Source organism: Venturia canescens, chromosome 1 (genome assembly GCF_019457755.1).
Source record: "Venturia canescens isolate UGA chromosome 1, ASM1945775v1, whole genome shotgun sequence".
Taxonomy (NCBI): domain Eukaryota; kingdom Metazoa; phylum Arthropoda; class Insecta; order Hymenoptera; family Ichneumonidae; genus Venturia; species Venturia canescens.
Genome location: NC_057421.1, coordinates 13008609 through 13296966, shown reverse-complemented (window position 1 = coordinate 13296966; position 288358 = coordinate 13008609). Strand labels below are relative to the sequence as shown.

General features: G+C 38.9%; 1 protein-coding gene and 1 long non-coding RNA gene across 4 annotated transcripts; one reads left to right on the top strand and one right to left on the bottom strand.

The window, feature by feature from the left end:
* Positions 1-55166: 55166 nt before the first annotated feature.
* LOC122410199 (lachesin-like) lies at positions 55167-248295 on the top strand. Of its 3 annotated transcripts, none has more exons than XM_043418324.1 (11): positions 55167-55533; positions 193612-193698; positions 204720-204823; positions 206069-206276; positions 207205-207360; positions 224660-224788; positions 232251-232388; positions 233098-233247; positions 235423-235491; positions 235773-235841; positions 240941-248295. In XM_043418324.1, the coding sequence occupies exons 1-11, from the start codon at positions 55461-55463 to the stop codon at positions 241120-241122; spliced, it is 1365 nt and encodes a 454-aa protein (XP_043274259.1). In that variant the 5' UTR covers positions 55167-55460; the 3' UTR covers positions 241123-248295. The 3 variants fall into 3 exon arrangements, with proteins under 3 accessions (XP_043274259.1, XP_043274240.1, XP_043274248.1); XM_043418305.1 differs by having other exon boundaries at positions 233077-233247; XM_043418313.1 differs by lacking the exon at positions 55167-55533 and adding an exon at positions 154558-154670 and having other exon boundaries at positions 233077-233247.
* On the bottom strand, positions 65510-68230 carry LOC122410213 (uncharacterized). The gene is made up of 3 exons (XR_006260876.1): positions 67614-68230; positions 66816-67219; positions 65510-66756 (listed from the first exon to the last, which is right to left on the bottom strand). It is a non-coding gene; the product is annotated as an uncharacterized lncRNA (long non-coding RNA).
* Positions 248296-288358: the final 40063 nt, after the last annotated feature.

The following is a 288358-nucleotide window of genomic DNA, read 5'->3' as shown; positions in this document are numbered from 1 at the left end:
TATCATATCGATTACCTCAATTCTATAATAATGTCTCATCAGTAAATTCTTAAATTCTCAAACTGGTAAGACACAATACGTCATCGTCTCACTCGAGTCTCGTGAAAATTCTCTTCTCATGTGAGACTAGTCTTGCTCCGAATCAATAATCGTGATATTTTTCATCCTAATCAAGTTCCTATTGCCTTTCAGAAATCATACATTTTCTCGAATCGAAAGGGGTTCATTTTAACAGATGTTGTTCACAATATTTGACAGGACATTCTTCAAGAAACCTTCAGCATTTCAGAGTCGTCTTGCTGCTGCAAAAGACATCCTCTTGGTACATTTTACACGCTTTTCAACTATTTAATAAACAGTGATTGGGTCAAATGCATATGCATATTCGAACGCTTGCACGCTTTACAGTGAACGTCGACGGTGCGAAGTAATTCCTGATACAGTTACGAGCGGTCTGTACCACGCTTCGTACTACGGTATGTGTTGTAGATAGTGCATCGTTTAGGCAAACGGCAAGAGGACCTACATTCAGCACAATCTGTGAGATCAGATTTCCTGTCGAAATATGCGATGCTCTGCATAACTTTCACGAAATTTCCTTCCCTACGGATCTACCAGCAGTTCACCCTCCGAAGCCTTTTCGATCGAATGAAATCGCGAGTTATGTCAGACCTTCGATTAATGTTATTCGAGCTGATAGAGGTAAGATTTTCGATAAAAATAATGGAAGTCCTGATGCCGTAACGTGTCATGGTTACTTGTCAAATGTTCAGAAAGATTTTACAATTTTCTATATTGTAAAGAATTTTCGGTAACCTTTTCATCGAAAATAAATTTATTGGCACTTATCTGATGAATTTTCTTCTCACGCAATGAAAAATTTTGGAATACATGTTAAGGTAGATGATACTCGAAGGATCGTATTTCATGGGTGTCTAAATTGGGTCGATTTTTACTTCCTAATTAAAGATATTATCACTCTAAATTAATGTCAGAGTTATTAATTCGAAATTGTAAATAACATTTTTCAACTTATATTTTGGCGAATGAAATTACAGGCCATTAATTAATCGGGAATCCATCACTGACTGAACCCGAAATTTCATTCGTCCCTGACAAAAATACTATAGTTTTTATCTAAAAAATCACATCAGGGAAAATACAACGGGAATTGGATCAAGAATAAAGTATTAATAAAAAAAACAGCAGGCTGTGGAAGTAATGACCCAAGCCAAGAAGAAACGAAATGCGGAAATAAGCAAATGTGAGGTTATTCGATTTGCTCATTTTACCAATTTCATTCAATCTTTAAGGCAACACATCTTTATTACTAGTAAAACGATCGTCTCGAATTTTTTTTCGAACCTTCATTGTATACTTCATTTCTATTGTGTACTTTTTCATAAACTTCATAAGAAGCGTTCATTCGTTATATGGAAAGATAAACGATTTTTTACGTATAGTCCCTATAAACCCGTGTATTTTTAAAAAATTTTATACACGTTTATGTGAATAACCAATAAGAAGAACCCTTTAAAATTTGATACGCACGTCAGTCTACTGTCCATTTAAACTCTGTGTAAATTTCAAAACTTTCTTAAGAAAATCGTTTCGTGCATGAACTACCTTAGTCCATCAGTAATGTTATAATTTCGTGATTTTTTAAGATTTTCAGTCAATTATTTTATCCGATCTATCTCTGATTCCAATCGATGAATAAAGTATGTTTTGTAGCTTATCTTTTCACTTACAAGATAATCGTTATGAATTTTTATACCGAACATTTTGATTATGATTTCAATGGTTATGATGAGGTTTGATGGGCCCAAGCGCGATCGTTTTCTCGAGGACTTTGAAAACGCTATCTGCAGTGCCCTATTCTCGTTGGCAGCCAAGTTCTTGGGCTTTCATGTTATTGCCCCGTGGAATAAAAAGATATCGATAAGTTCGTGAACACCCCACTGTGCTCTCGCGAGTTTCCCCACAATACTTTCTATAATCCTAAGAGTTTTGCATTATCCGTATTGGAAGTCGATAAAATCGATGTAATTGTGTTGTTGAGGTAGTCACATCGTATACTCAACTCGAAAATTCATAATTCTCAACTGAGAATTTAAAACGTATTGCATAATACCAATCTTTGCTAAATATTCACTCTTAAACGATCCGATGCCTGCTAGTTGTTAAATGGAACCTTTTTATTCCCCAATAAACCAGCTTCGATTCCGAGAATAATTATGCTCAAAGTGCTCAGTATATTAAACGCTCCTCGTAATTTATGCTTTTTAATGCGCGTCGAAATTTATTTCACGCGATGGCTAAAGTCATATCGACTAGGAAATTCAAGCTTTTTTACTCCCTCTATAACTATTGCTGAGCATTTATTAACATCGTAATCGAAAACGAAATATTAATTTTTATTAATGAGTAATAAAAAAACACAAAATTTTCAATTCAACTTTCTTCGACATGCATATCGTTGGAAGCAAGCGTCGCGACAAAGACTGTTACGGTGATCGGAAATTAAATTCTATACGCGAGGTTATGTGTGAACACGTGAAGTATTTTATAGTCAGCCATACATCGTCAGCGTGTTTAATAGTGTCAAAGGGTGATAGAAAGTCGAACAGTCATCCACCTAAAGGATTATGTACATACATTTAGCTTACAAATTTTACGACGTGGATTTCCCGCGAAGCTTTGTTGACGGCGAGCTTAGCGAGACCATTTCGCGTTTCGTTCGGTCTTTTCGAGCTAGCTCCGGCGCATATATCGGCCACATGCGCAAGCCCCCATCGGCCACAGAGAATACCCAACGAATGGGTTTGTAACACTGGGTCGGTTACTGGTGCCCGAGAGAAAGGGTAAACATTTTGTGTATCGCGAGGCTCTTTTGCGGGGGTTCAGGAGGGCGACCAGGGGAAATCGCGGCTGTTCAAAGTCCGCCGAGGGATGAGATGAAGAGATTTCGCATGTTTTTTAGCTCCACTCGCATACGCAGATGCAGACTGATGCCCTTGTGTATACCCAGATAGAAATAGCATTGGCCAAAAGTACTGCTATGTGCCCTGTTAGTTTTCGCTGCGAACAAAATATTGAATATCCCATATCTCAAATAGAAAGCATCATAAACCAATTTCACACACATCGAGCTTCGAAACAAACGAATCCGGCTTTATTTTGCCGTTTCTTTCTCCTCTGTGTGACATTTTTTTTATATCGAGTAAGTTATTTTGAAAATTGCGGGGTTTCACAATTTTCTGGCTTCACGAAAGCATTTGGCAGACTTCGAGAAGATAAAGGCCTCGCGATGTAGTGATAAAATCCTTGAAGAGGCCACTGCTGGCTGCTTTTCCGGATTTTTCTTTCTCGCAGTTATTTTGTTTTTTCTTCAACAACCAGCAGGTTTCAGATAACCGAAGTTCTACGGCATAACGTTAAGAGTACGGCGTTGAAACTGTTGAGTCCATGATTTTCCAGAATTTTAGAGTCTCACTTTTTCCTGGAATTTTTTTCAGAATTTTTCTCTATGGAATGAAATTTTTATCTCATAAGATTATTTTGAGAATTTTGAGCATCGAAATTTCATCGGCCCTGGCACGCTCGGATGTCAAAGGACGAAAAGGATTGAACGATTACTTTCAAAGGTTGTGGCTTCAACCATCGCTTCAACAAGCGAGGTACAAAAAGAGCTCGTCACCCAATATTCACATTTTTTATCCAAATTCTGCGTGTGTAAGAGAGCAGTGTACCTCGAACTAGCCCCTTTGAGTACTTGATATGACATTAATGAGTGTAATTCAAACTTTCATTCGTAGCGGGTCAAAGAATTTTGAGGCGAAAAAAATTTTCAAACAAGTTTTTCATAACCGAAGCTTTAGCTGGTTTTTTTTCAAATGTCTTTTATCACTGATGTGTGGGATTACTATCTTTCCAAATCTAGAAAGCGTTGTTATGACGTTGAAAAATCGTAAAGAACTGTCAATTTCGAAATGACATATTACAAAAAAACAAACAAAAAAATTTCAGAGATAGAAATGAAAAAGATAAACGAAGCTGGGGTTTTCTGTTTCGAATCCTCGTTCGCTTAATTGGCTCACGGTAGTTTCTCGTCGAGATATTCGATTCATTTATACTTTTAGCCAAGGCTGTACATTGATAGTTAGATAGATAGATATCGGCACATGGGTGAATTGATCGCGCACTGTGAACACGAATCGAACCCAAAGGGATTTTACCATAGCCTATGTCTGTTAGGGATGAATATATGTGTATGTATCATTGCATCGTAGATCAATATGTATTCTTTATTTTGGTGAAACTTGACTAAATTCCCTTTTTTGCCGTTCATTCTCGTTTGTCAATAAAAAGCTTTTCCGTACATCCTGGAAATTGGATTCAGTTGGACATATTTACATATCAAATGGAATTATTCAATTCAATTCGAATGGATATTGGAAATATTATTTTATTGTGAATCTGATATTTTTTCTTGAAAATCTACCGATGATAGACATTCGAAAACATCAAGTGCTTTGAGATTCTTCTTGAGCTTTCGTCGGAGTGCTTTTTTCCAACGGAGACGACGTCATAAATATTTCTTGCCCCGACATCTTTCAACATTCGTAATATTTCTTGACTTTTGAGCGTACGAAACGCTCAAAGTACAAATGCTGCTGGTACGTTTTACCTTTTTCAAGTGAATAGAAAATATTGGATGTAAATTTGGATAAACTTTATATTGTGCCTAAAAAGGATTTCGTAAAAAAATGCAGTAAATAAAATCTCCTTTCATCAGTGCTAAGCAGAATTATTTTCGTTCGAAATAATGAGTTTTTCGTAGGTGAGCGAAAAAAGGGAAACAAATAAAAGGACACCATCGGAGTGAGGCTGAACAAAGAAATTTCATTTACAAGGGCTGCGAGCTGATGCGAAAACGACGAGTCCAAACTATTTTGGGTGTTCACGAACTCACTCATGAGTATACACATTCCTAAAGAAGTTAGCACGTATTTTTACCTTTCACGCGAGAGCCAGATTTAACGTAACTCAGGTTGAGTGCGTCCGAGTTTCTGTTTCACCCTTAATTTCAGATCTCATCACACATTTTTGCTTTCGGAAAGTTAAGAGTTTACGAGTCCTTCCAAATGTCATTAATGATTTAATATTAAACTCAATGCGAAGGGATTCGATGTTTAGAAGAAATTCCGCAAGTTCATTATGGCGATTATGAAAATGTGAAATTTTCATACCAATTATTGTTGAAAAGTTGCAAATTCCAAGCTTCTCCTCATCGTCGAAATTTAATTTTTCCCACCCCAAATCTGTGAAGGAAAGATCGACGATTTTCTGCTCAATTCACTCTATTCATTAGCCACTGTAAACATCGTTGGAAATCTCTTGTTATCACTAACACCTCGAGGTAGTAAGGATTCAAGATAAAGTAAACGTTCTTCAACGCAAGTTAAATAATGGATGTGAAACTATAAAAAAAGCGTTCAGGAAAGTTTGTAAAATTGGTGTCAGAAAGTTCCGACATGACATCGTAAAAAAGATATTGTTAGTGAGAGTTAGTATGTTCGTAAAGTTTAACCACACTGCATTTATAATATTCATCCACTCAGTTAAAGTAAGCTGTTCAGAATGAAAGCGGTTACCTTCGTTACTCAATTTAACTTGTGAAAAATTGCAGTATCGATTTGGACGAAAAAAATAATTAAGGATTAATCCGTGGTGAGTCCCCAGTCTAAATGAAGAAATAAAAACCGTGAAATATCAGCTGAAGTGGATACCTGAAAAGGATGACAAAGCTGATTGAATGCTTTTTCACAAACTACTAACCGGTGCTATTTCAATACCAGAAAGACCCACAAATCATTTGCTCGACATAACAAGAATTGATTAACTCCCTTAAAAATGAGTGAATATCATTTGACGACATTGGAGAAGTGAAGAGAGAAAATGTTGAAGATAAATGACAGAGTCAAAGTGGAGCAAAAAATTCGGCTGGTGAGTTTCATGGAAACATGATAGATGAAGAAACGAAATTGTTTTTTTGATGGAACCGAAAGAAACCAGAGGGTGGTGAATGCGTGCTCCCTGACGTAAAGAAAAAAGCACACGAATAAACACCGATAGGCACAATACAAAACGTGATCACGAACAATCTCCACTAGAATACGTACATCTATATTTATCTCTGTCCGGAAACTTCGAGTTCGACTACAACTATAGTACGTATGGGCCTTTTTATGTTGGTCCCAGAAATTTCAGACCTACAGGTCTTGCATCCAATCATTTTTTAAATTGAATTTATACTTGAAAATTTATTTTTCCTTGAAGTAAACTCACATCATTGTGGATTCAATTATCTGTGCAAACATTGAAAATTGACAAAATATATTTCTCATTGTTAATAGAAATGAATCGTTCTCATAATTAAATCTTGTCTTGAGTTTGGTATTTTTATTGTAAGGACCTCTATTTTGCAAGTCATACAGCAATTTACGAAACATTCTTTTCTCAATGTCTCGATATTTTCTGTCAATATTTATCATTCCATTTTACTTCTGGCTATGAGTGTCTCATTTAGTTTGAAAAGAATTCCCAGCATTTCAGCACCAGAATTAATCTCAAGAGCAAAATGTTTATTCATCCCTTCCAATCCATTTGAATAACAAATACTTTTCTCATTACACGTCGTTTTTTCGAAAGCCAATTTGAAATAGCAGAGTTCTAGTAGTAATAGCAAGGAACAGCGTCATATTAACATGAAATTGTAAAAAACTCACGAACACTACACAAGTTCGCATAAGAAACCCCATGCACCGAAATAAACCGATACAAAGGACACTCACGATTTTCTCATAAAATATAAAAGCGCGAAACGTGCTGCGCGGTGAGATGAAAGAAACGCGCGGAAAAAATAATAGCAATTTGATTGCCGGCACAAGCGAGAATTTAATTTTTACTTTTTCCTTAATCTTTTATTCCTGCCACTTAATTCTCATTTTCATGCTATAGTATCAAAGTTCCAATTTTTCTCGTAGAAAAAGGAAGAGAATTGATTTCAAGGTCATTTCCAGGCGGCAGCTGCTCTGCCAAGTGGAGCAAGACGTTAATAGTCAGACTCCTAACATCCCTCTTATTTCTATAGCAATGTAAAATTCGTGAAATATTTGACTTTTCATTCTCTAGTTATCAATGAAGTAATCCACTTTTATTTACTATTCTCCGTACGTACAACCTTGCAATTTTATACGAGCGCATCTCGTCACCTCAACCTCACGTTTTTCACCACATCACTGTTCCCGTTTTTGTGGGATAACTTAAAGTCTTGCCTGCGTCAGTTATTGCCTTTAGTTGATTCGTACTCCAGCAGTTACCGAGCCAAGTATTGTCCTCGGTCAAGGGTACTCAACTCGGGATACCGCTGGAGCCATAAATCGATCGTGCATCCATCGCTTTCGGTCAAAAGCAAAATATACTTTGATAAATGCCTGAGAAACAATTGACAAGCACTATCAATAATTGATAAACTTCAGGAAGATTTTGAATTGTCGACCCAAATATTGACTTTCTGCGGTGCTATCAAACTCAGCCTGGATGGCAGCATTCATTTTTTCCTTCGTACATCTGAGTTGTGAGTTTTAAGTAGTCGAGTTGGACTGATTGTTCCCAAAAAAATGTCTCTGGACATTTGTGTCGTGGAATCATGATTTCCCCTGACTCAGTGATTCCAATAAGTTGTAATATTTTCCAACGATTTTCTCCCAGCGCCACTTATTTCTTCGCTTTCGAATCTCATACTTTGACCTTACAGACTTTTCAATAGTACTTGAAAAACTTTTTCCAACGTATATATGAGATTTTTATGTGTATTTATATAAGTTCGAACACACGTAGAAGAAAGGGACATGACAAGACACTCTGCAATCTTCCCGATTGTCACTTCGATATGGACCTCTTTTTCTTCCCGTCTTTTTCTCGTGTCTCGCTCGATACCTTCTCGTTGAGCTTATTTCTCAGCTACTTTCTTCCATTCGACACTCGACCAGCTCTTCCGAGGCCAATATCTGTTGTCTCTCTCTTTTCCTATACTTTTCCTCACTACAAAAGAAAAAAGACTTTCAAGCATGTACGACTATCTGGTGAATAAGAGAAAAAACACTGGAAAAGACTACGTTTCTTCTCAACCTGCGCCATCTGGTACTTGTCGATTGAGTTTGCAAACCTTTTTTCTCACGAAATTACGCTTTCTCTCTGTTTTTATATAACTTCAGAATGATCTATGTAACCCAATAATATTTTGCTATTAAGTTACTTATTGACTGCTGCATCGATCGTATTACCACACATTGCGAGCACTCATGAAAACAGGACGAATGAAAGCAGAATTATTGTGGAAAAATAAATTGACATGGTCGTTCAACAGATTGAGTTTGCTGGATATTACATTATTTAGTCTTGAAGTTATTTCAATTATTTTTATTTACCTGATTAAAAACAGTTCCTCGTGGGAAATTCATGAAATTGGGCACGAGCTCAGTCACGTATGCATGCTTTTTTTCATGCCTCATTACCCTGCTTACTCGGGTTACGATTTTTCAGAGATACATTTTCTCTCTGGTTCATTCGTTTCAGAATTTACGGATTTGAGAAGATTTACGGATTTTTGTATCAAATTTAATTACGGTGGAACTAATGATGAGTGTAATGAAAATATTCATTTTTTATTTTGTAATGTCATCTTGCGTTCTCTACTTTCAGGCCCATGTAATATTGTTTTACCAGTGTAATTGCACTTCAGTTAACTTGAGAGCTTCTTCACTCCGATCGCATTTGAAGTCGCCGGAACACTACGACGTACTTCGAAATTTGGAAAAATTTTGATGAAAATTTTCTCCCCTATAAATTTTATTTCATTATTTTATGCTCAATAGCGACAAGGGACATTCAACGACGATATTAAAATTCATGCAATTATAGATTATCAATTATTCATTATAAAGTGCCATTCACGAGGCTGACTATTCATTGCATCGTTGAATTTATTCCCGTGAATCGCTTTGATTAAATTCCTTGTTCACGATTGTTGGTAATTTCCAGATGTTATAAATTATGTTCTTAATAAACAGCCATTTCTTATCAGTTTTTTATTATTTCAATCTATTTTTATATGAACATCGTCAATATTAGCTGATTCATTAAGACATTCGACAAGTGTCTTGGGATATTTCGTTTCTATTCTTTCCTGCTTGCCGTTTTCTCCAAAGACAATGAAATCTTCAGTCTGGAAGTATCCTGACGTCAGGTCTGTCATGACAGTAATTCTGACAGTCCTCGTTCGGTAAAATAAATTTCTTGGTAAGCCAAATAGAAAATCAAACTGTAAAAGAGCGAACATCTTCTTCTGTGGCACAGCCTTCGAAATATTTTCTGCTCCAGATAGATTACTTTCACTCCAACGTGAGGTGTAGCGACCGCACGAAGTGTTCGTAAGATCCTGATCACTTTTGCGTCCATTCACAGACGAAGCAGCCTCAGCGATAGTGAGGAATCGAGTTAAGTGCTCTTTTGAAATTCACAAACAGGGCATACAACTCTGCTGGCCCTTTAAGTCTTAACTAAAGCTGAAGGTTAAAGAGTAAATATTATCCATGCTGCAGAAAATTGTCCGAAAAGTGGTTTAGCATTTCATAAATACTTTGAAAGTTCCACCGAACTTTCGCATTTCAAGCTTCCCAGTGCTGCTTCATTTAAAAAACGTTCTATAAAAAAACATTCGAGTCGATCAGTCATCATTTTACGTTACCTCAAAGAATTTGTGTTAAAAAATTGCAAATGAATTTATATTAACGATGCATTTTGAAAAAAATACACACAGCAGTACCGAAAATAAAGAAAATCAACATCGTCTTCATTAATTCCGGACAGAAGGTCCTCTGGACCACGAAGTGACCATACCAATGACGATACGAGCAAAAGCCCCAGAGACGAAGCGTGTGTTCCATAACCAAAATCGAATGTTTCACACACATATTGGGAAAGAGAAAGGGGAAGGGAGAGCGTAGCTCACGTCTATGCACAGTTATGTATCGGGCCTGTAGCACCGAGCATGCCCGCCTCCACATTTCGAGAATTCACGTTAACCGTATCAAGAAAAAGGGCGCAAATAGTGTGCTTCAACGTACAAAGTGAAGTGATTCGAGGCGTTATGTCAGTCGATCATCGACACCGAACAATGTCCAATAGCCGTTCGTTGAAAACGCCCATTCTCGTCCTCCCTCACTCTCTTGTATTTCAATATATTCATACGTTCACCGCGGTAAACAACGCACATGAGGGATGCAAGGCGAATGGGGATGGTGCGGGATGAGAAGCGAGAGGGCGGGAGAAAAAACAGTGAGTGCAGGCGAATGCGAGGGGGAGAGAATTGGAGAAGGAGAAATATATGTGCAGAGGAAAAGAAGAGGAGGCAACACTGCTGGAAGCTCTCGACGTCCAAGCGCAATTAAAACGAAGGATAAACAACTAGTCGCGGTGATAATTCATAAATAATTAAACTCTCGCAGGCCAATATACCAGAAGAAGGGGGCGGGGAAAGGGAAAAGGGGGAACACCGAATGCGACTCCACGTGCATGATCAACCGCGTGTAGACAAAGCTTTGAAGGATCATCGAGCGATGGAAAAGGAGAAAGAGAGGGGAGCAGAGAGAGACAGACAGGGAAGGAGAACGGAAAGGAGCGGACGGGAAGAAGAACGTACGCAGTATGCATTCACGAATAATGCTTAATAAATACTATATGACTGCGTGCTGTTGGATATCGCAAATCCCAACACCAGCACTATAAATTTCCCCAACAGTTGGACTCGCGCGACGAAAACACGATATTCAATTCATCGAGGTAGAGATGGAAACTTTGTTCGTGCTCGCGGTCACGTACACAATACGTGAACTTTGACTTCGCACCGTGTTGTTGAATTTGCCTGATTCGATATAAACTTTGTACGTAAGATTATCAATGGCTCGGCATTCTTGAGTGATGCACCTTAACAATATTATCGATTGTACCGAATCAATGCTCCACGTTGCACGGTGTCTTTTGGGTCGAAAATTCTTTTCGTTATTTTGATATTTGAACGAATGTTAGGCACGATGATCTCATTTTGTTTAAAGAAAGTGAATGTGGCTAATTTTTAGATTGGCAAAACAAAAGAAAATTAAAATAAGTTTTGTTTTAGCAAGCTTTATCTTCTTGTTGATTTTTTGGGTTTTTTGTTAAACTCGGAAGAAGAGCTTTCCATATTAATGGCGATGAAATGAAATAAAACAACATTCTTGTTCCCGTTTTCTTGGATTAATAATTGATCACAAAGGTTGTCAATCTCAGTAAAATATCGTCAAGGGTATGAAAATTATCTAATTTCGCACGACTAATCAAGGTAACTTTGTGAATATACTAAAATGTCTGTATCTCTGTCGATCGATATGATTGATTATTTCCGACATCGGACCGCATGACGAGTCTTTATTGAGAACTGCTTTCACTCATCATACATTTCTGCACTTTTTGAGTCGAGTGAGTTTCTTTTGGCCAAAGCCTATGTAGAGGTTGTCTCGCTACTGGACTTTTTCTTTCAATACTCAAGTAGTTTGGTTAAGTTACGCTCATAAGTTCATACTGAGACTTTTTTCACTTAAGATGGATGGATCAGTCGGTAATCATACCTCGAATTTTTGAAATTGAAACTCTTTGACATCGTTCGTCCGATTAAAATAATAAAAATGCCATCGTACGCAGCACGATCGCAAAAATCCGATGACATTTTTATTTTTTCGATTAGACGAACGATGTGGAAAAATTTCCTTTTCAAAATTTGCAGCTATCTCTCTCGCACTCACGGTTGTGATTACCGACTGATGAGCCTACTAATTGAAGTATCGGAAAATTGTGTTACAATGGCGATACTAATCAATAGTATCCAATTGCTTTACACAAGCCCGTTAAGAGATTTTATTCGCTTGTGTAAACGATTCTTGAGTCAAAACACATCGAACCAATTTTGTGTTAATTTTTTATGCATTCATGATCTAAATTGTAACACTAATTCTGTTTGTTTTACCAAACCAGATGAAAGAAAACTTTCCAACATGTTTTTATTGGAAAATCGTGAAATTCGATTTTTCCGTTGGAAAATCGGTGCAAACCGAGCTGAGTAGTCTCTCAGCTTTGGATTTTTCCGTCCGAATGATTTGGAATTACCGGGGGATTGGAAACCAATTGAAAAAATGACTTGACCGTTGTTATCGGGAGTGGTAGCAAACCCGAAAATGCTAATACGCGGGTATGCTTATCGCTCGCACGTACAAAAACGTAGAAAAATTCTGAAATCCGGAAATATTCCGAATTTAAAATTCGAGTGGAAATACTTCGTACGTATATATATTCACATACCAGGGAAGCTTAGAAGCACGCAAATAAGAAAAATCCGAGTATTTTACAAGGAAATAGGGTCCCGGGTGCGTGCAGCAAATCGCTGAACTTCAATAGTGCGCTGAAGGAAAAACTGAAACAAAAGGAATCGACGAGATTTATATCGGCCATCCAAGTATCGAGGGGTCTTCCGATGACGAATAATCCAAACCCAAATTTTCGATTGAATTTTTGGTAGAAAATACCGAATTCCCATTTCCATCGGGCTTTCTAACAAATAGTTATCCACTTTGGAAATTGGTAAATACGCAAACTCTTACCATCATATGAGTGTACCGGTCGGATTTATACTTTCACGTCCCCTGAAAAAAGTTTTTTTATTTATTCATCCATTTCACAATGAATATTTTCATATTGGAGTTCCAAGAAATATAAAAACAGAAGCTGTATTTTCATTCCCTTTTTATTTGACCAAATGTTTAGAAAATATGAAATGGAGGGTTCCATTTTTTTAGTGAAAACATCAATTCAATCTTTCATTTTTTCTCTGGTTTTGTGATTTTAGTAAAGCCATTGCCCATCAACCCTCATCTACTGTCGGTCAATGTTATCCCATTGATTGAAAATGCAAAAGCAGCCTCACTGTTTGGCAAGCAAAATTGATGAAAACAATTTTCGAGTGAAAGAATAATAATTGATGGAAATCGGATTGCTTGTTATTAAGTTTAATTAAAAGCAGCTCATACGCTGCCTTTTTCCGGGAGCCTGTTGACAAAATACCTCGGATATACCACTTTTTCCGCGAGGCATAAATAGATTCATCCGCCAAAAACGAATACCCTCCACACGGTTTGCTTCATTTTCCATTCCGGTTGAATCCTTCTTTGGTTCTCGAATCACGACCTCGCTAAAGACTTTCATTAAGAGAATCGCCCCGAATCCATTTGACATGTGTTCTCTCTGGCTAATGGAAAAACGAAAATAACCAGTACCGGCATGAATAAGCTGCGTATACATGACGGATGACACTGGGACGTCGAGTACGGAACGAAATTTTTTCATTTTTTTTTTCAGCGACATAATTTTACGACACTATCAAACTAAACTCTACTCCATTTCAATTCCATGTCGAATAATGCGTCACGTCTTTTCAATCTTCATTCGATTCCTGAATGACCAATGCACAGCACTAATGATTCAATGAAATTTTTAAGGTAGATTGACAGATATAAACCAAGAACAATGTGCCATAATGCTTAGCCTTTTTTTCTATAACTGATAGTTGGAAAATAACAGACGAAATTGTTCATTGTATCACAAGTACAATTGATTGAATTTTATTTTCCCATGATACCACTGTTTTTCCGTACTGGCGCATAGTATCGAAGCTTTTTTCCATTCTAGCAGATCGTTTTCCATCTGCAGGAGTTCTTTTAATTTTTATTTCAACTCTCATTTCTTTACGATTCGCAAGTTCTTTTAACCGTGAAAGCCTTTTGCTGCTGCCATTTGGATCGTGTGTGGGCAGCCGTTGCAATCCCATGGAATTCTTTCTCTATTGAAAAATGAAAGAAAAAATAAAAAAAACTTTGAGAGAAGATGAGAAAAAAACGGTTCGAGATCGATTCGATGGCTTCGTTAGATGCGTCAATCATACTTTGAATTGATCAACGGCTGCGGAAAAAATGTTGGCAGTGAAAAAACTAGTCCTTTCATGAAGTTTCGAGCTGCATCACAGTCCCTTATATTCCACCATTCTCTGCTCATTTTTCACAACAATGCCATGAAAAAACGAGTTATTTTTTTTTTTTTTTTAATTTCTACACGAGTGTCAAACTAGTTTGATGCGTTTTTCAATCGAAAAATGATTGTTTCGTCATCTTCGCTCCTTCACCAAGTTGCTATCATCGCTACGTGGAAAATTATATCACAAAACATAAAAAATAAGACTTGACACGATAAAAATCGAGATTCATGAGTTTTTATGGCAACACAAAATATTCCAGAAGCTTCTAGAATCTGGCATATTTTCAAGGTCACTCGATAATTTGAAACTACTTCGTTTACTGTCCAATGCCTGAAATACCTTCTACGACCCTAAATCTATAGTTGAATTGGTAAAATTTGCTCAAAAATCGTCACATGTATTTATCTTGTTGACTTTTTGCATATACGATAAAAGAGAAGGAGAGAGACAGACAAGAGCTGGGAAATATCGTTTACAATGGCGACATACGGCTTTAAAACTGCATCCGCTTCGACGCGCACCACAAATTCTCCATTCGCCCCTTTCCAACAGCAATCTCGCGGCAATGCACCTCAAATTCATCTCCCTCTCTCCCTCCATCTTTTCTCACGTTCTCCAACATAAACCCAAAAACGTTCAGTGAGCGCAACCCCTTTTCATTTATCCATTTTACGTCTACGCTTACATATATTCCCTCGTAAACGTTGGCTCGTTTTACCCAAGTGTTGGATATTCATTCTATTTCAATACAAATATTGTAGATTCATCATCCAGTCTTGTTGCGGTTTCATCAAGAGTGTAGTAGAAAAATGGCCATTCCGAAAAATCGATTACAGATTCGATTCGATTTTCATCGACAAATCGGATTTCACTGATTTTTTTTTTCGAAATTGACGATGATAACTTTGCAATTGTATTTCCTCCGATGAGCTATTCATTCGAATGGCTTTTTTCAACTATGGTTAACAGCGAATGTGCTTATTTGTTTTTCAATCGTGACTTCAATCGAAGACATTGACTTCGATCAATGCATTTCATTGCATTTTATATCAGCGATTTTTAATCGTTTGGAGATTTCGATAGATTTTCGATAGAAACCACGAACAATTCGGAAAAAACTGCCTCTCACTCGCACTGTTCGAGCCACTGCAAAATTCTCGGTCGCTCGACAAAGCCCAAAGTGACAGATTTTTCACAAATTATTTAAACGAAGTTAAGAACGATTTCGTTTTTCACAGCATTTGATTGTTTTACTCGTTAATTACTTTATTGCATTCCACTTGATTGTTTGGCTCCCTCGTCCGTTCCGCCTTTGCCTATATTCGAGAAATAATTATTGTCTCCCATCTTTGGTATTGATTTTGGAAATATTTGTGTGAGAAAAAAATTTGAATGCGAAATTTCGAGTAACAGACTCTAATATTTTTATGACTGAGAGCGAAAAGGAAAGAAAACCGAAGGAAAAATAAAACTGACAGTTCATGGGGTTAATATCCGGTGACGGATGACCATTCTGAGAGAAGAGAAGGCGTGAAGAAGTATCAAATTTAACGATTTTCAGTGCGGGGTTGTTCCGGGCATAAAGACATCGTTTCGTGCTTATACTGTATTTCGTATATATAGTACTCTATTACGATCTATAAGGGAGGAAAGAGCCGAATAGTGCTTTTTTGTTGTCGCTAGAGAACTGGGATGTTCCGCCTTTTCCGTTCTGTATATATCTCGGTTTTTGCTCCCTCGTCAAAATTTACCGACGTCCTTCGCTCAACTATCGTATGCTCGTGAGAAAAAGCATAAAATTCTTTTTCTTTATCCTATCGTTTTACATCCGTTCTGCCTTATCCTTTCACATTATCTGAGAAAATGTTGCAAATTTTCCAATTTCCTAAAGTACGACGTCGATAAATTCCACAGACATTTCACTGACTAAACATATATTTTGTCCTCGTAGAATTTGTCTCTAAAGGAGAAAGGTATTTTGAAAATCCTGTTGCAGGTTGGAACGGAATTTCTTTCAAAGTGAAAGAATACAGTCGACGATCATGATTGTTTGCACAAAAGCACCGATCGATCGATACGAGTCGAGTGTCGAGAAATACTGCATGAATCAAAAGATTTCCATTTCTAGTTATCTTTTTTTCTCATTTTTGTAACGGAAAAAATTGAACAGCGGAGAGCATGCTTTCAAATCTCATTAGATAATTTTCCATGTAATGGGACTACTGAAATTTGTATCTCAATATTTTGTAGAGTTTCTTGAAATATTATAAAGCTCTGCATACGTTTTGTAGAGCAATAGAGCAGATCTCTATTTGAATAATGTCCCATAAAGTTGAATATAAGCAGAAAGAAAAGAGAGTGATTCACGTGACTTTAGCTGTTGGATGAACAGAGCTGAATTCTTCCTTCTTGTGGATACTTCAATGCACGGGATGGTGGATCCGAAACCGAGAAGGTGCAAAGCACACTTGAACTGAGAATTGAACACAGAGCATGGCACGGAGGTTCTGTTCGATCCGAGTGTGTAATGCCAAGCACGGCAAGCACGCTCTAACGATTACACTAATTTCGAGTATAGAGATGGCATTACTGGGCTGCTCTGTTCTGGTCTCTCGTTTAAAAAAAGCTTGAGAAAAGAGATCTCTCCATTCCTCTATAATACGGGTCGTGTGCTCTAGCACTTGGACCGTGCGCCAGATAGTACGTGATAAAACGCGAGATAACATCGAGACAGGAAGAACGAGCGAGTGAGACTGAATTTCACTTTTAAATTCGTTTCACGTGCATTCCGAATCGAAGTGTTTTTTTTTTTTTTTTTTTCAGTTTTCACAGCATGTGGACATGCGCGTTATTTTTTGGTAGGAGACATTTTTTTTTTGAGATTCATAAAAATTCACATTTACCGGATTTAATGAACGCGAATCAATTAAGAGATTAGTGGACTGATAAAACTACATTAGTGGAGAGGAATATGTTTCAAACGAATGTGCTCTCTCAGAATAATTTCAAAAATATTTTCCATCACAAGAAACAAGAAATAGTGACTAAAAATTCATTAACCAGGCAGCAATGTCTGCCTCAATGCTGTCATCAATTTTGAACATTTTGGAAATAAATTCTCGATAACTTCGAGAGAGCTTCGAAGCTCGATGCGTGTTTCAAAGAACCTCTTTTTGTCTCCCTTTCTTTTCAACCAGTTTCTCAGTATATTTGATTCGGTAAGATTGGTTTTGAAGTTTAATTGTAAAACTTTATTCCCAACGCACAATGTCTGCAGAGCATCAAAATAATTGGTCCGTCCCGACCAAAACGATGACTTTTTCCTCGACATATGCGATTTCCTTGCATTCATAAACGAATCATTCGACTGTAAAACTTTTAGGACGATGAGTGTGTTTCTCCCGCCAAAGGTTACAAGAGTAGTTCTTGTATTATTCCGCAGCATGATTTATTTTTAACTTTTCGTACCTGATTATCGCGCTGTATCAACTTCGTCGCGTAACCACAAAATGGCTACTGGTGTACACGAAGTGGTCGTATTTCTCGTTCACGAGAGTAACTTCGAGATTTTGTGAGCATATGGGGTGCGCTAGTGCTGCCACATTAAAGAGTTTCTCTCGCTCACGTGACAAGCCGCAAGCCACGCGTACGCTATAAGTGGTTACTTACGTTTCAGGCCAAACCACGAGAAGGCGTATCACTTTATTCTGCGTTTACCGTATACAATCAAGCCTCTTTTGGCTATACATTGAAGCATGTGTCCGTTGCTAAATTTCCTACCGAAATTGGGACGTCGAGCACGAATACTATTTGAAGACGTGGAAGCGTCCTGACACCAAGTATTCAAAAGAAAATTTATCGCCAACCAGGCCAAGGAGTACAGCGTATCCGTACTCGAGTTCGTCTCACTTACTGTGAGGTTTTTAGAATCCCAGAAGAATCCCGATCATAAATATGACGAAAAAAACTTTGAGTCTCAGACGTCAACACGTTTCCACTTAAGCAGTGTGATCCCTTGCCCACTTTCAATGCTCCAGTTTTTTTCAGTTATTTTGATATACTCTCGAACCAGTAATACATTGCTTGAGTTCTCAAGTTCGAAATTTCCCCTAATGAATTGCTAAAGTACTTAAAAATTGTGACGTAAAGAGTATTTGAAAATGTTTTAAGCCTCTTAACGTCGAAAATGAGCGGACGGTAAATTGGCATGTTCAAAGATCAAAAAATTGTTTTCAAAATGTGAATCAGACAAAGAATGAATAATTTATGATTTTCAGTTTTTGACGAAAATGGTAGTTTATTTTTGCTAAATAATCTATTCACAAAACTCGTTGAGACCAATATTTTAATGCTAATTTCTTGCTAATTGAAGGTCTGCAATTTTTATTAGTAGTTTCGTAATGAAAATTGTTATCGTTCAGAATCATGAAATAGAAAAAAGTAGGAGTGCAGTTATTTGCATGAAACTTCCGGAAGTCTTAAGGGTTGTAAAATACTCTGAGCCGCATCGGGATGTATACAGATATATTGGTGAATACGCAGGGATCCTCTCAGCAGGGAAAGCAAAATCCGGGAGCCGGAAGTAAGACCATAATTTAGCGGCTTGGCGACGCTTTTCCTCTCTTTCCCTCTTGCATTTTCTGCACAAGAGCGGTAATACGTATTACGTGCGGTGTGCCACTATGGGGACTCGAAGTTTCCGAAGGATCGGTAGCAGGGGAAGGGTCATCGGCATTACGTGGCCAGGGTGAATAGAAGTGGTCTTCTCCAGCAGCGCGGGCTCGAGGCTTTTCTCTTCCTCCGTTCCCTCAACGCTCTTGAAAAAGATATTTTCCTTCCGTCGGAATTTTTGTTCAACTCGTATCTTTCCAGGGAATATGAGTGTGTGTGTGTGTGTGTGTGTGTGTGTGGCTGTGTCTCGGTGACCGGAGTACCGGAACACAGAGGTGGTTATAAGGTACTGGGGCGTCTGCATCTTATAGTAGCAAAAAATAAAACAACTTGCCCATCGCGATGCCATAGAAAGAAAGTCGAAAAAGAAAGAGAAAATATATCTCGTTGATAAGATCGGAGAATCTTCTCATCAACGCGGATACCTTGCCGCTTCTCTGCTGACGATGATATTATTTTTTTCAAGTAAAAACCTCTCGACCGTTTCCTGGCAAAGATGCTATTTTTTAATTTTTTTTTTTTTTATTTCATTCAAAATAGTTTCCGACTTTTTATATTCTTCTTTTCCTCCAAGTAGCCTTCTGCACTACGCTCGGAGCGCATCAGGAATGAAAAACCCTTATTATTTATGACGTTAGCGCATGTTCGGTAGCATAAAAACATTATTGTGTTAAGAAATTGCGGAGGATACTAATGGAGAAAAAAAATCGATTCGAAGGTTTATCGGAGTCCGGAATATCTGCTGTTTTTTCATCTTCCGGATACAATCCTGGCTGCACACACATTGATTGGTTCAAGCAGCTTATTTACACGTTTGTAGAAAAAAATGATATGCTCGCACAAAAATTCTATTTCAACGATAATATTTTCTCTATACTCAGGGAAGACTGGAATTTGAGCGCGAATTGCAGATCGAGTTTTCTGCACACTTTGCTCCGGGCTTCAACGGTGGTTAGGTTTTTTTTGTTGGCCTTAATCGTTTTTCTTCCTCACAAATATATATAGCTCTTTCCATTGATAATATATAACTCGTGATCGTTGAAATATCGATGGGATGTGATATGCATGTGGAAATGAACCTTCACGTTGAGGGTTTTCGCTATTTTTATTTGAGAACTTCGCCCAATCGTTCGTTGGAGAGTAAAAAAGTTGATTTCATGAAACGAATTCTACATGCCGGGATAATTTTGTTACTGCAAATATTGAAATCTTGCATCGAATTCACCGTGAAAGCCATTCCGGAAAATCAGCAAAAGTGATTATTAAAAAAATCAAATTAAAAGATAAATGGAAACGATTTAATTGAATTTTTTTTTTTACATATATTAATGGAGATCAATTTTGTTCAAGCTTCCGTGTTATTGCACTTCAATAAAACGCTCATAATGCCAATGGAATTCCGACGAATTTCTCGAAACTCGAAATATTAGCCTGAAATTGTTACCTTTTTAATGAATGTATCCGTGATAGAATTACGTGAACGCGAGAACGAAAAAGCATTCCAGTTGCCAGAAGTATTTAATTGATAGTTTATTTCCCTTAAAATTTTCCCAAGAAGTGCAGTAATATTTCATCGAATTTTCCAGTGATTTTTTAACACAGCTGCGATGGAAATTGAATTGGAACGCATAATTTAATTATAATCAGGCTTCTACAAAAAGAGAGAAAGAAAGAGAGAGAGAGAGAGAGAGAGGGGTAGTAAGGTAAATGAGAATGGAGAAGAGGACGAAAGAGAGCGAATGAGTGAGAAGTGAAATAGGAAGATATCGAGAAATTTAACACCGTAGTGGAGACGCGTAGAGCTTAAATTCATTAAGTTCATTATTCTTCAATTAGTCTGTGAAAAATGACGTCCCGATGACGACAACAGGAGGAGGATCGAGGAGAGATGAGATCGGAAGAAACGAGAACAAGCTCTTAGATTTTCTCACTGTTATTTGTCCGCTTTCACTCTACAGAGTTTCCCAATCTAATTGAATCGTACTTGGCGGACGAAAAATATACGGCAATTGGTGCAAGAGAGCTTTTGCCGGATTGGCTGGCTTAGCCAAGTATTAATTGCTCAGCTCACCGATCCCCAGGCTGCTACGATTTCTCCGTCGTGGTAAAGTGCTAAATTCTTTATGAGATCCAAGAATTTACCTCTTTTCTCTATTTATGTAAATATGTAGAACTTATTTCATCCCACAGCATAGTAATTGAGCGTATACCAAAAAAATCATCAGATAATTGACTATTTTCGTAAGAAATTACTTGGGATAACACGTTGATAGATTTTCCCAAAGTTCTACGAATAATAAGTCACGACGAAATAACTGAATAGTAAACTTTTCAAAGAATATTCCCACCGTGCACATTCCTGATACGTTTCTCGGCATACGTTCACACGAAGTACATAGCAAAGCCTTAAATTTGCGAATTTTCGAAAAAAAAGCCTGAACTTACACTTTTTCTCCCTCTCCCTTCCTCTCTTGTGTACATACGTAAAAATCCAGCTAGTTGTAGTACAAAAGTTCAGAAAATGGTGAAAATGTCCACGGCAACAACCCCCGCAATTTCAAGCTCAACTCAGGTCGGTTCGTCAGAAAATTATTTGATTTTCTTGCTCCACAAAATACCAATGCTTTCGCGCGATACACGGTCCATCCGAGCTATGGAAGAGTTTTAACATTATTTTCGACTCTGTCGAACCTATGAGTTTCCATATAACGAGTTGGCAAGCCGCACCGGGGAAGTTACTCGCTCGAGAGAAGAAAAACGAGTGAGGTACGGGTAAGGCTGGCTACAGAGCAGAGCAAGAAAAAAGAATGAGCACGCGAAAACTTCTTACACATATGTCTATATTTGTATATATATATGAATATACACGTACACGAAGATAGCATGGACGTGGAGGGTAAACAAGTTTCTGTTTTTCGTGGGGGATAAAGAGTTGGCGGTGTAGTTATGCTTATGTACAATGCAATATACACCCTACAATAAATGCATAGATATATAGCATAAATACATAATGTTCGTTTTCCACGTTTCGTTCGCCTTTTTGTACCCCGCTCTCCTCTCGTGTAAAAGTCTCCATTCTAACTTTACTCTTTATATGTTTCTGTAAATACATGAAATACGTATATACACTTCTGGATCTTTTCCTCTCGTATCCTTTCTCTTCATCTTGTTCGAGGCTTTGAACAAAACGAAAAAAAAAACGTTTTTCAAAGGGAAAGGAAAGAGACGAGAACCTGAGGACAGCAGAGCTGTTTAAATAACTAAACTTTAAACTTTCACTCACGTATGCAAACTAATGCAAACCGGAGGCTTGTGGGAAGGAACTGCAAACAGCTCACTCGGGACTCACTGCTACGGTCTCACCCACCCATACCACTCCGCTCATTCGTTGTGTTTCCTCCATCCATTTTCCGTCCGTACATACATATATTCGTCACTATTTCTGAAGCCCAAAATCTCGGTGAAAAAGCCACAATTTCGGGAAAATTTGTCGCCATTCATCGAGCATTTTATTTCAGAATTTTCTCGTCAATTCTACTTCGAGCTTGACAGACCTTTGGTATCGGATGGAGGACGAAAAATTCGTTGATTTATTCGGAATTTTTTCTTATCACAGTTTTGTAGGGTTTCCAAATTATTTTTAATCTTTTGAACTAATTTCTTTGTTCTTTTCCCCTTTTTCGTACTAAATATGCTGTCCCAACCGAAATGTCACTCTTCATTTTAAAATTGGCTGAGTCGATAATTGGGCGGAGGAATTCTTCTTCACATTCAAGGATCGACTCAACTCGTAACCCTTATCACATCTTAACTGCTGGTAATCAATCAAAAGGGCTTTGCGCTCATGATACTTGATTCCACGCTCTCCCCTTACGTCGCCTCAGTTCTAGATAGAAGTTGTAATATGTATAGAGGAATTAACAGAAGCTCGCGTCCTAATTTCATGCTTCTGATCTCAACGTACACATAGCCCTGTGGTGACCCGGCTTTCACGGCTGCCGACTACTCGACGATCCTCGGTAAGTCTTTATTCTTTTCTCTCTCTCCTTCGTCTTCTCTCCGTTCACCATTCTCGTTGCCGTCTCGCATAAAGTAAGGTCCAACTGAACATACATCGTTAAGACGCGACTGTGGAATTAATTAATTAATTATTTCGCGACGTTCGGCCAAGGGAGAATACCTTAAAGGAGATCTTCTTGAAAAACAAGCTATTAAAGTATTTTCTTCTTCAACTTTTCTGCGTGATCATCATTTTTCACAAGTAAAAAACATTTTTTTCATACTCGCTTTGTTATTATTATGAATTTGAAGATTCCTCGGGAGCTTGTTAAATTCTCTGCTAATAGGATACATTTTCTAAAGGTTATCGAAGATGTTGATCTTTTCAAGGATCCTTGTCTCAAATGAAAACACCGGAGCCTCAGGATGTCCATGGGAGCAGCTGAACTTTCACTTTACCTCTTTATCAACATTCGAATGTCATTTTTACGAATAAAGTGACGCCAATATAAAAAGTTTTACGCAGTACGCAAACCCCTTAATTATAAATGCGCCCTTAGAAATAAAACAAAGTTGAATCCCCAAGAACGAAACTCCCCAACTAGGACTTCCCTGAGCCCTAAATGAATTTGCTTCCCTCCTTCGTGAGACGATTGAAGTTTCCCGTCCTATCAATTCTCAATACTTGTAAGATCGTTTAAGGTAAACTGATGTCGTCCGTGTCATGTTTACCAAAAATACATTATTCATGAAGATGAAATTTTTTTTTGTGCAAAGAAATCCTAAGAAAATCCTAAGAAATCATTCTGAAGAATTTCTCTCGTACCAACTTACGAGAATAAACCTCCCATTTGTTCGATATCTTGAAGAAAATGGGAACAATCTTTTGAAAAATGTTTTCTGCGCATGTCGCCTCTTGAGGTCCCGCCGGTTTGCTGGCAACGTGGCAAATGACCTAATATCGTTTTATCTATACATCCTTGATCGATTTTCTCAATATTACGGTACATTTGGGATATTAATGTTTGTAAGCATGGAGTGTGGAGAAGGGAAGAACGTGTACAAGATGAACGAGGGAGGGAAATTATCGAGATTTTGTCTTTCGACGTTTCTGTGGTTTTGCGGGCTTCGAGTCTCCGCTGGTAATTCAGTGGGGTAGCCGTAAGTAATGATCATCGAAGCGTTACACCAGGCGCTAATAAGGGGCTGTACATTGCATAGTCGACGATGTATGCCATAATAGATCGGGCCAATGTGTTGCTCGTATATCGGGTAATGCAGAAAGAGAAAGACCCCGGAGAGACAGAGAGGCTGAAAGAGAGCGAGAGAGCTGGAGAGATGAGAACGCAATGCAGCTTTGCACGAAGTGCTGGATGTACTAACCGTTGTGGTCTAACGTTTCGTGTATTATGTTTGCACGTGTGCACAATACATGACCACACTTGCTTCCTCGGCGATCATTATAACCTCTGCGGTTTCTGCGAATCGAATAGGAATGCATTATTCCGGGCTTGAGAGGAGCGTGAAGTCGATATATCCATAGGCTCCCTAACGGCTTCGTTACTCGACTCCTGAATCTAATGAAAATAAGCGCATTCTGATCATATCTCCAACTAGATTATCCTAGCGATTGCATCAACCGAAAAACCATTTGGATGCACTATTTTTTCAAGGCCTGACTACCCGTTGCTGATGAGGATTCGCTCCGAAGAGCAGCGTCAGCTTCTCACTAATTGGAGATTAATAGCGAGACACAACTTCAGTAGATTTTCAACAGTGTGTCGTCGAGCGTGGTGTAAATTGAAAGGAAATAGTCGAAATTGGGTGATATGAATTTAATTCTAGAGTCACGACAGCGACTCGAGGAAGGTACATTCACGTTGGTTGTCATTGCTTAACGTTGATTTTCTCCAAATTTTGTTCTTTTTTATACTTCGCCTCGAAACGCTACCGGATTTCTTGATGTCGAAGTCAAGTCGATACTGCAGAGTCTTCAAATATATTAAACTTGACTGCAACCACGTTAAAAAATGATTTTCATTATGTGAAATCGTAGAAACATGTGAGAAATATCAACCTGTTCAGCCAACAAGCTGAGGACTTCAAACACAATTCAACAACCTCGTAAAAAAAGGCACAAGTGTTAGACAAAAAAGTTAGAACAAGAATACTCGAACTCTGAACTGAGATTCTGTGCGATCAAAAACAGAGACGAAGAGTCATTAAATCAATAAAACTCCGAGAGCTTCGATAGTGAAATACACTGAGCCCTGTAAACGGAAAACTTTTCGATTAAATTCAAGTGCGATTGTTCAATTAAATCGGTAACACGATTTTACGCAACAAAAGATTCGGAATGGAAAATACAAGATCCTGATGAAGAAAAACATTAAAACAGGCTCTCAACGAGCTTTTGCTTAAATCTAATAAAATTGCAATTGAGCAATTGAGCGATTGTGCATTGCGATTGAAAAGCTTCCACAATTACAGTCTTCGCTTTGTCAAGAGTATTTTCTGATATGAAATTGGAATAATCGAATGAAAATAAATACCTTGCTCATTGCGTCTTTATTGGGAGTAAAAATTATACTGACAATCATCCCATCAGAGAAAATAAAAATGATCGATACTCGCGATACAGAAAAAAGGAAGATTAAGAAGGAAGACCATTCGCAAAGTCATCCCGAGTACAATTTTATACTTGCAATCCGGGATAGACCAATCTCTGTTACTCATTCAGCCAGGAGAAACACTTTCAGTTCTCTCATTCCGATGATGGATTACCGTTAAGTTATTTTTTTTTCTCGCCCTTACTCCCTTTCCTTCTCGTTTTCACAAGTCTCATCTATTCTCGATTATCTGTTTTTGCATCTTCTTCGTATAATGTTAATTCATACAGCGCTACGGTAGAGCATTTTTCAAGTTTATAAATAAAAACCTTCAGACATTATTTTAAGTGAGATACAATTTCGCTGTTTTTATATACGCAATAACACAATCGTTTTACACATCAATCATTCTTTTTTATACTTTTTCACTTGCTTTAGAGTTTCTACTTCTTACTCATTTTTATTCAGACGTCGACAACGTAGCTGGAGAATTGTGGGCAATAAAGCTCATGGCCCTTCTAGAAACCCTTTACAAACACATTCGTGCTATTTTGATAGAAAATTTTTAAAAGTATTTTACTGTAAAGTTACCGTAAAGTATGAACGATGGAATATAAAATTTTGAGTTAACAGTTTTCATGTTTTAATCAATAATTCCGACTGTATGGAAAAAAATTACAATGTCACCATACCCTACCATGGAATGAAGCTACGTGGAATTAACTGAAAATGAAAAAATCGAGATAGTGGTAAATATGTTTCGTGATAAATTCTTTTCACGTTAAATCATCGTAGTTTTTGTTTTATTATACGATTTTAAAAATAATTATTTCCAATGTTTTATATTCTGAAGCTCAGCTCTCGTACACAAAAATATAGCTGGTACTGGCATTCCGATGTTTTCATTAAAAATCTATCGCAATGAAAAATCTATCGTTATGAATGCTTCACTGCGTTTTATATTTGCCGGTTTTTAATGAAAAATAAATCAGGATTCAAAAGCTTGAGCTCGAACTTTGGATTTTCGAATTTTTGCGTGCATTTTCGGAATTTCCATCTCCGCGTTATTATTGTGCAATCCTATTGATGAGAATTCATTACCCTTTTTTGTGAACTTTCGGTTTATCTGATTTACAAGTATTTTTTTTAATCATCCTTGTGAATAATGGCTACCACGCATGTGGAGTATCGTTAAAAAATTTTGAATTTCACCCTAAGTGCTTTTATCCTTCGCAGGATACACGAAGCATGCGAACAGTTCTATTGATTCAAAAATTTTGATGAAATTTTCTGCAGTTCAATATCAAATAAGCTTGGCATTGAAATTAATTAAAATTTCCAGATTTTTTTTTCGAATTTGCTGTTCACATGGAATTACAGTGCTTTTTTGCATTTTTATAAATAAAGGACAAGAGATTTTCAATTTAAAAAAACGACAGATTTCACTTGCAAAAAATATCAAAAACAACGAGTAAAAAATTTTTCAGATAAGCTTTAAACACGATTTTGAATACTTTTCTGAAATGTTGTATTACTCAGTAATTTTGAGACCAGAAAATTACATTTGAGCAATGAACATTTGGTAATTACATGATTCTTGAGAAAATGCTGTTAAACTCGAAAGTACTGCACATAAATTTATATGGGGAATCCCGAGGCAAATTTACCTACAAAATGACTTTACATCTGCGGTTCCGCTACGATTCGAGGATGTTTTAGCACCGATTTGAAGACCCTGCCGTCATTCCTTTCCGATGTTCTTACCTGATGGTTCGAAGGTATTGATATTTTGAAAATTCGATAAAAAAAATTAGCTGACGAGGATGAGTGAGCAGCTCAAACTCAGTAAAATTATAGCCGCCTGTTTCGATCAGGTTTTCACATAAAATAAGTTAAAGTTTGCGCTAAAATGTATGCGATCCGTAGCAAAATCGCGACTGCGAACTCATTCGAGAGATAATTTTCGCATGGAATTCTCCATCCACAGTGAAATAATAGAAACACGAATACTCGCGAAAAGTGGTGAGCGATTGCATTTACTACTGGCAAACGTAATATAGGTTCGATAAACGAGTGTACCGAGCAGCATGGTCCCTGGAGACGATACTGTACTATATAGTTTCAACCTATATATCATTCAAGCTTGCCGCAGAGAAGCCGATTGACGAGGAAATAACGAGGAAAAGAAGGAACACAAGAAGAGATAAGAAAAGAGAATCATTGTCGAGTAAAATTGAGATGAATTCAAAGATCTTGATGTTTGAGTTCCCTGAAGTCCCTGAACGGATGAACTCAACACTTCAACACTCAAACTTATCCTCAATTAATGATTGAAAACAGCATGTTCCCATTTTGTAAAATAATCGTCATCGATCCAAAAGAATGGTGATAAAAAATATTTTTTAACGATATTGCCACGAAAATTCATTCAATTACTACAACGGGGTAAGTTTTGAAAAATTTTTATGATTCTTTGTCGTACGTGCGATACATTTTAATATTCTTCCAATAAATTGACATTTTCTCAGGCAGTGAAAATTTTCTTTCACACGAATAAACTTTAATTTCAATCACAAGGAACTGCTTTTCCTTCTGCAATGCTCAATTTTATAACCCTCTACGCTCGTAAGTCGATTCATCAATAAATTTGGCACGTTTTCTGCTCGACGAAAGTCCATCATCCAAGTCGATTATTGAAATCGCATCACTCTCGTGCAAAGTACTAAGAGCTCTGGAGCACCGCTACGTGAGACATTCACTTGTCTTGAAGTGTGCAAGTGCAGAGTGCAAATAGTCCCTGCGCTGCTTTAAGCTCATCTTCACAAGCTACAGAAGCTTCATATTATCCTTCGCACTGATGAAAATCTTCCGCAGATTGGATAAAGTTTCTCATACGCGGAAGAACATCTTTGGCAATGAATTAACGAAACATCTCGGCTCGTATTACGAGCTCTTGTGTTTTTAAGAGTGTGAAGAAAAAAAGTGATGGGCTGTTGGAGCGAGCTTGCTCACACGGGGTAAGTTAAAATGCATAAGAATTTCGATGGGTCACACCGCTTCCATCGAGCATCATTTCGAAGTTTAACCAGAAAAGACTCAGATCTCGAAGTTCCTCAAAACTTCATCTTCTTCGACTTTTCAACTCATTAGTTTCGTGCTTAGTGGAAATCGAAGGTAAAAAAACATTGGTGTCAATTTGGAAAATTAAAATGAAAAAGAGCAAAAGTTGTTTGAAAACAACGCTTAAAAGCAAACTGATTGTGCTATACTTTTGGTCATTGACCCACGTGAACAATGGAGAACCTAACGATACAGAAAGCCCCATACGCCAATCTACACACACAACTTCACTCAAGAAAATAAAAACTTGTGTGCTCAGGAATGAGAGAAGCTGTGAGCCAGAGGTTGGCGAAGTAATCGCTAATCTCATTGGCCAACGGGAAGCCCGATGGAGGCGTGCGTCGAGTATGAGTTTAGAAACAGCCTTCATCGTCGCTATTTTCAATGTGTGTAGTAGATCGGGCTTCGAAGCAGAGAGAACACCAGTTTGCCTCTTGCGCGCGAGGAGTAAGTTGAAACCCTGAATTATGCAAATGATTTTGCATTCGCGGTCGACCGTACGAGCGTGTCGACGCGTAACAGCCCTCTAAACTCGAATACGAGATTGGGACGATAGGGCAGAACCCCTCTTACCTCGCTGCCCCTATTCTCCCCCTCGAATCGAGAGCGAACGAAGCTTTACTGACTAAAACCAGAAAGCTTGACGATCTTTCAGAAGAGGTTGGGGGAGAGGCAAAGGTGACCCAGTGAGATACTTCGGCTGCACAACGACGGAGAGTAGTGTGGTCTTGATCTTCCGGTCTCTGAACGTTTAGCCTAACCTCACACGCCAGACCCCTACCGCGTGATATTCCTCCTCGGAGTAGTGAGACGATGAAAGCTGGTTCGAAGTTTCGCAGACGATGAGGTCAGCCCTTCGGGGTCAGCGATGCAGCCATTGCAGCCTCGAACGGCTTCAACGGTAAAGAGAGTCTGTAGCCTGCTTCAGCGGAAGCGAAGGTTGAGAGTTTAGAGAATGGTTCGATCTCAGCAGCTCTCAATAACTCTTATCGAGCGACGCGACGAGCTAAAACTTTTGCAAAATGAATTTTCTTGCATTTGGTTTAACTCGTTCCGCGTTTCATTTTAAATTTCAAGCTCGCTTTTAAAATAGAGTTTCGATATTAAATGAACGCGAGTGATAACTCTTGACTCGATTTGTTTTTAAACGCTGGGGAATCAACGTTTTGTAATTGAACGAAATGATATTCAGAAATGTTGGAAATTCTAACGTAAGCTGCCGCATGTAAAGTTCCATGTGGAGCAGGAAAATTTTCCCTATCCAAGGTTTTCTGATACCATGGCATGTCGGAAGACAAATGACAGCAAAAACACCATTCAACGTTTTTGGTTTCGCTTTTTTTCGCGTTCAAATTACCGCGGTTTCGTTACTCAAAATATGGTAATTGCGGATTAATAGGTTTTGCAGAATAAATTCGTAGCTGTGGCATGGCGGTAAATTCAGGTGCGGTTACATACCATGATAAAAAGTAGCTGATGCTGCTTCTTGAAGTTTCATGAATATTTGAGCTCCAGTTATAGCGTTTTTCACTCGCTTGTGAAAAGCTCAATGAGAATTTTACCTTTACGCGAGCTGTTCCATCGAAACAGCGTATTAAGTTAATGAATATACTGACTATCGAAAAAGTTACGTTCGTATAACCAAAAATATATGGAACGAAAAATGCTGAACTCTTTATTGAGCTCGCTGCTCGATGCACCATTCATTTTCAATGTATGCACTTTTTTCTGCCATTTCGAACCGCTTGCGGGCTTGCACTCGTTACAGAGTCAACTTCAGTCTGGAACCGGATACCCATAAGGCAACACCCTGCTTTATCTTCCGTATAATTCATGGCATTCGATTTTATAAGCTCGAGAAACCTGCGGCGAAACTGTACAACAGTCGGTTCTAAGCCTGCTTCTTTATGGCAGGGGTCACGTCGTCCCATACCAAGAAAATGTAAATACGAACGACGGGTGTTTCCATTTGACTCATGTACGAACATTCGATTTACTCCATACAGATTCAATTTTAGCAAATTATTTTCACTGCGTGATACACACTCATATTTTCAATCACGTGGACCATGTTTTCATTAACGATGATAGTTTATGAAAAAGGATCTTGAATGAAATTGATAAATTAAGACAAACTTGTAAAATCACGAAAACCAATGGTCGTAAAAGGTTTAATTCAAAAGCACAAAAGGTTGTTAAATAAACGGAGAAGTGACCGAGTACGTTGGATTCCAAACGAAAATAATTACGAACTGAAGAGATGATAAACAAAGTAAATAAATTTCCGACCTTTGTACTCTTGAATGTCGATGCTGGAAAAAATTCTGTGCGGAAAAAATGCAATCGAAAGTGAATTCCGGATATAGAACAACTATTTTTAAATGAAAATAGCAATGTCAAATATCACAGGCAAACTTCGCTTTTATTAAAAAATTTTCAAATACCTGGAAATGATAATCTCGTTTAAAAATGCTTTAAAAAAAACATATAAACTTCCGACTGAAAAAACTCCTTTATTGGAAAAATAGTAATAAACTTGAACAAGTCTGAAAGAAAATAGATGTCGGGATTTTCGCCGGAAGATGTTTCTGATCAAATCATTGAATAAGAAGTAAAGACATCTTCTGACGAAAATCTCGACATGTAATTTCAGACTTTTTGCAGTTCATTATTATTTTCTTGACGAAGAACTTTTTTCAGTCGGAAGTTTTTATGTTTTTATGTTTTTATTTAAACATTTTTTTATTTCACACTTCTTTAAAGTTCATCATTTTGTTTTTTTTTTATGAGAAAAACCAGCAGAGTTTTTCGACACTGGGCAACTCACCACTCTGATATGATAACTCTGACATTAACTTAAAATTATTACATCTTTAATTAGGAAGTAACAAACGATCCAATTTAGACACCCATAAGTACGATCCTTCCGGCATGATCTACCTTAAAGTTAAATAAACAAAAAAGTTGACAGCGATGAATCTTGACATCCTACAAATAAGAACACTCCCTCGCATATATAGAAAGTTATTTAAAAAATTACTCAAGACAATTCTTACCGTTTTCGACAAAACTAGCGACAAAAATATATCCCTCCACTCACTGATCGCTTTACTCACTTTAAAAGCACAAGGTAATTCATGTGTACGCTTTTTAGGGATCGCTAAAACTCCAAAGAAAATCCATTCGTTCTGTCCCCTAATATGATACTTGATAGCATAAATACTTCAAAATAAACTGGAAAGTTATTTTGTCTTGTAAATAATTAAAACTTTCACACTAGACAGAACGAGATGCATTTATATGACCGATCGATATTTCCATTAATTTCTTCACTGGGTTTAATTTTAGCAAAATCATGTTTACCATGCCTCCACGCGTATTTCTTCATTCAACACCCTTCCTCTCTCTTCCCAGTTATTCTACTTCTTTCTTGCATGCATCAAAATAGCTGGGCGAAAAGAGTTGTTTGGTCTTCACGTACGAAAGAGAGGATTGTTCTGTCTTGTCGTAAACACAACCCGGAAATTCTCCCGTTAGGGAGAGTATAAAGTTCTCCAAAGCTATGTGTGTATAGTCGCTGGTGCCCAATCCTCCCGAAACTCTTCACCGGTCCAATCGAGAAAAAGGATATCGAAGCTATTTGCTAGGCTAGCAGAGACACGTGACTTGCTTCGAATATTATATCTCAATATACTGGATGCCGTGCAAGCTAAAACTATGTTTGGCCCAACCATCTTGAAAGGAATTAGAAAGAAAGAGAAAAAGAGAAAGCGAGAGAAAGGAAAAAGAGAGAAATAGAGTGAGATTGGATGAACCAAAAACTCTTTGAATGTTAATTTTTATCTTGTCTCTCAAACGAAAAAGTTGTCTCTATTTACCAAGCTTCATTAGACCATTGCCCGACTATAAAGAAGAGGCTGGTCCGGTGTGATCTAGTGCTTTATTATTAAGGATCATATTACTGATTAAAGACTCGTTTTTTTCTTTTTTTTTTAATTTACAAAAATAAACGACCTTTACTTTTAAAAAACTTGCTGTGATTAGCTATGAAGGTTCGTACTGTACGAACGTTACTCTGAAACTGTAATTTTACGATGACAGGAATCATATTTTTAACTCTTGACGCTTCACAGGGGGAAGGACGCTGGTTATCCGTTCAATCACAACCACCTAATTATGAAGCTTTTGCTGAAGCAAATGTTTGCTGGGAAAACAAAGTGGGCACCATATTTTGAAAATTTATCCCTCGGCCAATGAACTACGTTCCAGGTCGTAATTCAATTCCCTGATCGTATATCGATATAAATCATTGACACACTTAGAAAAGAGGTTGTATCATATGGAGTGAACCAATAGATAAATAGATAAAATAGATAGAGCGAAAAAGCTCAGTTACTTTTTTGAATCATGAGTAACGCATGATCTTTCTTAACAAAAGTACACAGCAGTGAGATTCACAATCAAACAATTCTCTCTATGTTCCCATAATTCCCCCAACTATGAATGTACGTCTCCCAACGACCCCTGGAGTTGTTAGGAGATGTTTCCAAGCAAATTGTGCACGAGAGATACAGAAGATGCCTCCTGAAATTAATTCTTTTTCCTTAATTCTACATCAGTTGCAATAATCGTTCAAGTATTCGTTGATCGATTTCTCTGGATCAGAAAAAAGTCCTGACTGAGTTGTTTTAGTGTTGATCACTTCTTTGTTCTTCAAAGAGAACAAGAACTTGCATTTTTCAAATTCTATATTACCATCGGTTGATATTCGAAAGAATTATAACACCAATTGTCATCGATCGTAACCTATCTAACTTACAATGTATGAGTTATATTTATGAATCACAGTTAGAAACAATGTGCAATCGTGACTTACACTCGTCGACTCAACTGATCAGGAGTTAAGGTAGAAGAAACACTGATTTTTTTGAAAATACAAGATACGAAAAACTCTTATTAGTCCCTCATCACGTTGATGTTTGAAAACTACATTTTCGACGTTGTACTGCAGAAGAGAATTCCTTATGCCAGGAAAAAACATTTTTACCGACGATAGATTCAACCGTTTGTCACACTGAAAATATCCTTTCTGCGAAGGGATGTCGCCACCGACTGCAGGCTCCGCTGGTAACTTCAGTAGCTACAATTTTAGGAGGAGAAACGCTGCTCTGACGAGGAATACAGTTCGAGGAAAATGTTTCGTTCAATCAGAAGAGCAGTCAGAGGTTCTATCAACTCTCTGAAAGATAACGCCACCGGATCGAATGAAGGAACGTTTTTGAGAGTTGGAAAAAAAAACATTTTCCGCTATTTTCTTCAACTCTCAAGGTCTTCACTCTCAGCTTATCTAAATAGTAGTGCATGAGTGAGTTTTAGGTAATGAACTAGCTGACGAGGCAGCTGAATTGACTATCTTGGCCAGTCGAGACACCCAATTATGCTTGCCCATTTCGGAATATGTGTGATAATAAAATCTTGAGAAATTTCACCTTTCCATACACTGGAGTTTGAGGCGTAATGTGGATCGAAGCTAATGGTGGTCGTAGAAACTAAAATTTTCTTATTTTTTTAACACACTTTATTCACACAAAGTATATAAATTTGTCTGTACATTTCCTGAATTTTATAGTGTGACATCGATTCACCACTCAGTCAGCGAGCTGTAAAGTCCTGATTGAGATATCCATTAATTCTGAATATCCAACATACGGATGAATAGTGATGATGAGAACTTTCGTATATGAACGACATAATATTCAAAGGGAAAGATGCTTTATTTGCTAGAGGGAAGTAAAACACATTCAAGTGATTCGATTTGACTTTCCAGTTGAATTAAGAGTATGGATCAGTCGATTAACCTCACTTGGAATTTTCGAAATCGAAATTCTTTGACACAGTTTGATTGATCAAAAAAAGGCTCTGTCATCCTACGCAGAACGATGGCAAAAATCGACTGACAGAGCCTTTTTTTAATCGGTCAAACTTTGTCAAAGAATTTCGATTTCGAAATTTGCAGCTATCTCTCTCGCACTCATGGTTGCAATATACCGACTGATCCATCCTCTTAAGGTTGTTCCTAAATCTTTTTAGATGGTGGGGATAAAAGACGAAGCTCCTATGCTAATATACATTGAGTGACATCCGCAATGCCACCTTATAGATAGTGAATGATTATTACTATTCATTCGGATGAACAATGCGAAAATGCTCAAGTGTGCGAATGATAATATTAATTATCATTCAGAAATACGTTTATTTTAATCACTTAAGATTGATAGGAAATTTATTCTCGGTGATTGAAAATTGCGTTGAAACAAAGACAAAGTTTGGCATCGTTACGTTATTTCTTCGTACTCAGCTGTTGGGTTGGATGCAGTGAGCCCTGGGCTTCTGTGTACGTGTCACTTGTTTCGCCCGGCGTTTTTAGAGGTTATTATGTCAACGACTGCCTGTCAAGGAATTGCTCCAGTTCGTAGTTGCAACGTTGCCGCATTTCTTCGCCGCATTCTTAAGTTAATCTGATATGATCGTGATGGAGTCACATATTTTCGGTGATTTCTTGTCATTTAAGTCGGTAAACTATCTATTCTTTTCAATAAAATCATTCTAATATCGTCCTGATCCGAACTGTCGTTTTTCGAATGGATTTCTTCGTTAATAAGAGTGATATAAGCAAAAAGGTGTGAAGGTAACGACTTCGTCCCATTCAACCGATGCAACGAAATGACATTTTTACTCAACTTTGACATCTAATTTCTCCAAAATTAGTTCGGTAACCTCAGTTTTGCTTGAAGCAGTACATTCAGGAGATATTCATTAACAAATAGAGACATTTTTACAGACATCTATTCACCTTAAAAATTTGAAGCATCAATCTTAATAAATTGCAGCGTTTTGAAAGATGTTTCTAGTTTTTATTACTACCGAAGAAGTTGTGAATGAAAAAAATCGTATTGGCAGTTTTCTCAAAAGTTTTTAAAACAAGTGATGAAAATGTGAGATAAAAAGGATTCTTTTAAAATGCATTACCTTTTCGTATGTTATCGAATGAGAATAAATCTTGAAAGATTTCACAAACTTGGCAGCCTGTGCGCATATAAAAACGTGTTGGTAGATGTGAGAAATCATTTAGTTCTTGTCGGGCAAGTTTTCCAGGCTTTTCTACATGAACGTAGGCGGCGACGAAGCTCTCATTTCTAGATATCAGACTCCCCACTGGGAGGTATTTCTCCATCGTTTTCTTTGTCACATACTCAACCCGAAAATGCGACATTCCGAAATGTGTACGTGCCCAGCTTTACAAATCACTATTTCCAAAGTCGTTTCCGATATACCGTCCCCCGATTTTTACGAGCAGACGACCGTCGTCTGTTCGCCTCTTGTAAATTTACGTCCCCAACCCTTTTTGCGGCATTTGTGCGTCTCAAAATAACGTGTCACGTATAAGGACAAAAAAGTATATCGGTGTTCAAAAAAGACAACGTTTTCCCGAGTATTTCGCTGGATAGAAAATATACGAAACGTTGAACGTCCTTCAACATAAATCCGTGATGACGTTTCGATATAAGAATTCTATTATATCAATTTTCAAGCTCGTATTGTGCGGAAAAGAGAAAACCAATATTCTATGAAACGTCGAGAATGCAATAGGAAAACTAAATTACAGAATTTCACTTTTCGATGGAGGAATATCACTAATTTTTGTAAAATGTATAACACGAGGATATCGTTTTTTTTATCCACTCTCCACCAATTTGATAGCCTATCGAGAATATCGGGGAAACTTGAACGAAAAAAGTATGCTTGCCAGCCATCGGGAATTCGCTCGGCTGGTCGAGCAGAACACCCGGCACAGTCCTTCGCTTCTTCTCCCTAAAACCGTGCCTCTCTCTCTCTCTCTCTCTCTCTCTCTCTCTCTCTCTCTCTCTCTCTCTCTTTATCTTTCACACTCCTCCTTTCGTCTCAACGAAAGCGGATCGGCGTAAATCACTTGAGGACGTTTCACGATCGTTTCTCACGTTCTCGTGTTTCACGCCGAAAACTTTTTTCCTTCTTTGTTTTTTGCTCCGCACCATCTCGAGAATATAGTATAGCTCTGCACAAGGGGTGTAGGTGCCATCTAGAAGAGAGATTTTACACGATATAATCGTCAAATATTCACCCAAGAACGATGGAGATGCGGAAAAAGAGCTTCGGCATGGAAATGGCATTAAAAATCGCAGCACGTAGAAGCGTTATTAAGGATAGTTTATGAATGCTACAGCTATTAGTGGTGTTATTCATCGATCGTGCGGTATTCCTGGAAAATTTCATACCAACTATGTTCTACATTTTTGATTTTGGATGTTCTTTGATGGGCGTCATAAGAAGAACGGCTTCCAGGAATTCATCTAAATTAAAAGTGAAAAAAAAAGATTTTTCCTTTAAACTCTATTCACGAGCTTGATATAGATAACATGGGAAAAAATAATTCAACGACGAGCTTCATATCCATCGTGGTAACTTTTCATGATTATAAATAAATGCCTTGGAACTACGTCGGAAAGACAGATACGAATTCGAATTGCTGTCAATTTATTTCAGCTTTTTTGCCATCGGTTTTCTCTCGTTTTATGCAGGGAAATCTTTTTAAATGGACGATGCATCGAGAGCGATAACAGGTATGAGATATCGTTCGTATAAAGTATGGCAAGAGGAGAAAAAAGAATGAAGGAGACGGCATAATGCAGAAAGGGTGCGACCGATAGAGAGGGAGAAAAGAGATGGAGCATGAAATCCAAAGATTTCATTGCTCAAGCGTCGATATTCATATTGGAAATATATAACCCCCGTGTTCGTTCTTTTTTACGTTACGTTAAGTACATTTCAATACCCGAAGGAACGAATTTTCAACGAAAAATGAAGGTCAAGACACATATAAGGGCGGATAAACGTGAATATGATTTCGTCGATTTTCGCAATATACGTCTCTTTCATCGCGAAGCAGATGAACCCGAAGCCCTGCTTGACCTAAGCCGTGCCATGTGTTTTTGCAGTCCGGTCATCTCGTACCCTAGCTTTGGCTGAACAGCGTTTCGTAAAACCGTTTGAAAGATCTTACATAAAGAATGCTTTTGAAGGAATTTTAGAGAACGGAATTTACCAAGATGCTGCGAGACAAAAGGATAAGAAAATGAGTGGGCAAAATCTTTGAATGGATTTAAAAATGGGGAAACGAGGAGAGAAATTCTCAGCATACAGGTATAATTCACATATGTTTATATGTGAAATAGTTATTGGAGAATGAAGCTCCAAGTCAAGAAGCTTCAGTGCAATATTCTCAGTCTCACGATATCTACGTGTCCCATAAGTTGGCAGGCAAGCTTTCCTTTTTCAGCGACAGCTTGACAGAACATACGCTCCTCTTTTTCACTCTGTCTCTCTCTCTCTTCGTAGGAAAGTCTCTCGCAGTTCTAACGGCGCATATTTTCAACCCCTCTGAAAGTGTCCTGTGTTCCTTCCTCTTTTTTCTCCTCCTTCGAGTACGCATACTCTTGCGAGGTTTCTTTTGAAAATAAAAGTTTATAAGGTGGCATCTGTTCAGCTTGTGAAACAGTGAATGAGAAACGAGAGATAAAGGATAGGAAACGGTCGCAGTTCAAGGGCTTATGCCGGAGGAGGGGTATGGGATACGAACTCAATAAAGATATGACTCCATGCATCAAATGACAACTTGTTGGAAGTTCGGCACTTTTAATATAATTTTAACGGAAATGATGGAAAGCATCGGAATGTACAATATTTCCAAGAATTCTCATCCATTTTCAGACGACCAGACCGTCCGTCGCTATTCTTCCAACAAGTTTTTTAAGCACCTGTACTCCAGAAAAGATACCAAGATTCGTGGCAGGGAAGCGAGACAAGGAAATTTCGAAGCTTTGGTCCTGGCATATTCACTTGACTCGACGAGGTTTTTCAGCTTAAAATTTAAAAAATTTTAAAAACACTAAATTTGTTCTAAAGTAGTTTGACCGTTCGATAAAGTCAGTGAGTGTCCACTTTTTTGAGGTAAATGATAGTTTAAAGTCTCTTGATAACAATAAGCACAGTTCCGGGTGATTATTCTTATTATTTCATTTAAAATTTTGAGTTTTTAACTCGGCACCCTATGGGAGAACTCACAATAATATTAATTGTGAAAAAATTGTTGCACGGTGTTCGAGCTCCGGAAAAGTTTATATCGTGAAGAAAATTTATCACAGATTCTATTTCTTTAAAAGTCAAATTGAAAAACTTGATCTGTTCTGATATTTTTAAAACATTCTATTACATTCTTAAGGAGGGTGGCTACGTTCGTCAAATTGATAAGAAATTGATCAAATTTGGTGATAATGTTCTTCAACATCAAGTGCGAAGACACAATTTTTTTCAAAATTTTCTTCTGCTTAGTTATCGAGTAATTACTCGATAACTTTAGTGATCGATAACTCGATAACTGTACAGAAGAAAAATCTTAAAAAATTTGTATTGTCAAATTTGGCCCTAAAGAATATGTTCACCAAATTTTATTAAATTCTTATCATTTTGAAATTTTTAATGTATTTAACATGGTTTAGCATGGCAACATTGTATCGTCGGTAGCCACCCTCCTTAAGATAAAAATATTCTCAATGTAAGTGTTTTATAATTTTATTAATACCTTAGACTTGAAATTAAACAACATGAAATAGTTGCAAAGTCATCGAACAGCCAAACTACTTTAACTCAATTTTTCGAAACGAACAAAAACTTATTGTTATTTTATATAATGTTATTGAATACCAATTGAAACGATGACAAGGGAAAAAAATTGTGGTCTTTGACGAGTTGCTCCACTCGAAACTAATAGTTTGACGATTAAAAATAAAAACGTTGTTATCAGTGATAAGGTGTAGCTAAGGTTTTTTCTTGAAAGTAAAAAATCATGTTGTGTGAAAGGAATTCGAGATATTCGAATGAAAAAAAGTCTTACAACGAGAACATTGATACGGAAATTGTGAAACGGTGTTTCCCTGTTCCGAAGAGAGGGTGACAATATTCTGGAAACGGCAAGGAGTAAAAGAGGGCACCACGTGCGGTGATAAAGCGCCTTCTTTTCTGTTTATGATTCGAGGCACGTAGTAACGCACACTGAATCACATTGAAATCGGAGATTGGAGAAGGCACGCGTTCGTAAATGGGGCGAGAAGTCTGCTAAACTGTGAAAAAGGCCCTACCACGGGGAGCGTCCCCTTATTCTGGCTCAATGCGCGTTGTAACAGAAACAAGACGATGTGGCAGGACTGATAAATTTGACGAGCCGATCGCGGTGACTGCGGAGAGGGCTCTCGTAGGATTCTTAAAAGCGTGTGCGCACCCACCAAGGGGAAAAACTGTATTCGAGAATTCGTGTGACGACCAAGACATTGGGGTTATTTATTTTCTTGTGCGCGAGCGTCATGATTCGTAAAGGGAAGATTTTCGTGTCTCTCCATTGAGATCTCTTTTGCCTATCATTTTACACAGTATGAATAGGGTAATAATTTTGAATCTATTCCAAACAACTCAACCCATCGCTTGAGCTGTTCGAGATTTTTTCAAATTTTCCCTCATGAAATTTTGCGTGGGGAAAAGTTGAACAGTGAACGAAAATTTATGTTGACGTGTATTCAACGTTTTCAGTCATCCCAGAGAAAAAAATTCTTTTTCAATTCAGAAGCTTCTTGCAAGGTTTTGCATTGTTGACATATTACGACATTTTTGATAAAGAAAATCACGCAAAGGAGAGCCCATCATTATCAGAGCGACTGTATTCAATTTCTATTGATATGAAACTGTCATAAGGAGTCAATACTTAATGCTTGTCAATATAGTGACACGTAACACAATATTTCAATGTCTCTATATTTTTACACTTGTGTGTACGCATAATTTGAAGTGAAATTAATTTTCGGATAATACCAGTCGTTTCCAACCACAATATTTTCGAAGCTTACAACCGAGGGATGCTGATAAATCGTCGTACATGAATCAAGAAGTTTTAGTGGCTCGGATGTAATCCTTACGACCTACAACACCAGCACCGACGAGACCACGATTTTCGGTCAGCTTGGAATGGAATTTGTCATGGTCTCTCTCTCTCTCTTCCTCTCTTCCTACCCTGCCTCTCTTTCCATCTTCATACATTGAGCTACACATCCACACTAGGACTGGGCTGAGCAAGCCTGGAGGTTATAAGAGGGTGTGAGAATGTGCTGGACGAGATTACACTCAAATATTAAGACCGCTCTCTATGTCAACTTATGCTCAGCTGGATTCGATAGATTTATAGTAAACAGAAAACATGATTACTTTGGGATGAGTACAATTCTCTATCGTAGAAAATGAATTGAGCGTACGGCATTTATCCAAAGTAGCTAGAGACACAGAAAATCATGCGAACACTTGACACCTAATTGCTCTACAAAGATTTAACCTCAAAAGAAAATTTAATGATTAGTAATTTTTTGACGTAGGGGAGCGCCGGAAAAAACGAAACATCCTTCGAGAAAGTTGGATTTTTGCTCCTAATGAAAAACTGCAGAATTTGATAATTCGACTCGCACAGTGTGCGTTGTAAACCTCCAATATAACACGACTAAGTTTTTCTGGTATTATAAAATTTTTTCAAATTCAAATTAAAAAGAATTCGCTCGTTATACTCATTGTCAGTGGTGGAAACGTTATAATTCCAATAGAATTTTAATCGTTTTGCGAGTAAAATATTTCGTCAGATTCACATCTCGTACAGAGTTTTTGGTTTATTAACCGTACACAGAAACTGTTCATATCCGACTTGGATGAGAACATTACTAACCGTGATAAAAGGGTTTTAAAAGCCATTCGTTATAATTGATAGAATCAGTTGCTACATGAATTATAATTGAGGCATTGCGTACAGTAAAAAGGGCTATAAATAGAGCTACGTTCAATGATCATTTACCAGAAATTTTTTTTATTTTATATTGTAACAGTTGTTATTTCATAAAATTGATTGTCGTTCACGCTCAGTCGAGGGATCAATTTCTGCAGTCTTCCATAAAAACAAATGATGCCAGATAAAATGTGATTCTGTTGATCGAAAGTAATTTCTCTTATGCGTAGCTTAAATTTAGAGAACTTGTCTCGGTAAAGGGACACGAGAGAATGAGTCGAACGTGTCTCCACAGTCCCAGATTCTGAGCAAGGAATCGCTATCTTATTTTGTTCTCTTCATCTATTCACCCTACTGGTCGTACAATTAATGTTTTTTAAAACTTTTTATCAAAATGTTTTCCTGTATTAATACCAGTCTCTATTTGTGTTGAAATTACATTTAAAAAATTGTCTCGCAAGTCCAAAAGACTAAGTATATGAATCTTGTGGCGTTTCATGAAATCAATAATCTACAACGCGTCCATTACGAGACCCAAAGGTCTTATATATACATAGAACGACGGGGCTCACACGATTTTCTGAAGGAATTGAGCTTTCCTCTCACGAATGTAGAGGAGCTTGGAAGAAATCAAGCGATGTGGGATAATCCCGCAGTGCGGATACGGTAAGCGTATAAGAAATAAGATATTTTCTGTATATGATAAAAATTTTATCCTTCCAACAGGAGTGTGATTTTCGCTTCCAATGCACCAAGCGACTATGAAATGTAATGAATATTACATAAATATATAGGCGAACGAGGTTTCGTTATCGAACTTATCGGATATCGAACTTTTCTGCATCTCAAAATGAAGACGTGATTTAAGCTCGGAATATCTTGTGCAATGGCATGGAATTGTTCAACAATATTTTGGATTTTTACCGTATGCTCGTAGGATACTGGATAAATTGGGTCGATTTTTACTTCCTAATTAAATACATTATCACTCTAAATTAATGTCAGAGTTATTGATTCGAAATTGTAAATGAATTTGTTCAACATTTTTTTTAACGAATGAAATTACGAGCCATTAATTGAACGGGGATCCATCACTGACTGAACCCAAAATTTCATTCATCCCTGGCTAAAGTCCTATAGTTTTTTCATAAAAAATCGCTTTAGAGAGCGCAAAGGGAAAATACAAAGGGAAGACTGTGACAGGAATGGGCCAAGCCAAGAAGAAACAAAATGCCGAAATATGCAAATGTGAGGTTACGAGTCCTGATTACCAATTTCGTTCAATCTTTAAGGTAATATATCTTTATTATTATAAGACAATCTTCTCGAATTTTTTCCCAGGCCTTCATTATATACTTCATTGTTTATTGTGTACTTTTTTATAAACTTCGTAAGACGCGTTCATTCGTTGTATGGAAAGGTAAACGATTTTTTACGCAGTTTATTTCAATAATCAATAAGACGAACCCTTTAAAACTTGATACGCGTATTATAGTCGACTACCCATTGAAATTCTGGTAAATTTCAAGACTTTCTTAACAAAATAGTTTCGTGTATGAACTACCTTAAGGTCAACCATTTCGTGGCCTATGGCGTCAAAATCTTATCTGCTGTTCTAAACGACGAAACTACTGAACTAGTCAATGATATGAAGAAAAATTTCGACCGTTTCGTTCAAATGATATTTTTCCTTGCTCACTGAGTACTTTAAGGAGCTTTCCCTAGGATTCGAGCATATCTTAAAATCAAAATTTCATATTTTCACCTACGACATCGCAAACGAATCTCGTATCTTTTCGCCACGGTACACTTTCCACGTCCGACAAATCCTTACGAGTTATCATGAAAGCGGTAGCAGCAGCAGGAGGACGGTGGCAGGGGAAAGAGAAAGAGTGAGAAGGTAGAATGGGTGAGTTACGCCATATTTCAAATGTCATATTAGCCAGGACCATGCGTCTTCCATGAGAGAATAGGAAGTAAAATATCTGCGGTGAAGGCACAGAGTGGCATTACATCATTTGACGCGCGTTTCCGGTTGAGAGTTCCGATCGTTAGCTCTATGGACGAACGGAATCGTCTCCCGGCTCACCAGCAACGAAAGCTGATTCCATTAGCTTTCTGCTCTCTTATTGCAATCGCTTTTTTCCTCAAATAAATGCAAATTCATCCATCGCCTTGTCCGAAGATTCATGGCGAACTGGTCGGGAGTTTCTCGCCCGTTCAATTAAGGTACTTCGGAATTGTTGCTCCGATACTCAGTCGCGTATGAAGACCTCGTAATTGTTAAAATTACTGCATTTTATAAAAAAGCCTAAACCAAAACGAAAGTTATTCTCTGATATTGGGAGCAGAAGATTCATTCTCACAAATCTGATGATTTTTCGAAAAATTATCATGAAGATACGATATCATGGGCATTGTCATCTATGAGTTGACATTTCTGTTAACCTGTCATTATTATTCGCTTAGGATAATCAACCTCTAGTTGCAAACATTAGCTTTTACGGTGTGCAATTAGTGCCTGAATCTGGGTATTGTAAAGTATTCAGTACTCATTTGACTAGCATGCCAAATAACAGTATCAAGCTCAAGGTCCGTTGTTTGTAGGATCATCTTGATGAATGGGACAAATTTAGGATGGTTACTAAATTTTATAAAAAGACATTTCCTGGTGTAAGTCACTTCTGAATAACAATTTATTCACAGTTTCCTGCAGTGATTTATTTTTCCTAACATTTAAATATTTGGAAAACGAAAAAATGGAATTAGATGCAGCTTGGTACGACGATTAATATTGTTAGGGAATCTCCGTTCAATGCAATAAACAACAAAAATGGGAAAAAAATAATTAAATAGTATGTCTCTGTAACCCTTCATCTCGAGGTTCTTAGTTTTCTGCTCTGAGCTCTCAGACACTCAGTTAATATTGTAACATCTGGCTAGAAGCTCATACGAGTTCGAGTCACGCCTCCAGTGAACCCCTCTTCCCGACCAACATTTCACTTAAACTTTTCGGAGATACTTCATGAAAAACATCTGTGAAGTATACTTTTTCTCTCCAAAAGATACTTCTTTTTTCAAAAAAATTTGCCAATTTTGAGCGAAGATCTTGAAGATTTTGCGGTTTCCTTGCTCACTTTGTTCGTGTCGGACTCACAAAACATTCTTACAAACGAAAAAAATTTTGAAATTACACGGATCCTACATTTCTCGTAAATCGATCGCTTGCAGCGAGCGCCAATGGGAAACAAATCACATTTTTAGAATAAAAATGCGCCGCTTTCATCAAGGGTTCTCACTTGTTTAGAGAGTAAATAAACCCAATAGATTCCGAACGTGTACCATCTTCAAAAATTTTTCACCATAAGACCGATCAGATGGGAACTGAACATTTAAGGACGAGATGAAATTAATCGTTCTCTGTACTGAGGGTTTTCGATAGATTCACCATTATTAGTAATAAATAGTTCCCCGCGAAGAATATTTCGCACCAAATGTTTTTCCATCACATAATAGCTCATTCCTGATATGGAATCACGAAATATCAGTAAGACAGCCACGAAGAGCACGTGCGAGAGTTGTATGACTTGGCATGTCTGACTGTCCGTCTTCCAACTGTCTCGTATACACACGACTCGTATACACCAGTTTTCCTCATATTCTCCAGCCCTGAGTACTGTTTCCCTCTCCCTTTCCCATATTAAATATACACATGCATCGCCTCGCTATATTTTGTGGAAGAATAGGTCACATGTATAGTACATATACTGGCAAGTTTCACGTTGAAAAACACAGATTGGCACGTTACTGGATGCACCCTCTTCCGTAACTTGTGGACAGACTAAAAATAAAAGTAATGCAATTACTTTTCAAATACCCACGTAATATTGCCCAGTTTTCAGTTTTTTCAAGACACTCGGTTTCCCTCAATTTCTTTACCGATGGTTTGGATGGTTGGAATGAGACTCCATGAGTACTTTGATAAATTATTTTGTAAATTTTCATATCCGGGATTATCTGAAAATGACTTTCGTAACATGGAGAATATATGAGGAAACCGAGAGCGTTGGCAAATCAATATTTACGTTCGTCATTTTAAATTTGATATTTCAAAATCGAATGTTTTTAGATATTTCAAACTTCATGCAATAATTTATCGATAAAAACTAAACGATTACAGAGAGCACCCCATTGAAAAACTCTTTGGTTCCGCGTGCTCTTTTTCCCCTCATTTTTCGATCTCTTCCATCACTTTGCTTTTCTTTCATCCTTGCTGTAGTGGTTCCATTTTTGTAGCGTTTATTTTGTTCGATCCAACACATGCTCCACTTATTTTACCATTTTTCCGGTTGCTTCCACGCGCTGATAAATCGATCTATGCTCTTGATGAAAAGTTTGAAAGGGAGAAGTTTGAGGGTTACTCGGTCCGAGGAATTTTTGCACACTGTCTGCGTACGGGCATGAAGTTGCACAAAAATCTCGTTGATTGCTTTGGACCCCCTCTAGCCGAGAATAATATAACATTTTTTTCTCACCTCTCAGTTTTCGCTCCAATTTCTCATTTTTTTTATCGCTCGAAAACTCCTCATTCGAAAAACGTTTCCTCACGTCTCGAATATTTCACAATGCAGGACAAAATGTTTCTGCTCTCCTTCACACTGAAGTTACAGGTGTGACAGTGTGTCATCACGAGTTCCAATATGGATTTTTTTCAACATACGATGCGTGCCATGTACAGATCTCTCTCTATCTCTCTCTCTCTCTCTCTCTCACACACACACACTCACTTTTTAATAGATTTCGTAACACAATGGTATGCAAAGATTATTTTTTATCCTTTTAATTTTGTTCGTGTAGAGAATAAAAACCCAGTAAAGCAAAATTTTTCTGACGGAAAAAAGATTTTTTTTTTTTTACGAACAACTACAGATTTTGATGATTCAACTCGTAATGTGGAATACCTCAGGCACATGATATTCAACGAAGCGTTGGATTCCTTTGGTTATTGAACATTTTTTTGAACTAAAAACATTCGCTCGTTCGACTCACGATAAGTGGTATGAACGTTACATTCGAGGCAAACACGAATATACAATATTTTTTAATTATACAACTTTATCGAATTCACTCATTCCCAAATTGCGAACATAATCAGAATACTCGCAAAAAGTATTATTTTTAAGCTGATGGAATGATGAATGGGAGTTTAAACAAAATCCACCGCTCGGAACGCGCCCCTATACGAGGGGTTGGAATTTTTCCATATTTTTCATCTTCCACATTTATACAGTTCCCAATTTTCATTTGCGAAAATACGCTTAAAATATTTCTCCGAAGATAAAAATCCAGATAAAAATCCACACCTGGGAAACGTGAAATTTGTATATTTTTCTATTTCTCACAGCTTACTTAGTTATCAGATTTTTCATTGCGCAAATACTTCCACTTCTTTTGAGGTCGCGTACTTGTGCTCCGCTCTGCTTGGCTTTCCCTTAAACCCGTCGTTGGAATAAAAAGTTCAATCGAACACTCTTATTCAGATGACTTCAGGATGCAACAGCGTTCCAAAGAGTATTAAATTATATTAACAGATTCATATGCGCCCTTGTGTGCAAAACATTTTTTACTAAACTGACCTGTATGTTAGACCTTTTTGTTCAGTCTTTCTGGTGAAAATTTGATCTGGTGAAGACCTTTCAAGAAAAATTTTCTCTTAGTTATCCGAATTTTGAAGTTTTATTTTAAATTTTATTTTTATGATCCATTTTTAATTTTTAATTTTTTAATTTTTCTAATTTTATTTTTATTTTTTAATTTCTTGTCCATGTATTTTCCAAAGACAATTTTCGTCGACATATGTTCAGTTATACTTCCAAGTGTTGCCGGAATAATAGAAAATAAACCACTCAAGCAGCCTACAGAATTATAATCAAAAAACGATATTTCGATGGATAACTCGTGAATTTAATTTCAATGGACTTGATTGCGGCACCAAGAAGTCAAAGACTTACAACACACATTTAAATTCAACATAACTAATGACAGAAATAAAAATAAAAAATACGTATCGACCAAATACACGATAACAAAAAATATTTCATACCGAAAAAATAAAATCCCAAAGAAATTTTTGTCGAGGTACTCGGCAAAATTATAACCCGGCGCAGTGGACTCTACGAGAAGATGAAAAAAATCGCCAAATACCATTCCCAGAATTTCCAGTCCAATCTGATTTTTTCCTGTGTTATTTTTGCGAAATTTCGATTCGAATAGTAGATTGTCACGAAGTTTTTTTTTCATATCCAGTTTGTGTTTCCGGCTGGAAAAAGATTTTTCCCGGAATCCACTGCAGTGAGGATAGACCTCTCAATCACTGAAGATCGATTGTGACCTAATGTCGGACCTCACGTATACAATAATCTCACTAACATCGCAATTAACTGTCGTATAAAAAAATCTGTTTGTTATTTTTTCCGGGAGATAAACAAGAACATTTTTCTATTTTATTTCATCCTTATATTTCCATCCAGAAACAAGATTATTGCTCTCTGTAGGTCTCGGCTTTCCTTCGTTATAGATAAGAACGTACTGCGAAACGAGATATTCTCGAATAACATTTGCTGTAGAATCCGCATTTTCTTTATGTTTGATCTCATGAAATTGTCATTATTTTTTCAATTTTGTTATCGCTTATTAAGCTATAGTATTGCTACAAAGGAAATCGTCGAGGATGCAGAGTGGTCGACTCCTGGGAATATTTGAGCCCAGAAAGTTCAATATCCGTTTGAATCGAGCATGAGAATTTATTTAAGAAGTACTGAGATACATTATTCACAAAACCTTTTACATGTCTCATGCTTCCAACAAGAAAATTTAACGATGCCAATCCGTATATAACGTGAATAACATGCATAAATTGCGAAAATACGAGGGGACGAATGCGTTTTCTATTTTCTTGAATTGCAAGCACAAACATTGGTTTTCAAGAGGATCCAATAATCAGTTGTAAATAAGGTTGACCGTATAATTACGACGAAAATTTTCGGTCGATAATTTGGCTACGTAGATGCAGTGATGCTACATCCTCGATTGGAAGCAGCCGACTCGAATGGCTGACCATTTTAATTAAGGAGTTGAGGTAATCTTGTGAACGAAAAAAATAATCCATGCCTTTCATCTAAAAAAAAAAAAAAAACAATTTCTCTTATAGAAAGTCCGTTGGTAATCCCTGTATATCAAATTGCAAATATCCCAACGAGACTCTTTTGCTTCATTTCATTCGTGCTGCTGTTCTAGTAATATAATCCATCGGTTCATAACAGACAGTTTCATGGTAAACTGTTATCTGATTCGACAACTGACACGAGGGAATCAAATGTGACGTGAATTTTTCACGTGCTGTGTCCAATATTAATTTTTTCAGTCACGAGCTTCGAAACGAGACTCTCTTCGTTTTATTCGTGCTGGTATTGCGAGGATTCTTCATTATCATCGACAACTCGATGATGAACCATCATTCCGTAAAACAATTAACGAGGTCAAATCAGATATGACGTTAACCCAAATTTTTCTCCCATTTAATAATTTTCTTCTTCATTGTGTCTCCCCGTTCCGTTCGTCACATGATTGTTCAATCGATCACGGACGAATTCAGGTGGACGGGGAATCGTGAATTGAGTGACTTCTAAGAAAAGTTTGAAAACCATAAAATCTATTGGCCCAGGATTCTCGTCCGGGAACTGTTTCGTGATGATTTTTGTGAGGAGAGCAAGTAAGAGCTTAACCGAGCTTCATTTATTTGGAATTAATTCGTAAATAATAATCCTTCAAATATTTGACTCTCACGATAGTGTGAGAGACGGAAAAATATCAGCGAATATTACACACGAGTAAGGGAAAGTACGTAGGAAAATCACATTTCGTTGCTGTTGGTGGTGAAAGCTTTCCGTTCGTTGTGAATGCAAACGCGACAAAAGAGGCGACAGGGAGAGTTAGTGAAAATTGTGTGTACGTAGTCAGCCACATAACAAGCGAATACACGTCTTGTAGAGACTCATCGTGGGGCAAGTCATGTTGAAAGCCGCTCCGCGGTCCTTGGCACACTCATCTCTCGTCTCTTGCTTGTGTATTGCGGTTTCCTGCAGCGAGACGACGACGCCCAGGCTCTCTCGCACTCAAAATGTTTCAGACTACGTACCGTAATCATGGCGGAAGAGCTGTGAGGATTTTCTTGAGATAGCGAAGCCGAGAAACGTGTTTGTATGAATCTGTGTTTGCCTCTTTGTGTATATACAGGGGATCAGAATTTTGGTGAAATTTTGCACCGGTGGGTCCCACGTCTTCTTCCTCGAATTCGTTCTTACGTATCCTCTGCGTACTTTTCTGTTACATTTCAAATGTTTGTATCACACTGTACTCACGTGTTTAATACGAGTAAGCGAGTATCTTTCTCTCTCTTCCTTGCCGTTCATTAAGCTCTTTCTTTCTGGGAAATTCGAGAGACGATTCTACCCTTTTCCCTCGTCTCTCAAAATCATGCAAGGCAAGATTTTACGTCCCTGAACGTCGAGTGCAAACGATAAAGATACGTGTACTTCAGAATGAGGCAGTGAGAGGGAGCGATTTGAATGAAAAATTATGTGTTGAATCCGTTGGTTAGAAGGATACAGCAGCATTTGACGCCGTGGTTTTCAATGCGTTGAATACTTCGAATAAAGACGGTCCTGCTTTAAACAGTCAGAAAAATCGATTGTTTTTGGATAAATGGAAATAACTCGCGATAGTGAACTTTTTGGTATAGTTTTAAGGATATTTTAATAGCCCAACAATTTTTTTTTAATGTGAGAAATACTAATTTGTACATGGTTTATGCGCACCAAGTCTCATTGTCGAAGTTTCTTAGCTGCGTACAATGTGAAAATCGTCATTATTGTCTGCAACAAAAATTCCAAATTTTTTTTCCATTTTCATATATTTTCCTTCTATATGAACTTATAAAAACCCGAAAAAATTTTATATTTACAGCACGTTGAAGTGATACTCTTTTTCTTTAGAAGCGTTTTTTTTTCAAACTCGCTAAAAGTATAGAATTTCGCAATTTTTTCTGGTTTTTAGAGGTTCATATGGAAGGAAAGTATATGAAAATGAAAAAATAAATCGGAATTTTCATCTCAGACCATTATTACGATCTCCATTTTGTACACAGCTGGGAAATTTTGCCAATCAGACATTGCGCATAAGCCATGTACAAATTAGAATTTCTCACGTTGAAACAATGTTTTTCTACTCTTTAAATATCCATAAAACTATACCGAAAAGTTCGCTATCGTGAGTTATTTCCTCCTATCCAAAAACATTCCCAAAAACAATCGATTTTTCTGACTTTTCAAAGCAGAACCCCCCCTCAAAGAAAAACTTATTGTAATGAATAAAATATTGCCATGAGCTAATAAATATTGCGATATTGTAAATAATTTGAAAGTACTGAAGCGTCTCGACGTCAACCATTACAACGATCATTTTTAAACGGCAAAAGCAAATTGCGCGTCCTTAAAGTTTTCGTTTGAAACACGTGTACATGTTTTATCCTTCCATATGTGTTAAGACTGCACCCGAACAAATGGCTCTCACTTATACCGTTGGAAATATATCAGAATTAGAAATCTTCTACACCCCAATCGCAATAGAAGGAGCACCTAAAATGTTCAAGTCGTATTTCGCTATTAGGGATCCGCACTGACTATGTAGCAAGGTACATCCAAACGATTCGAACATAGTCCAGGCTCTCGGAGCTTCTACAACCACTAATTACGAAGAACGAGAAAGAGGGAGAGGAAGAAGGAGTGGAGGTGGCAGAGCGAACAGAGAAATGGAGAAAGGGAAAGAGGAAGAGCGCCGGTCGAGGGAGGCTTATGTGCCACTCAAAATACAAGAGCCATCATGCGCCGGGTGTGCTCATCGAGTCACTATTCAAAAATATGTAAAACAAACATTCGCTATTTTACACTCTATTGGAGACACGGAAACGAAATTTTCCTGCGATGACATCGCAAAGGTTACGAAAAACATTTCATCCGAGAATTGACGCAATATTTTTCGAAGCTGCTATTTTTTCATCGCGGTTATCAACACGCGTATTGGCTCGGTGGGTGGCTCAGTGTTTCTGCGTTTTTGACGATCCGAAACAACAGAAATTCCTACAATTGCGATACTGTAGTACTCGTAACGAGGTGGAAGTGAACAACGCTCTAGAGAGCTCTGGCAGAAATAGTGAAGCGGGAAAAGCAGTGACAAAAGCTGGGCAACAGTTTTTTGGCGGACAAGCATTTTACGGTTATTTGCGAGTTGGCTTCTGCATCTTCCAGCGTGATTTTTAATCGTTTTTGTGTTCTCTGTTTGGATAAAGATTTGAGGGCCTCAGCAGTTTGTTTTTTTATCAATATCAAGGCTATGACACTTGGTCTCATCGCAGGTTTAGATTTGGTACTTAAATTATTTTTATAAAGTCCGCTAAATAAGAACACGTCTCGACCCCGATTCACGATGGAGCTGTCCTGAATTGTATTTTCATGAATTTCTGTTTATCTGAAAAAGAACGCATGAAAAGTCTTTGGAGGTCGGCATAACGCATCAAGTTACTTAAACAATTTCAGAAAACATTAAACTCGTTCTATGTTGAAGAGTAGAAGATTTTTAAATTCATTTCTTCAGGAAAATATGCTTTTGGTTGTTATGAAATCAGATCGCAGTTTCAAAATTTGCCAATGCTTCGACCTCGTCGCGATAACTATACATTGCACATCTTTGAAAATTTTTTCTCTAACCAGAGAGCACAAAAAATCACCCTCGAAACATTCCAGTCGGCATCGCCCCGCAAATCGCAAATCCTTGTGAAAATGCCTCTCCACCCTAGAATTTCCACAACGCAGGAACGATGGAGAGAAAAAATAATGGAAAAATGTCCATCTTCGACAACTGATTTTGCAAACCGACGGAATTGCCAATTCATGTTTCGTTGCACCTTCATTTAGGCTTGCAAGCTTGCAGTCGAAACTGACAACTTTTCTGAATGAGTAGCATTTTTGTAATTCGGAAAAAGCAGCACTAGAGAAGTGCAAAGAATAATCAAAACAAGGAAATGATCCTCACCACCGTATATCTCGAAAAGAATTAAATTCTGACTTCACGATAGTAAGATACAGTTCAACTCGAAGGTGTGGATGGAGAAAGTCTATGGCAAGGGAGAGATGTAAAGCTCAGGTGAGGGAGCAACCGGTTGCAGCTTCAAGCTCGAAATGTGTGCTACTTGAGTTTCGCACGCGAGAGGAGAATCAGCAGAAGCACCACTTCCGCCAGATGAGAATGAGATATGAGCCGTTGAATGGATATTAAAATTAATGCCATCATTAAATTCGAGGGAACGCAAACTTTCTGATTAATTTCTCGAGATAACGTCTCAACGTACTTTCGGAAGAGCTATTTTGATTGCTGATGATTTTGATTCACATTAAGTGAGGCTTTTTCGCGAGAACAAAAGTCCCTCTTTTAATTATTTCTCTTCACAATTTTACCGCTTCGAAATCCGTGCGAATTTGATCAATTTCTTTTTTTTTTAATCCGTTACACATTTCTCGAGCCCACTTCAAGGCGAACGATAGAGGATATAATCGATAAAACTGGTGCATTGTGCGAGGGTAGGTGACTGTAACATACGATGAAGTTTGACATCAAAGAGAAATCGGGTCAGGTATAACACTCATTGTCATGTTCCCTCCAGCATTGTTGGATTTAATTAACCATAGAAAATTACAGTATTCAGTTCCAGTTTCGCTGATCTGATAACCCTCGGGGTTCTGTGTGTTTGTCTGTTTTTTTTTTCAAATTACAACTTTGAATCCTGTTTCAATAATTGCGAGCTTTTAATTGGAAACCTGTCTAGTTATTCTAGAGGACTGATCACAAACAATTTTGCACTAAACGATCATGAAATACCAAGTGCTTTTTCTTTTTTGGGATTTATAAGTACCGGGAAATAAATAGAGTGTTTTAGGCTAACGAAATTTCAAGTTAATTCTGTATTTTTGTATTCCGGTAAACCCAGGTATCGAACAGTTATGAATTATCCCGAGCAACGAAAAATATCCACGAGCTAAACATAATTCGCTCGACAAAGGGAGTCTGCTGGGTCACCGTAAATCGAATTAAAATCAAATCCAAATGAGTTAATGACGCAATTGCCGCGTGCTCACAGTGGTCGGGACGACGTTGCCGTGTGAAAGTTTCAGATTAATCTCGGGGTTAGTACCGTACGGACGAATGTACGTGGATAGGTAAATATATATCTACCTCCGTCGTGAGTTTCTCTAAATTGAGGGAGGTTAATATTATAGGCGATATGTACGGGGCAATCCGTGCCAAGTGAACTTCTGCCCCTTTTTTATGTGGCTCTTAATTTTTCAGTTGACTCATTTAGAAATGTGTCTTTTCACTTTGTATTCCAAAAAGTTGACTTTCCATCAGAATTTTGGAAAAAAATTCTGAAAGTGTGAGGAATGATGACTCGATTCAATTTTTGGATGACGACTACGAATTATCAATAATCAAAATAAGAATGGTCAACTATCCAGGCGATTTTATGACGAGTGAACGGTTGCTTAAATATTGTTTTGATTAATTAGGAAAAAAATAATTTCAAGGAGTTTATATTTTTTTTTAAATCAAAAAGCGTGGACTGAAACTAAATTGTGAGTAATTCAAACAACCGTTTATGGCCAAATGAAAAAAATGTTTATACTGCTGTGGGTACAAAACAGCCACAAAATCAGACTTTTTTCAAAATTCACAATGATCCATTCCATGACATTCCTAAACTAGTTTTTATTATACGTGAGTACCAAAAACTTCCACTTTATTTCCAATCTACCTCATCCGGATCTTAGCCTGACTAGAAGTCAAAAGAATTAAACTAAGACGAACGTATACACCGAGAAAAAAAGTGTTAAAAAAAATCCCATTCAGTTGAACGAAAATATATTTGATTCAATTTTTTTCTCAATAGCAATGTTAATAATTTACTCAACAAAAATCAGTCTACCAGTTCTACACATTAACATCTCTCGCTATATTTCATTCTGATGGATGTGAACGACGGACTTAATAACCGAACACATAATGAGAAGACGTGGTCGTGCGACCAAGTTTCACGATTCTCCAGTCATTAATTGCCTGCAATTTCCTGGTAATACATTCGAAGCAAACAAATATCAAGAATTACTGAGAATTACGAAAATATCAATTCCTTTAATCTGGTTATTTTCAACATTCAAGAGTTACGTCTATCGATGTGAAATTCATCACAAACCACGAAAGAAGAAGTTTCAACCATAATAATAATAATTTATATTATGACATTCGCGCACGTGCATTGTAAATCCATACAATTTAAGATATTCGCTATTTCACGCGTAATATCAAATTCGTGCTTACGTGTGAAGTGCAGGCTGTGGGATTAGACATTTATAGTTACATAAGTATACAGAGGAACACGTTAATGCTTTGAAAACACAGTGGAGCGAGCTTAAAACGAGTATCTGGGCACGTGGGAGACCGGAACGCATGCGTATGTTCCGTGTTGCTCCTGCGGAAAACCGTGCTCCACGGAGTCAGTCAGCATCCGAACTTTCCACCGGTAGCTCACGTACGTTTTCTCAAACAGCGACACAAATTTTTTGTTCTTTTTTTTCTCAAGCATAAAACTAGACCGCTTAAAATACTTGTGTTACCTTCCATGAAAGTGCACGTCAAATTCAGTTGTCGAGAGAAATAAAAAGAGTCAAGTGGAGAAAGGGTGAAAACTAAGTTGACAAAAAATATATAAGAATTGTATATTGACTGAATAAATAGTGATAGTTGGTTAACCCTCAAGCGGAGACGGCATAAACGAGGGGAATATTTGATATTCGACATCATGACACTTTTAACGACCTTCTTTACTGTCGGTACTGCTTTTTTTTTCGTCACAGCTACTCTCAACGTTGAAGGTTCGTGACAACGTTTATTAACTATGAATTATACATTGCTCGAAATACATTACATAAAAACTAGCGAAACACATAAGGGATTTCTTTTCTCTTTTATTTTTTCTTCTCAAAGTTCCTTTGCTTCGGGACTTCCATTCTCGTAACGTTTCGTTTCTGTTCGTATTCTTTAAATAAAGAGTGCCTGGAAAGAAATTATATTTCGTTACAGTTTTATTCCCAAGTTATCAATGTTTTTCATTGTTTCATTTCAATGCTTTACGACGAGTGGGTTTTTCCATTTGGGGAAGAATCTACTTGCAAAGCATTTCACAATTTTCACTATAAAATTTTGACCTGTTACAACAAATTAATATTGCCACGATGAATCGCTGGCGATTCGTTGATTACTCATCTGTTGCTGTGATCCCCCCTCCCCTTTGCCCTTCCTCCCTCCACCATTACTGACTACCTTAACAGCAAGAACGGCAATTCTTAAGCTTCGAATATCATTGAATTTTCTGTTAACCATGTTAGAAAATTTCTCTACAAAAACTAATCTTACGATTCTGGTAGAAAAGCAACGACTCGGTGCTTAATGACAAAGCATATTTTATTGCAGCTGCGAGAGATTACAGAATATCTGGTTGACGAATCGTCCATATTATCGGTGGAAAATAGTTTTGGGTGCCTAAATTTTCAAGTTGAATAAAGACTACTTGTTGAATTTGAATCTGCCATTTGTCTATGATCCTTGCAGAACGAGCTCTCCGACGATTGGGAACTGAACTTCAACTACGTTGCAAGATAAATTTCAATTGAAAAAGTCTTGCAGTGTTCAGAGCTGAGGAAAAGTCTTTTTCGAACGTGTACTCAAGCGAAGTGGTTGAGGCGCGAGCACAAATTATACTGAATTAATAACTTGATAACCTCAACAATTCTCATCACTATTTCACCTCGAAACTGTATAGAAGCTCGGAAAGGTGCTTGATTGCATGAATGTTTCCTGGCATCAACAAGTATGGAACGGTTGAGGCGATGAACGAACAGCTCCGCTGGTGCAAAGTATCAATATATGCATCCCCCCTTAACGTCAATGTTCAAACCCCTTTTACTACTCAAATTTCGTCAGCTACTAGTTTTCCCCTGTTCAAAGTTTAGGTCTGTTAGTTGGGCTGTAAGAACCATTGATTTTGTTAATTCAATGTTTTTTTTTTTTTTTTTGAAAAAATGCTAAGCTCGAGAAGTGCGACATGTTCGGATGCTCATCAACCAATTCGTTTTGATGATTTTGTATTGTAATAAATTCATGTTTCTCGAAAGTAAATAAGTAAAAACAGTAAAAATGCATCTGTATTGTTTGTTGCATTGGACCACGTGACTAGCTGCGATCACGAGGTGAATTGGAAAGCATTTTTAGCAGTAAAATCTCTTCAAACCACAAGCAATTAATGCTAATTTTTGTAACTATTTTCTCTTCAAATTTTCGGTCCACCTTCTAAACTTTTTGATAGTTATGCACCTTCGATGTGTCATACTAAAAGTTTTTGATTTTTTAACACGTGGGCATGAGTCGACTGAATCGTCTTTCGTACTCGGCTTATAGTTTCAATGATACTAGTTATAAAAAAAAGTCAAGCAAAATAGAATCCTATATGGTATTAGTAAAATTTTCGATAATCTGTAAGACACATTTTTACTGCTACCACAATAATTAATTTTTCTCTTTCTGGAAACAAACACTATTTCAATCGGATGATTCTAATTATGTGCTAGAAATTAATGAATTAATGGAGTTTCGAGGTAATTATAGAATCTGATGAATTCATGATTTCCATTTGAACACTTGTCTCCATTCTTCAATCTGTCTATTAAACTCGGCTCGAGTTTATTGATTGAAAAGAGATATTTTTAGGTCTGAAAAAATGAATCCAGCTGAATGGATCAAACATCCACCGAAATAGATGAAAATTCGATTTCCTGTCTTTTCGATATTCTATTAAAAATTATTCACTCGTCTGAAAATTCCGAGACATTTTTCTGCATTAACAGAAAATTCATTTTCAAGACAAGTCTTGCAAATGAAATCAACGGTATAAATATAGTCACTTTCAATGTGTACGGTTGTAAATATTTATATAGCGTGGTTCATCGATATTCACAATATAAATTTGACCCAGATTTTAGTTACCAGTAACGAACCACTACTCTTTTTCTTCACATTTCAAATATAGGTTTATAGACTACTGAAAACAGAGGCGAAATCGTGAATGTTGGTCGTTGAACTTCGGGGCGACTAACTTCTAACGTATTTCCATAAATCTAGTATTTGTGAAAAAAGGGAATCTCATATTTACAACATCACGAATAACACCCCAAATAACGTCAATAAAATTTATTGTAAAGCATGTACGTACATCTGTAGACACGTGTGGGTGTGTCTTGTTGATGATACTAAAACGAGGAGGAACAAAGCTGAGTATGGCAAGAACCGAGAATTGGAAAATTGCCTAGAATTCGTTGGCCTCAAGCGGATAAAGAACACGGCGAAACGCTGTAGTCACAGGATTCGATGTAGAGACATGAAAACAGGGTGTACAGATAAAAGGATTGAATGTTTGATGAAACTGGCACAAGGTTCGGAGATTCCAATAGAAACTGGTTTCTATGGAGTTGGAAGAAACATCAATGACTATCGATGATCAAGGCTTTGCCTGATTTGATGGTTCGCACGTGCTAGCGTTAGCAACAGTGTTAATCATTGACGCTGATATTTCATCTTCTGCAAAGAAGTGAAAATCTATTTTGTTATTCCTGTGATATAAAATTCACAATCGTATTAAAATTATATAGCCTGCAGCAAAAAATGATTTTTCTCCTATTGTTTTGCACGCTTCAGATTACACCCGCGCATTTAGTTTTTCAATCTTTCAATCTCAAATAATGAAAATGTGATGAATGAAGCCGTCGAGTGTGTCAAAATTTCAGGACCAACTGATCGCTTAGCCATGCACCAGGTCGCGCATCAAGTACTGAGCAGAAGGCAGTCGTTCTGAGTTTTTGATGGCCTCAAGCAGCTCAACCTCAGAAGAGGTATGGTCGCCTGTATGGGCCAGGTTCTCCACAGGCACCCTTGCTCCTCTTACCAATCGGAGGCTCGAGAGCGATCACAGGATTTCAAACAGAATAATTAGCCCGAAAGCAATTATCCTCATGTGGATATTTGATTATTTGTTTGTTTTGAAAAATCTGAGTTTCTTCAGCTCCTGGAAAATTCCAGCATGAAAAATTCCATCAATTGGTTACAGCTGTTCGGCTACGAGCTCACGAAAATATTCTTCAAGTGATGAAATACGTTTGAATTTATTTATTTTCTGTTTGGGTTTGTTTCGCATTAACTCGAGACACGTGTATTGAATGATCGGAAACACGAGAAGCAATAATTGTACACGAAAAATGTATGGAAAATCGATACCTCGAGGCATTTGTTTATTTGTACAATGTGAATAGTTGATGTCTTTGAAATATGTATTGCAGTATATATAGAAACGGAAGAGATGCGCGTGGGCGACGTACCTGGAGTAACGAAGCAGCGCCCTCTTGTAGCCAATCTCGTTGCCCGTCGTCCTAAATCCTGACGGATGACTCCAGGCGTTTCGCTCTCATTCGCTCTCTCTCTCTTTTCCTCTCGTAGCTTTTGGCGGTTGCCCCACGGAACACTTAACTCGCGTAATTCTCGTTGGTAACGTGTGCGTTGGCACGAAACACACTTTTCCTCGCTCTCTTGGAGCACGGGCTGGGAGAAACATCGAGATAGACTCGGTGAGTGAGAGAAAGGGGAAAACGTTAGAAAAAAGAAGACTCCGAGGAGCGAGCTTTCCTCTCTCGGCCGGTTGCTGGTCACGATATTGCCAATTTCATTTTTTAAACCAGTTGAAAAGAAACGAAGACTTTGATATGTCTGTATCCGTCGAAATTATTCTGTCCTGAAAATGCCAAAAATATTGCTATTTCATGAACATTCTGTGGGGTAGTAAAACAGGAGAATTGAAAGAAAAATTCCTCTTGAAAAAAGAAACGCGCATCCCTACGTTCCTTTATGACTGAAATATTATCTTTCGCGCACGAAAATATCATTGCATATGAGGGCCAAATTACATTAACTAAATATCACATAATTATTCACACCTATTCTTTTCAATTTCTTAATTCTTGTTGCACTTAAACTGGTTTTAATAAATTGGGTTTTTATGCCTTTTAAAGGCTCTTTCCCAAACCTTGAATTCGTTATTTCATTTAATTTAATTTACAAAATCAAACTTTATGAAATAAACAGTAACTAAAATCTTTGTGGTATCCGCTGGGCTAAAAGTTTCAACGTTATTTTCCATTATCAACGGTGACATTTAATTTTAATACAGTGATTATTTGAAACGAAATTCGTATAATTTTGGATGCTGTTTACATCACACAACTCTTCTCACATATTCGAAGAACAAGCAGATTTCGTATGTTTTTAGCATCATTATGAAAAGTGTTGTTCATTTTCATTGTTTATTCGAAGAGAATAATGAAAATTTTAAGCGCATACGTAAAACGATTTCTCAGAAATCTCATGGCGAGGTACGGGAGGCGAAATGCTAAGAAGCAATAAATCGCAACGACAACAGGCGATAAAAAATTCGATTCCCAAAACTTTCACAGTAGAACGCGCGGGAAAGCGGAGAAATGTGCTTTGAGAAAATACACGGAACTGTAGGAGAATCAAATCAACGGAAAGAAGGAAAGAGAGGGTTTGGGGAGGGAGTTAAAGAGCGAGAGAATTTAGTAGAGGGGTTGAGAAGTGCGCATCCCCTGAAGCGTGCTGGTCCGCGGACATCCGGTGAAATTATTATCAATGAATACAATTCCCCCAGCCCACATAGGCATTTATATCTATATGAACGTATAAATCTGTATGTGTACAAGTTTGTATCTGTGTGTGTGCGCACGCAGCTGCATAAGCCACAACACCAGTAGTTATATAGCAAGCTAACCGAATCCCGCGGTGGTAGCAACGTAAAATCGAACGATCGTTAAAGTTAAATTGGCTCGCTAATTAATTTCCACCTGGATAACCGTCGGGAGAGCGAGCAAGAGAATTGTAGAGTTCTACCAAATGCAGAGAGAGAGAGAGAGAGAGAGAAACTACCGGGAATGGTAGAAAAAGAGAAAATTCAAAGCGCTTGCATAGATTCCCTCTTACCAGTTTTACTCTCCACCCAATCTGCAGTTGCCTCTTTTCTCTCACTCTCTCCCTTCCTAATTCTAGTAGACGGGCAACGCACCGAGTGGGACATTTCCCGGGAAGATAAAAAAATTATTTTCTCATTCAAAGCTGCCTTTACATTATCCTTGATAAATACACATTTCAGAATTACTAATTTTCCAGTGAAATTACGAGTCTGTCATTTTCAAATAAATTAGTGCGTGTGCTTAGGAGTGCGAACGTCCACAGGGAATCGGGCTGTGGATTTTTTTCTACTTTATTTTGACTTTAGTGTCAAAATCGAAATAGCGTGACACAAATAATATTTCAGGAAAAATAAAACACTTTTTTCGTCTCCTATCGAGTGCGTAAAATTCTTTAAAAGCACGATTTGCTCGGAACTTCTTCAGCGCCCTCACTTGAATTTGATTTATACTAGAATCCCTCCTGCTCCTGCTTGTTTACTCTGTGAACTAAAAATAAATGAAACTTTGAAGTTTTCTTATTGTTTGAAGCAATATGCAACAATGGTCATGGTCGTAAATGGATTAAGTTGATCCGGAATCGAATGGATCAAAACGAGCTTAACTCTGGCCCGATGAAACGTGTTCGGAATCTTTTCGATTAAATGTACGAATTCCAGTCATATTGGACGGGCACAGGAAGAACTGAGGAAGAAAAAGAGCTAAAAATATGAAAAAAGGCCTGTAAAAATAGCACGCATTATTAATTCACTTACGGAGGATTCAGGACGGGAAGTTTTGCCGTTTCGATATGGTAACGCTTCGAATAAACACCGAGTGAGCTTAATAGGTGGTAAGAGAATTTCGCGAAAGTGAGTGAAATTATGGAGTAATAGAATTATCAAACTACGAAAGGGAGCAATAAAACGATTGGACTATATAATAGAAGAGATGCGTGATTGAAAAAATCGCGGAGAAGATACAGATCGAGAGCTGACGGAAAACTTCACTCAACGGAAAGCTCCCAGTTCCAAAATGTTAAAGGTCTGATGCCCACTGTGACACGGTATTTTGCGCTGTTTGCCTCATGCAATTCGCTTGAACATTACTTATTGAATCATTTTTCCAACGCGATCGCGACTGTTTCCATCTGAACAAGGTCCTTACGCATGCAACCATATAGTTACGCTTAATCTTTCTCTCATTTTCAGTTACCATTAAGGGGTCTACCCTAATTAAACGGGCAAAAAAAAACTATTTTCACGAATTTTTTTGAGTGCTTTATAAATTTAATTTTATAAATTTTTATAATTTATAAATTTATAATTTATAAATTATAATTTATAAATTTTATAAATTTATAAAAATTATAAATATGGATATAAAAAATGTGAGGCCTAAAAAATACACTTTGAAAATGGACAAAATTTTTTTTTTAATATTTATTTTACTCAGTTTTTGTACAGAAAAATGGGGAAGAAGGCAAGTCCCAAAAAAAAGATGGGGGTGCACTGTTGATAAAATCTCTGGAATGGATGATCGGAAAAAAAAATAAAAATGATTTTAGATTCTATAGGTAAATGGCTATAGTGATTATCATACGATTTTTTATTTTCTCCAAATCTACGAAAAATCACGTTTTTTTTCATATCGTTTTTCGCAAAAAAAATAGCTCCGCTCAAAATTTCAAAATTCGTATGATATGCGCTATAGCTATAGTCACAAAGAGCATGTGGTAAAATTTTTGTAAGGATCGATTGAATAGTTTCGGAGATTCTATCAAGGAACCGTCCAAAAACGTAATTTTGAGAAAAACGCGTTTAAACAAAGGCAGATACGCGGTACCGCACTGTATGGGCGGTGCGTATCAGTGCGCTCAAACAGCCAAGTAAGCGTCGCTCAAAAGTACACTTGGACTGCTCAGATCTTTATAAAATTTTAGTATGACTCTTTAAAATATGTATACTTTCAAAAAATGCAATAAAAAAATGGATTTTTTGAAAATTCTAATTGGGGTAGATCTCTGAAGCTAAACAATAACTGCCGTAACGGTTACATATCATTGCGAATGTGATTACATCTTCGTAAGGACTGGCATGAAACAAGGAAACTTCATTCAAATCATCCAAACTTAAATAAATATGAGTTTCGCTCCGTTTTTCTTCTCGGTCACTGTTAAGGGTTTATGGCATTGTTATTCAACATTTCGAGGACACGCTTGTATATTGCCAGAGAAGCCAATGTCAACGGACGAGGAATCTGAGTCAATTTACAGTTAGTCCAATATTGTCGCTGGTTGGTATCCTTTTCGAACATAATCCCATGGTAGAACCCATGAGAATCATGAGATAGAAGTGATAAAATGAACTCGACTCAGAACTAAATTATTCACATTTTTTATTCATTGTTCGTCGATGAACTAGTAGATTAATTGATATTTTTGAAATTTCGTATTACAACAATAGACCGATGTTTTGTGTTCACATATTTCATAGAGTGTGAGAATGATTATTATTTCCCTAATTGTTGAAGTGATCCATGACGAATCACACTATTATATTGAGTCGACTTCGGACGGTGTTATACATGGGAAAGATAGCATCGTGAAACAAGACAAATTGTTTCAGTCACGGAAAATCCATTAGCTCAGAGCTCAAGTATATAATTCACACTTGTCCATTCCCCCTTGAAGCAGAAAATTAGCGATCGCTCTTCTCTGAGGAATTCGACATATTAGTTTTGTTAAGTGCCTCAAACTGTGTAGCCATGAACTCCGAAACGTTCTTCAGTTTTCAACTACTTTTTTTCTTCTTCGACCTCGTTTCGTGGGAAGGCAACCCCCTTAATGTTGTCGACACTTTGGATAATCGAGTGTCGAGTGTGGATAAACGGTCACCCGAAGCCTCGAACCACATTTTCGGGGATGATTCTCCTCACGCGAGACATACAGTTTGGTACATGAAGTACCTTCATTTGTACGCATTAAATAGGATGACGAGTGTTCTAAGTTTGACGGTTGCGACGTGAGTCATACACGTGACTGACGTAAGAAGAACTTTTCCTCCCTTTCGTTTTCTTCCCCACTTCCTCTCTCTTTCTCTCTCTCCCTCCCTCTCTCTACCTGACAAAAGTATGTACACTGAGAAAAAAAAAGTCATTGGAACAACGAAATGTGGCATTACTGGGTTCCAATGCGCCATCACAAGGTTAAACACGATTAAACGAATAAAATAGTTTTCGAGTAAACTGCAGATTCATTCTCTCCGAAAACATTGCAATTAAATGAAGAAAACTCTTCCAACACCATTAATGGCTATTCAATCAGCAATTTTTTTTTCTCAATTCGTCTCGAATTAATTAAACCCATAGAGCCGAAGCCATGTCTCCGTTACTTCGAGGACAGAGGCTCAGGCAGCTGTCAATCAGCACTACTGTTTTCTTGGAACACTTGTTCTCAACCTTCTTAGATTTTTTATGTTAGTAGCCAAAAATACTCATTTTAACAACATTAGTTGATAAGTTTAGCATCACGAGCTACGGTGGTGGTTCAACGACAAAGAACGAGAAGAAAATTCAACCTTCTGAGCACTGGTCCACTTGTACATTTTCGTATATAAGGTTTACTCAAATTGTCTACCTTTGAACGACTACCAGTGGAAAACAAGTTCGGAATCAGACATTTGATGGTAGTCAATATCAATTTTTTTCCTCCTCATTCTCACAACCCTGAAATATCCTAATATAAGCAATAAACTTTTAATTAACGACTGTCGATAATAACTGTAAGCAACGGTGAAAGAATTCCATCAATGAAAATGGAGGGTACGGTCCCAGGAGGATATAAATTTGTACCAATAATGGTCGATGCACAAGGCACATACGTGAGTGTACATCATACATACGTACATAGCATTCCAAGCATCAATCACAGAAAATGTTACCTTTCAGAGTGCATAATTTCCCAATTCCCTAACTATATCCTTCCGCCATGATTTGAAACCGTTTCAGGAATAATTATCACCGCAGTACCTCTAGGTGTGTATCACAAGTACTCGTGGAAGTCCAACCTCGATAGCGCGCAGCATACATGAAAACTTTTGCGAGCATACTCAAAGGTTAAATAGGCTGTGAAAGAGAGGAATCCATATTTCTTGTTGCAGCAAACTTTGTATCTCTAACTCGAGAGTACCTGCTCGCGAAACTCACTTCTCATTTATCTCCAGGACCGTGTGTTTTTCACGGCTATAAACGAGCATACCATATCGCATTAACTCTTTATGAGATTCGTCGCTTGACGGATGAGAACGTCAGTGTCTCGTCGCGTCTATTTCGCAATTCACAATTTGTGGAAAAAACTGCGCAGGAAACACCAGTGAGATTTTTTTGTCTTTTTTTTTGAATATTCAACTTTAGAGTGAATTATTTATTCATATTAGACGTTCCACTGATCATTCCGACGGATGTTTGAATATACGGGTTTCGACGATCGTATATTTTCAAAAAATCGCAGTGACAATTAAAGAACATAAATTTTGATTCTCTTTTTTGGGAATCATATGCTGCGATTGCTCGCGATCCCGTTGTCAACTACGGAAAGCCAGAAACGTTTTCTCTTTTTTTTCTACGTAAAAAAATCTTCAAAATATTTTTGCCGAGGTGCGAAGTCATGAGAATAACTGTTGAACGAATTCGAGTGAAGAATTGAGATCATAGTTGAACACTGTTTCGCCTCATCGTGGATTGAAACAATTGCCCGATGTAAAAACACTCTGATTTTCTCTGCCAAATGAAAAATCTCCAGAGTTTGGCTGCAGTCGTACTGCAAGGAATTCCATTCAGAAATGCTACGACGATCTCTGTCAAGATCGAATTCCAAACATCGTGTTCCTCAACATCAATCGGTGGAAGGACTATGGCAGAGATTAGAAACGGAGAATTCAGTTAAGCAGTGGGATTGGTCGTCGCGACATCCGAAAAATTCTTTGGCCAAGATTCGCATTCTTCTTTGTTTTCAGTATTAAAATATACACATCTATAGATGTATACACAAATAAAGTTTCATCTCTCTTTATCGTAAGGCAAACTGGTTTGAACAAACGTTGACGTACGAAGCGCCCGTATATCACAGTTTTCGTCTCTTTTTCTGCGTGTGTCGCCTCGTCTAGCCTTCCCTTTTCGTTTCTTTTCTCTTCTGTTGCCCCTTCTGCCCTGCCAGAACATATAAATCTATTACAATCTACGACGAAGCTCCGTAGACGAGTGCTTTCGTTGGATGCTCTCGCTTGGCTCGCTTCACATCGGCTTGGCCAAAAGAGTTTGAAAATCTTTGCTTGGAGTGTAGCCCAGCGAGGACACGATGGATGTAACAAACACCGAGTGTACTCTGACATATTCGTGTGAGCGTGTGTCTGTGTCTTTATACACAGAAAGATAGGAAATAAAGAAAATAGAATCGACGGAGACGAGATGAGGTATTGGTGAAAAAGAAAAGAGGAAGAGAGGGAGCGTGTGGAGGAAAGAGCGAGCGAGAGCGCGAGCGAAAGTGGGAGAGGTAAAGAATCTTACTGGGCTCTGATTCGCCATGTTGGCTGTTGTTCAAATGGTCTATCCGACAATAAAAAGCCATGCACGTCTCCCAGAAATCCTCTACTTCCGCGAGATTCAAACGGGCGCGCGCGGCGGCCAGAACTCTCGGCATTTTGTTGAACATCGTCAGAAAAAGGAAAAGAGGAGGATAGAAGAAGAGCCAGGAAAAAGGAGAGAGACGGAAATGAGGTTAGAGCATGTATGGCATTGCGTTAGCTGCTTCGTACGGGAGAAAAACGTCCTAGCGAGAGGGAATCTGCAGTGAATGCTCCAGTCTAACTCAGAATTTCTCGAGTATGTGTTGTACATCGGTGGGGAAAGTTGCAGACGCGGTGGAGACGACGGAATGAACGAGAAAGGAGCAGAGTAGATACGAGGATACAAGCAGCCATAGTTGTGGCTTCAGCATCCTCTTACGTATCCATCTATTCATCCGCTTGGATCAACATCCTGTGGAATAAGTGGACGTAAACTAGTTGCTAATATGATGGGAGTTACGTCTTTCTTACTATTTTTCCGTCGATCTATCCATATGGCACGAGCGTGTAGATCGAGCTCCAGTTTGCTCGGATGCTGGGAAATACAATTGTACATATTCTCGTTATTGTGCTCTTCCAGCGACGCCGTGCCGTTAACTCCTCTCCGCAGTTCCTCCATGTCCCATTTCATTGCAACCCTTCGAAAACCGTTCACCGAATCCGCGTGTTCAGGACATTCGTGCGTGTAGCTCAAACTTTGCGTTCAGATGCGCGTACACCGTGTTCGAGAAATTACTCCCAAATCCTCCGATGTAAGTAGATGACAGAATTCAGTGAAGCGCCACCTTAAGAGGTGCTCCTGTGACGATGCATCGTTAATGAAATCACGAGTACCGTGTGATAGCTCATTCGGAGTGCCGGTGAGAAAATTCACTCTGAAAAAATCGTATGCTTTGTCGTCACAACAGTTGAGTGGGTTCATATCTCACGACTGCGAGCATCCACTTTCAGCACATTTTTATACATGGCAAGTGGCAATTTGTCCATTCCACAAAATCAATCTTCGACATTGTAATTTCGGTATCTAACTTTTGTGTAAATCAAGAATGAGTATTTGGACAATTTGCATTTTATTGTTACACGGAGTAGGAATGTTTACTTTGAAGCGAACGATATGAACGAAGGTACACACCGTACGTATACTTTTCGACTAATACTCGTAGAAGAGCGGAAAGAGCGAGCTCTGGCCGTACGTTAGGTATAGGAAGAAATGTGTTTGTGTTCTGGACCGAGGCCAGATAATCTATGGCAATAAATTGTCGTGTGTACCAGCGTGCCGTGTGATTGGTTTTATCTCCTCGCGTGGTGCGGTGTATGTGTAACCCTTGACTCCACGTTGCCGACATTACAAACGTACACACGAGAACATCCGTGTATGGATTTAGATATGTGTATTAACCGATGGTAGTGCTTTGGCTAAATAAAGGGAGCAACAAGAACGAGAAATCGTGGTAAATGTCGAGAGAGAAAAAAACGTGCAATGAAGTATCGAAAGAGCAACGACGATATACTTTATGCACATGCAGTATCAACGTTTCGAGATGCCGCTCGAGCAGCACTTGTTCTATCTATATAAAGCCATTCATTTGTTGGAAGTAGGAAAAAACAGCTTTGATAAGAGGCACACAGGGTACGAGGGAACCGAGGAAAACCGAACGTGTGGCATACGTGATTTTTATTCCTCCCGACTCCATTGTTTATTTTCAATACATTCTTTTTGTTTTTCTTCAATTTTAACGATATTTCTTTCACCTTTCGCACTGACGAATACGATAAACTTCTAATCCCCAAACTGGCCTCGAACCGACGACGCAACCACCGTCGCCGGTGCACAGTTATGAATGAAATAGAAACTAAAAACAAAATGGGCGATGGAAAAGAGCGCGTTCGGCGTTGATGACGTTCATAGAATTTCCTTTTTCGAGAGCGCTTCCCTCGAATCGTTTAATTTACAGTTCGACGAACAACATTGTTCTCATCACCGTGCACGCTAGACTACAGCATTCCCGCTCTTATCGCTCGAATATATTTTTTATCGCAGTGGCATAGTTGCGAAGGGTTATTTGGCTGTGAAAATTCACACGACGGGCCAGTCGCATCTCTCCGGTACGAAACGCGCTTCTACTGAATTCTCGCAACGATTTCCAGTGTCTAAATTTTTGCTTTGTCCGCATCCTCCCACAGCTTCCTACAGCTTTTCAACCACGAACGTTTGAACGTAAATACACGCGCGTTTATACATACATTTATATTGATTTTTCTTATTCACTTTTTTCATGCATTGGTTAGACCTCGAGTAGAGCCGGTAACCGAGGATTTACTTACAACGGCAGTGAGCTTAAAGCCCTGCCGGACGTACGAAGCTTAAGAGATGGCTCGGTTAAGTCTGACTCACACACACACTGACTTCGCTGTACTCACGTAAATATACGTGAACAGTCTAAAATGCAACTGACCACTGGTGAATTAAGCTTGGCTAGCCACTGGAGCTGTGTGTTTTGCCTCATCTTTAAAATTCCCGACCATTGAATGCGCCCACGTGAAACCCTCTCCCATCGTTATCTTCAAATCCCCACGTATGCTGGATAAATGTACAGGCACATTTCCACACGCGCTTGTACTCCAACAACCCGCCAAGACCTTTTTTCCTGTTTTTTATACGAACTACAGTTTTGATAACCTGCCAAGAGTCATAATTTTCCCGAAAATGTTTGCTTTTACTGCGCCGAATTTGGATTTTTTCATGTTAACACTCCGGGTGAACCAGACAGAGATAAATTGGTGATAATTCGAACGGAGAACTGCGGGCTGCGTTCTTGTAGACATTTGCTATTAAATTTATGTCCTCCAACAGAATTCGAAAATATCATTTGACGTTAAAACAGATTGTTAAGGGGTTTTTACACACGGTGGATTCTCATCACTTTTGGGTTTCTGAACTTTGAACATTTTTTAATTTGTGCTAGTTTTTTATGTTTTTTTCCTCGCACATACTGTGAAATTTTTCTATCTACGGAAGTTTCGTTTTCATACACTTTTCTGTTCAACTTGAAAAATATGCGATCGCTCCAATTTTGATGGGCCGTAGCTCATTTCGTTAAGCCCAGCTCCAGATAACTTCTGGTCGAAAAAAATATATGACAAAGCAAATGGACAACGACGTTGCAAAAAATACTAATTTTTGCCAAGAGACTTGGTTAGAAACCAAAGATTGTTTTTAGATTCCACTGCATCAACGATGGTTTTCGAATTCTCGCAGCCTAAACCCAGAGAAGTGAAGCAAAGAGTAAAAAATTTAATAACCTTCACAGGAACTGGAGGAAAATCCACGGGAAAAAAACGATTGTCTGTTTATTTCTCGTCAAGAAAAACATGCGAAACATTTCCGCCTGCAAGGGTTCAAAATAGTAGACTGTTGAGTGGTCAAGAAATGCTCCATGCCCCTGACAAGTCCGAACATTCAACAACGTCATTGAAATTTTGTAATATAAACGAAAATGAGGATGATTATTGTCGACATCCAAAAGTTCCTTAAATACATTCACTTCGAAACGTTTTCTCACTTTTTATTACAGTCGCTCAAGCTCAGTGCTCTCGACCTTCCGTGATGCTACTGTTAAGGTCACACCATACCAATTCTTTTAGAGAGAGACAGTCGGAGAGAGAGAGAGAGAGAAAACTTCAAGTCCGAACAAGTTGGATTCGACATTGTTGAATCGAGTGCAACGTACATGTATATAAACGGCAGCATAGCTACCGTCTTAAACCAGGATTGGATTATATAGCGGTGGTTGCCCGGGCACGGACACTCCAAATCGTTGGCCACCATCCAGTCCTCGCAAGTCGGTCTCTGTGCTTCTCGCTCGAAAGGGTTTAACGTTTCCATCGTGCTCGTTCGTCCGTACCAAAGCCAACCTCGAGATAGGATGTATTGTATCGGGTGAGAAGCGAAAAAAAGGAGGAAGAACAAAAACGAGAATAAAAGAAATAACGAAACTGGATGGAACGGTGCAACAGATTTCGAATCGTCGACGCCTTCGACTGCCGTGTAATCGGTCCAAATGATCAGACTCAATTCTATCGTGATTCTATGTTCACTGTGCAAATTCAGAAGCTGTTCGACCACTCTCTTGCGATCGAAGACATTTTAAGAAAAATAAAACTCCAGTAATCCACTTGAATGTTTGGACTGACTGCAGTTCACCAGATTGAATTAGAGCAATGCTCCAGTACGTGAAACGTGAAAAAAGCACTTTTCCACTAAACTACTTTTGTGAATATTTCTCCTCAAAACAATTGTATTTAAACCAAACCTTAAACTCGTTTCTCCATAACACTAAATAACTCCTGAAGCTATTATTATTTTCCACTTGTGCCTTTATTCAACTGGCTTGCCGGCTGCAACTATTTTACTTACGATAAGACAAACGAGTCTGCCCCAGTCCAGACAACCGCGATCCTCTTGCCAAGATTCATTTGCCTCCTGTTTACGGCTCCGGGGGTCCACTATAGACGTTGCTGCTCCCTTCGGAAAGGAAGAGGGTGACATCGAGGCATGAGGAGAAGAGGCGCGCTCGCAACTAAACGACTGCTTTAATCGACACCCTAATTTAGAACCTCGAGTCAAGCGAAGGTCCGATACACTCTGGCGCTCTCAGGGCACGATAAAACACCCCCGAGAATGTGTATATACGTATATCTGTGGATATGCATACGTGTGTGTACACACTTTCATCTCTGTACTGTGCATCGTACAAAGTGCACGGAGTCGCACACAAAATGGCTCAGAGGCTAGCTCGATATTTATTTATCCTCGCATTCCTTTTACGCCCATTTTTCTAAACCTCTGCTCTATCTATCCTTCGACGATCGCACTCGGGCAGCAGCGTCTCTGTCGATTCTCTGAGGAGCTTTGAAAACAGTTGGTACAGCTACGAGATCTCTTTCTTGTCCTACCGGCGAGTAGCTATACTCTCTTACCACTATGTACTTTTCCGTATGTGCGACTCAGTAGTTCATGCATTCTACAGAGTCTAGCGAAAAGCTTGCCTGTGTATCGGAGACCGTATATAATCTATATAAACACACACACACACACACATACACTAGACACATACATATTCTTCATGGCTTTACTTTTGCAAGCTTCTCTTTTCGAGTCGTTCGCCATTATTATTTTACTGATCGTGTCTTTCAACATCGGCCACTCCGATACGGGAAACACAACGCAAAGGTCCACCCTCTTCTTTTTCTTCATCGTATTGACGTCTACACGTGCCCGTTGTCGAGTACGTGCCTCGGAAAGCCTTTTACCGACACCGCTTTCTCTCCCTCCCTCCTTCTCTTTTTCTATCTTGGACACACTCATACACGGGCATGCACATTTCTTCGCTATTTCTTCTCCTATTTCTGTCCCTTTCTGATGGGTACCCCTTTTTATTTTCACCCCCTTCGACACACACCTGACCGGGTGCAAGCCGGGTGTGCTTTTACTCAATTTAACTCTCGCCTGGCAGTAATAGCCGAGGACAAATCATTGCTCACTCGTGTCGGGGAGCTTGTGTGCACGCTGGTGTGTGTTTCGTGTGTGAGTGTGTCTGCTCCTTTTGTATTTATTTCTCGTATCGTCAGGCCTTTCGTCATTGTCTTCTTTCTTCGAAACTGTGGCAAATGGATTTACGTTGAACATTTTTACGAGGCCCTCTTTTCTTGGTTCTCAAAAGTATTCTTTGGATACTTAATTCAATGGGTCGTTGGGCTCGCCAACCAAAGGGTTCGATTATCGCGATGGGATCGCTTGAAATTCAGAAATTCGGAAAAATAATTTTGCCAGTTTTTTCTGTATCTTTGACGCACCAGACCAATCAGCATTGGATTTTCAGGAATTTTTCTGCTTCGCGGAAAATACTCCAAGACATGTAGAATATTTTTAATTGTCTCCCAATGAAAATGGAATGTATTAATACGTAGAAAATACCAGTTGCTCGCTTCAAGATCTCGTCGATCATCTGTCATGTGCTTTTAGTCGTGGCTATTTTTATCGCTTATACACGATGATTGAGACATTTATGTGATCTCTCTCCCGATCCACTGTTTATAGGCTCCTATCGACACCCATTCATCGTTTATCTGACAGTTGATGTGCGATATAGCGGAAGATCCGGGCTTTTTCTTATTCGCTTTCACGGATCCTCGAAGCGTCTGCATCAACTAATTCAGACGGATATCACCAATTTTTCTGCCATAAGAACTTTTTCCCTTTTCAATTAACAAGCTGTCTTAGAAGCACTACATAGCCATGGTGATTGATTATCGAAAGTGCTTAATAAATAATGATCCACACGCTTTTTTTCGGAAACTCTATCACGTGAGTCTCGAAATAGAATTTTTTTTTCACTATTAGAACCAACGAGGCTTTCTTATTTTGTCGAATCTCACTGAATATTTTAACAATTTTATTTAACGCTCTGGGTGCATGCGTATTGGAGGAACAATCAAAATGATTGGTGAACTTTGTCCCGCGGTGGTTGGAAAATAAAAATGAAAATTATATCAACCCGTAACATCCTTCCAAATACTGTAGGTCTTCATATATTATGAAGAAATTTTTGAAAGTCATTTTGAAAACAGTTGGAAAGGTGGTCCTCGCTGTGATACTCTTAAGGCAAACTCTTTTTTTGGTTCTGACTTGGTGCTCGTTGTTCATGAGTATTTACGGACTGAGTTCCGAAATACTGGAATTAAAAATTCCAATGACAATTTATTATGTCACAAATACTATCTCAGATTCACCTTCTCGGTGGGAAATATATTTCACAGATTTACTTATACATTTTGAAATGACGAACGATTAAATCGGGAAACGAGATTTAACAGAAAATATATCATAATCGAAGGAGTCGAGGTTTTGGTGTCGGGCGTTCGCAATGTAATACATTACTCAGTGCAGTCACAGAACGAAACCCCTTTGCAATGATGAGTCGAATCAGGAGATTGCGAAGTGTAGGGGTTCTTGCTGAAAATACATCGATGATATGAGCCTTTTCTTTCAATTCCGTTATTTTCCGTTAAAAGAGAGATAAAAAAAATTATGATATCAATGGAATTTTCGATTGCAGGAAAAGACAAAAAAATGTTGAATTAATATTGAAGATAATCATGAAACGTTGGGTCTCGAGTATACGCGGTTCGACTTTGGCTCTACAGTCCGAAAGTCGTATTTTTAGTCCTCACCATCGAGACACCGCTCCGTCTATTTTGATAACGAATATTAGAGTTAACGTGGAAAGTTTTCTCGTCCAAAACTGTGCTGACGGAAGAAAACGAAATGTTTTTTTTCTCCCTATGAATATCGTTTCAGAAAGTTTGGACTGATTACGAAGGATCCGTCGACTGACAGAAACCAGTTTGAATGGTCCAGGAAAAGTGCGCGTAGAACGGAGCGTTATTCAGAATATGAAAAAATCAAGAGAAGAAAAAGATGTTTGAGTTGTTCGAGACACGGGCAGGAGTACTCTCGCTCGATTAATCTCACAATCTGGATAGAGTGGCTATGATAGGCTCCATGAATAACTCATGAGACCTCTATACCATTTCATTTGTCTCGCTTACTCCTCCTATCGTGTCTCAACTCGACCTTCCGGTAGCTGTGTTTCTCCAGGGACATTCACCTATAATTCAGCCACTTCATTTGTCCTCATTACTATGCCTGTGTTCTTAATATACACATATATACGAATAATGATTTACGACGCAGTAGCACCACCCAGTTTCATCCTATACGTGTGTTATGAATTTTGCAATAGATTGTGCAGGCTCGTTGCGCTGCGACGAGTGTTACACGGCGATAAATGGGTCCGAAGTCCAAAAGTAAAACTTCAAGAACCGAAATACTATATTTCAGTGCGATTCGAGCGACTGTTCAGCTCGACAGTCAATATTATTCGATATTATCTTCTAAATTTAAGGTCGAATTGTGTCATATTTGTCTATCGTGCATCAACGTGACTAAATAACTCCAAGTTTAAATGAAGTTTACGTCACGTACGTGGAACGAGAATGGAGTTTTGGCGAGTAAGCAAATCGATAAACGATTACAAATACACAGAGGGATGTATTCTCGCTACAGCCCTCTCAAACATACAGTTTCATGGGTATCGTGCAGTGTTGTGCAAAACTACATATGTATAAGATTCGAGACAAGTTAGTTCCAATAGCTGCACGCACGAAGCTACTTTATAAGATTCTTGACGATCGTCAGATCCTAACTACAGGCGATACTCAAACTACCCTCTTGATTCTTCCTTTCTCCTTGTCTCCGCACCCTCCCCCCCCGCCCTCCCGTCCCTTCCCCTTTTTCTCTCTTTGCCTCCTTCTGTCTCTCGTAAATACGAGAAGACATAAATATTCCACGTATGTTTGCATACGTACCAAGATCCCGTTTGAATTCTCGAGGGCTTATCTCCATGAATCGCACACCTACAAGAACAGAAGCGAATAAGAGAGGAAAGGAAGAGAGGGAACAGAGTGAAACGTGCCGCTTATACGATATCGATTTATCGATGAAGGCTTTGCCTAAGCTGCTTCCTCTGTCCTCTATTTTCGCTTTCTGCTTATAAATTATGTTTGTGGATATATATATAATTCACATATTCGAACCTCCGCATGTGTGCTCGCACCGCGAGATTAGGCTGCTGAACACGAGATTCGTTGCAAATGTTGATCCGATGGACCAATTTGTTTATGAATCATTGAGGACTCTGCCTCGAGCTTGTGGATTGCACAGTGTACGAATATGACCGTACTCTTATAGTAGAAATAATGTATTTCGGGTTGAAGTATACAAGGAGCATATTAACGAGACAATTCCTTTACAGAATGGTCAGAAAATCAGTGAATTAGTAATTGAGTTTTATTCGGGAATCGGAATTTTATGCTCCCAATCGATCGGCTTTGGCTCATCAGTCGCGTCGAGGGATGGATTTTTTGAAATTCAGTGGTATTTTTGTTTGAGCAACCAAAATTATTCTTATCTGCCAGCAACCCTTTTGCAATGTTCTCTTTTATTTGGGATATAACTCTCGATGAATTTACACTTGGAATTAGACCGAATCTTTAGCTTCCGAAATGAGGTCAGTGAAACTAGTAGAGTTCAGACACTAATACTGCAATTTTTAATGGAGCTTTGTGACTATTATCGATGAATTGTTCATTGGGATTTATAAATATTTCTTCTGAAATACTGGCTGCTTGGTTTCAGTTGCATTGAACAGACTATTGAAATGATTCAGTTAAAGACATGATTTTGACAACTTTGAATGGTTTTCCAATATCAGATCGTCCTGAAAAAGCGCAATATTGAACGATATCAGAGATTTTCTGTCGATTCTTCCGAGCATGATCGATTTTTTAGTATTCATAAATACTCACTACTCGTATGTCCAATTACATCCGAAAATAGTGGAATTTTTTTTACGAAGAGTAATTCAATGTGCTGAATACTTTCGAACGATTTGCAATAGGAGGTGGAAAAAATTGCTTTTGTACATGGCCAGTACAGGTTGTTCGCTACACCGAATGTCGAGCGTCCCATCTCATCATGTAAACCAACCCGAGGCGGTCCCGTCAACCACTCGGAAATTGGATCGATCGGAAAACATTCTTGTATTCGGATATTGAAAAAATATATAATCCGGAAAAACTTGTCTTCCATCGGAAATAGGAAGGGTACACTTCCGAGTGATTTTGAAATGCTGTCGCACGGTCTACGTAGCTCAAAAAATAATTACGAAATATGGATTCCACTGGAAAAATTATTCGTACTCAAAGTTTTAAGTTGCGACAGTAAAATATTTCTGTGCGGAGATGATTTTTTCTAGTGCAACAAATATTCTGCGCAATATCGTTTGCTTAAAGAAACCATAGAAACCAGAACTTAACGTCGATCCTTTGGACCTTCTTTTTATATTCGACTTTTTCGAGCTATCCTGCAACCATTTGGCAATTTTTTCCTAATCTCATCACCGTATTTGTGCAAAATCGCTTGATCGAGTTTCGAAATAGGAACAAGATTGTTTACATACAAATTTCCGATTAATGGACGTTTAGGGGGTACAGAAAACGATGATGCAGCTTCGGAAAAAACCTTGGGATCCTTAAAAAAAAAAAAAAATGTGAGAACGCAGACGGAAATAAGAAATCCACTGCGGAACCCCTTAATCGCTTTTCAAAGAGGTCATCATGTTTTTTTTTTTTTTTTATTTTTCACCATTAGCTCTTCCCTTAAGAGAGTTTTCCGGTGCTAACAGTTCTTACATATGGGTCCATCCACACTAAACTGCTTCGATCCAGAGAACAACATTCAATATTGTAAGGATAAGCAACTGCTGTCACAACTCTACTAATATCTTCAGTTCAAATATAAACACATAATGCATAACTGTATGTTTCATAAAAAATATGCAAGAAGAATTTATATTATATTTTTTCAAATGAATCAGTTGGGTCATGTCCAGTCTTCATGAAATGCAGAAATGCAAAATCGTACGATAATTTAACGTCAAATATTTTCAACTCCCGACTGTTCGTAGGGCCAAACGACGGAAGATATGCGATTCACTGCGATCAATGGGTGGGGGGATATTCTTTGTCGTCCGTATTCTCGGAAACTATGATAATTGTCTTGACCAATTTTTGACATAATTTTCTATATATGCCGGACAGTGTTCTTATTCGTGGGACGTTACAATTAATCGCGAACTTTTTTCTTTATTTAACTTTAACGTTTCACATCGTTTGAACATATCGCAATATCACTATATTTCGATCTTCGACTACTTCACGATGTTGTGTGCTGCTAATTCATTTTTCATTTAATTATCGTCCTGGGTTAACTGTCGACGGTAAAATAAAATTAAAAACATTTTGAGATGGAGGAATATTCTGATATAAACGTAAGTCTGTCCGTTCATCGTCAAGCATACGAATTCAACTCTCGACAGATTCAACCACGATTCTACACTCTTGGAGAATAAATTACTGGAGAACCAGACTTTCTACGATAGATGCTGAAAACCATCGGATTTTTTCAAGTTATAATATGTTTCGTACAAGTATAACGTCGAAGAAACAAAAATTGTAAAATTTTCTTTCCGTTTACTAAAAATGTCGCTTAAAAAGTTGATTACCAAAGTAGATGTTAATTTGGCAATGATCTTGTATAAATTTGGTGCTTTTTATTAAGCTGCGGTTTCAACAATTTGACTCGCCATTCATTGGTTCGAATTTGTTCGCTGTTTATTGATTTTTCATAACGTCAAAGTGTCTTTTAAGTCCCTTTGAGATTTTATAACAAGAAAATATTTTTCATCCTTCTTATTCAATTAGATCTTCGAGAGAAGTACAATAAGAATGGCGAGGTTTTGAGTCAAGATCGATTACGTGAGAAATAATTCTGACATGGATACGTGTCTCTATTTCAATCCATATTTCTCGATGTGATTCAAATCTTTTGAGTTCTTTTTTTTTCTTATTTTTCGAGTTCCACGGACGACAATTTCTTCAGGATATATCGGTCGATATGACGACTGCAAATTCATTGATTCGCTCACGAAATGCTTGGTGAGGAGTGTACACCGTTGTCAATATCAAGATGAATCAACGTCACATTTATTATTCCTCGGGAATCTCAAGCTACGAAGGCCCTTGGATTCTCCATTCGTTCGTTCTTAACCACTACGTCGTCGAAGCTCCCGTTTTCCTCTTTCCTCTCTTCCTTTACATTTCCTTTATCTTATTTCTTCCATACGTCGATTGTGAAACGAGTATTTGAAGCGAAAGAAACAGAGCTCAGAAGCTCTGCTTACGAACGTTATCGCGAAAATTCCGTTTGAATGCTGGTGATGGATTGCAGCATAGTGTTCGTTCACCCAACCCCTTTACGGCTAAACGTTCGCGCCCTTTCTCAAACTCTTTTTCATCTCACTTCTTTATCTCACTGAGACGAGTAACAGCGAATCTATTAGCTCTCGTCCTGACAACACAAACCGTTGTCTTCCTATTTTGTATCTCAACTAACTGCAGAAAATGTTCTTATTCAACTTTGGCTCTCTAACGTTAACCTTACTTTTATATCTTATTACTGTTTACTAACTTTTTTGTGTCCATCACCAAGCATTTTACCCCTGAAGGTACGAAAATAAGGATAATTTCGTTTTTTTTTTACTTAAAATGTTTTTGTTTAAACAACTTCCTGTCTATGTGGATAGAAACTGCGTCGTTTTTAGTGAACTTGCTACGTCATAAATAAAAAAAAAAAAAAATTAGTTTTTTTTTTTACAAAAGGCTCTCGGCAAATGGCACCGACTCGAATATCAGAGTTTGTATTTTGCAAATCATCGCACGAACTGGGAACTCTCACTTTCGATTCATTGTTCGTACGAAACCACGAAAAAATCTATTGTCAGTGACACTGTAGCCAACACTTTTAATTTGTTTTCCAAACGTGCGTAGCCGTCTGGTGAAAAAATATCTCCAGCTAACCAAGGGATCGAATATTTGAACAAGCAAAAATGATTTTTCCTATCAGACAAAAAGTTTAAAAAATGCGAAGGAAACCACAAGATCCCGGTTGAAAAGAAGCACGAGAAAGAGAAATGAGATTAATGTGGAAGTGAAAAAGCCCACATCAATTTAGTACACTCCTGCAATGTTCTTTTACCGTACATTGCGTTGTACAAACGTTTATTCACGATGCTGTTAACCTAAGAGCACCAAATGAACACCTCTTGTGCTCTTTTTTCTTCCACTTTTCCGGTCTCGCTTTCTCTCCCTTCGGCTAACCGTTTCTATGTCTTTTGCATTCTTCCGCATTGCTCTGTACCCACACTACATGATTCCAGGGTGCTTTATGCTTACAACGAGAACGGTAGCACACACTTGTAACGTAGTGAAAGTGAGTGCAACGGTAGAAAGAGGAAGAAGGGTCGCACGGATTAGCAAACAAGAAACGCCCGTGCACATCGGGGAGCTTCCACTTATAACGCGGCGTGAGTGCACATAGTCTGTCGCTTCCTCTTTGTCTCTTTATATATACATATATATATGCACATGTATAAACAACCTCCATTCGTATAGCTGTATACAAATCCGAACCCTTCACCGATTCAAATCATTCTCCCTCCCGCCCTTTCGCTCTCCTTTTTTCTCAGTTCCTCATTCTCTGCCTTTCTTACTTTTCCTCTCCATTCTTCTTCTCCACACGAGCGCTACATTTTTTCTATCTCGAACGGACCGTGCACTGTGTAACTTTGTTAGTAAGCGTTTAGCCGCACGAAAAATAAGGTCTGGGAATTTTTGTAGACAAACGAGAGCTGACTGTGAGTAAACGGATAAGGGTGTATTAAGGGGGAATGTTAGTGTGACAGGGTGAAAAACGAAATATTTTTTGGGAATTTTTTTTGGAAAAACGGCTCGATCAAATTATTTGAAATTTTGTGTATTAATTATTGAAGTAATGAAGTATAGAAGGATTTTTTTTTTTAATTTTTAGTTCACTTTATTAAGCAGAGGAGCGGTCGCAAAATGGGGTCTCAAAAAGAGACTCCCCGACGGTTGCCAGCATAAGTACCACAGCAAGCATGTGAAATGAAAAATTCGAAAATATTATTAAATTATAACAGTATAGCTATTGCAGCATGGTAGGAAATTTGAAAATTTCGATTACAAAAAAATGGCGGCCATTTAATAAAAATGGAATTTTACACAAAAATTGGCAGTAAATTGTTTATAAAAAAAGTAAACAACTTAAAACTCTACGATGCGACGATGGCGATAAATTTTCTGAAGAGAATCCTTTTTGAATGAAGTCGATTGGACAGCATTTGACAAAGTTATGTCGTCAATCATGTCAAAAAATATGGTTTCGAGAAAAACGCGTTTAAAGTTTTGAGACGATAAAATTAAATAACGACGTAACTTGAATCCCTTTTTATTATTAATATAAAACAAGTTCTTACCGATTAGTCTGCACCATACAGAAGCTCTTTTGCGCCAAGACTCATTTTTTCACATCGATATTCCCCCTTAAAAAATATTATTGTGGATTCGTCTAGGAAACGGATTCGATTTTTCGATTTTCTCCGTTCCTGAAACTTGATCTGCTTCATTCTCATTTCTATCAATTTGCTCATTCGTACAATGTATCACGCTCTTCAAACTCATGATTTAATGTTTTTTAAGTCTTTTTTTCTATTTTTCCACATCACAATGTATATAATTTCATTCATTAATCTTAGAAAAATTATAACTAGCTAGGAATAAATCTCAGTAAGATTCAACGAGATGCTGGATGCACACAGAGAAAGGAGCAGTGGATTTCATATTGAGTTTCAGTAGGAAGTCGGTGTCTTTGGTAAACTAAGCTTACGAAATTCAAGTCGGGAATTATGGAGGAGTTTGAATATACGAAGAGGGTGCTGATGTAAGAGCGAATTGGCTGATTCGTACGCACAAGAGCGCATCTTGATATCTTGTGAGATTCATTGAGGGAATGGAAATCTTGATACATACCGAGCGAGGAATGTATAAACCGCTAATTAGTTCGATACAACGAGACGAAAAGACGATGCAATTAGGCATATTATGAACACTATACGACACCCGTTCTCATGTAAAAGCTTTTCATTCGCCCAATGTGGCAGATGCAGGAATTCGAATTCAATGCTCTTACAAATCTTTCGTAAATCACGTCAAAGGCCAATACAATCTTTCCGATATCGTATAAACCCTTATAAAAAAAACACATGAAACCAATTTAGATAGAAACGCACGAAATAGCGGATCCTTTGACAGTTCAATGTCGGTTGATTTTGGAGAAATATTGAAATAATGTTTATCAATGAATGCTCAGAACACACTTCTATCAGTAGAAAAGTTATTTCCTCCTCTCGAAGAACATGAAAAAAGTGTTGAATTATTATAATTTCATAAAGTCAGTTCTCCATCGAGGATAATGGAGTCAGGCCGGTGTGAAATTGAACAGTACTCATCCTCTCTTCTTCTTTTTCCATCGTTCGATTTCATGAGAAAAACTATCGAACGAGTTCGAAAAAATGTTATTAAAAACTGGTCGCTAAGGATTGTGGGGAGGAATGAGACATAATGGAAAAAGGAATTCATTTTGTAGCTACTCTGAGCACAATTAGTTCGCTGGTAAAGGTAAGTGCAGCCATGGAGTCCACGTATCGAAAAAATGTTTTTATACAGGCAAAAAACCTCATTCTTTGTGGAAGAAAGGTTTTCTCTTCCATTCCGTTTTTCATTTCCTCTCGAGGATAAAGAAAATGAGTACTAATACGATTCTCACGATTTTATGAGATTAATTTTCGATCAAGGTAAATTGAAGCAGCATCCATACTGTACACCAGTGTCAAATCGAACAGATCAACTCCCCGTAGGCATTTTCGTTTGTTATAATATTTTTTGTAGTCACCCCCCAAAGTATTAACTGAACGAGCTACGTACCCAAAGAGGGGCCTGGAAGGGAGGGTAAAATAAGGTCCGAGGGCAAAGGAAAGAGAGAAAAGTACAATAAAAAATCCAGGTTTCAGACTGAACGTACAGAGGCATGGAGAAGATGCTGGATAGGTAAGAAATAGCAAGGGAAAGCAAAGGTTTGCCCACGGAGGGGACTTAATACGGGATGCAGCAAAGTTTCGTAGCCGCACCGTTCCACCATTGACTCGGAAGCGCCAGGTCGAGTAGGGCAATTGGCCGTGCCACGCGGATGGAATAGAGCTCGAAGGCAATTTCATGACAGGGTCTTGGGATGATTGGATCACCTCGCCAACCAGGCAGCAGACTCGATAACCAGTGTGTATGTGTAATACCCATATATATACGCCAGTGTTACTCTGTATATACAAGTATATATAATATATGAGACGTATATAGCCACACATACACACGCATACTCCCATAAGCCGTGGGCTATTATTTCCTTTTCCCTCTCAATCAGCCCGTATCAATATAACTCTATTGTCACCCAATTTATGAAGACCCAATATCCTCGCATATTCTACGAGAATAATAGTTTTCCATCGAATTAAATATCCAGGTTTGGATCTCAGGATTCAGCAAATATTATCGAGGCGACCAGTGGAATATTTCTTTGAGCTTCGATATATTTCGTTCTTGTTTGGTCTTTGCAATCGTTGCCTGTGCATCCTCACTTTTCGCGCACCTCTGGAAGTCCTTTTTTCGTATGAAAGTGTATGCTTTAGTGTCTTTAAATTGATAGGGTAGGGAGTGATATTTTTTTACGACCGACGAAAGGAATTTAACCTTCAGAACACGCACTGAGCGTGGCATAAATGAACTTAAATTTCATCTCCTTGGCATTTACAAACCACGTCGGCATGGGAAGATCGGTGAGAAAGGGCCCATTCCTAAATAAAAGTTTGTAATTTTTTAAAAGGAATCTATAAGCTAGTCGATTAATAGTTAACTTGAAGTATCCCAAAAAAATGATGGAGGCAGGTGGATGAAAAAAATTTCTTTCGTGTAAGAAGATTTTTTGAATTTTTGGACATGATACGAATTTTTCTAGTACTTGCAAAAATGAACATTCCAGCAGGTGTTTAATGAACAATCTCGTTTCACTGTGGGACACTGATTTGTACTCGAAAACTAAACTCCGAAGGTTTGTCTTTTCCTTTTTCCTACTTCCAAAACTTTCCTTAATTTCGTTTTTATTTGGGTTTGGTGAAAATTTTAATATAATTTCGTTCGAAAATTACAATTTGAGATACACAAACGCGATCAAATATTATTCGACTGCCTGCTTAGAGCCTCTGGAGCGACAAGTCAGTCCTCAAGAGTTTCGAGCAAGTTGTATGAACCCACAGCGACAAAAGTACGACGAAAAACATTTTGGTGCACGACATTTTTTATAGTACAACGCGCCACAATAAGCCAAACAATTTCAAAGAAAAACGAGTGGAGTGATTTCAGAGAAAATTGAAACAACCGAAAGTCGCCCTAGATTGAGACTTACGTCCCGCATCCGGAGTGGACACCAAAATGTCATTTTGAAGGGGTAACAAAAAGTCGAATCGTGTGTGTCACAGTTATTGTTTTCTCAGCTTTACGAGCGAGTTAATCTTGTTCCACCGAAGGCATTTATCGTTCTTGTGTGTCGTCGTTAAAGCCCCCTTCATTCGTCGTACCAGCTAGACGTAGACGTTATAGAATGGCTCTCGTCGCACAGTAACACGACACCCAGACAGCTTGTGCTATATAGTGCTGGAAAGTACTTATTACGTATATACGTATGTACGTATCTTGTATAGGGAAGAACGTACGATTTACGATATAAAAGAGCTTTCTTTCTACTAGACAAAAGGCTTATGACCTTCAGTGACACGTTCGTCGAAGTTTTAAAAGCTGTATCGAGGCGCTTCAACCGTGAGGTGACACTTAATGTATCTCTGTCTAGTCTGAAGTATTTTACTCTGATCTACCATTATTTTGCCTTACTATCGAAATTAATTTGTGGAAGGTTGACATAAATTAGAGAGAAAATTTGTTCGATACTGGATTACTAATCTTCGTCCTATTCGCAAGTCACCTTTAGCATAGGGGAAATTGGGGTAATTCCAACCGCCTAAGGGAAATTGATTAATAACCAACCATATGATGTAATTACAAAATAAATTTTCGATCTATTTTACTCCTTGATATCTTGTTTACGACTTCCGATGTGAATTTTCACAAATGGATGAAAAAATTGCTAGATATTCAGCAAAAAACAAGACTCCGTCAAATTCGGATTTACCCCGAACCTCCAGGGTAATTCCGGACGGCCCTTGGGCTGAATCTAGATTGCATTAGAAATTTCTGCACGTATCGCAAAGATATTTTCGACTCGTACTTTCGCTTGTACAACTTTGTGAGCCCACATTTCACACTCAATTCACATAATCCAATCGTCGGATGGTGAATTTTCATATTTTTCAAAACAAAAATAACTGTTTTGTTTTCACATCATTCACTGCTACATTTATGCACTCAATATCATACACGTTGGTGTTTTTTTTTTCATATGTATTTACAACGTTACTGAAATTTGAAAAAAAATAATCGGTATGGGGTAGAAGCAGAACGTCCGGAATTCCCCCAAACAAGCCGTTTGAAATTGCCCCAAACTGCGAAATCTCACAAATCAATTAATAATCCAAAAGCAGTAGGGTAAGCCCAAGTTTGAACTGCGCTAATGATTCTTATATGGAATAAGGATATTAAATTAATTTTTTAAATAACATTGAAACCGTTTGTCCCGTAGTTTCATCAATTTCAATGTATGGGCAAAAATTAGATCAAAATGTACGAAATTTTATGATCGGTCTTACCTCGAAGAAAATAAATCACTTCACGCCTCGAACAATGTGAGTACACTAAACATCGATAGGGCTATCGCAAGAGTTCAAGTGTGCGAAAGTGGGGGTTTCGGAATAAAAAGATATTGCGGTATCCGTATTTACCCTGCGTTCGAAATTACCTCACTATCCCCTAATTCTTTTTAGTACTTAATAGTACGGGAAAATGAATTTTGCAAAAAATCGATTTTTCTCATTCCATAGTGTTTAAAATAGTTATTAAATAATAAAGAGTAAAAAAAAAATAGATAGAAATGTTCATTGCCTACTGTTGCTAAATACTTCCAAAACGCACACAACCTGAACGGTGAACCAAATACCGAAACCTGAGAGAAGGCCTTGATGCTTCTGTAGTTTCCTAGGTAACGAGGACAACACAATTTTTGTCTCGGGAGAGAAAGAAAAAATCACGGGTTGAGAGAAGATCATCGATAGAAAAAGAACGACATTAATTGTCAAATAAGGAAATCACAATTTTGGTATATTTCTATTGGTTCAGTTTTTTTGTCGTGATCCTCATAATCAAGGTTAGTTTACGACTTATTCATTTAACTCAACTATAGAATGTAAGGTGCAAGACATAGATAAATCTCAGCTCACACGGTTGCATCTATCTCAATGTCGAACCTCTATCTCACCGTGTGAGTCCTGTCTTGCACATCTCGTCATCTCAAATTTCATAATTCTCTCTCAATCTCACAATTGAATACGGCTTATTCTCATCGAATTTCCCCTTCGATTCTCAGTATTCGATCACATGAAATCATGCTTCTTCAACACTCGGTTTGGATCAATAATATATTTTTTTTCAGGGATTACCAAATGAGCGATTCTAAGTTCCACACCTAGATTGAAAACATAGACAATGATTAAACGGACAAAAGTTGATCAATTGAGTTTTTTCGATTGAAAAAATAAGATTGAAACCCGACCGTATTTTCAAATGTTCTATGCGTCATCAGTATATCATTAGCGGTTTTAACGTTTGGAAATGGTCAATAATCTGGACGCTAATGAATGACGATAAAGTACAGTATTCCTGTGTAAATCAATGTGAATGTCTGATTCACCATTTTGAGCGATTCGATAAATTTCATAATTTGCATCGGCGTCATCGAAGGAGGAGGTTTAACGTCGAAAATTATCACGAGTCCGAGGACGAGTGATGGACATGTCCCAGCGCTATAGTCTCGCAACCAGTGTGTGGCCGTAACGGTATGTGAGCCGAGTTGTCCGACAACTACCGGACATATCCACTGCCGGATGCGACCACTTACCTCGTCATAGGTACATACAACTCTAACGTGAGGCTCTCACGTATGGCGAGCCTCCCATTACATGTTGATATAGATATAGAGAGTTCAAAGTTTACGCTCCACCCGCTGCCTATGCTACTCACGATGGATAGTGCGCTGTCTAGTTAGCAAGGTTGCGATCGGTATGGCTCGTTACTTAATGCTTCCTCCTACCTCACCACGGCTGGCCATTTCTGCGCATTACTACTTGTCGATGAACCTAATCCACCACTCTCGATGAAAGCATTTGCAGTATGTAAATAGATCAATATCCTAACTGCTTCGTTATATTTTTATGCTTCAACGATGTTTCAGCTGGATTTCGAATATAGAAACAAAAAGTTGTTGAAGTAATTTGATTTCGTTGAGAAAGAATTGTCTGGTATTCTTATAATTATTCATTGAAGCCTATTTTGTTAGTTATTATTAATTTGGTTTACGGTGAGTTCGAAGGGTCTTTCAAATCAGAAAATGTACTTCAGTCACTATTGAAATTCGTTGAAACAGTGACATTTGATGCTGCTGTTGTTAGCTTCGAACGATGTTTCCATCATCGAGTTATGTCGAATGAAATCGAATCGCAGTCTGTAGATTTTTTCAAAAGTTGAAAGATTTATGGCACTCGAAGACAAGATCTCGTAAATCAAATTTTAGTAGTAAAATTACACCCGAGGAAATTGACTTTTCATTTTTCAATATGCATTCTTTTTTGCAAAACTTTCTGAATACTTTGGCATGTACGAGTATGTATAATGTAATCGAGCTAGCAGGAATTTTATTACTTACCTGATTAAAGGTGAGAGAGTCGGGGTTTGCGCATAGAGACATGGACAGTACGCGAATTTTACGAGCGATAAAAAGGCGGAACAATTTTATAGACAATTTAAAAATAATATGATCCCCATAACGTTCCTCGTTTTGGCATAATCGATAGCGATGTGACCCAGGAGAAGAGCCTTTTCCGTTCCGTTGTAACGGTGTTTCAAAAACAACTGGTGCAGACCACAGCTTAATGCAGCAGTTGCAAACTGGCGTTATACGAACTGATTTCATGGATCAGCTCGTTGCGCGAATACAGGAAAATTCTTGTTTGGTAATGCTAACGACCATCGTAATATCGAGGCATCTTTTTTCAGAAGAATTTCATGAGCTCGATGAAAAATTTCACATAAATTTATTTCAACAACGCGCGACTTTTTCATCCTATATTTACAATGATTTGCCAATGACTTCTCATGAAAACCGACTTTTAACGAATCTTCAATGGTCGGGCTCCTCTCTTCCGAAAATGATAAATAGACCAAACGACATTATTTTCTTACAAATGATTTTCCATGAGTATCCTTATGCAAATACCGAGGATGCTTCAAAAATACGTCATGTCTTTGAGAAAAAACGAATGCTGATAAAAAATAATTCAGTTAACTCCCGCTATTATACGGGAACAATGCTAAATAGTATAATTGACTTAAACATGCCATCCAACTCTGTATATGTTGTACGCATACCAAGGAGTATGTATACATAGCCTACTCTCTTTCGAGTCTTGCAGACTGCTGTGCTTTGGGATGGGAACATTACTTTTTCACTTTACTTTCATAACTGAACCGTTGAATATTAATGACAGAGAGACCTCGCTTCGTTCCTCGTGCTCTTTCTATACACAGCCCCCTTTTTTCTTTCTTCCTCTTGCACTCTGTTTCACTCGCAGTTTCGAGTAGGGGCTCCTTAACGTTAGGGGAATCCTCTGTGGCTACCCTACCCCGCTCGCTAGTTGAACACGCGGGGCTACAGTCTCGTATTCTATAGACCTTTCTTTTCTATCCACACAGCGGCAAAACCGCGATGAAATGGAAATGGGAAAATTATAAGAGAGTAACTGTGTAAACTGTGTGAATAAAGACGGTTATTGATATCCGGCCTCCGGAAACGGGACGACGGGGGCGGTGAAGCGAAGGGGAGGGAGGCCTGGTGGCTCCGAGTCACGTGATTTTCCTGCGAGCATGAAATGGTATCTGTGCGATTCTTGGATCCCTGATGAAATTAGAATTACTTGAGAAATTCTTCTTTACAAAAGGAAACCAAAAAATTCGGAGGTGGAATTCTCCCCTTCTTACACCAATCGCGTGGTCACACAATTCCACGACCTCCATTGATCATGGAAAAAACTTGAGACCGCAAAGTTTCCCGACATCGTGATTTCGAACTACCTCAAGGCAATCATCCTATATACGACCGATTGCTCTTCCATGTATATATATCTCCATTTCTTATAAAAAACATGAATAATTCATTGTATTTACTTTGAAAATTCGTTTACCGATATTACGCATTCGTTTTATGAGCATTAAGATTTAATTGAACACTTACCACAGTTTAATCTCCACAAAAAAACCGACTCGCAGCAGGGCATCCCAAGCTAAATTAGTCGGCTCGTGACCCGCTCGACCATTTTTTATATTATTATCGTCAATTTATTTTTTTTCAGCATTAACTAAGCGGAGCTTTCAAAGAAAATTTGTAAAAGTTCATTTCGAATCGTCGAGGAATTAAAAGTGTTGCATATAGTAAAAAATATGTTTTTTTAATTCATAGCCTATTTGAACGCCGCTACCGAAATGCAATACCAATCATTGCTGCAAACACTTCAATTCAGGATAGAATATACATATCGACCTCCATTTGATTCAGCGGCTGGTGTTTGCACGATTTCACATTAATGACGAGAAGGAAAATGACAAAGAGTTTCAAATCATTGATTAAAAAAATAATTGTCACACGGTAGTTTGATAATAAGCAAAACTCCATTGGTTTCCCATTTGCATACATATTTCGGTGTTTAATGATGGTTCACGTTCGACTCGGTTGGGACGTTTTCCCTCAAATTTTCATGGGTCTATTCAAGCTACGAAGCTGAGAAGAATTTCCTTCAGTGCAATCTCGTTGCCTTCGTCTTTTAATAGTTCGTCGATCATCGGTCAATTTTATCGATGTTATCCTTCCATTTATATTCTCTGGACGAGCATCCATTTTTGTATATCTAATATCCCTACATTTTATACGTACGGAAAATAAATACAGCTTCCACATCATTCTTTCAAAACTTTATGCATGTATAATCGTATGTGAGAATCTGAATTTCTCACCGGTTCATGAATAGCGAAAAAACGATGTTACGGAATTTGCACATCGTTTTTTCCGTCCGCACACTTTCGAAGAACGTTTCATTGAACCTTGTATTTTCTTTACCAAGCAGAATGTATACCTTACAACGGCTATTGATCTTATTGGCGAAAAAAAAAAAAATGAAAAAATTTAAAAAAAATACAGGACAAGGCTCCACGCGGGTTATCGGGATGCAAAGCCACAAGCTCCATTGGGATTTGGGGATTGGGGAAAACAGGGAGTAAGAGATAGCGAGAGAAAGGGAGGAGAAAGGATGTAGATAGTGAGGAAGCGCATTTTCATTTTATGCTCGTCGCGAGACTCCGCAACTTTTCCACGCGATATACATAAATATATATGAGCTGTTGTCGCCTAGAAAGGATGTTTGGTCCGTAACTTGACATGCTAAAATCTGCTGGCTGCGTCCTTCTGTTTGCCTGCAATCTGGATATGTGTGGGTGTTTGCGTGCGTCTATAGTAATAGGAAAGATATAAAGAAACTTGAACGACAAGGACGGTTCTCCGTAAAGGATTTCTGCCGAAGGAGAATGCATAAAAACTACTCCGTCGGTGACACTGTGGCAAAGCGATGGCGACGAGAATGAGAAAAAAGCTGTGGAGTTTGAAAAACGTCCCGTCGCCTTTTCCACCACTAAAATGTCGTTCTATTACAAGCTCCGGTAAAGTCCAAAGCGAAGCGCGCTCGCCTCGCCCCTCAAGCTCTCTCACTCTCTTTATTTCTTTCTCCTCCTGGCTCCGAGCTGCTTAATGTCCGGAGTCGGGATTTATCTAACGGTAATCAATCGTGCGGGCCGCTTGGATCCAAGGAATCCGAGAGATGCCACCGCGGAGTCTCGCTTACCCGGCCAAGGGGGCAATATTTATCACGTCAAACGCTTCATTTGCATGATTTATGTGGAGGAAGACGATGTGGAGAAAGACGAGCGAACGTACATAGATAGAGAGCCCGGAAACAGAAGGAGAAAGGCAAACTTGAATAAAGACAGATAGAAAAATATAGAGTGGGAATGATCGAGAACGGAAGAGAAACAGGAAGGTGCTTTATAGATATAACATCATCCAAACAGAAGTATATTTTAGGGCAAATATTCTCATGTACATTTATCCACAATAACACAAATTCTCCAAAACAATCGCTCTCTCCGCATCGCAATCTCTTCAATCTGAGCTCTTTATACAAGATTGATCGTCCACAACAATGAGAAGACCGGAAGGACCGTTGTGGATAAGAAATCGGATGGAATACGAAATCTTCATTCATCATGGATCACTTTTTATAATTTCGGTTATTCCTCTGAATGCGAAGATGTTCATCCGGTATTGGAAGTCCTTAATCGAATTTTAGTTGAATTCATCACTCCCGAATAAAGCGTAGCCGAATATTTCGTAGGTAATCGCAGCATGGCCCAATTTTCACAATATCTGTCGTTTTCCGATCTCTGAACAGTTGATCTGAGTCAATATATTAGTATTTCAATCGAATCATGAAATATGATCGGACACTTTATTGCAAGTAAATTATAAGAAAATATGTCAATTACTCAAGATAATTGTTTTACTGAATTATGTTTCTATTGAATGATTCACGTGATTGTATGGCTGGATAAATCACTATAAAATTCTGCTTCCGATCATCTCAGTCAGAATGGAGCATAAAATTGGATTCCGATAATGAATACATACGCGACGCACGAATGATTAATTCAACACATTTTTAACGAAGCGATAAGAACAATTATTTAACGAATGAAGCCACTGCTCTGGGCGATTTTGATGGAGTCGAGAAATCTCATTTCCCCGGTGAATTTAACAACCGACTTGCCACTGCTTGTTTTATGTGTGAAATCTTATACATTTATATTTCATGATTATTTCCGAATTACACACTATTTTCATCCTCCATAAGATCCATTGAGAAGTTCAGAGGTTAAAAAATATACTTTTTATAAAAGTTAGAGGCTTTCGGGTGGATTCCGTGTAATGTTTCAATGTGGGACCAACCGAGCTGGAGCTTCAAACTTCTGTCATAGTAATGGCTATGAAAGCCTTAAAACCAGAATAAACGTTTTTTATTAACAGTCGTTTTATCATACATAACCAGTTAGTTGGCTGATTAAAAATGTAGTACACATATTCAGTACACAGCTTCTAACCACAGAATCCGTAATTAATGAAAAACATTGTTTTTCCATTCCCTAAGACTAATGGAAGCGAGGAAGAAATAAAAAAATCATTAACCAACTAATTTTTGTTCGAACCTGGTATCATTACTCGCAATACTGGACTAAGACGATCTCTCTTCTCATCATAGAACTGCGTGTAGTAATAGTTGATTATTCCATATCACTCCTAGTAAAATAATAAATCACACAGTACTGTAATATTTTTTGGATCTCGATCTTTTTCTATAATGTATTGGACACGTTGTACTCCGTGCCATAATGAAGACACACGATAGCTCGTGCTCGGGATCGATGTTTAGCCATAAAAAAGGAGGACAAAAGCTCCAAAGAGGCCAACAGGGTTCCTTTTTTCTCCTCGGTGGTTCAGTGGGGCGAGTAGCAGTGCACATATTATCGATACACACAGCCGAAATGGCCAGTTCGGTGCCTCTCCGCGCAGTAAGAGAGAGAATAACGTTTATAGGCCGGTTGGTCAATTCATCAAGAGGTACGACCGATCGTTATACCATTGTCTATTCGCCTAACCAAGCAAAAATAGCTCTTTTCTCCCCCAGTATTCTTGGAGCTCTCTAATCAGGATATATGCCATATAAACCACCCTCATTCCCTCTTAACGTTCGAGGATGCGATTTGCTCTCTTCTATTGGACTCAAGGAGCACTTTACATTATACAGACAGCAGATCTTTTTCCTCCCTCATTCATCCTCTCTTTTACGTGCAGCTCGACCTCCGATTGACCACGGAAGCACTTTTTTCAAATCTCTTCGGACATTCAAAATATCCGCGTTCTTTTATTTTTCACGTTTTGATGGTAGTTTATGGAAAAGTTGTTTCATATTAATAGCTACGCGACAGATCTTCGTTTTATCTTTCGACATGTAGGGAACATGGGGCAAAATGGACACTTATGGATTTAAGCAAGTTTTATTGATAAGCATATGGTCTTCCAAAACCATGTTCGAGTCTCAACATCAATTTCTAGTCCTGGTTTCCCGAATTTCGTAAAAAAATATTTTCGGGGTTAAATTAATATACAACTGCTCGAAGACATCGAAAATTGAAAAACGACATTTTTCGCGCATTTCGCGAAAGTTTTCCCATAAAATGTGATCCCTGCGTGATATGTGGAAAGCAATGAGTAGTTTGGGATCGAAGTAAGAATTTTATGAAATTGACAAAATTTTAGATTTGACGTGAGACAATTTCCACAATTTAAGGTAATTTAGGGTCAGTACATGGTTTGGATCCGAAAGGAACATTCGGATTAGTCTAATTTCGGGTAAAAAATAAGTAGTTTGGGCTTGAAAAAACTGTATGAATTTTACAATATTTCAGATTTTGAAAAGTCTGTTTTGCTCCATATTTCCCTGCATGTACGGATATCATAAACTATTCAAATAATGCGAAATATATAAACGTGGACATGCCCATATACGCTTTACAGTGTCGAGGATACACGAGTAATTTCTCCCTACCTTTGTAAAGCCAAACGCTTGAAATATTTTAAATGTGGACTGCCGTGAAAAACTGCAATAAAACTCTTCTATCCTTTCTCCTGACTCATGAGCCCGTTCAGTGTAAGGCTGCTGAGAACATAACGCGAGCATCGAAGCAGATTTTTGTTCTCTTTGTTTATTTATTTATAAAAAATTCGTATTTATATTTGAACGTTCTCATTTGCTTGGATCGGAATATACTGGGAAATCCAAGCAGATATTTGATTAGCAAACAAATATGGAATTGTCGAACGCGAATAATTGTTAAAATTTTGTCATAAATATTGCGAATTCTCGAAAGCCAGAATTCTCTTTGTTCGAAAATTTGAATTTTCATTCTGCATTCTTATGAAGTATGTGCAAATGTATAATCGTATCGATTTTCTCGTGTGTTCTGTACCAATAAATATGTTTTCGTTAAGCCCCTTTTTCTAGTATTGTTGTTCCATTATCTCGACGATCCTTGGCGCCGCTGTTTCGAGTCTCTTTTCTCCGGTCGGGCAAGTGAGTGGGTAATTGACCAGTGTGGAAAAATCTCGAAAAAAATGGGCTGTGTGTAGAGACATGAGTATACATTGGGACAGGCTGATGCGGTACAATCGTGATGGGATCTGAGAGCGACGTGAACTCGTGTGTGCGATTCAGAATAGTCGGAGACATCCTCGTCGTCTTGGTGGTGATTCAATGGCGTCGAGGATCGTCCTAAGACCTTCATTAAACCGCCTCTATCGACCAGCTCGATAAAGTTCCTCCACCTACTAGATAACTTATCGAGCTTGTATAGCCCTGACGCCATAGCGTTAAGATCCCATCGTCCACGCTCTCTATATCTTCGCTAAGACTTTTTGACCACGGGTTCCCCTACTATCGAGGAGTTGCTCCTTCTTCGTTCGGAACTCTTCCAATTCTCCGCCTTCATTTCCCTCATTCTTGTCTTCCTATATTGTCCCATTCTTTTCAAACCTTTCTCGTATACGCAACTATGAGATTGGCGGAACGGAGATGAAAGAGCCAGAAGCCTCGGAAAATATCCTCGAACTTTTCTCCTCTCGTGCTTCCTTCCCCCTTTTCGGCAAAGACACCGGTCGTGGTTGAGATAACAAGGGGTCAAAAGGACCGCAAACACTTTTCGAGGGTTTCGTGCTCGTTAAAGCCATAATGGTATATACCGCATTACTACTGCACACACATACACACTTATATTTTTAGTCTTCGTGTAAGAGTTTAAATAAAAATGAACAGCGATTGTTTAAGGGGTTTAGGCTGATTGGAATTTTCAAAAAATCGATTTTGTTTTATTGCATTTTTCGAAAGTATACATATTCAAAAGTATCACGCTACAATTTTATAAAAATCTGAGCAGTCCAAGTGCACTTTTGAGCGACGTTTACCTGGCTGCCTGAGCGCGCTAATACGCACCGCCCAGCGCGGTACCCTGCGTAGCTACGTTTTTCTCAAAATAACGTTTTTGGGCGGTTCGTTGATAAAATCTCCGAAGCTATTCAACCGAACCTTACAAAAATTTTACCACGTGTCCTTGATGACTGTAGCTATAGCGCATTCCATACGAATTTTGAAATTTTGAGCGGAACGATTTTTTTTTTGCAAAAAGCGACAGAAAAAATGTGCTTTTTCGTAATTTTTGGAAAACTGACAGCCATTTTGTCATTTTTGGAAAAACCAAAAATCGTATGATATGCGCTGCAGTCATACCTGTTGAGTCTAAAACCATTTTTACTTGTTTTCTCCGATCATCCATTTCAGAGATTTTATCAACAACGCACACCCATCTTTTTTGGACCTGTCTTCTCCTTCATTTTCCTGTACGAAAACTAAGTAAAATAAATATTTTCAAAAAATTGTGTATTTTTTAGGCCTCACACTTTTTATATCCATATTTATCATTTTTATCGATCAAAACAAATTCGTGAAAATAGTCTTTTTTTCGCCCGTCCAATTAGGTTAGACCCCTTAAATAGTTGTTTGAAAAAACCGTGAGAATTTTTCCTTCGATTCCACTTCACGTATTGATCATAATCTCTATGTTGAAACGAGCGGACCAACTGATGGTATCAGAGTACCGAGAACTGTTAGAAAATTCAAATGTATTCCACGTCCGGATATAAAAAAAAAGGAAAAAAAAATTTAAAAAAAGAAAAAATGGCAAAAATATACGAACTCAATGTGCCAATAGATAAGGATACAGCTGAAATTGTGGCTCTAGAGTCATATTATTCGGGAAATGATCATGGATATTGCTAGCGATTTTTCGGAGCAAACTTTCTCCATCGTTATACGCAGACACCTCTTGGAGCGAAAGGTTGCGTGAATTGCCGCATCTTGAATCATGCATTTATGAGAAAGTCCCTTCCTTCGTATTATTATTACGTCCTAACTTTTCAGTATAGTTTTCAACTTTTCTCGTCTCTGAAAATGCCAGGTTTTCCTACCTTTAATTTTACACTCTTCGAGCAATGTTATTAGTTATTCAATCATTGTTTTGTACTTCGTGTTCAGCAAGACTTGGTATCGTAACACCCCTGCGACAAAAATCGGTCTCAACGGGAGTCTTGGCACGATGTCTCGCCGAAATCTCGCATAGCCATACTTTCGAGATTTTTCTAACACTTTTTTCAAAGTCTCACCAAGTTCACTTCCAAACTTTATAGAAACTGTTGTCACTAGTTTTGCTGCACTGTTTTCGAAGCCTTTTACCAAGGTCTCGCACATATTGTTTTCCAAATTTTCCGAAACTTTTGTCGAGTCTCGCCAACATTGTTTCCACAGTTTCCTAAGGCTCTTTATGAGGATCCTTGTCCCGGTGTTTTGGAGAACTATCTCGAGACCTTTTCTTACGATCTTACAAAGACTCCGAATTTGAAAATTCCAAATTAGTCCCACATGGATAGAGAAAAATTGTGAAAAGATTTCAATTTTTTTTATCTTCATTCAACATCCAGAACTCATCAATCTCCTAACCTCACCTCAATTTTTTGATCACTAAAAATAAAAAATAAGAGCTGCATGCCAGTCCATGCAGGACAATGACAAAAATAAACTGACAGAGTCTTCTTTCAATCATCCTGATGGGATAGAACGATTTCACTTCCGAAATTTGCGACTATCCTTCTCGCACTCATGATCTTGAGATGCCGACTGATTCATAATCTTAAAATGTACAGCTTTCAGCCTCGGTCAACAGGTGATCTTCGTTCGTGTTTGCGGATAGAATACCTGATTTCTACATGAGCCAGTCAACATTTCGATTCCAGTGTATTCATTCGCTATGAGACTTTGAAAAATGATTCGAAAATTCCTAGAAATAGTACTTTGATGGAAACAGTAATTTTTTGAAAACAATGTCACTGGTATCCCAATTTGCTGTTATTACAATAGTTTACGACGATAAAAAATATTTTTAATATTATCAACATTCATAGGAGCTTCACGCAGACTCGTAACTTTTACATCAAAGTTATGAAAATTATCCAAGTTCTGACACTCCATGTATAACATTTATTCTCTACACAGACTGACAGTCGTACACACACTCATGCACACCAATACATAATAATCGTCTTCACGATAGTGGAGATCAGAACGAAGGAAAATGTTATGCAGAGAATTGCTGCGCATTGAAATTGTGCTTGAGATGTGATTTCAAGTTCTTTCAAGAATAAGAGGAAAATGAAGAGATAGGCAAGAGAGGGTGACTGAGAATGTGTGGAATGAGAGAACGAAGCTCTTAGCAGAGTCAGCTCGTCCCCATTTCTGGGACTTTTACGTGGTCTGCAAATTTCATATATAACACATTAATACGTGAGGATTATACGTACGTTAAAGTTATGTCGCTGATATTCCCTAGCGAGTGAACGGAATGTTGGAAAATCCAAAAGCAAAGAGAAAACGCGACTGTGAGCCCTCTTTGTCTAACTGAGTATTCCGTTTGGAAAACGAACGTGACTTTGCCCACCGTTTATATATACACTTCGAACCATGTGTAAACTGTAGTTCATGAGAGCCAGTTCAAATTTTCTCTTCATCTTATTTCTGTCATTACTCTGTTCGTGGTTTGAAGCTTGAAATTTTCACAAAAATATCATTCGTTCTCTCGACGCACTTAGTCTCTCAAGTTTGTTTAAGCACCAACCCCCATAAACGGTCCTAGTCTTTAATGGCTTTTGGGCAATCGTCGGTTAATAGTATGAAATAATGTCAACCTTTTTTCAAGTGAGCAAACATGCGATGCTTTATTCTCGGAACTGTGATATGCTCCAATTACTTAACGTTCCTGCGTCACGGAGTAGAGAGACGAAATACAGGGAATCAAACACAAGAATCACTGCATTTTTATGAATATTTACAAAAAAACAGCAAACGTACGTCTGTGTAGGTATATATTTGTTGAAAAAATGGCAAAAGCTCGAAATTCAAGATAAACATTTACAAAAATCGTTTGTTTAAAAGATTTTGTAAAATAAAGAAACTTATTGTTCGATCAATGTTTCATTCTATGAATTGAGTATTAATAACATCGATTGGTTTTGACAGTGGAGATGTTTACACTCTCTTTGATCGATTCGGATATATAGATTATAGATGAATATAGATATAAAAGAGAAAAAAAAGGAACAATCGGAATGAAGCAGGTTGCTTACTTGGAGACAGTTTTTCTCCGACGAACGGTGAAAAAGAACGCAAAGTCTATGTCATGGAAATATTCAATCAGTTTATCTAATATCGATATTTTGTGTTATAATTGAAAGATTAAACGAACTTACCTTAAGTGAAGTTTAATCTTAATTGTATGTAGCGTCTCTTCCGAAGATCACTGAGTACCCTTTCCTACTACAGATAGCCCACAGGTTTAAAGTAAACGAAAAAGGAGCGTCACTCTCTGGTCTCCCTCCGGTTCGTCTCCGATACTTACGTCATTCCTTTTCATGTGGAAAGCGCACAAACAGGTTAAAAATTGTCTGTGACTAGAAATCGCGAGGAAGATCCAACGGAGGAACGAATACCAGTGATCTGAAGGAAGAGGCGCGAAATACAATTACTTCTTCACTCTTAAAATTATACTTGAATAGCCAAAGAACAAGAAGATTTCTTAACGTGACGAAATTTACCTCTGTGTGATAAAAACAACAAGTGATGCAGATGAATTAACGGATTACATTTTTTTCTTTACTTGAATTACAGCTGATCAAGATTTCGTTAGGTGAAGTTCCTCCTCAACAACTATCATATCGATTGCCTCAATTCTATAGTTATGCCTCATCAATACGAGTCTCCTAAAAATTCTCTTCTCGTGTCTTACTCAGAATCAATAATCATGATATTTTTCATCCTAATCACTGAATCCTAATCAAACTCCTATTGCCTTTTAAAAATCATACATTTCCTTGAATCGAAAGGAGTTAATTTTAACATAATTTTAGCATGAAAAAAACATCGAAGCTCCCATGCATGCTACAAAGTACAAATATCATATTTCCTGGAACCGATCTACCTTTGTGTATATTATTCCATATAGCGTTTGTTGGAAATATAGGAAAACTCGACTTTTCACAATATAGGGAGCAGGCGAGAATACAATTTTTCCATTGTGCTAATTAAAATTTGTGAAATAGCGAAAGAATTCCCAACGGTAAATGCAAGAGTTTGTTACAACGTTCCGGAGTAGATGCGGTGCAACTTTATTGCATCGGGTTATGGAGCTAAAGGTATCGTATTTCCTTGAGATGACGAGCAAGACGAATTTTTCCCTAGGCACATCATCAGAAGCTGAACGGCACTCGAGGAAAGTTGTTCTTAACGAACTTTCGTTGTGATCCGTGCGTGCATATATTTTCTTCGACTTTATTTTATTCCATTTTTTCGCTCTTTCTCCGGGGAAATTTGTAAAAATTGCGCGTAATATACGTACGACCGATTCAAAGATTGCACAGGTACGACGAAAAATCACTTTGCTTGATGAATACATCAGCAAATATTATGTGCGGGCTATATAACTACTGAGGGCTTAGAGAGAAGGGGCGAAAAGCCACCCTCCAAAATGCTAAAGTATACGAGAAACGTCTGACTTACGCTAAATTAATAATGCCACAAGCCCATATCATTAACCTAATTGACGAGTCTATTCGGGGCGAGAGAATGAGGGAGGAAGAAAACTCTAGACTATGGATTTCCTTTCATACCAGTGAAACATGTATGTCAAATTACCATGAGCATTTTGACTATACTTTGCACTATTCGATCCATGCATATTCTACTTAAATACTTATCATTTTTCATGCACTGTTTGTTCCATCATTATGACGTAATTATTTCCGAAATGGATGCGTCATAAGAAATCGTGGAAGCTCAATTTCAAAATATTTTTGCATTTGGAATTTCATTAAAATATAACAAAAATATTGTTAATAAGTGAATATTGAATTTTCAATGGCATATTCGAGAAAGGAGTTTGTGATTTTCAATTTTGTTGGTCATCCCTTCGATTTAACTTTCGTTTTTTTTCAAGCTTTGAAACTATTCGAATTATTTTCGTTTCAAATATTAATATTGCATGCGTACATTTCCATTTGTACAGTATGAATATGGAAAAAACATGAGAATCGTTATTGCAATATTGAATTTGTATTTGATCGCACAAACGCTGACGTGCCAAGATGCATGATATGGAAAAGGCACATTCATTATTCATAAATTCTCAGGTCGTTCGTCCGAGTATTTTGGCGACGAAATAAATATTTTGATTGAAAAATAAAAGTAATATTAGCCAAGTACATGCAAATTATTCTTTCAAAATTTTCAGATTTAGTTACATAAAACATGCAATGCTCCATCGTATTAACACACGTTTAGCAGCTTCCATTCAGTTTGAAGCGATAGTAAATGCGAATGAAATATCTTATTAAAAGTCATTTTTGCTACAATTTGGTCGAAAACAACTGAAGCAGCGAAGATTTTCTCTTTTCTTCTTCGTCCGTGACCTGAATTCCCTATTATATATACACTTATCAAGATCCACAAAAGTTTTCATTTCAAATGCAAATTGGTGATTCAAATGGCTCTCACAGTACTGTTCGCTTCGGGCGCTAGCGAATTACCACTGCAATCTCCTGATCCGAAGCGTGCAGGCATGTTTTTTTATTCGTTTTTTTTTAATTATTTTTATTTCATCATACACAGAATCACTTGGGAGTTTAGTTATTTTGACGCTACGGTGAAAACTATAAGAATGAACATTCGTAATGAATAGTGGCATAAAAGAATTCGAAACCAGTTAACCGTGAACGTTAACCGTCTTGGCTTGGTGGATGAACATCACCCGTATCACTAACACGAGATAAAGAAAAAATGCATGGGTGTGATATTCTTAGAGAGCAACTCCTTAACCTTCCAACCTTTCCACAGGCTTCCCTGTTTATCTTTGAATATTTATGCCACCAAGAAGAGCGTTGCTCTCTTTCTATTAAAGCGTCTTACACCCCCGATCTTCCGCTTCTTTTTCTCTCCCTTTTGATCTTTGGCATCTCCAAGCTTTTCTCAATTTTACCCTCCCTACTTCACCATAACAAGCCTGGATTCCATGCGAGAGTTTCATTTCCAACATTACTATGCTACATATATCACACTTTAAAAAGATGCGAGGGTGAGAGATTGTGAAAAAAACAGTACCCCGGACGAGAAGTTCATCGATTATTTCGTAGCAAAGAAGGTCACGTGAAATTTTCATTAAACACCAATTCGAACATTGAATCTAAATAGATCGAAGATCGCAGTCCCCCTCGTCTAGCAATTTTAGTTTCGATTTATACTTCCAAACATAATTTTTTATTTCAATTAAGATTCCACAGTATTTTCATTCCGATGTTTTTTCCCCATCAAATATTCATTAACCATTTTACCTTAATTTTGCTTTGAGAACGACATGAAACGATTTTTTATCGGATCCTTTCATACTCATTTCGCAACACGTAAATCAGCTTGTATGATAAAATAGTTCATTATTATTATTATTATTATTGTTGTTGTTGTTGTTATAGTGCAATCATGGAAGCTTTGATACGAGGGTGCGGCACGTTCCTTGTGTTGTATGCTATCGAACGTAGTCACGAGCAATTAAGAAGACTGACGTAAGAGAGCCATTGATAGAGTAAGAACGGGGAGCTCATTGTTTGAGAAGTCAGGAGCAATAAGGCTATTACCGGAATGGCAAAGAGTCTACAAGGAGTGCCACCAAAGTTTTATCTATGTCATTGCGGCTATATTAGATGCACTCCATTTCCTGTTAACTCATTTTTTTATTTATTGATGCAACAGCGAACGACTAATTAATTAGACGAATGGAAGTGCACCGTTTGCAGAAAGTGTGTTTTCTCCATTTATCGTTCGTCATTCGAAATTCTACTCGTCATCCAAATATAAATGTTTACCAAAGATTACTGATTTATGAAAATCAACCTTGAGTTTAACGAACTCACAATTCACAACATTAGTGTTTTTAAAATAAAACGCTAAGGTCCATCATTGTACGAAAAAGTGAGCCTTTTTCGTGAATTTTCAACTCTGACTTTAGCGTCAAACGAAAACGCGTTGGCTAATGTGATTACAGTTACATTCATCGGTTAAAATAGATTCATTGGTTGTTTTGTATTCGAATAGTAGACATTGCTTTCATTTTATTTCATGTGGATTGAATGAATTCAGGCACTCCATTTTTCTCATTTATATTCAACTTACCCCTTTTTATAAAAAGAAATAAAAAATAAAAATCTTTCAGTGAAGGCTTAACTGGACGAACTCTCTGTGCAATTAGTGTAGCGTGGAACGAACCGAACGTATCAAAAAAGGGTCTAAGTATATGTGCGTGTACGTGTGTGCTGACACGTTGGTGAAAAAAACGACAGAAAAAAATTTGCAAAAGGATAAACCTGCTCGATTCTTGCATGCTTTTACTCTCGTTCGGTCGCTACACCCTATTACGATCTATCGAATAAAACTCACTGGTTTTTAGAATCTTCCATTTCCATCATTTTAATGAATACCGCACCAACATTTTATTCGCGGTTTTAATATGGCGAAGTAGCGGGGCACAGCTTGTAGTTTCATATCTATTGTACAGCCATGTTGAAATTTCAGTGAATTGATCCTTCTCATTCATGGTTACATTGTTTTTACCAATTATGAGTTATGGAATAATTGAAACTTGGATATGTTTTACGTACAATTAGTAATTATAACTGGGAACATTTACAATGGAATTACTATTTTTTTCAGAGATAGAGCCCTTAAAAAATTATCATTTCGACATGAACTTTCTAGGTGGAAACTTTGTTATCGAATAATTCCCAGTTAGAATTTGAAAAAAAAATTCCAATTGTTTTATTATCCTGAATCTCATGGGCTTATATTCAATAAATCATTTTTGGATGATTTTTATTCTGAAAAGTATTCCAAGATTTCTTCAATGTGGACATTGTAGCTGGTCTAACGAGGGTTCTGAAAAAAATGCTTCGTGATGAGCATCGTTTTCTAGATTTGTCTTATCGATGACGAAGAACGGAAAAGAATGTGTTACGAATTAATAGTTAAAGTCTTTTAACGAAGAATTTTTCAAAATCTCAAATAGAGATAATATACGTTTTTGGTGAATAAAAAATAAACTTTCGCATAAAATAAAAATTCGTTAGTTCTATGACTTCGTCTGGCACACGTATTTCACTTTGGATAAATCGGATTTAGAAAATTGTGATCATCACAAAAATACCCCTCTGAAGATATCCGGCAGAGTGGCTGTGACGATTTTAACCTGCAAAAGCACCGTTTCCAAAAATGAAGAGACAGGAAACTCTACCTGTATTCATAATATATAAACATTAGCAAATTAAATTTTCTGTCATAAATCAGATATCGAAAACGTTTTGACTTCCAGTTGCATTAGAAACTCTCCCAATGCATTTGAAAAGCTCCTTCCTACTTATCTTTGACGACCATTACAACGAAGATCCAATTCTTCACACTCCAATGTGTCACAGAGAAGTAATAACAATCGGTGCCATGAATATTCAACAGAAATCAGAATATCTGTCTTCCAATTTCAGCTTTTTTTTTTAACGCAGACTTGATCGTGCTCATCGAAAATCCATCAATAAAGATTCCCAGTATATCTTGGACATTTTTTCGATAATTATTCACCGCAATCTTTGTTGTTCAACAGGCGATATTTCACAATGCTAGGATATAACATTTGGTTCGTCCCCCATGCATTTGTTTTCAACGATCATCCTGCGCTTGATGCACCATGCTGGTCACCGTACTGTATGGTAATCGGTTCGCGCGTACTGATGCTCTCTGTTCCGTCACGATTGCCATACACCGTGGTACTCCAACGGGGAGAAATCGCTGGAGCGAATACAACAGTACGCGAAAGATATCGAGTGCGTCATGCTGTGCTCAAATTTACCGAGGGCATTCTAGCGGTTGCGATCGTACCTCACATGCCAAATATTTTGCTTTCTGTATACTGTGTGATAGAGTTTTCCGCAATCATGTTCTATGAACCTTCGTGATCTGAAGTTAGCTCAACTAATGGATTTCAAATGCATAAGGATTTGCTTCATTTCTTTTAGTTGACGTGAGATGAAGATATGAAACAAAAATATTATGACGAAACTTGTTTTGCGACAGTAGAAAAAATGGTCTATTTTATCTAGTACGTGATCGTCACGTCGCCATTAAAATCGCAGCGTAATATACCTGGATTCTCGTTTCTTTCACTTCTCATTCTTTTTGTTTCTCCAAGAGAACGAAATTCGTGTTTCCATGTGAGAATCTCTCGGATAATATTACTCTTTTCACGGCCCTAGAATTCTACAACTTTCACAATTCACAACTCGCAGAGCAACAGGGGTAAAACGCTGCAATTTTTATCTTACACAATGCGATGCTTTGCATGTCGACCTCTTGTACATTGTACTGTAAAATCCCGTAGTACTGTTTCGTATGAGGCAGAAGATGAGTTACGCGACTAAGATCATCATTCTCACACTGAATTTTTCACTCCATCCGTTCGTTTCATACGAAGAGGCATTATGTGTCAGTGACGGTGCCAATTGAAACATTAATATTTATTCGCGGTGAGAGAATAAAGTTGTTTAAATGTTGAACATGTGAATTTTCCTCTTAAAGATCATGGTGAAAATGTTTCTATGCTGTTTTTATGATACGAGTAGATAAAATTCTGTCCTTCTACATGGTTATTTAAGTTGAGGAAAAAAAAACAATTTCCGAACTCAGTATAAATAGCTGTAGATGCTGGATCGTCGTTACAGGATTAATTTTTAATTTCGTTGCAAAATTTCTACAAACTTCTCAGTTCTCAGCACATAAAAAGTCAAGGATCAAATTAAAATTGTACAAACCTCGTGTTGTTGTCAGGTTGCTGTAATAATTGAACAATCTTCTATGACACAATTGATATATCTTTGATTTAATTTACAGGCCATTGCCACAAGAATTGATCCATCACCGAGTTGATTGGCAACATAAATGCTACAGCCACTCGATACTTTTTCAATAGGTCAATTTTGAGAAATTCAAAGTGTTTTTTTATTATTTATTTACAGAACGAATAAAAAGTGATGCATTGATTTTCAATAAAGAAGAAAAAAAGAAGCATTGAAAGGTTTAACTAGAGCGCTGAATAAAATCAGCTCACGCAGTGGTTGTGAAGGCATGCATAGTGGAACTACTCCAATGAATAAAACATTTCAAATGTTAAATCTCGGTTGGCTGCACATCACAATGCTTTTTCAACCATTTTACTGCTATGTTCGTGTGTACCAACAGGTTTGCTACATTTTCAGCTAAAGATAAATGAAAAAAAAAGGAAAAAGGTTATGTTAGCATGGCGCTATGAATGGCTACAAGATTGATTGGTCGCTGAGCAAAAGCAAATGAGGTATCATGCCTCGATACCAAGAGTAACTCGTTCGCTCATCGAACAATAATGTTTCTGAACGATGCTCTCATAAATGAACGAAGAAAATAACGATGCTGCACAATTCATTTGACGTTTCAATACGTGCATTCGATGCTTTATCGCCAAAAAATCGAAGCCATATCCACTGAGCGACATAAAAAATATAAAAATCGTAAATCGAATGAGACGAAAATTGATGATAACTTTCACACCGAGTGGAAGTAGGCAAAGCAGTATCGAATAAATGGAAAATATTATGAGTACGGAAATTGAGCGATGCTAGGAGTTTATTCTCGTTGGTCTGAGGAATTCACTGAAAATTAGTCTTGTGAACTCTCAGGTGAACATTACCAACGTCGAGGGTGCGTTGGATAAATTATCTTATACCAGTTGAGAATAATTTATTTCCATTTTCAAATAATGAACACTGAATAAAAAATCCTGGGTTTGCTTCAACGTTGGCTAAGTTTGCTCCATCTGTTTTCTTTGGAAGTCGACGATTCTTCCAATTAAATAACCACGCCATTTCTACTCCTAGATCGGCAGAGAAAATCTTAATTAATTGAGGCCATATTAGATCGCAGAAAAAAGAGTGAACGAGAATAGAATAGGCTCGTGCGGTATCCAGTCGTTATTCGAGTATCAACGAAAATAGAAGGTTTCGATTGGAGTCTCTCTGTGTTGTTGATCAATTCACCGAATATCAAGTGATCGAGACATGTTTGGGATATAGGAGTTGGAATGAAAAGAGGTATGGCGGGATGCAATAAAATCAAACGCAGCTAATTCGTTTAATGGCCATGACCGTCGTTATTTATTTAGAGGGTATCGACGAAACTATAGCCTGGTACTCGTACGTTGCTTACCCTTCAACCACCCTTTTGCGAAACGTATGTGCCGGAGGGGGTTAACTAATGATTCGTAGGCACGTGCGCGCAAATACGATCGGTCTCGCAATCGAATCAGCCACGGAGATCTTCCGCTTTCACAAACACTCGATACACATAACCTTCTACAGTTATATATTAGACGAAAGCTATCTAAAGTATCCCGCTTAAGTAAGCTGACCTATTTTGAAGAAAACAATTCTGTAAATGGAATTTTTCTTCTTACAAACTATTTTAGAAAGTACATGAATATTTGAACACTCAAATGTAACTAAAGATACATTGGAAATGATGCAAATCTGAACCGGAGTGCAATGACGTGTAAGTTGAGGTGGATTCTTTAAATAAAAAATTCAATATCGTGGGTACATCTCGGCTGCAGTCTTCGAAATAGATGCGACAGCGTAGCGAGATGCCAGTCAACGATAATTATTGATTCTCAGGCTTTTGGTCACTAACAATTAATTGCTGGACCTTTTAACGATGTCATAAGTATGCACATAACTTTAAGGGGGGTCCTGCTTTAGAAAGTCAAAAAAATCGATTTCCAAAGTATAATAACATTTTTTTTAACGTGAGAAATATTAATTTGTTCATGGTTTATGCGTCAAGTCAGATTGTCGAAGTTTCTCAGCTGCGTACAATGGGAAGATTGTAATTATTGTCTGCAAAAAAGATTTCAATTTTTTTTTCCATTTTCATGTATTTTTCTTCAATATGAACCTAAAAAACCTGAAAAAATTGGGAAATTCTATATTTACAGCACGTTGAAGTGATATTCTTCTTCTTTAAAACCGTTTTTTCAGACTCGCTCAAAACATAGAATTTCGCAATTATTTCGGGCTTTTATAGATCCGTATGGAGGGAAAATAAATGAAAATGGAAAAAAAATGGAATTTTCGTTGCAGACAATAATTACGATCTCCAAATTGTACGCAGTTGAGAAATTTTGACAATTGTATTTTGTGCATAAACCTGTGTAAATTAGTATTTTTCTCATTAAAAAAATGTTTTCGTACACTTGAAATATCCTTGAAACTATATTGAAAAGTTCGCTATGCTGAGTTATTTCCGTCAATTCAAAAACATTCCCGAAAACAATCAATTTTTTTGACTTTTTAAAGCAGGCCCCCCTCCTAAGTTTCAGTTTCCTTCTGAACGAAATATCATAAATGATCATTGAACGGCGGGATAATTTGAATTAAAAATATGATGACATAAATGAGCAAGTGTTTCCTGTTTTTCGAGTGCCCACGAGGTATTCTTTTTGATAGAAAATCTCATTAACGTTACTTCGACATAGGAAAAACATGCGCGTAACAGTTTCTCATTTGCTTTTCCCAGAGCTGCTATTATGACTGTGCCCTCGGTTCTGCCTATTACTGAAAACTGTCCGCAGTACTTGGAAAAGCCGGAATTATTGCTGTGCATAAAGCTTTCAGCTATTTCTCTGCGAGGATCGAGCCCGTCGTATAAAGCAACAACCGTGGTTTCTGCACTGCTGTCTTGCGGGACGTGTGAAACAGAACAACCGCGAGAAGTCGTGTGCACGTGTGTATTTATGTCCACCGTGAGAGTTTCGGCACACAAGGAGCATTTTAATTGTCACCCCAGCGTGCTACGCGCGTACTACTCATGCACCTGGAAAAACTTTTCGTATAATATTGCAACCTTCTTTTACTTTTACCCCTTTCGACATTTATTATTATCCGTTCTGAGTTTCTCAAATATATATGCTTTAATTTGGAAAAGCACTGTAGCCTTTCATAAACATTACAAAAACATGTCTCTCATTTTCGATAAATTCACTTGTTATTAGAGCTTTTTTTAATGCAATTATTTGGTATCCAAACAATAAAAAAAAAACACGAGTAGCAAACTCGATGAATGTTCTTACTTATCGGACAATGAAAAACCCATTTTTAACAAGCTTCAAGAAAAAAGATTCATTTTTTACCATTTTTTTTCGGGCAGCCAGCGTTAAGATTTAAATCATTATTTTCCAACGAACCTCGTCGTCTTCTACTTTAGCAAATTTTATTTCGTTTACATCGCCGTTGGATAAAGCGGACGTGCCCTCCTGCACTTTTTCCTTGTTTTTCCGTTATAACGAGGAAAGTCAGAAATCAACGTGCTCGTACACACGAGAAAAAAGTTGCATGAACGATAAAGTAGGAGGGAATTGCATCTTGCTGTTTGTACGATTGCACTTTAATCGCCATTAAAACATTGAAGTATACTATTTTCAATAGCTCTCTCCATGCCTCAACTTTGTGCAGGCTGAACGCGCGTATTTAACATTTAAAAATGCCCTATGAGTTTATTCAGCAAGTCGCTGCACGATGATTGTGGTGGAGTTCGGTTTCTCGGACCTCTCGCTGTCGAAAAGTGCAATAAAATGGCTGCGACTATAAATCCAGCGTTGCTCGCAACATAAGCGCATCCTACATGGTGCAAATTTTCCTACTTTAGTATTTATATACCTAAACATGTGGATTTTCCATGTGTGCACGCGCGTGTGTGTGTGTGTCTGCGTAAAATATTGCGGTGTGCCCAAAGGGAGAACTCGGGCGGAAGCGGTATTATAATAATTGTCGAGTGCTCACCGATGTAAACCGGGTCGTGCGATGTTATGCGACTAAGAGCAATATAGTAGTGACTTTCGGAATACAGCATCGTGGAATACTAGGATGGAGCACAGAAAACGTAATATCGCAGCGAGCTCACTCTCGATCCTCGACTAACCTCGCCCTTTCACAATTCTTTGTCTGTCTGTCTCTCTGTCTCTCTCTCCCTTCTCGTGTCTACCTTACTCTTTCACTTACCCTCTTAGTCTCGTGGGTTCTGCGGGAGTTTGAGCAAACACCCTTACAAATAGAGGGACTTAAGCCACGTTGGTGCTTTCCGTTGGTAAAGTCCACACTGTTAGTAGCGTCGAAACGCTGCTGGCCACACGAGAACTCTTCGAATTCTTCTGTACAAAGTTGTCCTCAACTTTATCGCGATCAATATTTTTGTTGCTGTTATTATTTAACTCGTAGTATTTCGTGTACGTGGATGAATTTACAACTGGAGCAGGAGCGAGGGCAAGAGCAGTGTGCAGAAAGCCACAGATCGTTTAAATGACGTAGTTGTACGTGGACTTGCTGCAGCCACACCTTTGCGGCTTCTCTGTCTTGACCACACTTTGTTCATTTCGGGAAATGCAATCCCGTTCAAAATTATCGTGTACCATTTCGATGTTATGTTTGTCTGTATTTTAACGTGATAAACTGGAACTCGCTTATTTTTATGATGAAATTATTATAGAAAAATCTACAAACGTGTAGATCTGGAATTATTCAAAATTTTATATTTCGATGATTTTTTCTTCTGTTACAAAATAGTGGATAGAAACTTCGTTACTTTTCGTACTCGTCGTAGTTACTGGCTTTCATGGAAATTAGCTGCGTGAAGAAACACGATCCTTTGCCTATCGTACGAGCTGAGAATTAAGCAAAGCCCACTCTTTTCTTACTTCTACCATCGTACTTATTGTACAGGTTCAATCAGAAGAGTCTCAGCCAGAGCTTTCAGTTCATACTTAACTTTTCGAGTGGCCCAATGTTTCCTCACAGCGCACCAAAACTTCGATAAAAATCATCCCCACCACCGCGAATTATTTCATTATACCGATGCATGAAAGTTGATGGAAATCGACTCTGACGTAATTCTCAAACACATAAAAAATTCGAAAAGTGAAAAAAGAATTGAAGAAAACAAACCTTATGGGTTCGCCCCGCAATATTATTTGCTCAGCCAGCAAATTTTTTCGCACGTCCAGCAAAGTTATTTGCTTTGGCAGCAAAATTTTTTGTTCGACCAGCAAGTATAATACGCTACGACAACCACGGCATATGCTACCCGTAGCAAATGATACTTCAGCGTGAAACTTTCGTTACAGTAGCAAACAAATTTGTTGTTACTGCGCAAAACCTATAAAATTTGCTGGAGTGGCTCAAACTGTCTCAGTAAAAACATTTTTCTCCGTGTTGAGATCAAATAAACTCGGTTCAATTCGATGGCTGTATTTTTAAATTTAAAAGTAACTGAAAATGTCTTCGAAATCGAGAAACTCCGCAGAGTCTCGATGCAAGTTGACAGCCCCGTCATCTGCGGGTATACCGTGTACGAAAGACTGTTATTTTTCAACGTTATTCGCTCAGTCTGAAATCTCTGTTAATTTAACAATGAGAGCTAACAATAGGAACGAGTATTCTGCGGAAATGGCCCGAAGTGAACTCCGATTTTGTACAGTAGCTATCGCTTTGTCGCACAACAACTTATACCTTCGTCACAGAATTGGAAAAGCTCTTCATTTCATACATAATTCTATACGCTTAATAAACAGACTGGATCCCATTGTCGAACCTTTCACCAGAATTTTCTGCAGTTACTTGACGCAGCTAATAATTTCTGACGCACTTTTGAAACTCATTTCGAAAGATAAGGATGCTGGGCAGTTGCTTTTCATCTCTACACTCCTTCGGCTTGCAAGGTTTTTGAGCATCGGAGTTGGAGCTAACGTTTCCCTGTCAGCAATTATGTGATGATTGGCAAATAACGTTCTATCGCTATGGAATTTTCTCTCCATTTTCATCTCTCCTCTATCACTTCATTTCGTACTCGGCGAACAAGTCGTAAAATGGGATACTCTTTCTTTTACAAGTTTCAACTTTTCCCCATGTTCCTTAACTTTTTTCAATACTTTTATCATAACTAGTACGGCTTGATCGTGCAACTGAACAAGCGCCTGGTAACATGAGAGGTTCCCTAGGTGGGATTTTCTCCTTTTTTTCTACTCTCTCACGTTTTTTTTTCTAACGAGCCGCAGTCTTTTGCCGCATTAGCAAAAGAGTTACGAGAAACTCTTTTAGAGGGCTGGCGATCTCTTCCTTAAGCCGGTTTAGCGTTCTTACTCAGCTTAACGTTCGTTAACGGAGACGATGAAGAAAAAGATAGAAGCAGCGAGAAAACGAACGAGCTTGTGAGACAGAGAGGCGGAGAGAGAAAAAAAACCAAGGTGGGAAGAGAAGAGAGACGTGAAGCTGCGGAAAATAAGATGAAACGAGACAATATGAAAAAGTGAGATGGATGAAATAGAAGAAGCAAGAGAGATATAAAAAAATGGCCGCTTGAGGCAAATGCCCGGCGTCATCTACGCGCCACCTCTTTTTCTCTCTCCATCATTCTTTCTTGCCTTGCTCTTTTGTCCGTTAGATCACTTTTCTCTTCCCGAATCCCTCGTTCAAAGACTCTTGTGGCTTCTCATTTTTCAGTGTTTTGATACAGTGTTATTTCGATCTAATGAAACGAGCTTAAAAATTAAGAACCCTCGCGTGGCTCCTGCGACTGAAATCGTTTCGTTTCTCTCGGCGCATTCCGTACCCGCCTGATTGCTACGAAATTTCGTGGTTTTTTTCAATAATTTCATTCAATTTGCACTGCGGTCATCGAAATAGCTCTCCAGAAATGAGAAGAAGTCGCTTACGAAGAATGGAAATCGATAACAATTGAATTAGCAGCTATGAGGTTATTATTCATTCGATAAACCAACTTCTGCTCTCGGTGGATTCGCTCTCGTTCCTGAGATGTTCAATGAAATATTCAGTGTAATTTGATAAGACATGATGCTCGAGAGCCATTCGCAGTATAATTGTAATACTGTAAAGAAAAATATAAGAAATGCGCCCAAAAATGTAGCCAATGAAGACCAAAAGAGTCCAAATAAATTACTCTCGAAGGGAATGAATGTTGGAAAATTGGAGGATTACTGAGCTCTCGATACTCGGCTAATCAGTCGAACTTATACGGTTACTTTGACAAAATCGTGCCATGGTTTTCTTGGCCGTATCAAGGCTCACGCACCCATTCTTGTCCTCTTACTATTTTTGTTCTCTCCCCTTGGAACGCAAACGAGAATAAAGAAACTTGATTAACGATGAAACCCCTTAATCAAATGAGATTTACGAAGAACGCATCGAGAAAAAAGCCAGACAAGTAAATTTTCGTAGCCTGCGAAACGCCAATTCCGGTGAATGAAGTATACTAATCAAAAATGAGTTTCAAAATAATATCGAATGAATCAGACAATTGACAACTCAACCCCTGCAGAAAATTGAGTTCTATTTTCACAAAAAGATGCTGAATTACTGAACGAATACAGCGGACGAGTTAAAGCATACGTGACCAGGCATACGCTGTATATCAAAATTGAATAAAGGCCCTCAAATACACTACAATATGATTTGATTGGTGACCATTTCATTGACAAAGCTCAACCTCGTATGTTTAACGAATGTGCAGAGTTGTTGTCCTGCTTGCCAACCACGATGTTCATTATTTCCTAAATGGAATGTCACGACTCAGCAGAATCGTTGACTTCAAGGTATACGAAAAATTTCCAAGAGCAGAATGAACAAAAATGACTGAAATTACAAGAATTACTAGCAGAAGGGACTTCATTGATCCTTTTTTCCCATAACTTCACTCATTCACTCGTCGATCGACATTCGATGTATGAAAAAGTGAACAGATCGAAGACAGTATCAGTCTTCGAGACTGGTCAACAGCAGAGAAAAGAGGACGCATGAAGAACTTGGCTCTTGCGCCGATATAAAGAAATCTCCCCTTACACAGAGATGAGGTCGAAAGGAGCAGAAAAAGGAAGAAACCAGGAGGAATCCCATGCATTATAGATGTAGCCACTCAGAATGTGGGTTCGCTGGTAGGCCTGCGAATGATGGAATTGAGGTGTATGTGCTTCAATTCTCGATCTTACGTGAACGAATTCATTGTGTGCATGGTCCAATGGGGCGCGATGGAAAGCTTGCAGCAGTTGAGAAACAAAAGAAAAACAGTGATAGAGAGATGGAGAGGGGGAGGGTGAGAGGGAGAGAAAAGCGAATACCAAATCGAAGAAAATGAGAGAGAACTAGAGAACTAGCGAAAGTTGAACATCGACGACGAGGCGGTATATCTGGAAGTACGAGACGAAGGTTTTTCTAGCCAAGAGAAGCACACTCTATAGCGATGTCCGAAAAGTGGGTGAGAGAAGAAAAATAGTCGATAGAATGATGAGAATATATGTGAAGTCGAGAGAGAAAGGGAAAGAGGAAGAGAGTTAAAGACATACCAAGATAGAGAGCGATGGGAGTGCAGATATAGTTTAAACCGCACGAAGAGCCGGAAATACTTGAAATAAGCATTCGGAAGTAGAAAGTAAGAGGTTGGAATAAGGGAAAATGAGGGAAATACCCAGAATGAAGGAAGAAGCTTCTCCCTCCACCGCATCTCTCTTACTCCACCTTTGCCACGCGAGAATGAGAAGCAGGGAGGCCGATAAATGGCCAAAAGCGACCAGGGATGATCGAGCCACGTGGGATGAGAAATTCGGACTAAGAGCAACGCCACGTTTTAGGTTCTCTCTTAAACCGGTGCTTTTGCGCCTGCCGCGTTTGAAGAAAGAGCCATCCTGCAGCCAGAGGAAATGAATATATAGTCGTGGAGGGGCGGAGTGAAAGAGAGATATATAGAGCCTTAAAAAGGAACGAAGAAATGAGAAGAAGAGAGAAAGAAAAAGATGTGGTAAACGGAGGAAACGTCGGTGGCGGAGGAATTGGCGAAGAGAGGTGGTGCTAGAAAGGGATACGTTTCAACTTCGTTGCGAAGGGGGTTTTCGAATGATTTAGCCCCGCCGTGGGGTTAGATCTGCAATTTCGTTTGGAACATTCATGGGAAATATTCCTCCAGTCTCCCCTTCCACTTGCCCATCCCCGAAGGCCTCCACAGGCTACGTGTGGGTGTATCGTGTGTACAGTCTCATATACATGTGTATGTACGAGGACGCAGAGCTGCCGAGGTGTTTGAAGAAATTTTTCAGTGCACTTGCTCGAGAGGCTCTCTCGCTCTGCGTCCGCTTTTTACATTATGCCAGCCAGTGGCCCTTTTAACGTTTGTCTTTTTTCCCTACTTATCTGGCCCTAGGCTTCAGCTTTTTATTCGACATGCCCTTTGGCTACTTTCACGAAACGGCGCTTATTTAGTGTCTTCATAACTCAATCGGTTCTCCGAAGTTTCCTTGTCGCAGAAATATCCCTGCGAAAGGGCACTCCGGACTTTGTGCTGGTGTGGAAGAACCGATGACGGACAACACGATACTACGATTAGGAAAGTCAAACTGTTGGACCAGAGCAAATTAAACTTTAAGACTTTGGTCCATTTGGATTTGATGTGACACCAAGATTTGGGCATACTTCCAACCGCTCATAGCGAGAGTCGGGGTTCCTTTGTTTTGTGAGCATCTTCAACGGTTGCCTCGGAAGTATCATATCAAATAGTCAAAGCTTCGATGCTTTTGCCCGACATGCTCCAGGCTTGATTATTATCTTGCCGAAGTATTTCCCGATTGAAGCCCTATTAGGTCCTTAACGGGAGGCCATAGGTCAGCCATATTTAAATAAGCAAGGCGGCCTTAACGTTACCCGTTCGGGTCCTACTCCGTTCTGACAGTGTGTGGTTCTGACATTAGGGCTGTCCTTACAATTTGTTGCAAGGGATACGAAAGCTTTGTTCAGCTAGACACTTCTGAGTTGAATGCTGAGTTGATCTGAAATAGGAAAATAAAAAAGTGAATCGTGGCTTGTCAACGAAACCTTTGAGTAGAGTATCAAACGGCTAGCCAACAGGAGAGCAACGAAACTCTTAAGAAACAGCAAACATGCGTTGTGAATGCAAAGAGAAGGACTTGTGCGTGTGCTTCGTTCGTTTGTACGAATGCCTGTTGAGGATGCATAGAGAACTGAACGAACACTCAATTCTATAATATATGTGAACAGGCTCGAGCGTATGCCGACCCAGGCACGATGAAGAGGACCAACGGAGCAGGGATGAGAGCTTTCACGTCGAGTCGTCAACGATTGTAAAGAGGGCAGTGGACATCGGATTTAGCTGAATAACGATAGAGCGAATTCGCTCGCTCGTTTCTGTTCGCGTTGACTCTCCCGCTCGTGTTGAACCTCCATCCGTATTCCCCACGGGACGAGGGACAAAGCGAGATTACGATAAAGGACCTTAACGCCGATCGTAGTTGGTGTGCCGACCTCGTCCACACGTTCCCCCATTCAATTATCGAATGCGAGCGAGCGCCCGTTCACTGTAGGCGGTCTCGTGAAGACTCGCTTTTTCGCCTATTTACTTTCTCTCTCTGTCTTTCTTTCTTGTCGATTATTCGGCTATACGCGGGTCTCATCTCAGGAAAATTCGCGAGCAAATCTGGGAGACCTCGTAAATCTAGTGCAACATCGGAAAGTCTTCGTTCGAGTTTAATTTCCATTGAATCTTTCTCTTTAAGTACGTTGCCACGAGAGCACCATTTTTTAGTGTACAATGAACGTGGGAGTAGGAATACATTCGACTGAAAACATGAACATCATCTGAAGCATTTCCTGCGACGTACGTACCAGTGCAACGAATTTTCGAAAAAAATTGGGAAAGCACTAAGTGTGCGAGTTCCGGAATAATATGAGGATGAAAAAATATGAATTTTTTTTCGTAACTCTATGGAGCTCACAGAGTTACCAGATTTTTATGCATTTTATCACAATTAATATTGTTATTGTGACCATTATAAGTTCTTTTATTTTATTTTAAATACGTTCAGCGTTTCTGCAATGCTACACTTTTCGAAAGTGCGGACGCACGAGCAGTTGTGAAATTATGAAAAAGTCGTGAAAATATATGAGCCTGCATGAGCACCTTGAACTCCGGCTACGCCGATGAAATACCTTTTAACCACGACAATGAAGTTACGAGTGGTACGATGCAATTATTGTGTAAATTAAAACTCGTATTGCTATTGTGTCGCTGCTGTAGACCTCTGCTACATTCGAGAGCAGCGCGCATTTTTTTAGTCGGGAAATAGGCAAAAGAGAAAATAATGAGAAAGCGCGTAATGTCACATACAAAAGTTGTACACCAGAGTTGAACAAATTTTATACAATCTACTTCGTATTAGTGTCTGAACTTGATTGTAAAGACAATATACCACCCGTGGATAGTTTTCTTCAGAGATGGTGCAGTCTCGACGAGCCTCGCGACCCAGCTGACGACAAAGCTGTCAACGTACCTGTCCCGAAACTCTACCGAGACTCTTGATAGACCATTGAGCATAGTGTTTGGTAGTACTTTTTGGTCTAATCAGCCAAAAAAATTTGAGGGGTCTACTCTAATTGAAATTTTCAAAAAATCGATTTTTTTATTATATTTTTTGAAAGCATACATATTTAAAAGTACCATACTAAAATTTTATAAACATCAGAAAAGTCTAAGTGTACTTTTGAGCGACGTTTACTTGGCTGTCTGAGCCCGCTGCAGTGCGATACCGCGCTGACCTTTTTTGGACGGCTTGTTGATAAAATCTCCGAAACTATTCAATCGATACTTAAAAAAATTTTACCACATGTTCTTCATACGAATTTTAAAAAAATCGAAAATTGTAGCACTATAGCCATTTACCTATTGAATCTAAAACCATTTTTATTTTTTTTCTCCAATCATCCATTCCAAAGATACTATCAATAGCGCACACCTATCTTTTCTTTGGGTCTGTCTTCTCCTCCATTTTCCTCTACAAAAACTGAGTAAAATAAATATAAGAATGTTTTTTGTGAATTTCAAGAGTGCATTTTTTAGGCCTAACACTTTTTATATCCATATTTATAATTTATACCGGTCAAAAAAATTCGTAAAAATAGTCTTTTTTTGCCCGTCTAATTAGGGTAGATCCCTTAAAAAGACATTTTTGCAATGCCCTTCTTAACCACGTAAAAATCTTGTTCAATAGTTTCATGAAACTCGCTAAAACAGTGTTGCCACATATTTTCAATGTTCCATTATCAAATATTAATAAAACAAATAACTTTACTTTATTTCTACAAGATAAAGTAGATTAATGAATTAATTTGCCATCGGACCATACTACAGTGTGTACTAATACCGTACGTATTCTATAAATCTACTCCATACTAAGCTGAGTATTCGAAGTCAGTTAGACAAAGACAGAATAATGTAACAGAATGAAGAGAAACGTTCCCGCTAAAACGCGCTCTTGCTCATGCCACTTCGGTAAAACTCTGCGGCCATTAAGTAATTGAATTTCGCTAATTACTCGCAAGTCGTGCATTCAGTTTGCTGAAAGAAGGATTCAAGGGAACTACAGCTCTCTGTCAATTATCCGCCTTCCGATATTTCTTGGGGAAAGATCACGGATATTGTAGCGAGAACAAGACTCTCTTTCAATTCAATGAGTTTAAGGTACTTACTGAGGGCCTTTGAAAATTTCAACTAATATTTTGCACGAGTACTTACTGACAGGCTGTCAGTCGAGGACGAGAAGATTTTCATTGTTGCCCAATATTGAGTGCTGGAATTTCTGTAGCTTGGTTCACGAAATAGCCAAGATTCGATGGCTTCTAGGCAAATAAGACTTTTTCAGATGTTCCAAGCATAAAAGTTGTCTGCAAGACGATTTCCTTCATTACTTTTCTACCATTTTTATGCGCCGAGGAGCCACTGTTTTGTTCATAGTTACTTATAGCATTGCGACCTTCCACATCAAGACTGTGACTTATCACTCAGCATCGTACTCATCTACTCCGGCGAAGAATTCTTGTAGGAATAAGCGACGAAATTTCAAGATCGACGAAACCTTTGATGTCTTCCAGCATAGCGTCGCTTTCTGCAAACGACGAGAGAATTAAAATACACGCGAGGCTTTTTCCCATCGTCTTTTTGCGAGCGTGCACTCCATGTCAAAGTTTCTTTAAGGGAGTCTCTGCTCAACGTTATCTTTGGCTACTTCCCGACCGAGCTCTGCCGTTGGAATTGTTCGTTATTTCTTCGCTGATTTTTTTCGCCACCTTTGTTCGTTCCTCTGCACTCTGCTCTGTTGCCATTTGCTCACTTTTCGCCTAAGAAGTGTTCTGAGTAACGTGATAACCATCCAGTATAATTGACGAGACTGGAATATGGCTAAATCCACGAGGGCTTAGGGATATTCTTTTGAAATAGCAAATCCGAGATATTAGCGAACAAGCACCAGCATGTGAGATACAATGTGCATAATGGAGATGAATTTCCGCTAATATTGCAGAAGATTTTAGCGTTAGTCGATAATCTCTCTGGGAGATTTGCGATACGTCTAATTCAACGTTCCATATACTGGAGGCTCTGACCGCAGTGAATCCTTGCAGAGTCTAATCATCCATTTATCAATAGACCATTGCTTCGATTGCAGTCAAGCATATTCAAAGCGGAAACAGATCTATATCTGTGCGAAAATTACTGCATACTTCTGTCCATCAAAAGATCGATTCAGCAGAATTGTTTTATTAATATAGTCATTAATTATACAACAACAAATGAGAATATCGAATGATCTACGTTTTTTTGAGCCGCGTTTCTGAACGAAGAGTCTTGTGATATGGCAGGGCAACTGTTGAGATTGGTAAGAGGAAAAAAACGAAAATGCTAAGGAGTGAAACGCTGGAATTAATTTTAAGTTGTTTTCAACGAAATAACAAATAAAATTTTTGTATTTTTCTGAAAGTCACCGAATTTTGGTAGCAAGAAAAGTTGACTTCAAATCCCCGGATGCTTACATGGAATATCGCAAAGGTCAATAAAAATGTTCAATCTGGTGGATCAATTTTGAAATGTTTGTTTTACTTATTTCATAGACAGTCGCATCGGACTACTTCAAAGTTGTTTTCATTGAAAAAAACTCGCCCCAGTTTCTTCCGCTCTGTCCTTCAGGCAGTCCAGCTACAAAAAAGTGTCTTTTTATATATAAAACTGGACACTACATAAGAGGTTACAAAGTCATCGTAGCATCAGCTTCTACTCACAGTGACAGGTCAAAGTTGAAAACAAACGAAATCCAGTATCTATATTTCTCATGCTTCTTGTTGCCTCGTGAAAAGTCTCTGCGATCAGGTATGTCCCCTTGAAAGCCTGAGTCCAGTGGGATTTGAAGTTTTCCTAAAACGTTTTCGCAAATAAATCTTGTTTGCTGGTAGGCACGTTAAGGTACTGTCAAAGATCGCAGAGTTTGCGGTATGGTGGTGCATTTCGTTATGGGACCAAAACCGAAAGAAAAAAAATGCAAACAAACACGCTTGAGGTCTCGAGGGCTAAGCGAAATGTTTCACACGTGCTTCTGGAAATACAGCAAAGACAGGATAAAATAGTAGAAATGGTTGGGGAAAACAGGAAAACGACAATGAGGGCTCGGAGAAAAGGCAGAGATCTTGTCAAAAGTGAAAACTGAATAGAAACTTTGAACTCTGCGGGCACAGGTTATCCAATAGGGAAGTTACATGAATCCATAGGGATTGCCCTATCTCTGCGAGCCCCGCACCAGTGGGTTTGATGAAGGAGTGGGTATGCTAAGGGTGAGAGGAGAGGGAAAGGGCTCTCCCTGATAATCACAACAATAACTACAATTTTCCGGGTCTTCAACGCGTTGACGAAAGTTTTGACATTAGAGATAGGAATCGGAAAGAGCAGAAACACTCAACGTAAATCTCTACAAGGATATGAAGATGGCAAAAGTCATTATGATGTTCGCAGTGCAACGGACAGCCGTCCTTCTCTCGTAAGTCATCTTACGAGCCCAAATCTCTTCCCAGATGTTTTCTCTTTCCTCTTTCTACTACGTTTTCTTACAATTGTCTCGACCTTTCCGTTACGTTCCATCAAATTTTCACAACTTCGTTGCACCAGTGACAACTATACGAAATCACACCCCTGTGATGTCTTTGGCTACAGATTGGCTGCCATGAGGCTCCGGAAAGATGGATTAATCGATTTTGTTCCCATTCCTATATTTTATATTTTATTCTCTTTTGCATGCATCCGAATCAGTGTAAACAATTTTGGTAATTCACTATTCTGTAACTATACTCATCTACTGTTGTACACGTATAAGTGCGTAATTTTTGTATGCTGTGTATGTGTGTGTGTATAAAACGAAGGATTAAAGTGGAGGGACGAACGTTAGCTCGTGTAAGTTTAAGCGTATACGTCAACCTCCGATATTCGATTATATTGTGCTCAAACGATGAATGATTGACAAGCAAAATGAATTGGAAGGGATGTTGTGTACTTGAAAACTGAAAATTCAATACTTGAACGAAGAGCGTGGAGTTGCAATGGTTTCATCGATCACTGTTCCCGCGGTGGGAATATTATCGATAAAGACAGGGGAATAAAAGGACAACTAACGAATGTCATCGTTCAAGTGTTAGTCAAGTTTGTGAGGGAACGTACAGTTTAATTAAATCAGGGAGTGAAGCTGTTTCTGTTCGTTGTATTGTTACACGATACTAAAAGTTCGTAAACGATTTCACTTTTTCAGCAATAACTTTTTTTAAATCTTCATCCATATAGCCTGTAGTAAAAAGCAAGAAGTATATCGCTAACGTTTAAACCATTTGGTTATTCACGATTTCAGCATTTTCGCATCTTATTTCATACTGCTGATATAACGACTTCATTAAGGAGGCTCATCAGATGCAAATGACTCGGTAGATTCGAGCAAGGCTCGGACAGGAGAGCGACGCTTTTCCCGTTTCTTGTCATCAGAAGCCTCCGCTGTTTTCTGCTGTTAAAGCATTTTCCAACGGTATTTTCTTATATATTCCCGTGCTAAATTTAAGCGCGAGGTACGGTATACCTAGTGAATATTCTCGAGACATTTGCAGCCTCGTTGCATCTCGGTATTTCGGTGAATAAGAGTGTCTGCTTTCTTGCCCTCGGCTTCTCTCTTTGTATAAACCTTCCATATCACGGGCCTCACATTCACAACTATAAATGGCTATTCTTTTTCTTCTTTTATTTGATTTTTTACGGAAAGCAGAATACACTAAGTGTGGAAAACTGGAAACAGTAGACTATCCGCAGAGGCTACTATTTCGCTTCGCTTCTTATTCTTCTTCAGAAGTATATCGTGGAAACTTGAAATCCAAGAGAGAGAAAGAGAGAGACCGGGAGTGTTTAACGCAACTGTAAGCATCTATAAAGTGCTGAAACTCCTTGAAGGAAAATGTAATTGCCCGGTTTTACGAAGCAAAGTTCGCATTTCCTCTTTATAATATCTTCATTTCAGGTATTGTACAAGCACACAAGTACAATGGAATTATCATTGTTATTGTTTTTAAGGCATCTCTGTGAGGAGCATCATTGCGTCATTTTGCAAGTGACTAATATTGGTTAATATCGTGAAATTCGATTGTAGGACAACTTGCAAATAGCTCATGCGGAAAAGGAAACAACGTAGAATGCATCGCTTCCTAATTTTCTTCAGCCATTCACAAACGATATTATTCACGACGCAAATAACCCTTCGAATTCTCTGGCTTTCTCTGGCGCTGGTATTTCCTGGATATCGTTGGCCATCTCTCGTTTCCGTACCTTCTAACTTGATCCAATCGATTTAGCACGACGCGCGCTTCCACACCATGCCACATCGTGTCGGGGCCACGTTGCTCCTCTACCCGATCCGCAATTTTACGGGTACGAGTCTCAGGCCAATCCTCCCCCTACCATTGACGTTGCCGTTGCACAAGCCGCGCCACCAGCGCCACTACCGATTCATTTTCCGGAGATATTCACTTTCCCTGCTTCCGGTAGCATGACGCGCCCTCTTGTTCCCCCCACCATATTATGACTGCTCTTCTCCGCCGACCAACTCCTCCATCCGTGGCTAACTCTCTCCCCTCTCTCTTACTGCACGAACGTCAACGGTAATAACGCGCCGATAACTCGGCATAGATCGTAATTCTCATGCTCGAGCCTGCATCGAAATTTTCACTCTTCCTCTCCGCCCACCCCACCTCTGCTGGATTATTCTCAACCCCAGGGATTGCTTCGCTCACCATCAACCGAGTTTACGTTAATACCCCACTTATATGTTGTTCCCAAACTTTTCTGACTCATCGCGTCTCCCGAGATATCGATCGCGAAGGACAACATTTCTGATTTAGTTTACATCCACTCAACAACCTTGTATTGATAACATTTTCGGATGAGGGTTTTATAATGTTGAAGAAAAAATTGTGCCAATGAACACTGGTATTCGATCAATAAGATTCTATTCACTTGCTAAGAATTCTGAATTTATAACGCAGCATCGATTCTATGCGAAATTATATTTTTTGGTATTATGATTATCAGGAAAAGGCAGCCTTTCTGACCTTTCTTCTGCACAGGCTGAACTCACCGAACTAAAGCAATTCCCTTCTATAATGAGAAATTATGGTTCTCGTTTTGGACTCGACATGGAAAATGCTCTTAGCGGAAAAGTTCGACTTTGCTTTGAACGTCAGCCGTCAAGTCAATTTACCGGAGCGATTGAAAACGTTTGTATATAAATATAAATATGGAAGAAGAAAAATTATTAACGGTCAAGAAAAAAAGTTGAAAAAATGTTCGCCTGAGAAGAATGAGAAGTTTCGAAGACCTTCATAGTCGAAATTCTCATTTGACTCATCAACTCGACTTTCCCCATTTATCAAATTTCGTCATTCGTGCGGATAAGAAATTTAAAAAACGTTAATTATGATCACCCTCATACACGAGACGAAAGTATTAGAAAGAAAGTGACAATTTTGAAGCCCAGATTTTTTTGCTTTTCTAGTTATTATCACAACAGTATTTGCACATTTCTTCTACCAAAATTTCACTCAAGCAGGCCGTCTAAAAATGTGAGAGAAGCCAAGCTTTTTGTGCACCATGCACTTTCACTGTTGCCTTTCCTTCTTCTACAAGGATTACTACGTACGATGACTTTCAGAATGTACTGTGTGATCGAGGCGGAAGTTGCAGTAGAAATTAAATTTTGATTTGACTCAATGGAGTTACAACAAGTACTTTGATCGAGTAGTGTAAGAAACTGTTTTTTTTTTTCAAGGGACTGTTATAGATGATAGCGGTTTGAGGTGTTCAAACAATTTTTCATCATCGTTTCAGGATGAAAAAACGCTTGTACAGCTGTGCCCTGTGAGAGCCGCGGGGATGGAAGAGATGCCAACAGGCAAGCAGTAACCCCACACCGAAGATATATAAAAGTCTCGTGTTTCTTCGCGCTCTCTGCCTCAAGAGATTCGTTGATTTCCCGTGGCTCGGCAAACAGATCTTGGGAATCCGAACCTTCGATGGATATAGGGACGATGGCTTAATCACAGAACGATATTTTTCCACGTCGTTCTAACGTTTCAACAAATTTTATCGAAGGCCGGTTGATTGATGATCGGTCGCAAAATTTCTTACCTCCCAATTTGCTTCCACTCATATCGTATGAGTGACCAAACTTTTTGTTTCCAATCCCCTCGGATGATCGTACTTTTGATAAATCGTATTGCTTCGAAAGAAAAGTCCGAACGACTCGCTTGTGCAACTATGTCTGAACTTGTATATTCTATTTTGTATGAGAAATGTGTGCACTTGGACGATTAGAATTAGCTCAAAGATTAAGTTTTCGAATCTCATCTGTACTCTCGTGACATCCAGAAGTCCATCATTTTGAGCTATTTTTGTATCAATATTCGCAGATTTTTGCCAGTTCATTCGATCACTTTTTCCTCACGACACTAATTTCCAATTTTCCAACTTCAGCGTTTCTGTACCACTTTTGCACGAGGGTCAATGATAGCTGATGCATTGCTGAGCAATTTCCTAACCAAACATTGACCTCGCCCGAGGCTGTTTGACTTTTAAGGTCATCGGAGCTTGTTCAATATTGTAATAAATTCGGTAATTCATTTATATTGATTGATGAATATTACTTAACGGTTCGTTAATCTGATATTATTGAAAAACAAATTAATTCAACAGTAGATCTGAAAACAGAATTCACGATAATTATTTATTCATTTCGAATAAATAATATGTCTATGACAACGAAATAAATTTCAACGTCTAACCAGCTTCCATAAAATCGACAATCTAATTCCACGTAGAACTTTGTGAAACGACTACATAACAGTAACTAAAATAATAGTCGTTGGTTCCAATTTTTTGCATTGGTAGTACCGCTAACTATTACAAATGGTTAATTAAATCAAAAATCGTTACCTTGCTTGTGTTAATAAATATTTATTGAAGGTGTTCCAGAACCAAAGTCACACGCCAACCGGGCACTCATCGCTGTTGACTAATATTTCAGAGTATATTTTTTTATTAACCTTTAAAGGACAGATCTGGTCAAAATATTGACCACTAGTTTGGTCGGGCCCTCCACTTGAAAAACTCACCGATATTATTAATAAATTTAGTGTAAAGAAAGATCGATTTCAACGTAAAAATCCCCGTCCTTAAAAGGTTCAAGACACATCCACTTTTAGAAGTGGTGAGTATCCACCTAATCTGCCCTCCAATTTTCAAAGTTTAAATTCTTCGACTTGTTTTGACTGATTACAAAAAAAAAGTTTATCATCTTGCCCAGGACGATGGCAAATATGGACTTACAGGGCGTTTTTGTAAAAACTTCGATCCAACCGCGTCAACGCGGTTCAACTTTTAAGGTTCGACACGAAGCCTGGTGGACTGATTCATCCTCAATGTGAAAAAATTATCGAAAAATGTTCTTGCGGTGGATTGAGGAACAAAAATGATCGCTAGGTTTTAACGAATTACCGCTCGGCGAGATTATCCAGAAAAATTTCAACAAGTCTGGCAAGAGTCTCGATGAGAGGCTCCCATCACGGATCAAGGTAGTCTCCCAGGGCTCGTTTCGGCGGGCAGTCGACCTGCGTTTCAGCCAGACATCTCGGCGAACAACTCGACGAAGGTTTCGACCAATATAGTGGCGCGAGACGATGATTTTTTTACGCTGGTTTAACGCAGATCTGTCTGATGGACGTTCCAAGCATTAAATCGAAAATAATTTCAATGTTTTATGTTTTGAATGGGGCTATAAGTCGTGGATTATTGTTCCAAGCGTTTAAGGAGTAGCTCCACGATGCCTAATTTATTAAGCAATTTGGTTGAGGCCCTCGCAAATATGATTTAAAAACGCACTAAAGTTATAATTTCGACAATTTTTTAAGTCAAGTTTAATAAAAATGAGTATTAACAATGCGCAAGAATGAGCGCAGTTTTATTGTAATTCAATTTTTTCGTTACGACTATCGTGAGCCGCAACATTTTGGCCGGCAGGGACGTTGGGTCCCGGAGTTCGGAGTTCTATGGCTGGGCGAAGCGACACCGCAGATCGAGCGTACTAACTGACGCGAGCTATCGTTCGAGTTCCACCGGACGCGCTGGAATCCTGTGACGGTCGACCCCAAAAACCGCGCTCCCGGTCCCCGGTGACGTGTCATCGGCTTTTTATTTTATTTTTTCCCCCTTTTTTTCGCTCTCCATGGTCTTTCTATATGTGGCTGGGCGATTTCGTGCACGAGCGTTACCGCGCTCTGTGGCAATGTTGGCCAGTGATGCACACGCGGCACCGCTTTTCCTCTTTCGCCCCTTCCTGCCCCTAATACCCGTTGTCCGTCATATCGGCCTCGTACAGGCAAAATGAAATGCGCATTGGGCGTGTTCGCTCGTGAATTTGTTGATAAAGAGGACAAGAGAAAGGGAAAGAAAATGACAAAGAGTGACGGAGTGTGAGTTCACGCGGGGGCGTGTGTGTCCATACCCCGGAGAGAGTGAAAGAGAGAATGATATTGGAAATCGATTGCGTCGAGGGAATGACATGTGCAATACTCGAGAATGCTCAACCCTTTTGTGTACACAAGGATACCTGTGTATACTAGAGCGCGCATGGTTGTGCACAAGTGTGTGTTCAAGTGGTGAAATTTCGTGAGAAGGGCTGTGCAAAAAAGGCGTCACGAGGGCTTGAATCGTACATGGAGGATTATAAAGAGAATTGACAAAAAAAAAAAAAAAACAACGAAATCGTAAAAGCAGGTTACATCGTGGTTAACGTAAATGGAGATTGTGGAGGCGGGAGGAACTGTGGAACTGCGAAAAGTTGCGCTCAAACATTGTAAGGAGTGTTTCACGATTGAAAGAATTTATTTAGTCGCTATATGAAATCAAGAAATCTTGAGTACAGCGAAACATGGAAGAACACAAAATGTTGATGAACTTAATTCTTTTTAGTTTTCTCGTCTGATATTTTTTCTCTCGTGAACGAAAACGTGGGCAAGGACAACGGAGACTGGAAATTTTACGGATAGAAATGACGGACCCAAAACGGTTTGTTTCCTCTCTCTCTCTCTCTCTTTCTTTCTCTTTCCACCTTTCTATCGCCGTTTGAGATATACATCTTCGAGATCCGATAAGACAGGATAGATATGTTTCACGAAAGCTTTATCTCTTTACCCGTATTAAATCGAATGCCAAGCTATTCTCATGCATGCCAATTCCCTCTTGGCGGGAACGTGGAAATCGAAGCGAAATCGCGAAACTTAGGGGGCGGTTAGGATCGGGGGCGAGCTCCGAGATCGCGTGGGCGATGAGATTTATGCGTCCGTTTCAAATATTCCCTGCCTCACGCGACTACACTCACCTTCCCTCCGTTGTACATGTCCCTGTTTCTCGGTCATACTTATCGTGTGCCGCTGACTTATATTCGCGAAATCCTCGTCGAAAATCATTCCCGTAAATAATGCGAAACGTGGTCTCCTCTCCTCCTCTTTCACTTCGACGTCCAAGACGTATGAAGAAAAAAAGGAGATTAGACGTTGAAACTTTGACTGTATACTTTTCGCTCGATATGGCAACTTTAGATCCGAAAAGTTTTCGCTTCTTGTCAAAAATGTATGGTACTATGAAACTTCCTACACGAAGGCAGCCTAAAATTAAAAATAATTGTTTCACGAGGTGTAAAATTGCTAGAATATTCCGTTGGAATAATAAAAACTTTTGCTCCCGCGTGCTACATTTTGGCACTTCATGCAAACACGAGTTTTCTTATAATTTATTGACAATTTTTTTTTTTTTTTCTTATTCACATCCTTTTATATGAAACTGCTCGTTTTCATTCATAACCTGCAACTCAAACTCAAGAATGAAAAACTCTCGGAAATCATGGTCTGTGAAATCAGATAAACGTGATAAAAACAAACTCAAAATACTTTTAGATTATGGGATTAAGCGATGCTCCGTTTCCTTCGGAATTTACAAAGCCCTGAAAAAAATTAATCATAAATTTTTATAATACTTTGATTGGATTTAATAAATCCTTTTGTCAGTCCCATTTCCGCAGCTCTACGTTATTCTGGCCTCGTTGATATTTTCAAAAACACTGAAATCCCACATTCATTTGTATTCCGCGGATGGAATTAAAAGAAAAATAGAACGAAATGATTGCACGAAATTGGACATAAAAAGTGTATTATTTGATGCGTGGTACCGTCCGGAAAAAGATTATGTGCAGCAGAATCGCGGCAAGAGTGCGAACAAAGTTTAAATGGGAAACGGTTGAAAGCTCGATGGTTATAAGAGCAAGCGAACAAGCAGACGAAAGAAAGGAAGAAATGATAACTTCAATATTTTTTTTTGTTGTTGGTCTTTCTGTTGAGAAAGGGAACCTCGACTGACCGGCCATGCAAACGCCATCGAGAAAATTTCTATTGTGCCACACACACACACACACACACACACACACACACACACACACACACACACACAGTCATTTTATAGCTATTTCGTACGTACCTAGCAATTTTCCCTTAAATGCGCGTTGCATTTTATAGCGATGCAAAGTGGCATCAATCGGGGGAAAGGTGGGGATCTCGGAATCAGTGGAGCTATGCGAGAAAGCGCAAAAACGTGAGAAATAGAGAAAGAGGAAAAAAGCAACAGCGGGAAGGAGGAAAGGCGAGGGTGAGTGAGCGAGAGGGGGAGATTTAGAAGGGGCAATGGGGCCCCGGGGCTCAAACGATTTCCAACTCTCGCACTCTTCGACCGATAAATTTAAGTCACGTAGAAAAACTATTTCGTCGCACGGCGTGAACCGGGATTACGGACGTGCGGCGACCAACTTTCCCTTCCCTCCTCCTCTTGCAGCTCGCTGGGACGTAGACAATGGAAGAACCGTCTGTCGGATCCTTTTGCGCGAGCACGCGCATATAGAGTGGACGCCCGGTAAATAATATCTGCAGTTTCGTTTTGCTGCACGCAGACACTTTTCAATTGCTGTGGTACACAATAATTTTTTTTCTGTTTTTTTTTTTTTTTTCAACAATTGATTTTTCTTCCTGTCATATATGTACCGGGTTGTATAATTGATTTTTTTTTTCGTTTTTTTTTTCTTTTCTAACCGTCGATGCTTCAAATATGCATGCATACTACGGATACGAGTTTTTCGATTAAACCTCACGCCTAGAGCAACGCCACTAACAAATTGCGAAAATCCTCGAAACGTTATCTGCGTCGAGAACAAAAGGTCTTAGCCCGAAGTCCACTAAACGAGCAGAGCTCTGAACCTTGCAGCAAACTTCATCTTTATACATTGAAGTCTCACTCTTTTTTTTTTTTGCTCACGATACAGCAATCGGAGCAACGTTTATTCTTATGAGGGGACAGTCACTCGGTGGTTATTTGATACCCAATAACGATAAAAGTTGCTTGTTGTCTGAAACCTGGGAAGTGGAGATGAATCGATCAAACCGATTGAGGCTGGTCTCTTGGGAAATGAGGGCAAGGAAAAATGCAATATTGCCATTATGGAATTAAGGAATGAAAAAATTGAAATTCTTCAACAACGTATTCGTAATTATTTTATTCTACGTGAAATATTCACTCGTTCGATTATTTCCTATCTTCATTATTTCTTACCATTGCACTTAGGAGCCGAGAGAATCTGTCCAAGTTTATGAATTTTACTAGCCCATCGAAACTTATTTAACGACGTGCTTCGACTGTATTTTTCGATAAAAAGGCATTGATATTTTCATTAATCATAGACAGAAAACAAAGTAAACTATGAAGTTTGTCGAATATCGTCTAAACACTAAGAAACACTTAACGACGGACTATAAAAATTCACAGTTCGATGCAGCTCTTAGGTTCGTTATAAACTTTTTAATGCCTCCTCGAAAATGATCCAGTGAAAGGATTATTCGTTATTCAGATATATCAACAAAGGACGAAACCCAGCAGCACGTTATACGAAGCACAATTCATTATTGTCTATTGTAATAAAAAAATTTCATGAATTCGTCTATTGAATGGTGAAGTCCAATATAATGCAAGAATTCTATACAAAGCCATAGAAAATTTTACATGCACTTAATTCCGAGTAGTCCAATGTATGAAAATGTTCAGAAAGCCCAGCGCAGAGTCGAAACTTTGAGGCTTGAAAAAGTAATTAAAATCAATGTTTTTTCATTCACACTGGTTTATTTACTTTGACGTATAAATCCAATTCCTCGAATTGAAATTTACTGAAAACTGTCATTCGGAGATGCATGAATTTTCCACCATTAAAAAAACAATTTGCGATGAAATGAGAACATGCGGCGATAGGGAATCTGAATAAGGGATATTGGCTTACATAAATATGTGGTTCAGAGTATCACCGTTTCTGTAAGTAATATTGAAATAAGATACATTATACACACACGTACATACGCTCACCCATTGCATGCGTATTGTAGGTATGGGGAATAACTTTCATCTCGGTTCCTATAATGATAACGAGAAAAGAGAAAACGTGAAGGGTAAAAGAGGAGCGATGGCAGAAGAGTGAGGGCGAGAGAAGCACTTATTCGTAGAATCGGGAACGTGGAAAATAGCATCGATTTCGAAGCAACGAGGCGTAGAAAGCTCATGGGCTGAGCGAGAAGGGTAACACATTTCGTTGCTCCGTTCGGTCCTCTCATACAGTCACAATTTCTCTCGAGACTCAGTGATTATGGACAAGTGGTGGGTAAACCATAAAGGATGGAAAGAACGAGTTCAATATAAGTGCGGCGTTTTTCGATCGGCAATATCACTGGCTTATCATGATCGGTATGTTTTCTCGTAGAGGGGAAAAGGAAAATGAAGGGAAGAGGAAAAATGGAGTGTAGAAAAAGATGGGAGAGTGGCCGACGAGAGGGAAAAAGGGGCCGTTGGACAGCATCGGCTCTGTTCTTTGGGATATAAATTTCCGAGTACTGTCGGCAACCTCATTGTCTCTCGTTTTCTCCGATAACTCTTAAATAAGTCACACGCGTCAAACTCCGTTCCGAAACTTTGTGATCTTCTGCGGCATCTCCCTGCTCCCTTAAAGCGGTAGACCGAAATTTTCAACGACGTGGTCTAGCGAATGACGATTATACATAAAAGCTACATAAAACGGAGAAATAAGGACGAGAGAGAGAGAGAGTGAGAGAGAGAGACATACGGATGACGAGATTCGAAGAGGCTGGAAGAGAATCAAAATTTTATGGACACCATTGTCCCTCAACCCTCTTTGAAATATTCTGCGAGAACATTGGCGCGCTTCGGTTCGTTGACTCTGTAGCAGAAAACTAGCAGCAAAGTATAAGTAATGCAACCGAATCAGACACTTCACATCCTTCGCAGTCGAATTCCCCACTAGCTCTTTTCTTCTCCGTCATGAACTCTCCTGCTGGGTGGAACCTCGTCAAGGTCTCTTATACACAGAAAATCATATCGATTCTCGTGGTTGTAACAGACAAGATCTACAGTAGCCGAGATCTAATGAGCGAATACATTCGAGATGAAACCCAAGCGGAATAACTATGAAGGGAGCGACAGGATTTAATAGAACGAGGGAGAAAGAGCTCCGGTGGTAACGAAAGATAAATTTGAAATCAAAGCAGCAACAACAATAATAACAGCGTGAAATATTGCTAAGTCAGACGAGCCAAAATATGAGGAAATCAACAAATGTAAAGTCGCCTTAAAACCACATTCTATAACACGAATCACGTAGCATCATTGGCACAGCATTAATAACGAATATAAATCAGTAGTTGAACAGGGTTGAACAAGGTTCGATTCTGGTTTGACATCACATTGGTATATAGTGTAAGAGACACATAGTAACGAGGTAACCTATACCGTTGTGTATATGCACACGAGGAACATGCGGGGCAAGCGCAGCGAGGAACGAGAGGAGAACATTGCCGATATGGTATCCGCAAACCGTGGGAGCCAGGACACTGGAAAAGCTTTCCCAAACCAGCGGTTATAGCTCCATGGTGAAACACACTCTCGAGAGTAAAGCAAAATTACCGCTGTAACGGGCATGTGCATAATGAAATATTCCCCGGCAGGTAGTATATCGCGAAGCTTCTCTGTGGTTGTAAGATTTAGGGAGGTGAATGTGTGAGTTTATGGCTGTAACGCGAGCTCAGGTAACAACGCAATGCTTGAAAACCGTGGCTCGATCGTTGTCTACGGTTATTAGCTGATCTCTGTGCCAGACGCCTCACTCGGTCGAAGCATACTGTTGATAATCAGGTTGAAAAATTATACCATCGGGTATCGATGAAAGTGACTTTTCTCGGGTTACAGGAAGGAAGTGGTGTGATGTGGTGGCGGCAGTCTTCTGGACAAAATTCTCGCATCAGTTTATTTCATCGTTAGAACTTTTTTTTGTTCAGGAATAAACGTCTTTTGACGTGCGGGTTTTTCTCTCGGGGGGGATTTCATGCTTCTTATGAGTCGTGTTTTTATGAGCAGTTTTTTAAACATCTCGTAGAGATGTTTAAATCACGTAGGTTGAGATTATCTGATTGGTAATTTTAGGCGGTTTCAGGGCTGCTGATTTGTTGCATCTTTGATTTTTTTTTGCATCTGGATTGGAGCTCGAATATTTTTGGGGGTTTTTAAAAAACTTTAGTTACGCAGTATACGCATCACACAAAAATGCAGAGAACAAATGTGGTCACAACGCTTCGCTTGGATCGACTGTGTACGCGCATGTGTCACCTCGTAAAACGATCTTGAAAAATTTGCAACTGAGATGGAAACGAGGAAAAATTTATTTCTGAGTATTTACGAAAACATCTGGTAAACAGCTCGTAATTTGTTTAGAGTGAATTTTAGAATAATCACATTTCTTGTGTTCGAGTCTACATTAAACGCCATATTAATTATTAGCAATGTTCCAAAAGATGACAGAGAACCGTGTAAGATTAATGGAGTCTCGTCAAAATGAGATATGAAACGGACGTTAATTATGGAAAGAGCAGCTCGAAATCTCAAACAACTCGACAGTTGAATATCTCAATCAGAATATTTCATTTTGTCCATGCAAATTTACCTTGCTCATGAAATTGAGTTTTCCGAAGGCATTTAAATAATATTTTCAGCCTGAATTAACAATATTTTAATGAATTAGGTTACGTTATAAATAAAAACGAATTATATTAAAATATCACAGTAGCATCGAGTGACCTTTCGCAATAAAGCTTTTACCGGGGAGTGCAAAATCTTTTTTTCCTGCTGGCATTGAAAAAAGAAAGGGCCAGCGGATGAAACGATTGTAGCAGGAAGCAACGAAATTTCTACGTATAACAATGTACGTTGTGCAGAAATATGGTACAAGAGGAAAATGGATTGTGGTATTTGACGACGCAGCTTTTCCGAGATTGTGCAGCAACAGCACCAGTAGCAGCAACATAAGCTTAACTCGCGGGAAAACCACGATTCTTCCGGCGTCTCTGCTCGGCCGCCAAATTGAAATCTCCCACGTAAATCATGCCTAAAACAATGACCTCACGAGTACGGCGGTCATAACCTTGCGGTTCTGGGCTGGTGGTTACTTAGCCGCAATGCGGGAGCTTTTCTTTCGTTCTCTATCTCTCTTGATTTCTTATTTTCTCATATACGCTTCAAGATGTGAATTCTACGCGTTGCACCAAATTATATGCAATTTATTTACGGTCAGGAGATAGTTTGCTCCGTCCAGTACAACTGAAAAGCAGTTTTCTCCACATTTCTTCAATGTGTCGTCAATCTCTCGTTCTCTATTCATTCTTCTTTTCACTGATTACACGATTCTACAAAAAAATTTTCTTGTCTATCCTAAAGTTTTGTGGTTGATTGTGTACAAAAATGAAGAAAAAATACTCTTATTTCATGTAAAGTTTGCTTGCGCAATGTTAATAATAATAATAATAATACTCATTATCATGTTTTCATAAGAATTTTAATCAATTTTGATACATTCAAAAATACCCCGGGATAAAAGTGGGGTTATTACATTCTCACAGTGTGTGTGAGTGATAAATAACAATCAGACAAGCAGAGAACATAGATTTGCATGGAACAACAGGGCCCGTGTTGATTTTTTGAATGATTTTCCACTTTTTTGTAAGCTAGTTTGATAGTTAAAATGAATCAAAATCATATAAATTTATATTTTTATGGTCCAACGAAATTAAGGAAAATAACATTTTTAATTCACCAATTTTTTATTTCACGAATCATTGGTGTGAGTAACTACAAATTGCAAATTAGGCAGGTAACAAACCATTACTGGAATTGTTGGAGTGTTTTTTTAGATCATTTAGTTGAACTCCAACGTTGCAAACTTCAGTGTCATGGTTTTATTAAAAAAACGAACATTGAAATCACTCATTTCCGAAAATATCGTTCAAACGTTCTCCTGAATACAAAATCAAACTTTTTCATGCCACGTTTTTTTTTCGTTCAAATATAATCCAATCTACCAAAATTTCATGCTTAAATGTCAATGTCAAATTTTGTGTTGACCCGTATAATTTCGTGTTTGCTACCTCTTCAAGTCAAGGTTTCTGAAAAATTCACAAAAAGTCATATTATACACGAAATGCAATATTTTTAGAAAAAAATTGAAATTTCGTAAGATTTATGCCATACCCGACATCATTACGTCATGCACTATCATACCATACTATTAAAATACTGAATTCCACCTCATATATAATCATTACACCATAAACCATGCACCATAATGTTGAAGCATTCATTGTCGTATCGTACCTTAACACGTATCACCGTAACACGATTCATCACTATCGCACTCGTGGAACCATGGAACAACCTGGATACATCATCCCACAAAAAATATCATCGCGCGATCTCGCATCGACAAAAATCTCATGAGAGCGTGTAACTTTACGACAATTCAAGTCAAGTCACTTGACCTGTAATTAAGGGCTGAGGCGTTCTGGGTTCATTAAGGATTTGAAATATTGTCATGCAAAAAATTCTTCATCATTAGGAAAAAGTTTTTGAACCATGAGAAACTGGAGCTCGGAAATGCATTTTTTGTCCACGTTGTAACAGTTCGAACAATGGAAATCAGTTTTTATAAAAGTTCATGAAAAAGCGAATTTAAAAAGCTTCTGCATATTATTTTGCCGTATAGGACATCGATTGAGAGTACTTTTCACCGATGGGGGGATGTAGTACTGCTCGACACACAATATTGAATATATAAACAGGGGGGATTTAGACATGTTTATATGCTAGTTGCATAGCGGAGCAGACCAAAAGTCGCCGAAACGCGTTTTAAGCGGGGATTTTCACGATACTCTTTACGGCTAGGAAATATACAAACGCTTGGAAAATGTAATTCACTTTAGTACACCGTTTGCTGGTCACATAAATTCTACTGTAACGGGGAATTAGCGTGGCGGAGCTGGGATCTCACTAGCGTAACTATCTCTCTGTATCTGCCTTTGTCACCGTTTCAGTGATACGTTTTTTCCTTCTTTTTTGTCGCCCACGGGGCTTTTTTTTCGACCCAGCGAGGGTTGTTTAATACGCTTGGTCGTTAAGCAACGAGTGTATGTTTCATGTCGATTCATTGGTCCACCGTATCGTTTCACAGGCCTGTAATTTGCGTGGCTTTAAAAAAAATATGACGTAAAAAAGATTGCTACTAAATTGGAGCCCATTTTTGTGTTTATGATCGAACCTAAAGCCGTGCATATACAACAGGTAGGTGCGAATTGCAGCTCCGTTCTTTCAATACCAGCAGATCGTTGATTAATCATGTGGCATTGATTAACGGGATTGTATTAGCGCTTCCACTTTATATAGCAACGATGTCAAAGACACAGGGAGATCATCAAAAGCCATAGAGATGAGCTCGCCCATTATGGGCGAGCTTCGATCAGACGAAGAATTAAATTTCAGCCTGGTTCTCGCGTTTCGAGCGGTGTTCGGTTACCTCTGGAGAGGAAAGGGCGTTGACGCTCACTCTCATATGTACCCATACGCGTTGTACTACAAGAACTAATTGCCCGTCCGAGTTATCTCTACTGGCTGATCAGCCACGCGCAAACCTGTCTATCACAATTCACCATCCCTTTACTATCCACGTATATATACATTGAAGTATCGTATGCTGTAGAATAACTCGCACATCCTCGCTTTCGGAAGGGTGCGTTCGCTCATTCGCTCTTCTATACACCTAGAAACAGGTACCAAGCGTGTCGTAATTTGCAAACCAATGTACCCTCACGGATTCCATCCCTTCTCTTCCCTCCCCTTTCTCTCTCAACGTTACATCTGTCAGGCTAATGGACTGGGTTCCGGGCTATCGCGGACCTACCAACTGCGCAGCACGCCATCTTTCCAACCTAATCGCGCGGGAGTCTGCTTCACCGATCCTCCGCACACTGTTTCTCCTCCCAACAGTTTAATATAATCAGGAATAACGGCGATGAGACATCCGATTCTCATGTACGTTGTCTAGAACATTCTACTCTCGAGCTACCAGCCACGTATGATTTTTCAATTATTTTTCGACTTTCTCATTCGACGATTGCAGTCATGACATTTTGCATCGGCACGATCGCGACACGAGGGATTGCTCCCATGGGCAAATGGCCTTTGCAAGAATCCAGACACAAGAATTTTTTCCAATTTTCTATTGTTTCTTTTTTTTATACCATTCACGATTTCAGAACGTTTCTTTTATCAAATTCGTGACATTTTTTCAGAATAAAAACGTTACAGACTCGCGTTGAGGCTTGCTCGTTGATTTTGAATTTTTACCGCATTTTTATTAGGGAAACGAAACACATTCCGTGATTTTTTAATTGGGCATAATTTAAAAAACACTGTTGTTACATAGCAAATTTTGGTTTCCTCTTAACGATATTTTCAAGCTTTCTCCGCCTTATGATGGCATTCCGTTTGTACAGGAACTACGACTTTTAGGCCAAAATTCCGCTGTTTTTTTTTCTTCTTTTTGTTGCTTGAAATAAACGAGAGGAACGTTCTGCAAGAAAAATCTCATCCGAAACTCTCTTATGGCGAGTCCGCGAGTCGTCGCACGTTTTTCAACAGACATTTGGCAAAAGCTCGAAAAATGTTACCGGAGGGCGAGAGCCTCGTTCACAACATACTTGTATATCTCTGTATGGGACTTTACATAGGAGGTCCTGTCGCACGAGTTTCTTCTCGAAAAACCGACATCTGGTACTTTCGTTCCTGCATATTAAAGTGCACACATAATACCGTTTTATATGTGTACACATTTGATCCTCATCTGTGCACACATTCCATTCTACATGTGCGAATCTTCGGGGAGGTAAATAAACCGAGTAGGAACAAATGTGAACGATCATGAATTTTTATTTTAATAGAATCCATTGGATGACGGTACTTCGTGATACAAGACGTATCTGAATACACTTCTATGCATGTTTTCTGTTAAAAAAAGTGACATCATGTTGGCGTTCTTCGATAGGAGTTGTCAGTTGTATTTTCACCGAACAAAAAATTGATGGACAACGAAACCAATCGTAACACATTTAACAATGATCGTTTTATACATAAATGGTGCAATTATTGACAACAATTTAGTCACAAACTTGACCGACCTCTAAATTTCTCACAGCTTATTGGATGATCACTGTTTTTGTCTCTTCTCAGCTTCGCTGCTAAGTTATTTGAGCTCAGAGTGCTCAGGGTCACCGCAGAAATTCTCTCGTGAAAAAATTGGTGACGCAGCTCGAAATTTGAATGCACGAGAACAACACTTCACTGTTTTATTTTCATATGGAAATCCTCAAAGAATCTTCATCTAGATGCACTTTGCCCAAAATAATGGAAGAGGAAGTGAACAAAGTAGATTCGAGGAAGTGAGAAATGCGTTTGGAAAATTTACAAGGGATGATGGTGAGCACCCAAGTAGTCTGGTCTCATGTATCCATATTTGTAACTATAAACACAGAAACGGGGCTTCGCACATCGGACGGATCACAGTACGAAGATCCAGAAACTATTTAGTTACTGGGCACGACTAATTTTTCCTATCTTCGTCGAAATGAACACGTCACTTTTTCGTGATTGCTTAATGGAATATTTTGTAGGGGAATACTGCCAAACTTTGACATGGTAATTACTCCTCTTACCTTGGCGAACAGGCTTCAACTGTTCTAACAAAAGCTAATTTTCCAATCCTTCATTGTACATCAACGATGCAAAGCTCTGAAAGTGCATTTTCACTGCAACTATGGCAGTCATTTAGAATTTCAACCCTACCTCAAAATTTCCAACGGTGTTCAGCCCACAGTTATTTATTTATCTTCTCCATATTAAACTACAGTCTGCAATTCCTGCATTAGCCTATATAACGATATGTTACATGACAGAATCTCAAGATATTGCTACCAATGAATTAATGGATATTGCATAAATGCCAATCTTACTGAGCTCCACATGACGTCCACTGAACTGTTCTTCCAAAATTTCTAATTTAAGGATTCCGTTATGTGAATTGCCTTAACTTTTGCATTTTTAATTTCTAACAATTATAATCTCAATTCAATTATAATGCTTAGGCATTTTACACCAAAAGTTATACACAAAATTAGTTATGTCTATTTTATCTCATTTTCCACTAAAACATAATAAATCACATCAAATCTCCTCCCTCCTCAGATAACTCTCATTCTCTGCTCTCTCTCTCTCTCTCTCTCCTTTTCCTTCCACTCAAGCTCGTAAAGTGTATTGACCGTGGCTCTAGGAATCTTGCACTTATAGCAAGCGTGGAAATTCCACTAGCACCGAAGCTTCAACGAGGGCCATAAATGTTTGCGATATCCTTTTCTTCGCCTTATTACAACTTTATATTACCGACCCATTTTCACAAGGCGCCAGTCAGATCGGCTATAGGTTTCGTCTGGGCTTCGCTCACATTCTCAAAACGGTCCTTTTTATGCGTTTCTCTCGATTACATCCAATTGTCATGCAGGTTTTCATTCGTGTATTGCAAACACGATCATGCGTTGCCAAAATTATTAGAATAAATATTGCTCATGTAATATGAGGCTTTAAATAAATGAAATAATAATGTACTTCCATCCCATGAGAATAAAAGCTTTGATGAGAGTTATTACAATAATTTGGACGATGATTTCTAATGTCCCTCTTTTAACAGGATTCACTTTTCATGAATAAGCTATTTCCAATATCAATAGCTTATGAATAAGCTGGTATCAGTATCAGTGAATTCTTCGATTTCCAATATCAACGTTAGGGAACTAATTTTATTCAAGTTTTGGAATAAAACGTCTCCCAATGCCTTTCCAAATATCTTGATTATTTGTACATTCCTGATTTTTTAATTATTATTAAAATTAATTAAAAGATTAATTAAAAAATGAGGAATGCACAGATAATGAGGAAATTTTGAGGGCATTGGGAGAAGTTTTATTCCAAAACTTAGATAAAATGAGTTGAATAAAATGACCAAAATAATTATTTTGGTTTGTGAGTCACGATTTCCCCACTTTGTCTAAATTTTATTTCGAATTATGCACAAAAAGTTCGTATTTCATTGAATGCACATAAGGCAACATGACAAGCATTAACGAGCTAAGCGCCAAGTGACTCTTTCGCAAAGGATTTTTTGCTCTGAATGTTTAATGGACCGGATTCCTGGCCTACGTCAAGCAAGAGTAAAAAAAAATAGTAAATCTTTAACGAGAATAGAATTATTTATGGGATTTTTGAGCTTCTGTGCTCGAGTAGCTCTCGGTAGGTTTGTTGTAAAGCCTGTTCGACGTTAAAGATTATCGTTGCTCGTCGTTTTGAATGTTGAAGTTCACTAACCTGCTTTGCTAGAATATACGAACAAACACGTAAACGTATACACAGTAATACTTTGTTGTTACTATATAGTTCCCCTGATCTCTGAGCTTGCAATCTCTCTCGAATAAGCCCTCTCAAAGATTCAACAGCTTTATAAGTGCTTTAGCATCAATCTGCACTCCAGATTCGTCATAAATTCTCTAAGCGTTATAAAATGAAAGGAAACTTTTTTCCAATATTATGCCATTATTATATTCAATAATGGGAGCATGTAGGACGAGTGAATTCAGCAGTGACACATTGAAGTCGTAACTAGTTTACATAAAGGGCCTCGGCTTTTGATGCAAGCTTTTTGGGCAAAGCTTGAATAAGTCTCTGTAATATCCTCAATTTTCCGCTTCTTAAAGGCTCTGTACGGAGCCTTCGTCTCGTCAACTTCTCTTCATGCAGCTGCTTGTTCAGAGTTTACTTATATAGTTACGAATATAAGATCTTATATAGAATCAGTTTTAGTCTCTTTATGCGATGCCTTCGAATGTCGAAATTTCTTAGGACTCTCAACCTCCTTTCCAAGCGTTGCTCCCTCACCGAATCGTCGCGTCTACGTCCCATCCAGCCCAGTCCTTCTTTTACCAACGCTTATAGAACAACTTATTAAACCACTGCTTTTAACAATGAGGCATGAGATGCCGTTCCTGCGCATCGAAAGTCATCAGCTATCCGGTAATTCAAGCGCCGCGCCCAACCTCACAATGGAACCTCCTGCACCCTCGTTCTCTTCCTCCCCGTTTTCCCCCCTGGAAGACGATTATAAACTAGAGCAATTAATTGTGAGCGAACTGTGAGTCCAAACGTTTTAGTAGGCAGGCGTATACAACGAATGGCATATACTATAGGGAAATTCCGTGGCAATACCGGCACTAGACTCCTGCAATAGACTCTTAGGCCACGGGACTGAGGTGCATGCCAGGAATATCTGGGTTTCCCGTGAAACGCTCGAGGCTGGCCGCAACGTCTTTCGGAATGCTCTAGTAAGGGATCGATAAGGACGTGGAGAATCGTGGGATACCAGCACTCGGCTCCATTCGTACAGTCGAATCTCCCTCAACCGTCAATCTCTAGAGCAGAAAAATCTTTTTTCCACATGCATTTACATTACGCGCACGAGGAAGATTCGCTAAAGTACAAGGAAGTACCTCAAATTACGTCGGAGCTCCGGTGACAACTTGACGTACCGAGAATAGCGACGGTCTTCGGGATACGATCCACGACATTTTATGGTGGAGTTCACTGTATCTGAGATTCAACTCCGATTCCGGGGACATGTGATGTTTATTTATGATCTAATGTCTCTTATCGATTTCACTTGATGAAAATCAGTGCGCGCTGCTCGGAATAGGATGTGGAATTAAAGTTCAGGTCTTTCAGGGATATATTGTTTTTCAATTTAATCTAATTGATGGAGCTTGTTGGTTTTATGAACTATAAATTCTCAGCTCTGATTCGATGAAGCGGAGCAGGAAAGCTGGATCAGAATGTGACACTTTTCTTATAGCACGATCCAACCGTTTCTCAATTTTTACAATATTTTGTAGAAAATATGCTCTCTGTGAGGGCGTTTCGAACGTGGTATTTCGTGGTGATTGATGTTGTGCCCGGAAAAACCATCTCGTAGGGAAGAGTGATCGTGGACGAGTAATTTAAGGAGTATTGCCAGAACGTCAGCGTAATACTTTAAAACAAGTTAACGATAAGTTTATTTAGAAAAGAGATTACGAAGTCGAGGTGTGATTGCCTCGAGACCAATGACTAACTGTTAGTTCATTAGGTAGTTAATCGTCGACAGTCCCAGACTGGCGATTCGAGCTTTGTCTTGTCGTTATATACGTTCATTCAAAAGCTCTGGGATTGCCCCTTCTATGATTACTTTCCGAGTGATCGCTTTTTAAATGGTCGAGAATCGTGGTTTAGCGACGTTGACAGTTTAGCAATTTAACAGTTGATAATTAGGAAATTTGATCAATTATTGAAGAAAAGGTCCTCTATATGAAAAAAATGTAGCAACAGCGAGTAATAGATCAGGTAAACAAAGCCTGGAAGGAGATCGATCACGTATGTAGTAATACATAAAAATAAATGTCATTTCTACTCGGAGTCACTGAATTATCCGAAAAAATTATTTCTGTCTATTTGTCTATTTCACCGATGGTTTTCCTCACACTCTCTTTCTCTTCACCTCACCCACTGTGCCTGCAGACAGGAGTCGATTCATTTGAAGTAGAGTCTCTGCAGCGGCAACAAAGTAACGTATGTTCGCTTTTCCTAATCGGATGTTCGAGCGGCTTTCGGCGGATAATAGTCGGTAGAGCGAGCGGATTGTAAAAGCGTGGAGAAGATTCGAACAGAAAAAAGTAGTCAGAACGAGGGAGGCAAAGCTTTAGGGAGGCGGAGTGGGGGTAGAAGAATCGTTTTATCCTATCGAATCGATAACTTCGTTCGATCCTCACGAATGGGAAATACCCACAGAGGTTGAGGCTCCAACGTCCATACCAACCAACAAACTGCCGAGGACTATCGTGCACTTCCCACCTATCGTCCTCAAGTACGCTAGAAAGACTCGTCCTCTCGCATATTAGGCTGACGTTGCGAGGGACGCACGCCAAGGGATTATCGAACAATCGAAAAACGTTTCGTGGAAACTCATTTTATCATTCCATCCTTTTTTCCGTATCTATTGTACTCAGCCAGCGTAGAATTCATGACTGAAATGATGCTTCGATGATACGTCCTGCATATCTTGCCCCACTATTTATGGCTGTAAATGTTATGAATGCACTTTGTCTTCTTTCGCAAAATTTGGATAACTTTAAGGTAGATCATGCCCGAAGGATCGTATTTTATGGGTGTCTAAATTGGAACGATTTTTACTCTCTAATTAAAGATATAATCACTTTAAATTAATGTCAGAGTTAATTGTAAATACATTTTTTCAATTTATCTTTTGGCGAATGAAACAACGTTAATTGAACGGGCTCCATCACTGACTGAACTCAAAATTTCATTCATCCCTGACTTTTTTTACGAACGTAATATATCTTTATCACTAGTAGGACAATCGTCTCGAATTTTTTCCCAAACCTTCATTAAATACTCAATTGTTATTGTGTACTTTTTCATAAACTTTGTAAGAAGCGTTGATTCGTTATACGGAAAGATAAACAATTTTTTACGCATAGTCCCTACACCCCTGTGTGTTTTTCTTTATATTTAAACTCATTTATCTCGATAACCAATAAGACGAACTCTTTAAAATTTGACATGCGTGTCAGTCACGGCTATCCATTTAAATTCTGTATAAATTTCAAGACTTTCCAAAGAAAATCATCTTAAAAACCTTAAAAACAAAATGCAAAAATCTTTTATTGAATGTCCTTCCGTCCTATATGACGATCGATACACGGAGTTTTTGTTCCAAACGTAACAAACTTTTTAATTCTCACTCTCCAAATAGCTATCAATTAAAACTGCAGACATAACATTATGGGAACTATATCCTACTTTTCTCAAGAGCAGTGACCGAGAATAGGGTGATTAGAGATGGAGTGAATGTATGCAAAGGGCTGGGAAAGAAAGGGACACAGCGATGGGAATGGGGATAGAGAGACAGAGGGAAAGGGAGGAGGATGGTCTGGAAGTGAGTAGATAGAGACACCATCCTCTTGCTTTGTGACGTATGTGGCACCTTTGTCTCCTCGTTAAAACTAAATGGAGCCGGAGCTCGGTCAGGTATTAGCTTTGCACCATTGCTGGGCACTAGGAAACGTCCAAGAGCGGTTGCATCAAGCACCCGAGCAACGGGGAATCAGGGAGTACGGTGCTTTTGTTGGCCCGGTCATCGTGCTTCTACCAAGCAACTATGCCATCGCTGGACTTTCCATTCATTACTGCGCTCGAATTCTTCGACCGACTCATCCCAAACGTTTCATGGGAGAAACGAGCAGCTCGGGATGTATAGTCAGAGGTCAGGCAGGGTATCGTTTTGACCTATATGGCGAAATTAGCCTTGACCAGGAGATATGCATAAAGATAGAGAGGACAGGAGAGAGAAGAATGGCTGTAGAAAGTGGAAACAAAGAGAGCCAGAAATTGGATACAGAAATACCATGTCAAGTGGACGCCTGTTGGCATCTGCCTTTTTCCGAGCTCGTTCACTTCCAGCCAATTAAAATACGCTCCCCCCGATTGCTCTCGATCCAGAATTATTCGTGTGCGGAAATTTGTAAATCTATCCATGTTGCATATGGATTTTGTTTCAAGAGAAGTAACACAGCCTGAGAGAAAGAGAGAAGAAGAGAGCGATTCGAATTTAAAAATTGGATGACCGGAATTGCGCGCGGATGAGGAAAAACTTACTGAAATGTTAAAACTTTGTGAGGAAATGAAAATTTGTTGTTTTTGAACGCAAAGCAGACGATGAATATAACAGGTGTGAGCAGGGACGAAGAAAGATTGAGGACGAAACAACATCGTTGTCTCCGATGCGGCCGCGAGCGTGGCATAGTCAACAGAGAGCAGAGCAGCACGTCGAAAGCAGAAATCGCCAAGGCAGTAACCCCTGATGAAGACGGGAATGAGAACGAGGAGGACGGTGACTGCTGTGAAACGGTGCATTGTCTCAGGCGTCGACGACCGCCAGATCCGCCCACATCGGTGGACCCTCGGACTCGAAATGGTCTTTCGAATAAAGAGGAGAACGAACCGAGGATGATATAGCAAGGAAAAGAGGAGAAGAGCAGACTGAATTCTGGCCAACACCCTTGAGGCGATATTCTGGCTTCTTCTTTCTCGCCTTTCAGCTCGTTTCGCAGCAGGTCGAGAAACGGCGCTCCTCGAAGAGAAGCTCTTGCTTCTGTGTAGACCATCTACCAACAATCTTGAGCTCTCCAAATGCTCCCATCCTCGTTCGCTCTGTGAGAGAGTGAAAAAGCCGGAGGTCGATCGTCCCCCACAACACTTTAGCTACCGGCCGAGTCAAGAGATAGACGAAGAATCAGTGAAAAAAGACAAAGCTTAAAGAGCGGGGGGGGGGGGAGGGGGGCGAGTATGTGCGAGTGACAATGAGGTTTCCATAGTCTTTACCCGGCAGAGAAACGCACCGATAACATTAGAGATGCAGAGTGGACTTATCGAGGGTTGAGGCTATATCGCCCGGAACGATCAGAGCTTTTGCCGTTTATTCGGAAAAGCAAAGGAGAGCTTTGGCTCCTTACGACTCCGCCATCGTCGCATGGAAAACGAGTTTTCGAGTCGTTTTCAGGTCTCTGCACACCCGAGAAATACAGCAGTAATTCAAGCGGTTGACTCGTGCGGAAAACCGTTCCAAAGATCGTTCGCTCCAGGAACCAACGAAACTGTGAACGTGTGCACGGATATTCGATCAAATTTACAAACTGAAATTCCTCGAAAATGATTGTTTCATTCGAGTCAATTATAGTTGGCTCGGTACTAAATTTGTAATAAATTTATTAATCATCAATTAATTAAACCAGAATGAAATCGAGTGTTACGAGTGCTTGTGTGCCTTGAAATCGATTTAAATTAACATGAATATTCAAGAAGCTTTGGTACATTCGTTCGTCGAAATAATTTATAAAATTTACAGTAGAATTTATCGTACTTATTCGAGAAATTTGCTTTGCATTCAACTTCAATTGATGCGGGGACAAATTTTCCGAATCCTCTTGGTATCTCGAAATATCATGGTTATATTTGTGAACTTCTGCTCTTTCACTAGATTTACGATGCCTGAAAACCTGATGTGACCGGCGAACGGAATCCTCGGTCCTTTCCATTCGACCGTACTTACGGCAAGGGGTTAGCGAGCGCAATGTATTTTTCGCCAAAGCATGCAATGAATTTTCTCTCTCCGTACGTGGAGAATTCTTGATCGCATAGTCCGGCATATAAAATACTTTCGTGGAAGGATAACAACACAGAGAGTGTAGCATCGAATATTTAGACTGTAATGAATGATTTTTTCCAATTACTTTCAGGATATGTTTGCAATTTTCGTGTAAAACGATTGACGAAAACCTAGCAAAGGAAAAAAAAACTATAAGGAGAGAAATATATATGAGAATTTTATAAATTGAAAATGCTTTTGTTCAGTCTCCTATTTAGATATGTTTGCACCTGGTGCAGAGTCGGTTTTAGGGAATCTTACTAGCTCTTCTATAGCTTAATTAGTCAGCTATTCAAGCTACGAAATAACTGTAAGTTATTTTGGAGCTCTATTATTGGAGCCCAGCAATTCAATGTGTAGCGAAAATTAGTTCAAAAGGTCAGCTTCTACGATGGTGTCATAGTTACAAGAGAAGAGTATAGCTGCAAATCAGGTGACAAAAGGGACTGGTATTCAAAAGGATTTTCGTTATATTCGTCGTCAGAATCTTAACAGCTTGCAAATGAATTAGCATCACCGAATAATCATTTATTGTGGAGATAAAATTGAAGTATTCTCTCACGAATCTTTGTCCAATCTCTTTCAGCAGAGAGATAAAACTGTAGTCCTAGAAAATTGAATTGTTCGAGGCGTATAAAAGCAGCGCTGCAGAGACGAAGGAAAAATTCAGAATAACCATAACGAACTTTCGACTTATCTCTTCGGCTAGTGGCTTACTGCCCGAAGAATAAACGAATTTACAGATTTGAGGGCCTGAATACACGCTCGTAGTTTCTTACGACCAGCATCCCTTCACGTCCTTCGTTTTCCATGCAAATTCCGCTTCAAATAAGGGCAATTCTAGCCCAGAGAAGAAATTGCAAAGCTTGCGGTGAGAATGAGATACTGAAAGAGTCCGAAACAGAGAAAAAGAGTGAGAGGGAGAGAGAAAGACATATACACAGGAAGAGAATAAAAGTGAGAGAAAGAAGGAAAAAAGGCGTTGCCGCGTGCCCGAAGTCGAAACTTCAAGGGACCTGGGACAGAACGAGACTGGCTCTTTCATGCAATTTCACGCTTTCAGAGTGCTCATTCGCTTCATTGGACCGCTCGGAAGAGTTACGACGGTCTTGCCGAGGGAGAAAGAAAGGAAGAACGAACACGCCACATTGCGCTTGTTTTTAATTTACTCCATTCCTGCCGTCTCGAGACGAACTGCGTGGTTCGACGTTACCACGAACACTCCGTTCTTCTCGGACTTTTCCAGGCTCAACCTAGAGGATGTCGAGCCGGCAAGAAGATTCTACACGCTTTATGACTGGTAGAAAAGTTTTTTCACACCGAGTCGAACATTATGCACAGTAAATTAATTGCTACCTGTCCTTCAAGTTTATAAAAAAACATAAAAAAATTTTAAAAAAACAATCGTCAGTTTAACGTTAGAAAAGTACAATCATGGCGCTGCAAACTTTGCATTCAATCCACCCCATGGTTTCTCGTAAATTATCATTTTGGCATTTCACTTTTTGTTACAGTCATCAAGTTCCTAGCAGTACGTATTAGCGTGAATAATTGATCCGGACATACGAAGAAACACCTTAAATCCATGGTTTTTTTATTAAAAAATCATTAAAACGATTATTATACAGTTTTCATGAGCACGTTGAGTTTTTTTTCGGTATCACTCAGATGCCGATGATTCATTCGTCTCTCTTTCTCTTAAGGAACATTTTCTTTGAACGTTTTTTTGGCTTCCAATTGTACGCTTTCGTGCGTCTGCATATTGATTAGACTCGCATTATTTTTAACGGAATCTTATGGAATGCCTCATCGCGAAGCTCTCTACTGGTCATTTTACTTTTCAATTTTTTACCAACTCTCGAGAGTTTCCGAGCATGGAACTTCATAATAAATTGAAAAATCTACGAATCGTTCAATATAATCAACATTTGCGAAAATTTTTGAGCAAATCTACGTTCTAGAAAGACGGTGCTCAGGTTTTTGTCATCTTGACATATTTATTTATCAGCGAATCAGCGTTTAGTGAAAATACTTCTTAACGTTTTCTTGGAATCAACAACGCGGAAAAATATTTAACACGAGTTCACGTGGTGTGAGAGATGAGCAGATAGAATTTCGACTAATGAATAGGAAGCATGGGATATTCGAATAATTAACGTTGATATTCGGAATTTGAATATTTTCATTGTTATTGATATCCGACCTTTCTTTGTATTTCCCTACTGTTTGACTCCAAACTCCTCTTGTGAAGTTATCTTCACAGCAGGTGCCAGAAGGCGTATTCAACAGCATTGAGAGAGCCAAGCTCTTGAGCTAGACTCGCTTCCAGGGTATTTGCAATCGGCTTATGCAAACTTAATCGCTGCTATTGCCGGAGCCACCTCCGTACATTCTCTATATCAGAGTGCCGAGCGAGTACTCGTCTGTAGCATGTGCGTAAATGTGTACGAGCATACAGAAATTCGAGACGGAGAAAAACAAACGCCATGCTTTAAATGTCTTGTCATAATTCAATATTTAATATTGATAATAAGATATTCACAATATTTCATTGCGCCTCAGTCACTTTCAGTCGAAAGAATATAATTTCCATAATCAAAACCCTGTACATGAGGGCATTTAACCAATTTTCGTATATTGTCCATCAATTTTAAAGGCAAAACGAAAGTCATGGGCAAATCATGTTTTCGTTATCTCGACATAGTTGTGACATAGGCGTTACGTTTTGCCCCGAAGAGTTGCCAATTTCAAGGTGCCAGTGGCACAATGGACGGTGAAAACGAGGGCTGTTGTCGACCGCCAAAAGTTCTGTCGGAATCTTTTCGCTCTTTCTTTCGCGTGCGGATGAGGTGTGTGGTACACGGGTTCTCAGTCGGCGGAACACGGCCAGAATCAGTGGGACCGTATAGAACGCGAGCATATATCATGTACATGGAGGGCCTTCGCGTATCACTTTGTTAGCGGAGTCGTATGTGTGTGGGATGACTAGAGAAAGAGGGAATGGAAATAAAAGAGACACGGCAAAGAGCGGCGGCGGGGGGGACGGAGGAAGAAGAGGAAAGGAAAATGTGGTGAAAACGACAAAGAGTGGTTTGAGGTGGTGCGGCATAACGGGACGCGCCCAACCACGGAATAGACGCGGCAAGCGCGTTTCACTCTTGCTCCATGGTCACACAGGAAGGAAGCTGCCGAGAGAAATGCCGTTGTCGAGCATGCCACCATCTCCGCTTTCTCTATTTCTTCCTTTCCTCTTGCTCTTTCACTCTCTCTCTCTCTCTTCCATTCTCTTTTCCACTCTTACGGTTCCACATCCACCAAGCGTCGCTTGGAAAAGTTGAGAAAACACGTTCTCCCCCATTCGTTCCCGTCCACCCTGCCCCCTACACCCGTCGCGCAACGTTGCAGCGCGCTGAGTGTGCTCCGTGAATGTAGCAGCCTCGCTCCCTGCAGTACGCCTTCGTGCCGCCCTCTTTATGCGATTTCCAGCTTCTTTCAGCCGCCTCCATATGCACATATAAGCGCATACTTTTCCTCTGGAATGAATAAAGAAAAGGCGATGTTTGAATTTTTTGACGCGTACACTAATATCAGCTACATCCAACCATCTCGCAATCGATACTTTCGCGAAAAGTCCTTCCTCCTCTTCTTATCCTCCCTTTCCACCGGCCGTAATGCCTAAACTTTCGCCTCAGCTGTCTCGTGAGAATTGCAACGCCTGCTCTGCTTTTTCCCTGTTCCACATAACTCTAAGAACTCAATATAGAAACATCCATACGTACCGAACCGGATTTCATTTTTTGCAAACTCCATTATTCGCTTTTCATTTTGCCAATCTTGTTTTCAGTTACTATGTAGCTTCTTAGGATTCACAGTGATGTTTTAGATACTCGAAGACTCCAGTGGCCAATTAAAATTGCGAGGATCGAAAGGAGACTGTCTTAATGGCGACAGAGAGAAAGAGGGATGGAGCGAGGAAATTATAACAGAATAAGAACTTTGACGAGGAATATAAGCCTAAGACACACTCTTCAAAGATGTCAAAGGAAACGACTGGATCCATGAGATCGCAGTGGAAGTGGCTGCTCGAAGGATCTTCGCAACATTAAATCGTGATCTACCGACGATATCGATATAAAGGAATTGCAATTGTGTTTCTGTATGGAACACATGATTCAGTCAAGCCTGGAATATTCAATTTTCTCGGAAAAATGACAATTTTTGAAAGAGCTCGATTAAAAGACCAAAAACTGGGAGAAATATTTTATTTTTTTTTTTCGAAAAACGAGTAAAATAAAAATCGATCAGAATCTGAAAAGCCTGTGACAACAATATTAGAAGTCCACTCATTCGTTGCCCTTTTTTTTTCATTTTCACGGTATTACCTAAAGTTTGTACGTGGCTTCACTTAGGTCTCCGAGAACTTGGGAATTTGATGCGATCTAATACACATCACACACACACACATACTCGATATAACTGACTTGATCTTCCGAGCCAACCGAATCAATCATCATTCGGTGACGCTATGCCTCGTAAAAGCCTGAGTGCGTTGATCCGTATACAAGTGTAGCGTACGATGTCTGAAGATGTGTTTCGGTCGAGTAACCCGTGCCTCTAGCGTAACCCTCGCGGTGCAACAAGTTTGGACAAACATTTGCATGCATTAAAGGAGATGCTTGCTTTGCCTAGAAAATAGACTCTGTTTCCTGGATAATCTTTAACCAGTAGAAAATGTGATGTTCTAGAAACAACTGAAAATGAACTTGAAACATTTTAGAAAGTACCAGTTTTTCCATAGTTTGAAAATTGTGAAACGTAACAATACGAAGACCTGAAAAAAATTCGACAAGATTGGCTTAACCGATGCAGTAGCAATAGTTCCTTCAAACGTTGATTTATATTCGGGAAGGGCAGTTGATATTATAAATGAGTTATCAAGACAAACGGTTTAATTGGGTAATTTCTATTCTCGGTTTGTTTTACTTTTCGTCGTGAATTTTTCAAGCTTTCGCCATCCCTTTTGGCTAGGTTATACGTGCGAAATTGGATTGGTTCTCATGATATTATACGGCGTGTAGTCGATGTACCCCCAAGCTTGTATATACTTTTGTGGATATCAGGCTCGACCTCGTTTTCCTCGTGTCGAATCGCCTTCATCGAAACATCGATTTTGCTTGTAAGCAGTGGAAAGGGAGGAGAGAAGGCACGATGATTAAGGATATCAACTGACAGCGGGCGATCGTCGATAGCGTATACGTTCCTTACGGTTAAGGTATTCGTTACACGTGTGCACTCTTTCCTCAACACACCGACCTACGACTGATGGATATTCGGTCTATGTAACGTACATCATGTAGTGTATATAACATGTCGTACATAGAGCAAACATCAAGATATATGTACAAGGTGTTCTGAAAACGGTACTAAATTTGTCATGCTATAGTTTCAAAAAAAAAAAAAAAAAAAAATTTTTTTATCTCTGCCACTCTTCTCAAATATTTCAAAAGTAATTTACTCCATTGGCAATAATGGGAAACATGTCCAATATGTTTTTTAAAACTCAATTGAACACGACAATTTCTCTAAATCTTTCGAGACGTTTTATCAATTCTGTGGAGAAAAATTGAACTGAATATCGAACGTACCATTTGGAAACGTTGTTAATTTAGGAAATCACCAAAAAGTTCTATTTCTTAGTATATTAGAAATAGTTTAAACTGCTCCACGTTCCGGTGGATTCGTGTTAGTCTAAGAGCCCATCCCTTCTATGTTCATTATTGTCTGCACCCAGGTTCATTCATAGTGAGCATGACGAAGCATCAAAAAAAAATGTAGGAGAAAAACTCCCTTTGGAATTGAATGATCAATTTACTTTCGGGGATAATGAAACAGCGACTTTTGGGGCACCCAGCACACGAACGTAAATATACATATAAACGGTGGTTGAATAGAGTCTAGCAGCTTTTCCTCGATCTCCCACGAATCACGAACCTAATCTAGCAAACCGACACGAAAAAGTGAGAACGAATCGAAGCTATTTGAGGCAGCGGCAGACAGGGTACAGCATCGGTAGCCGATATAACCGTTTATACCGCGTGTATATCGGATCGATCGAAGATCTAGTTTCTCTGTAGTGTTCTTGTCACTACGTGATCAGGATGTGAGTGTGAGCGTTGAGGTGAAAAAATTCAGTAGAAAAGTCAGCTTTAATCAGATGAATGTGGGGAAAAAGGTTCAAGTTGGTGATAAAAAAGTAGCTGCTGCGAGACCCATTCAATGTCAAGCCTTGTCCACGTTTGTATACCACGTCGTCGGCAATATTTATTTCCTGTGTCATCGGGCAATCTTGATGTATGCGAAGCGCACACACTTGATGCCCGGTTGGGTAAAAGTTAAAGGGCTCGTATTCTGGATATCGCATGGACATAAAACGCGTTTACCACATGGGTTTATATACATCCATACTCGCCGACAAAAGGCTCCGATGCCTGTACGACTTGCCTGACGTGATAATGGCTCTAAAGCCTCGCGCGTGTGGAAAAAATGATTCGCTTCATAACGCTCTTTTATTTCATCCTCTTTCGCTTTTCTATATTCTCCCTTTGTATTCCTTCACAGTACGCGCCTCCTCTTCGATAGCTTTTTTCAAGAGAAATACACACACAGAGACACCCCTACAATATATACGTATATAATTTGTCTCGTCACTCTCTGCCACCCTCCTGCAACGAAATCACGCGGTTCTTCGCTCGGAGCCCCCTTAACATATTTTTCTTGTTCACTCGAAGCTCCGGAGAAGGGCGATATAAGACTCAGGCACATCAATTACGCGAACGAACGGTCCCCGGAGAGAAGACACCAAGTAACTGGAGCGTTTAGCCATACAAGCGATGAGATCCGCTGCATGTTCTTGATGTTCTTCCTATCTTCTTCTCCTTCTGTCTATTTGTCTTTCTGGGTTTTGGGCGGCTCCGCGACGAAAGTCTGTATAATGATGACGGAAACGAGGACCGTAGAACTTTTCTGCTTAACTGAGCACACGCACTGGAAAAAGAGAAAAGAAAGTTTTAGATGATAGTAGAAATCCTCCCTCGCGCTGCTACAACAAAAAAAATTAAGGTCGGGGATCGTCGCTCCGGGAAAAAGCTTCTTTCACGGTGTAGCCATGCCTCGAGAAAAATCAAATGTTCCGATACCACGGCAGATAAGAAAATGAGCGACAAGTAGGGGAACGGAAAGTATATCGTCAAGATTTTTCGAGGGTTCAAGAGATTTTCCAGTTTCACCCTTATTGCTCCTTCTCTCAACCGCGCTTGAGCTCTCCTCTCCGGATTTACGAAGTTTTTAGCCCCTTAAACTCTAAGATCCACCACCTACCTTTGTTTAGGACGGATATGAAACTGAAGAAAGTATGAGTTTTCGTGGACTTTGAATCTCCCTCTTTTCACGGAGATACCCAACGCCATTAATGTTCACAAGCCCTTCACCTTTATAAACGACTGAATCGATTATAAAAGGTTACATTTTCCGAAGGATTAGTAGTTAATTATACAATTATTTCTTCACAACTTTGACTCGACTGAGGTCCAATAATTACAGACACAATTTCACTGTAAGTGTGTCAAGAATTCTCGAAAAATTTTTTGAAAAATGGATCATTCTTTCTGTAATTTATTCTTCACTCCTAAATATCGCATTGACTGTTGTAAATTGATGAATAAAATACACGTTTCTTGAGCAGTCAATCAAAATCAAGAGTCGGCTGCGTAATAATTTGCACAGGCATAACTAGGGAGAAACTAAACATTATATCGTGGAAGTGCTGGTGAGTTACGATAAATTTTCTTGCAAGACGATGAATATTTGTCAAAGAATTTGGGTTAATTAATCACGTCTGTTGTAGATTTGTCACAGGTGGTTTGAAAAAAGTAGGTTAAACGACCCCGCGTATCCGTTTAGTCAGATTTGCAAGGTTCTAGATTTCGAAGTGTGATGATAAATACATTGATAAATCTCAAAAGTAAAAATACCAGTAAATTCCACATTTTGCTTCATTTTAAATGGATGATTCAATGGTACGTAGCCGTGAGTTGCTGTTATCGCCATTAACATAACTTAAAATTTGGCTTTCGGAAAATCGATTCGGTTTTGAGATAACGGAAATTTTCCTTAAATCGCGTATCCTTGAGATGTATAATACTGGCAACGTGCTTTATTGTGCTAAGATCCATAACGTTTTCTCTCTGTTCTGTCGTAAAGCCAAGTATTTCACCTGCATTCGTGGGACGACTAATGTGCTCGCAATATATTTTTGAAAAGTATTCCGGAGGCAATTTTGTACGAGAGGGGTTGGCTGTGGATATTTCTACTAGGTGCTCTAACATAGCTCGTTCCTTCCTTTTCCACCGAGAGCCATTATTATTTCCACCGAGCATTATTCACGATGCGCGCATCTGCAATGGAGCTCCCACTTTCTCCGTTGCTTTCTCTCTCTCTCTCTCTTTCCCTCCCTCTTTTTCTATTTCGCTATCTTCCTTGGTATATGCCGCTACCTATACTACCTGCTTTCTTTCTCACGAGCAATCGATTATCGAATTCCATGGAGGAACACGCCGTCGAGACCGTGGACCGGTATCTTCACTCTCTTTTCTGCATTTTCTGGGGTCGTAATATGTAAGGTACGCATTCATACGGTATCCAGCCAAAGCGTAAAACTTCAGGTATTATATTTATTCTGACGAGATGTCAACCAAGGCGCTCGCGATATCTTCGTTCCTCGCATGAAAGACTGCGATCCCTGCATACTTACATTTAAACCTGCGTAGTATGAAATCCTTTCTCAAACCCTCGCTTTCTCCGCCGGCGTTTCTCGACGTTTCCTTCCAATTCGATATTGTATCGATTGCGCCTGACCCGTTCCTGCACGGCCGATCAACCAAACATGAAAACAAATTTTGCGAGGGAGCGAGTTGGGAGCTCTCACTTTTCCTTGCTTGAGAACGAGTCAACAAAACCCGGCACCGCGTCCCGTGTGTGCTTAAACCCAAGACTTTTGTATGCTGTTTGGGGTTGGCAAAAAGACTGTAACGGCACGAGACGTAACCAGACCATGCGAGTTCGTATAGGATTGCCAATGAAAATTTTCCATTTCCACTAATTTAGCAACTTCAAACACTTCTGAAGGATTTTTCACCGGAAGTGATAGGGAAATCTTGTTGAAAGCTTGACGCCGATGTTAATCCTCGAAAGTACACAATTTTTCTCCCTTCATCCCGATAGAGTTTCGTCCAAGAGCGAATAGGAATATTTTAGTGCGTGAAAAAATGAGCGGCTTAGTTCAAGTGCATTCGTCAATGCAGCATCGCCAAAATAATGTTCTGTCGTCGATTAACCGTAGATGTATACGTGGGCGATAAAGAAAGCGGGATCCACGGGGGTCGCGATGGCGGAGGACACGTGAACCAACTCCAGCGCATGCGAACCATCCCCCATTTCGACGGCAGAGCTCAAGCGAAAATACAAGAGTGAGTGAGAGAGGGCGAGGGAGCGAAGCGGCTGATTCTGAGTGAGGGAAAAGGATAGGGAGGGGAAGAAGGAGCATTAACTCGATGTGGTGGTTGTGTTTGCAACCCCCGCGTGAAACGATCGTAGAGCCCACCAGTCCGCACTGAGATTCCGGTGCGAAGTGTCGTTTATCGTCGCGGTGTGACAAGTTCGCTAGATGGATGTCGCTGATTCACTCTATCGTCCAAGCGCTCTACGTCGTTGCGCTCGTCTCAACCCTCGTGGAAGGTCAGTTAGCTGATATTAAAAAAAGCGAAAGCAGAAGGAGGATAAATTCATGTGTCTTTTATGTTTTCTTCTTTCAACGGGCATCCTTCATTCATCACGTGGTTAATCTGGCCGATCATTTGATCTGAGAATCTTGATTTGTTTCTTGCGAGTGCCTGTTATAGTGCGGTTGGAGGCGTCGGTAACAGTCCAACGAGATCGGATACGAGTAAAAAAAGCGTAAATGCTAGGGGAGGCGAGCATCGTTACTGACGAAAAAACGATCTGGCTTCACGATTTCCGTATCAGAGTGGTGCAGTGACACGTGCTGGAAATAACAAATGATTATAAATCTCCGTGCATATTAATTTCATCAAATTAAGTACCGTGTTGTAGCATACGGTTATTCCGTTTGTCCGTTTTTTCGTACGTGCTCAATTGGAAAATGAATTTTTCCCAACGATCCTTCGGCTCGTTTTATGACGCGACCGTATCCTCCACTGCGGTATTATTATCCACGATTGTGTCTATCTCTGTTCACCCATTGTTCGACCATGGTCGTGTATTTCCGAGTGTTTGCTCGCAGCCAACAACGTTGCATATATTCGCGTGTGCATGTTTCTGTGTGTATGTGTGTCCGTGTGCGTGTCTCCCTGCGTGAATAATGGAAAGAGAGATACACGAATACAACGAGATTATAATTCCCCGTACAGTTTTCCTTGGGAGAAGCAGTTTTCACGGATCCTCGAGGCGATAAGTTATTATCTGGAAACTCGAAATTTCCAGTTGACAAAAGCTTGAGAACGATGAAACAGCGGGGGCGCTTGTATACGATGGCGCTTATAATGAATTGGCTGACACTTCAAGCTTACGGAAAATATGCGAGGGAACGAACTATTGCTCTTCAAATTTTTCTTCTTTTTCCACAAAGACTTTTCGGAAATACACAAACTTCATTGATCTTTCCATACGCTGAAAAGTTGTTCTTGAGATTCAAGCCGAGAAAGAAGAAGGAGCGGCGAGCTCCTCTAGTACTACTTTGCCGAAAGACGTATGGCAGGAAAAGGGGAAGCAAAAGATGAAAGAGGCTCGTTTCGGTGTGGGGGTTTGAAGAGAGGCAGAAAACTTATCCACGATTGGCCTCTCGCAAGCTCGTAGATTCCTTTCTCGAGTCGACGTGCGATTATCCCTCGGTATACCAATACATTATTTATCGACGGTACCGTCCGACGTATACGCCTTCGCTTTCGGACTCGAAATCCAGCAGGGTTTGGATTTGAGGAGAGGCCGAAAAGGGTCCAACCGTTAAGTTCTCTCCTTCTTACGTAAATAAGTTTTATCTGTTGAATCCCTAAGACTTTTCGCTTAACTTCTATCGCTTATGAATACAAGACGGCTTACAAATACAGGTTTACTCCGAACTCAAGGCGCTGGTGAATCGAATGTTAAACTGATACATCTATTGATAGCTTTATTTCACCGTCATTGTCGACGAGAAAGCCCGGATATTCCGACCGCTTCTCCTCCGTCTATTTTTCCTCTTGTTCTCGTGGTTTTTCCTACGTTTTCCATCCGCTGATTTTTATCTCCTAAATTTCTTCCACTCTTTACTTTTACCCCGTGAAATCTTGCTATTGATCATTGATGAGCGAGCGAAAACTCGACGCAGCCACACGAACGAGTCAGAACGAGCTTTTGCCTTTCATTTTCGATCACTCGAGCCGTGCGGGCCAAGTTTCACCGTAGTAATAACCGAGGAGTTTCAGTAGTGGTGGTCATCGGCGCGTTGGTAACTGCTGCAGAAACAGACATTCTGACATTCCCAAGAAAATTCAGAGGTTTCTTCGGCTTCTTTGCTCCCTCCTCCTCACCCAACCATTCCGTAGTCGCGTTCAAGAAATATTTCCTGCGTAACGTTCGCCAGGAGAGTCCAAGACGCTGGGACATTCAAGGAGATGCTTGTATCGTGAAATCCTCGATAAAATTTTCGAGAAATTTGACTCAACGAGGATTCTTATTCTCACGGAGAGTCCACGCATTCTTGATCCTTTTCTCTGCTTCCACACGACTGCACTCACCATGAAAAAATAAAATAAAAAACGAGCAGAACGAGTGGTCCAAGAATGTTTGTTTAGAAGAAATATAAAAATTTGTATTTCATAAAATTTTGAAAGATTTTCCACGCCGATATCAACGTTGTCTATTCTCTTCAATGATGATAATCAGCCCGTCGGTTTTTCCAAAATATTTTATTCTCCAGCGAAACTTTAGCGTATTTTTTCTTCATCAATGAAGTGAACGCTCGGGGATGCCATGCGCCCACGAGTGATGTGTTCGATTCTCCGGAATGTTTTGCATGGGATTAGCTGACAGCGTGATTGAGTCATGCGAATCGACGCTGACTATTGTTCGCTAGGACTTCCATTGTAGGTGTTCCACCCGTCTCTTGTGCTGTCAGGTTCTCACGATACTTCTCTCTTTCGCTCGTTCGATCCGCCTGTGCGTTGTCATGGAAAGGTCGCTGTTATACGGTACGCTCCGGGCAACGTTGGTGTTCGAATCTCAAATCAGGATTGGTGATTGGGTTTGCTTGCCATTCAACAAGGCTTCCTATTTCTGAATCCTAAGTCTGCCCAACCAGCTATTCCTCGAAGCGCGTGTTTCACGTCCGCGAGATCGTTATCACAGTGCCAACTATGTTCCTGTACATCGCACTATTCGACAGATCCATCGTTTCAGTCCAGCTTTATGTTCCCTGTGTACTCATGGATCTCGATGCACTATACAGCATGTTCTTCGTACTGCGAGAGCAAGAAGACTTCGATATGTCGACAGTCAAAAAGAAATCTTTCGACATTGGAGGGCCGCTGCGATCGCCATTCGTAAAACCGATTAACTTCTGATTGAGTTTCATATTGAATGATTTAACGCGAGGTGCTAGTCACGCTCATGTTACGATGGAAACGATAAGCATCGCATGATTGACGATCGCAAATTGTCGACGTGGAGCAGCCTAGGCATTTTTCAAGCATTTTTTTCTCATGCATACAGGACGTAGCAGCTTTTCTACTTGAATTGTTCGGTGTAATACAAAGTGATTGAAATGTTGCTCCCTCGCAATTTCGTGATCGGGTTATTCGAAATATTTTATTGGTTATTTGAAACAACAAAATGGTCGTTGTAGTGTTATCTGCGAAATGAAAATTTAAAAGTCGATGCAATTTTCTCGGTTTGAGAAAAACACTCGAATATTGGGTCTGAGCATTCAATTATAACCGGAATTTGATAGTCGTAAGGTCTGCGAAATGGCAGACTGATTAATCAATTATTGAAATCAGCTAGACCGTGAACTCGAAAGGCTTTCATAGAATAAAAATCCCTCTGGTGTCGAAGATCGTCGACCTTACAGCCGAGAATCGAACTTCGACGGTCCGCAATCCATCGAATTTCCAGACTGAAAAGTCATTCTCAACTTTAAATGTAATTTGAATTACGAAACCCTTCGTGGTTATTCTTCCCGTATGAATTCAGACTATTGTGCAAGATACGAGCATCCGAAAAAGTAAACAGCTCTAACGAACAAATATCCCAAGCAGTAATGGGAAATCTTACAAAAAATACGAAAATTTGCTGAAGTTATAATCAGCGTGAGCTCCCACTCGTAAAATATGCTAAAATCGTTGCGAGTCGAATTGATAGCTTGCTCCGCGCTAAATGTTCTGTAAGTAATTAACTGTTGCTCCGAATTACTGCTAAGAGCCTCAAATTCGTTTGAGTAATTTTCTCTTTTTTACGAGATATTCTGTGCGAAAAATTCGTGAGTCCATGAAAAAATCCAAAACTCCAATTTTTGCACGTCCATGCAGCCGGAAGTTAAAAAGCGACGATACTTCAAGAGTAAACGATTGACCAATCAGCGTCTGTTTTTTTTCTTTTTAATCAATGAAAATGTGGATGGCAAATTGAGATATCGAGTGTGCCTTTCTGAATTGGTCAACATTGATTACATCGAGGTAATTAGCAAGTATCACTTTACACAACCGGCAATGTCTACACTGCAATCAGAGCAATTGTAATTAGTCGCCTACATCAGGATGCATAATTCTGGAGGTAATGGACCAACACAGCTGGCTACTTTAATCCTATAGTATGGCATAATCTCAATTAGAGTAATCTACCATAGTCATCAAGATGTTGAACTGTCAAACTTTTTGAATTTTATGTTCGTCATTATCCAAAGTAAGTTACTTAAACATCACGTTTATTGGGGAATGTCAGCTGAAATTGGGGCTAGTAAAATTTAGTCCGTCCGGATCAGCAAAGCGTGTCTGAAGTGATGAGAATACATCTTCATGGGCTCACAATTCATGGCAATAATCCATACGAAATTGTCATTATTCATGTATGTGGTTAATCCTTGTTCAACCGAGTCGTCATCGGGTTGATAAATCATACTTGACATCGTGACTGGATACGCTGGCATATACATCGCACTCAAGTACCTTGATATGCGCTAATCGTGGAGGCAGGTGGCGCCATCAAGTTTGATATGATTGCGCTGAGAATGGCGATAGCGTCAGTATCTGATGATATGACGATGATCAGGAGCTCTGAACCATGACCTATTTACAACGGCATTCAATCTGTTGGCCAAGTGGATCGATGATGCACAATAAATTGATATTTAGCAGGAACATATTATGCTCGAAGCGTTGGAGCGTTATTAGTGAAGGGTGCTCGGTATACGCACATAAATGTATCGAGTTTCTTTACGTGCGATTATTCATGTCGGTGAGATTATAAAGACGGGAGAATGGGGATGAGGATGGAAAAAAAAAACAGGAGAAAAGGCATAGATATGGCTCCAGGAAAATGGCAATTCCACATTGCTCGGCGAAAAAAGACAAGGAGAGGAGTTATACCATGTCGGCTGGTTTGGGTTGCCTCTCAGAACGCTCGCATCAACCGATTCAATTCCACCGTGTCCTCTTGTTGAAGAAAAAGCTGCTCAAGAGGCAACGCTTCTCGCTTTATCTATACTTTTTTCCGGTGTGCTTTCCCTTTTTTCTTCTTCCTTTTATTTTTTCGTTTCTCTCAGTCTCTTCCTCTCGGTCTCTCGCCCTCTACCAATCTGTCTCGCTTTCTCTCATTCCAACGTTTACATCGCAGTCTTTTTGTTTCTCAATGCCTTGAGGTCTCTTTTGTCATTCGCCATTGCTCACAATCTCTGCCTCTCTATTTTCTCTATTTTGTCCCCTCCCGCAGTGCTCTCTCGTGGTAAACCACGAAATTGCCACTGTAAAATATCACGACCACAGGAAAGAAACGGTCAAGCTCAGGCGCAGTCCGGCCCAAGATTGTACACCGGGAACTCCTCATCGCTCAGAGCCCGTTTTCTCGACGCCTCCATTGCCTTCCATACCTTCAGATACTTTATTCCCTTGACGATAACTCCGATTCTTGCCTCGCTCCATCATGGCTCCAATGAAACTTGATTGTCAAGTTTTGGGCTTCCTCACTGCATTATAGAATATCATGCTGAAGTTTGCAACGTTGAACTCTAACGAAATGATCTAAAAAATCCTCCAATCACTTCCATAATTCTCTAATTTCGTTTCTTATCGAATTTGCAATTCGTAGTTTTTCAACCTGCACCAATACTTCGTGAAATAAAAAACAGGTGAATTACAAATTTTTTTTTCATTCCTTTCGTTGGACTCCAACGTTGCAAACTTCAGCGTCGCTAGAATACACTAGATCATTCGCGTTAGAAACTAAGAGAACTACAGCAGACACTTGGAAAGCTCAAATTCATCTTAAGATGATGGCTCAGTCGGTAATCACAACCGTGAGTGTGAGAGAGATAGCTGCAAATTTTGAAAAGGAAATTTTTCCACATCGTTCGTCTGATCGAAAAAATAAAAATGTCATCGGATTTTTGCGATCGTGCTGCGTACGATGACATTTTTATTATTTTAATCGGACGAACGATGTCAAAGAGTTTCAATTTCAAAAATTGGAGGTGTGATTACCGACTGATCCATCATCTCAATATTCATATATTCTTGAAATCAGAACATAAGAACCGAAAAATCTGCTCAGGCTCAGCGATTCTTAAATTACAACCCTCAAGCAAAATTTTGGTCTTATTAGTAATTTTAGACGTTTCCACCAACAGTTCAATATCAAGTCGTATGCCCGGTTTGGGATTGACTGTCTTCTAATCACATTACTATATGCTCAAAGCCGCCGAACTCACGTTTCGAAAGTTTTTTCAGCCAGACACCGAGACATATCAAAGATTCATTTGTCATGAATTAAGCTCGACACGAGACTCCTTTTAACGAAGTCGAATTCACGAGCCTGAGGGCATCTCCTATTGTGCAGACCTTTATTCTATTTATCTTGTGGTACGATGAGGGGTTGCTGCTGCACTGCTTTCGAATTATCGCTCCTACGCTTCGGCATTATTGTAGTTTCAGAAAAAGGAAGAGAGAGAGAGAGAGAGAAAGGAAAGCCATGCCATTATCACGAAGCCGACTACCCGCGTAGGTCTGTACAGAGCCTCCGGCTCTCTCTCTCTCTCTTTCTCTCTCCCTCCCTGCCTATATAGGACACTTCGCATTCTGAAATTTCCTCCCTTCCTCACGTGTGCTCCGTTCATTCTGTCTAGAGTATACGTGTACGAAAACATACACCAGGAGCGAATAGACTGCACGCTCCCTTTTCATAATCCTCCACTGTCTTGTGGGGACTCCATATTCTCTTCGGGAAAGCGCAAGAATTCGAGCATCATAATGTCAATATATACGATCTGATCAGATTTATGCTAATGCCTTTACGAAACGAAGAGAAAATTTATTCCTTCTCGTTTGAGATTCAGCTCAAAATAGTCCAACTTGGTATCCCGAGAAAAAACACTATTTTTTCACAATTTATAAAAACGCATTTGTGTGACACAAATTTGGATTTGTACGAAAAAATTTGCACAGTTAGATGCAATATAACATGCGTATTAGAGAAATGAGAAAAAAGTGTTTTTCCGTGACCCTCCAGGGAATATTTTTGTAATAATTATAGAATCCCCACCGAAGTTCATTAAATAAAATAATTTGTCTGAAAAAAATGAATTAAGTATTCGATTTGTGTTGAACGAGTTTCACTTTTCAGCAAGTGAAAAAAGCTCGAAATGTAATAATGAGTTTTTAATATATGAGCATATTTATTTCTTGTTAGCATAATAAGTTCGTAACCACAATTCATTAAAATGCATGTGAAAGTATGCGAGTGTACATTTTTTCGAACATACCAATGTGGCGTATGGTAACTTTGAATCTCCCGTCGAATTTAAACTAAGATATAATTGGATCCATTACATGAAACGTGAAAAATATGAGAATACGAATTGAAGCTAATGCGATAAACATTTTATTTTCAAGTTCTTTCAACTCGTATATTTTCAATTAAGCTAACAACGTTCCATGGGCGGAAACATGAGTCTTTTTTAACGCTACAGCATTCGTTTCAGTAGGTAAATTATGATACGGAGTACGGAAAAATTTAACGGTGGCACATATGCTCACGGACAAATATATGCGCGCGTATTTAGGCCAGTGTAGACCTGTGAACATATTCGCTATGCCAGATTGCGCTAATTAATGCTAATTGCTCGAACTAATAAATAATAACGTGAATAAACATATTTGTTCCCAGCAGGGACGTTGAGAGGTGCACCGAGGAAGGTGGCAAGCGAGTTAGCACGGGCTATATAGTTGCGGCAAAACGTGATGTATACAGGCCATTTTACTCGGTACTTATCAACGGTCAACCCGCAACATTAGCAAGTTTTTTATTCGAAACCTCAATTTTTTACAGTGTAGGCAAATTATATTGTTGCCATATTGTTGATACCATGAAATTTCTTCAGGTAGTTCATGCACGAAACGATTTTTTTAAGAAAGTCTTAAAATTTACAGAAAATGGGTAGTCGACTGACACGCACATCAAATTTTGAAGGATTTGTCTTATTGGTTATTGAGATAAACGTATTTAAATACGAAGAAAAACACACAGGGGTATAGGGAATATGCTTTAAAAATCGTTTATCTTTCCATATAACGAACGAACGCTTTTTACGAAGTTTATGAAAAACGTACACAATAACAAAGAACCATGTAATGAAGGTCTGGGAAAAAATTCGAGGCGATTGTCTCACTAGTAATGAAGATATATTACGTTAAAGATTGAACGAAATTGGTAAAATGAGCACTCGTAACCTCACATTTGCTTATTTCGGCAATTTATTTCCTCCTGGCTGGGGCCATTCCTGTCATGGCCTTCTGTCTTTATATTAACACCGTTTTCTTGATCGATTTCTCTTTGCGGTCTCTAAAGCGATTTTTGGCATAAAAACTACAGTACTTTAGCCCCAGGGATGAATGAAATTTGGGGTTCAGTCAGTGATGGATCTCCGTTCGTTCAATTAATGGCTTTGACTTAATCATTTGTTTTCAATTACTCACTTATTAATGGCTTTCAATTGATTTTATTCGTAAAAGAAATAAGTTGAAAAAAATGCATTTACTATACCTTAATTTTAGAATATTTCGAGTAATAAAAAAAAAATTTAAGGTTAAACGTTGAATGCACGTTCAACGACATGTGTGAGTGAACGTTCTGAATCCTTGTCGTGTCATATTTCCACCTTATCAAATCACCCGTCTGTGGGTTTGCGTACATCGTTAAAACCGTAGAATTTATTACGCTTATACGGTTGTGCAATACGATGAGAAGGATTTTGATTTCTTATGGTCCAAAAGTTTCAGTACAATCCACATCAGTCTCAATAACTTTGACGACTGTGTGCCGGTTTTTCCGGTAATTTATCCTCTGCCTTTTATCAAGTAACTCAATCGATAATGAACGAATAGCTGTCAGCAATAATGTTACACGCTCAGTGTGTGGCTTTGCGGTAGCTCAAGCGTTCAAACAGCTGCGAGAGCGGAGCCAGTGCTCAGATGGGTAATCACTTTTCTGAATTTGTGGTTGCGTGGACCAACCCCCACGTGGTAACTGCACATCCGCAGTCTACAACTATTTCCCGTGTGTTAGAAAAAAGCGTGACCTTGGGCAACGCACTTGGTAGGTTTAACAGGGACACGAAAGCCAGTAGAATTCGAGAATAGGTGCGAGGATTCGGTGAAAACTTGGAAAGAGTACACGGTAAAAAATTGAAGATGAAAATGAAAATAATTAGAACGGACACGTCGAGTTTTCATCCATCACTCGAATGAAAACTTTCAACACGAGCGTTTTTTCATTTATCCTCGACAATCGATAAGGCGCACTATATTTATTCAATTCTCAATGGCATATCCATTTGAATTTGAGACAAATGAAACTATATGTATCTAACGAACCCACTGTGATGTGTCCCAGCACCCGTGCATTTGCAACGTCGAACGACAGGAGCGCCAAAATATTCATCGGTTCTCGACGCAATTAGTGTATCCAGGGAAAACGAGGTTCTCGATTTTGTGCCAGGGAAAACTACCAACGTATACTATAAACGGTCGATGCTCCAGTGACAGCGGTCGAACACATGCAAAATCAAATCCAACATCCACAACGATATATGCGCGACACGATCACCTGTACACGATGTGTATCACGTGAGAGTTCCCATACAAACGGTATAATAAATTGTTCAACGGCGTAATTAATGGAGAACGAATTAACCGTGCGGAAGCGAGGAGATAATATTGTTTCGATTTCACAGTAACAGCGTCGCATCGGGAACGGTAAATAAAGAAAATTATGGCTACAGAGAGAGAGAGAGAGAGAGAGAGAGAGAGAGAGAGAGAGAGAGAGAGAGAGAGAGAGAGAGAGAGAGAGAGAGAGAGAGAGAGAGAGGTGGGCAACGAAAAATAAAGAAAGAGCGAGAGAGTGGGAGAAGCAGATAGACAGGGAAATGTTGATTCGAAATTTCGTATCTCGTAGTTACGATCATCATGATCATTTGTTTCGCTTCGATGTATATATCTGCTCGGCATATACGAAAATCCACGGGTAACACCGTATTTACGATGTATTTTGTATATGAGCCAATCCACACGAAATATTGTTATGTTTACATTAATACTGTTAGGATGAAAAAATTTCAATAGGACTTCATGCATGGGAGAATGTTTAGCTTCCGTTGTTCAAAATGATCATTCATTGATTTTCACTTTATTCATAATGATGGCGTTATCAGGGAGAGCTATTTTCAAACATACCGTACAAGTGTACCCTTTTCACCTTTTCAAAAGACGTCAGACCAATAATGGAAACGTTGCGAATCGTTTTTTTTTTGTTTTTTTTTTTTTTTTGATAACGTATGAATACAACGATAGCTCATAGAAAATATGGCGATTATGAATGCCGTTAACGCGTCACCGAAATCTCAAATTTCGTTCCAGGCAAATTATTTTCTCGTTGTACGGGCCATATCGCGATGCGCGAGAACAAAACTCAGGTAGACACACTCGTCTCTCGTTGAGCACGATCGATAATTGTGAATTTTCGTGCACCGGTATGATTTTTTTTCGTCTATTCTATTTTTCAACGTGTCGTCATTTATAGCATTGAATCGCGAACTCCGTACGTTCAAATAAATAAAAACGTATTTAGGGGAGGATTCAAATCCTTCACGAATCGTACAGAAATTCGTTTTCATAGTTTTTTTTTGAAGCGATTGAACGCTTATTCACTAGTTTGCCTCTCCTCAACAAATATCAATGAATGCGCACGAAAAACGGCCATTTTAATCAGTGAGACTGTTTTAATCGACGAATTTCATTTACTTTTCATTATTCCTGCACGGCACTCTCACATGCATTGTACCTTAAGCAGATCGTAGCAATTTTTAAAAAATATATTTCATGCACAGTATGATATCATGAGAGGAAGAATAATAGAATTTAAAAAACTGCACATATCATTGAATCCTAATGGAAAATGTGTCTTTTGACATCCATTGCAGTCGTCGAATATCGTAGAGAAATGAAATATTTTCCGGAATTAGGTCATTCGTTCTTTGCTATGAATTATATTAACAATAATTGAAAAACAAAAGAAATTTTGAAAAATGTAAAATAAAGCAATGGAGTATTCTGTGCTCTACCATAAATAAGAAACAACGCGAAAGAAAGATTCTGTTTACTCTCCGAGTAAACAGAAGAGTAAAGGTAAGTAATACTCTCCTACTAAATAGAGGAAGTGTAAGGGTAGGTAAATACCTACCCTTTGAATATTAACTGGGTATAAAAAAAATTCATTCAGATACTAGGTTCATGCATAATAATGTACGGAGGATAGAAATTTTCACTCACTTGCTCGAAATGAGCTTGCAAGCCGGAATTATAATTTGCTTCTCACGTATTCTCTTTTTTAGCGTAGATAATTCACGCTATGTTTGCTACGTTCGAACCCCCTTTCACCACTCTTATTTATGAAAAAAGTTTGCTCCAATTACGAATGGTACGATGGTTTCATGTCCGGAATATCATAACGCTCGTCGAAGGCCTCTCCTTGTCGAGTTAAAGTACCCGAACCTGTGTGAGAGATGGTAATAATCACTGGAAAGTTTTGCAATTGCATTTTGCCAGCTTGAGCTGGCAAAAGAGGGCGATACGCCGAAAAATTGAGCTTGTATGCGAAAACCCGAACCATATCCTCGCTGACACAGCTGACGTTATTTTGAATTAATTCTATAAATATTTATATTGTCAAATATTATTTATCAATTTGAATTCAAAAACATTCGACTGGCACAATTGAAATTCATTAATTAAAATGCGATATGTAGGGTAATATGGGGCAAAACGGACACAGTGTCCATTTTGCCCCATAAAGTTGAATTCCGGGGCAAAATGGACTTTCCCGAAACTGAAATTTCATAAAATGCATAAAATTTTTTTTTCGGTTCCAAATCATGTCCTGACCACAAATCATGGTAAATTGTTGAATTCCACGATGACATCTCCATGAAATTCAAGTTTCAGAGCAAAATAAATCCCAAACTACTTTCTCACTATCTATTCACTTTTTTGACTTATTTTTAAAAACCACAATAGTAATCAAAGTACGAATGAGGAAAAAAGGTTTTTTATTCATTTTTTACAAAAATCGCACTCATAGCTGAGATCTTCGTCTTCAACACTTATACACAAGGTGTGTGCCCATTTTTTGCATGTTACACAGTAAATCCAATCTTCGGAGGACAACGAATGTAACCCTTTGCAAAAAATGCCAACAAACGTCTTCAAAAGACGAGGATTTGGCTGTCTTGGTGAGTTTTTTTTCTGTCTGCTGAACTGCTACATTTCGAAAAATGTCGATATTTTAATTTTTATGCCTCTTGGAGGCTGTGTCCGTTGTGCCCCGGAAAAATTTTTTGAAGAAATTTCGGAAACTAGGGCCATGAATTAATGGTGGGACTCCGATACAGTGCGAACACCAAATATACCCCAACACGATGGACCCAAAGTTAATTTTTTGCATTCCTCAAAAACATGACAGAAATGGGTATAAGAATTGACTCATTTTTTTCATTTACATCCAAGGAATGGAGCCTGAGTGGTCCCATTTCTTTTCCCATATTACCGAGTTGACATTCTATTCGGGAACAGTCGCTTAGAACGGCTGTATTTCGAAAAATGTCGATTTTTCGATTTTTATGCCTCTAAGGGGCCGTGTCCGTTTTGCCCCGAATTTTTTTTTTTTACAAAATTCGGGAAACAAGGACTGAACATCAATTTTGGGACTCAAGAATAGTTGAAAGACCATATGCTCATCAATGAAACTTGCTTAAATCCCGAAGTGTCCACTTTGCCCCATATTACCCTACATATTTTTGCACTAATACTCATGAATAAAGACGTTGCTGCGTCTTAAAATATGCAAAATACAGCAACGTATCAGTCCCAAGGAGAGGATAATGAAAGATCGCCCAAGCCTGAGACTAAAAAAAGGATTGCATGAACAGGGAACTAAGAAAAGGACCGTTGTAAAAGCTATTGGCCCTATAATTTTCTCTCGTATAGTCTCTTCCCTATAATTACGTCTTCTGCTTCTTTAGCGTTACGATGCGTGACGGTTTTTCGTAATTTTAGCCTCATAGCATCCAAAAAAGTTGCACTCCAAGAGCACAAAATGTTTAGGGACACGAAGCGATGAATTTTTCGTCCCGAAAGACGTGCGGATTAACAAAATCCCGGGTGAATACCGCGGCATAGTTGGACCGATATAACACATAAGTCAATACGCGTTGTGCCCTTTTGTTTGCAGAAAATTTCTATGGGTGTCCATGTGAATAGGTATGGACCAGAAAGAGAGAGAGAGAGAGAGAGAGAGAGAAGTGTATAGGATTTTGGTACAGTGGGTGTTTTCGACGGAACTTTGGCGAGCGATAAGCCGACACGGACCTCATATCAGAGCGAATAGGTTCGTTCCACTACCGGCGTGGTCAATGTACATAACGATTTGCGCTTCCTCCATCCTCTATCTCTTAATTCCTTGTACATCGTCGTCTTCTCCAGCCTCCGTTTTCTCTTCCTCCCTCTATTTGTCTCTCGTTCTGCCCTTTGTCTTTTTTCCTCTGCCTGCTTGGCTCCCATGCTGAATTTTATTTATCCGCTTTCTCACATTGCTTTAAGCCCTTTTCCCAGAATGCCTCTCTTCTTCATAGTATGAATACCGAACTTACACATTACACGATGCAGGGCTATTCAACACGAGAAATAGCTTCGTGTGCAAGAGGCTTAACACTCGACACACGGAAACTTACTAGCGAACGTTGTGCACGAGTCGGTGAAAAGTGTCTGTGCAGGGGCAGAGAACGATAGAGAGAATCGCTATGTATACGTCTCAGGGTCGAGTGAAAAGGCGTAACTCACGAAACTCAACGCACTGGAATGATCTAGGCTAGGTCATTTCACCTGGCAGTGTTGTTGAACATAGAGGACACGTGAAAGCCGCCAAGCGTGGTTTATCCTGCCTGCGTCCAGAACTCCAATAGTCTCGCTTTAATCGAGCGCGACGAGAGTATATGATCTCTCTTTCTCTCTCTGTCTCACACTCGTACTCTCTACCAAGCTTTGCTCCGTTATAGATGTTACCACACGTGAAACAGTCGAAGTAAATATACGTATACGTTGTGTACCTTGGGCTGAATCCACTCGCTAATTCTTCAACACGCTGCCATTGCTTCCCTTTCTCCTATTCGATAAAGGAGGAAAGAGACGAGTTCAAGACTGCTAAAAGCTGCAGAAATGGAAGTGGAAAGCTTTGCATGTGTAACGCTCGAATGGGCGTGCCCTCTGAGCCCGGAAAATGGAGTTTAGCCACGAAAGAGATGCTCTAGCTGAGCAGAGGGCAGCAATAGACCTAGGAATTTGCGCCGGTTCGCTCAATGAGGAATTTCACTGAGCCTGCTTACGTGCGTAACAAGGAGTATCGCCGTAGTATTGTAGGATAGCAAAGGCCCTAAACCTACACTGGAATTTATCTAAAACTGGCAAAAGGTAAACGCGACTATTCGCGTATCGCTAAAATGCTGAACTACATTATTTCGGCTCGAGGGACCGAACTCGCGATCGCTAAAATGCTGTGGTATTGCTTGGGGGAGTCTCGAAGCGAGCTGGCGATTGTACAAAATCACGGATACTGCAATGCACACTGGAAAATACGTTGTCGCTTTTGTAATTGAAAATTTAATTGAGGATTCGCCAAGCATCTTTCGATCCAGGGTTTCGCATTTTTTGTGCTATTGCTCTTTGTCCCTTCGCTGTTAAGGTGCGTATCAATGTGTATGGCAGAGAAGTGATAACATAAACAAAGAGAGTAAAGGAGATCGGAGGGAGCATGATAAACGAGGGGGAAAGAGTTAGCACAGCCAACAAAGCTGAGCATCACGATAATTTATTCCACTCCTTCTCTCTTTCTCTCTCTCTCTCTCTCTTTCTGGTACGGTAGTGCAGCTCCTAAATTTGTATGAAAGAAGAGAAAAGCTTGTGCGTTTGTGGAGGACAAAAAATTATACTGGAAGATGAGTGGTTTGTAGATATGCGAGGAAAACAGCCGGACGTCTCTGAGTGGACGACGGATAATGCCCCCACGATAAAACTAAGCCAGCTAACACCCGGATGAAACGAGACCTCCATCTCTCATTTGCTTGCGCCCTCATTGGCCTTGGATGCTTGGCAATGTCATCAAATAGCTGGAATATTTTGTACCCGAGCTCTGAGTTTGAACCGGCTGAACGGCACTACCGTAAACCTTGTGGCTGAAAATTCAGAGGGTTGCAGCAAACGAGTGCGCATATACGTTGTATAATCGCGGATGAAGAGCTCCCAGTAGAAGATGACCAACTCGCGCAGGGTCTTTATTTTCTCGAGTAAGTCACACTACCTGCAATAAAGTTTCGCTTTAAGGATACCCTGTTCGTTTAACTTGGCGAAGGGAGAGGAAGAATATCCTGTCGAAGGATACCATACCCTTCGCTTCCTCTCACATTTGTACAACGATTATTTCTGGCATTCGCTTTCCTCGTGGTGTCACTCCCATGAAAACGACAACCTCTGCTTCCGACTCTAAATCTGTGGAAGAGAAAAATCACTGCAACCAGTACGAGTAAATCGAGCGTTTGGAAGAATCATACGAGTTTTTTTTACCTCTACTTCAAGTTTAATTGACCCTGTGGGGTGAAAACACGAAACGTGAATCATAAGAAGAGAACAAACTTGGCCCGTTTCGATGAGAGCTGAAATTGTCTCGTGGGTAGGTGAACTCTGGAGGTGATTAAATGTTATGTTGCACTGTCTATGAGCTTAATTGCTGAACTTCTAATGGTCGACCACGTTTACTGCTCTGACAGTGATGTCTCCATATAGCAACACTGCGAATTTTGTTCAAACCGTTTTTTGTCCCTGCTTTTATAGAGAAATCGTTGATAAACTACAAAGTAACAATTCCAACATTTCATGAAATTTGTGCTTGCGTTTGACTGGTTTTCCAGGATGTAAGGTCACAGTGCCTCAACTACGTTTATACATTTTCCGTAGAATATTCGCTGCTCGCGACGTCTTAGAAGCGGCATTATCTTTGTCGCGGAGGAAACATGTTTCCTGTCAAGTTCAACGGATCATAGAAGCTTTTTTAATTCCGAGTAGAAACAAAGGAGCAACGGTTATTGAAAAGATTAAAAATACAATATTCTAAAGGTCTCCTTGCTTTGACTGGGACTATATGCATATGCATTGTGGGATCTGCACTGTTCGGTTTCTAGTTAAAACTAATATCACTTTGAGGCTGAACGAGAAAATCCATCGGAACCGCAGCAGCGAGAGTTTTTTGCTTTCCGGAAATTCAGCACATAAAGGAAACTAGGAAGCATCCTTGTAGAATCATCATCGTTACACAAATAAGGAAACCAGAGATTCAATTATGCACTAAACCTTGTGCAACGGGGGACCTGGACGGAGTGAAAGTGAAACTTTGAACATTATGGATTACTGGCCAAGTCTACAGACGCTAGGAAAACAGAACTTTATGCTGTTCATTCTCTTGATTCCAAACTTATGCAGTCATATTTGAGTATTAATCCGAGAGTAAACAGGTTAATAAGTAAACAATGATAATTCAAGAATTTTTAAAATAGTTAAGGCAATTTCGAGTACTAGAGAATAAGGTGGTTTTTCATAAACCAACAAATCAAAACATTCCTAGCATCCAACATTGGCAGTATCTATTTTCAAGCCAATCTACGCTGATATTAATCGAAAGTCGCTGATTTTAAGGTAGAATTTCCATAAAATATTTCTCTGCGTTAGATGGGGCCCAAAAATGTCTCGCTACAAAGATTTCGACGAATCAAATTATCCAGAAACAATCTTCAAAATCAGATTTTCACAGCGAATCTCATAATTCCCGTTTTTTGTTCGTGCACGCATTCGTGAGTAAAAGATTGTGTTTCCGATGAGGGTGTAGATGGCTCACACTTTTCTTACCATGAGACAAGACAAATATTTCCGTGTTTAATTCGCGCTTCGGTTTGAGACGTGTGTCGAATATTGATTTGCTATTTTCTGCGCTTTTTCAAAACTCGAACACCCCATGAGAATGTTTCCAATACGTGCGATGACTTTGCTCAAGCATCGACGTACTACATCTCTGCCATTTGATAATTATTTTCAAAAAAAACAACACCGTGGAAGGAAGAACAATTAATAAAATAACAGCCAATTTTTCCAAACTAATGAACCATCCTTAAACGTTTCGAACACTTTTTTTTCCAATTCCCGTAGTTTTTTGTCGATCTGAAAGCACTTCTCGCTGCATGAGAGGAATAAAGAGCTCGGTGAGATACTACTGGGTACTTGGGAACACACAAACTTACCCCATTTTAATGTTAGTATCTGATTTCAAAACTTGCACCTAAGTTCAGTAGTTACTCGAATACCTCGCAGTATCAAAGCTTCAAAGCTTAGCAGAATATTTGCGACTTCAGGTACTTGACGATCACACATCCAGGTTATGCAACAATCATGTAATGTGATTGTCCGAGAGAGCATAAGATTTGGGAACAGCTAACGACGTCGACATGAAATAAACAGAATATCGTTACCTTACGGATATCATGCTTGTACGATCAATTATATTTCACGAGTAAATCCTTCGAGCTTACACCATGTTTTCATTAGACTCTGACTCTTGCCCTTCATCTCAACGATACAAACTACAGTCGGAATCGAATAGCAGCGAGTACTTCATGCTCGGATACTCCACTATGATTGAATGGAGAAACTTCAATGGAAACGATGATTCTATTCACAATAGTGGCGATATACCACTGCATACTGGGCTCAAAGGCGAAACCCATGAAGTCTCGAGCATCTAGGGATAGGATTTAGCTCCATAGGAATTTTGTTCCAAAATATTTCCATGTTGGATCACCATGGATATTTTCGTATTGTGACTAATAGATGGCGATATTTACGCTAAATATACACACCAGCTCGTGGAAAAACAATCGTAAATTTTCGAATAGATTTCTCGCTGATTCATTAGATTTTTATTTTGTTTTTTTTGACTGAGTTTATCTGGCCATCTGGCTACTTTCTTCCTTTCCTTACAATCTTCCTTTTTTTGCAATCACTTTTGAGATGCAGAACTAGCCTGCGTTTAAAACTCTTTAGAGTCGGCTTTGATCTAATATCCTCTGGCAAGTCTTTAAAAATGTAAAGCTCCTATATATTATCTTTTTTTCAGCTGCTCTCGTTCTCGTAGAAGCCATTTTTATTTTATTGCGACTTCTAGTTTGATACCGGTATCGTCTCCCACTAGTTTTATTCCTGCCGATAAGTATTCGGGGGTCATCCCGTTTTTCATTTTATAAACTAACACACTTACATTATGTCTCATTTGGTGCTTAACACTCACAATACCGATTACATTCAATATTGCTGATTTTGCGTACTTTTTGACTAAGAGAATAGCTCATCTCATTGCTCGATTTTGCATCCTTTGAAGCATTTCCATACGTGTTTCTCTGTAGTTTAACATTTTCATGGTGTACAGTAACGTAAGGATGAAAAGTTGATATTAACGATTTTCCAGTTACCCAGATTCCTTATGGCCTCAAAGTTATACTTGACTCTTCATTCTTTGATGTAACGAGCGAACAACGAATAACGTTTTTTCCGTTGTTTCCGAACATCACGTTTTTTCTGAAAACTCAACTCAACTCTATAGAAAAATTGGATCAATTTACTAACAACGTTTTTACCTGATTGCGATCATTTGAGCACCTTTTACGGAAATTCGATCATTGGACTGTTCACATAGAAAATTTGATCTGAAAATACTCAGCCGCTAGCGCGTGATCGAGTAGCAATTGGGCCAACGAATATTCAAATCCTTCATCAATAGAAGTGAGTCCACAAGTGGAGGCTTTTTGAACATACGTGGCTTGTGGAAGAGAACTTCATTCAGCAAGCAAAGCACAACACTACTCCATTTTCAGTTAGAGTTTGAAAAGATAAAACGGAACGAGAGCTTACTCGATTTTTGAGTTCCATCAGAGGAAGAACCGCTCTACGTAAAACCCGCGAATGAGTTTTAGTTACGACAGCACGTATTCGGCTCGTTTTCTCCTTCTCTCTAATTCACGTCTTATGTCGTATAATAGCACCAAGACGTTTGGAGCTAGCTTTTCACGCAATACTTCCACCTCTTGGTGCAACTGTGTTGTGCCATGGCATCTCGCTCTCGGTGTAGTTGAACGTCGTCAAAGGCAGCTTCATATTCATCCAATTGTTTAAAGATGCGTAAGTATTATGGAGGCTTTTAGGGATTTTATGAGAAAATGCTTCTCTCACACGTTTGGTAGCATCCGACTACTTTTCGAGATGATTCAAAAACTGAATACGAAGATAGATGAAATTCGATTCACTCACCGTTTTCTTAAATACCTCACAGTTTTTCGAAAATTACTCAAAAATGCATTTTTCTTAACAAGAACAAGGTTAGGGGAGATATTGGCAAAATGTTGCACAAAATTTGTATGAAAAACTTGAATGTTTATTCGCGAATTTCAACGATACATTGCAGCTTTCCTACCTGATAAAAATTTATTCTCATTGACAAGCGATTTTATTAGAACTCATTTAATTTCTTTACGAAGTTTATTTACGTAATTATTTGAGGAAGTGATGAGAACTCGAAAAGTATAAGCTAACATTGACATGCTGGTCAAACCGCGTACGATGAAAAATAAAACCTGGGTGAAAATCGATGGAAAATAAACCTCGCCTGCGGCGATGGTACGTCGAAGATAAAACGGATTTGTTTATAAGAGAGTTGAACGACTGAAAATTCCGAAGAAACGAGTAGGTGCACAGTAGTTCAATTTTCTTCGGGTAGTCTCGTGTTTTCTACCTCAGTGATTTTTTCGATTCATGCACTCTCACCCACGATCGATACTGTCTTTGTGCCTTGGTGCTTCTATCATTCCACTCATAAAACACACGAATTTCCTCTTTGTAGAAATAAAATTATCGATAAGCATTGTCGGATTTTCATCAAACAGCATCTTCATCTAAACGAGATAAGGCAAGATCATTTGAAACAATCAGTTCTCGAGATGGACAGAAAGAAAAATAGAGAAATTAATTTCTTATTCTTTTCACTTGGTTGTTAAGGGGGTCCTGCTTTAGGATGTCAAAAAAATCGATTGTTTTCGGGAACGTTTTTAGGATAGATGAAAATAATTCATCATAGCAAACTTTTTAGTATAGTTTCAAGAATATTTCAAAAGTATGAAAACATTTTTTTAATGTGAGAAATACTAATTTGTACGTGGTTTATGCGCCAAGTCTGATTGTCAAAGTTTCTCAGCTGCGTACAATGTGGAGGTCGTAATTATTGTCCATTATTGTCCATAACCAAAATTCCAAATTTTTTTCTATTTTCATATATTTTTCTTTAATATGATCTTATAAACACCCAAAAAAATTGCGACATTTTATATTTACATTTTACATTTTATATTTACGTAGAAGCGTTTTTTTTCCAAACTTGCTAAAAGTATAGAATTTCGCAATTTTTCGTATTTTTATAAGTTCATAAGGAAGAAAAATACATGAAAATGAAAAAATGAAGTTGGAATTTTCGTTGCAAACAATAATTACGATCTCCACATTGTACACAGCTGAGAAATTTCGATAATCAAACTTTGCGTATAAACCATGTACAGATGAGTAATTCTCAAATTAAAACACTGTTTTTCTACTCTTGAAGTATCCTTAAAACTATATTGAAAAGTTTGCTATGGTGAGTTATTTCCATCTATCCAAAAACTTCCCGAGACAATCGATTTTTTTAACTTTTCAAATCAGGACCCCCCTTAAATAATTGATTTCTATGACTGATCGTCGATGCGTCATTAAGCAATATTCAACATTTATCAAACAGCCGCGAACATACGCATAAGAGGATACAAACACATGAACAAACAGTCGATCATCTTCCTCATATTGGAAGTACACGCACTCATTTTTCGGCTCTGCTCGTGCGAGTAGAGCTTTCGCAGCCAACTCTGCGGGGAAAGCTTCTCCAGGCAAGTGTATATACGTTTAGAGTGTTGGCGGCGCTCCTAACGGATTCCGCCCACACCACATCACAATGCTCCAGCGGAGAAGACCCTTTTCCGTGGCCCTCCATCGTTTTTCTACCCTGAAGGTAGAGATACGCCCCGATAGCACTCGAGCGCGTACACAGAGATCCGCAGATTGCCCACCCTTATTCCCCATGTGCAATTCGCTAGGGGTCATCGTTAACCTCATCCAAGCGTGAGATTCCACAAAGCGGAAACCATTAATATCCATGCTTGACTCCCCATCATCGTATCTCTTCCTCACTCTGGGCATTTCCATGATGATATATATTTTTTTTTATTATTTTTTTTTCGTGCTCGCGCCACGTTGGCTCCAAATCTTTTTCTAATTGCGAGAAATCACGTTCCTCAGAATCGTGTTGAAGTAAAAAAAAAACTGTATCGGTCGAGAGGTCAGTTTTGCATCGTCAAACAGTAAAAATGACGATGCTTCATTTTGACTTTTTAGTGATATTTACCCGAATGGTGAAAAGCTTGAGAAAATGTAGTTCGGGGTTTCAAGATGGCTTTACCAAGAAGAGTTTAATGAGAAAAAACAGGAGTTTGAATGCAAGGTTGAATGGGGATGAAGAATAATGGACGAAGTCTCCACTTACGTCAATTAGTTTTTTGTTCGCTTGGGAATAATCGTCGGTGTGCTCGCCTTTGTTTTATTCTTTTGCTCTCGTTGTCGTACCGAAGACAATGGGCTAGAAGAAAGTGCGAATGTAGCGATTGGCTAGATTTCTTTGGTAACTGATCCACCTTTTTTCCCTTCATTTCACCGTCTTTGAATTCTTCTTATTCTTCGCCTGTCATTCGTCCCTTTGTTCAAACTCATTCTCTCTCAGGTTTCGCATTTCATGGATCGCCACAATGATATTTCGACAGTAAAACCTATATCCTCTTCTCGTACTGGTACAGAAATGGCTCTCCGCGACGGTTGATGAGTTAGAGAACTCCTGTAGATAATTGAATTGTAGCCAGACGAGAGAAATTAAGAGATACGGTTAACCGACCTTTTGGCCCAAGACTCTCGAATTCACGACCGCTAAAATGAAATGATCCATCCATTATTTTATCATTCTTTTCCTATAACTTTGATAATTAAGAACAATACGTTTATAAAAGCAGAGATTTTTATTTGTATCTTCAGCATCTCACAATGTTCGTATTTCTTTGTATAGTCTTCGCATCACCAAAGATAACTTTAGGATTTTATTGGCTTTTGTACTGCTTTCTCAATTAATCGTTACTATATTTTCAGTCTGCGGTGAATCCAATAATAAAAATGGAGATACGAAGAATCGATATTCAAAGAAATTTCATTTAACTTCATTCTCTGTAGCAAGTCTGTTATTCTATTTTAAAATAAGCATCGTGAGGGAATATTTCACTACGCCATACTAAAGTTTAAGCTCCCCCTGGTATCGTATAATTTGTATATACTGTCACTATGGGGTTTCTGTTCCGGGAGTGACATGACACGAGAGAAAAAAACGAACTGCTGACCGGTTTTTTCATGTTGGGAGGGGCGAGACCATGAATTTACAAAAATTGGGCACTACTCAACGGAGAACAAACATTTTTTTATTCGGCGTTATTTCATTCTTCTTTCATTTTATTACGAAATATGCTGGGCTCGAACAGTAGAATATTTTCTCCTGGTGAATTTTTCGATACAATTATCATTTTTTTCCATAAAAAAATGTTTAACTACGTTGTTAGGAGACAGTGGGGTAATTCCGGACGCTGGGTAAATACGGACACCACAATATCTTTATATTCCGAAATCCCCACTTTCACGCATCACATTGTTCAATAAGTGATTTATTTTCTGCGGGGTAAGACCGATCATAAAATTTCGTAAATTTTGATCTAGTTTTTGCCTATACAGTAAATTGATGAAACTACAGGATAAACGGTTTCAATGTTATTAAAAAAATTCATTTAATATCCTTATTCCACATAAGAATCATTAGCGCAGTTCAAACTTGGGTTTACCCTACTGTTTTTTAATCATTATGAATTTGTGAAAATTCGCAGTTTGGGGTAATTTCGAACGGCTTGTTTGGGAGAATTCCGGACGTTCTTCTCTTACCCCATATCGATTGATTTTTTTAAAAATTCAGTAACGTCATAAATACATATGAAAGAAACACCAACGTATGACATTGAGTGCATAAATGTAGCAGTGCATGATGTGAAAACAAAAAAGTTATTTTTCTTTTGAAAAATATAAAAATTCACCATCCGAAGGCTGGGTTATACGAATCAAGTGTGAAATGTGGGCTCACAAGGTTGCACAAGCGAAAGTACGAGTTGAAAATATGTTTGCGATATGTGTAGCTATTTCTAATGCAATCTAGATTCAGCTCAAGGGCCGTCTGGAATTACCCCGGAGGTTCGGGTTGAATTTCCCTCAGGCGGTCGGAATTACCCTAATTTCCCCTAATGTTTAACAAATTGAATAAATACATAGTTCTATTGAAGTTCACATTGATTCCCATCAATTCCCAAATTGGCACTGGACGTCAATATCTCATTCGCTGCATAGAAAAATCATTGAGTGTAGAGAAGGAAGCAGAGCATCAGGAGTATCCGGGGAATCATTGTTGAACTGCTCTCAATTGTGGAATGTTCACCGAGCTCAAGTTATAACGAAATACGGTGAAAGCAGGAAGCAAGCAAATCGAGCTTATTCACTGTACTTTGTTTTTATTCAAAGCAGTTATATAGAACTGAATAAGGATGGAATTTCTCGACGAGAGGACGAACGATATCGTTCAAAAGTTTCAATGAAGAAAACGTTTGAAAAGTTGGAAAGTCGTTAGTTCATAGTCTCGTTGGTAGAGGACATCGACGAAGAGGGAAAGTACCATTTGCGAAGCGAGTTAAAGCATTCCACGAGGGTTTTCACAGAACTTGAGGGTTGTTGTGGGAAAAAGAAGACTATACGAGAGTACAATGCACTATTCTACAAACGTATGTATATAAGTTTTTTATCATGAATACATCTGCACTCGTACCCACAGCGATGATAGCTCCGTGGTGTATGGCTCCGACGATCACTAAAGTTGAGCAGCCTCGAGCGAGAGACCAACAGTCCATTGAACGTCGCTTAGTCTTCCACGGGTTGAGGCATCAATCCTTAAGCAAAAGGCCATTTTCCCAAGCTTCTGTTGATCCCAATTAATTAAAGACGAGTGAAAACATGGCTGCGTGGATCGGCCGAGTTTTCTGCGCAGATGCGCCACGCTACTGCATTGAGGAAGAATGACAATGGCAAATATTCTCGGGAATGTAGAAATTAGGCGACCAAAAATCTATAATGTGGGGTCGAATTGATGGGACATTATAGCTCGTAAAAATTCGTGAGGATATGTCGAAGAACGATGAACGATGAGTATATTCACGTATATTTTTGTTATCACACAGTTAGTCGATACTTTTTACAGAAAATCAAACGCTTTCGCTTGGGTTTTCAGCTATGACGGAGTATCAATATCCATGCGAAAATATCCATGTGAAAGAATCATACGAAAAAAAAGTAACAACAGCCAACCATTGTCAGCACGATATAGCGTCATACTTTATAGCTTCACATACACGCTCGACCTCCTCCTTCTCCAATAAATGCGGGAATAATCTCTGCACGTCATCTCATATTTACATGAACTTTTGTTGGCCGCATCACCAGCAAAATTAGCATGTCGAGCGCGTAACGCCGTCCATGGACAAGAAAAAATGTGTACGTTCATCCGATCGCGAAAGAAGAGCCCTCATTAATTTATTGGAATATTTTTTGACTTTTAGTTTGTTGTTACAGTCGAGCCGAGTGCTGCGTGTAAAGCCTGCATAATCCTTAACAAAGGATCGAGAATTTTTGTTTGATGAAATAAAGGAAAAGTTGGCTGTTCTGCCTTGCTCTTTACTCAACATCTCTAATTACAATTTGCCATTTCTCTTGAGTTATTCACGCGACACAGAAAGCTTTTGGTCAACTAAGCAAATTAGTTCCAAATGGACTCTCAAACTTTCCTTGAGGTTCTATTGTTGACCAAAAAATGGTCGTCATTGGATTTTTGTTTGGATTTCCCGATCCAATTTTGGTCGAAGGTAAAAAAAAGCGTGACAATAGATTTATAACACGACCATAAAAAAACGGCGATCAATACATTGCGTGGTGTTTAACACGAAAAAGAAGTTGAGAAAAAAACGGCGGAGGCATGGATGTGGCGATGGAGAGAAAGCGAGAAAACAGAGGAAAAGAAAAAAGAAAGCATAGGCTAAGAATCCTGTCTTAATGGCATGTCATTCGGGATAAATTGCGTGGCATCGTTGTGAAAAGGGGGAGAGTACGGGAATCTACCCCGAAACCCTTACAGCCCTCTTGAACGACCGAACGAGTACGTGAGTGGAATTTGTTTAAGACGGGAGTAACGACCACGCTTGTACCTGTCTTACCTGCTCTATTTTCTACACTCCTCTAGAATATAAGAAAGCCTGAAAATGTAAAGGGGCGTAACGTATGATCGTGAAAGTAAGAATGTTGCTATTTGTGGCCTTCTGTGTGCGAGCACTCGATAAGCAACGGGGACGCTCGCAGTAGACGCTGAGCGCCCTGTGTTCAACCCCCCTTGCGAATCTTGTTACACGGGCCAGGAAAGAGTGACAGAAAGTGAGGTAGCAACAGAAAGAGATAAACTTGATGAGATCAAACGAGAGACCGAACTGGAGCGTGTGCTTCTTAGCGAATCTGTGCACCTTTGTTGCCGCGGATAACAAGTTGGTTCATCCCCCAAGAAAAAAAAAAAAACGGTAACCACTGACTTTAAAAACTACGAGAATGAACAGATGAATGTTAAAATAAAGAGGAAGGAAGAAAAAAATCGAAGCCGACATTCAGGAGTAACAAGGTCTGCATGCAGTCTTTTGTGTATACAGGCAAGTCTCGCTCGCGAAGGTTAAAGAGGTAGAAACTCTCGTTGTGTTTTCTTATCAGAATTAGGGGATATTCGATGTCTCCTTTTTGCTCCCTTTGTGCCCATTACACAATCCCGTCACGACTCGTGCTGTTGGATTTTTTTCTACATCGATCACATCTCTTCGGCGTCTCGGTTCCCCTTCTCCGGTTAATTTACTTCCTGATTTGTGAGAAGGTGGGCGAAGAAGTTGATGAACGAATATTGTGCACTAAATATCCAGCGTGACGAATAAGTTCTATTGGAATGAATATCGCGGTGAAAATTACTTGGAATTCTGCTGAATTGCTATCGATAGCGCTCACCAGAACCACTCGCTAATGAGACCAAATTCATGCTCTTCTCCACACAAGCCTCTTATGGATACTCGATGCGCGAACTCAGACACACATTTGTTTCTCCCCGTGCAATACGTGTTTGTAGATATTTTCAGTGAAATATTCTCGTATTCACGCCAAGCCTGCGCTAACACACCGACGATCGAACACACAGCATGCATATGAAACTGCGGCTGCATCTCGAACTGGCCGTTTCGCATTCGTAACTCTCCCTCTCTAGAAGTGAAACTCTCGTATATCCCATTTATTCATTCATTCAATATAAACTCGACTCACACGTTCATGTATATATATAGAAAAGTTGGGCTTTGGCTCGAAACTGCAAACAATTACCATGCCGAGATGTTGAACCGACTGAGTGAGTCCGCCCGTTTACGTGAATATAAATATATTAATATAGCTTCAACTTAGAAGGTCAGCAGGTAGCGAATTTTCGGCTGCACTCCGATAAGTCTATCTTCAAAATCTCCGCCGCGATATAACTGAGTCAACGTTCTAGAAATATCTGGAAGAGCGACAAAAAATAAAAAGAAAAAACAACAATGCGATCAGTGACAGGACATTGAACCCTGAAATTTTGGTAATTTGTGAATCTAGTGTTTCTGCTTTTGAATACTCTTCAAAAAGCTGGTGACAGAAACCGGAAGAGGCTACATCGGTGACTCTTTCAACTCGTTTACAAGCATTGAAACTTCCTTTAAGGAGGTTGAAGCGTATCTTATGTTAAAACTATTTTCCAACTTGGCACGTTAAAATTTTTTAAACAGAAAGCTTAAGACAGTATTAAACTTCTGGCGGGATATGCTGATCGTTCACCGTCGTGAAATTGAGATATTTATTGTTGAAGTTTGCAATTTTTTGAAAGCTTCCATAAGAGCCCAGGTTTAACCTTGTCATTTTCGACAATGAATATCTCGATTACTAGGCGGTGAAACCTCTTCAAATTTTTCACACATAATTAAGCGCTATTCAAGAAGATTCAGGTAAATTTTCAATTCATTATTTTGGAATAATAAAATCTAATGTATTTTCAACTTCCTTAATGTTATGAGAAATCTCTTCGAGTAGATAAACGAAATGGGAGTTTTGAAAAAGTCAGTTATTTAACTGTGGAGATTAATACGAAGTGTAGGATCGAAAGTTCTATTTCGAGTTGCAATAACAATATCCGATTCCGTAGAGGCAAGGTTCGTATGTGTAAATAAGTTTTTCGTTGTTCAAGATTCCTTTCGATGTGTCAATATAAATGTAAATATATGATCGAATCGAATGGAAGATGGACATGAAATTCTCCAAATCGATCCCAAGAGTGGAGTGTCCGTCTATTTTTACCTCCCAGAAGTATGCTTTAGCTATAAATTACTAAAATACGTATGAATTCGAATCATCGATCGAGGTACTGGAATAGCTATTGGCTCGTTCCATTTGAAAATTTCGCTATTGAATAGCGAATGGTAACGGTCATTCTAAAATTATTCGAATGTTATATTTATACGTGAAGAGCGGCAGGCTGGTTTTGAATGAGCCATAGACAAAAAGCTCTCGGTAACGATAAATTTGAAAGTGAGAACAATGAGGCTGGTCTTTTATTCAGTGAAAAAAAAAACGAAAGAAAAAAACAATAAAATAAAAGTATCTGGGAATCATCGGTCGAATGTTCGTTTGCAGATGAGATAGAAAGAATCTATGTACTACATATAGCAGTTTAGAATATGCTCCCTCTTGGATTTTCGTCCACGCGTGTACGAGTGTGGACCAATAGAAACGTGACAATTTCACATTGTACATATGAGCATATACAACACATACGTACGAAGAGTGTGTGCAGACTTGAAACTCTCTTTTTAAAAGAGACGAATGACTAGTTTATATCGCTTCCGGTTTTTCACCTTTCTCCTCTCTTCGCCTGTTTCCTCGTTTCCTCGTTCGTAACTCCGCTCGATCCGCTTTTCATCCCCGGCTCTTCCCAAACCATTTATTCCACGATGCCCAGGATGCTATGTACGCCATTCTAGTGTTATATATATACATATATATCTATAGGACAGTCATTCACTTGCTCATATTTGTCCGCATGCGACATGTGTATTATAGCTATGGATCAAGCGTAGACTCTGGCGCTCGTCCATTCTCATATTCGAACAGTCCACGATGCATAGTCATAGCTACGTTTATTGATCCGCGAGTTTTTCTATGTGCACTTTCGTACGATAAAAACCCTCAAAGTATATCAAAAAGCGTCCACGTGAATAAAACGTAACTGGCATAAAAAAAAACATGAAAAAGAAAAAAGAAAAATCAAAACGAACGAAATGTTGATCGAATTTGCGAATGGTCAATCCGAAAAGCTTTTACCAGTTTTTTTCTCCATAAGCGTGTGCAAAAATTTGTTTCCCTGTGCACATGCACATTTGTCGATCCTTCCACGAATTAGAATAGCCTCGAAAAACATTAAGCCAAAAAATATCCGGATGGAGAAAAAAAATGATAAATTAATCCTAACAAAAAAGGAGTTTACACTTCACAAAATGCCACTAAATATCGAAGCCCGACAAAGTATGTAAAGATGCTAAATACGGGAAGCTTTTCGTCATGGTTCGTATAAAAACTTGCAAAAATGTTGGATAGTTTTGACCCCTGCAATTAATGAGTTGTTGGAACTTTACACGTTTTATTTTATACAGAAGTGCACGAATTCTAACGCTCAATTCTCAAAAATACGTAATTTCTTCATCCGTATAATGGTCGAATAGTGATTTATTGTTTCGTCTTTTACCAAGTAAACAACGTTTTTCGCTCAGAGTTTGTCAATTGATAATGTGAATTGATGGAACGAAAATGTTCCAATACTGCGCCAACGTCATACCAAAAATATCATGCGCACTCAAATGAAGTCAAAACAATTCAACGTCGTTGCTTGTTAATTTTCTACAGAATGCAAGCTTGACAAGAGCTCACTTCGGCTCCAATTTTAAATAGTAGCTCGTGGTGGTCTCGAGAGAAGTAAGCTTGATTTTTTTCCGAAGGAGAAAGAGTGACATTGTTGAACGAAACTTTATTAATTTTAAAACAACTTTTGTGAGTTTTATAAAACCATAGAGCAATAATGCAATGAGCAATACAAAGCTCTTAATGCTAAAAGAAAATATGATGCAAAGACTATGAAAATAATGAAGGAGAATGCGAAGGAATAGAGAAAAAATAGAGTGAGACGTCACACAGTGAGAACGAGGGGGAACGATTGAGATGAAGAAATGATTTCATGCGACACGAACTCCGTAGTCTCGAAAGAGATTTCTCGACGATCATGAACTTCAATAGAAAAACGAGCATTCGAATACGAACGCGAATATCAGTATGTATTTCACGGCGTGCAGTCTACACGCGCATTTTAGAGTGGAAAATAGTGAGAACTCTGGGTTTTCCCTGGTAGGCTCTCTTCGTCGTAACTTGCACTGGGTGTGCGGTGTCTCTTCGCCTGAGTTGAAAATCGACACGTTCAGTGAGTTTCCCGTAGCAAAAATTTCGGTCGTACACGCTTAAAGATCTTGGTGTGTAGCCTACGGGGTGGAGTTTAACCATGATTGCAGCGAGTGAGCGCGTGACCTTTCCTGAAACGGTTAACGAGGAAGTCTATATAACGCGGTAGGCCAGACGAGCAGAAAATGAAAAGAGAAAGGAGAGAAAGAGAGACACACGGAGAAATAATGACGTAAGGCATGATTCTGTGTCTTCGTCTGTAGGAACTCAATAGATAGAGAATCGTGTGCTCAAAATGGAGAAATTCTGAGAAAAGAGCACGCTCTAGAAGAATAGAATCTTGACGACAAAGAGAGAATCACAGACGACGAATAAGTGGAAGAATGAAATAAACTCAGAGAAAAAATAACGTGGAAAAAGGAATGTGGGAGGAAGTTCCTTGTATTTTTCACAAGGATTATTCAAATCCTGGAGAAATTCAGAATACACAGTCAAAAGAACTTTCATTCCCTTTCGCGTTTGTTTTTTCTCGTCTCCGATTCCTTTCCTTCGTTCCTCTCGAATCTCCATCAAATAAAGGAATGTCATCTTCTTGCATTGAGCTTGACACCAACAGAAGGAATCGTGAGCTAGTTTTTCCACATGCACAACTGTCCTTTCCTCTCTCTTTCTTTTTTCATCTTTTCGATGTCCTTGAAACTCGGATAGGAAGATGGGGCGAGCAAAGTTAGGAGAAGAATGAGGATAAAAAAGTCGCTGCTGCTTCCTTAGCCACGTACAGAGAGGGAATCACGGGTAACCAAGTACGCGTTCAGCCCTCGGAAAATTTTTAAGTCCATCTTGCCACCGCAAAGAATAGTGGAAGGAGGCTGGCTGGCTCCCTCTTTAATTTAAAAACTTAACCCGGTACACGTGAGCCTGTGCGCTACGTGAACGCAGCCAGCGGCAGAAGAATTCGTATTAAGTTTTCATTTGAGGAAAACGCAAGCTCGAAATGCTTGCCAGGAGTGGACTGTTCGTGAAAATGTACAAGGAGAAAAGGAGAAAGAAAGTGTGACGGAGGGTGGGAGAGGAGTAAAGGAGGTATATGTACTACGGGAAGAAAGAGTTTGCCGAGGAAAAACTAGGCAAAAACGCGGATGGAAGCAGTGTAGGAAAGCTTGTAGATGGGGATGAGGCAAGAAGGGGGGATAAGAGGTGCTGAATCTCCTTGCTTCAGGCTGTGCGAGAGCTTACATGTGCGAAGTCTATTTTCCCGTTTCTCTTCCCCTTGGATTTCCCCCTCGTACTTTATATACATTACGTATAGGTATGGAAATATACATATTACATATATTCTCTAATCAAAATCAGAAGGGCGTACTTACCATGTATAAATTGAGAATATATGGTCTTCTGATTTTATCTGAGCACATGTATAAATATATATGTAACGGTATGTGCTCGCCTTTCTGCACTCACGTTTTCTCCTTACAGTACACACTGTTAGTACTCGCATTCGCGATTCTCGGATACCAAGTTTCCACCCTCCTTACTGTATCCTTCCTCTCTGCCAAAGTTTGGAACTTATCCCCCTCGTGTATGGCTCCATACTCTGGAGTCCTGCACCTCGGCCCCTCTCTGGCTCTCTATCTCTCTCGTTTCTTGGTAACCGACGATATAGCTGCGATGTGCTTATACGAGAGTTCCTTACTCTCTCTCGCTCTCTACCTTCTTGTCTTCCCTCTCGATACTTTTCTCCCTCATCCCTCTAGCGCTCTTCGTCTCTAGACCTGTTTTATTTAGTCCAGAAAGAGTACATTTCGCGCAAGAGATTGAGAAATGACGCAACGCGGGAGGCTCCCAACGAAACACAATGGAAGAGAGTAAGCGAGAAGCAGAGTAATAAGGGTGAGAAGGACGAGATGCATCAGCGGGAGAAAATTTTCCAAACGAGATTGCGATAAAGAATCTTGTCATTTTTCTTTTTCTTTTTTACTAATTTGCTGGCTAATTTTCTATTTCACACCGCGAGAGACAATATCTTCGTGGCTCGTTAGATATCTCATTTCCCGCGAAATTTCTTGGGCTATTCTCTTCGCCTCCTGGGGATCGTGACGCGATAAAAATCTTCTGCGAAGGGAGAAGAAAATTTCTCTTTTCCGAAAGCTCTTATTTTTACGTATGTGACTTTTTAACTTTACTTTTCATGAATAATTGATTTTTTTTTAATTACTTATGGCCCAATAACGAAGTGTCATTAAATTCTAATGTGAGTTTTTGGTTTATTTGTTACACTAATAACTTTATCTGTAACGAGTGAAAATATAATCTCCAGCTTTATAAATGGATAATTGAAGCCGTCGATGCGAGCTCTTGATTCAACGCTGGAAAATCAAAGTTTTCCGTGTAGTTCGCCCTTCTTGAAGTTTCCAGCACTAACATAATGAAGGACGTTGAATTTGATATCACAGAACAGGACCTTCGAGCTTTTCGAACTGTGTGAAATTTTCCTGGTCAGCGTCGAGGGACTCTCGAAGCCATTTTCAAATGAAAATTTTACCTCGGCCCCTCATCGTTATATTCACTCAACGTCTCTTACAGGGGGCAACTGGTGGTCGCGATGGAGAATGGATAGAACAGTGGTTCGGGGTACCCCAGCGAATTAACTCGCTTGAATGTGAAACTCAATTTATACCCGCTTATAAGTTTCCTTATTCATTTCCGTTTTCCGTGACCTGCTGTACAGAAGCGTGAAAAGGTATAACGAAGAAAAGGCAGGCCCCCAGAAAGCGAAAGAAAGTGAGAAATCTTCTTTTTTTGTCCTTGAACGCGCTATTATCACTTGGCGCCTTTTAGGATAGAAATTATTAATTAAATTCATACGCGCCTTCCCAATACTTGAGCCCAGAATTTGAAGCACCAAACAGCTCGTAACAAAAACATTATTCACCGACATTCAACGCTTTTCAAAGAGTGTGGTAATTAAATAATTTTAACTCCGTGTATGTGAAAACTGAATTAATGTTAGAAAGGAACAAAATTTTAGCATGTTTTTCGAGATTCTTTTCATGATTGGAGAAACAAAGAATGTGAAAACCATTCCAATATTTACCAACTCCGTGAGCCAGTCAGAAATACCCCATACATATTACGGTGCATATAGATGCATGCGAAAATATGTATGTATATACGTACAGGGATACAAAGGTACACAGTCTTGGCCTGAGGACTTCGGATCTCGAGGGATTCTGTGTCTCGTATGCTCGGTCTCTCTTACCTTCTTCTTTCTCTTCTCTCGTAGAACCAGTCTCATTTCTATTTTGGTAGTAAATGAAACGTGAGTAAATATAATCAAAATGAGCATTGTTACCAGTTCAGCGGAGAAATGCCCGGAGTGGAGGAGGCTTCGGATTACACGCACAAGGGCGAAAAAGGTACATTTGAATAAAAAATAAAGGGCGCTGCAGGAGAAAGAGAGAGAGAGAGAGAGAAAGAGCACAATCGATTAGGGCGGGATTAAAAATGCTGTGACGTCACAAAACCGACATAGTTGCGTATGGGATAGTCCAGCAGTGCTCGCTTTTTTCAATACTCGACGTCGAGTCACTGTTATGCGTCTCGTGACACAATCTACTGCCTCGAACGTATGATCCAATATCGTTCTATTTTGCTTTTCCATTCCAATTTGTAACAAAGATTTTTTAGAAAAAGTTTCAAGGGCTTGTTTATTTCGGTAAAGACTCTTTAGTTTCGATGATTTATCAACATTTTTTTTCATATGGCATGTTGTATAAACGGTTTAATCGTTGTAAGCAATCCTGAACTGGGGAACCCTCGTCACCGAGGAAAAATCACTGCGGCACCATTGTGCTTTCCTTCGGCTTTTTATACTCATGTATCCATATACTTATGTGTGTGGGCGCGTGTCTATGCGCGAGTTGGGGAACACCCTGTCGATTCGTCGAGCCTTCAATATCCCGCTGATAAATTACACCTCGTGGACCATCATACCATCTTTGAGCTTTCTCACTTTCGCTTCTTCTCATATACCCTCGCTCGCTTCTTTCCGTACGCCTCTCCCACATCATACTACGGTTTTCTTACTCGGTTTCCCCCTTCCGATCCACGGTGACATCGTCATCGGTGAGGGATAAAGAAAAAAAAGATGAATCGACACAAGTCACGCGTGCTTTATGATCCGTCAAAAAATGTCGACGTGGCAAACCTCTTCGTACAGTCATTCGTCGTTGTCGAGCTTTGATGCTTCTTTTTTTCGTTTAAAGACAAGAAAAAAACCTTCGTCGATTTCAGTGCGATGCGATTACTAGCTTTTCAAATAACCGTACTTGAATTTCTCGAACAAAGAATGTGTCGTGGAATAGCATATTCCACGAAACAATCCACGGAATCGTACACGAAAGTGATAATTATTAAAAACAGAGTTTTCTGTGATTGGATTAAGATTTGAAACGCTCATAATGGATGGGGATAAAATGTTAGGATGACTCAAATTTCGAACAGCTAAAATCTTGAATTTTTAAACTTCGAATGATAATTTGGAGACAGATCAATTCGACTAGAGCTTTGAATATCAAAAATAAATAAAATAGAAACTTCAAAGTTTGAAGCACGTTTACGTCGAAAATAGAATGTAACAATCGCTCATAGAACGACGAATAAAATATAGATTTTCCGAAAATTCGACTTTCACTCTTAGCATTCATACATTTCTACAACTAGTAATACTCCGAATATTTACAATTTCGAAAATATAATAACGAAAGACTAAATATCACTGAGGTTGAAATACTGAAACACGAAAAAGTCGAACGGTGAAAATAATGTCGATCGATCAAAATAAATAATGCAGCGGAGCTCAAAATACACGTGTCTCATTTATTCACTTACTCATACCGGTGATCTCCGATTTTAAACATCGCCATTTTGACTTTTAGCTTTTCGAGCCGTCGATATTCTGCATATCTAACTTTTATAGGTTCGAAAAATTGGATTTTTTGTTACTCTATATTCTGGTCTGTCTATAAAACAACTACTCTCCATTTTGAATTCGAAAATATGAACTTTTGACATCCGCATGTTCTGTCAAAATTACATTCGAAATGAAAACTATATTTTCGAGTAAATTCGAATTCAAAGAAGGAATATTCGATTAAACACGTAATCTGCTAAATAGTCGATCGGAAATAAGAATTTCGAATTACTTATTTTTCTCCAATCTGATCTACAGCTTTTAAAATTTCGAAATATCGACCGTTCTACAATTTGATTATTTGACATATTGAACCCTATTCGCTCATAATTATTAATTATAACACTTCTACTAACTGTTTCAAATATACTCGTGCTTGTGACACGAAGAAAAATCAGTGTTATGAATACAAGAATAGTCGAGAAGGTTCCCTTACCGAGTAAAACAAAATAATGGAGCTCGTAAGAAACGTGGATAGTGTTCCAAATCGTTCAGCATGCGATATACATAACTAGACGCTCGTAAAACTTCAAAGTAGATATAAAAAAGCGTGGATAAGAAACCTAAGGATTGCGCGCGATGAAGTGCTCGACGTGGGTGAGTCGACCCGATTCAAGCTCAATTCCTCGACTTGTTTTTGTATTCAGAGACATGTGTACTTTTTAGTACAAGGACAACATAGTTTTTATAATGTTAAAATGATGAGCTTTAAAAATCAAAATGAAAACTGATGGTCGAGGAGGAAAAAAAAATGTTTCATTAAGGAGAAACTAAAGGAGAAAAATCCAATTAAAATCATTTATAAAGATTGGGCATGCTCGAGGTTCATGCTCCATCACACATGTATGACTAGGGCAGACTATAAAGTTGAATGTCACGTGGTGTACTTTATGGCTGAGAATAGCAATACGTAAAAAAAGTGAGGAGAAAATGGAAGTTTTCTACAGCCCATCGACAGAATGAAATTCACTTACTCAAGTTTCGTTGAGCACGGAAATAAGATGTCGAGCGCAGTCGCTGAAAATGAGAAAAGAAACGATAAAAGAAAAAAAAATGATAAAGATAAAGAGAAAATAAAATTGCGAGCCTACCTGGATGAAATCCGCGGAAACTGCCCCTCAAATTTCGTTCTTATGTACACTCGCGCTGTGTCTGTTTTTCTTCTGTAGAGTGCATTATTTGCCACCTCCCCCCTTTTTAAATATGCAGCCTCCGACGTTCCGGTGAAGAATTTTGTGGAGTATCTCGAGAGTCTTAGCCGTTCAACGGGTCCAACTTTTGCCACTTTCAACAACTTCAATCTTGCTCGCTTCTTTCCTTCATCCGAGGTATATGCGATGTTCCCATTGGGCATCTTTGCCAGTTCTGGTTATGCGGTTTTCATTTTTATAGAAAAAGTATCGAAATTACGTCGCTTATAAAATAATACAAGATTATTTTTATCTAGAAACTGAACACTCGGCTCGTTTCCATAAATTTACGTCCAGTTCTGTAAAATTTAGCGTCACGAGTTCATCGTTAGGGTCAATAAACGCAATACATTTGAGAATTCCGGAGGAAGCAGGCTCGCGCGATCGTAATGACGCGGAGTTCGCCTCCTTCGGAGATAATTGCTATCCTTCGACGATGACATTGAATCAGAAAAATCGGGGAGCAAATATAATTTTATGATAAATAAAACCGGATGTGCTATAATCATTTTAATGATTGTACAACAACGGTGATGACGAAGCACTGAGAATATTATGGAACAATGGGGATTTCAGTTTGTTTTTTAACTGGAAAGTCTTTGAATTTTCAGATGTGAAAACCTAATAAGAGTGGATACTAAAAAGTAGTATAATCAGTTAATAATCTTTGAATCGTTTGCTCCATATGATGACCACAGAATAATTACATAATTTAGAAATAATTTGTTTAGAAAACTACAAAAACAGTTTTCTAAACATTTTAAGTAAATTTTAAAAATAATTTTGAAATTGTTTTTTCCACGAGATGCGAATTCAGTTCTGTCAACGTCAAAGATTTCGAGTTGTATGATATAAATTCAGGAATTTAACTGAAAACTCCAAAGTTTTATTTGTTTAGTCTTTAGACTGTTTTTGCATAACTATTAAATGATATTCAGAGTGACATAGTGAAATGACGCTAAGAGCTTTGATCTTGTTGAGAAAAAAAGTTTATAGAAGTGTCGAGATAGATCTGGGGGGTATCATGGACTGCCGTTTGGGGACTGAGCTCAGCCGCACTGCGAAATTCCCGAAATTCGGTTAATTCGAGCTCACGATTTCCCCTATGACGACAATTGAATTTTTTTTTCAGCGAACGTAGAGAATTAGAAAATTCAATTGCGTTGAAACATTTAATCGAATGAGGAGCCATGAAATACGTGTACAACAGTGCGTAGATCCAATTACTTTTGCTACGTCTCTTCAGCCATATCAGTATGCATAAAACGAAAAAAAATTTCACCGAAATTTTCACCGTAGACTAGATTCTTTCTGAATACATTTTTTCGAGTCCGAATACGCCTACGAAAATTCAATTGCATGGAAAAAGTTTAAGAAAAAATCTTCCTCGCTTTTCTATGTTGAACAAACATTTTTTTGATTCCGTCATGCCCACGTATTTATTCGAAAAAAAAAAAGTAAAAATCATATAACGTTTCAAGAGCTCGTCGAGGGAGATGAAAAAAAAATCGTCGCAGTATGGAAGCTTTGAAACTCAACACTTTTCGTAGTTCCAGTAGCCAAACGAATATTGGCTGTGATACAACGGAGTTTCAGTTTTTGGATTCTCTCCTCTCATATTCCCTTGTGGTACACGATTCTTCAAAAGCGTTATTGATTTACTGTGTGGTTTTTGTTCAGAGCTATCACTTCTCAAACGCAAGTTTTTTCTTTTTTTTTTTTAACTCGATATCTTCTCCGGCAAGTTGTAATACGGAACGTATCGATGCTTTTGTATATTCGCACATTTATGACCTCGGAAAAAAAGAGTCTTGAGAGGAAATAACGCATCAAAGTCCAGTGAATAAATGATTTAACAGTCGCATGTAGCCATATCAAAAAGGAGTTTAACATGCCAAATAACCAAATTGTAGAACGGTCGATATTTCGAAATTTTAAAAGCTGTGCTATCAGATTGGAGAAACATAAGTAATTCGAAATTCTTATTTCCGATCGACTATTTAGCAGATTACGTGTTTAATCGAATATTCCTTCTTTGAATTCGAATTTACTCGAAAATATAGTTTTCATTTCGAGATAGTTTTCATTTCGAATGCAATTTTGACAGAACATGTGGATGTCAAAAGTTCATATTTTCGAATTCAAAATGGAGAGTAGTTGTTTTATAGACAGACCAGAATATAGAGTAACAAAAAAGTCAATTTTTCGAACCTATAAAAGTTAGATATGCAGAATACCGAAGGCTCGAAAAGCTAAAAGTCAAAATGGCGATGTTTAAAATCGGAGATCACCGGTATGAGTAAGTGAATAAGTGAGATGCGTGTATTTTGAGCTCCGCTGCATTATTTATTTTGATCGATCGACATTATTTTCACCGTTCGACTTGTTGGTGTTTCAGTATTTCAACCTCAGTAATATTTAGTCTTTCGTTATTATATTTTCGAAATTGTAAATATTCGGAGTATTACTACTTGTAGAAATGTACGAATGCTAAGAGTGAAAGTCGAATTTTCGGAAAAATCTGTATTTTATTCGTCGTTCTATGAGCGATTGTTACATTCTATTTTCGACATAAACGTGCTTCAAACTTTGAAGTTTCTATTTTATTCATTTTCGATATTCAAAGCTCTAGTCGAATTGATCTGTCTCCATATCATCATTCGAAGTTTAAAAACTCAAGATTTTAGCTGTTCGAAATTTTACTAATTCTAACATTTTATCCCCCCCCCCATCCCCCCCTCCGCCGCTCTCCCGAAAGCATTCGTCCAATTTATTGAAGTTTTTTCTATTTATGTGTGTTGCAGGACGGCGAACGAGAAACTTGGATATTTTAGGTGGAGTATCGAATCATCATATTCCACTATTGGATACGGTAGAGGATAACGACAATCGTGAGTTGATCTGTCGCATAAATAAATCGCATTTTATCTAGATCATTACTTTATCGGATAGTCTAGAATGCTGTAATAATCTATAGTCCTCAACGTTATTATCATACATCAATAGATATACGTACTCGGGCTATTCATATCACACAATAATGTACAAATTTATATATAGATATACGTATTTACATACACGGACATATTATACCCAGGACCGATCCCTTTATTTGCTTTGTCTTCGATCGATAAGAGGGACAGCGAAGGGGGGAGGGGATAAAGCGAAAGAGTGAGGCATACATGCCCGAAGTCTCTTGGCAGCAATTCGCCAAGCGAGTATGTAATGTCTACCAACCTTCTCGAGAGCTCTCCTACCCTGGTAAACTTGTGTGTACTATTACGATGTATTTCATGACAACAATAGAAAGAAAAAAAACTCCACCCTTATTTTTCTCGATTCCTCGATAGCTTCGAACTCGACAAAAAAGAGACTTTCTTTGCCAAGGGTTAAGCATATATACGCTGCAACGTACATTATGATACCTGCGGATACTGACGCAGTGCACTTCGATCTTTCGTGCATCTGGACTAATCGGCGCACTTTATATATCGAGCTCTACGAAACGATGAAAAGCTTCAATAGCTGTGGGCTTTAATAGCATTTATTAACTAAAGAACACAATAAAGATTCATATAAAAAATACTTAAATACTTTTTCCTCTACGTTTATGGTGTTTCCCTCGTTGTATTCTCTTCTTTGAGACGCTAAAGAATTTGACCGAAGGCGATCGCGTGAGACACGTTAGTCTTGCCCGCGATTCAGAACTCAAACGTCACAGTCATTGGACATTGCCAGAAATAAAAGATCGAATGATTGACATTATCTGTGTATCAGGTATATACGGAAACTGTCGATCATTCGTTCAAACACCAAGCCCCGATCTATTTTCCCTTCGAATTTCACCCCACGATGATGATCCTGTTCGAAGATGCACACGATTTCTATTTATTTTCGTATATACTCGTCAAGCCTGCTGCCACTCACAGAAACAAATATGTATTTCCATAAAACATATACGAAAAAAAATATGACTCAGCAGGTTCTTCCTATCAGATATCCATCTCGTTAACCAAACGTAATTGAGCTTGTCCTCCCTCCCTTAAACTTTATTTTTTCCCCTCTCGCTGTGGCATATACGTACTGATTGTAATTCGATCCACGTGCGCTCGATGACACGATATTCCGCAATTGCCCTGGGAATCTCTTTTCGCCAAGCCTGGGTACACAAATTACGACGAAAGGCGAGAAAGCGAAAGTATATATATTTCGATAAATGGGCGTGTATGTATATAGTGACGCTACCGCGTTTCTAGTCATGGACATATCCAAAGATATACATTCCGAAAGTTAAAAGGATGAGGCAAATATCAGGCTGGAAGAAACAGTGAGTGAGGTCTTGACGATCGAGTTTGCGAGAGCGCTCGCAGCTCGACCTCGTTGGCGCCGATGTCTCGCAGTAAAATCGAATCGTCGGAGAGCAAGGGGATACTGTGCGCGTATAAAAAATAAAAGGAGAAACATTAATGGAAGAGAAAGCGAGCGGTGGAGCTGAAAATACAACTCGATTGCACGAAGGAACAACCAACGATAGAATCTGAAAGAATATACTGGAAAAAAATGCAGAATGTGAAAACATTCATTGATTTTTTACTCGGTGGTGATTCAAAAATTTTCTATTATCATTTCTGGTGATCTCACGCCTCATCACGTCTACACTCTAAAACGACAAAAAATCAGATATGATGAAGCAATTGATTCCAAACGATTAGATACGTTTTTATAAAAGGGTGATCATTAGTGTGTTGGCATTTTAACGTTTGTACTTATAATTTCCGTTTTCTACACAACCGTGAAGTCAATATTATCAGTCGAAAATACTCAGTTTCACATAAAAGTTTGTGACAATTTATTAATATATTTCGTTCGCTTCGTGAATTTGGAATTTCATTTAACACGCAAATTCGTCATATCGAGATTCTTTACAGGGCATTTATTCACTCAAACTTATTTTCTTCATTTTCACAATAATCTCGCACTCATGCACTCACTCATATACTCAAAACTGTTTTTATGGCCGCGTTTTACAAACGCATAGATGACAAAAGAAAAAAACAAAGAGAATATGTTGCTTATGCTTATCTTAATAATTGGTGGGATCTCCCTCGTTGGCTCTTTCATGTGTTCCGGGGTTCCCTCACAGCTCTCAATTTGGCAACGTAATTGACTCGGGTGTCCGCAGCAAGGTTGCGAGTTGTGCAGAACGCCCTTGTTATGTTTATCGAAGAATGTAGACGAGCGATATCGGAGGTGTTGGTCCGTCGACGACCCCGGAACGAAAGAGGACGAGTTCGAGGGATAATTTGCGAGGATCGCCGATGAGGATATATTTTAAAATGTAGCATCTGCTAAATGACTCGTTACAAACTATTTTCAAGTGTTCTTAATCCGTCATTGATCTTGATTTTCGTAACTGTCGATATACGCCATTTGTGTGGGTTCACCAAAATTTGCACGCTGTAACACTTCTATTGATAAGTATCTCTGCCAAAGGATTCGTGATAATTTTATGGCCATGAAAAAAATATAAAAAATGAAAAAATAAAAAGATCGTTCAGTAAAACAATTTTGCTGACCTGATCCAATATTCAAGGACGTCGTGGACTCGCGTTGGCTCCTTTCTAATAAACGGTTGTCACGGCTTTCAATAAATTCACTCGATTTCCATTACGTCATAAGATTAATGGTTGAAATATTCATTCCCTGTCGTCAAAGTTGCCAGACCAAAAAGTCAGTAAGCTATGAAATGATCCAGTAATTTGATATTGTAGTGCTACATAATGCTACTTAATCATTCAAAAACATCTCTTGACCAACTAAACTTGGTGAATAATGATTGTGCCACGACGGAATAAATCTTCATAATAATATTGAAATATCATCATCATTATTGTTCAGGAAACTGTAATGGATGTTGAATTTAATCCAACGTGCTCTAATTCTCGATCCTAACCTATGGTTGTCATTAGGAAATTAATAGAAAAGTAGCAATTCATGAAGATTATCAAATTTTAATGAACCGAACACGAAATGATATAGTGAAGAGGCAGGTAAATTGAGAGCTTGGAACGAGAAAAAAATTCTTAAAAACAATTTTTTTCGTTTTTCCTATCAATATGATAAATCACTTTGGAATAAACTGCTTATTGCTCGCCCACATTCAGTTAGCATTTCTCCTCAACGCGGAGGCAAATTATTGGCTTTTAACGAACCTCAAACGTGTCGAAAGTGTGAAACTGATTTATGACATTGATTTTCTAATACACTTGACACGTTTTAGCAATAAGCCACTTTGATTTCAATGATATTCTGTAGAAGAGCAAGCATAGAAGCATGAAAAAAAATTGACAAAATTTTGCCCCCCCCCTTTAAGACGAAGAATAAGCTCAGGGCCATAGCAATAGGTGAAAGTTGTCCGATCGTAAGTCAAAGGATGCTGAATTAGTTAAAAAAATTTGATTTATCAAAATCGATAGGCAACGAAGAGGACAAGCTTGCAGAGATTTTCAAAATAATTTTCATCTCCGCATCTTCCTATCTCGAGATAGGAAAAATAGTGTCCGAATTTCTCGATAAGTTATCACCATTTCGTTCTCAATGTCCTAAGCTTCACTGTTCTTCCGACCAGATGAGTTCATTCGTTGTCAGCGTAAAAATCTTACCACGTTCCCTGCTCTGCGAGCTCCTTTCTTTTCCACTTCCTCCCTCGAAATTGATTCTTGATTCGTAAAATCATAAATCCGAGAAAAAGATCGTGTGCACGGCTGTGGTAGACGGATAATATTATCACGAACGTGGTGGCAGAACGAATAAAGAGGGTGAAAGAAGGAAAGGGCGTGGGAGGAGGGGGGGGGGTCGAGTGAATATTTTTACTTAACGTAGATGCCTGAGAAAGAGAAGAGAGAGAGAGTAAGTGAACAAAAAAAGGGCGAGAAGAAGAGAAGAATGGAAGGAGGAGAATGCTAAACTTATTCGACACTCTTCGTGGAGGAGTTTGTGAGAAGGAGAGAGTGAGAAAGTAGAAAACGATACAGAACAAGGGAGAGTGTGGTGGCTCGCAAGAACGAAGACAAAGTGCTCAGGCAACGGCATGAATATGAACAACGAAAGAGAAACGCGGAATAAAATAATCTCGGACACTTCAGTCGAAAGCGAGGAAATTTACTTTTTGTACTTTTTAATACCGAAATCGCTAGATTGCGAGGATTTGAGAAGTGAAAATCGTGATGGCATCGGAGTTTTGGTAATTAAGGGAGAAAAAAAGAAAGTAAAAATGGGAGAAAAATTATGCATTATTATCGTCGCTCCGTTGAAATTATCACGCCATAAAAAGAATGGGCGAAGGCGAAAGAAGTACTAAAAGAGAATGAATGTAATGGGAGCAAAATACCGCATGACAAAAAATATTAAACGTGACCGGTTACATCTGCATATATTCATATTTAAGTAAAATTGTAATCATATACCTCAGAATTTTCGAGTACTTCCCCATTCGATAGACGAAATACAACGCGATTTAAAAAATTTTAACAATATCGACCGCGACGATTTTTTAGTGCTGAAGTTTCCAGGTCAAGCAAGTTCGATTTTGATTAATTCAATCGTCTCGTGGATCCGACATAGAAACAGTGCTGGAATCCTAAAATTGAATCTCACCTCCCAACGCGTTGAAGTCATTTCGTCGAGTACTTTGTCCTTTTGATTAAAAATCGTGAATATGCTCATCTGATTATTTCTCTACCGATTTATCCTCTGTAGAGGGATGATCTGATAAACGTTGATATGGCAGCTGGTGATATATTTCGGATTACAAAATTCTTGTACCCAATACACACTCACGTGTCTCTGGAACATATATCAAACAAACATTATCCCTGTTTAATGCTGTATTAGCTTAGGTCCCCATGTCAGATCCTCAAAGCTACGCAGAGTTTTAGGAGCTGATTCCAGGACTCTGACCTACTCGAATTTAGCCCCATTCGAGTCAACTCCTGTTCCTTTTTCTGTCAGATTTCTTGAGACCATTGTCTCCGGTTACTCTCACCCAGTGCAACTCATGAATTTATCGGAAGGCCAAGGGGAGCTGTAAAGGTCTCGACCGCAACGGGTGGCCGTTTCCTCTTTTTTTTTATTTTTATTAACTTTCACTTAGTTATCCGAGTGGAAAGTGAAATTTATTTTGACTGTGCAGTTCCTCACCGCGGTAATAGATGAAGAAAAAAAGGAGCCGAATTTCAATGTAGGACTTTTTGTCTAGTTCCTGCAAGGGGAATGAATTCGAAATATGATGGGCGTGAGAACTTCCGGAAGAACACGATCGCGATTGAAATATTGAAACATCGAAAAATCCCGAAAAAACATCGCTTTTGTAAGTAAAATATTCAGAAACTTGGAGCTCCGAATATCAACAATACTAAAAATACAATCGGTCGCTACAGTTTTCGACGAGAAAGATCCTGCTGCGGCTATCAATCCATGAACGCCACAACTCAAGTGCTCTCGATAATTATAATTTTACCCAGCTCCGCGCTCACTAGTCTCCCCCCCCCCCCCCCCCCCCCCTCACCAATTCCGCGGTGGTAATTCATACTAAGAATCGATAGCACTAATTACCGCTAGACTGGAATTGGCCACGTTGACCCTCGATAATGGATGACACCCACAGGATCATTTTTGTAAGCTCCGAATACGACGCTCGCAATCCAATAATAATGAATACGGTGAGATCGACAGCTCAGGATAAAGACTTTGAACTAATAGCGAAATGATGTTCGTCCTATTGGAATTGTTCTCTTTCGTTGAACAACGAAAGTACCGTCAACGCGGATTTTCCAGAGCCTCGAGATCTTCTTGAGGCCTCCGTTCAGAATTATTGTAACTCACCTTTTTTCCACGATTCTGCTCGACATTGATTTCAAGAAGCGTGGTTCGTTCTCCAGAAATGTAAAAGCGCATAAAACAAGTTAAGAATATAAACAGTTTGCTCATTTTGCGGCAACGCCGAGTATCCTTTTGCCTGCACTGGGTCACCGTAAAAATCCTTTTTATGCCATCAACAAACGTACCACTCCGCAATAGATACATCGAAATCGTTCATATATTCAATAAAGTTAGAACGATCCGATGGATTTGCTGAATCGTTGGAAAAGTGACACTGCGATGTAACATACGTTTCGATAAATGCAGTCCTTTGAGTATACACGGACGTTGAAAACATGTGTTCGTACTTCGCGCTCACACCGTTGAACACACAAACTCGTATCGAAACCTAAATTGCTATATCCCAGAGTTAGCCTCGTGTCCATCCGAGAGTTCCCTCTCGTCGTGGAAACTATTTCATTTCACGTCTAGTTTCGGTTTACGATGCTACAGCTGGCATAGTATGCGAAACATTCTTTATAGACCCTTAGATGGCCTTTTAAATGTACAGGCTTGTTCATCGTACGAAATTCCTTAAAAACAGCATTCCATATATTAATATGTTAGCAGTGATATTGAGTTTGTTTGTCACTTTATAAGTTTATTTTTTTACAGATTATTTTTACATTATTTTTTATAGAGCGTTATTTTGTTAGTAATTTATATTAGCATTATTTCTTTACAGAGCGAGAGCTCGCGAACTACACTGAGTCTTCAGCTCAAAAGAGTGTGAACAAGACTTCCTGAAAAAATATTACAGTAGTGAGATAAAGAACACGATTGCAATGAAGCAGAGCAGCTGCGATGAGGAAAATTGAACAGATGAGAAGAATAAAAAGTGAATCACAGATCAAGATCAAATAGAAATTTGAATAACTTCGGTTTGAAAGCAGATAGAGAAGTTAGCGAAGTTATTTTAATAGGCAAAGAATGCCAAAGATACATTCCCGAGAGCACAGGAGAGAAAGAGAGAAAAAAGTAAATCAAGGATCATTTCGAAGGTGGTTTGGAAACGAATAAAATAAACGATTGTTGAAATTTTCCTTTCTGCGGATAGGAAAAGTTGTGATTATTTCTGTACCCTGAAATGGAAAAACGAAAATTCGATTTTTTGTATTTCACTATCGATTTTCCTTCATTTCGAATTATTTGAGACTCAGCTGAAAGTGAAATAAATTAAAGTAAATATGAAAAAAACACCTGAGCTAGTGAGTAATCACGTTACGTCAGTGCATCTGTGGACGAACAACGTTAGTTAACAAAAGGGCTTAATGTAAATCCTATTCCATGTTGAAATGCCGAGGTCATGGCCTTTCTGGGGTGTTACTAAACGATAAATGGATAAGCTCTTCTTCGTCTGGTTCCTACAACTGCAGTGGGACGTCGCAAGCTCGTTGAGAGAGTTCTAGAGCGTAGTATATACAGGACGTCGTAGCTTACGAGCTTTCGTACACATACCTATGTCTGGAAATCGCTATCCAGATGGGCAAAATTGAATTAGTCACAGGAACACTCATAATTACAGTACACATAGTGATAAGAGGAGGTTCCAAATGAGAGGGGAGAGGGCAAAGCGGGGAATGAGGATGAGGAGGGAGCACGGTTCGTGCAGATATACCAGGCTAGAGCATTATATCCAAAAAAGGAACGGAATAAGCCCGAGGATCGTCCACAACCAATTTCACCCCTCAAAAGCTCGCACATTGTGTGCATGTGAGTATATGCTTGGCTCGGTATAAGAAGTCGCTTTTCAGCTACGGCTTCTTTACCCCTTCTCCCTTAAGGCCTGGCAATGGCAGTAATTTTTCCCACGTTAATTTCATGCAAAACTTTCCACCTTCTCTTGTGTGCCAGAGCTGCTCTCTCACCCGCTTAAGCGCATTTTTTTTCTCACTTTCTTCCTCGTCTTCTTCCTCTTAGCCTCTTTCCTTTGTGCCTTATTCTATGGCTGAGTATCTATCAATATGTATATGTGTATTAGTCAAACATGGTTTTATCGGAGTCATAGTTCTTCTATTGGCTCTGCAAGAGGATAAATTTCTAGGCTAAGAATTATCAAACCACGAAAGTTAAGTTATAAACTAGGATTCGAAACTCTTAGTCATTGGGGTGGGGGGAGGTGGGGTGGGGGGGGGGCCTTAAAATCTGCACACTTGTGTAAAAACTGTGCTGATAAATCCCTCACCACATTAAGTTAGTCGTAACTCATCATCACACCTTCATACGTCATCATCATTTCATCTCAACCGAAAGCCAAACGTCTGTTCGTGTTTTCCACCAGCCTTGTGCTAGCCGAAAGATTAAATGGGAATTGGAATCGTATGGGGATCGTGAGTCATCCGAGAAAGCTCATTTTCACAACGACAGCAAGAACAGGTGATGGGCGGATAGGGTTCGGAGAGAAAATGAGGAAGCGTTCAAAGCTTGTATTATAGTCTGCCAGCTGTCGAGAGGAATATCAGGAAGCTAGGCGTTGACAAACGGTACGCGCCACGCCGTATGGATTATACGTATGAAAAAACACAAACTGACGGCCTAGAATAAAAAAAAATGAATTTGAAGGACTTGTCAGGTTTCTACATAATGTTATTTTTGTTTCATCTTTTACTATTATTCGCTTTTCGTCAATAGGGCAGAAACCGCTTTCGAGGGATAATGAACACAAAACTCAATGAATAATTCATTAAATGTGGCTTATTTGATTTACGGTGTATGAATAATGGAATACACTTTTTTTTGTTGCGATATGCCTGGATTATTACCTACAAACGTATTCTTAAAATGATTATTCCCAATCAGACACGACAGAATCTTGTTCCTAGGAACATGCCAGATTATCCACTGATATAACTACTTGTCGTACATTTTCAAGTAGAAATAGTCAGTGCGTCGCCCGACCGTGAAAAGTTGGGACCGTATTTCAGATTTGGAGTGTCACAGAGCTCACGAGTATCGTGTGCGTTTAGTATTTGTCAAAATCGAATACTCGCGTTAGCTATTTTCTCATAAATTTGACGGTATGTATACATAGAATATACACGTATTGAAATTGCCGCTTGGAAATACATCCTTGATGATATACGTGACAGAAATTAATTAACCCTGCTCCAGTGGAACGGATTTCGGATTGCGATACACTTTGACAGATGAATACTCGGTTGGTTATTGAGTTATATACTATGTATCCATGCTCAGAATTTGGAACTCTTGGTCAACTTATTATTGAGTCTGAAGGTCAAATTTTACTGTAATATCTTTCAATTATTTCGTCAATAATATCATTCACATGCAATCCTCGATCCAAGCTGGAAATTATAAAACAACAGTCAAAAAAAATGGATAAATTCATTCGAATCAATTTTTTTTAAGAGATTGGTATATGACGGAGAAATAACCAGGACACCTAACAAACTTCCTGTAATAAATATTATTTGAGCTTCAAAAATATTGGAGGTTAATTCTTTTGCAGTTTTGAAAAAAATCGTTAAGGTAATTCTATCGCTTCAGTCTAGTCATACCACTGCTAACAGTTGAGACTTATAGTAATTAATATTATTGACATATGGATAAAAATGATTTCTTATAAGTAAAATTTTCCATATGCAATCCTTTAAATGAATGTTCGTGCTGAATTATAAAAATTTTAAAAAGTTAGTCCAACGATTCGCGTAGTTTACGTTTGGCAACACCGGTTCTCTCCGTCTTTTTCTACTCGACCACTCGTGAGTGTTTAACCTCTTTTCTGCTGATCTGCAAAATTGAGGTTAGGACTACACTCAGCTGATGCCTTACTGTCATGTCTCTTTATCATAGCGAGTCGTAGGAAATCCAATGCCGGAAGTTCAAATTAAACTTAATATTCCGTAAAAAATAGGCCGATAAGGGCAACTTTTTTTGGGAGTATTAGATTACTACAAGTGTTAAGTATACGAATTGCAGTTTTTTTCCAGAATTTTATGGGCTCCTAGGCAAATATACCCTTTTCTAGCAACAGGAAGTTAGGTTTTTGTATGCTGTTTTGAAATTCCTTCACGAAAACCACCAATTTCAATAATTAATTTCTCTGAAATTAGATCGATAACCGACACTGAAATTTTACATAGCCCTTTATTAAAGGTTTAAGTACAGCATAAAATTTTTTTTAAAAAATCTTATGAACTAAGCCTGGCGATAGAATCACCTTAAATAAGTCCTCCCAAAACATGATCAGTAACTTTATCAACGCGAAAGTTTTCACGGGAGACAAGGACCGCGTTTATGGGGTATTTCACTTTCTGGTAAAACGTTAGCTTATGAAGGTGCTAATTCAATGTAGCGGAAAAAACAGCGAAGAAAAATGTTTTAATTTCTTCAGCTGTCATGCTCTCTTCGTTTTTCTTTCCAAATAAATATTCGAGGCAAAATCTTAGACTAAAATGGCATCCATGTCGTTATCACACAGGAAGCTGATCCAAAAACTACGCACAATTCGGTCCCAGGCTAAATGGGCAAGTGGAAGGATTTCAGGTCCCAATAAAATGAATCGTCGCGTTTGCTCGACATGTAAGAATTGGAATACAATCCTCTAGGATCCAACCACCAACGAGCCTCGGAACGTTGCACATAAATAATGGGACGACCCGCTTGCAACAATGTCTGCCACTGTTCGATTACTCGGAATTCGATTAAGTTATTAGGTTATTACATGCACGTTGAACAGTCAGCCCGTCCTATGTGAGTCGTCACATATTCAACGTGTCAATCACCTCCCCTGCAACACGTGTAGTAGAGAATAATTCATTTGTATTAAAACGACATGTCCGTCCATACGACAAAACATTGTCCCTCAGGTGGTAGTCGAGGGACATTGACATTTAAATGATAAACACGAGAGATCGAGAGAAAGCCTGCATGCAGTAGACAAATATGTAATATGACACGCATTTATACAATATTAAGAGTGAAATTGATATTTACTGAAGTGAGCATTACTATACTCGACTTTTGCTTGCAGATGGATCGATGCCAAAATTTGCCGAGCCGATATCAAACGTAACGGTGAGCATAGGACGAGACGCTCTTCTTGCTTGCGTGGTTGATAATCTCCAACGATATCAGGTAATTTAATTCCGTAATCACTGATTAATTGATTGCACAATCAAAACAGAATGATCAACATTATTTTTTCCTAATGAGGGCGTTGAAAAATAAATAAACAATAAACACATTACCGAACGTCACTGCGGCAATGATTTTTGAGATTCAATTATTTTTGGAAAAATCGTCAGAAGCACACTAAGCTAGGCTAATTGATCGAGATTTATCAGAAGACCTGATTGACTCTGATCGATTTTTTGGGCAGAAGCGAGTAAATCAACTTTGAAGTGTCCTCGATCCACGAATTACGTTTCACTATATTTTGTTAACTCATGTGTATTCTTTGGGAAGCTTATTCATGACAAAAATGAATGTATCTCGTGGGAAACTTGAGCATATTCGATGCGCTAACAGTAAAAAAAGTGCACTGCAGTAGAATCGGTCCTGATGGATTCCCCTTCACGTGTCTATTTATGCGAAACAGCAAATATCGCATTCTCGTGCATTCTATTCCATAAACACCGATTTTCGGTGGATTCGAGAAGATTGAAAACCGAAGATACCGTATAAGTTAGAAGTGCATACACATGTTGAGATGGATATCAGGAATTGGTGGTATCTTATACACTCTTGCTAACATCTGTATCGAGAATTAGACAGTTTGCATTGAAAGGAGTCTGGGGAAGGTATTTCGCTTCCTTGTGGATTGCAATCTGAGAGGCTATTCTATCACAAGCTCTCGACGTTGCGGTTCCTTTCTCATGCAACAAATCCGTACGGAATCCACGTGAATACACGCAGTTGATAATAAGAGATAGCGATCCTCGATACTTTATTCGTTCCGCTCTCTCTTCCTTCACCGAGCACCATGATTAGCGATTATAAATGAATTTCCAATGAACTGAGAAATCCTGCTAACTTGGTTATGGAAACCTTGTTAAATCGCAGGATCATTACAAGAATATTGTCATCAACAAATGACGAACGAAAGTCGCAGATAAGAGAAGGGCAGATGAGAATAAACAATTTTGTTTTTTGCTCTTCCTAGAACGAATGTTGTACATGAAAATATGATGATTTCAAATCGATATTTCGCTGTGGAATAATGACTAAGATTTTTTTTATATCCCATACTCTTATTTTTTCTATGAAAGACTCCCCTTTTTGGGGAAAATTTTGTTCCTTTTAGCAGTATTTCATCGAGAGATGTTTTCAGATATTGTAAATGAATGATATTATTTTCTCTGTTATAATGAATATTTACAGGTAGCCTGGGTCCGGGTTGACACGCAAACGATATTGTCGATTCACGACAACGTCATAACTCAAAACCCTCGTATATCATTGACCTACAACGATCATCGCTCCTGGTATCTCCACATCAAGGAAGCGCAAGAAGTCGACCGGGGATGGTACATGTGTCAGATAAATACGGATCCCATGCGGAGTATAGAAGGCTATCTCCAGGTGGTTGGTAAGTAGCTGAGAATTTGATTGACTGCAATTTTAAGGTACTTTTAAGGAGTTTCGGTACAGGCGATACAATGTTGCCATGCTAAACCATGCTAAAAACATAAAAAATTTCAAAAAGTTCAGAATTTTATAAAATTTGGTGAACATACTCTGTAGTGCCAAATTTGACATTACAAATTTTTGAAGATTTTTCTTCTACACAGTTATCGAGTAATTGATCATTAAAGTTCACGTGTATAAGCATAGCGTTTCCATATATATAGGTATACGTTCCGGGCATAAGAAATCTGCTTTAATGCGTAATTATTCGATAAATAAGTAGAAGAAAATTTTGAAAAAAAATTGTGTTTTCGCACTTGATATTGAAGAACATTATCACCAAATTTGATCAATTTCTTAATATTTAGACTTCTGTATCGAAACTCCTTAAATGAAAATTCGATATTTTCTATCTCAACGATGCGATTTTCGAACGAGCTTTGGTAAACACGATAATCGAGGGATTTCGTTTTAAGTCATTTGCACGATATGAACGTGCTTTGCTTCGTTTTCTTAGGTCTAATTGACTCAAATTCTTAATTTCTCTAGTTGATAATATACAATTTACACAATTGAATAGAAATTTCTATCGTTTACAATTGGGAGTAACAATTGATGTTGACATACTATTTGTACTAACGTCCAGTCTGCTTCATTAATAATTTTGGAGGGTTTTGTCAAATACCTTAAAAAATAGAAGGTTCCACTCAGCGTATGTAGAATACAGAAACGATTTATCGCTAAATCATTTCGAATGAATTGTTATAAATCAATAATTCCATAAAAGAACCCTGAATAAAAATGCTCCAATAAGTGACTAGAAGAATTATTTCACTGTTTGTTGTACAACGTAAAATTGAAAAATTTTATTTTCATTTTTCCATGATCAGTTCCACCATCAATAATCGAAAAGGAAACTAGCACCGATATGGTAGTCAGAGAAGCATCGAACGTCACGTTAACCTGCAAGGCGAAAGGATATCCTGAACCTTACGTAATGTGGCGACGAGAAGACGGCAAAAGAATAAATTACAATGGCGAGCACGGTGAGTAATATTCTATCGTGTTATCATTTTTCATAATGATATCGATTATTGGATGAACGTTTTCTTCACAGCTCGAATACGCAATCATCGACGTTTATATTTCAGAACGTCAGAAGTAAATATAAAACAGCAACAAATAATAATTTTTTTTCTGTAATGGCTCTTTCTTCAGATACGATATTTAGATGTGCATCACGAATTCCGATAATGCATTCGCGGAATAACTCATTTCATATTACAGCTTGCAGAAAAATAAAATATTCAAAAACAATCTAAACAAATTTGTGGAATCTTTTTTAATTTTCGAGTAGTGAAAATGTTTTGGTGCAAAAGGACTTTGTAAATAATGGAAAAAAAATCATTTTAGAGTGCGAAAACGTAGCACGTTTTGGCTTCTAAGATTTCTTTCAATGCTCGGCGTCAAGATGCTGCCGCGATTAGATCAGACACGTTATTCAACATTCAAATGCTTTGAAAATATTTTCCCATGTTCAAATACTCAGCCAGGGTGTTTTAACCGGTTGACTGGTGAGCTTTTTTCCAGTTTTTGTGCCAAATCTGGTACGAGCCAATACGTTACCGAAAATCACGATAATTTTTATTTCTGAGGGTTTTCGAGGTTGCTGATTCCATTTTCATGTGTTAAAGCATGAAATTTTCGCAGTGAAAAATTAAAAAATTTCACCCTGAACCCTTATTTTTCACATTTTTGGGGGTAGCAAATTTTGTTTGATTTCGATGAAAGAGTCCAGTGTGATAAAAAACTGAAAATTTTCATGTCATATAGCATGAAAATCCATTGAAAAAACGAAAAATTTCACCCTCAACCTTCGATTTTCTTCAAAGGGTAGTGAGGTGAAAATTAAGTTCAACAATCGACTCAGCGACCCAAAAAACCACTGTATACCAATTTTTGTCCAAATCGGTTGAAAATTGAAAAAGTTATTTCAATATGTACACATATGACACAAAACCTGAATGGGCCCAACTTTTTTCTGTACATATATGATCCAATGCCAGTCAACCGGTTAAAAATAACTACTTCCATAACATTTTCGATATAGATATCAACAAAGAATATTCGAACTATTTCGAATCTTCATTCGAATGAAGATTGCTTCATTAAATTATTCGGAATGACTGATACATGTTATCGCTTTCATCATCGCTGTCGTGCTATTCTCATTGATTCGATGACCCTAAAAGCATTCACTCAACATCGTTCAACCTCAAGTCACTCCAGGTCGAAGTTGAGCTGATTGTGAATGTTTTCCAACGGATACACATACGATAATGTTGGATATGAGGGTTCAATGGATAATGACGTGAACACTCTTGGGATAGGAGTTTGGAAAAACCTTTCTCCGGGGTTGTGGTCACTGAGAGCGAAATAGAGGAGTCGCCCTGGGCAAAGCCCACGAATCTAGTGCACACAAGCCACGTTGCTATGCTCTACGTGTCACGAAGAAGCAGATCGATTTTCCTCACGGTCAAAAGGATGTGAACCTTTGAATTGAGTAGATAGAATTATGCAATTTACGCCAGTCTGACAGCAAGCTCATTGTATATGAGCACGTATTCGGAAAATTGTATATGGCGTCGAATCGCCGCGTACGTGTACGTACGCAACGCTTCGTTACGGCAAGAATGACGTAGCGAGCGAGAATACGCAAGTGAGAACGCTTGAAGCTTTTCAAAACACTCTTCAACGCTGCTCGTACACGTACATCCAAAAGAGTGTAAAAGCAGAGCGAGAAAGCGAAGGTGTGGGAGCGATGGAATGGGGGGGGGGGGGGGGGGCGTCGCGGCAAGGAGAGCGAGCGAAGAGAGGAGACAGTGGAAGCTCGTGACGCCCGGAACTTCCCCGGGGATCTATCTGCATATTTGAAGAGGCCGTCGAACGCAAGAGAACCACCAACAGTTGACATGGCGAATGGGGGAAAAAAATCTTTCAGAAATGAAAAAAAAACTTTGTTATGTTTCTAGTTTACGTGCTGAAATGTAAATGGAACAACGAATGGTGCTTCGTACGAAACAAAAGTTTTAATCAATCATTCGTTAGTTTCTATACACTGTAATGCCCGAATGAGATTGCACGGTCATGCATTTTCGGTAATAGTTAGTAGCAATTCTTTGGTCGACCCGGAATTCAATCGAGTTTAGTGAACTACTCGCTACTGTACATTAAATGCTTTTTTCCTCTCGATTAGCATGTGGGAAAAATAGTTTTACAGAATCGTTAATCCTCTTTGGAAATGCAAAAAATTATAGGATTGTATATCGATGTTCTACAGCTAGTGAATTATATAAATCGATTTATGTAGGCGTATAGTCCGTTTAATGATACGAGTCTGTAAAGTCAGTGCTTTCAAATACACTAGGAATACGCTGCAGCGATAATTCTCCCAAATAAATGGAAATGCATATTCCTGTGGCAGTGAATGGTAATAATTTATTGATATGGGAATAACATACGTTCTGTACAACGATTAATTTCTCTAATTCCTAATCCATTTGACTATGGGATTATGCTTTTATTAGGAAAAAAACCGATTCATTAATTGGTTGTACGGGTCACCATGTGTGAGCTTTGTCAATTCATGCCAGCATTGCACTGGCATGGAAAATCTTTACGAAAGCTTTGAAGTGCCTTTGTACTTGATAGAATTATTTAAAATCGTTCCCGAACAATTGAGAATCGTTGTGTTGAGTACAAACAACGATGCTTTGTTTCCTAGAGATAATACATAAATATTTAACTGAATTATCCAAAGCTAAGAGTCCATGGTATATTTTGAACAAATGAACGTATGGACTGGAAGCTTTATTACTAAATGAAAAAATCGATTTGTCCGTCGCTTGAACATTCATGATCGGCAATACGTCAGGCATTTAGCGATCGATGAATTTTGAATGTTCGCTGGATAGAATAATTCAACATTCGCGAATCCCATCGATATTCTCAACGCGTCAATATTAAAACCTTAACACATTTGAATGGTTCATCAGCACCTGGAAAATCTGTAAACGTATAAATAGAAATGAAGATTATTAAAAGTTATTTGAAAACGACCAGATGAGCATAAGCAAAAGTGGGAATTTATAGTCAGCGAGTGATTACAGGTTCATGATTGCTGAATTTGGTTCGTTACAAATAGCCATTTGGAATGATTCGATACTCCGAATTGCTGAATGTATAAACTATTTTGCCTCGCTCAATCTCTTTATCTCTCTCGCGTCAGCACCAACGAGACCACATCGACACATTTATTACCATGGATGCGAATGGACACATGGTACGGTGAACAAAACAGGTACAAGGGGTAGAGAATTTTAACGGAGCAAACATAGGTATGCGAACGCATCGCAATTTGCGTGGTCACGAACGCAACCACGAGCCTTCACCGCAGCATCCTACTTTGACGATCAATTATTACACGGCTGGGCTTTCCCACTCACGGAATCGTGCTCGACAAGAAAATTCAACCGGACGACTAAAACGTCCTCTCTGTTGCACGTTATCGGTCGCCCTAACTTAATTATTCAGACGATAGACGCTCTCATATATGTATATCTATCTATATACGTATATACATCCATCCGCAAATACCTTTTCAACGTCACGCTGTGCCATTGTGTAATCAGTTAATGTATAGATGGATGATGTAATATAACGCTACGTTACCGGAAGTTGCATGGTAACCGCATAACGCGCTTCACAAATTTATGCACAGAGCTTCGCGGTTTATTGAAATTAGCTCGTTGAGCATCTGGAGAACGGGAAAGCTCTGGGCATCGCGACCCTCTGCATTTAGTATTTCACGAGTGTGTCCATGTGTGGCTCATTTTATTAGCAACTTATGATTGTCCTAACGTGGAGGTTGTAGGTCGAAAGGTATCTTACAGCATGCCGGTTAATAGCATATATTTTTACCTTGATTGATCGGCGTACTGCACAACAATGGAGGGCCCTCCTTCAATGGAGGCAACGGGAGTTCATTAGAGGCCCATTGTGCCATTATACATTCGGCGATAGACGCTTTCGATTCCCCCATCATTTGTGTTAAAGACGTGATAATTGTACATGAACAGAATTGTTACCTAATTCTAATCAAACATGCTTTTTATCTGAGGTTCTCCTGCCATGCAATTGCTAATTGTATAAATATTGTTTTGTCGTCGAACCGCACGTTATTCGGTATGAAGAGGCGGAGAAAGGAATTCAACGGGGGAAAAATTCAGTCCAAATATTTCGAAAATAACCACTTCGCTGTCGAGGGAAAATAACAAAAGTGATAGAGCTAAAGAAAAAGGTTGAGGAAACGAAAAATGCTGAAGGACGAATAATAGAATACGCAGAGGGAGCAAGACAACTTGGGGACCTCGTAGCCACATGAGTGAACTCCAGGTTGAAGGAAAACTCGGTATAGACTTGTCGACGAATAAGGAAACACGGTTTTAAGGAAGGTACAAGAGGGATAATACGCTGAAATTATTAATGCGATCTTACAAATCTCACAAATATGATTTATGAAATGCTGGAAGGAAAAGGACTGAAAAGACGTTGCGGTATCTTCGCTTCAAACCGGAGATAGAAACGCGACGAAAAATACAGTCTAATAATCCAGAAATAGTATATAAAACTTTAGAAAGACGATGCAGTTGAATTGAATTCGAAAAAAATAAGCAATTGCGGAATTGTGAATGAGCAAGAAAATATAGAGTCGCGTGGCTGATTGAAACGCAACACTCGGTGTTTTTGCAATCTTGGAGGTTGATGGATCTGTTCCAAAAGAGCAGAATCGACATTCCTAGGAAATTTTCGGTAGCTCTCCAATAGACGTGATCTCATTCTGGCTCGGCGCCGAGGTATCGATTAGCAGTTCCACTTTTTTCCATTCTCGACTGAATTTTATTTCCTCAAACCACGAATTGTTTTCTAATTATCGTTCAACAATATTTTTCGACTATTTCGCCAGTCATCGTTGTTAGTAATCTCACCATCAACTCGGTCTTCGAAAATGAACTTGATTGGTTTCATCACAACTTATTGCATGACTTTGCAACGAAGATCGAGCGTCCCCAATGCTGGCTTTGGAGATATCACATTTCGAGGACAGGTTGATTTAATTTTTTTCCTAAACGGTCTATCTACGTGAAGGCAATCGCAAGAAAATCAAATTTTTCATTCGAATTGGATGTGATTGTTTGTTGGATAGGAATATCTCTGAGTCGGAGTGTTGAAAATTTCATGCAGCGGTATGAAGACCTCGTCGACATCGAATTAGAAAATATTATTTCTTTGTTTGAAAGGATGAAATATCTAAGAGCAGTAGAGTGAAGTTCATAACATTAAAAATTAGAAGTTCAGCCAAAATTAACACGTGAATGTGCGCAAAGTAATCGATAAAGTAGGGGAAACTGGGACAAAATGGGGTACTTCAAAAATTGCGGAAATTATTTTTCTTTTCGTTCTTTCAATTCGGTATATTTTCCCAGTAAAAGAAAAAAAAAATACTTTGGAATTTTCAGATATAAAAAGAAGAGATTATGAGAAAAAAAATTTGGAAAAAGGAGAAATTTCGAAAGAATTCTAACTTTTTTCGACTGCTTTTTAAGAAGAGCAGTCGAAGTGCATTCGATTGGAATTGTAGTGAAAAAAAATTTCACCAATTTTCAGAATTCTACCTCAAGCAAAACTATTGGTTTTTTCAAAAATTGCGTAAAGTTACAGTACGTTTCTTGTGGCATTTGGGCTAGATGAAACTTCTTAAATTTATAAAAAGCGAGTTATTTCCTCCTGTATTCTGTTATAATCCGTTTTTTTGCCCCATGTCTGTGTATATCGATATTTTTCTAAACGTTTACAACTATCTTTTCATAAAGTATACCAGCAAAGCGACGCGCGTATATTCGCATCGGGAAGTCGTTTCCTCAAGAATGTAGTGAACGGTCGATACCACTTGTGTGAAAACGCACAACGCCCTGGTCTTTGTATCTTCTTCCCTGCGGTTATTTTCATTTTTTTATCCATTATATAGGTAATAAATCGGAACGTACCGATTTTCTCGATATAGCGTCTCACCTCGCGTTACCCAACAACAAGAGAAGCCTCGGGACATATGAAAGTCTATAAATTTGCATTAAAAAAAAAAACTCAATAAAACGGCATATTCGAGAAGCTCCCACTTACTCTCTTTTTAGCACTTTCTGCTGACTTGATATTTTTAAATGAGTATCTTTTCCTAAGGCAACCGCTCACATTGAATGAAGGTGCATTCAGCAAAAAGTATTTGCGATTGGATTTTGGATCGATTTTCATGCTGTGAAAACTTACCGTTGACTGTATTATTGACACACAGCTATTCCGGGGAGTTGAAAGCTCCAACGAAGCTGAGTCTCTTCTGCACAGAGGCTGAAATATTCATTGTATCAATATATATCGACATTCATCGCACGACCATTTCTCCCCAGCTTCTTCGAAGTGAATCTAATTCTTGCATGTGTTCTCATTAGAAGAGGAGACAGTGAAAGAGGACACGTCGAAAATCCACGCAACTTCTTCCTTAAAACCACATTTTTTCAATCCTCGATTTTGCAAAATTTTATTTATTTATTTTATTTTATTCGTTTTATTTTATTTTTTTATCGACACTCGTCGGCATGTGTTTCGTTCTCTCCTTCTAGTTGTTGAAGTTCAATCACTGTTGTATACATTCATAGCAGTTGTAGAGAAGAGAAACCATCCTACGTTGCATATCGATCGAGTCACTGAATTACACGACTTAAGACGTTATTTTTCATTGCGTGTTATATGCATTATGTATATGTTATATCCTTACGATATCCGAGAAGAGAGGAGGAAAGCGAGAAGAATTTCCGCTTCTTGGGTTGTTACACGCAAGTCCCCTGGGGTTACTTCTACTCTGTACCATGGATATAGTCGAGTACACTCGACGTTAGCATTCCCACGTGCAACGAATGCGCTACATTTCATACACGTTCTGCAAACCGTCGATCCTAACTATATATCTGTGGCGTACCTATCTATATGTTGTTTATTTCCTTCGCTTTGACTTTATACATATAGAATATATATATTTATGTATAAAGAGAAAGACGAGAAATCCTTGGAAGACGGTTTCGCAATGATTTCGTTGGAGACTGCTGGTAGAAGCAGAAGCATCAATGTAGTTTTCGCATAAAGCATGCACCATTGTGATCAGAGGCGTAATAAAAAACTCAACGTTGTTTTTCTTCGTCGATGTAGTTTTAAGAGGTTTATAAATTTCATTAAAATTAATATTTTCGTAATCTGTGACTAATTATTGTGATTTTATTGTGTTATTTAGTAGAAGAAATAATAAAAATTATTTTTTCTGTTGTCTGAATGGATACAACGAGTCATGAAATTGAGAAACTTCCTTATTGCGTATTTTCCAATTAGATTTTATAAGAGAGTAGTAGCTTCGTGATCTCGGCTCCGAGCGTTCCGAATCCTGGATTCACTGCATTCCCAATGGCCTATGGAACAACCAAGCAATTGAATACTTAATCAGTGTTTTCAACATGCCTGAAACGACTGTACCGAGACTTGTTAACGGCGTTTTCATCGACGAGGGTTCGAGGATGATTCAAAATGAGGCGATAAATGGAGGGAGGGAGAGGGACATAAAGCGACGGACGCACTGCCTCCCACACGTTATCTCATTCGAAAAAATAGTCTTAGATTTCGTGAGATTTACTAAATAACGAGATTTTTCGAGTTTTTCTTGCCCAAAAGTTTCTTCGATATCCGTTCGTCAATTTCCCTCCTCCCATTCGTCATCCAGTAAACACATTTTTCCAAGTTTGTGCGTTTCATAGTTACAAGTTTCATAAAGAGTATACTTGAGTCGATGATTCAGAAGATTTCACCCTTCGCACGAATCGTCGTTGCGAAGAGATGAGTATAACGAAGGACTCAATCGTCATGCCTTCATTCGCGCGCATTGCTGCATCTTGGCGAATAACATGCTCGTACTGGGTAGCTCGTTCATCCGATCGTGATGATTAGCATAATTGGGGTGGTCGTGTGTGACCCGGAGGAACATCAAATCTGGAATAACGGATTTAATGCGAGGGTGGCAGAGAGCAAGGGAACTCGTGTGCGTTTGTGTGTCTGTGTGTGTGTGTGAGAAAGAGAGAGGGGGATTGCTCAAACGCTAGGGGTTGGTAAATATCGAGCGGCCTCTTTGAGAGCAGCACATATACACGTATATAAGCAGTCTCTGGTAAGAAGCGTGGCCAAAGAGCCGAGAAGCCGAATCCGCGCGAGCTACTAACTGATGTGTTGGTCTCTGGGGCCCTCGGGCTGCCTAACGCCATTACTTGCCGCCTGATAGCTTCCAGACACCCGGATCTTTCTCTCTCGCGCTTCATCCCCCTCTTTTCATCGTACTTTTTCTCGCCCTCTACATATTTCTCTCCTGCTCTTTTCTTCCATTTCTTCAGATCTCTCGCCTGAATATCAGTAGTTGTTGTCTTGGTGCTCCAAGCTCAACAATCCTCAACTTCGTCTACGTATTATATACGTACTCGCGCACGCTTTCCCATCATTTTTTTGGTCTCTTGCCGCACCTCTATTATTCCTTGTTCCGCGCTTGCCAGTCCACGAGTCCACGTTGGCATATAGTACGTGGACAGGAACTCGTAGAATTTTTCCGTCCTTATATTGATTCTCTACACGACGAAAGTGTTTGTAGTTCATACATGCGAACTGGTAAGGAAAATGTATTGCGATATTCCGTTATCCCGATTCTTTTCGTCGGGGGGAAAATCTAGAAATTGAGGACAGGATGAAGGATAAGAATAATGTATATATATGTGGACACACATCTGAACGGAAATGGGAAAAAAGAGTTAAAAAGTATTGGAGGATCGTGCTGATAAAGGGTGAGTGTAAGAAAGGATGGAAACGGAGAAAAGGACTCGAAGGACCTCCCTGCTGCTGTACTAGGAACTAAGGCACACTTGGCAAATCGAATTTAGCAAAACTATCGCGCAAGCCGGTACGTGCGAGACGTTGGCACGAAAGATTTGGTTTCAACAAATAGTACTCTATGTATACTTAACAGTATGTGTACACATACTATGGTGGCGCATGTATTTGTTCGTTGTAAATACGAGTCATTGAATGCGACTTTAACCACTTGAAATCAGTGAACATTCTCAACTGACAAAGTTTTTTATTTCCATTTGTTTTCTTCCAGGAAAGAGTACTTTTTCAAATGATCACAGAACTGTTTATCGTTCCAATGTTTGATTCATTTTACAAAATAACACCTCGGTCACTGGTTTTCGTTGAAGAATTTATCAATTAATTATAGATCGTTGTTTGATAAGAAATCATACGAGTTGATGTTTTGATGACACTTTTCGTGATAAATTCTTCCCTCAGTGGCTGTGATAGTGCAAAGTGGCCTATCCGGCGAATGAAGTGGGCGAGATAAAGACGTGGCAGTGTCTTGCGCAGCCATGTTGAAAGACGTAACAGCTTTGTAGTCGAGATAAGAGTGTTTTTTTTATAATCCATAAAATCGAAAGGGATGCTGAAAAGTTGTAGGGCGTTGAAGAACTAGGGTAAAGTGTAGGAAGCTCTGTGTATAGTAGCGATGAAAAGATGTTCCGATCTTGTAGGGGAAAACTAGTGATAGCGCAGAAAAAATAATGAGTTGAAGGAGGAAAGAAAATGAGAGAGTGGGAAAGAAAACAGCGAGGGGAAAACAAACTGTTGTATGTTTGTTCTTAATACGGTCCTTTATAAAACACGAGTACGAATAACGGCGAACTCCCAAGAGCTTCTTATTTCCCCTTCGTTGTGTTATGTGCTTCTCCGTGCTTTTAGTCCGTATAAGATTTATATCGACAGGGTGTCCCAGATTTTCATGGGAAATCGTACTTGCTCTGGTTCTAAGCAAAATTTTCAATTGGTGAATTTAAAATTTGCCTTGCGATGAGTCATCGAGGGTTTAAGTCAGTAAATAAGGGCTCGTTTTCATTCGAATCACTTGCCATGTATCTTTGATCGACAGAAGAAAATATTGTCAAAAATGTTGAAGCACTACTTTTTTTTGTCAAAAATACGTGTCCCCTCATCCCACTCGTTCCTTATTCTCAATTCATGAATATACAGAATGTGTATCGTTAAAAACTTGGCGACTTTTTTTTCTCCGCATCAAACTATTTCGTATTTTGTAATTTAAGCGACGAAAGCAACGCAACTAGCACGTGGAAATACATAAGTCATATGTATTCTGGCTTTCCACAGCCATGACGATCGAGGGTTGTTACGATCGAGGGAAAGGGGAAAATAAGGGAGGAGGAGTCCCTCCCGTACGTGCGTGATGTGGTTGTCGTAAAAAATCCTGAAGTGCTGGGTCAGAGATGGCGCCACAAGCTCCTTTCTCTCTCTTGCTTTCCCTTCATCTTCTTCTCTTTTCCCCACAAACATGAGATGTTACGATGAAAGTAAGAGTTGTGTAGCTTGTATACAGACAAAAAAGTGACAGAATCAGAGAACGAGCTCTCTGCAGGAAGTTGTCCTGTGTCGTGACCTCGTGAAGAAACTTCGCGGAAAGCATTTCAGAAATAACGAGGGAGTCGTCATAAAACTTTAGCGCAACGCATAACCTCCCCGAAGAATCATACTTTTTTTTATTACATACTCTACGTATTAGTGGAACGAGGTTAACTGCAATCACCTCTATGTTATATAAATACATCCATTATATCAAACATCTTCGGAGACAGTATAGATAAAAGCGATATTTATAAATACGCCTCAGACATTATTGACCGAGTATAAATTAATATTAACCAGCCACAAAGTGTGTTACGTCCCGAGAGGGAGATTTAGATGAGATCGTTCAATCCTCGATGTAGAGAACGATGTATCGATTGGTCGATCACCGTTGGTGAGTCTTCTTTGAGGTTTTGGACGGTTCTCGAGTACATACGTTATATTGTAGGTAAACGTGACCTTGAGTTGAAGGTTTCAATATCCGTAGATTGGGGAGAGATCTTCCAACCACGGAGTCGATGTTGAAGGTCGTTGAATAAAAAAGTGTTCGTCGGAGATATTTTGTTACTACAAAATATGACTTTGTTTATTAATGCGGAGTTACACTTTTTATTACAAGATGAGATAGAGTTAAATTTGAGTTTCGCTGAGTTTAACAATTTTACTTGATTGAAGAAAAGTTATTGCGTTTGATATTCGATTGCAACCTTTTGAGGAGCTGGTGTTAACTGACTGTTGCGTTGTAAAAATGGTCATTTTATAACTTCGGGATTTTCCTTATGAGAGTTATGGAAGGGGATTGTTTTTGTGTTTAGGATAGGCTGTTGAGATGATAAGAGGTTTTCCAGGCTTGGATGCTGGTGGAAAAAAGTGTGGGAAAGTTTATTAGAGGGTTTGATTGGCTCGATTTTTAGGATGAGGATATTTTACGTAACGATGTGATTCAGTTCTAACGATATCAGTGGACTTGGACCGGTTGATCATCGTGAGTTAGAACTGTAAGGAGTGATTGTTTTTCCCAGCTGATATAGAGGCGGATAGTTCGGGTTGGTCTTGTCGATACTGTTTAGCTGAGATAGAGTTGTTTTGGTGTACTATCAGCTATGAGTTATTGTTACTGTATGTCTAAATGACTCTTACCGATGTCGACAAATGATGATGTGGCTTTAGTTTGCATATTCTCTACTAATATGTCGAAAAAAAGGGTCTACATAGGGGTATGTGTTAGGACATAACAAGTGTACGTAGATCTTCAACTACACGAACTGAGGCAAAAGTTTGCAAACAGTTTAAAATGTGTTGGCACTAATGAAAAAAAATGTACCAATGGAATCTGCATGAATAGAATTTTCCATAAATTTATTCCATTGAGTTAAAGATAGGATTGAACAAAAAATGATCCATACAAGAATGACTGTGTTCAATTTAGTTTCCTCAAGAGCTGTACTCATCCAAATTACAACGAATATTTCATCACATGCCGATTAAATTCGGAGAATAAGAATCTCATTTCCTTAAAATACAGATTTTCGTTAATTCCGTTGGATTTCCAGAAAATATAATTCTTCCCAGTATTAGGTTTTGAAGTGACTGAAAGTGTCGAGTCCCGAAAGTCTCTCATCCACGCACCAAATTCCGGATGTCTGTTTGGTGAGAAAATCTCTGGAATTTCATGAGTTTCACATTATTTCTGTCTCTCTCCAGCTCTCTCCCCTTTTTCTCTTTCCGATTTCCCTGCGAATTTCTTTTTGTAGTACTCCATCCATATTTCCAGCAGAAATTCGTGTGTATGAACGCTTTTTCTGTCGAGTTGCAAATAACTCATGCATTCGTTTTGTGCGGTGTTACCACAACGTCACGCAAAATTTATTCCTGGAAACACGAAAAAAACGCACACACACATATGCAACAAAAAAAACAATAAAAGAAAATAAAACACGTGTTGTGGCCGTTATGCAATATTTTTTCCTTTTCTTCTTCTCTTACTCCATATATTTTCGCTTTCTCGCACACTCCCTCTCTCTCTCTCTCTCTCTCTCTCTCTCTCTCTCTCTCTCGTTCTCGAAGAATAATATTAACACGTGTGTATTTATTAGGTATACATGTAGTGTACGTGCGAATTGCCGTGCTGTCGAATGCAAATATGCGGCTTTTCTCCTCTTTTTTTTCTTCTATTTTCTCTAACGAGGATATACACCATGTATTTCAAAGCTTGTTTTCTCTCTCCCTTTCTCTTTCTCGTTATGAGGACTTTCGACAGGGTGCTGCTCTGCATATTCCACACTGCATACACCGGGTGTGCTTTAGAGAAGAAAAAAAGGACGAACAAAATAAAGAATATATTGGGTATATTCACGCCAAGTTGAGAACACGGGCGGAATCGGGTTAGAAAAAGTCGAACACACGAGTAAAGGTGCTTTTTCCTTCAACCTCGATTCTACGCGATCGCCCCTCCCTCGCTCCCTGCACCAGCAGAACTCCATAGAATGCATTGCAATGCAAATAGCTTTGGAACAAAGGCACAAAGTGCTCTTCACTGTAGGATATACAATAATAACGTTCGATCTTCTCACACATGACGGCTGCTTCAAAAGTTATGGTGTGGAGAGACAGAGAGAGAGAGAGAGAGAAAGAGCGCGTAATTGTCAGAACCCAAGTCATTGTGTATTTTCTTCTCCGATAACCGGTTCGTAAGTTATTGTGGTAATAAGTAATGGCCGATGTTGCCTCTCACCGTTCCAGCCAGGAAAGACGGAGTCGCGCTTTACGTTGTCCTGCACAAGCAACTTTTCTCTTTTCTTTAGTTAGAGAATTTTGATCAAGTGCTGTTGAACAGTGCGTGGGCCAATAATTTGTGTGAAAATTTGAACTGAACGTATTCTGTGATCTGAAAAAAGTCCATTTTCGATAATCATTTTCTCATCATCCAGAGCGTCATAATTTCCGGTTGTGTAATTCGCATATCAAATTTTTGTCAGAAGTCGTTCAACACTGAATATTGTCAAGTTTATTCTGGTTCACAGATTTTCAGTAATTTGTTCCCAAAATTATCTTGAAAAAGACTCATTTTCATTCATGTTACTAAGAGAATTTAAATGGTGGAAAGGATTCGTGATTACAGGACGATATTGGCTCGCCCAAATGAGATAAATCTCGAAGGAATACTTCATACTGAAATTTATTAAGGTAGTTCGATCGCTAAGTGCCGTGTAAAAAATAGGTTGCAGCCTCCTTCCTGTGGAAACATTATTCGGTGTGAAATATGTTCCAAAAATCATTCAAATTATCGTTAATCATCAGTTAAAAAATATATATATGGTCACAATATTTTACTAAAATTTCATAATTGCTCGTGATTTTGGAATTTTTATATTTTTTCTGTTGCGTGCGCCCCTGCTAGAATACATCTTCATGCCGTATGCACGTATACGATCATACGAATAAACGCTCTGGCTTGTCTCACGCGACAGCGTTGCCACGTCGCGAACCTTGAAATTCTCCCACTTAAATTCTCATACGATTTTTATTGCAATAATTTTTTTCTCAAAAACTAGACGGTAGATCATGTTTTTTAATATATATATTTTTCTTCAAAAGATACTTTAACACTGTTTTTTTAAAATGAAAATCGTAAGAATCGTTCTCGAGTTAATTCGATACAGATTTTTAGTTTGATGATTACCATGCGTTCAGATGGAGAAACCATAAAACTTTAACTTGCAATATCTGAAAAACTATACGGTAGAACTACGTTTTTTTTTTTTTAATCGATTCGTTAGATTTTTCTGCCCCGTATATATTTATTTCAACTTTTCCGTAAAGAACCGGGAACAACCTTAATCCGAACTCCGTATGATTCATGCAGGAATGAAAAAATAATTTCGAGATCTGTATTCTCAATATCACGTGTGGTAGAGAGCTCGAACCTATTGCGAGGAATTCTGCATAGATATCTTGCTTCTCAAAAACTTTATTAAGGAGTTTAGATGTATATGTAAAATACAACGGACTCGGTGCAAGGACCCTTTCTTTCTTTGAACTTTTTTTGTCACTTCCTCGGATTCCTCATCACACTCTAATAATTTCTACCATTGACGTGTTCCTCTTTGACTTTGAGAAATAAGACCGTGTGTGCGAATTCGATTATTCTCGCTCCATCCCAAATTGCTGCTCTTTCCTTTATCAAGTTCCTTTCAAATTGGAAATATCCTCTGAGAGAACGACAACTGGATTTCCCTGAGTGTCTTTCTTCGTCATGGGAAGCGAAACACGCTCGGAACATTTCTATTGAATACTCGGATCTTGAACCGGATGTGCCTCAGTATACGTATTTCAAAGATATCTTCAATTTAGTAAATCTTATTGTAAACTCAATTGAATATTCTAATGTAGGTACTCTTCAATCAAAAACGTATTTTCGACGGAATATGGATTACTGGACGACACACGAGCAGTAATTTCGAGCCAGAAATACAGCCCATTGAATGTCGCGTTTCATCGAATTTGAGACGAGAAAACAACTCAATGAGAGCTTGTTTCCTCAGTTCGTCCATGTAGAAAGAAAAAAAACAACACAAGGAAAAGAAGAATCATGAATGACGGCTGTTTTTTTTACGCGTCGCTACAGGCCTTTATGTCATAATATCCGTCACTCATGATATGCAAAGGTATTATTTTTGCGTTGGACCTAGTCTAAACGGACATCGAAGCAAAGAAAAAACTGGGGCAGTTTATAACGGGGTTTCATTACGTCATATCGATGAAGTTCCGCGCGCTTACACCTTATTTGTAATAGATTTTCTTTATATTCGTATTTCTCCGACTTCCTTCTATACTTTGAGTTCCTTCATCGCTTTCGTCAAACTTTTGCCAGGGTTTCACAGTTTCTCGACCTCCGTTGGCTCGAGTTTAGACCAAGTTTATGTGCATGAAAAACTAAAAGGGCGTATAGAAAGAGCAAAGTAAGTCGGAGGGGTTGCCTAGCACAAAAGTCTAGTTCTGATTCTACCAGGCGGTTAACGACCGTCCTCACAAGTCGTCATAGTGCTCCCTGGAATTACCACAGCGCTCCTTTATTCCTGGGCCATAAGGAAAGTAAGCTCTCGGGAGAGTGAATGTCGAACAGCACCCTCTGCCGTGAAAATTTTGCGGCTGCTCAGGCACATGAGAAACCGCTTAATTCTCAGTGCAGAGAAGCTCTCTTGGAACGAAGAAAACGAAACGCGCAAAATGAACCAGGGATAACCGGGAAAAATCTTTTTTGAGGGAGACAGGAAAGTGGTGTGTTCGAAGAACTGAGATTTTCGTCTTTTCGGATCCGTAAATATATTTTTTCGTGCGTGATATGGTTAGAGACGCGACAGCACCTTGACGCCAACTACTAAAAAGATAGTTTCCCAAAGGCAAAGGCAGCACTCGCGACTTATCGACGCATCCCTGACTGAGCCATCCCTTTTGAACTCGAAGCTATCGTCATTGTATCCTGGAGGATGCTGCAACGTTGCTCAAAGTAACGAGGAATCGGAGCACCAATCTCCCAGATTGGTCACTAACTGCATGTCTGACCAAATCAAAACTTCACGTTATGGGGACTTAACTTCATCAATGAAGCGCAGTACGATGAATATTGGACTCGGAACACTCAAAGCTTCCCCCCTCGTTCGCGTCACTCAAACAACTTCATATACTGGAAAAAGATAGAAAACACTAACAAAACTCGAAGGTCTACTGACAGCAGCTTGCACTTAAACTCCTAGTTCAAAATCTCTTCTCCTCTTCTCCACCCAACATTCGTCATCTCTCTTTTCTCATCATAAAACGTCCTTTTATCCGCGACCAGGAAGCCTGGCACTCAAAATATTTTATTGAAACCTGTTATAAGGCTTGAAAAAGGTATCCCACTTCCATGCAGCTCTATATGTAGACATATTCAGCCGTTGTCGTTACTCGCACTCGTATGTAGCATGTACCTCAGGGAGGCTGATACGCGATAGTTGCAATATATACGCCGGTTACGTGCTCGTAACAAACTTTCATGTCTGTAACTCGACACGCATATTGTAAGAGGTTCACAACGAACAAAACGTTTTTCCACTGAAGTTCATAAAATATACAATAGTTTATTTTGTCCCCGTTCTATTGGTCTGCAGGCTTTTTCATGCGTTGGAGCTCTTCTGTTTTATGTGTTCGTCAGCTGCGCCCTCATTGTCACAAAATGTGTGTTACATTTACGTTCTTCAACCGTTTGTGATACTGTCGAGAAAACGTGCAGCTCAGGATTGTGGGAACTTGGGGGTCTCGAGCACTGCTCTTTTAATTGCAACGCCACATTGGGCGTATCACATTCAGGAAATGAGAATACTTCTTATACTGTTGTTCCATGGACGTGTTAACATTGGGAATAAATTGATGCATTTTATGAAGCAATTCCATCAGAAAATACTCCACAGCCTGGATGTTTACTAAGCAAATTACTTCTTTCGATGTAATGGAAAACTTTTGTGTTCTTAAAGATGCACAAATCGGAGCAGAAGTTTTATCATCGTAGGAAAAGAATTCACGTTCTTCGTACGATAGTTGAATCGGGAGGAAAAAATCTCAACAATAGGCACCGGGAATTTAGACGTGAAAGTTAAAATGTTTTAGTTATGTTGCAAGGTTTTGTTTAAGATTCTTAAACTTTGGAAATATTTGTGGATACCGCTGACTGATAATATTCCATTATTTATTATGTTCCAGTGAATATGGTGGACGGAGAAGTTCTTCACATCGTAAAAATCAGCAGGCTACATATGGGAGAGTATATGTGTATAGCGTCGAATCAGGTGCCACCTTCGGTCAGCACGCGCGTCTCATTGAAAGTTCAGTGTAAGTGTTATTGTGTAGAATTTTCAAGTATGAGTTATGGCTAAAAGGGAAAATATTTCGTGACTTTTTTGTGAACTGATACGATTTTCTATGTTTTTTTTTTTTAATTATTTTTATTCTTTCTAACCGCGCAAAACGGTGGAGAAGAATGCACAGCATTCAGTATGTTAGACAAAGACGAGAAAAATACTGTGAAGATATACGACGTGAGAATTTGAGATCCGGCCGGATTACGTGGAGGAAATGAAATAAATGTATCGGGATTATTGCACGTTTTCGCGAGATCGGAAGTTGAGATAAAAGATAGCGTGAGAAGCTTTTCAAGCTTCCTCTTGGCAATTTCATTATCCACGGTCAAGTATTCCGCTATTTTTTTGTAGCTTTTTTTATTTTCAGTTTTTTTTTTCCATTGCTTTCTCTTCTTCGTTTCTTACTCTTTTTTCATCTCAGCTGGTTAACTTAATTTTGCACAAAAGCCTCGAGTGACTTAAATTCTTAACCTGGTATGAAAGTCACTTGCCATGCCAAATATCAGCCTGATATAACCCGCAAAAATGGCTTCTTAGCTTCGTGTGAATATTCATATAGCCACTGTCGTAAAGTTAGCTTGAAAAGCTCTTTTTTTTCTCTCGCTCTCAGTTCTACCGTGAAAAGCTGAGTTTTTTCACACGATATCGCGGACACAATGCAGCAAAAGATACGAAAGCTTCGGATTTATGAATTATCATATTACCGAGAACTTTAACAGAATTTAATTCTACCATCAGGTGGTACGAATGAAAAATTAGCTCAATGAAATTAATTAAAAAGTTATAAGGTTTGAATAGATTTCTCCCAGCGTTTTCGTGTTATCTGAACACCATCATGAAGAAATGGATTTTCACGATTCCAACCTGAGTACGTTGGTCTTTATAGAAGCAAGCCGCAAAGGATAAAATCTACGGTAATTATTCGGAAGTGGGGCTCCTGCTGTAATCAGACTGAACATTTTTTTCATGAATTCCCGTAGAAAAAAAAACAGTATACCACGTGTTATTACAGTGGCGCATGACCAAAAAAAAATTTAATCTACAAAAAATCAAAAAAAAAAAAAACCATTTTCAATGTTTTCAAAAATTTGTTCAAAATTTGTTCACATACAATATTTTTTGTGAAATTTCATTATAAAAAAACTTTATTCCATCGAAAAAAAAGAAAATCGGCGATACATCCATGCAGCCATGTGATAATCACGTCGTCCGTATTTCGGAATACCACCACGTGCATCACGCCATATTCTTTCTATACTTTGTGTGTATGCTCCGGAATCCGGATCGACAAAATGTGTTGAATGATTCACGGTCAGATGTTGGAATCCTATAAATTGAAATATCGTTCAATAGAAACATGTGATACGTGTGTTCTTTGTGGTATCAAATGTGGTATTAAACTAACCTGCTTCTTGAAGACAATTATAGGACTTCCAGCAATCAGACATAACTGTCGTCCCAGGTTTTATACGCCGTTTGATTATCTCCAATAATGTGTCGGAAGAACGATCTCTTTCACACATTCTTAGAATCACGCGTTCAAAACCACCGAAAATCCATTGTCCTTCGACAATGCGGCCACGATTATATTTTCGCTTTCCAAACTTAGCTTCATCTGTTTCGACGATCTTTCCCGGATCACCCAATTGATTGGCAGAATTAAATGGTAGCCAGTAATCCAATACTTCACGAACATAGCTACTCCAATTACACACCGTTTCTGAATTAATGTTGAGTTCTTCCATTAGAAATGCCTGGTGTGGTGGATTTTGTATTATGTACAAAGAAACAAAAAGGCAGAACTTCTCGGGAGTCAAATACGCATTTTGCAACCACGCGTCTGTGCGCACGGATTGTTTGAAATTACATCGTTTTTTTACAATTGTTGTGTTTACCTTTGCTGAATTTCGATCGACGAACATTAATCGACGAACGATTACATCGAAAACGAACATTTTCTATGTATATAAGGAAAATTGTTTTTTTTTTTGGGCGAATAACATCTTGCGCCACCTCAATATTGCCTTCTCTCATGTTCCTTATGCATAAAAAAAGTTAAAAATAAATTTCAGCCCGATTACAGCAGGAGCCCCACTTCCGAATAATTACCAAATCTACGTTTCGAAGCCACGAACAACTATAAATTTCTAAAACTTCAACCACTCTTTTTCATGATCTAAAACTGGAACGAATATTCCTTCATGAATCGCAAATAATATTTCAAAACAGCTCGACCGTACCCAGCCGACAGGATGGTCACAATTTTTTCATATAAATAATATATTTTGAAAAAAAATGTACAATTTTTTCTCATCCTCATTAAAATGTTCATTCGAATGTAATTGGATGACTCTCTTACTGTCAACCAAAAACGCAACGAAAATTTCCAGCTCACCGAGTTTAAAAGTTAGAACCGATGTAACAATGCATGTTTATGCTAACACAAACGTTCCCTGCGCAGAAGCCACGCAGCGTTGTCACAGTTAAGCTCCGCGAGCTTGAAAAGTTGAACCTTTTTTCCGAAATATTCAAAAGGTTTTAATGAGAGAGCAAAATTTTTAGTCGTTTCAAAGTGGCCTCAACATCAATCAATTCATGAAGTGAATACTCACAAAATTCAATGGATTAAAAAATTATTTCATTCGAAAAAATTCGAAGGTGTAAATTCAATACGCTGTGTAGCTTCACGTCAATTTTGACCCAGTAATCGAACGTTATTAGAGAATGATTGACAGCACGTTATCCAATCATTATTTATCATTTACCAATTCTTTTCGTATCTCGAAACATTCGATGACAGTTCAATTTCTCCCTCAATTATTTCGAGCTCAGTATTCCCAAGTCCACAAAGAAATTACTGTGAATCATTGAACAAAATGAACATCATTGAATCATTATAATGATGTAGACGACTGGCTCATTCGATCAGACCAAAAGCCTAAAAAATACAATAAAAAACAGCTCCAAAGGAATGTGAATGGAAAATAAAGACGGCTTAAACGACGACGTGCAACTTGCACTCTGCAGAATCATGTTCGACCTTATATAAATTGTCGAGTCTACCTTTCCACATACATCATGTCGATGTGTACGCGTCGACGTGTACTACATGGATCTGTACACACATACATGTGTGTATCAGCGTGGGAGAGTGAAATAATCTCACACTGTACAGAAGCGGAATGCTCTGTAAGGAGAGCTTTCGTACAGAAAAGCTGCTCTCGTCCCTGATACAAAAAAGCATCGATACGTTCCTTCATTCTCGAAATCAATGCAATAGAAATGCTGAAATCGCTTCCTACGGAATGATAGAATCGATTGAGTTGTTATACTGAGGATACCTATTTTCTCACGTGATACTTTTGTGCTCCATGAGCAAGTCTTTGTTTTTGCCTTCGAAGCACAGACAGTCGTGCTTGCATTATTTCAACAAATTCCTTCAATCCGAACACTCATAATATTTACAAAAATTATATATTTTGTAGTACGATGAATTGAAAAAAAAAATTATATAGCGTACTGAAAATAATGTGAAACATGCTCAGAATTCAAAGCACGACTGGATGGAAATTCATTTTTTATGATGGACGTGCTTTGAAATAATTTGAATCGATGTCTGTATTTTTTAAACCGATTTTTTTTCGACATTGACGTCGGCTGTTCGATATTGATTTTTCTGTTTTCTCTTTCTTATGATATAATTATTGTTATCAGCTTTAGTCTCGCTTCATCGATCGGGAGACGTAATACGTAAGAACTGGACGAAAATATATCGGTGGTTTATAATACCGAAAAATAATTCTCGAACATAATCTCTGAGTAGTATTTAAACACGGGAAGTTTATTGCAGTAGTTTCATGATCGCTAATGAGTTAGCAAATTATCGATGCTTGAACAAACTTCACTAATATGCTTGCAAGGTACTGGTCTGCTAACTCCTTAGAACTCGAAGCAAACCAACGGACCCGAAATTATGGTTTCGCTATTTTGAGATGGGATAAATAGTGTGCTCGGGGACTATTTGATTATAGTACTGGCTGCGTCAAAATTTTAAGCCTCTTTGACCCTGTCGCTCCTAACTCTGCTGCAAGTGATGAACAGAAAATCGGCTTAGACCCGTGTAAAGTGAATTTGTACAACCAAACATTTATAGATCTCACCTTATGACGTTTACTCACCGGGATGTTGATTTTTGCCATCCCATAATCTACCAAAATTATTTGTTACGCTCATCGTGGTACAAACTTTCGTTACAAATCCCCGGCACAGAATCAATTGGGAATTGACGGGACTCGTGCAATTTAGATTTTCCGTCAAATAGTGTCCATATTGAAAAATTCTTGGGACTCTGCATTGATTAGTGATTTATCATAGAAACTTACTTGTCAGGTCTGATAACGTTCAAAGGCGGTTTTCAATCTTACTTCAATCAATCGGTATCAGGTCCTATGCAAGCTCCGGTGATATCTTCAGACAGGAAGTAAACTTTTCCTCGAGAAGCCCCGAGTAAAACTACTTGATGAACATTGTGGGCTGGAAGTGAAAGCCAAATCAGCCGAAACAGGGCAGTATGGATTGGAGTTGATTCCGTTATTGTTAGAAAAAGGAATTCGAAGGTGAACATTTCACCCATGAAATTCATTCTGTGAGTCAAAAAATGCCGTTTTTCTATAAATATTGATTTTATGAATCATGCTCACAAACTGTGAAGAACACTGACACAATCCAGTGAATTGTAAATATTTTTGCTTGTTTGAGACGACATTTATGTCATGATTGGATCGACAGTGACGATCCAAAAATAAAAGAAATCTTAAGCATTCAACATCTCTTCGAAGACGTCGTAAGTGTCTTAAGGTTTAGTAATCTTCAAATTTATATCTTTTTTGAGAAAGTTACATCTGAGCAAGATATAAAAATTGAGCTATAAATCTTGCATTCCTGTCTGTATGGAATAATTTTGTTTTTTTCTTTCATTTACTCGAGTTTAAAGGCACGTATTTTTCAGGCAGTAAAAGCGCCATTTACTCCCATATCGAAAATGTATCCTGAATAGTCGACTATTGAACTCAATACGAGAAGTAGAACATAAAATAAACGATTCGAAATCACGAATTTTTTGTTGTCCTCGTACCAATAAATATCCATGCGCCGTGTCGAAGAGGCTTCGTTATAAATCGAATTCCGCTTTTCGTCTCGAGAGTCGTGAAATTCAGTTCTTCGAAAGAGAGACTCCCACACGATTTGTGGAAGATATCGCGACTCGAAAAGCACATCAAATGATAATAAAATTCTCCGTGAGACATTCGGTTTGCGATTTTTTCCTCTTTTCACCATTCCTAAACACACTCCTTAAGGAAACTAAATGTATATATGAATATGTGTACAAGAACATCCACGTGTCTATACATAGGTAACCACACAAGCCATCCTCCAAGTGAAGAGATATAGGTAGTAAAAACGTGATTTACGGTGTCTCGTAAAGTTTCCAAGTTACCCCTGGAGGCATTAAAAGGTCGAGTTCATTCATCGATCTATAGGCTTCAAAGAGAGAGCAGGAGAGAAAGAGAGAAGGAAGAGATAAAAAGATACATTATGAGAGCATTCCGATAACATTTAATACACCTTGCGAACTTAAATCTTTATCGACTACTTTTTTTTCGTCATCACTGTTTTTGTCCACATTGAAATATCTAATTTCACAAAAGTGGTTTCTTTCCCACCTCTGTGCTTGCATATAGTAACAAATACTTTTTCCAATCTCTGTATTTCAACGTCGACTTGGGTATAAAATATTAAAACCTTGACACTCCCATCCATCTGACGAATTTGGTGTCTCTTAAAATCTCGGAAATCATAGATCACTGCGATCTCGATTTCACGACTCCGAATGATACATTTAAAAAAAAAAAAAACGTCCTGAACATTGATCGACGATGAAAATAAGTTCGGGATCCTGGTCAATCAATTTTTAAGCAAATTCATATGCGGCAAGTGGTACGGAGCAACCAGTTAATCGAAGATTTTTATGAATATTGTATTAAAAAGTGCGCAGGAGATTTGTGCTTCTCACGAGACGACAATTCGAGCTTTTAGCACGACATCAATTTTTGTTTTCATTCTTTTTGCCCTCGCAGATCTTCATGAGCCCGTACCCATTCGCGAGCCTTTTTAATCTTTTTTTTTGTCAACTTTCATTCTCATAATTCACCATGGTTCTGAAAACTCCCAACAGTATTGCTGACTGTTACGCTATCCACTGAGGTATCGAGAGTTTGTACGAGAGCCAAGGGAATCCCGAGGAAACCTGGTTTATACAGGCGGCTATATTTTCACTTAATTTCCATTTATCAACACCATCATAGAAACCAAGAAGAGTAACCTCCCGTTCACTGATTGATGCGCGAGCCAGTGCATGGCTAAGCAGTCACCAATCCCAGTATTAGTCTCGTCCGAGGCTGCTTAACTTCGGTAATCACTGAAGCCACCATTCGCGGTTGGTTCTCCAAACGTTTCACGTGCGCTCGTTTACGCTTGTTACCGGTCATATTGAATTATTGAAAAGTTGTCAAAACGACGGAGTAATACGGAGCTGCGCTAGCTGCCAAGCGTTGATAATGGAAACTAAAAAATGCCTATTTCAAATACGTTTCAGTAATTGGAATAAAAAAACATGATTACAGTTGAATAGCTCAGCAAATAATTGAGAAAACTTGAATCACCGGAAACTTGTCGATCGTCTGTTATATCGATAGAAATAAAAAACTATTTCATTCGATCGAAATGCCTAAAATATAATCCATAAACGGAGATTCAAAGTCCGAGAATATCAGAGTCAAAATTTATGAGCGTGGACTAAGCGATTCGAAAGTACTCACCGCGAGCGAACGAAAGCTCCAGCAAGGAGAACAAATACCGAGTGGAGTAGAAAAATCCACGCACAGTCCCAGTCGACATCTATTCTCCCGAATTTCTTGATTTACTCGGAGCACTCTAGACGATTAGTTGTCAGGGAGGAAAACTTTTTCGGTTTTAGTTTCCTGTGGCCCTCTTAATCCTTGATTCTTCGAGTCCAGAAGCGTTTCGGAGACGCTCAACTCCCATGATCCAAGGTATTTTATTTTCCCACATTTCCCTCTTCATGGTGGATGTTCAGGGTAAAATAACATCGTTCGTTTGTTGCATCAAAAAATTCACAATTTCGTCCGGTGAAATCAATGAATTTTATTATTTTTTTCAAAAATAACATTTTCTATGACTCCGGTGTTTTCACACCTGCTCCAAAATTCAGTATGAAACTCTGCCATAGCGATGTTTTTTAGCGTACGTCATAAAAAATGTCCCATTACAATATCAAGAAGTTTTTTGCTCTCGTCTCCTTTGTCCATAATAAAGTAAATATGTAATAAAAACAAAAAAAAAACAACTTGCAGTTCCACCAATGCTGTCGATACCGAACCAATTGGAAGGAGCTTACGTGGGGCAGGACGTTACGCTTGAGTGCCACACCGAGGCTTACCCGACCTCAATCAACTATTGGACAACTGAGGCAGGCGACATGATTGTCTCTGGTAATTTTATACTTCCGCAGATATACGATAAATCCTTATTTCCTGAACACTTCGATCTCACTGCCAACTGAGCCGGCTCCATTGTAATACAATAAATCGTTATATATAAATAACAAACGGGGTGTCTCGGAAATCACACTGACATCTGTGAGTGTGATTTTTCTCTCATATTTTTTCTCACACGCTTGTTTTATATCAAGTTAATCAAGATATTAGCTATCGATCGAGCACAGAATATTTTCGGATCTTTATCATAACCCGTAGACGACGCCACACTCCCGTTGAGGTCACACACTCACCACGCTGGTGCAAAATTGCACTTGGACTATTTAAAACGTTTTTATTTCATCCATGAATGTATGGAATTTATCTTGCAACGAGATTTTTTAGGGGTAACGATTCCTTAATGATCGAGTACAATCATTTAAAAAATTTAAAAATAAAGTTTTTTTATAGAATAATGTCAAAATTGAAGAAAGGAATTGTGAAGTTCCAGACACTTGAAATTTTCGTGGATGCAAATTTGCACCAGTGTCGTGCCTACGGGATAAGGGGACTCTTTTGTATTTTCTGTTTTGTAATTCATTAGAATATTTAAACTTTTACACACACGCGCACGCACACACATTTATCTTAATAACATCACCACTTTTCGATGAAACATAGAACGTTTTTTGTACTTGCCCAGGCTATTACCATTCGATTGCAGGCGACAAGTACGAGGCGATCTACCAAGATAATGGTTACAACAAATACATGATGCTTAAGATACGAAACGTCGAACCCAAGGACTTCGGTTCATACAAGTGCGTAGCGCAAAATTCACTCGGTGGTACGGACGGAGTCATCAGACTGGACGGTAAGTCCCTCAATTAATTCCACAGTTGGTAATTTCATTCAATATTCATCGAGTGTATTCAAAAAAAGAAGAATGGACACTAAATAATCAACTCGCTAATTTCTTGTAAATAGTCATGAACCGTTTATTGAGTCTCTGAATTGAAAGGTCAACGAACGAAGGTTTAACGGTCTACCCTAATCAGAATTTTCAAAAAATCGATTTTTTTTTATTACATTTTCCGAAAGTACACAGATTAAAAGATCATACTAAAATTCTATAAAGATCAGAGCAGTCCAAGTGTACTTTTTAGCGATACACACCGCCCAGTGCGGTATCGCGTACCTGCCTTTGTTTCAACGCGTTTTCCTCCAAATTACGTTTTTGGACGGCTCGTTGATGAAATCTGCGAAACAATTCAACCGATCCCGATCAAAATTATACCACACGTTCTTTATGACTATATCTAAAGCGCATATCGTACAAATTTTAAAATTTCGAGTGGAACTATTTTTTTTTTGTAAAAAACGATGAAAAAAACGTTCTTTTTTTTGGAAAAAACGTTTTTGGAAAAATGGCAAGGATTTTATAATTTTTGAAAAAATAAAAAATCGTATGATACGCGCCATAGCCATTTACCTATTGAATCTAATTGTAAAGCCATTTTTCATTTTTTCTCTGATCATCCATTCCATCATTTGTCTGTACGACAACTGAGTAAAATAAATATAAAAAAAAATTCAGTGCACTTTAAAAGTGTACTTTTCAGACAACACTTTTTATATCGATATTTATAATTTACACCGGTCAAAAAAAATCGCGAAAATAGCCCTTTTTTGCCCGTCTAATTAGGGCAGACCCCTTAAGACGGAATGGAAGTGTGCATCAAGTACGAGCGTGTTCATAATCAAGAAACGATCATAAAGGCCATGCACATTTTCTTTGTGATGTGTCACGTTGTTGCGCGGATTAGTTATTCGTGCCGTTCGAGTAAGTAGGTAGACGCAACGGTTGGACGTATTTGCACGAAATTCTCCGTTTCCACAAGCGTCGCAAACCCAACAATATGCTTGAATAATCAAAGCCTCCACGCTCCAGAGAAAAGGACACACTGACACACGCCTATGTATGTATTTACATGCGCACGTATGCTGCGTATGTGTGCATGCGAAGGGGGATCAAGGAATCACATATGGGACTTCCATATTGTGCCAAAGATTATACCATTCAATTGGGCACGGTTATTCAAGGACATTAGACGTACATGAGGAGTATACAGTTACGGTTGTACAGAAGCGTTCAATCGAGCTCTACAAAGAGAAATCATTGATTTCCGATTCTAGGTCGTGATGGAGCCTTAAGATACGTGCGCAGATCCAGATATTTCAGAAGCAAATTTTCTCGCTGTATATACCGGCTCTCGATAAAATTGCTGCTATTCAGAAATAAGTTTGCAACAAAAATACGTCCGAATGGCTTTCAACAACGGGGTCGCGAAGTAATTTGCGATTTGATTGAATTGTTCGGAATTTTTTACTACGTTCAACGCACGATTCGTTACTTAATTAGATTTTTTATTTTCCGCTTTTTCGTTCGCTCTTTCAAAAGTTTCCTTGCCAATCTTGTGCATCGACGAAGCGAAAAGAATTTCAAATATTAATAGAAAGATGTAAAGTTCATTTTATTGCAGCCAGTTTTCGCTTATTTCCCATTAAAAGTTACTCACTTCTGCACCATTTTATTCCTTCGATGAAAGAATCTATAAATTGTTAACAATAAAATTTGTCTCGGGGAATGTGGAATGGAAAATATTTTACTTGCACAAGTTTTCCAATCGAACATAACAGTAATGTCATAATGAATCGTACTACTAAAAGAACCATGTTTCTCATCTTGAAAATGCGTCTTCAGTATTCATCAATGACCTTTATCTACAAGCATTATGATCGTTTTCAAAGTTGTGCCAATGGTCGACTCAATAATTGAGACTGAATTTCCCGATCGTATTATCCGCAACGTTTAATTATTCGTCCACTTCGTTAAATTTCAAGCGAAAATTTTCACTCGAAACGACCCTCGACTTTTGTGTGACTACTCCGAGTCATTGAGAATCTGCTTCTAATTAATCAGTTTTTAAAATGACCTATCAACTATGATGCCACGTCTATAAAGAGTTTTTTTGTCTAAATGTTGCAGAAATTCCTGCTCCATCAACGACGACAACGCAACCAACGTCTCAGGTCACATCGTCGTTGAAGAAACCCGGTAATTATGGAATAAAACTACTAAAATTTATTGAAGGAAAACCATAGTGAAGAACTATTCGAATGTATCCTGCAGAGAATTAATTTATTTCCATCCTTATAATTTTATTGAAAAAAAATATCGAAATTTGCTACAATTTGTGAACGCACGAAATAAATACCAACTAGACAGTAACGAAGTAATAAAACTTGTGAATCGAGACAGAGCGATAGTACTTGGATGTTGAGAAAAAACGTGAGTTTGTGATGGAAGAAAATCGTATTTCTTAATGATAATTCCAGGTCGGCACGGTAACAAGAAGTTACGACAGCGTCCAAACGACTACGAGGTCGAGGAGTGGCGAGGTCCAGGTCAGTGCCCAGATATGTTACGATGTTACTCGAGAAAACGAGCGTTCATGATTAAAAGCCTCTGTAATGAGATTACGACGAGGGAAAAGAAAAAATATAGACGGAAAAGTATGAGCCGGGAAAAGCGGCGTTGAGGAATGACGAACGGAGAGAATGGCTGCGATGGATGAAGCGAAACGAAGCGTATGTCGGCGAAGCATGCGTGCAGTATTACCGCAAATATTCTCCCGTCCTATAACCATCAAGATAACTCGCGTAATCGGTTTAATTAGAATCTTGCTCGTTTCCCGCTTATGATGACTGCGTGTCTCGTGTACCATTGATATTAGTCACAGTAGGTAACCGTCGTGAAGGGAATATAGAACGTTTGTATGCATATGGGCCGGATCCACGGTGATGAGGCAGCCACTCAATTCGACTATTTCCTCGGATAGTTCAACATACTTTGCTAACATATTAATAATACGCGAGCATATGTGACGTGTAGCGATAATCCTTTCGTATATTTGTAATTGAGCCATAGACCGAGGAATTGATTCTCTCTCTCTCTCTCTCTTTCGCCGTTTCTCTTAAGCCCTCTTCTCCCCTCTGTCTCCATACATCCGCCTCTGCGTCTCCTCCTTTCTTTCTCTACATCCCTCTTCCTCATGAATTCGAGAGATATTGGCTCATTATTAATACGGAAGCAAAGGTGTGCCCTCGCTTCGATCGATGTGACTATGTCGCAAAATTGACGTGGAATGAAATGGCGTGAGAGCGAGAAATAGTTCCCGTTGGATGTTAAACGAGGAGAGAATCCCGGGGGTCCGGTGGTCTATCGATTTTCACGACAGCCACAGAGATTTGTCCGATTCTCTAGTTTGCGCTATACTTAAACCATATATATATGTGAATTCACACGGGATCCAGCGTGTAGGATTGTATGGGTGTGAGTGTAAATGCACTGCTCGTGTGTACGTGAATGGGAGTGGAGGGAACGAAAAAAGAAGAATAGACAAGCAATGTCAGGATAGGTAGAGGTGGTATAAATCCGTATTCTGTTTTTCGTGACCAGCAGCATGTCCGACCAACAATGACAATATCCGGGACCCCCTTCCCCGCTTCGGTCCTCTTCGTGACCCTAGTGACAAGTGTGTTCCACACTCTCTAGCCAAGGATTGCCTGGAACTGACAAAATAAGAGAGTACGAGTGAGAGAGAAAGAGAGGGAGGGGGAGAGGAAGAGTGGGAGAAGTTGAAAGGCTGACAGCGAGAAAATAGAGTCGATATCCCAAGAGACGTTTAATCGCTTGTTATTTATTTGCACTTTCACAAATGTTTCTCTCGTTGTTTGCGAATGTGCAAGGTCCGATGATATCCAGCGCGATATTTTCCTGTACCAAACTGAAACGGGGCTATGCGGAATTTCACCTGGTTTTCAAACGTCCCTATTTGCGACGAAAATCCTTCATTTTCACCGAGATTTTATAGCCTGGAGCTTGAAATAAGAGCAAAGATCATTTTCCCATCTGCATACGCGATGAGTCGTGATTCATCACACTTTCTTTAAACCACACGTCGTGATCCCATCAATGTGCTGTCTGAATTGAGTCGATTAACTCTGCGAATCCATAATCGTTCTTCAGGAAATATTTTCTATCCAACATTTAGTCGTTCGAAAGGGCCGTTTTTTCCGTAACAACGAATTCATGACAAAAAGCTCGTCCTGGTTACACGTTATCGACAAACCTCATTAAGGCATCATTGCAGTGGCCAAACCCTCACAGTTTTTTCAACAAGAATATTCGTGTGAGTAGATGTGAAAATGGATTTAATTTATACATGCCTGTTGTTGTAGGCCGAATGGATATCTCACTCGAAGCAAAGTTTTTCTCTTACTCGAGAATTGCATTAAATTACGGAAAATACGAACCACTGGTCCGCCACTGACGAAACGAACCTGGACGAAGGAGAAAGAAAAAGTGAGGGCAAAAAGTATAAATACACGGACACAGAGCAAAAAGTTGCCTTCAGGCATACCAGGATTGCCAGTCGAAACACCGCAGAATATTCTAGCTTACTCAACTTATGTCTCTCCTTTTTTCTCCTCGTCTGTCTCGTTTTCTCTTCCTCAACGTTTACTTGACCCCTTTGAAGCACGCTAAAGACGCTTCATTGATCTTTCCAATCTGTACTCTGATATCTGTATACTTGCCCAGGGTTACTCCAAGTTTTTCATCCGCACACACGTATACCTTTACGTATAGATATTTATTGGCGATGCTTAACCACAACATCGAGAACTGACCCTAGCCCCCCAACCTTATGACCTTTTGCTCACGGGTAAACGCGTTGGCCAATTCGATAAATTGGATCTTCCCCAATGTATATACAACGGGACAAGGTCTTTCTTTCAGCTTAGCATCGACCAAACTACGCTTAATACCTTTTCCGCTCTCTCTTTATCTTTTGGTTTTCGTCTCTTTGTGCTTTTCGGTTATCACTTATTCTCTTGACATTCCTCCACTCGCACGCAAAGGTTTCTCAAATGGTCGAAGACGAAGAGAATCCATGACGAATAGCATCAAACTCGAATCCTTCCTGCAGTTAGTTCGTATTTTCTCTATCTTGCTTCACCTCTATTTTCCCTTCCACTGGAGTTCTCTTGTGTGCTTTTGATCGTCTTTGCATTTCGGCTGTTGATTGATCATTTCACACTCTCTCGCGCATGAAACAGTGACCATTCGTCTTGTAGGGGTCCCTCCGAGAACGATTTCTGAGACTTTTTGAAATCCCTCTGAAAAATTTTGCCAAGGCTATTATTGAAAAAGGGGCAAATACTTTTCCAGATTTTTTAGAACTCTTACCGGAAGTCTGGACAAGAATTTCCAAGATTTCTGTAACTTTACCTCGTCGTTTCAACCGAAACTTCGCCATTCAATTATTTTTCTCAAAACATTCTACTTCCTGTGCCAGAAATGAAAGTGAAAAAGTCTTGGGTCTTGATGGTTCTGTCAATTACGATTAGTGGCGAGAGAGAAGTCACCGATGGTCGATTCCCTTTGTCTACGTGTGTTAGAAGAAGCGTGAAAAAGAGCGGTTCAAGGACTTTTTCTGAATGAAAGCTCTCGTATATATAACTACGCAAACGGGCAGTTGCAGTAAGCTTTAGCATGGATAAAGGCTAAGGTTTTCTTCGATTTTGAGCGAACTTTACCTTCATCCGAGAGACTGAAAGGAATACCTTGTACCAGTTTCGAAACGGCTTTCCCCACTACAAGATTCGCGCACGAAAAAAAATTACGACGCGTATCCAACTTCTACAAAAAAACTAACGTCGTCGTGGTTGGGGCTTTGAGGAACACACGAAACCAATCATTCGATTCAAGAAAGTGTACGAGGTTGAAAATTACAAGCGCGGTGATTCCGTGACGCGTCAAGAGAGCCAATTAAAGCGCCAGGTATGCGTGATGGCATGATAAAGATAGGAAACAAAAAAACGAGAAACACCTGAACTACCTGACACTCAGCGGAAGAACATTGCGCGCACACTAAATACAATTCTCTTTCCTGCTAATCAGTTTTTTTTTTCAAAAAACTGAGTATTCCAATTTATGCTGATCAAAGTTAATCTGCTTGACAGTAATCAATAGATGGGAACAAATAATTATTCGATCTTGTCAGTGAAATTCACGTGTTTTATTCAAAACGTACATGCATTCATAGTCTTTATTAAAATTTCATAGTAAATTGAGAATAAATTGGCAAATTGGGGGACGTGACTATCTAGATTCCTCATTTTCGAGCATTTTCTCAAAACTTAAAGTCGATTAATATTCGACTTAAAATGCCCCCCCCCCCCCCCCCCCTTAATCCTCTCAAGATGTACCGAACTCGATCCCATAACGATGTGTGTTTGTGAAGGGAGGCTGACTTTTAAAATCATAGAAAAAAAAACATGAATCTGTGAAAACTCGATTTGACTTAACTACTGACTAATTAGTGGCTTAGATTTCAATGCAGAATCCTTGTTTTCGGAGAGCCTCTTTTTTCTTGTTTTTCTTTGATCCATTAAAACGTTGGTACTTCTTGAAAGAGTGCCTTTATTGCAGTTGTACTGCATCAACAGGATCAAGTATGTGTAGGGCCCAGGAAGGAAGTTGCAGGCGAGAAAATCTACGAAATCTCATGAGAAATCCTGAAGGTGTGAACAAGAAAAGTAGAAAAAGCATAAAATGGGAGTAAAAAAAAATGCGAAAGAGAAAATGGGAAGAACGAGAATGAGGGAGACGGAGAATGGAAGAGAAAAACGATGGAAGAAAGAGAACGTGAGAGAGAGAGAGAGAGAGAAACAGCTGAGTTTCACGAAGAAACAAAGTGGCCACCGGGAATGAAATAAGCTGTTGGTTTGTATGTGGTCCACGATTCAACGGCGAGCGTGTTGTGGCTTTCGGGTGTCTGACCATACACGACCCTCACCACTGAATTTATACATAGCGTGCAGAAACTCTCGGGTCCGCTTTTGCTTTCGTAGCCAGTAGTTCCACACATTCTCCCTCGACCGGAGGGTATATATAACGTTAGCTGTGAGTGAGGCATGCGTCTACACTGTGCGGTAAAAATTTGTTCTATCGTCTATTCCACATGAAATACGACAAATATCAGTTCAACTTTTTTGTTACTGTAAGCAACAGATACGCGAACAATGTTTCAGTCTCAAATCCCTACATTGACCTGACAATTTCTCATGGAAAGAGGCTGTCTCATATTTTTGGTGTGAAGAAAGTTTAGAAACGACATCGAAATGATATTCTCGTTCGGATTCAAGTGTCTCGTAATATCAAAGGGTAAATGAGCGCTCGACGTTCCACCGAGGAATTCATTTTGGCTAAAAATCAAATTAAAAGATATTCCATTTCACGAATTTATTTAGTTTCACTCAAACAGTTGAATTTCGGGTGTGGAACGAAAAAAAAAAAAAACTGTCGAAATCCCCAGTTCGAGTGCTGGCACTGCTCGTATACGAAGAGCTTTGTACATCCTGCTTTTCAAATCGAGAGCGTCAATGTGATAACGATATTCCACCGTTTATAATCGTGCGTCGATTGATTTTCATTTCAGATTACGACCGGGAGTACGGCGGCGGAGGATCGGGTGTTGGTTCACCGACGAAAAGGCCGCAGGACGGTGAAACAAGTGGTTCGCCATCCTGTCATTCGACACGACTCAACCCATTGTACAGATTATTTCTGGCATTGACATTCTTCCTAAATCCTCTCTTACTAATCGTCACCAGAAGGTGATTCGCGAGTCACGTACGGGGCTTCCAAGTAGTATTTATTGACGGCGATCGTGGGTGTCGCTGGTGTTTCTCGGTGCTTAAACATCCCGTGCACGCTGACCGTGCTGATGATTTTAAAGTCGACTGTCACTCCGGTCGCGAAGAAATTCACGATAATCAGCTATTGAACCACGCCATTGGGAAAAACCGCATAAAAATCAACGGCAAAAGTGATCGGGTCAGTTCGCATGCGCGGCCAATCGTGATCCACGTCACGAGAGGTGTGCTAAATTATTTTCGTACTAAATGACTAATTAATTAAAAAAAAAAAAGAAACAAAAAAAAAACGACACGAAGAATTAAAAAAAAAATGAAAAACAAAAAACCAGAAAAAAAATCGAAGGCAGAAGATAATATGCGTCATACTTACACATATATATATACATTTATTTATATATATATACATATGTGTATATATATAGCCTGATATGGATATACGCGTATCTATAATTACTATGTAACGTACAATTATGTCATTATCATAACAATAGAGAAAAATGATTCGAACGATGCCATGACTGTAACTACGTTACCTTATTGGCAGGTTTTTATGATGCAATCCGATTAGGTGAAATTTAAAAGAATCGATAATTCTATGAGAGAATGGAGATTGTTGACTTGATCTTAAAAAAATGTGCGTGCCGATCGACTTGTATTTGACAGCTCAGTTATGAAAGATTTTCGTAAACGTTTAAGCTTTTGATCTTTCTGATTCTCAGTGAGGGGTTTTTATCCCTATATTTATTTTCAGCATAATTCACTCATCATTTACTGTTAAAATTGACTTTTTGTTTCGTCAATGATTTTTCAATATTTATCGATTCGAAATGTACTAGGACGAAATAGGGTCTCGGTGAGTCAATCACCTCTGATTTATCTTGCAAATAACTACAAATTTGTTCACTTGTGACATTCGATGCTCACAATTGTAGGTTTGGATGAAATTTTTGGTACTTCATTTACTCATTTTTATCACTAATATTACACATTTAATGCACACGTCTTTGCTTTCTACTCACAGTGACAGACATAACGAGACAAGTATATTTATGAATAATGCACGTGTGCAAATACTCGAGGGTAAGTGAGAGCAAATATGTATGATAATAGCGGGTGTTGTTGTTTGTTGAGGGCTCGTATATGCATAGACTGAGAGCGAGAGAGAGTCGAGGGATCGTCATCGAAGGAGAGACGACGAGTGCAGTGAAATAGCGTGAAGACCGTGGACAGGACTGAAGTGCACACTTGCGCGAGGCACACTCGCACACACAGGCATAGAGACTCGTATACAAACACCGGAATCTCAGGCGTCGTTGCACACTGTGGCACCGTGTTCGAACCATGTCGAGACACACAATTCTGTCATCGCTTGTCTCCCTCCGATATGCCCCGTGTACCAGGGCCATGGGATCATGCGACATGGCAACTCGCTCTCTGGGTGTGAACACACAGTTCTGGATATTACTGTCAGCTCAAGAGTCCGCTGATCTGCATATCTCTCAGTTATTTCGTCTTTTTCATGTATGGGCTATTTCGCGTTGTGTTTTAACGACTTTACGAGGCCAAGAGAATCGAGTGTTGCCATATTTCTCATGGTGAGTTTCGTCGTGATAACTGTGCTCCACGTGGTGGTGGAAAAAATTCACACGATGCGAGGTGCGTTCCATGCCGAGTCGGCGTAATGACTCCTCTGCTGAGGTCTTCCTCGCTCGAAATTCGCTGATAACGATCCACGCAGCGAGAGCTGTCAACAGTTGTTGGGAGGTCTATTAAAAAATTGATATTCGAAAGGGACATATTGAAAATTCGATTTGTCCTTGATTGCCCTCTGTAAACGCATCATGCAGAATACGAGAGTAGTCTAAGGCCGGCTCGAACTCGCGGGGATGTTACTAAGAGACAGGCATCGAGCAGGAGAGCAAGAGAGAACGGGGATCTCGCACGTGATGCCTTTCGCTACACGCTTTGGTAGTCCACCGGAACCGAAAGGGCCAGACGGAGACGGAGAATAACTGACGGAGATAGAGACAGTGAGGGAACCGATATATGCGCCGTGTGAAACGTGAGTCACGTGCCGCAGCGTAGCGAGTAGATACATCGGACGTTGCCCGTGAAGGAAATCACCGAAATCGATAGTAAATACTGGCAACGTATCTGGAACAGAGAAACTCTTGTATACTCAGATTTTAGAATTGTTTTGCTTATATTTCGTGCGCACACATCGAAGTTACTCTCCAACACAGTCGCAACAACGTCTACAATGCTAACAGTGACTTCGGCTTGCTTAATTGAGTCCGCTTGGATTCACTTCGTCACCGCTCTCTCGTTCGCCATCACGCTTCACGCACCATGAATACCAACCCTCTCTTCCTCCCCATTTCATCCTCTATCTCCACCCCTTTCAGCCAGGAGTAATATCAACAGGAAGAATTCGAAACGAGTACTTGGGATGAATGCCATGAGAGAAACGCGCTTAATACGGCTCTTCATTTTGTTCACATTTTCAAACAATAAAATATTATGAACACGTGATCGTAGAAGTGGAGAATGGAAACAAAAGTGACTAACACGCCTTGGACTTTGAATTTTCATGTTATTAAAACTCTGATCGTTGTTTTTCTGTTTATTCTACAAGCATATTACACTCTGAACACGGAGGGAAGATTCTAGTGTAAATTACTATGGTGCCGTAGGAGTGGGGTTCTATATCGTAATATTAATTAATTATTACAAACATTTATAGTAATTTTTTATGAAACGAGAACTCGACGAAAATGAATGTGCACGATACCAAAACAAATATATTATCGTACAAGGGCGAATGAAGTTCCGCTATATACCGCAGTAAATTTCTAAACACATTGGTGGATCATCGATGCCTGTGTTGGAGCTCCTCGAATTTAACTATGTTCAGCTGTAAATTTCGATTGTGAAAACAGATTAATAATTATAATTATAGTTTACAGTTCATCATCGAGTCAACATGAATTTGATAATGTTTCGTCGGTGAAGTGCGTAGGAAAAAATAGCACGGCTTAAACCTTTGACAGAGCAAAATACGCAATTTAAAAGTTTTTATTCGAAATTCACTTGGAAGTTATGTTTTTGATAAAAACCTCGAAAATGGACGACATAGAACCCTAACACTATGGTGACAAAGTAATATTTACAATTTTTTTTCTCTCCCTGAGGGAAATGCTAAGCCAGAGATCCGACGAGTCAAACTAACGTGGCTCTGGTCTCAGCAATCACTATTATTTTGCAGTTTCTACTCTCGCAACAATTAAGCGGATTGATCAAAATCCGCGTCGAAGCTTGTCACAATTGCATCCAATTCAACATTTTTTTAACGTAGATTATTTCCATGACTTTGTTAACCATTTTATTTACTTGTAAATACATTCTTCGTCGTTTCCTGGTTTCCAATTGCTAGTTAATATTGCATGAATAGATATTGGAATGAGTAGAAAAAATGGATTTGTGATATCTTAGTTTTTAAATGAGTGTTATTTTCTGCTTCATGTGAGAATTGTATGGTAGAAAAATTGTTTACGATATAGAGTGTTTTTGCACGCTTGAAACATTTCTATAGGGAAGAAAATCAATTTTAGTTAAGAAATGGTTTATTGAAAAATATCTTTGTTACCACATTTCATGAAGGGTGGATTCCCCGGATCAATTGAATATTTAACGAAATTATTGAGCTTCGAAAAGATTCGACAATCATTTGAAAACGTCGTTAGATCAAGCGAGGATTTCATAAATACATCGCAGATCCATCAAGTCAACTTGAAGGGAGATAGTCTAACTTGAAATGAATTATTTATTTTGGATAGATAAATTTCACGTGGAAATGCGAGCTTGATTCCATCATCCAGAATCCACCACATAGAACGTGGTTGATGTTCTCAATTTCATCCTGTCGATAACTTCGCTAAAGGGATAGAGAGAGAAAGAGAACGAGAGAGAAAGAGAAATTGAGAGAACCAGAGCCAGAGCCAGAGCGATTCGAGGACAGTTCCGGGTAAACGACTTAACGACCCAACGACTTAATGAGCACGACGTTAGCTAGCAACCGTTTTCTATGATCTCTCTCTATCCCTCTTTCTCATTCCTTTTCTCCCAAGTTCCTATATTGCCCCATGTTTTTGCCAAACCCTCGAAAACCTCTCTGTAAATATATCCTTCCTTCGTTTAATGACCGAGTATCCAGAACAGCTATAATTGCCATATCGAACTTCCTGTCTTTGACGGAAAATGGTTTCTCGCTCTACCACATTTTAGTTTGACATTTATATTTCTAGGTAGACGAAGAAGCCCGTTTGTAACGACTTTTTTAGAAAAATAATGAGATAAGTAACTAAAATTAAAAAAAAAAAAAAAATCTTGGCTGAGCTGTCAAATGGTCTCGTAAAATTGCATTTAAATGAAAACTCACGAGTATATTAAGACTGTGAGGGAAGTATTGAAGATTCATCTACCGCTTACCTTAAATGAGTTATTAAATTATTTCCAGTTACTTCACTTACTCAAATTAACTAAATTTACGTCACTTTCAAAAAGCAAATTTTCGTTTAACCAGAAAGCTGAATTCATTCAAAATTCCTCGCTTTATAGACGTTTTAAACTTCTCCGTCTCTTTTGGTTACATTTCGTAAGTGCAAAAATATTTCGACGAATCTTGTAGTACTTGAGCATCGAGTCGTTGCCGTATCATTCGGTGGTGATTAATAATTGGATCGGATGTACCCAGTCAAAAATAGAGAAATTTATTGGTCCTTTAATAATTTCAAAGGCAAATAATTTTAAAGATTTGATCATTCTGAATGGAAGCGAGCAAAAGTAAATTAAGTGTGAAAGAAAAGCAAGCAAATATTTTCGTTTTCGTCAATCACAAATTGTCTCTACGAGGGTCTTAAAGTTAATGCTGTCATCATCAGGTTTACCATGGTCTCTCATCCAGTCGTAACCGAACGTACTGAGTCTTAAAACTTTTTTCATTCATAGATCGTTAAACGAAGCCCTGCCAATGACTTTGTGTTTAAGAATCACGAGAATTCAAACTCGAGGTGTTCGTTAGGAACTTTCCTGTTTTTTCAGCATTCTAGAATTCCTCTGACGCGTATATGCGATACCTAAACCTTAAGAAATACGATTTAAAAATATGGTAAGATATTTGTCACCGTTACGGAAGGTAAAAAGAAAAGAAAATAACAACAACAGTATGGTGAACGAACGACGAGTAGCTCGCTTCGGTGTTGATGCATGTCCGCATAAAAAGAAAATAAACGTTATTAATAATAATAATAATAATAATAATAATAATAATAAAAATGAATGGGATTTCAAAAACGCTTATATACGCAGAATAAATTGATAAAGACGCACGTTGTTGTTCAATATTATCGCAGTGCGCGTGAATCGACATTGATCAATCGAATGATAATCATAAATTACGACCTGGCGAATGAACAGTCGATGAAAAAAAAGATTTAAGTAAATGGAAAAATTGAGTGAATTTATGTTATAAATACACAGGTGAATGTATATATGAATATATGTAATAATTCCGAACATCTGTACAGAATTTTTGAGTGCGAGACAGATTTTTGAAGCTCCGTGCGCACACGTAAGTTTGATAACGAATGAGAAAAACTTAAAAATCCACCACACGATATCTACACAACGTTAAATGTAATAACGACTTAATATAAATATATAAATAGACGTAAGATAGTGATTTGTATCGAGGTGAGACTTTTACGTTTTTGATTAGCTAATTTTTATGACGAAAGTGAACAATCTTCCAGTCTATCAATATTTTCACGAGATACGTGAGCGGCGTCGGAGCTCGAGCGCCGAGAATGAGTGCGTTACGAATGAAAATAATATATTTATTGTTTTCCTCATGACTCTAGACTCCAAAACGGTATATGTACACTACACTACGGTAATATGTACTGCATGGATATACACATTGGTTATATGCGTACGTGTATATCTGCTCATATATGCGCGCGTATATTCGTGCTCGATCAATCATATAGCTTGAGTAGATTCTTATAACTATAAACCCATTAACAACGATGCGAAATTCATAGCTCTTGCGAAACTGAGTCAACAAAACAGTCGAAAAAACTGATTGAATGTCTCGAGAAATTCCATCGAAATTTGATGGTGCTGTGGCTATGAAAATTATTCGGTTCGCTACGTTCAGTTTCATTCCATTGAGTTATTTATCTTCGAAGCAGTCTTTTAATGAATTAATAATATTCATCATTTCTGAAAATGTTTTCTCCAATCACAAGTCAATTTTGATAAGGAAAATTTGTTAGCACAATCAAAGCTCAAGTACCAACGAGAAAATTGGTAAAAAAATAGAATCTTGAACCGCGTATCCTGCTTTTCCCCTCAATAACCACGTGGATAAATATTTTACCTCGTCTTTGAAACAAGCTGATAAATTTCCATTGAACTCCAGTGAGCTCTTCGAATAACGATTTTCACATGCTAAGAGAAAGAGATTAATTTACGCACAGGCGAATTATCACAAGCTAACGACACGAAAGAACAACACACACACAAACAATACTACTTATAAACTCGCTGTACAGATAATAAAATTTATATGAATACGATTGAAAGAAAAAAGAAAAATAGGAAGACAGTGTGGTAAGAAGTCGTGTTACGAAACGAGCCCCCCCCCCCCCCCCCCCGCCCGCCCTTTGCCCCTCCCCGCACACACAAAAATGAAGATACAGATGAAATAAAATTCATGTTAAACATCTCTAGTAAAACGTGGGGTGAAACATTTACCGAAAAAAGTGTCTCCATACCTTGGCGTGAAATGTCTGATAAAATGGCAAGCATCAATGAGCGTGCGAAATGTAGAGATTATTAGCGATTGACGCGATCGATTAGTCAAAAATGAACTTAATAATAAGATGAAAAAGTTGAATAAAAAATAACGAAAAATGAAAAACAAAGATGATTGTATCCATGTAGATAATAAACTTTGTTGTAATTATTCCTATATTGATGATGCGTAAACATCCGATGGACGAAAGAAAAAAACGAATATATATATATATATATATACATATAAATAATACAATGAAATATTCGGAGGCAATGATTTTTCTGATTTTTAAATCGTACACCAAGAACTTTTCCTGTTAGTCAACTTCCCAAATCAGTCAGAACCATTGTTTTTTTTTTTTTCAATTCGTTTCCCTCAATTTCTTGATTAGGAGCGTCTTTTATTTATGGCGTTAATCCATCAGAGACGAAGTTTTTTTTCTATTTTCACTGCTCCAAAAACGAAGACTTTCACAGCGTAACGTGACAGCCCCAGCTAACATGCGATGGAGCAGGGTAAAGGAGAATCGACTATCACTTCGGAGCTGGACTGTCAATTAAATCGAGTTTCACTCACGCTTTAGGTATTGTTAGTGCTTTATTCCCGACTCGGTGGTGGTACTCGAGCTGAAATCCAGTATATCCGCATTATTCACAGTCAGCTGTGATCTGCTAAGCTACAGGTCGAAAGGAGTATCGTTTGTATAATTCAAGTGCTTCTAACGAAGAAGCTTTCGAGAATCTGTCACTCATCATTGGAATCACCTGCTGTGCGTCAATTGAAGGTAAGTATGTTTAAAGATGCAACATTTTAAAAAATACAAAAACAACTGGCAACGAACGGTGCTTAATAAACAATAATGGAAATCATTTCGACGATATCTTTGCACACCCTCAAATTCGTCGACCAGTAGATCCTTTTCAATCCGACTTTATTGTAAAATTTGCTTCTCATACATTTTTTCCTAGATACGCTGAACATGAAAATTTTCACACGAGCTCATCATATAACTAATTTTGTCACTCGAATAAAGTGTGCAAAATGACTCTGATTTGATTCCAAGTGAATAGCTCATTAAAGTTTTTGTCGTAATAATGTGATGTCAAGAAGCAATTTTGTATTCTAATAGTTTCGTGTTACTACTTACAGTCGTAATTTCCTATTCACCGGGAGCCTAAAGTTAGACGTGGTTCTCAGTTAATAACCACAAAAGCAGAGATTTGTAGAATGCCAACCGTGAATTGCAGAGTTCAGACTATTGAACCGAGCAGTAAAGCGAATAAATTTTTAACCGGAACCGGAACACCATAAGGGTTCCATGGAATCATTTGTTCTGCTCGATTTGAACTTTCTGTCATTAATCCGCAGCCATAACTTTGTTTCAGGTTGATTTTCATGAATTGGCTAACTCAACTTGTCACCCTGCTTATTCCGTATAAATAAGAGTATTAATGTGCAGTGAATGAAGTAGCCTATGCACCCAGCATGAAGAGCGTTACGTGAAGCCACAAATCGTCGCAAAAAGCGTAACCACGTGGAAAGTATAATGCAAAGCTGGACATTTCTCACTTCGTCACAGAGAGGATAGTAGTGTGCACTGGTGGGAATGGCTCCTCGATTAAAAGTAACAAAAATGCCGGTTAGATTGAAGAGAGTAAGTTCCGTGGGGAAGGATGGCAATCAATCAGGGCTACTACCATTTATTTTTTACTCTACCCCTCCTTTTTCTCTTCTCTTTCCACGTCTATCCTGAACATCCTCGGACTAACCGCCACTTTTTTCAGCCCATTCTCCGCTTCCTCGTTCTCTCGTACTCCGCAACTCACTATCCGCGCGGCAAACTCACCCTGCTTTAGCGAGGGCTACAAGCTACCTCACTTTCGTTTGCTATTTCTCTTCGTACCACTAGCTCGCAAAATCCATCTGTACCAGTTGTACTTCCGGGTAAAGGGCTTGAGTCACACAACTTTGTGGAATAAATTGTATCAGTCTGTGGCGTTTTGGTTGGCAGCAGTTCATATGTATATCTGTCGGTGGTTTGCTTGTATGAATCGAGTCGTAGCACTCACAACGGTGCTTGAATGAGAGAGGCAGAGAGCAAGAGAGAGCGAGGGGGGTTGCAACGTGAACTGGCTCTCGAACAGCGAGTTGCTACACCAGAGTGGCTCAACGGAACACGAAGCGAGATGGAGCTGCGACGAGAAACGTTGATGGCGTGCGAGAAGGAGACCGACACAGAGTGGAGCTGCTTGGAAAGGGCACAGGCAACCACGACAAGCGATTGTAATTACGGCGGCTCGGAGCGCTTGATGCGGGTGAGAGAGAAGCGCGCACGTTGCAATGACGAATTTACACCGTGGCTAAACTAGTTACTTACTCGACTCAATGTGTTCGCATCAACGTCAGTCCGAAAGTACGAGCGAGACGGATCAACAGAAAAGGAGAGAACTGAGGGAAATAAGGGCGGCCGGAGTGAGACGAGCTGAAAGGGGGTGGGCACACTCTATATAGAAAGAGAAGTTGCCTGACTGCAGGATTAGTTGCTACTCGGCTGGCGTCGACGTATGCTCGCATTGGAATTTCATACCTTTTTCTCTCATCCCCGAAGCACTACAAGTATGCGCATCGTCATACACATAAAGTACACGAGCAATTACATGATTTGTGATTATGCCAATTCCCTTCGCTCGCTCTTTGTTTTACAGTAAACATTGACCCAAAACTTACAGCTTCCTGATTCGAAACAAAACTTACGGTTATTCGAACCCACGCGGTGTTCTCTTTTTGGGGCTCAAAGTTTCTACGGTTTTGACGTTGTTGCAAACAAAATATTTAACGGATGTGCTGAAATCGGACAAGGACAGAAGTTAGGTTTCTGTTTGATACTATTTTACTCAACAGTTGACAAAGCGAGCTCGAAAATTACAGTTTCAGAGCCTCGTCACTCTTCATTTATTATTTCTATCGGAATTTCTATCAAACTTTCTCTATGTTGAAAGGGTCAGATTAACACTGAGGAAAATTTAAATATAGCTCATGGAAATAATTATGATGCGCGCTCATCAACGTTTCTAGCCAATAGACACACGGAAAAAGCGGATTCGTTTTGTACAGTGAGGAATATATTATTTTTTAAGAATTTCTAAAGTATCTTGGCACCCATTAAAACAGCATATTTTTTTGAATTTTCCAATTTTTTCTACTTTGAATTCTAAACAGCTTTATGTGGATAGCAAAAAGCGATGCACGTGAGAACTATATTTCGTTTTGTTTCCGAGTGTCATTCATCATGTCAGACTAGCACTTACTGATAAGTGGAAATGTATTGTAAATTACAAATTTTCACTGTCAGCATTGTAAATTCTATGATAAATACCCGAATATACACCAAATACGTGTGACATTTTACCATACATATAATTTTTTTCCAGGGTTGCCCGAGCATACTTTACAATATAAATATTTCAAGTGACTGAAAACATTTTTAACTATGCTCATAAAGAAACACACTTTTGAGTCTTTTGAATCAAAAGGTTTGGTATTGGTATTTTTACTATGGTGCATAAAATAATTCATTTTTTCTTCAAGTTAATACTGCAATCCAGTACGTATATACTGTCCCCAAGATATGGCCTTGTTTTCTTCGTGCAGAAGACTTTCAATGATGGAAATTGAATACTTTGAATTATAAATTAATTTTGCCGACCAAAAATTTTTCGCGAGCATCAAGACACGGTCTCTACATAAAATCAATAACACTTAATTTCTTCCTGTCATTGATATTTCAACTATGACAGATAAATTGCTTAATTTCTAGACACTAGAATATTTTTTGCGAGCTGAATTAACCATAAACCGAATGCTGTAATTCATTTATAATTATATGTGCTTGAGTGAAGTTATTGGGAATATTATTAATTGGCCGAAATTCATTGTTCTCACACTGCCAAACATGTACGTATGCAGCTCCCTACTATTGTGAATAATTCATTTTTCCAGACGCTAAAGGAAACCAGGTCTCAAATGTGTGCAGGTGAGTTGTTAGTATTTGTTTGGTATCTTCATTCTCTAGAAACATTTTGAGAAAGAAACGAATTTGCTCTTAATTAGCCTTCTCGATATAAATACGAATCTGATTTTCTTGATTTGACTTCCTTTACGTAAATAAAAAAATCCATGAAATCCCAAACACTTTTCGAAACTGCGCTTCGATTATTTGAAAATTATAACGATGCTCATATTTCTCATAACAAATATAACCATCAGCATAAATTTTCTTAAAAAAAAAGTCCAATATTTACTCGACTTAATGGAAGAATGGTTCGATGTGTCATAATTACGTCACGGTGAAAACGGTCCTTAGTCATTCAAGCAAGTATTCTGGGTGCGGTGTTCAACCATGGACCGTGTTCCCCAGTTATAGACTATAGATGCTGCAGTCGAGTGCGTAGCCTCGTGAGCCTCAGGCGAGCGTGCTTGGCGTAATGATGAGGCCACTTTGTTGCCGGTCATAGATTACATCTCCATCGTCTTCGTAACAGTGCGATCCTCGAAGCAAAAGGCAAGGAATGCTGTTTCTGCTCTTTACGCGAACATAGGTTTCTACGGATTCACCCACAAATTGGTGTTCCGTTGTTCAACTGATTTCATAATATTAACGTTCAAGAAATACCGAAAAAAGTCTGCAAATGACTGCGAGCATTTCAACTTTACGCATTACTATTTCGCATCTTAAGATTCTTGATCAAATTTGCCCGAGGATTTTTGAGAGTTTGTTATTACGAAGACCGGTGTTGTTCACATTTGAGAAAAAAATTTACAAACCCCGAACAGCACGAAGGTCATTCCCGAATCCCGGATATTACATTTTAAATTCGGCACTTCACCGAAGCAGTCAAAAAATGACAAATTTTCATTGAATTTTTCGATCAAAGATTCGATCGGCACAGAGAACAGTTTTTTTTCCAAGACACTCGCTCTATTTATAGTTATTATATTTTCCTTACCGCACGCTCGGTTTTCCCGTTCGAGATTTTCTCCTCCCTACCGTATATAAAATTCGGAACCGAACGTGTCTCTTGCTTTCTGGCGGCGATTTCGTTTTCGTTCTTTCTTCCCTGCCCTCGACTCTTCCCTTGCTCTCTCACTTTTTCTTACTTTTTTCCCAGAAACGGTCGAAAACGTAATCTCGAAAGTGTCCGTACCACGGGCTACGGCCCCGAGGGAGAAGCCGCAGAGCAGCACTACCGCATGGGGCAGTAAGCAATACATGCCTATGCTCAGTACTTATAGCCAGCATTCACTCCATATAGATATTTTCCATATACAGGTATCCAGAATATACATTCAGGGCAAGATAAGGCTTGTAGGCAGAGCAAGCACGAGAGGACAGGCGAGAGTCTATATGCAACTATCTCGTCTGCATGTCTCGCGGTGAACGACTGTGGTAAAGCATCAAACCTGATGTATATATGCCTTTTTATGTGTGTATGCGTGCACAAATGTATGACTGTATTCGATGTCGTCCACGGAGAGATGAAACTTATTCGTAACTGTGAAACTCGTAGGAGATGCGCGGTAAGTGGAGCCGAGGGATATCGTGTACCAAGAGAGTTGGGGAAGCGTGCACACGTTCGTATGTATAGATACGTATGTAAGCTGGAAGGTAACTTCGAGGAGGTTTCTCAGGAAAAAAGGCTTGGAAGCAATTTGCCTTTGGAGAATGACTGGATATTATCGTCATACAGCGTTTTTTTTTAATTCGTTGTTCCAATTTCCAAATGGTTTCTGACTCTCTATGGGGAATGAAAAGATTGGTGACAGAGAAAGTTTATTGGAGCAATAAAAGTGAGTCGAAAATTCTTTTATTCGGTCAGACCTTTTTTGTACTGTAGTGAAAAGTTTATATCTGCGATTGCAAGATTCATAAAATGGTCAATCTACATGTCGCTGCTACGGGCCACCACGAAGCTGAACACGCTAGAGCTTTTCAGAGAGTTCTTGAACCCTTGAACATGTACGTACTTCGTATGCAAAGAGAGCACAAGATCAGCGTCTTCCATACATCGCTCTCTGACTCGCTCTTGGGGAAATGGATGCAGGAGTTTACTACCCGATGCGTTCTACACAGGAAATTGTATATTCGGTAGGAAAAGGTGCGACCGGAACAAAGCGGAGTGATAAAATTTATGGGGATAAATTTCGTTTATTCGTTGTACTCGTTAAAGAAAAAAATATTGTTGACAAACTCAATTACAAATGATGAGAGATTTAGAAAGTGATTGGGGGAAATCGTTACTCAATATTTATGCATTCAATATCATACGCTCGTGTTTTATTTCATACGTATTTACAACGTTACTGAAATTTGAAAAAAATCAATCGATATCATGGGGTAAGAGCAGAACGTCCGACGTCCGAAATGACCCGAAACTGCGAAATTTCACAAATTAATTAACAATTAAAAAACACTAGGGTAAAGTCAAGTTTGCGTTAGAATAATTCTTTTAATAACATTGAAATCGTTTATCCAGTAGTTTTATCAATTTAATGTATGGGCAAAAACTAGATCAAAATTTACGAAATTTTATGATCGGTCTTACCTCGAAGAAAATAAATCACTCACACCTCAAACGATGTGCGTACGCACTAAACGTCGATAGGGCTACGACATGAGTTCAAGTGCGTTAAAATGGGAGTTTCAGAATATAAAGATATTGCGGTGTCCGTATTTACCCTGCGTCCGAAATTAATCCACTTTCCCCTACACGAAATCCTGCCCATGATTTCGTCAAATTTTTAAAAGTGTTTCAGAATATTACAACGACACTTGGTACATTTAGACTGCTGGAAAAAAAATTTGGCTGAGGGCAGCATTGAAATGCACGCTTTAATCCTTTCATGGAAGATTTTCGAAGTTCGCAGAAAAAGTTTAATGCACCGGTGTGATATAAATGAATAGGAATGGTAACTTATCGTTTATGTATAGATTTTACTATTCACAGTTCACAGTAACAGCCCCACAACGGGAGTTGGATTTGAAATGGACGGGGGGGTTCGGATTTCATTGAATTCCATAAATCCCTAGGCGGCACATGCTGTGGTGTCTGACCCATACGAGCTATTTCCACTGCGATCGTGAGAACGGGCAAAAAAGTTTAGTTTTGTTGTTTTTTTTGCCAAGCTATTGTTTTGCTTCGGTTGAAAGTTAAAAATTCGCAGACTAGCACCATTGGTTGGTCACGAATGACCGTATACGTAGCAGTCAGTTGAAAACAAAAATAAAATCAGAGAAGCCCTCGAGATAGAAGAGTTGTGATATACGTATAGGCTGTGGCTTGAAATATGGAGCGGAACGTAGAGACTGACGTTACCGAGTTGCTTGTCACATTATTTTTGAAGTCAGCGATGCGACTCGAGAGAGAAAAAAGAGAAAAAGAGGGGAGGACGACGCTTACACCTGTACAGGGCCATAAAAAAATTCGAGCGTCAGCAATAGCCACGGGAAGGGAGCGTGCATGGTGAGCCTGAGTGCGAAAACTTGTTTTTCTTCGTCAACTCTTTTTTAGATAATATAATCAAGGCTCGATGCAGCAGAATGCCGTCGTTGGTAAAAATTGAATATTAATCACACCGTAAAATGACAATCATAAAAAAAAAAGTCCCCACATTAGACAATAGACTACTTTTTATTTCGGTAATAACGTTGAAATATTTATCTTGAAAACGGCTTTTCAAGATTGTTCGAGGTCCGCCTGATGAATCATCGACGACATTACACTAAATTTTGCGAAAATTTTTTTGTTTTATTTTGAATAAAAGAACCTCAAACGCTCGTAAAATATGTTTCATACCTTGAGAGAAAAAAACTACCGCTGTGAAAACGCTATCGCTTTCCAATAATATGAAGTGGAGAAGCTTCTCTCGGCGACCGAAGAAAACGCGCCAAATATATAGCTCCTCCCTCCGGCGGCGTACCACTCTTCTCACACCACATGGCGAGTCGATATACAGAAAGTAAAAAAAACACGTTGAGAAAGACCAGTGAGAAGGACAGAAGAGAGATAAAGAGAAGAGATCGAACGTGAATTTCTCTCCTTTCACGTATATATCATATTAGGAGGCAATTTTTAACGCGGTGGGGACACATATCACGAAGTGGGCTCGTAACTGCTCCCTAAAATCCAATGAATTGATGGTGGCCAGCCGGACGATTTTCTGTATTTATGTGTAACAGCGATTTCGTCGAAAAACTAAAAAAAAAAAAAACAAACATAATAAATGGAAAAAATCGTTATTACCCCGTAACAGGATTGTACTTTCAGAAAATTCATATTGAAACTGTGTCAATGTTTTATGAAATCAAGCCCTCTGATTGGGGTTGCTACTAAAAAATTTTCGGAGAATAAAATTCGAAAATGATTCAGCAATATTGAGTTTAGTTTTTTCTTTTTTACGAGCAACATTCGTAGTGTGAGATTGAGATGAAATGAGTTTTCATGGGAGAAAAACACTGATATGAACTTTTTCTTTTATTGTTTTTTTTTTTCTCCTCGAAAACTATAGGATAAAAAAACAATATTAAAACAAAAATGAACGTTTAGTAGAGTGCTTTGTGCGATTTCTTCGACGTTCCGTGAACCTTAAAGTGTCGTGGGATCGAGGACAGAGAATAGATGAACAAAGGCTCACGGGGTAAAAAGAAAGGGAAATAAAAAAGGGAGAAGAAACGAAGAGACGCTTACGGGGCTGTAAAGGAAGAAGGAAGAGAAGAAAGAAAGTGCTATTGGTGAAAATGATGGAGGCTTAAGGGACTAAAACTCTTTTTGCAGTTGGTCGACCAACGGCGTGACCAGAACCGCGAGAAGCGAAAGCAGCGGGTAAACGGCACATGGCGAAGGGAAAACGGGGGTAATATCTTTCAGGGGTTGAAAGTGCACACAGTCGAACGGGTGTGGACCCTATCGTGGATCGTAAATCGTAGGAGACCATTTTCACTTTCTTCCTCTACTTTTTCTCACCGAATCGAAATGTTAGAAGTTCAACCTCCCCTCCCCCCTCTTTCTCTCGCCCTCTCTCCTTCTCGTTCCCCCATTCTCATCCTATTCTGTCCTGGACATACGCGCGAAAAATACTCCGGGATGATTTTTCCTGTGGGCTCATATCAAGAATGTTCCATCGAGTGAACACACGATCTTCGCCTTCAGTCCATCCTTGTGATAACGACATATATATGTGTGTACAGATAGAATATATCGATAGGGAGTAAGAAAGAAAGAGAAGGAGACTACGATGAAGAAGTTCATGCCTGTGGTATACGAGCTTCGGATAATCCATTCCCGGCTCATACCACTCTCCATCTAGCTCGAGCTTTACTCCGTCCAAAAGTTATGCCGTGCGTCTCTCGCCACATGATTCTCTTGCTCCCTCGCTCACGCCAGGGGAAGGAAATTAACTAGCGGAGATTTCAGCTTGGGCGAGCGGTAAATCACGTCAGAGGTTCACATTAATTGGTTTGTTAGGTTATGTAACGGAAATGTAACCTGACCTTTATCAACGTATAATTGACGTGGAGCTTATTACCGAGAGTCAATTGACTATTGGCCTATCGAACGAATGTTAAGCCTTAAATTGAATAACTTTATTTTTATTATGCCTCGTTTATATACAGCGATGCAACGACGACGATCCATCTGCAGATAAATCACCGAAGGAATAATATCACGATGGTTTTTGTGATTATTGTTTACATCACTTATCCTAAGACCACAATAAAAGGCCACAATCAGAGATACCGCGATTCCGAGGCACTCGTCGGTCTCATCAGCGAACCAGCATTATTATCATCATTTTTATTGGCATATTTTATGGATCCCTACCGTGTCTACGTGCGGGTAGAGAATAATACTGATTTTCGTTTGTTCATCAAGTTAATCTGTCCGAGTAATTTTTCACGGTTCTTCCACAATATCGGTAAAGCCATTAGGCAACCTTTTTTCCAAGCAGTTGTATAAGGTGTGGAAAAAAAATATTATCAGACCTTCCAGCATTGATCCTCGAACACATTTTCGTTAGTTATAAATATGAATATAAATATTTATTCCACATCGAACAACAGAGAGATCGTGGGGCTTGAGGCTCGTTAATCTTCCCTAGATACGTCAGACTAATGACACCCCAACCCCGATCCCACCACCGGTACTGTTACAACGACCAACATGGTACGCAGACAGAGAAGGAAAGCCAGAATGACAAAGAGACGAGTTTCAGTGAGTGAGAGAGGGAAAACGCGAGGTGTTGGAAGGGGGAGGGGCCGAGAGAGATATAGAATCAACAGAAGCATCTCTCGGGGTCTCTGTGCGACGGAGGCACCCTCGCTTTTCCCTCCAGTCGCGAATTAACCGTAATGAAATAACGATCCCACGTTCTCGCTGTGGGTTTAACGCTTGACAAAACGCGACAATGTACATACATACAACGACACGTAGACACACACACACACGTGTACACAGCTAAATATTGTACGTAAGAAAAGCGTCGTATGGACCACTTAAGACGTGACGACATCGGCGCCAAGCCAGTCTCGTCTACCTTTTCACTCTCTCGCCCTCTTTATCTCTCGCGCCCTCTTCGCAACCTCTCTTCACCTTAAATAATGACCTGTTAAGGGTGGTATGAAAATCTGCACCTATACATAGCTCCATACTTACACAAAGCTGCAGCTTAACCTCTCAATCTAACTAATTACCAACATACACATTGAGAACAAAATTGGAGTCATTTCGCACACAAATATATAGTTTAGTTGAAATTCAAGAATACGTGCTCTCTGGTTTCTTCATTACGAGTGCCATTCATTGTCATGAGCTAATGAATGACCAGCAAAACGTTGAATATGGGATTATATTTGCTCTTAACGTTTTTAACCGCTCCAAACGCTCGCTGCGTGTTACAAAAAGCTACCGAGTGGGCTTGCTAATGGGGAAAACGATACAAGCTTTTTCATTCTTCCAGAATTTTATTTTTGAGTGCTCTTGGGCTGCAGAATATCCCCCTTTATTGATCGATTTACCCTCTGCGAAGGAAACATCCGGCGAAATCTGATTTAAAAATGAATCATCTGTAATCCCGATTGGTTGCAAGCACCTTGCCAGTCTGATCCCTCTTCATGAATTCACGGTCCCAGTCTATACCTTCCGGAATCAGGATTATTTAACGTTATATATCTACATCGTAGGTGTGTGCATCCAAATTTTTTGAAGCCTTCACAAAATATTTATTGCACTTGCCGGGTACGCTGGAATATATGTTTTTCATTTGTTTTGTAAATTTTTATAAAATTGGCACGTTTGTGATCGTTGTTGGGAGGGAAACAATCGTTTTAGAACTTTTCGGAGACTCGAATACTTTCGGGTGAAACAAAAAAGAAATATTTCTTTACGAATGCATCAAGTCACACACGATCGCTTTGAGCTGCTTATATCGCCTCAAAGATCGAGGATATTTCCACTGTTTTCTGTACCATGTTTACCTGCGCAATCCTCTCCGTTCGCTTGCTCCCGGTATGATTTTCTTCGCCAAAGCTTGTCATGCCCCGGTAGATGTCAGCACCAGAACCGTTATCATCGCGGTTTGCGTGTCCCGTACCCGGAGCTACGTTTGAGTCCATTTAGCTTTCAGCAACCCGGACTGCGACATAGAGAGTTGCACCGGAGACACGTATAGCCCGCTAACCAGGGCAGTTATGTTTACCTTTTGCCCCAAATTTGCACGTGCAAGATTTAAAAACTGCCTTGCTAAGTTATGCTGTTCAACTTGGCTCCGACAAGTGCTGCGCTTTGGTAATTTCGCCCAACGGATCCAGGCTTCATCCAGGAGTCAAAATCGATTCGATATTGAGGAATGGGGAAAATGTGAGCGTGGAATAACAGCTGATGGTTGTATATAAACGGATGAAGTATTTGTCAGCCTTCTATGATGAGAATAAATTTTCCATACTTTTCTCATTAAGCACAGAGCTGTTCAGAAAAGACGAGAGCATGGAGCAACGTTGCCTCTAATCCTGCTGCCTTAATTATATGCTTTCCGAGATTATGCGCGTCGTGCTTAGATGTGACTCGAAGCGAAAATGTTTTCTCGAGGTTCGACGAAGTCGAGTTTACGGGGGCCATAATCTTCGATCAAAAGCACCAATGGTATTCAATTTGTGAGATGCGAAATTTAAATTAACCGCCTTGATCGACACATCGACAGTATTTCGTCGACTCACCTCTGACTTCGTTTGCCCCCCACTACCACGTTCGATATCTATCGATCTTTCGATCTACGTAATCATTTCGTCCTCGCTCTCTGCGCTCTGGAACCTCAGCGAGGGCGGTTGAAAGTTCAATATTGGAAGGATTCTCGAAAATCATAGTCGATTTGACGAACAAGAAAAGAACGTTGAGATTCCCGTCATCAAAATCCGAGGGAAGCGAGAGTCCAAATTTTTGAGATAAGTTTAATAAAATTTTGCATCTTCCACAAAAATGGTCATAATTTGGCCCCGTGAAACATACGTGAAAACGTTATCGACGAATGCCACACAATTTCTATGTATGTACCTGTTGTGCATTTGTGTGTATGAGTGAATAAGCGATTCTCGAAATTCTGAAATAAACGCGCGTGTAAAATTCGACACGCGTCTCATGAGAAAATAAATGCACATTGAAAATGATCGAAACTGTTATCGTTATAAACTATATGTACTTTAGTAATTTGACTTGGTAACGCTTCAAACTTGAAGCGTTTATCGTGGATCTTAAATTTATTGAGACTCATACACATACAGTCCCTTTATTATTTTTCTGATTCTTTCATTTCGGACATAATCGCTCAAAATTATACCGAAAATATCAAATTCAGCGAAAACTCCAAGTTCATCGTTTTGAATAACGTACATACAAGGTGGTGAGAACCCAAATGGGGAAATGCGTCGATTTATCTATGCTCCATTCGTGTTTAACTGATCCATACTCAGAGCCTGAATGAGAACATTAGCCCGACTCACCAACATCAATGTTCAATAACATTCTTGTAGAAGATTCTAAGATTTTATCGTAAAATTATAACAAAATGGTGATGAATACTCGCGTCAAAAAGCCTCGCAGAGTTGACAACTGTTATATAAAAATAGGTGCAGTGAAACGTTGTATCACGAAGCGTCCTATACGCACCGATGTGCGGGGTCATTTTTCTAAAACTTAGGATTTCGGGCTCGAGCAGGAAAGTGAAGAGTGGGTTGAGGCCATGGAGGACGTGCGTTGGAAGAAATGTGTGCGCCGGGTCAGGAACGTGACTGGTTGGGACCAGCAGAGAGGAAAGGTGGTAAATATATCGGGAAAGCTGCGAAACTTGGTTGTTCATCGAAAGCTGGGACACACAGAAAGTAAGAAAGAATAAAAAAGCTGCGGGAAAGAGAAAGGGAAAGGAGAAGATGATGGGAGTAAGAGGATGAGAAGTTGAAACGTTCCCGGTCTTATTTAGCTTCCGGAGGCTTTTTATATCTACTGGCAGGAGCATTCTCTCTATCCCGCTCTACCTCTTACTCCCTTAACAGTATACTCAGCCCGTTTCCATGGAGCGCGGGTGGCCCAGCATCACCTGCATAACTGGCACAGCGAACGCGCGCGCGACCGTGAGAACGGTACAGCGTTGTAGCTCCAGCAGCATACCAGCAAGAGAACATAAATTTCTCGTGCGAGAGCCCCGGGGCCCGTTGAATCCTTCGTAAACTGAGATTTACTACCGAAATCTGGTTGAAGTCTGCTCTGGCGCGCACTTTGTATCGCAACTCTCGGAACGGGGCAATAGCTCCAGCAGCAGCAGCAGCACCGCCGCCGTACGCGAAAAGGGAAAGAGCGAGAAAGTGAGTGAGAGAGAGAGAGAGAGTAATTCAGGAGCGGGTAACGCGTGGACGTATACGAACGGCAACAGCAGTCGATAAACGTGTCGGAAGAACCTCCCTCATACATTTGTATCTATATATATGTTTGTATATAATATACAAATATGCCCTCGATCTCTCTTCTTTCTCCTTGACCGTCTCTTCTTCTCTGTATTACCAACCGAGCCAACTCCCGTCTACCGACAGCGATATCCTGTTTTTCTCTATATTCACCATACAACAGAAAAATGAACGTGATATTTTGCGACTAAAATGTGATTTATTTCCTTTTTGGGGCCACTGAATTTTTGTTCCGAAAAAACAGCGAATGCTGTCCGGCTTCGGAATCATGGATCTTGGAAAATCAGTTTCTTATTTGTTGGCATTCAAAACATTGGTTAGAAGACGTGAATATTTGTCTTGAATATCATGAAGTTACCTTTTTCTTGTTATTTCAATCCGAGGGTGGATTTATATGGAAAATTAAACCGGTTAGAGTTCTCTGTTAAACAGGAAATGTGATCAGAACAGTCATTTGTTCGAATAATTTACAGTTTAAGTGATGGTCGTATTTACTGTTGAAACTCGTATGATTACTCTCCTCAAAATATTGATTTAAATTCACCATTATAGGATCTGAAATCTTGTCGAGAGAGAGAGAGAGAGAGAGAGACTGGTGAGATTTCTGAAGCTTTCGTAAAACCCAAGGATTCGACATCTAGAGTGACGAGAGTTGAGAGCAACTTTAAGCCGGTTTCCTGACATTTTTCAAGCTGAATAAATTCAAAGAACTGGACGAAATGTATAAAATTCTTGAGATGTAGAAAATGTGTAAAATTCGTTTGTTTTCATCATTCAAAAAATGTCATTCTTCAAAAACTAAAATGAAAAATAACGTAATCGTTTCATTCCTATGAAGTGGTGCAGCAAACAAGAAAACTCTCATAAATATCGTTGATGCATCAGAAGCAACGTTCCATACCGTCGCTCAGAAAAAAGTGCTCGATCTTTCCGAAATATAATGCAAATACCTCAAGGCTAAGATGCTTCGGTTTCACTAGTTTCATTCTCATGTATATCTACAACTTGGATGTGATGAGTCCACGATGAAGGAAAGCAAACATCGAGGAACTAAATTACTCCGTGTGGGCAGGTTCTGATGTCGCATGAGAAACGGTAAACATACTACATGCAATACGATCTGTCGTGGATGCACGGTTCAATTCGATTCATCGAGCACGATAATACGTTGTGTTCGAATTCGTTCGGAAATACGTCGATTTCTATAACAGTCTGTGTAATAGTGTCATAGCGAAAAGCGAGACTAGCGAAGACTTCGAGTCAGATTAAAGGGCATAAAAAATTCGTTTTCGAAGATATTATAACTGCTTCGAAGATGGCGTTCAGTGTGAGAGGCCTTTGCTAGTCTATTTCGTCCCCTGTTTTCACTCCATCTGGTCTCTCGTTGTAGCGTGTCATATACGTTGAGCTGACCCGTTTCTTTATGCTTCGGATGGTGCCTCGTTCGAGCATCATGTACGGTTCATCAGATACTGCTATATCGGGCGGACATGCGTTACACTAGGAAGGGACCTCTGTGACAGCCAGAGCTATGTGTGATAAAAATGTACGTAGAGTATTGACTACGTCCATGTTCCATCTTCTAGTAACGAGCAAAAAGCTTCGAGTCAACATTGCTTCGAACGCTGATTTTTCTGCCTTACGTCCTTTCGTTTTTGTGGGGCTGAGAGCCTGGCTATAGAAACACATTGGAGAGGTGACCAAGGATTCGATAACCCTCGGGGTTCGCAGCGTATCCATCGAGAGACTCTTCATTGATGTCACATAGCTTCTTGCCTTGGATGCAACCGGTAGCGTCGATCGATTTTTTTGTTATCGAAATGAAAGTATGGATTGGGGAGGGCGGTGCAAATTAGAACAGCCAGCAGGTGCCCAGACGGGAAGGAGCACCGATTCTGCCCAAAATAGTCATTGTTTTACTTGGAACGCAATATCTGATTTGGACCGGATATCGAGCACGGATAAACGTTGGAAACGCCGGGATGAAAGTTTTTAGCTAATTTTGTGCGGCTTTGAATGGGAAAATTGCAAAGGGCATCGTCGAGATTTTTTCGAAATCTTTTAAAAATTGACAAGTTTCGCGATAACGGATCGAAAGAATTATCCCTTATGATGGAAAAAAAATCAGGTTTGTGGGCTACGATTCGAGGCAGAATCATCATAATCTGAAGCAACAATCGTTTTGTAGCGATGTCTCGAATTTTGTTAGCTGAATTTCGGTCAAATTTCGGTAGCCATTACAATTGTGTTTTTTTTCTTTTTTGAGTTTTCCCTCTTAGAGATGTTTTTCTAAACGATAGTTCTCCCAGGACCCTCACGGAGCGTCGGAATGTTTTGATCCATTTTTTTCAGGTCCTCAGTCCAAACTCAGCTTTGATACTTGTTGAAAATTAAAGATGATACAATGAAAAATAAACGGCCTCTTTATCGTCGACGATTTGACGGAAGCCTCTCATAGAAATGTAACTTGTAATGTTAGTGATTTTATAACGCCCATGGTTACGTCGATTGTAAAGAATATGTAGGCGAATATAAAAATAAACCAGTAAGAAAAAGCTATTATTATCGAAATACTTCTCTTCGTTCCAAAGGGATTAACTCTTGAAGCGAATGGCATTTTCTGAGATTTTCCAGCGACGAGCTTGATTAAAAATATCTTTTTGATCTGCCTTCGTACTAATTCTCCTGGATACTATTCCCAGTAGTCGTTTCTCAATCGACGTCATTTCACAGAAATCTTTTTCTCGTTCTCTATTGATTGCATTTTCAGGTTCACTTTTTCTTCTCATTCCTCTTTTACTCGAAACCCTTAACTAACCTTTTAATAAGGAAACCGGTGACGCTACTCCGACATAACAGTAATATTGAATTACTCGTTTATTGGGTGTGTTTCTTCCCTTGTAAGCGAAGGGAATAGGCAGAAAAATTGATATAAAAGAGGCCGCAACACAACAAATGCCCACGCAGTAAAGATTCTTTTTTGGGAAATGCTATTTTCCTTGTAGCCCTACAAATTTCCTGTTTTGCTCCACATTTTTTCAACAATAAAAAAATCTATAAACAGGAATTCGAATCTGAAATGTAATAATGACTTTTGTTTAATGAAATAAAAATATTGAATTTTTTCGTACATTTTTCGTGTTGGCTGCTCCGTAGCCAGAACTGAAGAGGCAATTTCTCCACACTTTTTTGCTGCAATGAAAAAAAAGGAGTTTTATATTTTCAATACGCGTTAGAATTTCAATGAGCCAAAATCGAAGGTGTTCAGAATTGAGTGGGGTTGAAGCGGCAGCGTGTTAGTCTCGGTCGAGCACAATCCTTGGTTGAGTGACTGCTCAACCCGTGCACTGGCTCGCGCATCAATCACTGAGCAGGAAGCATTTGTTCTGATTTTTGGATGATGTTAATCAATTGAAACTCAGTGAAAGTATAGCTGAAAAAACGTACATCCAGGAAGCTGGGCTTCCCCGAGTTTTTTGTGGCCTTTGTGCGAATATACATTAGTGCGTTAGGAAAAAAGAGGCTGGAAGCAACAGCCGACTAGCGGGGAGCAGGACGGAAGGGCTCTTGTAGGAACAGGAACGGCGAATCGAGAGAAAAGTGGGATTAAAGTGATTGCACGAGCTCGTAAAACTGCGGAAGGGTTTTACGCAGGAGGAATAGAAAAAACGACTGAGAAAAAATTTCTAGCGATTCTCATAAAAACGAGGTAAAAACTGTTTTAAAATTGATTCCCAGTGTCTCGAATAAGAAATAGCGAATGCTTCTGTTTTATAGGGTTTTCAAAAGAAAACAAAAAAGGACCAAAAAGTGGAAATTGTATCTGTGCATCGAGTACAGTTCGTCGTACACTCTCAAATTTTTCGTACAAATTGAAAATACTTCTACAAAAGGAATATTTTCATTTTGCCGTAACAATTCATGCTCGACTACGTTTTTTCCATAAAGTCCCAATAGTTGCCAACAGCTAGGTTTTTACGTGTTTCGCAGTTTGCGTAAAATCCGTAGTGGTTTTGCCGGAGAGAAAGTAACAAACGCAGCGTCGTGTTCCACTATGTGGACAACTGCGGATAGCGAATCGAGAATTCGTTACACACGTGAGCTGTCGTCGTTTCCGAGTTACAAAAACGGGCATCCGCGAGGAGGATTCGCAACTATTATATATACCATTTGTTATAATGAAAAGAGTCGGAGGGATAAAGGTTCGGGTCGTTTGTAGAATGATGGTATATAAAATTTCGCGCCGCGGAGCCTCTCGGCATGTTGCGTAAACTATTTACTCGGAAATATTTGTGTTCATTTGTAAAGTAACGTGTACCTCGGTTTAACGCGCATATAAAACTTTATCGAAACGGGCCTGCGTAGGTTGCATCCAAACCACAAAACTTGAGAATTTATCGTTAAAACTTGAATGATAAAAAACGTTTGTAAAACGACTAGAATTTGGAATAAAATGGAGATGAAATTTGTTCATGGTTTTTTTGAGTGAAATCCCGTTGGACGAAAATTAGAAAAATTTTATTTTCTGGATTTTCGTGAAAATAATAAACGTTTACTCCCCATTCGAATTAAATTTTACGGCGGTTCCTCCAAACCGTTCACTCACTACAGTTGACGTGCTTACACAACTTACCGAGTGCCCATGTTTTTATACGAAGAAAAGAATTTCAATCAGCTCAGCCCTATGTATATTTCAAATAAAAAGTTCTTGCGTTTTTTGTCTATTTCTTTTGCGTATGATCTTCCGGGTTTTTACGAGTTCTCCCCATCACTTTAACCTCACTTTTTTGCTCCGCTTTACTGTATCTGTTTCTGCGAGACCGCTCTGTTCCCTCCTCCCCCCCCCCCCCCTCAGAATGTCGCGCACAAGCACTCTTCCCAAATGCACGACTGTATGGCATTTGCACGAGGGCGAAGGAAAGCTGTGGGAAACCCGAGCGATAGAAACAGCTATATTTTTACTGACTTTTAGTAGTGCGGGGCATCAGGAACTCAGAAAAACTGCCTCCCGCTAAGTGATTGGTGGTGGGAGCCGACTTATAATAAAGCAAGCAAAGCGATGGGTGGCTGGAATAATTGAGGGAAAAACAATTGAAAATTTGATGAAAACGTTTTTCGTTCAAGTGTTTCTCAATGTTCGTCTCTTCAATTGTCAATAAAATGGAATTTGGAACTTCGAAAAAATTGGTGTCATTCTAACTCGCTTGCCAACACACTTAACATGAACGTCCAAGAATGAATATCCCGACAGCAACATGGGGAAGTACAGTACGTATGAACGACGAAGGAAAGATTTCTCGAAATCTCAGCACGTGCATCGTCGCCAGGTTTCTCGATGTAATCCTCCGTCTAGCTTTTATGTGAGCTCAGTATATATTTATAAGTATTTATTCATATAGCTATATGACATTTTTATAAAATGTTTATATATATAGACACATATACGAGCAAGACATGATGAAGAGCCAATGCATGAACGCATTTTTTTGCACGAGTACTTGGGAACAAGCTGGATAACAAAAGATAAGAGTCTCTTTACTTTCAACACGGAATACCGGACGTGAATCACATCCCCGTTTGTTTCGTTTTTCACTTTCTGTTAAACGGTTGAATTTTCGGATGAAACTTTATCAATAAAAATAGTCTCTTTTTATTTTTATTTTTATATAAATTTTTTACATTAATTATAGTAATGCACATGAAAATTTAGCATCATTAAGGAGGGTGGATCGCAACGATAGAATGCCGCCATGCTGCCATGTTAAAAATATTAAGAATTTCAAAATGATAAAAATTTAACAAATTTGGTAAATGTATTCTTTAAAAATATATTAGACAATATACATTTTTTTTAGATTTTTCTACCACATAGCTCTCGAGTAATTGAGCACTAAAGTTCACGTGTATAAACATAGAGTTTACATATATACAGTTATACATCTCGTGCATAAGAACTTTGATTTAACGCTCAATTGTGCGATAACCATGTGGTAAAAAAATTTGAAAAAAATTGTGTTTGTATACTTGATGCCAAAGAATGTTATCACGATATTTTATCAAATTGTGATTATTTTGATTTCGTGATCCACCCTCCTTAATTGATTGAACGATGTTTTGAGGTCAATTTATCAGAGCGTAATGCACTGAGAATCGTATATAATAATGATAATTAATTGAATTCCTAAATTTGGTTAATCGGAAGTGTCGATAGCTACATCGAAAAATTTCGGAACGTTGAATTGTCTGGGAATAATATATAAAATTCTCACAACAGTACGCGTAGATATCAGTTTGTCGTTACGATTTGATCTCTCTAGTGTGAATATTCATAATAATTATTTTAAGGGCGGTTATTTTACACAGCTGTGCGGTGAGAAATGAAATATTGGGTAATTCTGGGTTGTCACAAAGGAGGAAAAAATATGCTCGCAATTTATTCACACGTTTGGAGAAAACTGTGAATAACAGTTGTACAAGGGAAACCGCTTCTCTGGCGCACAAGAGTTGCAACTAACAAGACGGTTATTCACTGTGACACGATTGTGGTGGGTTGTGCTATGTGGGCGAGTAGGAAAGCTTTGACTTTACGAAAGTTTCGGCAGTTGAACCAGAGCCGGGCGACGGATCGTTAAATCGTCGTTTGGGACGCGACGAGAGGTTTATATACACATAAACCTGGTGAAATAGCAGTTCGAGCAAGCAAAATGGGATATGATATAGTGAGGGGTATCAACCTAACTACATTTTTAATTTATCAAAGGATATTGCATTTACCGAGTGGGAAACATTTGATTTTCTTTCAATTAATGTGAAAATATGAAATAACTTACAGCAACGAATGCTGCGGGTTTTTAAATGTACTCGGATTTTGAAATCTAGTTGAAAAGACTATTCATTGCTTAAATATCGAATAAAATGAATTTACTGAGAAATTGTAATGGTTTATAGTTTTCTCAGCATAAAAGAGATATCCATAAACTAAAATTGTTTTTATTATTACAACAATGCAAGAGAAAGAGAGCTCCAGTATGTCGAATAACCGAATTGTAGAACGGTCGATATTTCGAAATTTTAAAAGTTGTCATAACAGATTGGAGAGAAATGAGTAATTCGAAATTCTTATTTCTGATCGACTATTTAGCAGATTACGTGTTCAATCGAATATTTCTTCTTTGAATTCATATTTACTCGAAAATATATATTTCGAAGAGTAGTTGTTTTATAGACAAACCAGAATATGGAGTAGCAAAAAATCGAGGGTGAATTTTTCGAGCCTATAGAACTTAGGTATGAGAAATAACGATGGCCAGAAAAGGCGAAAGTCAAAATGGTGATGGTTGAAATTGGGGATCACCGGTCTGAGTGAGTGAGTGAGTGAGTGAGAAGCGTGTATTTTGAGCTCCGCTGTATTTCTTTATTTTGATCGGTCGACTTTCCAGCGTTTCGCCATTTTGACCGTTCGACTTTTTGGTCTTCCAGTATTTCAACCTCAGTAATATTTGCTCTTCGTATTATATTTTCGAAATTGTAATATTCGGAGTATTACTGATTGTAGAACTGTATGAATGGAAAGAGTGAAAGTCAAATTTTCGGAAAATCGATATTTTAGTCGTCGTTCCATGGGTGATTTTAACATTCCATTTTCGATGTAAACGTGCTTCGAAACCTTGCAGTTTCTACTTTATTCATCTTCGACATTCAAAGCTCTAGACAAATTGATCTGTCTCCATATTATCATTCGAAATTTATAAACTCGAGATTTTAGTGATTTCAACATTTCATTCCCATTGAAATTGCGAATAAATGAGAACTTGTGCTACGTACGCGAAGTTACTTTCCATTTTTCACAATAGAGTGCGAATTCTCGTTGAAAATAGTATCGGAATTTGCAGTAATCGAAACAGACTCTTCACTATTCAGTTCGTTAATCGAATCTACAAAGTTCTTTTCCTGACGGAGTCGATCATAGGATAACGTGCATACAGAGAAAGTTTTGTCGAAAGGATTAAATGAGACGACAGCTGATTCTTTTGATTGAAAAATATTTCGTTGTATTAATGCAGACGCGATATTCAATTGAACGAAGTTAAAATTTTATGAATTTGGATACATTTAATCTCGTTTCACTCTTTCGGTCCATACCACGTGCTACGAATAGTACATAACGCCTCGCCTCGTAAGGGAAATTCAGCACTCGAATTTAAAGAACATAAAAACAGCAAAAAGACGTAACAACAAAAAGAGGAATGACACTCTCACGAGTTCAACATGAACCCTTTCGTTCATGGAGGCTTGCCTTGCTGCTAGTGCTGCTTACTCGTTCCGAACGTGAAACCTAATTTTACGGTTCGTAAGCTTCCGGTTCAGAGGAAGAACGAAGAAGCGAGTAAGAGGGAAAGAGCGAGAGAGAAACTCGGATCGAGCCACGGAGGAAGACAGAATTTCGCGAACAAACCTGCTGAACTCGCGCGACTACTACACTGTCCTCTTTCTCTTCGCATGAGGTATCCGAACGCTCCGTCGAGAGCAGCCATACTTCTACCATATATTCTCCGAATTTCCTGTCTTTGTACACTCGACGAAACAACAATGCTATTCTTTTGTTATCCAAAACAAAAAATTTCATAAATCACATCGGATTGAAAAATGTTCTTAAAATAAGAAAATCTGAAGTTTACGTTCTTGAAAAATTCCATGAAATTTAGAATGATTCTGACCTGCGACGATCGCTAATTGAAATTAAACCTACCTGACAATATTCCCCATGAATATGAGAATAATTCCACAGTCGAGAAAACTGTATGTTTGAAAATGAGCAATTCTTAAATGAGTAAAGAAACTTATGTACTCGCTATACGAGCAGATTATCATTGATTATCTTTCCTTTATTCACACATCAGAATTTTATATTTACACTGAGTTTTCAAGTTCTTTTATACTTTCGTATAGCAAACGGAGCGATAAAAAATCCATCTGAATTCGTTCCTGTAGTTGTAGCACGCAATACACGCGGTTTAACCCTATTACATAGTGACAGTGTGATGTATGTACAATTGCATTTGATGTATAAACGAAACATGACTTCAAACGCAGATTTTTCTGCCTCTACATGTTTACAGAATTAACGAGTTCTCGCGGTGGTCGGAAAACGGTCGTTCTTTGAATGGTTCGTTGAAAAACCGTTTTACCAAGTAAAAGGAGATTTACTCCATTTATGGTAAATAGCAAAAAATCAATGATCATATGGTGCAAACGGTTTTTCGCGAGATTTTAAATAAAGGCAATTTTTTCGCTTACGTTTTTTCGCTTTCGTAAAACCGCTTAATATTACTGTCGGATTTTATTTTCAATTTTTAGTGAATATGCGATGATCGAGTAATAAAAATTCTGTTTATTTTACCGAACGTTTTATTTTGTCCATAGATTCGGAATCAGGATTTCGTAACATGCGCACTTTCAAGTGAGACGCACAAATATATCCGAAAAGAATAAAATTTTTCTATTATTGTACGATCAATCTCCTCGTTTGGAGCCTCTAAAATAGAATGAAGCTGAAATTACAAGATCGATTGAGTCTCGTCGATCATCGCGAGGATTGGAAGGGCCCGTTTTCCGCGATGGGAATAAACTGTACAAGAGAACGAAGGAACTTGGATTTGTAGAATGATTCGATGAATGTGGACATCGGTCAATGGGATTGGAGAAAAGATTACAGAATGAGCGTATGACGACCGGGGTATAAAAAGGAAAGAGATAAACTCATACATGCAGACAGATTGACGAACAAACAGACGAAGAGATAAAGCGACACGCCGCGCGCGCGCGCACACCCCCTCACACACACACACACACACACGTACGCACAAGCAAAGAAAGAGATTCCATAGTGAGACAGTACCGTAGCGGAAAAAGAAAGATAGGGAGAGAGGAGGGAGACAAAGAGATTCGAAACAGAGGGTGGTAGATATGGAAGACTTTTGCGATGAGGAACGGTTGTAGTCGTGGTGATGGCAAATATATCCGAAGAACGCGACCAAGCGAGGTTTGGAGGTACATAGACAATTGCCTGGACCACCTGCCCTCCATCTCTTCTTTTTCTCTCTTGCTCTCTCCTTCTATCTTCATGCTACTCCAACCAAAACTTTTTTATTCCCTTTTTCCTGAGCCTTTTTTTGTCCTCCTTGCCGCATATGTGTATATACATAGGCACGTATAGAGAACGGGAAAAACGGAGGATTCAGCATGCATATACATATATATACACGGTACTTTCTCTATCCTGTTGAGATCCCTAGAGTTTCGAACTATCCCGTCGAGGTCGTGGCACCCCCTCTGGTTGGGTCAGAAGACCACCAGCCAATTTCTTTGAGTGCCGGTTCGCCGGCTCTACCTATCCTTCTCCATTTCCTTTTCCTTTCTCCCTCGTACGCCTTCCTTTACCCTCTGCATTGTCCTCCTATTGTTAACCGATAGACTTTTTTTTCTCTACGTATATGTTGGTGCGTGCATGTGTACTGAGCCTTTATTTTGCTGGCCTTGCCAAATTCTTACCGCTCGTCCGTGCACGATTTGCAGAAGAGACTACTTTTTCTCTGTATAATACACATTACATAGATTCCGTATACGTACAGTACGTTCATCCAAGATGGATGTGTTCGTGGTTAAAAATAAGTATTCATCGGGAAACTGCCGCCAGCTTGTTCGCTTTTTCTACTAATTTTTCGTGGAAAGTACATGAAAAATTAAAAATAAAGGACACAAATCTCGTGAATGTAAGCCAGCGTTCCAACTCCTCACGACTTTTGCCATTCCTTTCGTATCTTGAATATACTTATGATGCAGCTGCTGTCACTGCTCACGACTTACATCGAATATTTTTTGTGGGTACAAAGTATTACTACACTTTTGCATTCCAATGTATTCACCCTTTTGATTGGAATGATATTTTACAAATGTTTTTTTCCATACAATGAAGGGACGCGTATTTTTTGAATTATTGAAAGTTTAAATCTGCACTCCAATAAATGCTCGAATTATGAGTTCTAGAGCTTAAAAAAAGTCTGAAGACTTTAAATATTTATGAACTTTTCACCTGCTTTTCCGGACAGAAAATCAAAGAAATGGGAATGAAAATTACCTTTTCTTTCGTCGGAGAATCGGTTTTTTTAAGAATCACACATTTTTATTTTTTTCAGGAACAAACGGAGAACGAGAGCTCTTCCAGATCGGGTTTAGAGTCGTCTCATCCTTTTGTAGCATTTACCGATGTCTCAATTTTCAAAATTCGGATCCAATCATCCATGATGAGCTCGAATTCCCACTCATTCAAAATTGCGTAGAAAAATATGTAGAAAAAACGAGATTTAAAAACATTTTCCAGGAATATCATGAATTTAAAATATTCTAAATTTTATGATCTTTGCATCAAACCACTTTTTCATCATTTCCATTTCACCAGAATGCAGAACTCCAGAAAAGATTCGAGCCAGTCGTAAATCGTCTGAGTTCGTCAGAAATGCGCCGATATACGTATATATTTCATTCCATTGTACTTTTTCAATCTTTCGCTTTTCCTCATGTTCTTCTCGTTCCGCACGAGCAGCAATCCTCGTTCGCCCCATCTCCTTTTTGTGTGATAATATGACGACAAAACGCTCTCAACGACGTATTACCATCGACAATGTATCTCGACGCTTTTCATTCTTTATTTTTATCAACATGTATATCTACTGATGTGTTATACGCTTTCGCTCTGATACGCTTTAAAAATACCTGCTAACCGATGCCCACGCACAAAGGAAGGAGGAAAAAAAAGGATTTCGGGATCAAGACCGATCAAAGGGGAAAAATATCGATTGGAGTGCTCTAAATCTTCGTCATACCAATATTTTCACATAACATTGAAACTTCGGAGGGAAAATATGCCTTGAGTCAAACTCTGAAAGGTGCATGGAAAAATGGTCAATCGAAATCGTTCGGATTACCATGTAAAATAAAATCCACTGTTGTAACAAAAAGATTCGCGACGTATTTGTATTGGGAAGATCGAATCATCGATATCCGACGAGTGAATTTTCCCTTGAGTGGACTAAACCATGCCAGCGTTGTGCTTTTTATATCCCGTTGGCGAAAAGGAAAATTGAATCTTTTTTTTATCAAATATGAATTTCTCCTGAACTTTCAACCTTTTGAAATTCCGTGTAAAAAATTTTGATGAATTTTGAGGTAATGCATTATCGATATTCGAAAAGACCTCTATCAAATAGTGATAGATTGTGCAAAGGAACAAACTCGATTCGGAGAATGACGTTCTCGCATATCAGCGAAAATCGATGGCTCTAAAGCAATCGTGAATCTTTTGCATGTAGAATAAAAATGGATTAATTTTACAAGCAATTCGTATTATCTTATATTTTGTAAACAAAAAATAACTTGAGCACGATAATATGAATCCAGGCTTTAACTTACCACAAAAGAATAACTAGCCAAGTAATTAGATTTCTTAACGAGTATTTCGCACAAACGCGGTCTTATCTTTGAAACAATATTTTTCTTTCTGCTGCTCGTGATGGAAACCACTAGTCTCGTGACTTCGCAGAATCTAGATATATACGATTTTTTTATAGAGGAATAAAATACGTATATTTGTATACATATATTTTATGTATATACTAATGAAATATAGTTGCATAGGATAGCGAAAGCGCGACGAAAATTTCCTCTGGCGCGCGGCCTGGCGCAATCTCATTATTTTTCATCTTAATTATGCTTCACTCTCGATGAAGCTGTTAACTGCTTACGACTACGAGAGAAGAGGATCGATAAGGGGAATGGGTGCTGTTGGATTGAACAAGCTCAGTGGGAGAAGAGCGACTCATCTCATCCTCAGAATCTTCGACAAATCTCGCTCATCCATCGCTTCTGGTACGTTTTTTATTCTTTTTTCCATCGTGAAGCTTCTGCTCGCGTCCGGAAATAACGATTCAATTTTCTGAGACTCGGGTTAATTCGGTCCATTATCGATGGTAAGAAAAACATTATGAACGATGGGATTTTTTTTTGGGAGCGGGGAAAAATCCCCAGCGGAGTGTTGTGAAACATCGAGGGAATAAATCGTTAGAGAACAAAATTTCGTTCTCTCTCGCTCTCTTTCTTCTTTTCTCTTTCCCTCAATGATCGATGAATTAAAGTGATTCTATTTTCGCGATCGTCCGGACAGCCTGACGGATGAACGAAATGGTAGCAACACCGTTTGGTAATTAACGATTTTGCGGCGAGAACGCGGTTACGAGTGATGGCGGCAGGAGAAAAGCCCTGCTCGGTGGAACAACGTTGAACCACTTCTTTTTTTACTTTCCTCCGACTTTCCCTCTGTCCCTCCCCCTCCCCGCTCTCTCTCTCTCTCTCTTTCTATCCCACTTACGTTTTCTCCTTCTCGCCGCTTCTGCATTTCTTCAGCCGCGCGGATATATACGATTCGCTTTCTTTTTTCATCTCTGGCGATAGAGCACGAGGTACTGGTGAGGTGGGTAGCATTAGCGTTAAGAGCACGAGAACAACGTGACCGCGAAACCGTGACGACGTTATACGCCGAGGACACGCCAACGTCGCTCTCGTTCTCGTCCTCGACGTCGTCCTCGTCGTCGTCTCTTTGTCTCTTTTGCCTCGTGCTTTACCAGAGCAACAAAAGGAGGCTTGATTGATGAGAGGAGCAAAGTTGTCATCATACTCAGAATCCACAATTCCAAAATCCTACGACCCTGCGTTCTCCCACCTGCGCGTGCACTTCCTTAAGGTCCAACTTCACATGCGATATTCTTTCCTTCGTTTCGAATATCCCACGATCAAAGCAGCCCACAACATGGACACGATTATCGAGTATATTGACCACGGCGTTTCTTTAATGATAAATTCCGACTTTGCCAATGATGGAGAAACGCGCGGGCTTTCATTTTTATTGCGAGAGCTGACGGCAGGATAGCTAACTTGTAGTTAGTAACACGAATAAAATGACGACACCGAAATGAGAGTGCGATAAATCCCCGCCTTATTTGTTGGCATCATATTCGTCGTTGAGACTCGACGAATTTATCTGGACATTTCCATTTTAGATGAACAATTCTCATCAATCGTAATATTCCATTGTCTGAGCTCAATCAGCATGGAATTACTGCTTGTCATGATTAATCCCCGAAAGCAGCAAATATTCTGCATTTTATGCATAATTTTTGGAGGATTTATCATTTATCAAGAATTGAAATCTCATGGAAATAGATTTCTGAAATATTGAGAGCTGACATTAGTTTAAAAGTGTACCGTGATACCTCCTTAAGACTTTCCATTATTCTGTACATGGACGAACCTTCGATGCTTTGCTTTATTACTGCAAGTCATTCCTAAAATATTACTCTGCGAAGCTTCAACCAGTTTTCCTCATGTTCCCACATTTCTTGCTTACTAATTCTACGGCGCAGCTTGTAAGCAAGAAAAATGCAATTAGGGAGGATTTTTAATAAATGGGTTGAGTCGAAATATGTCGATAATTCATTGGAGAACAAATCCTCACTGAATTCATAAAAATATTAAAAATCCTTAAAACCCATGGGAAGGCAAAAAGGCCTTAACAGTTAGAGCCGTAGGAACTGTATTTTTTGTCCTGTTGCATTCGAAAGAAGTCTCAGAGAAGTCTCTTCGTTCGAGCTTTCAGGTCAAACTATAATAATTCTTTGTATCCTTGCTAAATTGAGTTTCACCAACCACAGACTTAAATTGAAAAAAATAAAAATAAAAATAAAATAAAACGATGAGAGTCAATATGAAACTATCCAAGAAAATGGGAATCCTGTTATATTGATAAAACGATAAAATGGTATTTTTTAAAAAATTGCATGTTAATGTCAAATGCTTTCTATAAATGAATTTTTTTTTATTTTGTATTTTTTAAATGTTTTTTCTTTTAAAAACATTCCAAATATAGCTGACCTATCGCAAGCCGTTGAAGACCTAGGCGAGTTTCCATCGGGAAATTTGACTCAACTAAGCCGAGCCCAAGTCGGACGAAAGTGTTGGAACCTCGACTATTTAGATATGGCACTTACGAGGCGACAGTTCAAAGACCTAGTTAGGCTTCCCTAGCAGGGCTCCTCTAATCTAGCGGACTTGAAATAATTTAGGTATCAAAACTGCCACCGATCAGGCAAGTATCGTCGCCTTGGCAGTAACTTTGGTGTGGACAAGGAAACAAACTCCAGTTCTATTGATGTGACAAATAATAAATTTTGCGTTGGTGATTATATAGCATTGGCTCATACATTAGAAATATTTACAATTTTTCTTTCACACTGATATCTTTCGAAAATTACCCTCCAATGAATATCAACGATTTTCATGCTCATTCCTTTTTTTATGAATTAATTTCCTCTCTTTTTTCATGTGGTTTTTTATCCTTCTTATCTCCTTACACAGAGATTTGCCTGTATGAAGATTCTGAAGTTTTTGACCCCTTGACAAGTTATCTCGACAATTTTTAACTAACCCCAAATGGTTTTTTCAATCTCTGTGAAAATATTATCACAACGGAGTAACGCTAGTGTCCTACCTATAAAAATTCTATAGAATATAATTGACGAATGAATCAATGATGAATTTCAGCTCATGTGTTGTTGGTTACATATAACTTTTATGGTCTTTTATTCGCTCTCTGACGCTCTTTATCTCGATTTATCTTTTCCTGCATTATTGGTGCTACGACGTAACTATATATTGATAGTTCTATTATTTCTATATGAATATCTGTGTTTCTAGTCACTATCGACATAACGCTCTTATTCGCTCGGCCAGTTCAATTTGCGTTCCACCCGACTGCGCAAAGCCGAAGGATCAATTAAATTTCTATTAAGAGGAGCAGCCTTTTTTTCGCCGACGCTGCGTCGCACCATTTATCGAGGGATTTCCGTCCATGCCAGTGTCGTTCCCTCTCGCCACGTCCCATTCTCTCTCGCTCTCTTCTTCAGCTCGAACAGAGAGGGCAGAAAAAAATGGAATATCTGCGAACCTTCTAGGTGGCTCTTTTCGTTCTGCTCTCCCTTTTGTCCTCTCCATTTCTCCTTTTTCTTTCACTATCTCTGGTGCCTTACCGCGTAATTCGTCCCGAGTTCGGACTTGGTCGCCATTTCATTCGTCGCATTTTGCATTTCCACATAATCCATTTTTTTCCATCCATCTGATCTGTTTTTCCCTTTTTCCCACTCCATTTCAATTGCTTTACTGCCTTTACTCTTTCTTCCACAGCTCGAATTGTTTTCCGGCGTGGATTCTTCAACTCATCGCGTTGCTCTTTTCACTGGCCCTAATGAACCTGTAAATGTTGACAAAACAATTGAAAACTCAAATTTTAAGTTTTATTTATCGCTGCGTAAAATGCATAGTTTAAATGCACGATATCAAAGTGGAAGTTTAAAAAACTGTGGAAAAATTCTTCCTCGCGAATCCAATTGTGTGAACATGACTCTTATTCTCGGATATAAGTCGATTTCTTCCACGTTTCTTCCTTCCTCCATCCACCCGTTTTTGTCCAGTTGGAGCACCATATGGCACATAAATTGCACCGTCTCGCCAGAAGCGAGTAAGAAATAAAAAGTATCAAACAAAAAGTCTACCTATATAATATCGCTAACATGTGTCTGTGGAAATCGTCATGCACGGTCTGCGCACGGTGCGAATTTTCAACTGGAATTTTTCTTGCAGGCCATCCGAGGGAACAAGCTGTATTCGGAGTTCGCGAAATTCTGAGCAATTTTACGAAGACGAAGGGCTTAAATTCCCTGTTTGGATATGTCCGTAAAAATTATTTTTTTCGGTCGTAGCTTTCGATGGCTTCGACGTGATAATTTTAAATAGATTGACAGAAACAGAGGATTCCACTTAAATGGAAGACACTTCAGAAAAATCTATAAAAGCTCCTGAAAAGAAAAAGATTTTTTTTTCGATAATACAATCCGGTGCACAAAAGAAAAATTGGAGCAGTTTAAAATTGAAAAAATCAGGTCATCGGTTAACTAATTATCGAGTTCTTACTTTACTTTTGAAGTATTTCGTGTAACTTATCCCAGCGGATTTTCATTCTCCGTATTCTTTTCCGACGTCAGCATTTTTTCACATTTTCATATCTCAAATAATTCGATTTCGAATATCGATATCGTTTTATTTAAATTCGAACTACTCGCTTTCTCTTCGCTGAGGGTAAAATTACGAAAAAATTAATAACATCAAGCAACGAGAAAAACTGAAACGCTACTGAAACAGCAGCATCTTCCTATTTTCTTTCTTTCTCTCTTTCCCTCACTCTAAATCCAAGTGTGTTATTGCTAACACACATTAAGTGAGTTCTGTACTTAATGCCGTAAGCAAATTGTAGATTTCTCGTAGTCACTTTTTACACGTTTTATGGTGTGTTAAAAATCTATAGTTTCCTTATGGCGCTAAGTACAGAACTCACTTAATGTGTGTTAGCAATAACACACTTGGATTTAGAGTGCTGTCTTTCTCTATCGCTCCGCAATCCTTAGAATCCATTGAATCTACAAGTGTAGGTGAGTGACTATGGTGATCTGGGTACGACAAACACGGCTTCGAATGTGTTTAGAGAGGGTTACCCGAGATACGACGGAATTCCCTCGCCGTTCCTCTCTTTCTCTTTACTTCCCGGTTTCTCTCGATGTCTCCAGTAGCTGAAATCCAGCTAATGATAATCTCCCAAAGGTACACACCTCTGGACAATGGTAGTTTCGACAACGTTGAATTTCCTTGGCCTGTGGCTGATTTTCCATGCAAATAAACAACATTGGGAATCACCGTAGCCTCGAGCCCCGTATTCGTCACAGTTGAGTCAATTTTTTCCAATATAATTGCAATGCTGAATTATTGCATAAATTTAAAAAATGAACTGGGATTGAGTTTCGGTATGAGGCAATTCTAATTGAACATGGGTTCAAAAATCATGTTTCTGCGAACATTTTCAATTAACTTGGTAATCGAAATCTTTAATTCCACATGGGATATCTTTCCTTACAATAATTTTGTGCGCGAATAAATTTTGTTATGCTTCGAGGTGCTATAAAATTTTCCATTAAAAAATCTTTACAATACGAGAACAGGCATCAACGCCGGGCTCACACTGTCTCTTGCGTACCGTTTTCGTTCTGCATTCTCTCACGTTTCTCCTCTTCCATCGCTATAAACGCAAATCTCTTTCGAAACAAATACGCGTATATTTATATATCTATAATATATCTGTCTTTAAAAATAGAGGAAAAAGGAATTTAACGAAAAGCTTCCAAGGGGAGTTCGAATAATTTCCCTGGTCGACGAGTTCACGACGTGTATTCAAAAAGAAATCCAACGAAAAATCCTCATTTCAAAGCGAAAAAAAAATATGAAAGATCGAGTAACACCATTGCAATGCATGCTCGCAGCCTCTGAGTCGTAAGGATAAATAGTACGCGGCCGAACGAGGTTTTTTTAAATTGCAAATAACGAAAAAAAAGAGATCGAATCGACCAACGGACGGGCAGAGTCGTGATGAACACAATATCAGAAAAATAAGCAAAGTATTTTATTATAATCTCGTTGAATGTAATAATCGTTGAATAATCATGAGAGAAAAAAATATTGTAGCTATGCTACGAATGAGTACACGTTGGCCTGGAATATTATTGAATGCTACAGTGAGTTTTCTACAACCCCAGAAAAGAGGAATAAAAATTTCTACAACTCTCAATCGAACAGCTGTTAAAAAATAATGAATACTAGAAGAATCTTTAAAAAACCGAACCAAGTAACGAATTAAACCGTTTAATCATCCGTTCTCTGACTCTTTGCTCAAATGCATTTTCTTACCACTTGTAACTATTTCAATAATTTTCCAAAGGATTATTATGAACGATAGGACAAGAAGAAATTGATTTTCGACAAAATTGCAAAGGTAGGATTTGAAAAAATGTACTGGTTTTAATTTAAATGTTCAATGGAATCCTCAACGAATTTTCTATCAGAGGATTATGTCGAATAATCCGATGAGAACCCGTACTACGGAAACAAAGGTAGGGAGCGAAAAAATAGCATTTACAGTAGATGGAATTGAATGGTGAAGTTATCATTAAAATCATCGAAGCATATGCACAGGATAACGCAAAATTTTCGATGAGCAAATTCACCTACGCGTGTTGAAATGTTGAATTGATTGGGATTCCGAAAGTAATCACTTACCAATAGAAAACAGATTTTATTCCATACATTGATGGAGATTTCATCAGACACTTTATTTCGCTGCATTATTCGTTAAAAAAATTACTTCGTGTATATAGATATCCATTCTTTTCAATTATCAGTGTACTACATTGACGTTTCAATGAAAAAGAAAGAGAAGCGCGTCCTCTATCAGTAACGAAAAATTTTATCAACCGGTATTTTTCCATGACCAATTAATACTAAAAACGCAAATTCGAAAATAAAGCTCCATGGGAGTTGAATCTAGCTGAAGATTTATCATTTTTTTTTTTTTTTTTTTTTTAATTTGGTACATTGCAATGTAGGGTGGTCATTAAAATGCTTTTTACAGGGATTTATCTTTGCTGAGCACCACGCTTCAGGTTCCATGAATTTTGGTCTGTTTAGTTCCCGGTTCTTCATTTGCTGGTTTTAGTTCCACTGCAATGCTGCAGGATCAAGCTAGATCTTTATTTCGATTTGAAAGCATTTTCCAGAAAAACCAAACGAAGCTGAGCAACAATAGGAGTGAAGATAAATGTTTTGAATAGAACATCTAGCATATAAAAAAGCATGTGCGTCGATTATTTGGGTAATTGGTCTGGAACGATCCTACATTCAACATATTTTTCGATTGAACAACGAAGCAATAATGAACGAAAAGTTTTATTCTACAACCAGAGTATAATAAAAATAAGAAAAGAGCAATTTTTATAAAATAAATCATTTACATTTGTGTGTCTAATGTGTAATTTTGAAACCCTCATTTCGCTGATTTTCGCCAAATCAGCCAAAGTATCAGGGAAATCCGTCAAGCTTCGTCTTCCTGGCGATAAAACGTTGCTTTGTACGAAGTTTGACGTAGAATTGATTGCCCGTCTTGCCGTCAGTCCTTTTCCCTGCGAATTCGCGACTAGTCACGCAACCCTCTTGACGAAGCAGCGTTGAAAGTTGGCCTGAACTTCAATTACAAAATTAAAAATTTCTTTTAAATATTTAGCGTCATTCAATACGGATTTGAAATGCTCGTTATATTGCGAATATAGCCATAAGATGAAAAGAAGAAGGTATACGAGTTCGGTCAGACACGATGTGTGTGCCATTCGAACAGAGAATGCGGCGAACTGTCTCAATCTCTTTCTCCCCCTTACTTTCTCTGAGGATGCACACTCGCGTTGTAGACGTTACGGAGAGGTAACAGGGAACAGCACTCTTGTCTCACGCGGCTCAGCTCTCTTCACTACAACTGTTCCCGTTTCCCTCCTCCTCGCGTCCAACTCGTTCACGCAGCTCTTCGTCCCATCGTCACACCCTCTCAGTCCAGATACGATCGATCCGACTCTCTTCCTCTTCAAGAAGCACACGTAATGTCTCTTCCTTTATCACATGCACATAGATGACCCCGGATTTATCTGTCTCCTCTCTCTTTCTCTCTCTCCCGGTCTCTTTCTCTTTTGCAAGGACGAGGAGGACATAGCAACGTTTGGGCATTGCCATTACCGTCGATCCTCCGTCGAAGCAAGCCGACGAACGCCTCTCGTAGTAACCAAAACCCTCCTCGCGTGTCCATCCTCGCAGAGCGGACACGAAACCCTCTAACCCGCCTTCGCTCTCGATTCCTATACTCTTACGGCGCCCAAGAGCACGTTAATCCTCTTCGTACCGACGAAATCACACCCCGATGCTTCCCTCCCCGGAACGTGGCTAGTATAGTTGCAACTTCAAGCGGAGAGAGCGAGGGAGAGTAACAATCCTAATCTATAGATATACGAGTGTATTTCGCACCGTGTCGACCCCGTGTTCGTTCCAACGTTCATTCGCTCTCACCTCGCCCCTTGCCAAGGATCCTTCAACGTTGGCTCAACGTTACGGCCGCTTTATACGCTCAACAGAATCATCCCCCGTGCTATAAACGACCCTAGAGCTGCGACGCAGCCGCTCACTCTCTCTCTCTCTCTCGCCCTCTCACCGTGTCACCTTACGATCGCTGGCCCATGCTTGGGATTCCCAGCCAAACGGTACAACCAAAACCCTCAACAGGATCAGTATCAGAGCCTGATTACCTCGATCAACTCTAAACCTTGATCCTTTGCTCCGTGTAACTCCAACGTATCATAATAATTAACCGCAAAACGATTTTGCATTATACCTTTTTGAAATTAAAAAAGTGAAGGATTTTTAAATTTACGATGTTCCTCCAGACTTCTTCTTTCTCGTTGCCAAATCAGATAATTCAATCACTTTTTTCATTTTCGTCACCTGTAAATTTCTTAGCGAACAGTTTTACTCAAAATATCTGCTTTGTATGAGACAAATACGTAACTCACGATTTAATAATTCAATGTCCCGAAGCCCGTGCCCGTGCAGTAAAGGGAAGAATATAGCGGGAAGAAAACTATCGATCGGCATGAGCGTGTGTCAAGCTAGTTCCTGTCCTAAATTTCGTTTTCAGCTTTTGATGGTCGTTTTTCGCTTGAAGCTTGAACTGACGTCGAGCTTATATGCTAAAACTTTTGCCAGAAACTGGCGAACAAAGCGTCAAGACCTTTCCTTAAAACCTTCCGCCGCTATACAAAAACGTGAAGCTTAGATATATCCTTTGCAACTTTCGTCGTTAATCTGAGTGGCACTGTGAAAAATATCCTAAATTATTCAGCCCAGGAAATTTGGGCTTTTTCAAAAAGTTGTTGAATTATCGTTCTCTTTGAACGAGGCACGCAATCTTCTCTTTGACTCTAAAATTTATCTTCAATTATGTGCTCATTTTTCTCATCTCTCGCTAAAATACTCGGAAAACAAAAATCCAGCAGATCATTTTGCCTCAATAATCGTGACTCGGTTTTGAAGATGGAAAAATTCCCTAAGAATTCTCTATTATTCGAAAGAAATTGGAAGTACAGGGAAATGCCAAAAAAAGTGAATCGCATTTACTCTACATATTTGTGCAACGCTCCTCACTTGTTTATCTCTATATACATACGTATATAGTTATGCATGTCCGAATAAACCGGCGATGCGTTCAAGTTTCGCCTGTGCGGAGGGTCAGAGCTTTCATAGCCCAGCGGAATGGCTACAAAATCGCCAGTGTAAACGTTCAGCCACGAAATGCTCGAAGCGTTGTTATCCCCGGAGTCCGTCTAAGCGAGGAGGCCTAAATCAACTTGATTTAAATCGTCGAGTCTGCCGAACACGCTAACCCTTCACCCTTCGCAATTGCTGCTGTTACTGCTGTCCTCTTGCGTCACCTCCGGTAGCGTTTAGACTGAAATTCCCAGGGCTCCAGTGTGGAAGATAAAAAAGAATGAGAGAATCTTGCAGTACTCTTGCCTGCGGAATAAAACCCATCCGAGAATTCACCAACTCCCTCTTCGATCTTTCCGCCCTTTATTCATCCTCGTTCGGGATTTCGTTCCGTAGATCCATGACCTCGTTGCTGATGGCTCACGGTTCCTCGCTAATAAATATTCGAAAAAATCTTTAAACAAAAACCAATTTGTTTAACCGAATAGAGCACACGGTGCGGACGAATCAGGGGAATGTAATTGTATCAGCCTTGACAAAAAGTAACTTTCAACCCTTCGGAGAGACAAATTATAAAGAGACTTAACTGCGCAAATGTTTGCACTGGACTTTCACTTTGAATAAAGTTCGGTGGGTTACTAAGAGGATCTTCGCTGTGTACTTAAATACAATATTAACAAAGTTTCAGTTACGAGTAGTGTCGTAACAAAATTGAGTTATACAACAGAAATGGAATAACGTATTGTTATCGGTTGTTTCATGGAATTTTTTATTTACAGAAATTGCACAACGTTTTTCAATGCTCGAAGTACACTTTGAAAAAAGATTGCTAGAAAGTGACTAATAAATTCCGTGATCGTCGTTGGCAGGTGGACCAAAAATTATAAAAGTCAACGAGCGTCGTCGCCAGTGTCATCTCATTATTTCGAGACGAGCTAGATCGACGGAGGAAAAGATGGATGAAGAAAGGGGAGGAGGGGGAGGAAGCAGAAGATAGAATACATATATGAGAGTGTTCAGAAATGAAAACAGCAAAGAATGAGAATTTCACAAAAAAAAATGACGCAGATTAATCGCAGAATCTCGACGAGTGTCAAGGCGACGAAGAATAAAAATAAATGGACGGAGAAAAACAAGTGATTCCGAAAGCGGTTCAATGAATCTGAAATTCCAAGATGCCAGAAGCTGTCGAGTACTTCTGAGTATCTTCTCGCAATCGTCGCTATTTTAACGAGGTACTCGATAATTTGACAAGCGAGTGAACTATATTTTTGATGGTCGTGAAAACGGTAGATTCACAGGCGGCACCTCTGGCAAAATATTTCCATATTAATTGGAAAAAATAGGAAATGATTGCTTTTGCATTGGATTTTTTGCTCTCTTCTTCCATCGTCCCAGCTAATTTTTTCCGATGTCGAATTTTTCTTTATAATCCACTGTTTTTTTTTTCCTTTTCCTTACCACTCTTTTCCATTCTTCGTTTCTTTTCGTCTCAGTTTGATCCTCATGACCAACATGGCCCACGATTTTTCCAACCGGTCATGAATAGCAACGACTAGGAAAACAGAAAAGTTTTCAGCGTGGCTGAAAACTTTGCCAGGTTCTTAGCAATCGTGAAACTGCTATGGAAACTACGCTACCTCTCTCATACACGAGCACACACATACACGCACTTCCACCTACTCTATCGATATCTTCCTTTCTTTCTTGCTCGCTCTCTCTCCAACTTCCACAGAATTTCTGATAGTCGATCTCCGCCCCTTCTACAGCCATCCCCTACGACACACTCTCGGATAGAACAAGGTGCGCTACGGAGATGGCGGGGGATCACTCCTTTCCAGCATCGCTTTTCCCGAGAGCACAATGGCTCTGCTTCAGTCCTCTTTATATATATACTTGCATACGTTACCAGTTATATGTGTATAAGTACGTATACTATCGAGCAATCGGTGCCTCATAATTAATGGCATTAATCGGGTTCCCTCGTGGGCTAAGCTCAGAAACAGATGGGAGGTACTCTCAAACTCACATCTTTGTCTTTCTTCCTCTCCTGTTTCACTATCTCTGTCTTACTCGAGTGAATTTGAAACGCAGACAGGGCTCAAATAAGTTGCAGGTTTGGTCGTTGTGAAATGTGTCAATCGCTTCATTATATTTAGTTCAAATTAAAGTGCATATTTTTCACAGCACACACGTTTACGTAGCTTGGTCATTCACGCCACATGAAAGTTGTTCGATCCGTTGAAACATATTCGTCGTTTCTCTTGTCATTTTTCAAAATAATATATCTGAAGCTCAACTTGCTCTATCGAATAATCGCATCGACGTCACTCTCACTGAAGTAGACAATAAAATTCCATCGATTTTACAATCTTTGGCACTAGGAAAAATTTTTGAAGTAGTCCATCAACGATTAATGGCCCGGGCACGAAAGGGTCCAGGTCGATCGATCCTCGGAGTTTTTCCTTCATTTGTAAAGCAGTTACCGTGACACAATTCGGAGCAAAAATCATTTGATATTAATATACTTTAATTTCACGATACGACACCTTTCTACGTCGCAGTAAGAGCTTCTCGTTTCCATGACGACTGCAGGCTCGAGTGATCGTTATTTAATGATTCAACCTCCGGAGCGTCATGGGCTTATGGGCGGTGTGACGCTTACAGGAAAGCACTCCGCCAGTGGCCGTTCTGCCACATCATAAATCCGGTAGCCAAGGGAATTAGGCTGCCTCGTTATCATGTGGATGATCCGTTTCATACAGAAATTTATTGTTCGTACTAGAAAATTTTGATAGCTTTGGCGTCAATTTCATTTTTATAATGGCAGTATTAGTGGACAGAAAAATATGAAACTTTACAGAATGTTAAATTATGATGTACATTTTTACATTCGTACACATTTTTGAGGTCCGCGGTGGGTTGTAACGCGAAATATCTATAATTTCTTTTCTGCCTCGACAAGCCACGTTATGGCCTCTTATGAGAAATCACAGAGCAGCTGTACGCTTTTTCCCATATCCCCGTTATTGATGGATGGAAAGGAACAAAATTTAAGCAGTAGAGAGATTCAATATTTTCAATCATTTATCCGGCTTAATCAAAGGTGACTTATGACACGGGTAATTACTAAAATAAGGCATGACCCTCGCTTCTTTTCAGACCATCGTTAGAGATATTGCAAGTGGTTTGAAATTTGAATGTATGTATCAGCAATGCATGTGCAGACTGGCAAATACGTTCGAAAACTTTTTTTGCTAAAAGGATATGAGTCAGAATGATCATCAATATAATAAATTTACAAGCAAACTGAGAAGTACTATTTTATTTCTATACATATTTTCGTATGAACGCAAAGTCTTTTTCTTGAGGACTAATGTATTTCACGCAGTTGATGAATTGTCAATGACATATGATCTGTTTTTGAACACACATAAACGTGCCCACATGAAAACGAAAAGCGACGTTGACAGATGAACCCAGGTCAAACGATGGTGTAACATTTAAATGACCAATTAGGTAACTTAGTAGCTTCCTTAAGAGTTATTTTGATGCGGTTCAGGTTCACTATCTTTCTGCTTCATCTCAAGCCGATTTTTTGGGACACCCTGTATTAATATATCTCGCAATACTTATTGATTTATGATGACTATTCGCAAGATTTGGCTTCCTTCTGGTTGAAACTTGGGGGAGCGTACTTTCCGAATATTTTTTAATACAGATATACGCATTCGCTGACACACTTACGCGCACATATAAATTCATATGCATGCAAATAAAAATATTTAATGCCCGTGAACGTGTTACTTCTACAAGACTTGCAGGATATCGTCAGCGCGGAAGGAAGTAGGGAAGGAAGGAAGGAAGGAAGGAAGGAAGGAAAGGCTTTCATCCATCCCCTCCACTTCCCAGAATTGACACGAGCACCAGAATCCCGAAATCTCACAGTCCATGTATTTTGTATATACGTATGTATACACGAAAATATAAAATAAAGGAAAACACACGTGAGAAAGTTTTATTGTGTTCACGCTTTTTCCCTTGCTC

What these genes read in the sequence shown, in the direction of transcription:
- LOC122410199 (XM_043418305.1), top strand. Translation starts at nt 55,461, where the DNA reads ATGACACTTTTAACGACCTTCTTTACTGTCGGTACTGCTTTTTTTTTC. An exon ending in AGCTACTCTCAACGTTGAAG is followed by an intron (nt 55,534 to 193,611) that starts GTTCGTGACAAC and finishes TGTGTGTTGCAG; the next exon opens with GACGGCGAACGAGAAACTTG. An exon ending in ATAATCTCCAACGATATCAG is followed by an intron (nt 204,824 to 206,068) that starts GTAATTTAATTC and finishes GAATATTTACAG; the next exon opens with GTAGCCTGGGTCCGGGTTGA.